The following is a 251,398-nucleotide window of genomic DNA, read 5'->3' as shown; positions in this document are numbered from 1 at the left end:
GGTTTGAGTATTCCTGTAACTGGTGATCTCCTGGGATTTTTAACACACAACAGTCTCTAGAGTTTACTCAGAATGGACAGAAACACCTTTTTGATGACAGAGGTCAAAGGAGAATGGGCAGACTGGTTTGAGCTGACAAAAAGGCTACAGTAACTCAGATAATCACACTGTACAATTGGGGTTTTTGGGCAGAAAAGCATCTCAGAATGTGCAACACGTCAAACCTTGAGGGGGATGGGCTACACCAGCAGAAGGCCACAGTGGGTTCCTAAGAACAGCTTAGAACAGAAAGCTGAGGCTGCAGTGGGCACAGGCTCACCAAAACTGGACAGTTGAAGACTGGAAAAACGTAGCCCAGATGGTAGGGTCAGAATTTGGCGCCAGCAGCATGAATCTATGGACCCAACCTGCCTTGTGCCAACAGTCCCGGCTGGTGGTGGTGTAATGGCGTGGAGAATGCTTACTTGGCACACTTTGGGCCCGTTAATACCAATCAATCATCGCTAGAATGCCACAGCCTGTTGCTGACCATGTGCATCCCTTCCTGGCCACAATATACCTTCTTCTTATGGCTACTTCCAGCATGATAATGCACCGGGTCACAAAGTAAAAGTCGTCTCAAACTGGTTTCATGAACAAGTTCAATGTTCTTCAGTGGGCTTCCCACCGGATCTGAATCCAATAGAAAACCTCTGGGATGTGGTAGAATGGGAGATTCATGGTATGAATGTGCAGCTGACAAATCTGCAGAAATTGTGAGAGGCAATCATGTCAACATGGAACAGGATCTCAAGTTGTGGAATCCCTGCCATGAAGTATTGAGGCTGTTTTGAGGGAGGCCCTCCCCAGTATTAGCATCATTACATTACATTACATTACATTACATTATTGGCATTTGGCAGACGCTCTTATCCAGAGCATCATGTTCCTAATATGATAAGTGCTCAATGAGTGTACACAACCTTATAGCTTATTTTATGGAGAAAACATACATAAGTTTGTACTGAAAACGATATACTATATGTCTTTCTACTTGTCAGTAAACAATATTTCCCAATGCTTCTGTAATGCCTTTGAATGCTGTGGATAACAGACATATGATTGAAGCAATTGTGTGTTCAAACATGAAGCACTTTTTATCAATGTTTTTACTCTTCCAGAACTGTGAAGAGTAAACAGCATGATGTGCATTCTGCTGTACACATAATTGTATGTTTTATGTTGAAAAGCATTTGAAAGTCAAAAAAAGTTAGAGGTATTTGCAAAGTAGACCAAATGTGTTGTTTCCTAGGCTCCTAAGGGGTTTTGATTGATGTTTCTGGACACCACAGTGTTCCAGTTCCCATAGATTGGCATATTTCCCTTCTATACAGTCAAGATGTTCTGTCCTGACAAACAGGTTTCTCTATAGCGAGGTGTATTTGCATTGGTCTGGAGTCTGGGTGCAGTTAAGTTCATGTTCTGTAACTGAAGTCTATAACAGAGACATGATCACGATCAATCTCAATGAATTTAACCCTTGTGTATGGGTCAAAAATAACCCGCCACTATTTTTAACCCCCTTAATGATCTTTTTTCAACTTGAGATTTGATGCAAAGTGAATGATGAGGGACAGGTTGTTTCTTCATGCAAATGAGATTTGGGATTTAAAATTCAATGAACTTCAAGTAATAGGACAAGGGGAGTATACAGAATGTTAAGACTACACAAGGGTTAAACAAGATGGACAATGATGGGCTAAAAGAAAAAAATAGCGCAAGTAATTTGTATGAAGCAAATTCTGTTTAGCCTAATGTATTATTTAATTATTCACATACATATGCAATTAATACACCTTTAAGTCACATTAAAAGATTACTTGTATTAAGTTATTCAAAAAACATGGTTTAACGCATGGTTTAAAGGTTTTCTGTTTTGTTTTTGTTTTCTCAAAATTTTATGTCAGCGTTCTTGAGCTCCATTGCTTTCAATTACATGTTGTGATTGTTACATGAGTTCAGTCAAGAACATTGTTATCACATATTTGTGACCTTATAACTTAAAGGGTTAAAGATAAAACATAATCTCCTTTCATTTTGCAATCAAAATAATTTATTATAAGGGTAATTATGTAATTTATAATGCAAAGGGGTAATTCAGCTGTGTTAGATGCAAGTTATAAAACCTACAGCTACATTAAAATATCCAAAAGATTGTTATCGAAGAGTGGTTCATTTTAGTTGGCTGTTGTTTTTTGTTTCATGTGCCAATATTGGGTGTGGTGGTGGACGCCCAGCTTTCAACAGCTATGCAACAAGGATGCACAGATTTCAAAGGCAAGCATAACATTTGGTCTCAACATGAGGTAAATGAGTGCATGCTGTAATTGAGTTATTTATCTAAAGAAAAAAAATGAAATAAAAAATGAAATAAAATGCTGGTCGTACAAAACCATTTTATAACATTTAATACATTTCCTAAATATCAGAGAACAGGGAATGGTAATGGTGTGCAATCAAAAAGCAACAGTAAAAAAGCAAATTAAGACAAGTTTAAACAACTGTACTGTAGCTTATTATGCACTTGTAAATCGCTTTGGATTAAAAGTGTCTGCCAAATGACAGAAATGTTAATTTTGCTTGTGTCTGAATGGGTAGCATTAGGTGAGTAGTACTGCAGTAAAAAAGAAGGCATGGTCGACATTATTGTGGGTAATGCAGGTATGAATGCGTTGAAAGTGTGCAGGCTTGTCAGAATATTGAAATAACGGATGTATACTGGCTGGAAGGCATGATGGGTGAGAAATTGTACTGTAAGATTCATTAGACACACTCATACAGTCTGAATGTCAATATTGAAATGAACTAATGAAATATCCAAACATTACTTGTTCATAAAATAATAACCATCACATCACTGCCTGAAAAGAAAAAAGAACTAAGAATTGCAGTCAAACTCCTGGAACTTTATCTTATAAGTAAAGTACAGAAAATAGCTCAAAGCACAGTTGCCGTATTTATAAAAAGTCAAAGCTGAATAATGCGTTTCCCCTGTGTCTTAATATAATCTGTCAGAAAAGTTGTACTACAGAAGCAGGCAGATGTAACGTTAGTCGAATTAACATTTACACGCAAAGCCGATCACGACATTAATTCACTTAAATACGCAACAAAATCTCTTTAAAATGTGGTGGTTTCTCTCATTACATTGTCTCATGTGGACGGGAACACTAAGGTTTTGATTTAAAAACATAATAGGCTATAAGTAGGCTATAAACCGCCCCTGATGCAAGAATGCTCAGGGTGTGCGCAAATAAACCTTCCAATTATATCGGTAAATAAAGGCGGGTGTATGTTTGCTACCAAATGAAAAGAACAACAGGCGAAGATTAAAAGAAACTTCCCTCTGAAACTGTTTTTGGATAACGATGCCTGGAATTTAATGGTTTGCATTATATTGGATAGACTTCACGCTTGTCTTAAAGTCAGCTCTACGGAATCCGAGATGGAAGGAGACGTAAACGTCTTCAAAACATCTGGTTTCGGAGGGAATAATTATTAGGGAAGATGAAAACAATCACAACGTAGCGAAAGATTTCCAAGAAATGCTGTCACATTCGTTCTGTTGAATTCTCTTTAATGGTGCAGTGGTAACTACTTTGTTCTAAAATTATCTTTCTGCCTATGGTATAGTACAGTTAAACTTTTAACAATACGTCCATTATACAGTATGGTCTGAGGATGAGCCAATAAGCTTGTGTTTGCTTGTGTAATTGCAGTGGTGGTGTCATGTTTCTCAGAGCATTAATTTTGAGTTCCACAAACTTTCTTGTTTTGATATTGAGAATCCCGGGTGTCTCTAAATATCTCATATCTTTTGTTCATGTTTATAAACATTTTGATACTCCTGCTCTGATTATCACTTCTCAGAAAAGTTGGGTTTGACAAATGTTATGAAAGTTTCCATATGATACAGTATCTGGAATATGCATCATGGAATTTCTGCAGATTTGTCAGCTTCACATTCCCGTTCTACCACATCCCAAAGGTGTTCTATTGAAGAACATTCAACTCATTGTCATGTTCATGAAACCAGTTTGGGACCACTTTTACTTTGTTACATGGTGGACATGGAAATCCAGATTCATCAGATCAGGCTACCTTTTTTCCAGTCTTTAACTGTCCAGTTTTGGTGAGCCTGTGTCTACTGCAGCCTCACCATTGTGTTCTTGGCTGACGGAAGTGGAACCCAACATGATCTTCTGCTGTTGTAGCCCATCCGCCTCAAAGTTGAGCATGTTATGCATTCTGAGTTGCTTTTCTTTTATGCTTTTGAGTTATTGTAGCCTTTCTGTCTGCTTGAACCAGTCTGGCCATTCTCTGTTGACCTCTCTCATCAACAAGGCATTTCCATCCGCAGAACTGCTGCTCACTAGATGATTTTTGTTTTTCGCACAGTAAACTCTACAAATTGTTGTGCGTGAGAATCCCAGATCAGCAGTTACAGAAATACTCAAACCAGCTTGTCTGGCACCAACAATCATGCCACAGTCAAAATCACTGAGATCACAGTTTTTCCCGATTCTGATGGTTGATGTGAACATTAACTGAAGCTCCTGACCCGTATCTGCATGATTTTATCCATTGCACTGCTGCCACACGATTGGCTGATTAGATAATTGCTTGATTAAGTAGATGGACAGCTGTTCCTAATAAAGTGAGTGTATGTAGACTGCTCCATATTTAAGTGCTATAATGGTTATCAACCCATTTTGCTAAAATATCTTTCAAGAAAGTAATTCATACAGGCATACTATTTGACTAAATGTATATCTGCTTACCGTCTCATTGATAATTTTTCCCCAGTGTGGCATGTTGCATAAACTACAGCTGTATCAGTAGCACTTTTTGTGGAGGAATCTGCATAAGACCTTCATAAGAATGGTTTGAACATTTAACATAAAACATATGGCAAGTGATAAAGGTTATAATAGGTTGTACATGCCACTTTGCGTATCAGAAACTTATGATGTGAGGGAGCATTACTCTGTGATAATTTTGTCAGTTGTCATAGCATTGGATGAGTATGTAGTGTGTATGAAGGTGTTGTGCCATCTTTGTGATAGCACCATGTAGTTGATTTTTGGAGGACTCAATGAAATTGTATTTATTTTGGTTCACCATTGAATGTCTTGGGGGTTTGTGCTATTTTAAGCACTATTGCAGGGTTGTCTCAAAGGCTTAGTTCACACTGTTGGGGCTAGCAGCAAGGTGCCTCTAGGTGTTTTCTTAGTATAGCTCTATCTGCTGTAAATGACAAAACATTCTCATTACATTATTTTTGGTTATATATGATAGCTTCTTCTGTGCTATTAGATATGCCCTCTTTGTTGACATTAGATTTAGAACTTAAACAGAGATGTGGATGCAGTTATTCATCTTGATGGCGAATGTTACTCAGTCATTCAAATAAGCTTTGAGGTATTCTTTCTTCTTCTTATTATTATTCTTTGCATTATTATCAATATAATTTTGTCTATTTGGGAGACTAAATGGAAAATGGTTGGCATTTATATATGCTTTTCATTCACCCAGTCATGCACCAACAGCAATTGGCAGCCATGCAAGGCACCAACCAGCTCATCAGGATCATTTTGGGGTTAGGTGTCTTGCTCAGGGACGCTTCAACACACCCATATACAGTATACAGTCCTGGCTGATGGTGGAAGCGGTGTTGTTAAGTCAGCTGTGACAGTGCAGTGGTCAGTAATGTATTGCCATGCTACAAGATTCATATTCACAATCCTCAAATCCACAACTGTTCCTAGTTTGCAATGAGATAATGCAAATTTCTAAATTTCACTTCTACCTGTGCTGAGGATTGCTGATTTGTGGGAGATTTGTGACAATTTGTGGGTATCAGGGAGCAAGTAATAAATTCCAGGAGACTCCTGGACCGTCTGGGAGAAGTGGGATGCCTGCATTTTGGTTGTTTACAGACTTCACAAGCCTGGCTGACAGTTAACTGCTGATTTGTGGGATTGCATCACAATTAACATTGGATTCAGAACGACACATTTCAAAATAATAAAATACAATGCACAGCAAACATTACTGATTTGGTTTACTCTGTGTTTACGACTTGCCAAAATCAATCAGCGATAATGATAATGCGGCAATGCATTATATCTTCTAATAGTTTGCTTCATATCTTCTAAGAGGTTGTTGGAATCCCAGGTGGTGCACTGCTGTTGTCCCCTTGAGCAAGGAAACCTCACCTCACCTTAATTATATCAGTACGATATCCAGCTGTATAAATATATTATATATAACGGAATGTAAGCTTTGTATGTTGCTCGATGTAGTGTCTCTAAATTCCTAAATGTTGTTTCTAATTTCCAAGCATACTTTCTGGCTAGTTATCATTACTTAAAAGCTAAAACTTTTTCATGAGTGATGAGTCATCATGGTCAAATCACAACTTTAGATGACATTATTAGCGGAGGATAATGAACACAACCTCAAGGGACGTTTTTTATATATATATTTGTTTTATCAGAATGCCACTTGGCCGTAGTTTACTGTGCCTCTGAGTTGTTTGAAGATGACTCAATGACAGCCTACTCACCAGTGCTGTGGCATCGATGTAAAAACGAAACACAAAATAGCACTCGGTCAAACCATGACAGGTGAGTTGATATTCAAACTTCTCCTTTTCAAAATAGTGAGGCTAGTATCCCCTACATATCATACACACATATGTAAAAAAAATTGTGTTTTGTCCCTGTAACTCCACATTTTAGTTTTGTAATCAAACATTTCACATGTGCATGAAGTGCACGTTCTCAGGTTTTACCAAACTCTCTTATACCTCATTCAGTGACCTCAAGGAATGATTCACTTCTGCACCTGTACTCACCTTGCCAGACCCTGAGAAACAGTTTCTTCTGGAGACGGATGCCTCTGATGTCAGAGCCGGTGCTATGTTGTCCCAACAAACGACCAATAACAAGTTCCTTTTTCTTTCTCCGCCTATCGGCGGCTGAGAGCAATTACAGCATCGGGGATTAGAAGCTGCAAGCTATCAAGCTGGCATTTGAGGAGTGGTGCCACCGGCTGCAGGGGACGGCAGTTCAGTTTGTTGTTTGGACTCCTGTACTCCTCCTTGGAGAAGGAGGGGAGCCCGGATTCTGTCCTACTGCTGCCTGGTGGCCACTGCTATATTGGACATGGTTAGGACCCGTGGAGGTTAACCCGGGCCCTAGCAATGCCACACCTAATCCCCTATATGTTCGGTTCATTCCCAAGTCCTGTCATGGGCCTATGATTCACCCCTGGCCTGCCATCCTGGAGTTGCATGCACAATAGTGTTACTCACCCATCAGTTCTGCTGGCCCACTATGAGGAATGATACCACGGAGTACATGGCTGCATGTGTCATCTGTGCTAGGTCCAAGGAGCGCCCTTCTCTAACCCCTGTCTATACCCTGAAAGCCTTGGCCCCACATTGCACTGGACTTTGTTACAGGACTGCCTGCCTCTGATGAGAATATAGTTGTTCTCACTGTTGTCGACCGGTTCTCGAAATCTGTTACCTACCTAAGCTACCCTCTGCTAGGGAGACTGCAGAGCTCCTGATAACCCACTTCTTCTGCCTACATGGTTTCGGACTGTGGCCCTCCAGTTCACCAGTAGGTTATGGAGGGTTTTCTGTAACCTCATTGGGGCCTCCTATATCCTCTCCTCCTGGTTCCACCCTGAGACTAATGTCCAGACAGGGCACTTGAGCCAAGAGTTGGGGAATTTGGTTCTGATTTAATGTAATGGACGGCTCTGTGCTGTCTGGCCGAAAAAGCCTGAAAAAACCTCTGCACCCGTCCCGTGTGCTCCCGTAGGTGGAGCACACCTATAACTCCCTACTTGTCTCCTCCACTGGGGTCTCACCCTTCCACTGCTGTCGAGTGTACCAGCCCCCATGGTGGAGAGGGAGGTGGAGGTTCCGGCTGCTCAGGTCCTGGTAAATCAGGCTTCAATATCACCTGTCCAGGATAAAGAGCCAGGCCAACCGCCGTAGACACCTGCCCCTCGCTATGCGGTTGGCCAGAAGGTCTGGATCTCATACCAGGACGTCCCTCTCCAGGTCACTTGCCATAAACGAGCCCCCTAAGCCACATCCACCCTGTGTCTCGTGTGAAATCTGTCTCTCGTTTTGGCCCTCCAGTCCGCTTTTCTTGTGCTGCTGATATGGAGGTGCCATTTTATGCATTTGCATCCAGGTTTTCCCTTAAACTGCTGAGTGGTATGTTTAACCATTTATGTGGTTTATTTTACCTATTACCCGACTTGTGATGGCCAATTACCATCTGTGTCTTCTGAATTGACAGTTCTTTGGCTTGTATGCTGACTGTTGACAAAGGGATTTTGCATGCTTGTTACCTCATTTTTATTCTCTAGTGAAACACAAAGTGATGCAATGACACAATAAGGTTTAGACTGAGATTAACTCAATAAAAGTAAAATTGTATTGCCAATTTCACTTTGTTTGATTTTATTTACAATAATTGCTAGGGGTGCCAATAATTTTGGTACCTGTGGTTTTCAGAATTAGATTACTAAATTAAAAAACATGAAATATGACGCTAAATATAATGCAAATATTTAACCAGCCAATCATGTGGCAGCAACAAAATGCATAAAAGCATGCAGATGTGGTCAAGAGATTCAACAGTTTTTCAGACCAAATGACAGAATGGGGAAGAAATGTGATCTAAGTGACTTTGACCATGGGATGATTGTTAGTGTCAGACAGATGGATTGAGTATCTTAGAAACCGCTGTTCTCCTGGTATTTTCACACACAACAGTCTCTAGAGTTTGCAGAGGATTGTGCGGAAAACAAAAAGCATCCAGTGAGCAGCAGTTCTGTGGGCAGAAACGTATTGTTAATGAGAGAGGTCAGAGGAGAAGGGCCAGACTGGTCGAAGCTGACAGGAAGGTGACAGTAACGCAAATAACCACACATTACAACAGTGGTATGCAGAAAAGCATCTCTGAACACACAAAGTGTCAAAATTCTAAGTGGATAGGCTACAGCAACAGAAGACTTAATACATCTAAAAAATATGTCTAATAAGTACCTATATAAGGTGTTCACTATATACACACATACAAATGGCTCATAAATCACAAGATAACAGAGAAGGATTGGTACATTGTGACTGCTATTTTTTCATTTCTGTTTAAGTCATTTCATGAAAAAAGGTAATTCATGTATACATACTGAACTATTGTTTTTTGTGATATTAAGGCCAAGTGTTGTTAAGACAAATTATGTGCTTTCATGCTCTTTTGTCTGTGATTGTGCTTTTAAGAACAGGTTTATAGCCACTTCATTGTACATGTTACTTTACCTTCCATTATACTATATTTGTGGCTATATGGCTGTTTAATTCTGTACTGTGCATCCATCACTTTGGATATTCAATTAGGCCTGTTCAATGTGATCTGTAGTCCTAATGATGTTTGCAGGAATATTCTGGACTTCCATTAAGTCATTGTTTTTAACCTGCAATAAATTATGATTTTATCTTATACAGAACACTGTAACTGTAATGTGATTCTCTGTGTGTCATCCCTGCAATCCACTATCATCAAAAAGCGCATTTAAGGAGAATGTTTATTTTTTTATAGTTGACAACCATGAAGAGCGCATCAAACAGAAAACATTTACTGTACATATTAGGAAAAACATGAACAAAATGGGGAAAGTGCATGCAAAAATTGTGAATATTCTTCTTTTTTTCCAGTGTAGCCAGATGGCAATCATTGACTCTGTGGTCTTCTTGCCCAGTTCTTTTCCGACGGGCATTCTGCCACTCAAATTCAAGGAGGCCATGTGTTTACCAAAATAACATAAGTGACAAAAAGACTTTTTTCCCCTAAGCAGGCAGATGGGAGTATTATATGTGTGTCTTTTTACAAGTGTTTATGTGAGAATGGTATAGTGAGCTGCAGAACTGGATATATGACCCTGAGGGTTGTCATTTGGAATCCCAGGTGGTGGTGGGTGCTGTCTCTTGGGCAATGTACTTACCCTGAATTGCTTAAGTAACCAGTACAATATCCAGTTGTATAAATGAATGGTGTATAAAAATGCTTGCTGTGACTAAGGTTACCCATTAAGGACAAAGATTTTAATATCAGCATTAGCATGTATGATGTTTTTATCATTGATTTGCCTCTGTTGCTTGTTGTCAGGTTGCTTGATACACATGTGAAAATCCAAGCAACTTTTTTCAACTGCATCAACTTCAGTCCCTCCATTCCAATATAAAGAGCAAAAACAAGCCTTGTTTCAAGGTGACATCAGCTCTGATACATAGTTTTTTCTCCTCCGTGGGTGGGTGTGAACATTCAGAAAACTTTTATATGAGTTTTTTTTTTTATTACATTTTTTGGCTTAAAAAAGAGTTTTATCATGTTTATCTTATCTCCTAATATCGTCTTTGTCTTCGATGGTGAGGAAATCCGATCAAAGTTTCCCACCTTCTTTTAATACTTTAGGGGATTTTCAAACGTCGGGAAGTGTGGCTGTAATGCCCCAAGAATTGTTCACCCTGAAAGAAATCATAGAGTAACAATTTATTAACTACAGAGCAACTTGGCTTTACGCGGTCTGCATTTAGTTTGAATGATTCTTTACACTACTGTTTGCTTTTCAGCACTCATTAGAGATCATTCAATAAATTTAGTCATTGTCATGCATTAAAAGCAACCTCTTTATTTTAATATATAAGCTGCAGGGTTTCTCAACAAATCTATGGGGCATTACCTTGGAATACTATGCTAAAATTCAGCTGAGAAAATAACTTAATCAAGTAAAAATGTGCAGAAATATTGAAAAATTCATCTGAACTGAAATTCTATAGCTGAAAGAAGTTTTAAAAGTACCCTGTGCTCCACATCACAACACACATCGTTCATATAACATGAAACAAAACTCATTTAAATCAAAGTACTTTATTCACACAAATTTAATAAGATATGTAACAACCGTTTGGTCCATAAATATTTAAGGGTGGGTGGGGGCGGGGTAATAGTTTCTGTACATCATCTGTATCATGAAACAAAGGTACATGGACAGCTTTGATAGGACACTGTACTATAAACACAAAAATCATTAAGATTCTTGAACGGACAGCTATTTTCTGAGAGTGTGGGACTCTTCTGTGTTGCTGCCCCCTATAGAGAGCATGTACCATAAAAAGATCTTCAGAAATGAGATATAACAGTACAAAATTAGCGAGGCATTAGAAGGGAGTGAGTCAGGTAGCAAACAACACATATCCTGAATGTCACAAACTTTCCTCCGAGTTATATCATAAGGCACATAATTAAACTGAGTTAGTCATCTACTTGATTAAGCAGATCTATAGTACCATGTTGTTCTTCAAAAGAACAAACTTTGAAGTTTAGTTGGAATTAAATGTTTCTTAACCAAAACTATGACCATAAGAGACCAGATTTGTCTGTCCAGTGGCAAGTGTCCATAAAAATTAAATTAATTACAATGAATATAGCTGGCAAGAAAACACTGAAATATTTATTTTTCTTTTTAACTGACAATTCAAATTTCCTCAGCTCTGTGGTCTACAAACAAACAGCCTCTCCATCACCTTTTTCTATGATCACCCTGAGCAACATGATAATAATGCACTTTCAACTAGGCAGTGTACTGTCCATAAGCAATTTAAGACTTCTCTCTATTTGTGTTCGGTAATGGGGCATAAAATCTCAAAAAGTGCAATACATAATCAAAGCCAGATATAATCAAATGACCTAACCAAACCTGGTCTGGTATGAATGAAAGCTTGATGCCAGTAGAATAGTTGCCACTGTACAGAGCTATGTTCTTTTGGCTTAGTATTATAGCTGACCTGTGTGCCAAAGCAGAAAGAGGTTAGCTTTCACTTGACCTGTAGGTTTAACATTAGGATTGACTGATATTTTGGTTATTCTATTTAATTTGTAAATTCGTAAAGGTGTACCAATTGGGGAAATTCAACTGAATGTACTCTAATAATCTATGGCATGACAATTACAATTTCAATAGTTTACATAGAGATATGGACGATAATTTGAGTTTAACAGTCCAACAAAAGTCCTTCAGAAAATACAATCAAATCCAGTCCAATCCAAGAAAGAGACTATGTATTGAAAGGCTCCACTGAGTTCTAGTTTACAAATCTATATTTTACATATTTTCCCTTTCGAAATATTAAAATATGTTTAAAATGACAGGTCTGATATAGTGCATATAAAGATCTCTTTTGTGGGTACAATATAAATATATACTAATAAAGAAATATTATAATAATTTCAGGATGCCTAGTAGACATTGTTACTCAGTAGGTTAACATTAAATAAAAAAAGAATCCTTCAACTATTGTAATTTAATTCTGAAGATATCTACTTGTTTTAGGTTTTAGGTCTTTTTTAAAGCCAGATTGGAAGTCACAATCCCTCAGCAAGTGTCAAACCTCCAAAAATGTTCTAAGCACAAGCAGTTTGAAAACTCAGCTGAAACCTTTTCAAGTGCTATTAACCAGGTTTGGCTTTTCATGGCATTATGCTCTTCTATTCGTCTCTGTTCGTTTAGAAAGGTGATGGGAGGAGGGGGTGGTGCTAGAAAAGGCTGGTTAAGGTAGTTTGCGGTGAGCTCCCGGATTCGTGACTGTCCAGGCTAGAGGTGACCGATGCCGCTACTGCGATAGAGGGATTGGTCAGGTCTGCTAGTGTGGTGGCGGTGCTGGGAGGGGTGAGTGCGCCGCTGTCTGACGAGGGAGGCGGGAGCGACGTGCCGTCGGCCTTATCAACGCCCCCGTTCTCCTGTCGCAAAACGTTCCTTCTGAATTTGGCTCTTGCATTTTGGAACCAAACCTGCAAACCAATCCCAATGTCTTTACTTTCATAAGTCTGACTCTTGTCGTTTTTTTATTTTATTTTTGTTATTATTGTTACTAGAATTACTTGTTTCGTATGCAGTTGACACCACAGTTTTACTGAGCACAATGGACAAATAATGGATAAAGAATCTTGATTTGTCTAGACAATAACAGAAATTAACCTGACACTGTTTGCCTGTGATTTTGTCAGGTGGCGAATTGGGAGACCAACTTGGAAGAGAATATCACATCCTCCATATTCAAACTAAGCCTGGCCTTTGTTAAATAATTAATAATGTGGAGAAGGTAATGCTTACTTTCCCTACTTTTTGGGGACACCAACCCCCAGTAATATGAAAGCTTACTGTGCCTTTCACTCCTGCGATATAACAGTGACATTCTGGAGACAACACAGTGGATGAAACTAGAGCCACGCACACACTAAGGGCTGTTTATCGCCACAGCACTATAGACTCTTAAGTGGGAAAAGTCCCTGTATTTTAGATAATAAGAAAAGAAAAAGATGATGTGAACAGTTTAAGTTGTGGAAGGTAATGGAAGAATAAATGAAGGCTCACCTGCAGAACTCTCTTGGTGAGGCCAGTTTTCTGGGCCAGCTGTTTGAGGTCCTTGGCATCAGGGTTGTGGTTGATGGCGAAGTAGGACTTCATGGTGCGAAGCTGGTTGTGCTTGAAGGAGGTGCGCATGCGCTTGGTCTTTTGGGAGGACGTGTAAGACTGCTCACGGTCCAGGTGATCAGCCTCATTTTCATTACAGCCTGAGAGCAGAAAGGGATAATGAAGCGAGTTAAAAACAAACTAGCAGTTAGTGCCTAATGGCTAAATATGTGCTGAGGTCCTTGACAAAATGCTGGCTTGGATTCATTCAAAGTTTGTCCTTAACTTTGGCCAGGATGCAATCAACACTTGTTTTTATGTTTGGCTGAGATTCAATCAACACTTGTCCTCAGGTTTGACCTAGACATAGAAATCTTGTTTTTCTTATCCAGAAGCATAGTTTGGTGAGTTAACTTGCCAAGTTTTGTTTTATAAATAAAAACACTTGAATTTGAGTTTATTTTTTGATGGACAGGAAGTTAGAATACTATTTTGGATTAATCCAGGCCATTGATTCCTCTGTGAGAGTTCACTTGAATATTTTCTTGGCTAAAGGAATAAAATCATCTCGGAAATGTCTATAATTGTTACTGTAACTACTGTCTATTGTCCATAGATTTGAATAATGTGTTTTAGGTTTGAGGTTTTTTCAAGCATCTTAATAAATTCATTATTTAGCAAGAACAGTTTTGTTGATTTCAGAAATTACATGAGTACATTACAAGAAATGGAAATAGCTGATGAGTTTGTCGATGAAATGTCCTTTTGTTGATGAGTTTTTGTTGAACTTTTTTGCTCGTTCTTAACATAATCAAGTATTTAAGCCTAAATCAAGAAAATAATTATTCACTGAAAGTTAAGCACAAAGTGGATTTTAATTTGAAGCACTCTAGGTAAATTGCCAAAACTTGGTTTATATGGGATTATCAATATTTTTGTAAATTTTATTGTTTGCCTTGTTTTGCATATTTTGTTAATAGGACTATTTAAAATAAAATGTAAAAAAAAGAAACAATGTGGTAGTGTTAAATAATCCACTAACTGCAAATTGTTGATATACAAAAGGCCTATGAATCTATTAATTCACTTTAATTCTTGTCTTATTATGAACTGAGGTCCAGCAGAAATAGCAGTTGTTTAATTAGCAGTAAGCCATAAGAAGATTCCACTCTAAAGAAAATATTCATGTGGCCTTGTAAATGTGACAATACTGAAAAGGTTACACTGTCTCGATAAAATTATTGAATATAACTGAATATAAGTGAGCACTGGAGCTGACCACACCTAAATAAATGGCTGGAAATCCAACACGTAATTTAATCTGAACTGTACTTACATTATTTCGGTTTATTTCATGAAAAAGGAGGATTTGGCCCACAATTTAATTTATTAAATTTATTAAATACTGTTAAACATTTTGTTGGAATTTAATTCTTAAGAATAGACATGGTATAGTATTTAATTTAATTTATTTTTATTTAATTACTTATTAAATTAATTTATCATTTTATTATCAGTCATTCCAAATCCAGATTATTCGTCCTGATGAACAATTTAAGAAAAATAAGTAGACGCCATGCTGCTATTCTAGAGTTGGCGCCGCCCACTTTCCCAGAGTTCTATGCAGGATTCAGACTGATATTGCAAAATAATTTGTGTTACAGGCGCTAAAAATGCTCAAGATCAGTACCTTAGGTTTCGATAGTTGCCGCGTTAAGGGTGAGTTTGATGTGTGGGTGAAGGCCCTCCTTGCATTGTGCTTAATAAATATATATCTTGCGGCTAGAAGAGTTTTTTGAAGACGCAGTAAGTAAGCATGAAAAGAGCAATGCAGTTGGTCCGAACTGTTACACTGTCATAAGCATATGGACCTTGAATAAATATTGTTATGGGTTTATCCAGAAAACAACTCGTTTGGATGTACTCGGGTTTTCTACAGTATCTAATTTGTTTTTCCTGTTACTAATTCAATCAGAACCAACTCAAATGAACAGTTACATTGACTCAAGATTTCATATATATATAACATGATTTCAAAGCTTTAAAATTGAATAAGTGTGCGTAAAAATAGTAAAGCAATAGCATTGCGTAAATCGGGGTTAAGGTTTGTACAGTGTGTTACACTGTAACACATTGTTTTCGCCCAATTGGGAAATACAATTAAAATGCTGTTATCTAAAATGTTCTGCACATAATTGTACTTGCTCTTTATCTACTATTGCCTGAAATACACAAATCACAAAGACCACGTGCCCAATGAAATGTCAGTGTATAATATCAATGTGAGAGCTGAAAGTTCCTCGTAAAACAACCATGATACCAAGTTTGTCTCGTATTAAGAATTGTTTTGTTTTTTTGTATTAAGAGTTTTTGTAACATTTCTATTCAAACCATACAAGAAAAGCATATGATTATAATTATGATAGCGAACCATAATTGTATCACTAACAATAAGAATGTCTGTGAATAAAATAATAATAAACAGAATGATAACAACAGAATCTGTTTCATCTCTCTATCTACCTGTGTACTCTATGTAGCAAAACCAACTTTTATTTTACTTTGTTGCTAAAGACCAGTAGATAGGCTACTTGAACAGATTAAGATGCCCTGCTTAAATGACACACACAATCCTATGTATTTTTATTTGGTTTTGGCTAAGGTTAAACGCATTTGCTAAATGCCTAAATAGTATTTTTCCGCTGCAGAAGCAATGGGGTTTTCATTTAGCACTAAAGTATGCTACACAATACCATAATATAGATATTAAGACGTGTATCCGTTTAATGCAGCTATGTTGTAAATATGAGTTTAATTTCGTTGGAGTTGGAGGGCCTTTCAGCTCCACAAGAATGAAAGCTGCACTGATTGCTCTAGTGATTGACGCTGAAGTATTACATGCGTTCTAGTATTGTTGTATTTCCTTCCATTTCCTCACAATAACTACAATCAAGTAAAGTGTCTCAAAAATATATATGTACATTTCAGAACGTATGTTGCGCAACATGTTTTCAGCGACTCACAATTATTTCAGCTTCTCTTTAGGAAGTATTTGAATTCCATCCGTGTTGTTCGCGTCCAGCAGGGGTCTCTACGACGTTGATAAGCGATTTTCCCGACGGGTATTGGCCTATCGCGTTTAGGGGTTTTATATTGCCCGTGGTTGGATTGCGCAAAACAAAGGATGTGCGCCATGTACTTGATTCAGATACATACATGTATTGCAAAGAGATTTCGACACGTTGAAATTGAGATTCCTCGACAAAAAGTGAAACATAGACCTAATTTATTCAATAAATTACAATGCATACTTCACAATACATTTTACTCATTGCGCGTTTACTTAAATAAAATAGGCAAAAGAAAATGTTATTTTATAACTATTTTTCTGGTGTAAAATATTGTACTTTAGAGTAGAGTAAACAATAATAGCGTGATGCCTTATATCCTGAATATCAGGAATAGCCTATAATCTAGCCTACTTTATGCTTCAAGTTCTGAAAAACTGTTCAAAATGTAACTACCAAATACGGAGCAAAAGCATGCATGAATAAAATAAATAAAATAAATAAACATGCAACTTTAACCAACTACTTTGACTTCCTGGAGATAATTATTTGAATTACACTTTCAGCCTACACTCGCAGACAAGTTATAGGGTGACCTATGTCATATTCTTTTTTCAGTGACTGTTTTTAGCCTTAATGCATTATGACAAATTGATCCCAGTCGGCAAGGCAATGTCATAAAGTACCTGAGGACAACTAACGGGGATATTCTAATCTAAAGTTGATATACGCTACTGCTTTAGGGCTTCCACGTAATTAATTCATGCGTTTTCTAAAGTGACTAATCATAAGAATATCCATGACATTGGAGATTGATTCAAAACGGGTAGCCAGCCAGGGATCCCCAAGTCACTTTCAATTCAAACTGGACAATTCAGGCTATTTCTCACTATTCATGAAAAAGCCGAAACTTGGCTCAGAAAACCACTTTTTGCTGCCAAATGTTAGTTTTAAAATGTTCGCATACTAGCTTGGTAATTAATAGGCTGATGCCGAAGGAAGGCAAATATCGAATAAACAAGTTACATTTCTGTTGTGTTTAAACTGCGAAGAGTAGAAATGATCAATAGACCAGTTATTAATGTAGGCCTATTAATTTATCTAAAATAAATAACAGACAAAAAACCGTTTAAAGGTTGATTTTATTTGTGAAAATGTCTCTTTATATGCGATGGAGCAGGATTTCACGTTTCTGTTTGTTGTCTCTCATACAGAATAAGCGCTTCCTGAGGCTGGATGTAGTCTGTATGTTTTAATGAAATGGCTGTGTGAAAACACGAAAAAAGCTTCACGTTTTGCGGCTAAAATGGCTAACGATTTAGAAATGTAAACTGTTAGACTTCATAAGCCTAGTAGTTCGATTTAGGCTGCTGGAAATTGACTGGTCTGCAATAAATTAATTTAATTGTTGTTGTGCCTGCGATTATGTGCTTTTCTTTTCTTTTCTTTTTTTTCAAACTGAAGGCAAACAAACAAAACAAACTCTACCTAGCTCAGCTAATTTTACTCACCTGAGTTGTAACTGGCAATGTCAACGCCCATGGCCGGACTCTTTCTCTTTCTCGGCCTTCCTTTCTGAACCGTGCCAGTGCCGTTGAAAAACGGCAGAGCCAATCCTCCGCCTTTGGCAGCCATTTCTGAGTAGTTTAACTGGGGGTGATACTCCCCTTGTAGAAGGGTTTCGAAGTGAACCCTACAGTACACCAAGTTGTCCTTCATGCCGAAATGATCGCCAGTGGTCAGGGTCTTGCTGCACGATGTGCACGTGAAGCAGCTCAGGTGGTACACAGAGTCCCTGGCGCGCATAACCATTTCTGAGGCCGAGATTCCGAGGTGGCAGCGCGCGCATCTCTGCACGGAGAACCTTCTGGAACAAAACATATTTTAAATGGTGCACAGGTAGGGGTCTCTTGTTTCTGTGAATTAGTGTTGCTGAAAAGAAAAATGAAAATAATAAAACAACGAAAAGGCCTACGGACGTGGGTTTGTTAGATCAAACAAAGTAGGCTATAGATACGTAGCCGATATAGAAATAAACGCTGATATAGGAATAAGGAATAATAGGCCTATGCATAAACAAGAATGAAAATCGATGTAATCTTATACTATCAAGTAGACAATAGAAATTACATTGGGCCTAAACGACAGAAGTTAAAAGGTGAAGCATCGTTTAATAAATTATTTCTAAGATTAATCAATTCATTATTTTGAACATGTAAGATGTTCTTGTACGATCATTATTAGGCCTATATATATTTCAGCTGACAACAATTTAAGTCCCCCTAATAATAATAAGAATATTATTATTAATAATAATAATAATAATAATAATAATAATAATAATAATAACAATAATGCATGAAAACATTTCCCTATATACATTTGGACTAATAACATGATAGGTGCCCTGTTTTACTCTCAGTAAGTTAATACATCTGTGCATGTGTGTGTGCGCGCTGTATAGTCATATGTATAGGCTAGTGAATAAAATACTTTTACAGAAGAGTTAACTGGATTATTTCGTTTTGTAGCCTAAAACTTACACGGTCTTACCTGTAGTAATCCTCTTTGCAGTAAATGCTACCATCCTTGGCAAAGCAGGTGAGCTCTGATTCTAGGGCCAGTTTACACTCACAGCACTTCAAACAGCGTAGGTGCCACTGTTTATCAACGGCCAGTAAGTAATATCGGTCCGAGATTTTTCCGCCGCAGCCTGCGCACAAGGCCGGCTTTTCCTGGTTCACAGATGGCATACTCTGGAGCTAGAAAGACATAAATGTAGATTTGCATTAATGAGCGGTAGGACATAATTTGCTTACTCTATGAGCATACAATTATCTCCGCTCAAAAATGTGCACATTTTTGGTTTATCTTATTACCACTTTCGTATTGAAGGGTGATTTACAATAAAAAGACATTAAAAATATGTTTAGTAAAAGTATAGTCGTCAGCGTTTATCTCCACAGTGTTGACATTAAACAAATCAAGAGGATTAAATAAAATTTGGTGTGACATAATTTACTTTAATATTTCGAACTTGAAACAAATCCGAAGTTGAGGAGATTCAAAATCGTCTGTGAAATAAAATGATTTAGTTTTATATTACATTCTGACATAGTTTATGCATCCTCTCTGGATATCAGCGTGCAATGTATTATTTTAGCCAATGCACAACGACAGGGAATTTATATTATATGCAATAATATTTTATGCAATCAATAAGAAAATGGCAAAAAATAAAAAAATTCTGACATTTAATATTGCGATTTGAGTTTCCTTTTACGGTCACATTATGACGCATCTAACTTTTAAGGAATATAACTAGTTATAGCTTGGAAAGTTTTGTTTTATTCTTACCATTTCTCTTCCGTTGATGTGCATGCCTTTGACCAGCCGAGACTCTGTTTTAGATCTCCTCTCCATCTCCTCCATGATCCCTTGAATGTGATCCCCGGAGATCCCATGGAAAAGCATGGCTGCTGGACGCAATGTGCAAGTGATCTCCCTTACCTTGCGCCTCACAACTTCCATACACTATACCGCCAGAAGTCTAGATCATCCAAAGGGACCTGAAGCGAAAGAGTCACAAGGCTCAACTTCCTCAGAGGCTCGTGGCTGGGAATAACACAACGCGGGATAGGAGCAAAAGTGTGGTGACAGCTTTCCAATGTATGCAGAACGTCGAGGCGACGACCGTGCAATGGATAGTTATAATCGCTGATGTTGATATTTTGCGTTTTATATAAGGTCTCCGGCTTCGTTCAGGATTCCCAGTGCTGAAGGGTCAGGTCGGGACTGCCTGAGTTTGTGTGTAGTGTCTTACTTGTAAAGCGAGCCAAAAGCCAGCCCCGTTTGGATAATTTGGTAGGAGGAGTTCTCCGTCGCCGAGTTGCAACTGATTTCTGTTCACCAACAAAGACCTGTCATTCTACTCCCAAACCTCAGTAACGGAGGAGCAGGAGCAGGAAATAAACGATCATACTTCAATAATTTTACTATATTTTATTTGTCTTCACTATTTGAGATTCGCTTGCCAATTGGTTACAGGGCATTGGCTAGTGGAAATAATAACGAGCTTCACTTCATTAGACGTTCTAAATCATTTAGATTTCCAATTTGCAAATGTAACAGGCTTTGGGTACAATTAATTCTTAAATTTATGTTTTGGGCAATAGGCAAACTTGTGTCACTATAGTCTTCAAGTATTACTGTAAAATCCAAGTTGAAAACCCCTGGCTGTTTTCAGGCCCTGTGAATACAGATAAAGTAACGGTATAACGGTATATATATATACACACACGCACAGAGAGAGAAACATACTCTTTAAAAATACATAAAAATTATCTATCGACACCATATAAGGACACTTGAGATGTTTCTATTAGAAATGTAAACGAGTCCACTCTACCAATTAGCCATACCAATATGTAAGTTTAATTCCCAAATAATTTAATTAATGTAATTATGATAATAAATAAATAAAGTAAAACCGTTGAACGATACAGTATAGCCAACTGTATGTTGTGTATACAGCAACAATAGCTGTGAATTGGCTAAGAAATAGCCTATATCTTGAACTCAATAAGCTGAAGTATATTATTGATTCTAATCAAGGGAAATAAAAGAGCATTTGCTTCTTGTATTTCCAGGCTGTAATGAATTTAGTATTCTGTGCACAAAAGCAAACACGCAAATTACTATAAACATGCCACAACTGTGCGTGTGTGTGTATGTGTGTGTGTGTGTGTGTGTGTGTGTGTGTGTGTGTGTGTGAGAGAGAGAGAGAGAGAGAGAGAGAGAGAGAGAGAGAGCAGTATTTCTAAAAGTGATACAATTATATTTTTGTGTTTGAATCTTTTTTTTGTGCAAGCCAGGTGTAGAGTGACAGGCCTTATTATACAATAATTAATTCGAGACACTGTTATCGCTTCCTATATGTAGCCTAATTTATAGATTCGTTTGATTGAAACCTTAAAGATAGCGTTAGTAAACTTTAAAAATGTAGTAGACTTGCCATTCATTATACATTTAAGCCATAGCGCTTTAAGGTTAAACGAACCCTTTACATTGGCATTCTGCCCTTTAAAGAATTAATTTGCGACATGCAAGGGCCTTTTTCAGTGTCACCAACATTGGATACGCAATGTCTTTTTTTTTTGGAGTGTAATTATATTCTGAGAATAAATCGATTATTAAGGAATGAACATGTTGCACTAAATGTACCGATACATATAGGTGATATCACGTAAAATGATATCACAAGAATTAATCGTGTTGTTCTCAAAAGATCGAGTATGCTACACACTTTGGACAGAATATTTTCTTCACCTGCGTGCACTGCACTCACTTACGCGCGCGCGCACGCACACACACACACATTACCCTGTGCAGATACAGGAAGACAGGATTTGACGCTGTAGGCTACTGCACGATTAAATAAATGCTCAATTAATGGTCAATAGAGCTTCAGACCAAGTGAGTCAATAGTCATTAACTGTCAATAAACATATACGTATTGACTGAATACAACATAACAATGTCTGGAATCAGTCTTTGTATTCTTCTTTTCGTATTTGTGTGTCTTCTATTATTAGGCCAATTAGAGATTACAGATTTACCCATGTTAAGTAGAGATTTGTAGAGAGCGTGCCCCCTAAACATCAATAGTTTTAAGAAGTGTTAAATTAACATTTACGCAGTTACGCAGCTCAACAACAGCAGTTTCCCCTTACACCGTGAATTTAGGCTCAGCGTTAATTATCGTGATTGTGCTTTACACGCTGTGGCTTCCTTTAAACCACCCACTGAGTGATGGAAAGGCAACGGCGATTTCACCCTTGCGCTACGTGTAAGGCTATGCGCATACACACGCCGTTTCAATTCTGTTTCCTTTTTAACTATAACTTCACTCCAGGAATAAATATTATTTCGCTGTCAAATCTAAATGCAAGTTAATCATTTGTGATTGGTTATAACCAAAATCAAGGTGTCTACTCTTTAGGATAAGTTAACTTTATCTACCACAGACTTTTCCTTCTATGAAGTCTCAAACTAGGCTGTAACTTGTCAAATTTAATTTAATAAAGGACAAATATTCTCCCACTTTTTTTTTTAAAAGACGAGTAACCTTTGTTGCTAAGGATATTTCAACATTAACTCTATAGTCTCGGGTAAACGATAACTAAGGCCATTCCAGGCCATGTTTATAATATTTATTTCATTGCCTGCCGACGTGCTGCATAACCAATAACTTTTGTCTTGATTTAATGAAACGTACAGATGAGTGTGGCAGTATTTTCTGTAGCCATCCAGATCCTCTCACGTAGCCTAAAATACGCATATTCCCCATTAATGTAGACTAGACCTTCGGCAACTTGGCTAATATTAGTGATCAGTGGGCTACAGCCCCTAGGCTAGGCTAGATGCTGGCAGTGTGTAGAATCGTGCATTACTTGAACGTTAATTGGACAGGCATTTTGACAAGCCACGTGCATGTGCTGCATATCGCATTAAACTGTTTCGACTCTTATTTACGCACTTGATTGAATACTGTCTGCGTGAAGTTACACAAATGCAGCCATAAAAAATTATACTGTAATCTCTTTTCAGAAGGTCTAGGGTATCTCACTTTACTCCGCGTATAGTATGAAAAGCACAGGATATTATAAAAATTTCGAAATGGAATTCAATATTGCACATAGGACTTTTAGCTTACCTTGTGCGTTAAGGCGGTTTTCAGTGTTATTTAGACGGTGATGTGAACCTGGTACTATGGAGAGGAGACAAGGCAGACTCTTCCGGTCGATGGGGGTTGTTCCTTGTTTCTTGTCGACACCATGTTAATTAAAATAAACCAGATGCTTGGCGAACAGACACCTCTCCACCCCCCCCCCCCCCCCCCTCCCCAACCAAAAAAAAAAAAAAAAAAACGTATCCAAGGGCTTCTGTGCCAAAACTGAACGATGCATGCATAACACATTACATTTCACAACTACTGGACATGTCAGCCCCATATAATACATAATACGAGTTTGGGGATTGAATTAACCCATATTTCATACTTTGAACAGATTTGAGAAACCAAATCTCACCACATTTCTGGAATAGCCTATTGAAATTGGAATTCAGATATTACTTTTGGGTTTGGTTACTCTGAGTGAACTCACATGTTTTCTCAAGATACTATGCTCAAACGTACTATCTTTTATAATTCTTATATCTTAAACTGGTGTAATAAACAAAGACAAAAGAAAGCGAAAATAAATGTAACCTACGTGCAATATGCGTAAATCGTAAATGTAAGAAGAATGGCCTACCGAGGGACACGAGGAAAATGTGCAATACATTGAAATTAAGTTTTGTTACTTGTATCGGTGTATTTCGGAGTTGCCAACCTAATTCATGTTATCCCAAATCATGAATACTATTTGCTTAAAAGTAAATTAAAATGTATTTTATTAGGAAATAATTGCACCAGTATTTTAGAGCTGAGTGTTATTTGTACATCTTAATGTTCGGATACTTATATCAAGAGTCCCGAAATAAAATGTCACGTGACTAATCGTTTTAGCTCACTGGATCGCTCGGAATCATGCTTTGCCGATAACTTTCTAAAGGTCCTTGGTACCTGTCTCTATGAGAATATTGGCAATTAAGCCCCATCGTTCCATCCAACACGCCGTTCTTTCAAAAAGACTGATATTTTCAATAGTAATAGGCTACAATATTATTATATATCTCATGAATTGTATTATGTTATGTCAGAGCAATTTATTGAACGACAGCCAATAGGAAGGCCACATTAAAAACATTCGCCTACATACCTCGATGACGATGACCGTCTAATTTCTGGCTTATGGATCCTATGTAATGACACAGGGGCAAGTACAGAGATATGTGTAAATGAGAATGAGAATGAGTGTATTGTATCACAAATTGCGATACCTGCAGAGCCTCAATTAAAATGATTTTTTTTTTTTTTTAATGACAAAACATACAATGTATCGTATTTGATTATTTAGGTATTCCATACCCAGCGTAGGCTATGAAGCTACGAAAGTAATATACAAAAAATATGAAGCGGAAGCACCCTGTTTCCATCGCGGGGTTTAAAACATCAATTATACGTTTACTGACGCTATTGACTCTATGGTTCAGTAATCACTGCTTGCACAATGTGGAGAGATGCTATGGTAACAACGCCAAATAAACCAAAATAGGGTTAGGCTATCATGCAATATTTTACTGAATATATAGACGTGCATGGGTAACCTATACAATACATATTTTCAAAGCAATATTAAATAAAAAGTTACATTCAAATCAGACTTGTTCAACAATTATATATTTAGTCTATGCTTGTGTATGCTTTTGTTTATTCATGTTTGATCTATTCTCTAAGACTTTAACAACAATGTCTTAATTTATGTGCATTTATGTTTTTTTATATTTATTTATTTATGTGCAACACTCCCGTCAAAAGCTGATGGACTAATTCGGTGGTTTCTGACGAGATCTTTCTTAGGAACTCTGCTCATTTTTAGGGACATGGCTGTAATTGCAGTAGCCTAATTTTGTCAACCATTATAGCAAGGCAATGAAGCAAATATCTTTGCGTTCGTGTTATTAGAAAAAATACACAGACATGGAAAACTCAATTGAACACAACACACACACACACACACACACACACACACACACACACACACACACACACACACATTCTTGTTGGGGGGGATTTCATTTGGACTCAAGTCTTGAAATTACCCTTCAGTTACTGAGCTTCATGTTAGCAGGAAGCAACAGAAACAATATTGTTTCCAGAAACTATGGACAAACGTGTGCCTTAAGTTCTCTTTCTTTTTTTTCTGGCACTGCCTTCAGCAACGTAACTATGGAAATAGTGACTAAGGAGGTGATGGGGAATTAAAATATCAAATGCCAGAAAGTTCCACCCATTTCCGAAATTATGCCAGGAGGCAATAAGAAGTACTTGTAAATGATGCAAAATACATTTAAACTGCTGAAACTAAACAATGAAGGCTAGATTATGCCTTGCAACTACAGCAGGCTCCAGCACAACTAAATAACTTGTGGTTGCTTTTTGAGCGATTTGATATTATAGTGGAGTCTGACCATGATTTAATTCCTGCAGGAGTGCACAGTCTCGCCCCCTGAACCTTTGACCCGACTCCTGGCCTTCTCTTGTCTTCCCCACAGGGGTTGAGCCCAGGGCTCTCCACTCCCTGTCTGCCAGATGAAAGCCTCACCCTCTGCCACAGCTCCTCTGGTCTCTGGGGCTCTGGTATTCAGTACCACACCTACACCCTCTGGGTACTGGGAATCGGCTGGCTTGCATGCTATACAGCTGGTGCATGGATATACCCCCCCCCCCCACCACCACCACCCCAACTTTTGTTGTTTTCTTAGGGTTGGCGTAGATGTTTCTCCTTTCTGATTCCTCCTAGTTCTCCCTACCACCCTTTCAAAAAACCAGCACAGCACCTGGACTGCACCGCTCACATGGGCAACTTTGAATAGGCAGCTGGTATTAGCCTCCCCTGCTTACTAGAAATATACCAGTGGTTGTGTTGTGTCCTGCCATCTCTTGCCTGGCAGTTGCGTGACCATTTTGACAGGGGCTCTTGGATACAGCTACTGTCCTTCGCTGCCCTGTCCAAAGTCATTGGGCTGTCTGACTGTCATTCAGTTGCTCTTTGAGACGTTGAGATATTTTTGTCCAGCTGAGCCATCGGAGCAGGAAGCTCATCTGCCCTCCGCTGGTGCCACGTTCCGAGACCCTACCCCCAGGCCCAACTGCTGTTGCTTCGCTCCAGATGTTCATGCCGCTGTGCCTCTACATAAGAATGGGCTCTTGCAACGCAGAGTCTTGCCTTGCTGCTGGGGCCTGCGTCAGTCTTTGAGCCGTCATGGAGCCCACGCAATGGGAGAGGGTGTCATTTCCTCCTCCTGAGGAGCCTGTGGCTTTGCCGTCAGGTACTGGCTCCAGCCTATGTCCACTTCCTGGCTTCAGCTGGAGAGGGCAGCTGGTCTGGCTTGAGACTGGAGACACAGCTCCAAGAGAGGGTGATTTTCCCACCACTCCAGGACCTGAGGGCATTGCTTTCTCCACACAGCTGATGTTCCAGCAGAAGTTCAGCGCTCAGCTGCAGCTCTCTACACAAGTCCGTGTGACGTCAACCATGGGCAAATCTATATTCGGTTGGTCCGCCAGGGCCTTCCCTCAAATCTGTGCTCTCGTACATGTGTCTGTCTGAAGGTTCCATTTCAAACTTTATGCACAGTGAATTGGCTTCATTAACACTCCGCTTGTACAGAAGTTAGGCCTTTAATAAATAATTCACATGGATATTTATGATGTATTTATTTACAGATTCACTGAATCAACTCTAATGGAGTTCATCTCTTGGAGAGTTTATTAGAGAGGGTCTGGGTGGGATGCATGGGATACAATATAGTCTAAAAGTTGATTTATCAGTTACATTTTTAATGGTGTAGTCTTATATACATACATATTTGTTGTGTGTGTGCTGTGTTGTATTATTCAAGTTAAATTATGTTCAGTGCTGCATGTAACGTAATGCCTGTTTTAAAGACCAACTTTGCAGTTTATATGGATTTTCACTTCTTATGAGTTACTTTGTTAACCACCATAATAAATGGAGTCTTCAACTGAGAATATTTTGACCAGTTACCCTTTGGTTCAAAACTTCACACCTGTCTTAAATTTACCCAAAACAGATAGTCTGCTTTTAGAAACCTGGGTTCATATATTTGTACACCACAGTCTCAGAGTTAGGCTGCTAATTGGCATAAATAATGTAGCTAAAACGTTTTTCTCATCTTTAGTTTGGAAGTTTAATTTTAGCCCACATTTTATTTCATTTTAGTGTTTCTTATAAAATTGACAGAAGAAATGCAATTTACCACTCCTAACCCCACACATTTCTAGACATGCTGTGAATAGCTCAGATCACACTTTTATATTATTTATATTATACTGTATATTTTAACTTAATTTTTTCTTTTACTTTAGTGGGCTAGGGTACTTATATCGTTTCACTAGTATGATTGAAAAACAAATTAACCACCCAACAAATTCGCAAGGACACTTTCTCCAAAACATAAAATTATTCTTAAAAAACATAACCTTGGCCAGATTTAATTATCGGCCAGGAATCATTCATGGGTTTCAAAACAGCCTGTTTATCATACATATTTAATTTACCCACTGGTAACACTGTTGCACATGTTGCACAACATGGTAGAAGAACTGATTCTGGCTGATATGCTGCTTGATTTCTGCTTGCTTATAGTGAGTTCCAGCAGGCTTGATTTAGTCTGTTGCTCAGTCAGTGAGCATTGCATGGCAAAATGTTTGTTTCAGTCTCTCACCACTCAAACACTCAAGACTGTCAAAGACATGGAGGGGTGGGCTAGACATGAATGTTGGAATATTTCATGGTTATTTGTAGGGTTTGGGAGGCTGTGAAGTAACTTCATGTGACAGTTAAGTCCCCAGGCGAATCTTGCAGACCCACAACAAGCGGACCAGGTAGGCGTTTGACGAGCGTGACACCTTCAGCCATTCCATTTGAAGGTTGTCGCCATGCACCAATGCTTAACTTCAGAATTTTAAGGAAGGAATTTGCCTTTCATTTCTACTGACTGTGAAATCCCACCTCTAAAGGCATTGTTGTGATCATGACTCTCCATGTAGATGCTCACAAGGTTTTGCTCGTGATCAGTAAGCAGTTTCCTTGGGGACAACCTACTGCAGAATTGTGACCAAGCCAATCGCTAGCTCAGCATTATTCTGTCTGCGCTGTGTCTATCAAAAATCTTTTGGATGGGTTGTATGCAAATTGGGAGGAGCCATATTCATTACTCTGTTTGTATTGTTATTAGTACTAGACCTACAACCAAATTACAATATTGATGCGTATTACTACTAAAAATGAGATTGCAACAACGATCAATTATTGTGATCATGATTATGATCATCATTGTCATCACATCATCATCCTCATCATCATAGCAATAAAAGTAATTGTCCTTTTGATGATGATGAGGAGGAGGAAGATAATGATGAACATGATGGTAATGAGCATAAGTACTATTATTAGGGGACCCTAAGAGACCCATACCTTCATGTTGTCCTGATGGTTGGTTTTATCTTGCCCACAAAAATCAGTGCTGACTCTGGAATGCTTACCTCTGTTGCCCATGGATCTCAGGCAAACTTGTAGCAACTTTGACATGGACATGAAGTACATTCAAATGTCCTTGTGAGAGGTAAGCCATTGATGTGGACTGAGTCAACATGCTTCCTGGGGTTTGACTAATCCAGGGTTCTTCACTGCTCCAGAAGAGCCTGGAATGGTCTATCCCTGGGATTTAAACTGAATGGAGACAGACTTTTGACTGACTGAATAAATGAATGAATGAATGAATGAGTGAATGAATGAATGAATGAATGAGTGAGAGAGTGTGAGAGTGAGTGAGTGATTGAATGAATGAATAAATGAATGAATTAACTTATTTCGTGTCCAGCCATGCTCAGCATGACCCATCCACAAGGGATTATTTTGACACATTACTGGAAAAAAGTAAAAGAAGCATGAAAAAAACAAACCGACACATAATGGTGTATGAGTATATTTCTGGGGGAAAGACATTCAGAAACATACTCATAAATATCTACTAGCTCATAAATTATACATTGTGTACTTCCACCTAACATCAAAATAAATTTAAATAAAAAATTTGACAGTCCAGCTAGGGCATACAGCATGTCTGGCAGCTGTCTGACAGAGTGCAGCTTGAGTATGTAATGCTGGTTGGTCACCCAGGGTGATAATTCATTATCATTGAGAGTCGAGAAGGAACCTACATGTCAGAAGGATAGGGAGAAGAAGATTTAATTGTCATCTGCATAGAAGTGGTATGAAAACCAGCGAGAGGCTATGAGGAGACACATTGAGGGAAGACAATAGCAGCGGAGAACCTACATCGATTCAATCTCTAACGCGCACATATATATCCGCGGATAAAATAAGTACGCCAGAGCTTATTTACATTACCCATAAAGCACTTATCTTGGTCATGTAGACGCGTGTATACACATTGCGCTGAACTCTCGTAGTTTTTGTTACTTCTTTATTTGCTGGTGATGTTGAGAACTGACAGCTTTTTAATTAGCGAGATCGCCACGTTCGCAGCAGCCAAAAGCGGGCTCCGCGTGCTCACAGATCTCCTCTGCCCCCAGCCTCGGATCCGTCTGCTTGCCATTTGTCAGTGTTCACGGAGCGCGCGCCTGTGTCCTACACAGACAGAAGGCTTTATTGGACATTAACAGTTTGTTTTGCTATATTTATCTCCGACAGTTTTACTGTATGTTTATGCATGTATGCACACAAGTACAGGCTATTTACACCGTAGAAGCGTTGGCACTGGTTGTTCAGCTAGGGATGATCGGATCCGCAACTAATGTATGGAATTCACAACTATACTTTGTATCAATTACATACCATGTGACAGTTGTTCCCTCTAACTTACTATTAATGTGCAAGTTATGTATGCCAGTGAACATTATTTACATTGGAATATTTCTTAACTAAATCATTGGTACTACCTGATAGGACTTGTTAGTTGACTTCTCAATGAATGACATGGTAGCATCACAATTGGTATGCTTCACTGTGAAGCACTGAGGGGCAGCCTGTAGCCTCATGGTTAAGGTACATGCCTGGGACCTGGAAGGTTGGTGGTGCTTGCCCCGGTGCAGCCAAGATAACATCCGCACAGTTATTGGGCCTTTAATCCTGCATTGCTACAAGGGGGATTGTCCCCTGCTTAGTCTAATCAATTGTAAGTCACTTTAGATAACAGCTAAATAACAAGCTACAAATTACATTTACCAACGTTAGTTGGTAGTCATGTACGGCAGTGACATAGCTAGGCATTTTTAATGAAGTTGACATCAAAGAGATGCAGCACAATTTTACAAGGCAATCTGTGCCGCTGTGGAAACTATGTACTGTCTTGATTTGAACCTTTTACAGTATTTCTGTAACTCAGAAGTCCCTACATTTCCAACTGCTAGAACAAGAAAAAAAGGATTCACCCAAAAAGGAATGCAGGGCTTCTCTCTGATGATTATGAGAGTCTAGCATTTCCCTGGGAAGGTTTACTGCTCTCCAGTACCAATTTGCATAGATTCACTGCACATCCATCTAATGAACTTTTTCATCTGAATTCCCTTAAATGATTTATTTCTAGGTTACCTTCAAATGATTGGGGTAGTCACTATTTGCTGTATAAATTGTCTTGCTGTTTTTATTTTTATTTTTATTTTTTTTCTGTATTCAATATACTGCTGTTCAGCCTCACTTCCTCGGTAGCGGTCAACTGGCATTTCATATGCAAATATGCCTCCAGGCCTTGCTGCCATTTTGAACACCCCTGTGGTGTGATTGGCTATTTTTAAAGAGATGAGAATGACAGGCGCTGTCAGACCAATACCGGACACTGTGATAATGATCCAAATATCCAGTTGAAGGAATCACTCAGACAGGGAGCAAAACAACTGAAAAAATCCATGAAACTCTGTTCACAATCAAATCTCTTTATGTGCTCTTTATGTGCGAGTAATATTATGTATGGCTAATTTGTTTAATATACTGATTAAATGGTTCTTTCGAAAAACATTTTATTACCTCCACGTTTATGTACTCCGGACATTCATTTAATAATTTCATCATTTGTATATTACTTCTTATATACATATTTTCGCCATATTTGACAAGCTAAACATGTGTAAATAAATGTGCATACATTTATTCATTGTTATGACATTTGAAATGCCATGTCTAATTCCATGTCAGGATTAAAGTTGATATTCAATCAAGGTCTAAGTGAAGAGCAAAGAGTCATTCTAATGATCAGTCTGGTTGAGATGAGACAAAAGTTTCACATCACTCTTGTTTCTCTGGAACCTGGCTGGGGAGAGGATGGGAGAGTGTGGAGTCAAAATGCCTTGTAGGCTTACATCAATTTTACAAGTACCTTCACTAGCCAGAGAGCAGCTAATACCTTTCACATGTTTCAAGACACAACCATAAGAATTTAACTGTACTTCTAGGGCTTTTGGACCCCATCACATCTAGACTCAAGAATACATAGTACAGGCTCCATTTATTCCATTTTAATGTAAATGGAAAGGTGTTCTGAGAATTTGTTATTTTCTTTGTGCATATCATTTTTCAACATAACAGGACCTTTAGCATTCTGCTGGGTGTAGAGAGTTAAGAGGTTTGGCATTGCAGAGTTTGGGCAGTTTGATACAGATGCATACAGTGCCAAGAAGGCAGTGGCAGTAGATGGAGATGTCATCTGTGTCCCGGTTCTGCCTGGATAGACCAGTTATAAAACAACAGTCCTGTACATTACAATGTTTCCCTCCTGACTGTACATGTTCTGCTGTTGATTGGAGGCATGGTAAATCCATTTAACCCTCTGTATACTCCTCTTGTCCTTGGGGTCAAAAATGACCCACCTTCACTAAACCCCTAAAATAAAGCTTAATTGAATTTTAAACCCCAAATCTATTTTGCATGACGAAACAACCACTCATCACATACTTTGTCATCAAATTTCAAGTTGAAAAAAGATCATTTGGTGGGTTTTCTCTGCTGTTAAACATAGTGGCAGGTCATCTCTGACCCTTAAGACAACACAAGGGTTAAACGTAAAAGTTTAATTCAAACAGTATGAGGCAGCCATTTTAACAAGCGGAGGAGGGTGATGTAAGCATGCTGAGGAAGAGAGTGGACAGTGGAAGTCTTACTGCTGCATTTTGTAGTAGCTGCAGGGCTTTAGTGGCACAGGAGACCACATTCACAAACACACATTTTTCTACAATACCAGTAAAATCCTCCTCCTTTCTTTGAATATGAATATGAATTATGTTACAGGATATTTTTTACCATCTCTACTGAGATTCTCATTTTAAGCTCTTGGGATCAAAGCTGTGGAGGAGAATTTCTATCTCTAATGCAGTTCACTTACAAGTTTATATCTTGTCCCCTGTGCTAACCACAATATACTGTTAATAAATATTTACTGAAATTTACGTTTTTATATTCGCAAACTAAACAATTGCATTGAATGAACATGAAAATATATTGCATTATTGCATTCTTGCCAAAGTTCAAAAACCATATTGAAGTTCATTGATGAGGTTGAACCGAAGTACCTCAACTGCTATTTAGTAATACTGCTCCCAATGTTAGGCTACTCCAGGCCACAGAATGTAGGTCGGGCTAAAGTGTTTGTCTACTATAAAGGATTAGCTTTGATATGAACATGTGACATATCTTTGAGGTCTTACACACACATCTGTTGTTCCTCATGTCATACACCCCCCTCCCCCATCCCCTGTCCCCCCTTCCCCCCCTTTGATTGGCCCTCCCCTTTGCACCGATACAGTTAGTGTCAGACAGAATTAGCATGCTTCCCCATTGTCTAAATCCAATAATACCCCCTGCCCCCCCCAAACCTCCATAGGGATATTCTCCACTCAAAGAATAAAAGAAGAAATAACATGCATATAGAAAATCACATCCACAGATGCACACACGTGCACACGCACAGACACGTGCACACACTTTCTGAAACTCAGTCACTCAACTGAAGTGTCTGATTAAAATCTCTTTTGCTCACTTGGAAAATACACTTTTGAAAATGTCACAGGATAATAATCAGCAGCCGACCTTTTTCACACCTCAACAGTACAAACTCTAACTGTGTACTTTTTCAATTATCTGTCAGAGACAAGAGAACAAAGGAACAGCATGCAGGAGACAGGGATAAAAATAGGAAGTCAGAGGAACAACCGAAAACATTTATCATGACGTGTGTGTGGCAGTTATTGACTGGCCGTGGGCTGAGCATGAGGGGGTCTCAATGACAGTTGCATCCCCATCTTTACCCCTGTTCCTGGTCAGTGTGGTACAGTACACAGCTGTGAGCAGCCATTTCCAGGTTATACTCAGTCCTTAAAACACCCTTTTTCTTTTCTGTACTCTTTAAAATCATCTTATCCCACTACAAGAAAGCTAGATACTGGGCTAGTGTCAATTCACATCATGGTGCACTGCTCTGCGGGGTTAAGGGTCATCCTTATTTTTCTGTTTATTTTCTGCCACTCTATTCTGGTGAAATGTTTCCAGAGGGCTTGATTTCGAATTGCATTTTGAGTGAACATTAAAGTGAAAAAAGAGAGTTAAAAGAGTTTCTTGCTTTTGCGGAAATAATGTTCTGAAACTTGAGCTCTTGCTGTCAAACTTTTCAGTTTCAGTTTTACACACATACGGTGTGTAAACATTTGAGAAAACCCATTTACAATGTAATGGTGTACTGTGAAAAATCTTTTATTTGATGCTCTTCTTTTTTTATTTTAAATACTGTATTTGGGTTTCAATTTGCTTTGTCTGGAAAAAAAAAAAAACATTTAGAACAAGATATTATATAAATATTACACCAAAACTAATATGTGTTTTCAATTGATCACATCTGTGTGAAATTTCTATTTGATGAGAACCGCAATTGCATATGTATTACTTTAAGGATTTTGAGAAGTGTTAACTTGATTTTTCCATTTTCAAGCAAACTATGTTTTTGCTGGGACTATACCTAAGCAAATGGCGTCTTGAACTACTAGTTATTGTTATACCCTTTCCAACAATGTGTAATGTATCATGTTCAAGCGATGGACAGTTTAGGAATATCACATAGCAGAATAAATACAGTGTGTAATTACAAGATTTGGACTGGCTATAGATGTAAACTGGACTAACTGGACTCTGGTTAACCTAATTTCAATGATGCAGAGTTGTTAGAAACGTTAGGTAATCCCTTTTGGCAAGCTTTTTGAACACTTTTTTACTTGATAAAACATACTCTCATGTAAGTGAATAAAATGTATGAAGGTTAATTTTCTTTACATTTTGTATCAGAAAAACTGCTTTTCTGATCATTCATGTGTCTGGACAAAAAGTATATGCAGATGTTTTGTATTTGGAGAGATTTGGGGACACTTGAGGACATCTGGGTGCAGTTTTGGGAAAGCTCATGAGGAATATGAATGCCTGTTGATATCTTTACCATAATTTGTACAAAAGTTGACATCAAGCAGTTTTGGGTTGGTCCTGGGGGGGGGGGGGGGGGGGGTCTTGTCTGTTATTTTTTAGCTTTGTAATAGCAGCTTTTTATATAACAAATTGGAGGAAATATAATGCAATGGCAGCCTATTTATGCAGTATAACCAAACTAGTTACAACAGTAATGTGATAGCATACAATTTATAAATGTATAACTGATGTGGTAAGAAATGTAACATTGTGCAACTGCAACCAAAAAAACCTCCCAACAAAACACATTTCTTTATTAGCATGGTGAGTGCTTCTCCCTTTCCTTGATCTTAAAGGACGGCTCATTGTCGCTCTACCCTTGGAGCCAGGGATAACGTACGCATCTGGAAGTAATGGAGCGACCGTACTTATTCGGTGCCTCCAGCGCTGAAATCCTCTCTCCTTACCTCCTTCAGGGCGTAAAAGAAAAGCTTGCTGCTCCAACAATAGAAATTTCTGCCATATGTTCAGCTGACGTCTTATTCGGGTTCGCAGTGGGTCGCGTTGGTTAACTTTCACTCCACTGCTCGCCTGATAGGATTTTCTCCCGCCTCTCGGCTTGGCTCACAGAACGTCTGGATGTCACGAAGGCGACCTTGTGCCACAAGCGCACAATGTCATTGTTAAGGGTGTTAACTAGCCGTGCGGCCTTCACTCGGAGGCTGATTATGCAGCCCGCCGGTTCATAGCAACATTGTCCAGAGAAATTTGGCTAATTGATATCCCTACACACTGCGAAACAAATCTTTTAATGGCTAAGGAAATAAAGGCATTACCAGCGAGGTTAGCAATCAACGGTTTAAACTTTGACCGCAAATACAAGGAGTGGTCTTAGAATGTAGCCCATGCATTCGTCCCAGAGATGCTAACAGAGCAAATGGAACACAAGGTCATTGGGGCTTAGGTTGGACACATGCTTTATTCCTATTCCTTCATGTGAACTGTACATTTTTCATATGAAAATAATTCACATGTTCAGTTATAATGAAATGAGCTAAGCCATTTTCTGCATCATGGGCCAGAGAAAATAAATAAATAAAATAAAGAAAGAAATTGTTTGTTATATTTACCTTTTATTTTTGGGAATAAATGAATAAATTAATTAATTTGCTCACTCAATTTACATTTGTATTAAGTGAACTTGACAAAATATATTATTAAAGACAAAAATAAAATAGAAATACACTGCACATTTGTCCAGTTTTTAAAAGATATTGAAGAAAAATGTATCCTAATTTGACTGTCTCTGGCCCAAATACTTATATTGATATCCCTCTTGTGTCTTAGTATGTTTTCTTATTCCAGCAAGTAATTCACAGACACCTCCACAAAACCACCTTCTCCAGATAAACAACCTACTCCTCATCTGCTCAAAACCACTTTACTGCATATCTACACTGGCTGGCTGTCACACTGGCTAAGGAACTGCGTTTTGTGTGACCATCAGTAAAAGTGTGTGTGTGTGTGTGTCTGTGTGTGTGTATTAATTAGAATATGTGTATGTGTGTGTACAGGTGTGTGTATGTACATTTGTTTCTGTGAGTATTTGGCATGCCCTTCTTTTTTGTGGCTTTGTGTTTGTGTATCTGTCTGTTAGTGTAGGTGTGTGTGTTTGTGTGTGTGTGTGTGTGTGTGTGTGTGTGTGTGTGTATGTGTGTGTGTGTGTCTGTTAGGGCTCCTGGGTTGGGACAATACATAGTCCTGCTGGGAGCAGGCTTGGGCCCAGCAGGTGAGCTGCCCTCCCCCTCTCCCCCGACACACAGGGGGTGTGGTCTGCCGTTGAGCTCAGCAGTTGGGGCGTGGCCTGAGAGGGGATAATCCAGGCCTGGGTCTGTCACTGTCACAATACCCTCCTCTGACTCGACAGCAGGGGCTGAGTTTACCCTCCTAACCTTCAGCTCCGGCCCCAGCCCGCTAATCCCCTTTGTGTTTCAGAGTTCCACATGCCGTCTTCATTGTAGCATCCATCTTTAAAAATGTATAAGGCTTGTGCGTGAGCCAGCATGTATTTGCATCAGGGTATTAATGTAGAAAGTGTGGATAATCATGTGGTAATAGTTATAATATCATGCAGCACAGCCCAGCTATATCATGCAGCACAGCCCAGCTGTAATATTATGCAGCACAGCACAGCTGTAATATCATGCAGCAAAGCCCAGCTATAATATCATGCAGCACAGCCCAGCTATATCATGCAGTACAGCCCAGCTGTAATATTATGCAGCACAGCACAGCTGTAATATTATGCAGCACAGCCCAGCTATAGTATCATGCAGCACAGCCCAGCTGTAATATTATGCAGCACAGCCCAGCTATAATATCATGCAGCACAGCACAGCTGTAATATCATGCAGCACAGCCCAGCTATAATATCATGCAGCACAGCCCAGCTATAATATCATGCAGCACAGCACAGCTATATCATGCAGTACAGCCCAGCTGTAATATTATGCAGCACAGCACAGCTGTAATATTATGCGGCACAGCCCAGCTATAATATCATGCAGCACAGCCCAGCTGTAATATTATGCAGCACAGCCCAGCTATAATATCATGCAGCACAGCACAGCTGTAATATCATGCAGCACAGCCCAGCTATAATATCATGCAGCACAGCCCAGCTATAATATCATGCAGCACAGCCCAGCTGTAATATCATGCAGCACAGCCCAGCTGTAATATTATGCAGCACAGCCCAGCTGTAATATCATGCAGCACAGCCCAGCTATAATATCATGCAGCACAGCACAGCTATAATATCATGCAGCACAGCCCAGCTATATCATGCAGTACAGCCCAGCTGTAATATTATGCAGCACAGCCCAGCTGTAATATCATGCAGCACAGCACAGCTGTAATATCATGCAGCAAAGCCCAGCTATAATATCATGCAGCACAGCCCAGCTATATCATGCAGTACAGCCCAGCTGTAATATTATGCAGCACAGCACAGCTGTAATATTATGCAGCACAGCCCAGCTGTAATATTATGCAGCACAGCCCAGCTATAATATCATGCAGCACAGCACAGCTGTAATATCATGCAGCACAGCCCAGCTATAATATCATGCAGCACAGCCCAGCTATATCATGCAGTACAGCCCAGCTGTAATATTATGCAGCACAGCCCAGCTGTAATATCATGCAGCACAGCACAGCTGTAATATCATGCAGCAAAGCCCAGCTATAATATCATGCAGCACAGCCCAGCTATATCATGCAGTACAGCCCAGCTGTAATATTATGCAGCACAGCACAGCTGTAATATTATGCAGCACAGCCCAGCTGTAATATTATGCAGCACAGCCCAGCTATAATATCATGCAGCACAGCACAGCTGTAATATCATGCAGCACAGCCCAGCTATAATATCATGCAGCACAGCCCAGCTGTAATATCATGCAGCACAGCCCAGCTGTAATATTATGCAGCACAGCCCAGCTGTAATATCATGCAGCACAGCCCAGCTATAATATCATGCAGCACAGCACAGCTGTAATATCATTCAGCACAGCCCAGCTATAATATCATGCAGCACAGCCCAGCTATAATATCATGCAGCACAGCACAGCTGTAATATCATGCAGCACAGCCCAGCTATAATATCATGCATCACAGCACAGCTGTAATATCATGCAGCACAGCCCAGCTGTAATATTATGCAGCACAGCACAGCTGTAATATCATGCAGCACAGCCCAGCTATAATATCATGCAGCACAGCCCAGCTGTAATATCATGCAGCACAGCCCAGCAATAATATTATGCAGCACAGCCCAGCTATAATATCATGCAGCACAGCACAGCTGTAATATCATGCAGCACAGCCCAGCTATAATATCATGCAGCACAGCCCAGCTATAATATCTTGCAGCACAGCCCAGCTGTAATATCATGCAGCACAGCCCAGCTATAATATCATGTAGCACAGCCCAGCTGTAATATCATGCAGCACAGCCCAGCTATAGTATCATGCAGCACAGCCCAGCTATAATATCATGCAGCACAGCCCAGCTGTAATATCATGCAGCACAGCCCAGCTATAATATCATGCAGCACAGCCCAGCTATAATATCATGCAGCACAGCCCAGCTATAATATCATGCAGCACAGCACAGCTATAATATTTTGCAGCACAGCCCAGTTGTAATGTCATGCAGCACAGCCCAGCTATAATGTCAAGCAGCACAGCCCAGTAATAATAGCATGCCGCACAGCCCAGCTACAATATCATGCAGCATAGCCCAGTTATAATATCATGCAACACAGCCCAGCTATATTATGCAGTACAGCCCAGCTATAATACAGCAGGCTGTTTTGACATGATTTCTGGGCTGCACACAGTGACAGGGAATGAAGACTCATGGAATCAAAAATGGGTGTACCTCTCATAGGCTGCCAGTGACAGTGATTTGAATCAATCATCTTCTTTCTCTGCGGTGAGCAAGACAAAAGCTCCTCCTACGATAGTTCTGAAAACATCATTCTCAAATCTGCATTCCAAACACCCATCTGAAAAACCTTGTAGCCGAACCCAATGAGAGGGGACGCATTCTGTTCCCGTCTGTCCTACATTAGGGTTACACTTCTTAACGTTTCCACCTCAAACCTGAACATATCCGACTCAATGGGAACAAAGTGTGGAGCAGAAGAGCTTTTTTTCTGTGCCTTGCAGATATGTGGTGAAAAGGAGTGCCACAGGGATTGTGTTTTTGATTCTCCTTAAGCGTGTGTCCCTGAGGTAATTCATTGTGACTCAGCTTTTAATGCTGAAGGAGCAGTGGGGAGAAGGAGAGCGCTCAGGGTGCTTCGTATGGTGCAGCAAGACTCATCTCACTCATAAAACGGGACAGAAAATTGGCTGAAGCCTGTCAGATCACAGGGGCTACGTGTAGGACCTGCCCACAGGAAAGAAGCATTCAGTCTCTGTACATTTTTCAAGACACAACCCATGAAATTATTAAACTGGATTATGTAATGCGTGACCCTGTGCAGTGTTGCCTTTCCCCACTTCTTGATTTGAAAAAAGGTAATTCAAGCTCAAAATTCATTAATTAAACTCATTATTAAAATACCTTAATAATTAGATTTAAAAAATGATGAAGCTTAATGAAATTATGAGGGCCTTAACATAAAATTCTTGCTTTGACTTACTCTCTCCTATCTTGAAAAAAGAACTGAATATCCCAAATTTCTATGAATTATGTTTGCATGTCCTTGATGTGGAACTGCAAACTAACCTTGTAGCCTAAGAAGAATAGCAGAAGCACTGAGCTGCACACATCCGCTAGCGCAGCTATGGACTAACAAGCCCACTACAATATACTATGCCCTTGATGTCATGTAAAAACATTCTCTCAGTTGATATCTTTTGCTCAGCTATTTTTTAAAATTTCGTTTTAAAAAAATTCAGTAAAGAAAATATTGTTGTTGAAAAAAATATTTTCAGGGTTGCCCACCACAACTTGACTTTTGCAGAATAATGGATCCTTTGTGTATGCCAACACTCTGCAAAGAGAATCTTCTCTTTCCTTCTGCTAGCTTTATTATTTAGTTTTTTACCCTTTATTTACCAAGGAAAAACACCTAGGGGGACAAGGAAAGTTAATGTTATCTTGTATAGTTTCAACTTGTCAATCTGTAATTTCTTCATATAAAAAATGACTTCTTATTATGGAATGTCGATCCAATGTGTTTGGTTTCTTAAAGTGACCCTTTATATAATTTGTGGTGTGAGGTGCGACATTCCTACCATGACACAAGCACAGAACATTGGATGCCAAATACAAATTAGCAAGCATCTACAATCCAAAAAGTGTTTTTTAAAATGAGGTAAAATGTGTCGCTCAATATTACCATGTCAGAGGACATTATTGGTTGTGTCTAGGCAGTCTTCTTTCTCCAAAATATGCTACTGCTGGACTATCTTAAATAAGCATAATCGAGATAAATAAGCACTATACGTGCTCCAAGTTTTGACAGGAACTCTAGTATTTTGAGCATGGAAATGAGTCAGAAGTCACCACTCATCCACTAAAACTGAAAGAATTAAGGAGCCACTTTAACCCTTTTAGTCCCAAGCCCAATGTAGTGGCTCCACCCAAATCCCAAGGGGTTTTGGCTTTGGTTGTGAAAATTGAGAAGGTTGAGAAGATGTAATAGGGTTTTAATAGTGGCTCGAAACAATAGTATAGCATTCATTTTTGTTTGGTTGAAAAGGTGTGAGGTTGAGAGTGCCATATGGCACTCTGGGGATTTTACAGTAGTTAGACTTGAGTGAGTGCCATATGGCACTCTTGGGACTGAAAGAGTTAAATAAATTCAAATTATTTATTCAGAATAAGACCTGGCTGCAACATATTAAATCTGAGCAGTTACAAATACTGAAATGTTTCATTAAGATTAGGTGCACATAGTGGATCAATATGCAGAGATGCCAATGGACTCAAGGACTCGCATTGGTAGCTGTGATGCGGTGTATGTTACTATGGCAACTCCTCTATCCACAGTGTATGTTTGTCTGTCCTCTGGGATAGTGGCAGACAGAGGGATCTCGTTGAGACTTGCTGGAAAGTATATGAGGACAGAATTTCCTCTGTGCCTTGGGATGGGATGCTTTACCTGTATGCACTTGCTCAGCTTGATCCCCAATGGCTTCTGCAATTCCTTCTTCTTTGTGACACCAACTAGAGCATAGCAGTTTGTGCCATTCCTGGTCTGTATGTTTGCATACAGGCACTTTCCACTTATATACACTAACCAACTTCAGAGTGGGGATGGGAGAAAAACAACACTATTGGCTGGGAAGTGGGGGGGAGTGTTGTGGTTATGGTTCTCTTCTTCGTAATCTGGAGGGTGAACACATGTGCCCCCCAATGGATTTCTTCCAGAAAAAAAAAATACACATCTAAACATCTAACTGATGTATCCTCAGTATATCCTCAGACAAACAACATTATTGACTTTTTGGAGTTTGTACCAGGTTGCAGAATGAAAATTTAGTTTGTCCTGTGGCCCCCTTAATTTTTTATCTCCTCATAATTCTACTACATTCTTTACGATGATTTATGTCAACTACTCACATATTTATCAGCACTGGATAATTTCCTTCCAGGAAGAAATAATTATTTTAAAATTGAAAAGTGATTGTACCAGTGCTTATCGTGTACCAATGAAAGTGAAGCACACCTGTTTACAGTAAGTCTGACTTCTGAAGCAGCATATGCTTTTTGAAAGCCAGCATTTTATCCCAGTCTAATCAAGATCTGCTTTCCAAATCAGATTACTCCAAATATTATTAGAACAATGTTACAGAAGCTAAAACACAGTGAAAATAGAAGGTTTTTTCTGTTGACTGGTTGCCGATTATTGTAGCTGTGGCTGGTGCGCTTAGAAACACAATTGGGCCAAGTCACAACACTGGACAAATCCCCTTTCCAATTTGAAGACAATATAACCAAAAATGAGCATTCTGCATTTTCTTTGGTCTAATTTATGTTTGCATACAGGCCCCATCCACTCTCCCGCCTTGGCGTTAAGACTTAAGGGGTTAAACGTGTGGTTGATCTGTTGTCTAGCTGTTGTCTCTTTTTCGTCAAGCTTTTCATTTATTGTTGTTTATACTGAATAACTACCAGAATAAGTAATGAATTTGGAATATAGGAAAGTCATGGTCTTTTCCAAAAATAGCAGGAGCCTACATGTCCTGCCAGACTGATGCTGATAGTAGTTCACTTTGAAATTCAATTATAAAACAAATTTGATCTACTTGCTTGTGTCAACTTAATTGAGCAGCAACATTTTATCTCTTACAGATATACATATTTTATGTATATTAATACTCATATAAAAGTTTGTATTAGTATACAGTCCATAAGTCTCTTTTGCAGAAAATGTACTTATCATTATTATTTAATTATTATTTATTATTTTACTTACAATTGTGGTCTATTAACTTGCAAAAATTCACAATGTATCTCATATCTTCTCACGGAGATATTTCAGGCTATGTTTAACTGCGCCATATGCACCATATTGTGACTTGACTCCTCATTCCTTGTTGAAAGACCTGTAAATGTAGGTCTGAAACATCCACTCTGGGTAGGCTGCTGATCACACACAAAATCCTACACACATAGATGTGCGTAGGATATTCTGTGTTTCCTGCGTTTAAAAAACGCCTTAAAGAAAACCACAAAGCTTTGACTCGAGCCCGGGAAGAGCGATATTTAGAGACATGCTACGCCCGCACGAGCATCTCTGATCCGGGCGGCGTAGTGAAAAAGGCTGGGCTCTCCGACGAGATTATCCGAGGATGATATGTTCCTTTTGCTTGGCGGGTATATAGACGGGAAGGCCTTTCACATATGTACGTATAAAGATCGCATTCACTCTCTCGTATCATTATTCGTATTGTGCTTCTTTTCATATTTGCTGCGCGCTAACTCTACAGCAGGAATGTCTAAAAAAGTTAGCCTTAGCATATGGCAGCAACAATCCAAGCCTCAGCAGTGTCCTTTTGTTTATCTGGTTATTGTTGCTGAATGTAATAACGGTTGTAGGCCACAGACCAGGGGTGGAGGGGTAAGCCCACCCTGGGGAGAGAGTGAGAGAGAGAGAGAGAGAGAGAGAGGTGGATTATGGAAATATGAATTGATTTTTCTTCCTCTCGCTCTCTCTCTTTTTTAATATAAGCCGTGCAGCCTGTGCCAGGAGAATAAGACCCAGTGGAGAACAGACTGAAAAGCTGGCATGGGGGTGGAGGGAGGGGGTGCAACGGGGGAGAACTTTGAAATATGAAGTGAAAATGACCGGCCAAAGACTCTGATGTGTTCCCGGTCATCCCCAGCTGTTGCCCGGCATACATTTGAATGGTAAAAGAGGGAAGTGTTTGGAAGCGAACAGGGGACAGATGGATATCCATCCACCCCCCACCACCAACCCCCCCCCCCCCCCCTTCAAATCCCCTCGCAAACTTCTGAAAAACCAAAAGAATACGGGAAATGAAATTCTCTTGGCCCACACCCAAAAAAGCCCGAACACAGCATATTTATTCATTTATTTAAGTTTTTGCTTCACAATTTTTTTCACTGTTTTTCTCCTTACATATTTTCCCAAAAAATCCTTTGTTTTTGTTTTAAATGAGGGATGACAAATATATTTCAAAGGGTAATCCATAGGATATTCCCTCAGTAGTACAGTGCAATGCAGTATCAACATCTGATGGGATCTATTTCAATATGGATAAAATTGCACTACAGCAAATTGTGATTGAATATTAATATGCAAGAAAGCTGGAAATATGTTATGCACCTGATGTTCAGTGCTGCTGCTTGTTACTCATTCCATGTGCTGGGATGACATTTTCACCTTCCTTTTGTGGTACGGGTTGCATACCCTGCTGAAAAAAACAAGCCCAAGCCAAGTTTTGAAACAGCTGGTAGCTGGTTGACCAGCTCATACCCAGCTATGCCAGCTTGATCAGCTTGAAAACTGAGCTGGTCAAGCTGGCATAGATGGATTTTATAGCAGGGTACATATCTACAGATACCTGTTGGTTATTGCACCCCCAATCAGTGCTCCTCTGAAGACTCATAAAAGTATTTTTTAAACATGCTCATTGATGCAGGGAGCATCTGGCTGACCATGCCAATGCACTGACTCACCATGCTATGGGGTAGGCAGTCACAGCTGGTCTGACCATCACCATGATCATACTCTAACCTGTCAGCATGAAGGACATGATCACAGGGGCTTGTTTCAAAAGATGATATGTGACCCTTTGCACTCTTAAAATGTTTTACTCCCATAGAGGTACAGAAGGTGTAAAGGTGCAGTAACTCCTCATTAAAAATAAGGCTCATTAACCCCTTAAATATCGCCACCCTTTCCTTAACACAAGCTTGAAAATGACATACCCAAAATAAAATGGTTAATATTCTTGAACCCTTTTGAGTACAGGCATAATCCTGGTCTCTTTTGAAAGGTAACTCTTTGGGGTTTATTTTCCAAGATAAATACTCTAAATATTACTAAAACAGAGTTACAGAGTTACTGTTTTTGAGTGGATACAGATTATTGTAGCTTTTTAGAGTTAGAAACTATGCATTTGGTTCACTGGACCCTTGCCGTGAAAAGGACACTGACATTACCTTGATTCAGGATTTCCAAAATGCAGAGAAGGTGAGGTCCCCCAAGCTTGTTTTGCCGCCCGCATTTTATAAAATAAGGAACTGTTGTCGCTAAAGCAATGGCATCTTAAAATAGGTTATACAGATAGAACCGTGAGTTGCAATGCTTCCAAATGGTATATCCTGCAACCACAGTGATTGAAAATTTCACTGTGGAAAAAAGGACTGAATGCAAAAAAAACCCACTTCACAACTTAAGGGGTTAATAAAGACCTGGAACTTCCAACCGCACACGTTCCTTGTTTATTTTGTTTGAAATTAAAATGCAGCTTCTTTTTGTGACGACAGTCAGGGGTTGAGAGGTGGAACAGGAGTTGAGGCCCCGGGACACACTCCACTGCCTGCCGAAGGCCTGGGAAAGTGAGCCAAACAATAAGGAGCGCCAGTCATGTGACGGGCACCATTTTACAGTTTTAACACGGGATGAACTCTGCGGTTCACCCCGATGAGAGAGGAGTCATCTCTCTCTTCACTGCACACTGACGGCAGTCCGGGACTTGGGATTGTCTCTGGGTTATTTGTACGCTGTTTACCAAGCAGTCCGAGGGTGTCATGTCTTTGAGTAATGGATGCTTCTGCCCTGGTCTGCTGCCATTTTAATGTCAGAGAGCGTCAAGTCTTCTCTGAAGTCTGGTAATTTGCATAACAAATTCTGAGGGAAATATAACAGAAACATGCTCTCACTCCCTGTACTTAATTCATCTGCTTTAAAGATGTCCAAAATCAGATAACTACACCAGATTGCTCAGTAGATATTTGACTTGTTATCTGGTACAACAAAGAAATTGCTTATTTCTGTGGGAATTCTTTTTTAATGTGATGAAGACCTGGGTAATGGCAGTTGAGCATATTTTACTGAATTTATCCAGACAGAAATGATTTAGTCCATGCCCTTTTCTTCAAAACAAGCCTGCTCCCAATCTCATAATGTTTACTTCAATTGAAGAGGCACAGCAGTGTTTATCGGCTTTAATCAGTGTATACTACTGTGCACAAATATGTATTTGAGATACTTTGCTGGCAAAAAATGACAAATTTTCAGTTAACCCCTTATGTATCGGCCCTTTTCTTGACACAAGCTTGAAAATGTCATACTCAAAGTAAAATGGTTACTATTCTTTAACCCTTTTGACTACAGGCATATCCTCATCTGATATCTATACCAGATTGCTCAGTAGATATTTGACTTATCTGGTACAACAAAGAAGTGGCTTATTTCTGTGGGAATTCTGATTCTGAGGGAAAGCCCTGGGCCAGTGAGACTTAAGGGGTTAAACACACTATGAAAGAATATTTTTTTCTAGATATTGATTAAAATGCAGAAATCTTTTCTCAGAAGATTTGCAAAAAAATAATTATTCAACCTTGAGTACAATATGAGTTGGTGGTGGGTTAGACACCTATTTTTAAGAAGCACTTCATTCATTCTAAAATTTTCGAACAAATTTGAACCGACAAAGGTCATTAGGGTTGAATAAATTCAAAATTCAGTAGCAGTTGTTAGATTTCATGGGATTTAAGGAGGGATTTGCTCTCCTCTGCTGGACCGTAGTGTGTATGCGGAGGATCCATGCGACGGCTGCATGCGGCAGTGATGCAGGCTGGAGTCAAACAGGACTCTGACTTTTAAACAGGTGGAAACCCCAGTGGCCTCTCTGCACTTGGTTAATGATGTCTCTGGCTTAGCTTTCCAGATACACACAGCCTGACCCCCCGCCACCCAAAGGGATACCAGTCCAGCTTCCTAAGAACAACAACTCTTCTCCATTACTGTCTTGTGAGTTCAGCTCAGACACCCTTTCTTCTTTAAGGAGGTGCATTGTCCTGCAGTATGTTTCTGTGAGCTTGAGTTAAATCCAGCGGGGATGGATATACAGGATGGGATGACAATTTGGATGAGACAACGGAATTTCCAAGACCAACTTTTCACATGCATACATGCGCACAGGTTCTTGGGCAAACAAGCATGGGGGTCCATTTAAAGGTGGCAGTTATTCTTGACACCATGGCCTGAAGAGCAAGTTTTTCTATATACTCTTAAATCTTTTTGGATGGTGGGTGGAAATAGAGAACCTGAAAGACACAGAAATACACACAAAAGCCTCAAAAATACACAGAGACCCTACAAACTCCAAACAGACTCGTGGAGAAGACACAAAGAGAAGATACAAACTCAAAACAGGCAGACCATACTTTTAAACGCATGCCGTTGAGACTGTGCGGGAATAATTACACCCACCACTGCGCTGCCACACTACCACAGTTCATACTCTGCTGGAGGTTTGTATGAGACTAAGGACTGCATTTGCCAATCCACTTCGTTTTTGCCAAGATTTTCCTCATGAAAATCAGCACTGTACTGACATAGTGGAAACTGATTTAAAAACCAAATTTTCTGCTTTTTGTGGTTAACTCAAGGGTCAGAAATGTAATCACTTTCTTTCTCTCAAAATGTACAGTCAGTGAGCACTTTATTCATTACACCAGCTTGGTAATGCAAATATTTAATCATCCAACCAGAAACGAAATGCTTAAAAGCAATGCAAACATGGTCAAGAGGTTCAGCTGTTTTCCAAAGGTCAGAATGGGGTATAAATGTGATCTAAGTGACTTTGACCATAGAATGATTATTGGTGCAAGACAGGGTAGTTTGAGTATCTCAGAAATGGCTGATCTCCTTGGATTTTCACACACAACAGTCTTCAGAGTTTGCAGAGAATAGACAAAAAACATCCAGTGAGCAGCAGTTCTGTGGGCTGTGGGTGGTATGCAGAAGAGCATCTCTGGACACACAACGAGTCAAACCTCTGTGGATAGGCTACAGCAGCAGAAGACCAATAAGTTAAAAACACAAGTGCCTAATACAGTCTAATGTACATAAGTGCCTAATACAGTGCAAAACCTTTGTGGAAAACCTGTGGTTGCTGAACACATCATTTTGTTGTAAGGAGACTCTCATAATGTATTAAGCATGTTCACCACAGATAATGTTTTCCTACCATGAAGAAAAAAGGTTTTATCATTACTGTGTGTTAACCCTAGTGTAGTTTTACCATTCTGTATACTCCCCTTGTCTTGACCCGCCTTCACTAAACCCATAAAATAATGCAGCTTAATTGAATTTGAAACCTCAAATATATTTTCCATGAAGAAACAACCTGTCACTCATTACAAACTTTGTCATCAAATTTCAAGTTGAAAAAAAGATCATTTTGGGGGGTTTTCTCTGCTGTTAAACATAGTGGTTAAACATAGGGTTAAAATAATAACTTCTCTTTGCACTGAGCAGGGAAGAACAACGGGTTTATATTACACAGCAAAACACTCATTGTAAAATCTGATAGAATGCTTTTGTCTGTTGGATTCATATCAACTCTGTTAGAGTTGATTTTACTATGAGAATTTTACTGTGTTCCATGCTAAAAAATATGCGTGGGACAACAGATGGCATGTTTTACTTTCTTCGAATCATCTTCACATACTGGGCCTTAAAGTCCCAAGGATCTTCACTTCCATCAGTTCCAATGGAGGTTATCTGCTGCCAGGTTAGTACTGTGCTTTGAGGAATCTTCATGGGTGATTTATTGATCCTTTGTCCTCTGTGCAGCCTAGCAGTGCTGGTGGCATGGCCAATCGAGAAAGCAGTCCATACAGCGCAGCCAGAGGAAATCTCTAAACCTGTGACAGAAACATTCACACCTTTGAATTTATGGCCCTCAACCTACTGCAGTCCCATATACACGAGCTGTCGAACCATATATTTCGTATTTATTTATTTAAATAGTAGACGTGCGCATTGTGCAATTATTTATTTTTTCCTTCCCTACACTGTATTTTAACACCCCCCCCTTTTTTTTCTAATGTGCCGGCGTTGTCATTGTCATGCAAACTAGAGAGCCTTGCATAAATGCATATGGAATCCGCAGCGTCGGTGGGGTATCTGTGCTGAGAGGTACCCCTAATTGGGCTCCGCTGCTGATCTGCAGGTTGTCGGTCCGCTCCGTCTGGGGAGCTGTTGCTATCGACTGTGGCTTTGCCACTGTAAGGGGAGGGGGGCCCAGGAAGCCCCCACCCATTGCTCCCCCACCCCCCAAAAAATCTCTTTATACAGCAGTCTGAATGCCGGCTGGCTGGTTGAATTTTAAAGGGAGCTGAGGTTTAAAGACAGGGCCTGGGGGAGACTGCTGTCAGCAGGGAGAGGGGAATAAGAACACTGGTGATTGTGTTTTTTTTATTTCAACAGAATGAATAAAGCCAAATACTGTTTTAGAAAATATTTCAGTTGTAAAACAAGGGGTTAAGGAACTAAAACGGAAATTATGCTTTATTTTACTGGGGGAAACGTGACAACAATAAAAATAAATAACGGTAGTCATGATAATGAGGAGTTGCTAATTGCATTCTAAAAAGAGGGTTGCTTCCATCTTGAAGCCAAATGTGTTTTTGTGCTTTTACAATGAGGAAACATTTTTTGGGGGGTCTGCGATGTTTATTGAGTTGTGTATTTGGTCTCTTATTGTCCAGGGAGCTCCGTTCTGCTACGAACATGCTTTCCAGATAATAAATGATCCTGCTGGCCGTTCTCCAGAAGGCTCCTGAAAGAGAGCGTGGAATCTCCCGGGAATTCTCGGACCAAACATGGAAGTGTATATAAAATGGAGGGGCTGCGATCGCGGGTCCTCGCCACGGGATCCCGGAAGAATGGGACTGCTGTCCCACTGAGTGATATCCCAGTCTCAGTGGTAAATAAATAATGCAAACTTGGGGGTCACCCACAGTCCCTCAGTGAGACGGAAAAGTACTGGCTACTCACTATTCCTTTGTCTTGGGAAAAAACACCTTTTTTTTTGTTTTTTTACAAACAGCCTTGACAAGAACAACAAATTGCCTTCCACTTGACAGTTGTCATCTTTCACTGTAGGCAAATGCTTGGGTAAAGGTTGATTTATGCTCTGTGTGTGTCGTTACTTGAAGACGGCGCTGTTCATCACCGTAGAGGTGAACTGAACATTTAGGCAGAGAGGGGTACCACTCCAGCTTTTAGCAGAAGGAGATTGAACCAGATTAGCTATAGCTGTTATTTACATCCAAAAACTTACTAGCTGGCTAAATTAATAATCATCTTGCAAAAAAAAGCCACCTGTTATCGCCTTGATTTTTGCTGTTTCCAATTTCAAACACTGAAAAACTTCATAGAGCAATGCACAAATACATCCCCCAATCTAACGTTACGAACCAACTGAAAAACGCAGTCATCCCAAGAGGTAGCCATACAGCCCACATCTTTTCCGTAGTAAGTCATTTTCCGAATCAAACGGATTTCGTAAACAGACCCTGGCCAACCCTACTTAGCCTACAGGTTTTGGAGCTTGAAACTTATCTGGTGCTTATTTTGACATTTCTTTATTGAAATTTTATTGAATATTTGGTGAAATTGTCTTAAAATGCCGACAGCTGGCAATAAACCAACTCCTTTGGGCGGAAGAAATCCGATATCTGTGACTGTCCCAGGACAGAGTTTCGAGGAATTCCATTTTTCATCGCTCCCGGTAGCTAACATCCAAAGAGGGCAGTTCTCAGGCAGGAGGCAGGCTTACCTGCCTATGAAAATTGTGGCAAGAATCTGACTGGCCGCGGCAACGTCGAACTAGTGTGGGTGACGAGTTTTTGCCGCTTTACATTCAAAATCTTTCTTCTTCCCTGATTTTGCTCGCGCCCAAAGATCGCCTACCCCAGCTTCAATATACATTTGTTGACCAGGGCTTACTGTTAGCATGTATAACACATTTGTTCATCCCCACAGCGGCACATCCCCCCAAAAAATCCCTTTTGAAATTTGCACTGTATGCTCACTCAAACGGCATCCTTGCGTAATGCATGAATTGCGTCAATAATTTGAAATTCAGATCCACTTTTCATTGACATGTTTCGCTGTTGTTAGTTAAGTAGCTAGGGATCCCAAACATATAGTCTAGAAATCCCAACGTTCACATTTCACCGCCAAAACTAGTTAAGTTCCAAAACTCGTTTATAGTGTATTATCCCTTCCTTAACTTCTGTAGCCTAGATTGCGGGATAAGTGACAATAGGCACTGCGCATTTGAATATGGGGGAGGATAGATAAGGCTTTTTATTTATTTATATATATTTGAATGGATGCTTCTCCCGTGTCCACTGTGTAAATGACGCCTGTGGTGTGGGTAGATATGCGATGTCGATCCTCTGTGATATTGAAATGCTCACGTGGTTGTTGGTTTAATGGCCGGTTCAGAACCCTTCAGCTTACAGCTAAATATGTCCATATGCTAACATCCTCAACCATGTGCAAACAGCCATATCCAAACATCCGAGAAACAAACAGTACACACAATGTTTGAAATATAACGAAAATGTAAAAGGAAATGTTAGAAGACAGTCGAAATAACATTTTGATTCTGTAAATCATTAAAGTCCACAGGAGTCAATAAAGAGAAATAATGTTATGTTATACTGTTATGATTGTGACTAAAAGATACAAAATGTTCTTGATGGAACAAAAAATGATGGCTAAAACGTTTCTAGTATACATTAATATGCTTCAGTAATTTAAAATGGTAGAACAGCATGTATATGTACTCATTCTGAAAAGATTATAATGAGTTTATACAAGATTAATGGAGTTCACAGAACATAGAGCTCAGAATTGAGGCATTTTTAGCCACTAACTTGATGCAGCAGACACATGACCATAATCACACCATTACATTTCATTAAACAAGCATGTTTATTTGATTCATTTTTGTTTTGTTAATGTAGCTACTTCATTTGAAATAACAATCACATAGTCAGACGTCAGATGCTAATTTGCTCAGCCTGTTTAGTAAGTGTACAAATGGCTTCCCATACATGAGATAACCTCATCCACCTCAAAAAAGTGTGCATAATTATTGCTACTGTATAGAGGTTTCATGCTTAAAAACATATGTTATTCATATTTATGCATGTGGGAGACACATGTGACAGTAATCCTGCATATTGTTTTTTATTACGTAAAGTACATTTCATGCTTGTGTTATTAAATATCAAAGTAAACTGCGTTTTGGATCCATAGCTACACAGACAAATTAGCTTGGCTGAGGGCTAATGGTCTGCTGCCATTTGGCTGTCAATCAAAGTTTCATTGATATACAGTATATACAGTGAGCTCCATATCCCCCCCATTACAGGGTGCCACAGTATTTGGGACAAATAGCTTCACAGATGTTTTTTAATTAACCAGGTCTGTCTAAACACTTCCTTTGTGCAGGTACAAGAGTGCTTTCAGGGCCTTTCAGTGACTCTAGGCTTTTGATTGCCTTTGTCTGTTATTGGCATTTGTCAACATGAAGACCAGAGTTGTGCCAATGAAAGTTAAAAAAGGCATTTTTGAGGCTAAGAAAATAGAAAGAGACATTGGCTAAAGAATAGGTTTACCAAAATGTTTGGAACATCAATGAGAAGAAAGACAGCACTGGTGTGCTCAGTAATTGCAAAGGTACTGGTTGGCCAAGGAAGATCTCTACCATTGACTCCCAAATAATTCTTAAACAATGAAGAAAAACCCCCAAGAAACTATCTGATAGATCAGAAATACTCTTAAGGAGGTGGGTGTGGATGTGTCGGTCACTAGGTCTGCAGAAGACTTCACAAACTGAACAATAGATGCTACACTACACTTCCACTAGTTAGCCGCAAATATAGGATGACCAGATTAGATTTTGTAAGAAGTACCAAAAAGGTACCACAGGTGCTGGCTCACTCGTCTTCATTGATAATGTAACTGCTGATAGGAGCAGCAAAATGAATTCTGAAGTGTTCAGAAGCATCTTATCTGCTCAAGCTCAATCAAATGCATCAAAACTCATTGGAAGGTGCTTCATCCCACAGCAAGACAATGATCCCAAACATACACCAATGCTTTCTTTCTTCTTAATGATGTTCCAAACAATTTATTTTGTTAAGCCTATTGTTCGCCCTCTCTCTGGCTGTGTTTTCTCAGCCTCATAATGGCTTCCTTGTCTTTCATTGGCACAACTCTGGTCCTCTGGTCCTGTTGACAAATGCCAATAACAGACTCCAAAGGAAATACAAATTCTAGAATCAAGACTAGATACTGAAAGCTCTCTTATACCTACTATAAGGAAGTGATTAGACTAGACCTCCATCCATCCATCCATCCATTATCTGAACCTGCTTATCCTGAACAGGGTTGCAGGGGGGCTGGAGCCTATCCCAGCATACATTGGGCGAAAGGCAGGAATACACCCTGGACAGGTCGCCAGTCCATCGCAGGGCACACACACCATTCACTCACACACTCATACCTACGGGCAATTTAGACTCTCCAATCAGCCTAACCTGCATGTCTTTGGACTGTGGGAGGAAACCGGAGTACCCGGAGGAAACCCACACAGACACGGGGAGAACATGCAAACTCTGCACAGAGAGGCCCCGGCCGATGGGGATTTGAACCCGGGACCTCCTTGCTGTGAGGCGGCAGTGCTACCCACTGCACCATCCGTGCCGCCTAGACTAGACCTGGCTAATCAGAAATACCTTTGAAGTCATTTGTCCCACATATTATGGTGCCTTGACATGGGGACACCAAAGTCCTGTCATTTCTACATGGTGATGTCAAATGGAATAAAACATTAATAAAATGCACTTTAATAAAGTCTGTACTTTAACCACAAGTTAATTGTTTAATTACAAATCTAAAATTATAAAGCACAGACCCAAATCCTGAAAAAATTTATTTGTCCAAAGATGTAAGGACTGGAGCTCACTATATATATTCATTTGATACAAAATGTGTAATAAAATTATTGCGGAAAGATAAAATGTGAGCTACAGGTAGGACGATGGCTAAAATGATAATGATAAAAGGAACAGTGGTATAATAATTATGAGTGGCAGAGTGAGAAAACAATGACAAGCCAAACTAATTAGACAAGAAAAACAATATGGACGGATATCATTAGCACAATCACAACTGTTTTCTGTGTCTGTCACAGCCATTGTGTTGAGACAGGCTTGAGATTTTTTTTCTTTGATTTGCGCTCCACCCCCACTTTTTTGGTGTGTGTCATTTCTGCAGTAATTTTAGCAGAAATTAGTCTTGGATCTCCGGGCCTGGTTATGGCACGGCTACCAGCAGACATGGCTGGCCCTTATGGTGTGATGTCACTTGTAAAATCCCATATGCTGCTCGTGACTGGGATCGCAGTAGGGAGGTGTCGGGAGGTGATATGCTTGAGGCCAGTCGCCTTACCTCTGGTGCTGCTTAGCCATTGTCACAGCAATCTGCCAACGTGTTCATCTCACTGCGCTCTGACGGTCCATGAACTCAATCTTCGCTAATTATTTCAGATGCAGACCGACACAAATGTTGACTTGGGACGGGTGCCAGTGGGCCATTGCAACAAGGATAGACAAACCTTAATTACAGACATCTGCATATTTGACACCCTCTGCTAAATGATACATACGATAAAGCATAACTGGGATAATAAGCCATTATTTCTTTACCAGTTAAAAAAACAGCTCATTGACGATTTTGTTTAGGTTTAACACATTCACAAAATTCCACAATGCAGATCCCAAGACCAATCTTTAACGAAAATATATTTAATATGGGCAGTTTTCATATTTAAGCTTTATTTTTCTGCTCACAGATAATAGGAGTAAATAGCCCCCACTTTTATCTATTTTCCAAAGCAAGTTGGACATTCATGGCTGAAGTTGCTGCTGCCATCTAGTGGTGAGAAATCTGGACATTCATTCTCATCCATTCAGGTCCCACTTTAGTTTTTAAATAATTCAATTCATTTTATGCAATTAAAATAATAACTTACTATCATTTGGTTAATACAATCATATTATTGCCTAATTGTGAAAAAAGAAACTATAATCATATTGATGAAGATGATTATGATTATTATGATGATAATGTTGATAATGATGATGAGAGACAAATACAACTGTTAAAATTAGTACATACTGGTTACTAATGACAAGCAACAAATAAATGCTAACTGGCTGTATCCACCCTCATAGATTAGACCACGGTAAAGCCTTTCATATAAGGGCACAAGAAGAGTCTTCAGCTGACATTCAGGTATTTATTGAGAAATTTAGCTAAAATGTCAGATTGTGAAATGTTAGCTAATTCCATAATTAAGGCCAGATGTAGGCATGAAAACCAAATTCAGCTCTCATTGTCCAACACTGCTATAGATCGTAGTCCATAGGGGAAATTTAAAGCTAATGTAACCTTTGGATGAGTCCTCCGCATGATGAATCTTGCTTTCTACTTTACTATTGAATATATAGATCCTTGAATGTTTAAGTATGCATGTACATATACAGTATGCATATACAGTACAGTCATATATGTTATGACTTGTACCGTGTGCTACTCTCCCATTGATTGATTAATAACATACTGTAGCAGTTTAGAGATTAATTGATTGCAGATAAATTATGTGGTTTTACTTTGGCTTGCGAACATTGAGATGGTTGGGTTCTGGTAATTAACATCATCAGTAGAAACTTTTAAATAATTTTTAGTCACTGTTTTTTTCTTTCCTCCACAAATGGCAGTATTCATAAGACCATCTCATTGTTCAACCATCTCATTGTTCAACACTTTTGGCTTTGGAAGAGTCCTTGCATCAGAAGAGTAGACTTCAACTGCAGGAGTCACCTTTATGCCATGAGACAACAACGAACTAGTCAACCGATACACTGTCTCCATGGGATATTGCCTACATGCCTGCTAGCCTCAGTCTAAAGCATGTAGAGCCTTATACCTGAACATGGGAGACAATATGGAAACCTACCAGGACTAGCAACCTGATCAACCCAATACACTCATCTTTTTCTCAATATGTTATGAAATAGAATATAAAATACAATGTTTGTTTGTTGCTCATTTCATCATTTCAGTTTTAAGTCACTCAGGGACAACTCTGGATTTTTAAAAGTCAAAACCTTTGAGTTTTTGGCTTCTAGGCCAAGAAGAGGCCTGAAAAATCTATAAAGTAAATGACATAACAGAATTCTGATGTTTCTGATGATCCCCTAAAACTGTTCCTAAATTATTTGTAGAAATGGCCTGATACTGTAAATATGACAAACATTTGGAAAATATCCCAGGAAATGGCTTCTAGAAAAGAGCAAGAAATATGTACAACTGTGAAATCTCCTTAATTGTAGGAACAAGAAATGATACATGTTAGACGACCCCATATTGGATTTTGTTTATTACCAGTAAAAAGACCATCACAGGAAAAGATCACCCACTTCTTCATATCCGAACAAAACACACAGAGCAGCTTATAGAAAATAAATGTAAAAAAATGTATTAATTCTTTCTTTAAATAATGTTACTCATTTAGGAGTTATGAAGACTGAGAATTCTGGGAAATGTACAGTGGCCTATCAGTGGACATGTTGGCTTTGCCACTCCCATGATGGATTGCTGTCAAGATTCTGTCTCTGAGCCTGGCCAAGACTGGCTTTGTTTCGTCTAGTTACACAGCTACTGGCACATAGGAATGGCAGACATTGTTCAGTGCTAATTATGCACCGACTCTGATGCCAATTAGCTACTCCCTCCTCCTCCCTGACCCGTCCCCACCACCACCCCCTGACCCATTTGAACGCTGCATTGTAATTCATTTGACATATGATGTATAAAATACATTATGCATTTTGAGTAGTTTGCATGGCTTGCTTCAGTCATAATAAGAAAAGCGTTGACTACAGAAAGAGATTCAAGACCTCTCTCCCAAAGTTCATTGTCTATTTATTGAAATGGAACTACAACGCAAAAATATATAATTTCGCTGCCTTTAAGCAAGGGTCCTTGTTGGTTAATCCATGCCCTATGTCAGCAATGGCAGTCTCTTGCTGATATATATAGACCCTCTGTCTGCCACCAACGGAAGAACTTCCGTGTGATTAGTTTAGTTTACTGTAATCATTTTGAGAGGCGCATTGCATACTGCATGTTACCATGAATTACTACAGGGTTGAGTAGTATTTGAGTAATAGTTACTTACCTATTTTAATTTCTGAAAGTCTAAATTAATGAGGTCACTAAAAGGCTCTAATTTGACTGCACACGCCTCATGGTCAATCCATTGTTTATACCTTGTACAATCTAGTCTTTTTTTATCTCCCTTCCTCTCTCTTTCATGTAAACACCAGAGTTTACAAAAATTTAATTTAAGAGATCTGTGTGAAGTGTGTGAATGAGAGTTGCAAATTGAGTGAATACAAGCAAAAATGTTCTTGTTTTGCAGGAATATTCTGTTGACACGAGCTTCATCTTCTTACAATTATGTTCATGTTATCAGTTACAGTGTGTAAACAACTGAAGAAATGTAATACAACAAATAACATCTCTGAAATTATGGATTGCGTTTTAGCTATTTTCAAGTAGTCTCATTGGCACGGAAACACATTTCTTGGAAAATAACTATCTCAGCACAGGATTATTGCATTTTTGCACTCACCAGATTCTCTTAAAATCTATTCCTTTTTGTGAAAAATGAGGCATTAAAGCTGTCGCCTACCTTTGATTTGTTGATGTACTGGGACCATGCTTATTGAATAAAAACCTTAATTAAGCATATATCCTTATGCATTCATTACTCTAGGCATGGCTTGTACTAAAGGAGTTATATTCAAGACCCCTTCATAAACCCTGTTATGTATTGCGAAGGAAGTCCTGTACTGTCAGGGGTGATACAAACACAATATACCAATACGCACTCATTATTATAAATAAATAAATAAATAAATAAATAAATAAATAAGTAAATAAATAAATAAAAAGTCAAAAGCATTCCATTTTAAGCATTGAAATTAATCCAGTTATATGGTTCCAATGTTTTCATGTGTCATCAACATAAATATGTCAGAATAATTGACATAATTTGACTTACATCTGATATGCACTGCTTATGTATTGAAGTGTGTTAGGCATATTCTGTAATATCACCTTTCAATGTGAGGAGTCGTTTTAATGTAAATATTTGATATTAGAGTGTGACCTGGTTATGTGAATCTATGCTTTTCAATTTGCATACAAAATAAATTGATTGGTTTTTGAGGTTATTGGTGACTCAGAGGTTTTTTATGCTTGGTTGCACCTCCTCTCAAGTGACATGCCGTCGACCCCCAAATACTTTGCGATATAAATTTTGTCATGATGTCCCCTTATTGTTTCTTGTATGTTAATTCCAGTCTGTGAGATGCCCGTTGACCCATGCCATAACAAAGTCTCTACCATCATGCCCACTGTCAATGTTCCAATGAGAAAAGAGATAAGAGCTGTGTGCACATGATGTGCTCACTGTACATTTAGATTATTTCTTTTTGATTCATTTTTCTTTCATATGACAATATTTTTAAACGGTAGTCTTTTCTTTCACTGGGTTAATTAACCATACATTTGCATAAATGCTGTTTCATACTGCATGTACGTGTGGTTTGTGGTTTTCATTCTTAAATTCTATAACTGTTGTGCCTTGGTGGGGGTCTGCACTCTTAAGAGTATTCTTTCTAGTTATAACCTATATTAAGGCTAGAAAAAACTGTAAGCTCTTTGTTCATTTTTTTTATTGGATATCAAAAACACCCACAAATGGGGATATGTTACATTAATACCCATTATTGGTGATAAAGGAAGAGCAGTGCAAGTCCTTTCAGCAGTGTAACTGGTCCTTTCTCTGCTCTTAGAAATGAGAACATTGCTGAAAACTTTGAGATATTGAGAAGCAGGATAGCCTTTGATGCTGCTTAGAGGACACTTCTCCACTTGCTCTCTATTGACCAGGTGTGTGTGTGTGCATGGGGGTCTGGTGAGATGACCCTTGGTTTCTTTAACAATGATTTAAAAATATTTTGTAATAGTTTGTAAAATATTTTTTAATCTGGGATGCCTTGCTACACGCACCCAGCCTGCATTTGCGAGAGAAGCCTTCACTGACAGAGCCACCTGGGTAGCTTGAGGTTACTCACTCCCTACAGATTGTTTTCTAGCAATGCAATTACTGTTCTTGCAGGTAAAACATTACTATTCATGAACAGAGTGTACTATATTGCTATGACAAGATGTTTTTTTAATTGTGCTCTGTTGTGACATAGCAGATATTGGTTGGTTTATCAAGTCTTCCTTGATACATTAGGGGAAAACAGGAATATTTTAAATCATCTCGGCAACAGTACATGTGGATCAATAACTAGAGGTGCTTTCCATACCGTCAAAAGGGATTTGTTTTCTTGCCGTTTCTGGTAGAATTCTTAGAAATTAAGCATCTGAAAATATGGGGGTAGTGCGGTCATGCGTGGTACATTGTTTTGTGTCCTTCCTGCAGGAAAGCAACTTTGAATAATGTGTCAAACTCCTTGCATGGCCGCCTGGTACCTTAGCCAAACAGCACTGTCAATCTTCAGCTTAGCCTGCATCGCAAGAGCGGGTGAAAGCGTCTGTTTTGTTTGGAAACAGAAGTGGCTCTGGCAGCTTCGGTGTCAGATAAGCCTTAGCATGACATTGTTCACCGAACAGGCGCGATCACAACACACGGGTCACTGTGACCGACGTTCTGTTTTCAGAACTGCTTGTCCATTGCTGAGTTGAAGGTTCATGTGTCAATTTGACCTTTTGCTCAGCAGTGAGAACAACGTTTGGGGAAAAAGAGTTTCTGGAAAGGGAAATAGACTTTGAACACAAAATTAACATAAAATACAAAAGCTAACATATGTGTGGACCCAGATGTACAGATATTTGTTGATATTAGAATAAATATAATACCATTTTTTTACTGTCAATATGTTTATCTTTAACCCTTGTGTAGTCTTAACATTCTGTATACTCCCCTTGTCTTAAGGGTCAAAACTGACCCGATCATTTAGGGGGTAATTAGGTGGGTAATTTAATTTTATTAAAATATTTCCTTTAAGTGTTCATAGTCATTGCATGTTATGCGGTTTCCTTGTATTTGTGCATTTCTAAATCCAATATAATATTATTGTGTTCCTTTTGAGAGATAGAGAGAGAGAGAGAGAGAGAGAGAGAGAGAGGGAGAGGGCACATGAATATGAACAATGCATGTGTTCAAAGATTTCTTTAAAGACAATCTAGAATAATATATTTCTAGCACTGAAAAGGAGTGCATTCCAGAGCTTGGGGTCAGCACAGAGAAATACAGTACCTGTCACCTTGACTTTTTAGTCTGGAGCTTGAAACACTGAGGAGATCTCTCTGTAGAAACAAGAGCATTCTCCCTGAGCCAGGAAAAGGGCAGGAGAAGCTTAGAGATGGAGGCACATTGATTTTAAGATCAATTCTAAAAGCAACAGGAAGCCAGTGGACTTAAGCAAGGATTGGGGTAATGTGTGTTTTCTAACTGCCAGTGGTGGGTAGTCGACCCCAAAAGAATCGATTCCTCGGCTCTTTCACTCTCCAGAGTCGGAGTCGGTGACTCCGCTTTTAAAAAATGGAGTAAAAAAAACCCTAGCCAGAACTCAACATTTTTCTGCAAAGGCTTGGGATTGTACTGACAAATTGTAATGTCGAAACTTGAAATCCGTTGGTGTGGAGGGTTGTATCCTGTTGGTGACGATACGACTATAAAATTTAGAAAGTGGATTTCTAGTTGGCTATGTAGCGCTGTCACGTCTTGTCTCAATCACATGTGTTCCTTTGACCATGGCTAGCATCTCTACTGTGTCTAATTTAATGTATGTAGTCTAGCCCAGTGTGTGAATCACTGAACATAAATGTAAGACTGACCATTCTCAAATTACATTGCAATAACTGTGCTTTACCCAACCCCCAACATATGATGAGGTGGCTGAAAAGTAATTGTTGGATGGGTTACACATAAGCGATGCTTTTACATTGATTGGTTATCTGTTAAGTGACAAACCATAGCTACTAGGCTAGAACGAAAAGACAGTTGTAAGAAGTTGAGTGAAAAGCAGCATAGATCATTTCCGAAAATTTCACGAAGCAAGATTGAGTTTAGTCAGTGCACTACTCCAACAAACTCAGCAATCCTGCTTCGTGAACAGTGCTCAGAGGATTATATAGTTTTTGTTTACTATTTTTCAGTGGCTGATGCATTTATAATAGGCGGGGGCATGTTGGAACACAGCGTCGTACTCCAACATGGCTTACAGTCTCTGCTGGCTAGTGACATGTGCACAAGACAGTTATTTAAATGATGTATATTTGGATTTTGTGGCACTAACACATAATCAGTTAATCGAAAAACACTTAATTGAAAAAACATTACTTTCATGCTGCTAAAATACAGATTTGTTAATAACCTTTGATTAATTTTTCAAATCATCCTGCCATTCACATATGAAAAGAGTGTTGCTATAATACATAAATGAAAACAAACCCATCATTCTTGCACAAATGCAACTATGTAAAATCTGCATGTTTCAACATGCCCCGAGTTAGTTAGTGCCCCGGTCTCCCCTACAGCAAATTCCCTGGCCATCATGAATTTAGTTAGCTAATAACGGCAGCTACCTAACATAACTGAATGCTGACCGGCCATTTGGTTAGTGGCTAGCCACCAAGACAATCTTTCGCCAACCCAGCAGCTACACCCCTGTACTAGTAACAAATCCATATACATTTTTCTTGTCCTCTTTCATCTTCTTCTATCATTTAAAAGGGGGTCATTTAAACATCCTAAACACTTTTTAAAATAACAAGTACAGGCTGACAAGCAAGGTCTGGGCAGAAGTGATCATAGACACAGGCTGCCAGTGCATGATAGTAAGGACTGAGTATGATTGTTTTATGAATTTCAAGGTGAAAATCCAGCATAGTAATGTTTATTGTTTGTATTAATTTGCAGTGTGTGTATGGCCATTTCCAGATGATAAGAATCTCTTAAGGAAAATGAATCACAAGTTGCAGAAAGAAAAAGTATTTTCCCTCTTTGATTGGCATCTTGTTAATCTTTCCTTCTCAAGTTTTAATCCCTCAGACTTCATATCATCTGAAAATGATACATTTCCCAAATGTCCAAATGTATGTTGAATTGTTTTTTTAAAATGCAGAACACAGTAAGAAAGAAAAAAACACTCCCCCATGCCATCAAGTGTAATAATACTTTTCATAAAAGTAGACTTTGTAGACTAACAGGGTGATGCAATCTACTGCAAGACTTCAAGCTGCAGCACTAACTTCAAATACATGGCAAACTTACTGGAAATAGGCTAAGGCTCATTTTCCTTAACTTGACATTTTTCAGCATGGGTATGACATGATTGATTCATATAGGCAGCATCATTCCATAAGCAGCATTCATTTTGTTGACCAACGATTTCCCCTTTACCTTATTTTAACATGAAAGCATTAAAAGCAAAAGGAATGGACCAATGTTGTATACTGGTGCTTCAGCACGCTGTAGAACCCTGAGCTCTGAATGGAGGTAAGGAGGAGAGAAACTCAGCCCAGTGCAGAGGTTTGTCATTTGCTGGGTATAATTGCACTACCCCTAAAAAGCTGTCAGCTACTGTCACACGTCTGTGAGACCCCAGCTGATTCTGACAGGAACTGTCTCACCGTTGCTGTCAGCAGTATGCTAACAAGAGCCAATCCTTTCTTGCCCGTAGTGGTAGCCATAGAGGATGCCGATATTTCTGCTGCAGATATTTCTGTTGGTTGAGCATCGCAGTATCCAGTATCCCAGTGTGGGCAGTACCCGCCAGTATACTGTAAATTACTCCATTGAATGAATGGAAATATCTCAGGCCACACCACTTTATTTGCGTTAATCATCTTCAATCACTTCATAACCAAAGCTAATTAATTTGGCATAAACCAAGACATAGATTAAGATCCAGCATTTGGTGTCTCTCAGTGTTTTTATATAATTTATTCAGTAAATGTGTAGTAACTGCTTAACAGGACATATCAATGCTTTGAATCGCTCTCATTCACAGCTGTACTATGGCAAAAACCCATTCTTAGATACATTGCTTGCAACACTTATACCACTTGGTGGATCCGTTTTGATATATTTTTCACGTAGCTAATATTTAATTCACATTTGAATGTGAAAATTTAATTTCTGCCATCGGCCCTGACGGTTTTGAAGATGGCAAACAAATATCATGCATACATGAACATTATCCCTAATAATTGCCCCAAAGCAATTGTACTGGGCAACAAGAGAGTCAGCACATGTGAAGCAAAGCACCAATTAATGTTAATTAATGCTTAACAGTTGTGATGGCGGAGCCATTAACCTGCTGAAAGATTCTGGTAAAAATCCAAAGTCGCGTCTTCCACGAAACAAAATAAGACGCGCACGAAAAATGTAAACTGCGGCGATGAGGTCGGAAGACAGATGTATGCCCTGGTGTTTAGGCAGGGATTTGCGGGGCTTTCTGCTAAACTCGGCCAGCTCACTGGTCAGTTGTGACATCCTGCGTGTCAGCGAGCCAAGTCTCTCGACGGTTGGAGCTGCAGTTCACACATTACCGAGGGTCCAATTGTCGAACATGTGGGTCCCCTGGTGTTACCGCGGCTTGCTGTCTCTCCCGGCAGTCTCGTGTTTCATTCCCTGGCAGTCTGCCCTAATGATATCCCAGGGGAATGGTTGAGCCTCTGTTCTTTTTCCATATTTAATCACGTTATTTTAATCTGTGCGATGAGTGCACACGGGAGCGTGCCGGCCTGAACGGCTGTTTGGGGATGGGGAGGTAACACCAACCGATAGATTTATGTAACAAGGAATATGTTTGCTTTTGTCCCGTTAGGGAGGATATGACCGGTTGTAATACTTTTTATTACGCCTGTATGTAATATTAAGGATACTGACCATTTTCTACTTTTTCAATTTATGTTCTAGCTTAAAGGAAAAGGTTCATCAAGTAGAAAATGGATGCGTAAATCCACACTACGGAAGTGACTGGAAGGATGACATCCTGTGCCACATTAGTAAGTTAACACAAATAATGTAACTGGTGTTACATTGGAAATGTATACTTACAGTATATCATACATCTAGTAGAGTATAACAATATTTAAATCAAAAAACATAATAACTATATAATATTACATCAACTACATAAATTAATAAATTCGTAACTGTAGAAAAATGAACAGGCTCCCACCTACATTAACAACCAACAAAAACCCTTGATTTTATGCTGCAAATAGTTTTATTTAGCAGTTAAAAATCACCTTCGGCCTAACCAATTACACAATGGTTGTCAACTGTTGAAATGTGTATTCACCCTGATAATTCTATTTAATCAGTTTTTTTCTCCTCATATTGCTTTTGAAATTATCAGCTGGTTTTTGCTCAGATTTAACATCATTCATTGGTCATCGCTCATGATTAACATAAAGCATACCACGCCCAGTATGAGTTTCCATGGCAATCCTTCTCCGCCACACATCATACATGTGCCATTTCTACAGTAGTGGGCTCAGCATGAGCCAAAGCTGCTTGCCATGGCTTCACTGTGGGTTGCTAGCCACGCCTACTCTGTCATCTCTAAATATGCACAATTTATTTTTGACCATAACTTCAGCATAATGAACCTTCTGCATAATGAGGTGACCTTACCTAACATTTAAGGAATGTTTCACTGGTTTCATCTTACTCATTACTCTTTGTGAAAGAAAATACTTACAAGCCACTGAAAAAGGTGAGTTTGCCACATGAAGTACAGGGCTGTTTCTGAACAATTAGTAAGGCCTAAGCACCTTATTTTCCCTACAGAAAAAAAAAATCTAAATAAAGGTTGCCTATGAAGAGAGCCACACTCGGGACTTTGAAGTTTTACCATCCCCCATATTTCTGTTGCCTTGGGGCAACTGCTAGTGCCCTGAATTAGTTATGATGCTTGCAATGGTGTTTCTAATTCGAGCAGTGAACCTATATTATATCTGTTTGCGTTTCTTCTGTTTAGTGGAGGTATATGTAAGGAATAATCCTCAACAAGGTGTTCGTTATAGGGTTTTAATACACAATGCAAGTCGAAGAACAACCAGACATGAAACTAATGCCTCCACAGAAACCCTTCAACGAACACCTCAGATGGGTTATTCAACTTACACCATGGTCTTTTACCAAAGATTAAAATAAGGAGGAGTACTTTGAATTGAGAAATAAACATTGCTAGGCATTTAGATCGGCCACTCATAGCACCCCAGTTGTAAACTACATCATGGTACAATCTTTCCAGTTACTTTTGTTTGATTGAGAACTGTTTTAGCTAGTAGAGTGCAGTATAAGCTTTCCAAAAGTGTATGGCATGTACAAATTCAAACTGTGACATGTTTTCTTCATCACAGCCTTATGCAGTCATCAATAATGCTATGCAATAATATACAGCACATGCAGGCTTTCAAGTCCTACTTCTTGTTTTCTTCTGGTTTTTGGAAGCTTTCACTAATTTTGCTGGATTTATAGCACATTCTAGCCATGCTGACATGAATTTCAGAAGCTGCCTGTTTCCCTTCCCTCCTGTTTTCTTGTCTCGTCAGACGTATTGTTTGTCAGTTCTCAGTAGTCTTGCATGGCAGCCTATCTCCATTGGCATGTGACTGTGTGTGTGATTGGGTGAATAAGAGGTATTAATTGTGACCTGCTCTATCGTAATCAGTCCTAAGTCCCATTTATGTAAAAATTTTCATTTTTGGCAGTTTTAGGCTTTCATCTTCATTTTGGAGAACAATATCTTGGCTTCATAATCTGCATGTCTCAATACCAAAGAGTAAAAATATAGATTTAAGCTTTTAAATGCAAGATGTCAAAGTGAAAGTAACACTGGAGTTGTGCATTGTTTGGAGGCTAGCCAGCTCGTCTCCATTACCAGTCACAAATAAGCACTTAAGCTGCATTTGTGGCTACATGTTAATGTATTTGCTTTCATGGTCTGTATGTCTTAATGTCAAGAGTAAATGAGTAAAGATATAGTTTTAAAGGGTTCATACATAAACAGAGTTTTGTTAGTCCAGTGTCAGTACTCACAGCCTAACATAACTCTTGTGACAAAACTTTGAAGCCGGTTTTATCAAAAACATGGTTTGGTGGCACTCAGAATTAAACGAGACACAACTCCCTTGTTATCTGGAGTAGAGGGGATAACTTTGGTATCATTAGAAAGCTATGTGTTAGTGTGCATGTCACTGTATTATTTACATTGCATTCTGTGCAAAAGGGAGAACAACAATGACAGAAGATGTGGAAAAAACATAAAAGTTGATGTTTTCGACTCCGATGTTTCCCTAGTTCATTATTTCAGCATTTATATAATTTCTTATTCCTCAGTGGTATAGTCTTGGGTTCACGATGTTTCATACCGGTTGTACTACACTATATTGTAAACAGAATTATGGGCTCTTGTCGCGCTTTTATCTGCAAATACCCAACACTATAATGGCAGACAATATTGAAAGAAAATCTGAGGCAGGTTTAAATACCTGGTACATAGGAGGCTCATTTCCACAAAATTATTTTATTGATAGTAAAAATACACAAATACGCAAACACATACAAATACACTCGCCTCTTTCAATTAGTTTCTAAAACTCAAAATGCGTTTTGAGGGTCAATACAACTGATTTTGATGGAGCAGGTCACAATAGTGTGCATATTTATGCATATTTACTCTCAGTCCTTCATATTCCTAGTTTCCTGAGGGTTTTTCCTATTTTCTCTATTCTTTTTGCCTGATATGCAAAGATTGCTGGGAAGTATGCCAGCGTGTGTTCTTGTCCAATTCCAATGTCTTATTTTTTATCATATGGCAATGCCAAATGATGCAACTACTGTTTTGGAACTGAAATTAAGATCAGGTAGCTACTAGGTAGTGACGATGAGAGCAAGGTACAGCCTACAAGAAAGTGAGTTAAAAATTCTCATAAACACAAAAGTCAAAAACAGATTACCTAAACAGTCGCTAACTCAACTATAACAGAATGTCTGATAACGAAACAGAGACTAACATTACATTATTAAGTATATTTTGAGTTTCTTGTTGAGTTGTCAGACCGTAATTGGCTAATTAGTTTGGTGCGATTGTGCAGTCTTTGGCTGCAGCAATACTTATTACCTAGCTAGGTGGCTATCAAACTTCTAGCCCAGTGATCGAGTGGACAACAGGGACTATTTTCTTGTCCCGTCCATTGCATTTCAATGAATACATTTGTTTCCAAACTAAAAATGAATTGTCTATAGCTACATTCCTTTAGTTAGCCATGGTAGAAGTGGAATAATACCCTATGAACGAGTCCGTTATGAGGAAATAGCTGCCCTTCAGGGTAATAAACGCCACACCCTGTCAGGCAGTTATTTCCTTATAACTGACCCGTTCATCATCCCTTACATAACATATCCTATGGACTGCTTTCATAGCTCGCTACTACTAACATTACTATTTGAACTGTGCCAGTGCCAAACCATGGCTTTTTGGTCAGATGTGTTGTGTAGGTCTTGGTAAGCTATAGGCCTAGCTTGTTGGGATATTTTTTGTTTCGGTGACCATCAGTTTAAATTTCTGTTTACCTTGACATATGTTCCCAATAGCCTAAGTTGTACAATCCAACAATGTCTATTATAAATAACTGTCCCATCCGCCCTGCTCCACGATCAGTACCAGCCCCCCCCCCCACAACCTATCCCAAGTTTTCTTGGATGTGTGCATACAATGAAAATGTGTTTCTCGATGTTAAAGTTACAACCACTTATAATTGCATTTCTTTGGTTTCCTTTGTTGTCTGCTAACAAAATAAATTGTTGAAACTGGACTTGATGCGTGAGGTGTGCTCATTACATGTGGAAGCCCAACTGATATTTCAAAATGCCCACCCTGTAAATGCATTCTAGAAGCTATTTTTCAACTCAAATAGCTTTATTGGCATGACAAAATCCATGTTCTATAAAAAAAACCTTTCAACTTTTATCACACTGCCATAGGCTAGCATTTCACTGTGGAAGAACATGGTTTATCTGGCTTTGGGTCTCTCATTGCAGAAAACCGAAGGCAGCGTACAAATTTAGAATGGTGATTAAACTTGACCTGGACCTGAGATACACTGAATGATAATATGGTTTTAATCAACACCTACCATCCAGTCAGAATCAAGTAGCCTATTCACCCTGACCATTATATAAAATCCATTAAGATTTTACATCACCAATTACAATTTGGCACTGATCCATTGTGTGGCAATGCACTGCTCCTTAATCTCACTCGCTTCCAAATAGATTTTTCTCATTAATTTTTGGTGCGGAATGCACATAATGGACATTATTTTTTTATACTTGGAGCCAGCGGAGAGAAAAAAAAAACTTTTCAAGCCTCATTGCGGCAGTATGATGCCTTGGCCCTGTACTGTAGATGCACTGCATCTGAATTCGATTTCCCTGACAGCAGTGGCACTAATTGTATTTATCATGAATAACATTAGTGACAGGACCACTATCTGGGGGCACATAATTAGACAGACTCAGCATGTGAATCTCCACAGTTGTAACTGTCACTCTGTAACTGACATTCTAGAACTTTCCTCAAAGCCCCCAATTCTCCAACACGTCACGGAAAATAACTCTTGATTGAATGACATGGGCAATGAATGTCCCAAGTTTGACATTGAGTCATGCAGTCAATTATTATTTAAAGTAAATTGCCTGGTTGAATATCTTCACTTTGCCCTGAATCGTTTATTTCTGCAGTGAATATGTATGCAGTGTATGTAATTTATATGAAAATATAGTCATATAAAATCTTTTGTATTTTACCATTCTGCTATTTTGTTTGGGCAGTATACTGCATGTGTGCATGTGTGACTTGCATTCCAACCATACCCTACAAATCACAGTGAAATAGCCTATCCACCAAGCTTTCTGCACAAGCCAAACTATGCATGAGAAATGAATGTTAAATGTAAGATGCATGATTTCTGCAGAATGATTGCACTCCCATAGCTGCAGTGTCCACGACCACGTTGTTTAGCTTACGGTAGTTGACAGGTTACACTAGCCTAGGCCTACTTCCAGTGTATGTCTCGTCATTATGGATATTGAGACGTTTTTCTGTCACTGGAGACAGGAGAAGTAGCGGGCACAGTGGCGGGTACAATGAATGAATTATGGCGATGAACTGGGCTTTTTAGAGCATTCCCCTACCCCCAGAAGTTTGTATATTTTCAAAACATGTCGCTATCGGGAAACTCATCCCACATTAGTGTTTAGTGCGATATAAGTATGTCACACTGTGTAATAATCAAAATGCTAATTATAGTTTTGCAATAATAGTTTTTTTCTGTTATCAAGCTTTGTTTTATAGGAGTTTAAAATGTGATTTATGAAATGGAAAAAAATACATACAAATTCTTAAAAGATGTATATTTTTTCTATTTAATGAGGACCACTGGGACTCCCTTTGCGGACACCCAGGAGCCCCGTGACACCTGTTTAGGAGCTCTTGTTGCAAGCGAGGTGGGTGGTGGAGGTGGGTGTCTCAAACCATCAGTTTACATAACTGCCGCGGAAGAGACCTTAACACTCACTGCTCATATGTATTTTCAGTTCAACTGAGAACTTATTTCTCATTTACAGTGATAAAGTAACCTCAGATATTGAGACTGGTTGGCTGTGTACTTTATATGGTGGTTATGTAGCATTTATTAAGCCTACATGCATTCATATAACTTTTTATATGCATGTATTTACATTGTTGTTTTTTTTTTAAACCGTTTATTTAACCGAGAGAGGCTCATGGAGATTAAGAATCACTTTTTTACCTAGACAGGCGGCAGCAAGTCAAATATATGAAGTTACAGACTTAAACATACAACAAATTATAATGCATGAGTTGAAATCTGATCATAAATATGATACAGCACCCCATGTCTAATCAAAACATTGACATGTCAATGAGACTGCCAGAGAGCGACGGTGTGCCTTACCGCACAGAAAACGGGTTTAAAACCCGGATTTGCACTTTTATTTAATTCCCGAGAAGCCAGTTGCTAACAACAGCTAACAGCATTAGCCTATAAAATTAAATTGTAGACACCGCTTCTGCAACTAACTAGTTAACTTTAGGATAACCTTGTTGGTGTCCTAACTTCATTGTAAGCCATTGTAACTAATGTTACTTAAAACAGTCGCTAAAGCTAGCAAGCTGGCTAACTACCATAATGGCTGCTCTTTTATTGGCCTACATTTAAAACAGTGCCTGAACCTAACGTCACCTTCTTTAGAGCAGCAAATGACAACACTTTATATTTATAATTGAATAGTTACTGTTTCACTTGCCATTTTTTGGAGTTTTGGAACTCTTGCAAATGGTAACATTAGCTAACGTTGCCTGCTGTCACTGTGACTGAGGAAGCAGCTACTTTTTCCAAGAAGCCTACCATCCAAATATTGGCCATGCCTAGCCCTGTGTCAGCGATTTGACATGACTAGTCAATAGAGCACTGAAAATGTGTATTGCAGAATAAATAAATGACAGTTGGCTGCAGTTGTCTGTGAGGAAAGAGCATATGGAATAATAACTGAATTTTAGCGGAGAAATAATTAGAGAGAATGAGGCACACAAACAAAATCAAATACTGGAGTGTCCCCCTCTTAGAAGGTAGCAGGTCTTGAGCCAAGATAGAAGGTAAAGTTCATTTGTGTACTTATTTTATGCACAGAAATATGGCTTACCTGTCCAATATTCCCTGTTGGGGAAACTCAACTGGATATGATTGATGTGTTCAATGATAAGCAGTAATAATAATCAAAATAATAATTTAATGATGTGAAGATGAGCATATCTGTGCATTGCCTGCATTTGCACATGCTCAGGCAGCATTTGAGAAAATGGACCTTTTCCTTTGCCACTCCACGACATGCCTCACTGAAGAAATGTGGAGCTGGATTTCCTCTGGCAGGAGGAAGAAGGGGGCCAATTATCAGCTCTGGCTTCCATGCCACCTGCCAACACTCCCCCCACCCCCTGTAATTAACAGCCTGACGACGACGGTCAGCGGAATGGTGGAAAGCGCTCCTGCTGTCGGGGTCAGGAATATCTGTCTTTTTCATCTCTTCTTTAAAAATGCAGGAGTTTATTCATTTATGTTTTAATTGGCTCTGTCTGTCTCTGTGCGGACCCCCCTCTGCTTTCGCTTGCTCTACCATTTGGACACAAGACTGCAAACTGAGCCCCTGAGAGAGAGAGAGATAGAGAGAGAGAGAGAGAGAGAGAGAGAGAGAGAGAGAGATTCTTTTTTAATATTTTTAAAAATTCTATGGAGCAACAGCAGCAGCAATAAGATGAGCTCCTAAATTAAATGTAAATGATACTGTGTTAGAGTGAGGTAGGATGACATAAATTATACATATAGACCAATAACTCCTTGCAGAACAAACTAAGAGCATCCATCCATCCATCCATCCATTATTTTAGCCCACTTATCCTGAGGCAGGGAGGCTGGAGCCTATCCCAGCATACATTGGGTGAAAGGCAGGAATACACCCTGGACAGGTCGCCAGTCCATCGCAGGGCACACACACCATTCACTCACACACTCATACCTACGGGCAATTTAGACTCTCCACTGAATGTCTTTGGACTGTGGGAGGAAACCGGAGTTTCCACGCAAACTCCACACAGAGAGGCCCCGGCCGACCAGGATTCGAACGCAGGATCTCCTTGCTGTGAGGCGGCAGTGCTACCCGCTGCACCAAACTAAGAACATCTAATATTAAACCTGCAAGTAGGGTTGAGGAGGCCAAGCAGTCCAGCAGGGCAGGGTCGCCATGGCAACTTGACCAGATCATGTTAAAAGTGTAGCTGTAAGCACTGATAGCAAATTTTATATCAATTGACCAACAATTGGGTGTAACTGAGATATAAGCTCACATCATGTTTAGGTCTTTTGCCTTTGATTTGGCTTTGATTTGAAATCAGAAAAGTTTTGTGAGGGTTGGTCTGAAGATGATCTCTGCCAAGTTTGGTGAAGATTGGATAATATGAATTATGTTGGTGTTTTACAACATTTTGATAAAGTTCATTACGGCAGCCACATCAATTAAGTTGAGGTTGTCATGTCTGAACTTTGGGATTTATCAAGGTATCAGAATAACAAACAATTTTGAAATCCATCCGTTAACTTTGGTGAAGCTTGGTCCAAAGATCATCTGTTGCAAATTTGGTGAAGATTTGGCAAACTTTGTGGCCTGTGAAAAATGTTTAATCTTTTCCATATAATCCGATATGGCAGTTGCATAAATGAGGTTGCCATGAAAGGTTGCCATGTCTCAGCCTTAGGACCTCTCATGGTATCACCAGACATGAGAATTTGTTTTTTTAAAGCAAACACATCACCAGTTATTAGCCAAAACACATTTTTGCTTATTGCGGCGCCCCTAGTGGTCCAATGACAAAGGCCAACATTGTTGGCACTTCCTTATAATGGGGTCCCGAGTCCATGTATCAAGTTTGGTTTGGATACATCAAAGCATTGCTGAATTATGACTTTACTTCCTGTTTGGCGACTCCACTATCATTTTCAATTGATTGTAATGCTTTTGTAGAGAGTTGCTGGTGCCAGCTGCAGAAAGAGGGAAAATAGCACTGAGTCCATCTTTGAATTATACTTAAACTTATCTGCATATTGCAGTAAGCGCAGGGTAGATTTTTGTGGAAGAAAGGAATTGTGAATGAAGCAGCTTGATTGCATTAATGTTAGATAGCTAGAGAAAAGCAGAAAAGAGACATGTTTTGTTAATTTTCTTCTTTTAAGTGGACTACAATTAATCTCGCATTGGCCTATTTTACTTCAGTCCTTAAGTGTTAGATGGATTCTATCAGGGTATTAGAATTCACTTTAAAGAAGGAGCATTTTCCTGACTGTTTTTGTAATTGAAGTCCAGTGAAACCAGAAGAGGCGATACACTGCATCTGTTTATTTCCATTATATTTTGTTCTTATATTAAAACATGATTTTTTGACGTAGTGAAATGGTATCAAGGATGGGTAGAATATGAGGTGAGGGTTGTAAACTCTGAGTGTGGCGAGGGGGATGCTGGAGGTGTATTGCCCTGCTTTGCAAATATGAGGCTGATAAGCATTTAAACTACTATTCTCATTAGCGGAGAGTCTTTTTTACAATATGGCATTGCCAGTTTTTTTTTACACTGCAGTTTCTATTATTATAGAAATACGAACACAACAATTAGAGACATCGAAACACAAGGGGGCAGTGTTTATAGGGTTAAGCAAATTCAACAATTTCCTGGCAAACCGAAAGTACTTTCTTTTACTGAGTTCACATGTTTATTGGAGCTAAAGCTTTTTGAGTGGTGTAATTGTTCATTTAGGATGCATTGGTTCCATGTGGTCTGTATTATTGAGACAGTTTGACCACAAGGCCTTGTTTTTAAAAAGGTGAAGGGGTCACAGTTGTCCTGAATTATCTGTCCCCGTTTTATAGCTGGGTTTTATGCCATTTTGCATTGTCCCCCTGTTAATGACCATTTTTGCAAAATTCACACATAATATTTTTGTTTTATTGACTGTTAGCCATGCTACCACATCAGTTGCAATTCTGTATATAGACAAAATCTTTTAAAGAGATTTACAAAAAAAGTACAAATAGGGAAAATGATTGGCATACGGTCGAAAGGAAGTTGCAAACTTTGAAAGTCATTTAAGAAGTTTGTTTTATTGGAAAGGTCTGCATTTCTCTCTGGTAATTGTGATATTTCTAAGAAAAAGTAGGCTATATACACTCACTGAGCACTTTATTAGGAACACCTGCTTATTCATCTGATTATCTAATCAGCCAATCATGTGGCAGCAGTGCAATGCATAGAATCATACAGATAAGGATCAGGACCTTCAGGTAATGTTCACATCAACCAAAAGAATAGGGGATATTTTGGAATATAAACAATTTAGAATGATTATTGGTACCAGACATGGTCGTATGAGTATCTCAGGAACTTCTGATCTCCTGGGATTTTCACACAGAACAGTCTCTAGAGTTTACTCAGAATGGTGCGAAAAACGAAAACATCCATAGCAGCGGTTCTGCAGGGAAAAACCTGTCGTTAATGAGAGAGGTCAAAGAAGACGGGCCAGACTGTTCAAAGCTGACAGAAAGGTCACAGTAACGCAAATAACCACACATTACAAAAGTGGCATGCAGAACAGCATCTCTGAACACACAAACCTCTAAGTGGATAGGCTACAGCAGCAGAAGACCAATAAGTCAAACAATGACTCTAACTCTAATAAATACTTCATAGTGCTCAATGAGTGTATGCATTCATCAATGGAATGCATTAAGGCACCAGTGGACAGTATATAATGGCATTAATTGTTGTTTGACAGAAATATTATTTGTGCATTTTCTGTATATGCAAAACCACTCACAATTAACATCTTAAAGGTGTTACGACCCCGGTTGTAAGTTTTGGATTACAGTTTCCATTTCCATTCCCCATTCTTTTCCACTATCCTTTTCCCTGTAACCGTCTGATCTAGAACAGGTCATAACAACGGGTTCTGTTCAACATTATCACAGCACACTGTATTCTTACCTTTGATGAAATTACTTTAGAAAGCAGGTAGAGCCACAGTATAAATCCAGCAGCACCAATGGCTTTCCTTCAGACTGAAAGGTGGGATCATGTGAAATGTAATTATACATGCCAGCCAATGATCCGGTAGTTCATTAAAATATTCTCAAAGATGTAACTTTAATTCGCTTTCATTCTTTGTACATCTTTAATTACATCCCAATGGCCTTTCCCCTGAATGGAATCTTGACATGACTGAAATGAAAAGATTATTATTTGAGGCGTTCATTCTGTACATTCTGTTGTACATGACTGACATCATGATATTTTTTATTAAATAATCACTGACAGTAACTGCAACTCAATCTATAGAGTGGAATGATTTATGATAAAGACAAACTGAAATCAAAATTCACTCTTTCTTCAATGTTGTCAATGCTTCATAACCATACGAACACATCAAAAAGTCTATATTCCATACAATGTATAACATTGTAATACTAGTGCATTTTCACACCGAAGTACGATCATAATTTACGTATGATGGGGTGCACTGCATGCCTGCACTGGGCAGCTTTATCTCCCTTATTTCCTGTGTGAATAATCATTTTCAAATGTTGTTTCATTGTGAGCAGCAATGCACCTTATTATACCCTGGGCAGTACTGAATACTTTATGAACAATGTGTTATGAATTTTGGGGGGAAATCTCTATATACAGTACTTTGCATTAGTATTAGGCACATTAGTCTCAAGAATATATATAAAAAAATACTTTAAAGAGCAGTAAACAGTTAAGATCAAATCAATATTTGCTGTGACCACCCTTGTCTTTAAAACTGCATCAATTCTCTTAGGCAAACTATCCTGCAGTTTTATAAGAAAATCAGCTGGTAGGTTGTTCCTAAAATATTGGAGCCACAGGTCTTCCGCTCACTTGCTTCTGGGTCTCCTGGTATTCCCAGACAGCCTCAATCAAGTTTTTATCTGAAAAATGGTTTATTACTATGTTGCTTTATTTAAGGAAAACAAAAAAAATCTCTGTAACATTTTGTTTTTGTAAAATAAATGTTTCAAAATCTAAAATGTGCCCTTTTCTACTGACACACTAATGCAGAAAAAAACAAATAAGACAAATTCATATTTAAAAAAATCTAGGGTGCCTTAGCCTTTTGCACAGTACTGTAATTCAAAAGAAATGAAGTGGGAACCATAAACAAAATATCGTTGCAGTACAGTATTTGTTGTGGTCTGGAGCACACAATGTCCTTCATTCATGTTGTCCGTTTCCATAACAGTATTATTGATGTATACTATCAGGCACAGAGAGAGTGCCTCCTATCACCATGTCAAGGACAGACTGTGGTGCACCTGCCAATTATCTCTGGCTGATGAGCTAAATGGGGATCTGTTTTTCGGTATGACCTTTGACCCCTGGCACACTTTGAGACTTGTTTGTGAGTTAATAATGTTTGACCTCTGCAATGTAAACGAACGGGAAGGTAGCCTTACTTAAACATCAGGCAACTTTCATTGATGGCTACAGAGAAGATCAGAGCTGTGGGGCAGATTGCCTTTGCCAATATGTCTTTCACTGCAGAGATTAGAGTTCTGAGCATAGCATGGGTCTAATTGGACCCAATGGGGGGTGTGGGGGAGATGCTCTCTTCTTGATCAGATCATAGTGGCAATGTCACAAAAAAAAAAGTAAATATAATAAAATGTCTCCACCAACTAGATCCATCACCAGTAGAGCAAAGCGTCTCTTACTGATACTCATTAGCATAGCGGTTAATTAGCTTGACGGTTGCAGTTATGTACGTGCCATAAAAAAAAAATGAAATAGTCATTTTATGTTAATCAGCATTACTCATTTTAATTTTGTGATCACCAACATGTCTCATGACCTAAAACAATCCAGCTTCATTTTTTGATCACATTGGACAGTGGTGTATTTCCTACATTTGCATTTGCAGTTTATTTCTGATTTGCTGCCAAAGCATTTCATATAAGCATGAAATATTCATATGCTGGTATGTTACATATTAATCCAGATTAGTGATTAGTGAACATGTAGATCATATGATTTAACACTGCTAAACCACTTTGTAAAATGGTAAATGGTTGGCATTTATATAGCGCCTTTATCCAAAGCGCTGTGCAATTGATGCTTCTCATTCACCAATTCATACACACACTCACACACCGACGGCGATTGGCTGCCATGCAAGGCACCGAACAGCTCGTCAAGAGCATTTGGGGGTTAGGTGTGTAGGGGTCCTCGCACGGGACTCCAAATTATGTAGGGTCCTCGCACGGGCCGCCAAATAACGCAGGGATTTTACTCTCTACGAAACCGGGGCGCCAGTTAAACGTTGTGTAGCAGTATAACTGCAAAAAGTAATCAGTCTCATAAAATTACTATTATCAGAAATATCTAACCACAAATTTAGTATTTTAATTAATAATTAAAGTAACCAATATTAATGATTAAACATACCGATAACCTGAAGGTTGGAAGTTCTTCGAAAGACTGCTTTAACTCGGCTCTCATGTCTATGTGATTCCAAAACGGACACCGGGGTTTAATAAAATATATTTATTAAACAAACATACAAACACATAACAGATAAACTAACGGGAAGTTAGTAAGGAAATTTAGTTGGGTAAATTAGTAGGTTACGTTAGGGCGTGTATGTGTGTGTGTGGGCGCGCGCGAGCGCGCGTGTCGCTTGAACAAAGGAAAGGTGGGAGTAGCTAGCTTGAGTAAGCTAGAGTTCTGGATATGGTAATGAGTTAGAGTTAGCTGTGAGATGGGACTACTTGAGTAGTTTTACTCTATATATGCGCAAAAGACGGCGAATCAATTCACGTACATATATATGTAGCTAACCAAACACATTTCAATAGTAGGATGGTAAATATAGAAACACAGATTCACGAAAACAGTTAAGACTAAACTAAACACTGGCTATGCCTGAATGTTTGTTCTCTTACTGAGTCCATACGCATTGGATCCAAAAGACGTGCTGTCCTTATAGGAGCCGCGATGGTGCTGTGAATGCGTGTCCTGGAGAGATGCGCAGGCTGGGGCGTCTTAGCCGCGCGCTATCGTCTGGTCCACTCGGTTGCTGGAAGGATGTTCGCTTGTCCTTTTTCCGGGTGGAAAAGTTTGTTGCTGTTGTTCGATGGTGAGCTTTGCAGGAGTAAACTGATGTAGCGTTCCGCGTACACCAGTTTCCACTCGCTATAGGCCACGAAGTTACCGCGAGGTAACTGGGTGTGTCCGTAGGCCTGGTAGTGCGCTGTGCAGCATTCAGCCTCTGTCCGAGTCTCGGAGCAGATGAGCTGAAGCGACTGGCCAAAAGGGGTGCGTCGAAGAGAAGAAGCAGAAGAGCCAGAAGAGAGATCCCAAGAACGTGTCTTGCTCTTATACGGGACCGTTTATTGCTCCCGCCATTACGGGATTGGCTGAACCAAGTTAGACGTCATTCGTGGTGGACGTCGCAGAATTTTCCTGTGGGAATGTGGAAGTTGTAGTCCCTACATCCCCCCTGTGGTCTCAGGATGCGGCTGAAGCCAGTGTTCCTTGAGAGCATAAAAGTCAGTTCACAGTCCACAGGTCAAGTACGTTGGGTCGGTAACACAGTTCACAATTGACTGACAAACATCCAGGCATTTATCAACAATTAACTAAACTGGTCTAAGACACATGATACAAACAATGTGAAACACTAAGGTCGAACAGTGAATACATTGTCACAAAACAAAAGAAACCTTGGTGAAAGGGTTAGTCGTTTTGTTAGTTCAGGTGTTTTGTTAGTTATTGGATGGTGTCCAGAAGGTGGAGCACCAACAGGAATGACCCAGCCATGAAAATTTTCAGATGATGTAGGGGTCTAGGATGGAGAGGCTGTAGTCTTTTTGGAAGTCTTGTTCAGACTGACCAATTGTTCTAGTCCCTACAGTCAGGTTGCTGACGAGGGTTGTCATCTGAAATATGTGGGGACATTTTCAAATTAGGGCAGCTTTCTGTATCCAAGCTTAACCTTATGGCTGTGTCATCAGGAAGGAAATGGAGAGGTGGTCTCATTTCTAAATGATGTGGTAAGCTCACAAGTGGTCTTGTCTTGCTTGGGGAAGAGGTGGAGTAAGGCACACTGGGGTGTGGCAATATACTTGTAAAGATTACACTGTAGTTTCTACATGCAATACTTTACGATGGTTCAGTAGGTATAGAAAGAAGCAATGAACGTTTATGAGTTATAGCAGGTGTCGGATTTAACTCTACAGTACCTACTTACGATCTGCGTTTGCTGCTGCTACATGCAAATCTAAGTGGCTGCTATAAACTACCAGTTTATTTTGCCACCCCCCTTTGGTAGGAAAGGTGTGCAAAAGAAAGTGGTCAAAGCATCAGCTGGGAGTCTGCCTGTGAGGAGACCACGGCTATAGATCAGTCTTATTCAACGTCTTTTGATGGAGGTTGAACAAGACCAGATAGCTCTTTGGAGTGGTTACTCAAGGCATACACACTACTGAACAAAGGTTAGAGGCTTTAGTTGTCCTCAGAGGAACTGAAGAAGCTCTCTACAGACAAGGTATCTTCCCTATCAGAGTCATGCTGGTGACTCTGAGGCTTGGGCCTACCGGGTCGGTCTTCTCTCCAATTCCGGCTGGAATCAGAGTGTGAGAAGCGACCACGGTGGCTCTTAACCGGGAACTTACTCACATGCCGTTGTTTTGAGCCATTAGATTTTAATGGGGCAACTTGGGAAGTGCCGGCGGGCTTGGTTGGAACAACGTGCTTAGCTGTTTCCAATACCTCGTTCCTGGGCACAATCCTTAAAGTGTCCCAGACCATTTGGGCTTCATTTCTTAATTCAAGGGCTGAGTGTTGGCCCCTTGAAAACAGTGAAACATGAGTTCGGACACAGGGGTGCAGGTTGTGCACAAAAAGGGATTTGAAGGCTTGATCTTCATCTAAGCCTGGTCCGTTTCTGCCCTGGAAAAAAGCATGTTTAAGTCGTTGGTAAAAGTCTTTTGGTCGTTCTGTACGGCTATGTTTAACCTCCACAGATTTGATCATGGCTGTGGCCTGATCAAACCGTGGCAGGTACTCAGCTACCAACGCTTCACAAACCTTGGGATAGCTGGAACGAACCTGTGGTGGAAGTTGTTCCATAAATGTATGGATCTCTCTGGTAGAGGTTTTCCATACAAGTCGTACCTTTTCTCGATCGGTTGCCCTGGGCAGATCCGAGAGACAGTAGTCAACTTCTCTCAAGTAACTCTGAATGTTAAATTCGGAGTCCTTGGGGTCAAATGTGTGGACATACTTCGCCATGGCCTCTAGCTCCTCAAAGCGAAGACCATGTGAAGTTGCACTAGTTTGCCTGTTTGGAGAAGGAGAGACTGAAATCACATTTGAATGTGAATGCGTTTCATGCGGAGCTCGACGTCCTCGGTTTGGTTTAGGGGGCGGAGCTACAAAACAGTCATTCTCACAATGGTTGGCAGAAGATGAATTGTCGCTGTCAGTGTACTGTACAGAGCTGTCACCTATCCTCTCAGTTATAAAGGGAAAGCTAGCGGGATTAGCGTTGCTTTTTGTGTGCCCAATTAATAACGTTAGATCTCCTCTACCGTGTCCACGGGAGGGTTCCCTGACCTCCTCATGAGAGGGGTGGGCATGGAAGGTGCAGTCCTGTACTTGCCTGACTGTTTCTCCCTTGCGGAGATGGACCACCGTTGGGATGGAGTCCCCCCTTTCCCTCTCCAGGGAAGAGGTGGGCAAACCATTGCATGGGTGGTCAACAGCACTGCAATCTGAGGAGACTGACGAGTGTCCATCAGAGCAAGTTGTGGAACCGGGATCTGACAAACCCGAATCAATTTGTGACCCCCCTTCCCCTGCCTTGTGGTGTAAGGAGGAAGCAGGAGAAGCTGGAGTTGGGCAAGCCTGAGAAAGCAGGCTTACAGAAGAGAGTGGATGCAGTAGCTTGTGGCATCTACTCTTCAACTGAAATAATTCCTCTCTGTAGGAACAAAGATCTGATTCGGCTGAATGCAGATCACGCAAGTATTGTACTGCTTTCTTGCCAACAGTTTGAAGCTCAAGTAAAACACTGGTGTGTTGTCCTCTGAGGTATGCCATCTCTGAGTCTAAGTTTTTGTTGCTCTGAAGAGCAAGACTAATCTGTCTGGCAAAATTCAAGACCAGACAACTTAGAATTGGGTCTTTTGAATGGTTGGGGGAGTGACCTTTCTCGTTGATTAATGAGAACATTTCTTTCCTACAATCAGTGAGGTTCATCTGATTCAGGAAAGCTATGTAGCCAGGTGCTAAACCTTGGGCTAAAAAGGAAAGGTACTCATCAATAGATATGGGTTCCATATCTCAAGCCAAATAAAGCTAAAAGCTAAAATCAGTAACTTAAGAGGGTACTCTTGAAGTTAACAATTTGACAAGGGCCTTGAGCTCCTAACAGTTGGCAATGAATTGTTTCCCAATATCACAATCCAACATACAAGTTGTGATGAAGGATAAAGAATTTAAAACGCTCTTTGAATATTCTCTATAACTATAGTACAAGGTAGCTATAGCATCACACAGGGACTCGAGTTGCACTAGCGGTACTGCAATGCAACAACAGCAAAATGAACAAACATATGGCGGATATTCAGACCGTAAAATAGGAACTGTGATGCTGATCACATTAATCCTAAATACCAGAATGTGATTGGTTGAAATTACAATTAAATTTGGATTTAAATGTAAAATTCAATTAATTATTAAAATTACTTTGACCAAGTAATTATAATTAATAATACAGTGCGGCTAATAATACTATTATTGATAATACGTATTATACCGGAAGGTAAATGCCAATCAACAAACTACCGTGTAAGATTACGAATGTAATGCCACAATGTTACACGAGGGGGCAGTATATTGAGAAAGCGGCTCATGCAGGCTTTCAAAAATGGTACAAGGGTGACATCTAGCGGTATTTTCAAAAGATTGCACTGGTGGCAATTTAGCTGAGAAAGAATGCCGAGAATTCGTTCTGGAGGCACGTGACATGAGCCAAAGCTCGTCTTTCTCACGCAGATCTCCAAATTAGGATGGGGAATTCGTTATGAAGTCACAAGACATGAAATTTGAGCCAAAGCTAGTCTTCCTCACATGGGGCACCAAAATATGTAGGGGTCCTCGCACGGGACTCCAAATTATGTAGGGTCCTCGCACGGGCCGCCAAATAACGCAGGGATTTTACTCTCTACGAAACCGGGGCGCCAGTTAAACGTTGTGTAGCAGTATAACTGCAAAAAGTAATCAGTCTCATAAAATTACTATTATCAGAAATATCTAACCACAAATTTAGTATTTTAATTAATAATTAAAGTAACCAATATTAATGATTAAACATACCGATAACCTGAAGGTTGGAAGTTCTTCGAAAGACTGCTTTAACTCGGCTCTCATGTCTATGTGATTCCAAAACGGACACCGGGGTTTAATAAAATATATTTATTAAACAAACATACAAACACATAACAGATAAACTAACGGGAAGTTAGTAAGGAAATTTAGTTGGGTAAATTAGTAGGTTACGTTAGGGCGTGTATGTGTGTGTGTGGGCGCGCGCGAGCGCGCGTGTCGCTTGAACAAAGGAAAGGTGGGAGTAGCTAGCTTGAGTAAGCTAGAGTTCTGGATATGGTAATGAGTTAGAGTTAGCTGTGAGATGGGACTACTTGAGTAGTTTTACTCTATATATGCGCAAAAGACGGCGAATCAATTCACGTACATATATATGTAGCTAACCAAACACATTTCAATAGTAGGATGGTAAATATAGAAACACAGATTCACGAAAACAGTTAAGACTAAACTAAACACTGGCTATGCCTGAATGTTTGTTCTCTTACTGAGTCCATACGCATTGGATCCAAAAGACGTGCTGTCCTTATAGGAGCCGCGATGGTGCTGTGAATGCGTGTCCTGGAGAGATGCGCAGGCTGGGGCGTCTTAGCCGCGCGCTATCGTCTGGTCCACTCGGTTGCTGGAAGGATGTTCGCTTGTCCTTTTTCCGGGTGGAAAAGTTTGTTGCTGTTGTTCGATGGTGAGCTTTGCAGGAGTAAACTGATGTAGCGTTCCGCGTACACCAGTTTCCACTCGCTATAGGCCACGAAGTTACCGCGAGGTAACTGGGTGTGTCCGTAGGCCTGGTAGTGCGCTGTGCAGCATTCAGCCTCTGTCCGAGTCTCGGAGCAGATGAGCTGAAGCGAATGCCCAAAAAGGGTGCGTCCAAGAGAAGAAGCAGAAGAGGCAGAAGAAGCAGAAGAGAGATCCCAAGAACGTGTCTTGCTCTTATACGGGACCGTTTATTGCTCCCGCCATTACGGGATTGGCTGAACCAAGTTAGACGTCATTCGTGGTGGACGTCGCAGAATTTTCCTGTGGGAATGTGGAAGTTGTAGTCCCTACAGGTGTCTTGCTCAGGGACACTTCGACACAGCCCGGGCCAGGGATCGAACCGGCAACTCTCCGACTGCCAGACGACTGCTCTTACTGCCTGAGCCCTGTCGCCTTTGTGATTCTTAGGACGGGGTGGCATACTGCCACACTGATTCATAAACATAGGGAGGAAATCAAGTGCGTGCCACATATAATCAGTACTCTCAAGATAAGATGCATTATGACTGCTTCTTCTTCAGTTACAATGTATTCATGGAATTCTTCTGGAATGGCAATTAAGCAAAATTCCAGTACTGGTTGCAGTGAAAGTCAACTAACTAAAGCTGGCTGCTTCATCCTCTGTATCCACTATCTACAAATAGTTTCATAATTCAATAAGCCAATGGATTCCAGCAGTCAAAAGATGTGCTTTTTGGTATTTCCAATCACTATATTGTGGTACTAGGAAAGCTGGAATTATACTTGGAAATGTACAATTCCTGAATTCCTGGAAATGTTATTGTGTACACGTACTCACAGTGCACAGGGATGGGCCAATTCAGGCACTGCAAACACTGTTACCTATGTAGGCGTATTTCAGTGCTGAAATCCTCTTATTGTGAACTGTCAAGCAGATAACATCTTGAGGTTTTGTTTAGCACCAGTAAAATAGGTTTAGCCCCACAGTTCTGGAGTTGGCCTTAGGCTGCCCACATGTTCCCAAGACAGGAGCACCTGGATTCAGGGGTAGCACTGGACTGAAATAAGTGCGGGAGGTGGGGGGTGAGGGTAACAGTATGCTGGAAAAAAACCCCTGAGAAACATAGAGAAAATAAAAGTCACCAACAATGCAGGAACCCAGGGGAACAAAGGACTAGCTTCTGCCAGTAGTAAACACAGACACTTAGAGAAAGTTTTGACTTCTCACCCCCCCCCCCCCCCCCCCTTTCTGCCCACCCCAGTCTCCGCCCCAATTAAGGACCAGCAGGTGCTCCCCTCCCTCTGTGACACAAAGGCGAACCAGCAGAAATGAGAGCTGCTTTTTTGTTGAACCTGCCTCATGTGACACTTCACACCCCAATCAAGGCCTGTGTCACCACAGAGGTGTTGATTTAGATCTCTTTCTCTCTCGCGCGCTCTCTTTCTCTCCCTCTAATGCTGGGTAACATAGCAAAGTACATAATATCCAGCATATTTCCAGCTGATATCAAAAATACGTCAGGGCTTCTCTTTCCATCTATATCTCTCTGGGCGTATCCCCCCTTAAGAGTGTAAACCCATTCAGAGACTAATAGTAATCATGAAAATGTATTGAAAATGTATCTTGCCTTATCTATGCGGTAGGCTTTAAAGACTGTATGTATTGTACCACCAAATTTGAACACATTTTTGATTACCTTTCAGAGGTGACTTTTAAAAAACAAAAAAAAACAAAAACAAAATGATGATGAACTGTGTTCTCTGACACAGACTACTCATGAGACTGCATAGTAACTGCTGATGACGAATCAAAAAACGAATCCAATCCAGTCGAGTGTGTTATCCAGGGGAGAAATTAGTTAGAGAGTAGATTTTTGACCTCATATGTAGTGTTTATATTGGAACAGGCCCATTAATGCATATACTTTCATTGATGTGAGTAATTGTAATTATGGGAAATTTGTTAAAGATATGGCCTGAAATGTTGTTGACTTCAGCATGACTTACACGCTCATGGTGACTCTCATCAGGAATAGCCAATAACCTGTTGAGAAACCAATGGGAAGCAATGCGGAGTTCATACAAGTGAACGGTTGCTACAAATGATTTAACAAATGTCCATACACACACACACAAAAATAATTCCATACACATGAAATAATGTTCCTGAATTCTTTCCATGCATGATACATTTATAAATCACAAATTATCCTAAAATTGTACGAATGGGAACACGCTCTGCTCACTGAACGGTCTCAAATATCCTTACATGGACTCCCTGGCTGTGAAACCACTGGCATATGATATAAAATTAACATGTATCCATTTTACAGCTTTACCATTTCCAAATATTTTAATTAATGAGGCTCTGGTCAAGGAACACGAGTGACCCTTAATTAAAGGAAGAAGGGATTGTTCACTTTCACTTTATATCTTTCAGTTTTAGTGTTATTGATTGGCCCATACAGTTTCTGTGTGCAATTAAGGATATTTGAAATATTTGAAATAATTTCTGATGACCTGCCCACTATGGTTAAGTTAAACAGCTACACATTATGGTTTCAGAGAGTACAAATGTATATGGCTTAATTATACTTCAAAAATTAAATTAGGTTAATATTTATATAGTGCATTCAACCAGAGATGGCTGCACTCAACAGAAGTACCAGCACAATACTCCATATCAAGTGATATTTATGTTTATAATTGTGAATAAATTAATTTGCCTTTTCAGGCAGGTTGGTTGTTCCTCCTTCCTCATTCAAATTAAACATCAGAAAATACAGAGACAAAATGGAAACATGGGAACTTTATGTCTAATGGAACACATATTTTTTTAGTAGACACGAAAGAGGTTGGATTTACCCTAGATTTTTCCTGAGTAAAAGACTAGCATAGCATATAGAGAGCTGAAAATGTTCAGGTCCAGCCCCAAACGTCTGGATGGTGGCTCACACAAAAACATATAAGGGATCCGCCAGGGAAATGTCACATAATCATGTCATCGACAAGCTGCTTCCTGTCACCCTCTTTCACATTGTTTTGTTGTCTCAAGCCTGCTTCTGTGCTGTTCTTCTCTCTCCTTCTCCCCAAACTGACACGTGAAGTGTTCTGACAGGGCCCGTGTGTGACACACAGACGCCCTCCTCAGCTAATGCAATGAGATCACAGTGGACATCAAAGGAGATATCAAAGCTGAAATGAAAGTGGATGGAAAAGGAACAGCTCAGTGAGCGTAGTCCGACAGTGTTCGGACAGCGAGACCTTTTTAGCTGTTTTGGTTCTGTACTCCAGCGCATTAGATTTGAATTGAAACAATGAATTTAAGGTCAATCCTGCTTTTTTTTCCAGGGCCTTTCCAGCTTCACTCTTGTATTTTACTAATGAAACTCATGCTGAGCTGAAATAAGGTCTGATGATTGACTTGGTCATTCGAGAACATTCCACTTTTGGCCCAGAGAAACTCCTGGATTACTTTAGCAGTGTTTTTGGGGTTATTGTCCTACTCCAAGGTTCAGTGAGTTTTGAGGCATATGGTTAGATCTGAGCAGATAAGATATTCCTGTACACTTCAGAATCCATCCTCCATCAGCAGTCAGATCATCAATAATGACAAGTGAGCCAATGCCAGTGGCAGGCATACATACCCAAGCCATAACCCTATAGTATGCCCCCTATATACTCTGTCATTTACTCAGCTGATCCCTTTACTGTCCACTGCGATTCCCTTTTTATTGGTTCTTCTGGAATCTTAACTGGCTTGTCTTATATACAGTAAATACTCAGATGAAACCACAACAGCCCTTTGTGTGGTTTCATCAGAACAGTGTGTCATTTTTTTACTGCCTAGTTATTTTGAGCAATTATTTTTTGTTGTGGAAATGCTGCTATGGAAGTGGCCAAAGGTTGCAAACAACTTTCAAATGCAATGTTTCAAAATGCAACAAATTATTTCATGCAGGTAATTTGATCTGTGAAGAAAACAAGAATGGTGGGGTGTTTAAGTGGTGGCCATTTTAGGCAGTTATGGGATTAATTGAAACAGAAAAATACAGCTCCTCATTCTAAAGTTTTCCTTTATTGTTGTGATTATTTTTTAGTTTTTATCAACATCAAACAAGTATTTCCAGTATTTCCACTTTAATGGGGCTCAGCTGTAGTTGAAGAACTGCCAATTGTTTTTGTCCACGTTGCCTTTCTGTATGAGGAATGACAAACTCAGAACTAATGGTGTTATTTATTGGATGTTCTGAGTTTTTTCCACTGCAGGGACGGAAATTGCATTTCCAAAAAATGAACCCCAACTGCCTGTCTACAACACTAATCCCACAGCTGTTTCAAATTCTAGCTGCTTTTGTAATTTAATTTGATGAGACGTCTGGGGCAGGTAGAAGTAAGAAATGAAGGTCCTTTCCCCCCTCCTTTAATCACCCGCTCTGTGATTTACTGGTGTAGTTCCCCGATGGTAGACTGGAGATGTTAAAAACTGGAAAACGCTTCACAGTCGTTGTTGGGAGGGGATCACAGTAGGGGATTTTTGTGGAAACTAACGGTCAAGTCACAGTTCACTTCAAACACACCTGCAAATTAAGACGAATACTGTACCTACAACTGTCAACAAAATCAGTATAGTGCTACGGAGTGGTTTGTATTATATTCTATAATACTATTTTTAACCAACTTAAATTAAACATACTGCATATTAAATGTGTTAAAGTACATTCCTAAAATGTCATGTTTTGTCGCACTCAATTCACACAAAATTCTATACTGCATTTCTCTACAGGCAATTTGATTAATTTCTGTACATCAGGCTATAAAAGATACAGTATAGCTGTTGCACATTAGAAGGTTCCAATTCAAGTTAACATCATATTCAAGGGAGGATAAGAGCAAATCTTCGGACACCAAGAGCCAGGCGTCAACGGTCCCCCTCCAGCAATCACATCATGATACAGAGTGTGTATGGCACAGCATAGAAACGAAAGGAACATGGATGACTTGATAGCCACTTGATCCCTTACAAGTAAATCTACATAGGCATGATTGCTCCTAAATGGGACAGAATGTTTTAACTCGACACAAATCCTACTTGTATTTTTCTCTTTATCAACAAAGAGATGTTCACTCTGCACGATTGGGCAAGCCAAATGGTGCAGTAAATTTAGTCTACTGTTTTGAACTTAAAAAATGTCCACCATAAACTACATATCAGTGTGTTGCGGCAAAGGACACTCTTAAGAAAAGGTTTTGTCTTTACTTTAGGTTTCAGGAAATTGCAGGTTTTGTCTTTAGTGTTGAAATGGCAGCAGGATACACCACACCTTCATCTTCATCATAGTTCTTCCATTTTTATATAAAAAAAAAATTAAGTGTATTTCAAAGGGAAAAGTCATAACAAGCCTAGATATAAAAAAACAAAAACAAATGGCAAATGGAAAATAGTACAATCAATACCAATCAGTCTTCTCCAAGAGCTTGTCAGCATGCCTCTATATTTTCATATGGAATCTGTGAATCTCTACAACATAACGATGGGGTTCAATTACTTTTGAAACCCGCGAGGAGCTTTGTTCAGGGGTATACATTTTTAACAAGCCTGCCTAAGGCTATGGTCTGTCATATCATACCAATTGCGAAAGGCCCGCTTTATTGTGTGCATATCTTATCCGCAAACCCCCCGATTTCTTCAAAGCCACCGTAAGAAGGTGTATGTTTTCATGAGGGCAGCCGCTATGATATGAAGCGTAGAAGACTTGGCTTTCACGTTTCGTCGTGACGTATTTAGCTGTAGGCGTCTTTGCTCGTTTATTGAAGAGAGTGCTGTGATAGCAGTGTGGTGCCCACCATTGTGAGGAAGGAGCGCGATCACGTTCGTCTACCCCTGCATGCGTACAAACCGAACGGGTTGCTTCTCACCCGTGAGACTTCACAGGAGAATACAAATGATTCTCAAAGAAATCAAGACAGGCTATGCGCGCTATTTGTAGATGTACAGAGCTAACCCCTACCCCCTGTGTATACTTGGATTTTTCGGATTCTTACGGCCCTTTTTGAACTCATAGAACCTGAGAATGCTAGGCGCAATTTTATATTTCCTGCTTATTTAAGTCGGGTCTCTTATCAAGCTTCGGGGCAGAAATGGCATCGCTTTAAAACTAATTAAAACTTGGGAGGGAGCTGAAGCGTTGGTTTGATAAACGATGAACCTAATAGCGCCAGAGATATACACTTTTCCACCCATTACCTGAACTTCCATTGAGGAATCCTATCTATTTTAAGGACAAAATGGTTCAATCTTTTACGCTTTCCACTCCTATGGTAGAGGGCTCCATGAAGCCATAAAAATACTTCCATATAGTGACAAGCCATAGAATGTTTCTTTAAGAGTGTATAAACTATAAAGTATAAAACAGCTTTTGGCTTGCAGACTAGAAGATAGCTTTGTGCACGCGTTTCATTTTACGAGTGTGGAGGCAGCAGAAGCAGACTTGCCGACAGTGGGGAAATGCAAGACTGTGGCAGGCAGCCGAAACACATGAAATAATTACACTTGTGCTGTGTCCATCTGCCCCTCTGCTTGGCTGTGCCCTGACCACCACCATAAATGTTCATGAGTTTCACCATACAGTTTGGCTTGCCATTGAGTGTACTGTGGGATTCACTTGCTGACAGTAAAGGTGTTGTTCTAATCTCACTGTACTAAGTCTCTCGCAAGAGTGTCTGCTAATTCTTGTAAAAATGTGAACTGTCTCACCACTTGGACCTGCAGGCTCATTGTCTTGGCACGTCACATTTTCTTGGGAGACCAATCAGAGGACCAAGGGACGTCATTGCATGAACTGGCAGGGCTCTCTTGTGTAGATGCTGATATTATATAATAATATATGGATATACATATATGTAATAACTGAAATATATGATACATATATTAGATTTACCTATAGGTCGCCTCATCATCGGACAATATAGGCATCTACACAACACATTGCGTTGATTACTTCATCCACAGACCAATCGGAGAACAGACTTACACTGGTGTGGGGCTGTGTTCAAACTCTAGCTGCAATATGCTGAGTTCTTTGCAAACTGAAAGCAGTAGAAAATAGAGAATGTGTAATTTCAGGAAATTTCATCATTTTATTTACACAGCATGGGTATGCCGCTCATTGGAATAACAAAAGACAATGTAAGAAATGGAACATCAGGCTTGTATGTTGGGGAGTAGCTCTGGCAGAGAGTGGGTATATGTGTGCGTTCATACATGTGTGTATACATGTGTTTGTGTGCAGGTATGTGTGCCCCATTGCACAGGTGCAAATCTCATGCAAAACATCAGTATTGCCATACAAGAGAATTCTGTGGGGAAGCTTTGAATATTTTTTCCTTTTCCTAATGAATTCCTGACTGGCTGATACATTTTAAATTCTGTTTAAGGGCCCCACTGACAAAAGATTCTCTAGCATAAACAGCATTATAAAAGCCCCTCTGACATTTTTTAGCAACACTGTGAAGGCACATGTTGGAAAATGTGCTGATTGAGAAATTTGTCCTGTGATGGATACATATTTTAGGTACATATATGAGCTACAGCATTTGTTTTAAGTACAATAGGCACCATCAGCATAAAAACAGGATGTTACCAAAATGTTGTTATCTCTGGCTAACATAGAGTAGAAATAGTGAATTAATAATGCACCTCGCTCTCTGTGAAATACTAACAGCTTTCACAGTAAAGGTTTCAGGATTTTTATTCATTTTTGTTTTTCTGCTGTACAGGTAGCCCCAAACGGCAGCGATCCTGTTGAACCGAGTCCTCTTCGTGACACGCGGGAAACACTTACCGCGTCGTGTTTATGAGTTCCGTTCTGCCGTTTCCCTCACCGTGGCAAACAGGGTTCAAAGCAGCTTATTTTCTCGTAGAGCACAGGCGTCTTTAGAGGAGGCGCTCCTCTCCCATCCCCGTCGCCGAACGCTCGCCTAAACGCTTTTCCCTCTTAATTAGTCTCGTAATTTCACGTGCTGCTGATGAGGCTTGAAAATAAATGCCAAAAGAGGTGTAGCGGGAGAGGTCTCCCAATTAAGCTTTTCAGATGGCGGCTCGGCCCCTCCCCGGCCCGGCTGATCCCTGTTCTGAGGCGCGGTAACAGGGCCCCTGGGATTCGGGGCGGAGAGAGCGCCGCGGCTTTGTTTCGGATGGAGGGTTCCGCTCGCTCTCCTCTGGGACGAGGCCTTCCTCTCACAATGGCAAACCCGCGCTAATCAATCGCTGAGTCACACCTACCTGCTCGCCAAGGCACCTGCAGTTACACATATTTACCAAAATATGCCGTCCATCCAATCTTTCTTTTTTCTCAAGAAGAGTGTGATTATGTGTTTAAAACCGTAAGGACACAGCTCCAACTCGATAAAGCCGCTTTGCGCACCGAAGACAAATTTATAAGAAACTCTCTTGGTGGTTATTGTGATACAGTGATAAAATGTTTAGTCAGCCTTGAGTGAATCTCGGTATTGTTCCATTCAGTGGCAGTTGCAAATCACCTGTGCAACAATGTTTGGTGCTTGGTGTGACTAATATTTTCAAAACAGATATCCAATTATATTTTTTGAGCATCACAATGCAAGTGTAAATGCAAGTTATCAACATCAATAAGTTGTTATTAAAATATTTATATATTACAGATAGGGTATAATGTTGAATACCTGGGTTGTGTTTAAAGCCATTCTATTTTAAATGTATATCTCTCAGGAAATTACTCCACCTCTATCAGCAAGAAAGCATTTATTTGTTCTCATGATAATAGAGGGTTTGTTATAATTGCAACAAACTCTCAGTCAACAAAGTTTTTTTTTTTTCTTTTATGGCATTGTGGAATTAGTTGTGAGATATGCTTGGAGTTTTGAGGTTCTCTTCAGAAAGTAAACTGGCATTTCTTCCGGAGAGAAGACAGCAAATTTGTTGATGGTGATGAAAAGGGCCCTGACTGGCTTCTTGATGTCCGCTGTGGTCCCCTGGGGAAAAGCAACATGTGAGAGGGGCCGTGGCAGGCCACTCCCCCCCTTTAGTGAAGACGGCGCGTGAAGGAACACAACAGATGGATCGCCCAGAGCCAAGAGCATCTCACTATCTCTGCCTATTAAAGATGGCTCTGCTTCAAACACACACAAACACGCACACATGAATCCACTCGCACACAAACACCAGGAAACACACATACACATGAATTCATTCACACTCGAATGCAGAGCCACACACACTCTGATTCACTCTCACCCACACACATGCAAGCACAGACATGCAACAAAACACACACACACACACATGCCAGAGACTGAAATTAAATAAAATCCTGTGTATTGCTCTGTAGCTTGGCAACAAAGCATCAAGCATATATTTATTATTCCAATAAAAACAGTAAAATTAAAGAAAAAAATCTGAAATTAGTGAACTATTATTATTATTATTATTATTACACTGAATGGTACAAATAGTATAATTATTAATTATAATAATACTAATGATAATACTACTACTACTACTACTACTACTACTACTACTACTACTACTAATAATAATAATAATAATAATAATGACAAGTCTTCTGGTTTCAGGTTTTCATTATTATGAATTACAGGTTTATACTTGTGGCGATATGTCAAATTTGCATTGAGGCACATCCGTTATGGCGATGACATTCACCTGCATGAGCCCTGTGCTGTAATGGGGGAGGAAGTGGGTTGAGACGGAGGCGCTATGATGTGGTGTTAAAAGTGTGTCTGTCTCGCAGGCCTGACCTGTTTTACCTCGCCAGCCGCATAAACCCAGTGCCCGAAAAAAAACGACACGGGCAAACGCGCGCTCGTGAACCGTATACATCACATGATTGTTTATTGTCTTTGAATTATGGGGCCATTTTATATGTCAGCGAAGGGGTCGGCTGCCCCCTTCTGAAGAGAACAACAGTGCCACCTCCTTGTAGACATGGAGACATGCAGGTTGAATCGGCTATAGAGCTGAGACACAAGGATTGGTACTACTTTCTATTTCATTTCATGTATAATTTTTTTAAAGAGAAAGATGAATTTGAAAAGAATTTGTCGACAGATGAAAAATATAAAAATAAAAAAACTAGATTGCCAGAAAATTAATCTTGGCTTGCTTGCCACTCAAAAAATTGTTTTCATGTTCCAGACATATCTTATTACTTGGTGCCAAATACTGGGATAAATGACAGAATGTGTTCAGAAATACCATATGTATGAATGATATGCAAATCTCATCTTTGTTATCGACACCACAAGAATAAATAAATATGGGCTTGGTTTCGCAGACTGTTCAGAAGACAAAGGTACAATTCTTGAATCAATTCTGCACCAAAAATCCATACAGTTCAACACATTTTCTCCTGGAGTGTGTGGCCTGTGTGTGAACATGTGAGACTACATGTCTGCTGTGTGTTTGTGTGTATGTGTGTGTGTGTGTGTGTGTGTGTAAGAGAGAAAGAGAGAGAGAGGGGGGGCACGTGAGAGATGGGTTTTATTTTCAGTACAGTTATCTGTGACAATCTGCAGTCCACATCTGTGAATAGGCACCTGGAGACACATCAGCAGGCTTATGTACCATAATGGAGTGAGCAGTACCATGGGGACTAGCTAGTATCACACTTTCAGAAAGAATGAACCCATTTCTGGTAGATTAGAACAGGGTAAAAAATATTTTTTACAGACTGTAAAGAATTAATTTTATATTCAAGCATAAATTGAAACTATAGGAGAACAAAAATCATATAGGTGTTAAGGTCCTGCTGCTTGGTTAATCAACAAATCCATATCAAATATTACAAGCAAATAAATGTATCGCCTAACTGAATGATAAGTGACTGATATCAGTCAGAGTTTGAAAGAGTGTTCTGCAGTAATAATCTTAGAGCAGAATGGCTCCTTGGAGAAATTAACATGCATCTTTAACAGGGTGCAAAGCCAGGCTTAACTCAGATGGTGGAAGCAGACTGAAGCAAGATTGTCTGAAGGTAGCGCAGCACAGAGGGTTTACCCTGACCTTAATACTTAATCAAAGAACAGTTCACAAATTGATTTTAGGTAAGATTGCATCAGACCCTTATTCCCACGACCATGTCCAGGTTTGTGCTTATGTGTTTTTTGTTTTTTTTGCTGTGTATGTTGTGCCCTCTAGTGGACAGTTCTGACTTGCACCTTTTTTCATGTTGTACGTGTTCTGAAAATGACTCTCATGACCTGGGGTTACGTATTTGCCCACAACAGCAGGGTCTATCTTGTCAAATAAACTAACAAAACAGCACTAGAATACAAGTATGTTGTTAATTAAACAATATGGAATCATGGAATACAGTATATTGCCAGATTGTTCTCCGGACTTTGTACAGAGAGGTCATAACACCTTTGTCTGTTAAAGAGAGGTGTCGAACCCACCTCTCACACAGAGGATCTGAGTTGGTAAAATAGTTTGTATCATGTGGAAAAAGCAGGATTCACAGAAAGCATCTATAGCCCTGAGCTTGTCACTGCAGACAAAAACACAATACAGTAAATACAGTTGTTCTGTAAAGAGAAGTATCCCCTCTTCTTAGTAATAAAGAAAACTTGATCACTGTCATTTGATGATGTGGTTGCACATAGTGTATTAAGCACATGGGAAATGAATATGAGGTGTCATGATCTTATTCTGTGTGAAGACAAGTTTGTGGGAAAAAGGCCCAAATGGCTGTGTCACAGTGTGAACTTATCTAATCAGTGCCAATTTCTTCACTACATTTGATCATTAGCTGATGTTTAAAACACAAGTTCAGCCATTTTAAAGCACTGGGGGATATGACAAAGCTGCTGATAATGTTCTGGTATTATAATGGCTTGCCTTGCGTTGTGTGTTTCAGGAAGACGAAGAGCGATATTTGATTTCACATAATTTCTTTACAGCCCTATTCGCTTAAATAAAAAGGTCTGGGTAATTTGAAATTGCCAGTTTGCAAGGCTGACCTTGGGGTTGAGTTTCTAGACAGACAGGAAACCTGGGTCTCCTTCAAAATGCCTGGGACACATCCAGAAGTGTGGACCCTGTTAGTGTTAATGCATACATTAAACTAAACAGATGGCTCAAAACATGGATCTACATTAATCACAGGAATGTGTCCTATTAGCCAATGGCAGTTGAAACATATAACCACATGAGCAACAGACTAGTCACTTAGTGGGCTCTAGCATACCGTAGGTCCTCTCTATTTACCAACTATAGGATGCCATGCCTATTCATGAAAACTAAAAATATGAGTAGAATTAGATTTTATACAGAATTTTGAGTGCTGGCAAGGCTGGTTGTATGACAGCGGTACTTGATTCAGGACGTACCATGTCATATGTCATGTGATGACATTTGTTGTTATTCAAATTCTCAGCCTGCACGCCTCCAGCACGGTGATAATCCAGTGCTTATGCACTGCCTCTGGGATCCGTAACTAGCTGTGTAGAGAGCTATTAACAGGGCTACCACTGTGACTGGTAAAGTCACAGCAATGAACAGTCAAACAAACAAACAAATCAGAGAAATCACTCCCTTCATGCCACACATTGCTAACATGTAAACTCACTTTCCACTGTCCAAAACCTTTAATTTCTGTTCCATGAAGCTAATGCTTTTAAATAAATATTCACATATCATACATACTTTTACATTACATTGCAATTTTGTAACTGTAACGTATCATATATTACATTACAATGTGCTATGCCATGTCCATTGTCTTAATGATCAATTTAAACAAATGTAGACTAAGCCCAAGGTGTCACCACGTCACATCGGACAGAATGGCTGCAGTCAGTGGTAGGGTCATATGAGTCTCTCTGTGGGTGTGGTGTGTGAGATGCTCCACATCTCCACTCTGGGGCCTTCCTTCTCCTGTCTGGAGGGGCTGTAGGTGCCGTAGGCGGCCCGGCGCTTCATGGTGGTGATGAGGGCGGCCGTGGCCAGCGAGAGAGCCAGGAGCAGGGCCACAGACGCCAGAGTCACGGACAGGAGCACGGTAGAGCTTCGGCTGTCTGCGAGCAGCTGGAAGCCATCAAAAAAGCAAGCATGTGTCAGGAGTTCTGCATTGCACAAGAGCACTAGAAGTTTCCATGTTTAATCATTAGATGTGGAAACGGGTATAATGTAATTTATTGCCATTCCATGTCAGAACACATTCATATTGTTGTGTGCAGTTCTCAGTATCACATGACAAAAACTACTCACAAGCATTTTAAGTGGTATTTAAAGATGAGTATTCGCCTATAAAATACATTATTAAATCTGTCTGTAAACTCAACTTAAGTTAAAACAGTTTACTGAACATCTTTAGGAAACACATTTAATTTTACTGATTGCCAAAATAAAAGAAAAAAATTCTAAAATCCACATATTTACGGTATCTTGCAGCATATTCGATGTCCATAAGGGATTACAGCCTTGTAGCATATACTGTATCCTGCCGTTTTCACTGTCAGTACGCTGACTGCACTTGAATGGTTAAACTCTTCATTCAAAGTGCAGACAGCAGATGTGCGCGCTGTCCGGTTCTCTCGCTCCTCGCACCTGCCGTTCCGCTCCTCGGACACACCTGTGAGCGGAGACTGAAACGCACTTTCCATCTGCCGCGGCTCGCTGAGTGACAAACCCGAACGGTGGCGCGAGCGTCGTTCGCGCGGGTCTGCTGGAACGCGGAGCGAGAACAGCTGCTAATGCCGCTATCGGAGTAAAGTGCTTTCAGTCACCGGAAAAACACACACGTGCAAGCATGTGCAAACTGGTAACAGTCTATCCAAACTTCAACTTTAACAAAATTCTTATTGCTCTTCACAATTCCGTGCTATGAGACTAAACTTTATCTTGTGTTTTGACTGTTATCAATTATCAATGTGTTACATATTGAAACTTGTGCCCTATAATGGGACCATGCATATAAATGGCTGCAATTCCTATCCTGATTAACCCATATGGATGTACATACCCTCAAACTATCTGGAAGTATACATATTAACCTCATATTCTTATTTTTATTTCAAAGCTAATGTAGCAGAGTATAGAAACAAAAGAACTAAATTGTGCCACTGTCCTGATACTTATGTATGTAACTGTAATGAATACTGAATGCCTATGGGTGAGGTAAGCAATCATTCGGCCACAATGTTTTCAACATGGAACTGGGAGGAACTAGTGTTTGTGTAAAATGAAATGCCTCATAGTTCCCAATCAAACGCTGACTAAGCCAATGACTGTAGCAACTTTGGCTATGAATATTCAGGATGTTGCATAATTGACCACAGCATAGTCCAGGGAGGTATGTGTTTTCAGAACAGGATATTCCCCACATCACTGCGCATTAGCATTAGCTACAGACTGCAGGAAGCATACAGTCCTCTGGGGCAATGGCTCTGAAGCTCATCCAATGTATTTCAGGGTGAAAATGAATAGTATCTGAATACATGTTATGGAGAACACACATGCTAGTTTGTGTACTGTTCAATTGACAGAAGACACTGGAACAGTTGAGCCTTACAACAGTGACTGGGCATATGTGAATTAATTAGTTTGTTAATTAATAATCTATCATGCAAGGCCCTGTAACAACACCTCTGCTCTCAGCTAAAGTTAACGGCTGTGTGATCCAAGCGTGACAGCCATGATTAATGCCAATGCATAATCTTCAAAGGCTCTCTCTCTCACACACACACACACACACACACACACACACACACACACACACACACACACACACAAACACACATGCACACATGCACTGTTGTAGAGTAGTTCACTATCTCTTTAAATCAACCTATTTGTTTTGTCTAGGCGGTTTGTTTATGTAAATTTTATGTGAGCATTATTTAACAACAATGGGAGAGCCCAGAGTGGTTTGTTATGTCTACATGTCCTATATGACACAGTGGTGTCATTGGGAGGTCAGACCTAAAGCAGGCAGAAACTAAAACAGTTCTCAAAGGTTTCACCATACATAATTTGTTTCTTTTTTGGAGAAAACACCCTATCAAATTCAGTAGCCACTTAGCTCATGTCAATGTCCCACTCCAGTACTGAATGCCTGCAGCCAGGACTGTCTGAGGCTTCATAAAGTTGGGGACTGTGTCAAGGGTCTCTGGTGATGACTGCTTGTAGTGCGATGTGTTTGTAGTTGTATTAATGTAGTGACATAAGCCTGCATTGTAAGGACAGTTTATGTGGTGGTGTTATTTGCCACCATCTTCTGTGGAGAACCTCATAGTAATTTAATATATCGGCAACACATAAGTGAAATGCTAAATGCTTTTGTGTACATTGAATGATATCAAAGAATAAGGGTATACAGGCAATCACGGGTGTGTGGTTTAAAACAAGGAAATGCACTTCAGGTAACTCCAAAGCAGTTTGGAATTACTTGCCAGGAAGTGAAGATAGCGGACAAATGGATCAAAGATTGACGAGGACCAAAGAGAGGAAAAACATTTATTCAATGACAAAACACTGAAAAAGTTGTACAAGGTAAGAGGACAAGACAAGACAGAAACTAGACATGAAAACAAGACACTGACAATGAGTGAACAATATGTGAACACAGACATGCATGGAGACAGGACATTGCAACTGAAGAGGTTAATTAAATTACTGATGGAACTGACCTGGAGTGTGTGCAAATCACAGTGCTAAGTGTCTACAAGGGAAATCACTTAATCTGCCACCGGCAGCCAGTGACAATCAAATTATTACCAGCTTTCCACCTCATGTTCGATAGCACAGCTTTTAGGGTGGTCTTAAATGATATGCCTTACAAAAACATAAAAATACATATTAAAAATAACTACCATTTACAAATGACCGCAGAAACTGTGTTTCCAGGTCTTTACATATAAAGTACATTTGGAATATTAAGCCTACTTCTGAACACCTTTACTTGGGATCCTCACAGTCAAATTTCATAGAAGTTTATTTGGTACAAACACATGCCATTGAGCACCTATTATTTGTGTGAAAATGTTAGTTACAAAACAAAAGCAACATACATGCAAATATAAAAACCAAAATGCAAGAAAATGTTTTAAACATGCCAACATCTATAGCAGGTGTTATAAAATATATGTATAAGTATTTTGACTATAGAAACTTCTATAAGCATTCATTAATCTACTTGGATGTGCTAATGGCATAATTGTATATTGCACATACCATAAAGCATTCTATAATTTGTAGATCTGTGCAAATAGTCTGGCACTTATCATTTCACTATTGCCACAAAATAAATGTAATGCAAATTGTGTGGTTGTAATATGTGAAAAAATGGTTTAAGTTACTTGGGCAATAACTTCTAACAGGAAGTGTCTTTGTACACCATGGGTGCATTTATTCAATTTAGTAGCAACAAGTAAAATAATTCTCCTGATTGCTTATTGAAATTTAGAAGATTGAGAAACATTTAAGCCAAAAGCTAAGTATAAGGCATACCAAGTAACAGCTGTTTTGATTAATGGACCACCGATGTGTTGTCACCATGCCATGTGACAAATTATTGCTACAGTGCTATGGGGAGGTAAAGTGGATGTCCTGCTGAATTGTATTTCCAGTATACTGCTAAATGCTATGCTAGTGCGTTTCATCATAGACAGCAGCAGCGAATATAAGCAAATGAAGCATTAAATCGCTCTGCAACCACAAAGTGACAAGGCTCCGTATCATTAGTAAATGATTCCCAAGCAGCTTCTCATTATTTTTTAAAATATCGTAGTTATGAGCGCACGGTCATATTTGTGTACCAAAGGCCACAGCAAAGATATCATCAGTAGGCCAGTGTCATGGAACATACCAAATCATTTGCGCCCATGGGTTTCTTTCCCCCAACTGCGCTTAACATTGCAGGCGATGGAGGCTGTCATTGATAGGCTACCGATTACACTGATTACACCTATTTGTAATAAAGTTTAGTAAAAATCAGTTAATCAGTTAAAATCATGTTGGTTAAGTCGGATTTTTAAGTCACACAAGTCGGGACGATAAATGAATACAGGCACCACTGGTGGCATTAGGATGGTTCAATTATGGAAATATCGTCACTATGTAAGGAGTTTTAGCCTATATCAGCGATCTGAAAACATGTAGCTATGTATTTAAACCATGAAACACATTTTATATTATTATTATTATTATTATTATTATCATATTTAGCTTTCACTGCTCTATTTAATAGGGAGCAGTATACCAGACGTATTGCTCCCGAAACATCCGGTTAACCTCCCTATATACTGTATATCATGTGCGCCATCATGTGGCCATCATGTAAGCTGCATTCTGTGAAGTGCACCCAACCGTGAGCTGCACAGAGTGTGACTGACAGGGCCGCCCATGTTTCACATCAAAAGACACAAGCCTTCACCGGACAGACGGGCCTGTCCTCCTCACCTATCTCCGAGCCAAGTCGGAGGTCAGAGGTCAGAGCTCTGGGGGTTTGGTCATTCCCCGGCAAACCACCAGTCAATGTCGGGCTCGTCGTCCATCCGTAGGATGACGTAGGACAGCAGCTGGAAGAGATTCTGCCCGAACAGCAGGACGATGTAAACGTGCAGGTCGCTTACTTCAATCTCGCAGAAGTCTCCGGTGAAGTATGCTTTGCAGAAGCAGAAGAACCCGTTGACCATGTTGATGCAGTTGCCTCCGTTGAGGCAGGGGTCTGGCGAGCACTCATCTATGTCAGTCTCACACCTGAAACACAGAGTAGTGGTCAGCTCTGTCAGGTGTTGGATAAACACATACAGTGGCTTCAGAATGTATTCAGACCCCTTCACTTTATGCACACTTTATTGTGCTGTAGATCTACACTCAATAACCCATAATACCAAAGTGAAAACTTGCTTTTAGACATCTTTGCAAATGTATTAAAAGTAATACTTATTTACATAAGTATTCAGACCCTTTGCTGTAGCAGTCCAAATTGTGGTCAGGTGCCTCCTGTTTGCTTAATTATCCTTGAGATGGGTATGGGTTATTGCGTGTAAAATTAAATTAAATCTGCAACACAATAATGTGCACAAAAAGTGAAGGGGTCTGAAGCCTAGTTAAACATACATGCTTGGCTTTCCCTTTTGACTCTGAGGAAGACGTAGACGTCAAAAACTTCTCCGTGTTCATTAAACTCCCTGTGTCTGTTGCTCTGAACTCTGTGTGTTCCAGCCATCCTTATTTTGGCTTGGTCCCCATGAAATGGGTAAGGAATCCTTTACTATCGTCTGATTCTCCTGGCTGCTGAACACCTATTTAGTCCTCTTTTTTTAGCTGGCTTGAAGCCCGTTGGGCATTTCCCTTTCTGTCCCATACTTGTTAACATTACTTTGCTTTTATCTGCTTTTCTCTCTGTTCCCCACTATGGAATGCCCAGCTGTATTTGTGGGCCATCCCATCCCATGGAGGTCCCTGCTGATGCTTTTTTCCTCTGCAGTTCACAATTCAGCCGCAGTCATTATTTCTGGACCCTAGTTAAGTGGCCCCATGTGTGGGAGAACTGCTGGCTGGCCAAAGGAAGGCTCTCTCACCAGTGGCCGGTGAAACCGGGCAGGCAGTTGCAGGCCCACTGGGAGTCTGTCTGGGTGCAGTTCCCTCCGTTGTAACAGGTGTAGTTCCAGCGCTCACCGCCACACACGGACACTGGGAGGATGGGCTTCCTGGAAGGTACACAAACAAAGCCAGGGCCGGCTCATACTTCTGCAACCACCCATTACCACAGCGTTTCCATGAATGGTACAATAGAGTATTTTACATTTGACTGTTTATTAATACACAATACTGTTCATACTTAATGTTCACTGTACATTACCATATGTAGCCATTTTTATATGGTATAATATTTCCAAATTACTTACGGATAATTCTCCTTGTACCAAGGAACTTGTTCAAATTCCACACTAGTAGAAAACAAGAATCGTTATTATGCATTTAGAAGCATGTTACAATAAGTGTTTTTAAGTATACTGTGAGCCAGGATATTGAAACAAGAGAAAAACAGTGCCACGACTCACAGTATAGCCTACCACAGCCTGGAGTTATTGAGTTATTGCTTCTATAAAACAATTACCAAATATTATAATATAGATATTATAGTCAGAAACCAATTAAAACCAATTTAATTAACAATGTCATAACGAGAATAATTTACAAGAAAACAGTTCCCTGCTGTTCACACATAGTGCCAGGTGGTTGCTATGCAACATTAGTAAACTTTAGTTCTTTAGTTAGTGATTTATGCCTCATTTATTTGTGCGTTTCCTTTGTGCAAACACTGAAAAAACTGCTATCACCGGCCCCCCAGTTTTTGTTTCTGGAGAAAGCTCTCACACTTCTGTGAATTGGCTGCATGGAACGGTTTTTCATTTTGACTTGAATGACTGTTCAGCCACGGAGTAATAATTGAAATAGAACTGTAAACAAGCATTAGAAGCCATAGCCACGTTATATTGTTATTTTATCACTGCTTACCAATCAAATTTTATACATTTATACATAATATTTTATATGATAATAGTTTTGATAATATTTTGCTGAAGCTAAATAACAGTCCCTTAAGTATGATGAAGTGACTGTTTGTAGAGATACAAATTGTAATTACTACCAGGCCACTGGGAAATTGTGAAGTGAATATTTTCATTTTATAATGTAAAATATTCAGGGAATATTATTTATGAAATAGTGTACAATATTTGTATAATATTTGAATAATTGCAGAACCATAACAGCAGTCTGCATATTATCAACATAAAACACTTTTTGTCCAGCAGAGATTGGAACACAGCTGTTTTAATTCATATTTTCTCTTTTTTCTGGGATCAGGAAATAGTAGTCCCTAAGAGTAGATTTGACCAAAATCTAGTTCAGACCCAAGATCTAAATGTTGCCATGTCATTAGGCAATGGGGAAATGGATTATTTTTACCAAGCATTATTTTTACTGAAGCATTATGAACCTTAAACCTGGTGGAGCTTATATGCCATCATCCACCACTTGCTGTGTCAGTGTTTTTTGGCTTGTTCACGACTTGTGATGGTATGTATCCCCTAAGCACTTTTGTAAATAATATCTCAATGTGTCCTAATATGGTTTGGACTAACTCCCACTGTGGCAGGGCCAGCTGTGGTTTTGAGTCCCACGGGGCAGCACATAATTGGCCATAGTGATGCCAAGAGAAAGAGGGATTCCGTTGGCAGGATATCCCCAGTACTTCTAGCTCTGCATGTGCTATCGGAAGGAATAACCAATGCACAATCGAGTCACTGATGAACACCAAGCTATAGATTGTTACAGTGGGTTTTGTTTTGTTAGCCAACCATGAAGTTTCTTCCGCTATGGGTTCCCTTGGCAGATTTCCAATGCATTTTGCCTAAAGGGATTTCGATTTCGGTTGGCGGTTAACCTAAGCTTAAGAGAGTTTTATGTTTTGTTCTACGAGTTAAATTGCATCCATTAATATCTCAACCAAGAATTTATGTTCAAAAGTTGCCATTTACAACAGTAATGTCGCGTGAGGCAAGCGAGTATGAAACTTGAGTGGTCTGGTGGAATGTGACCTCTGTTTTTAGTTTCAACATAACAACTTGTTCCTTTAAAGGCTTAGAAATACACGGTTGAGATATTAATGAATGTAATTGAACTCATAGAGAAAAACTCTCTGGAATGGGAAAAAAAGCATTGGAAACCTGCAAGGAGGGAACCCATGGCTCAAAAATGCTAAGTCACTTCCAGGTTTTAGGACTACTCTCTATAGCTCCACCAGCAGATGAAGCCTTGCTGTCCCTGATGGGGCTTACTCGCAGAGCTCCCCGGTCGTGTCGTGAGGACAGAGGCAGGTGTACGTGGAGTAGCCCCTCAGGCAGGTGGCCCCCCGGGCACAGAGGTGGGACTGGCAGGGGTCCTCCTCCTCCTCCTGCTCCTCACTGCTTGTGCAGTTGGGGCCAGAGTACTGCAGGGCGTCGGCGCTGCAGTTGCCATGGATGCAGGGGCCGGAGCCGCAGGGGTCAGAGCTGAGCTGGCAGAGAGGCCCCGCCCAGCCCGGCCCGCAGGCGCAACGGGATTGGTCGAAGAGGTCGACGCAGTAGCCGCCGTTCAGGCAGGGGTCGGGGTCGCACACGGGGGATCCCCAGCAGCCCAGGAGGGCGGGGCCAGCAGACGTCCTAACAAACCGTTCCTCCTGGGGGCGGGGGAGGCGGAGCTCGTCGTCCCCATGGTACGGCAACCCGATCCCGCCGATCTCCACCGTGCTCAGACACCCGACCAGACCGCCGCCCCCCACCAGAAGGTTCACTCCTTCTCTGAGGAAGTCCAGGTTGCCGGTGGCCACCTCAGAAACAGAGGGATCCCCCCGGTCGTCCACCTCTATAGTCCATCGAGAGATCTCGGAACTGGGGGCTACCATGGTGAGGGTGACTGAGTGCCATTGCCCGTCGCTAACGGCGACCCGGCTCCCCACGTTCAGGCCGAGGGAACGGACTCCGCTCCGTAGCTCCAGGTACAGGCGGGAGTCCCACACCGACACTGCCAGGAACTCCAGGGCCTTTTTGGCCTGGAGGATGTTGGCGTTGTGGCTCCTGGTCCGGATGCGGAACGAGACGCTGGTGAGGCTGCGCATGATCTTCCCGTTGCCTTGGTAGGAAACGCCACTGCTGTCCTTGTGAAAAGTGGCATTGGAAACACCTGTGAGGGAACAGCACAGAAATGTCAAGAGAGAGTCTCGTAACTGCTGAAGGTCACTGTTTCTTTAGCAACCATGATTCCTAAGGCCTGTCTACACCAAGAACTATAGCTATTACGATAACTATAATGACAATGATGTGAGCATCCACGCTGATGAACGATAATGCTCTCTCCCTCTCGGCTATGTCATCTGCCATTTCTAATTTGGCGCCCAGTAAATTCAGATGGAATGGAAAAAATCGATCTGAAAGTGATCCCAACAATATCATTTGTCACTGTCATTGTTGTTAAAGTTATGGTGTAGACTTTGCCATCAACTTTTTGTTTTTTAAAACAACATATTTATAGTTATCACTATCATTCTTGGTGTGTATGGGCCTTTAGGCAATGACCGTCTTCTTAAATAACTGTGATTTATCTGAACTTTATCTGTCATGTTGCTCTCAACTTCTGGCGAGTTACTGATATCCAAGTGCTGTAGCACTTCTAGTTCCACACAATTTCTGTGAATTTTGCACTTGAGTCCTTTTCAATCATTCTTCTCCCCACATCTAGTCAATTCAGTAAATTACTATGGTAATTTCTAGGCTTTCAGCTGCTCATCATGATTGGTCTCTGTGTCTACTCACTGCACCACCGCCAGTGACCTTGTTAACTAGGGTGGCGAAAGAGACACATATCAGATGTCAAAACCAAAAACCACAGTAACCTACTACAACTATGCTACATAGAACAAGGCATGTGTATACTGTGATTGCCCCGACAACACTAAAATGAAAAATGTGCTCCTGCATGGAAAACCATACATCACTGCGGAGAAACACAAAACTAAGAGCGGTGTACTCACACTCAAAGCCGTGTACGAGGGACTGGCAAACAGCCGACGAGGGGCATGGCGACAGCTCGCACCACATCACCTCCTCACAGCGCCGCCCTGTTGTGCTGGGGGGGCAAGTGCAGGTGAAGTCATCCCACATGGGGTAGCACACCCCTCCGTTCTGGCATGGGCTTGACTGGATGTGATAGAACATGAGAGAGACAGACAGGTTACGACATTTGAACCTCAGTGAGAAATGATGAAGCTGTTGCTGTTTATTGAACCCTAGTTCAATAAAACAGCAACTTTATTTAGCTAACATCAAACGACAGACAGGCATGACTGTATTTTAAGCCACATGTGTATGCAACAACTATACTTTCTACAAATAAAACAGAAACCTTGTGGCATAGTTTAACCAAATAGGCCATGACAAATGAATGGATAACAATAAATGCAGATCTGAATACAATTTTCAGTCACCAATACTTAGCAGTGATTTCATGGGCTTTGTCTGTAAGTAAATTGGATAATCTGATGTGTGGTTTATGTGGCTTGCATACACTACACTCACTGTGTGGAATAGCTTGCCAGGACCTGTAGTGGAGGCAGAAACACTGGCCGTTTTCAAGACCAGGTTTGACATGGTGCTAGATACCATTTAGCGTTTAGGCAAACTAAGCAGTAGGTACACTTTAGTGGTAGGAAAAGGTGAGCATTGCTGGGCTGAATGGTTGAATGGACTGTTCATTATGCTATGTTATGTTTGTGATAGCAGCAGCTGCCTGAAGCCAGGTTACTTACCCTGCAGGCATCATCTCCGGAGCAGCCGGGCGAGACGTTGACCAGCTGTGAGAGTCCGTATGGGCTCTCCGCTATCCCTCCCAGCGGGTAGAACTGCAGCCGGCGGGTGCCCACCCTCAGGTCCTGCACACACCCTTTCAGGTAGCCCCCGAAAGAGCCGGTGGCACGTGCGTCCGGCAGGCCGCCTACGTAGACTAGGTCCCCCGGGCGGACCCTGACCCTGCGGACGGGGGCGGAGGCCTGGGCCCGGGCCGAGTGGGACAGGGTGAGGCGGTCGCCCCGGAGGGTTAGGCCCAGCAGGTGGAAGCGACCGTCGCTGACCACGGCCACGCCCCTCAGGGTCTCCGAGTCGAGGACGCGGGTGGCGGGCCTGCCCTCCTCCAGCCACAGCCGGAGGTACGGGCCTGTGTCATTGGCCAGGGCGAGGAGCAGCACCCCCTGGCTGCGGGTGCGCACGAACACGGTGACCTCCACGCCCTCCGTGAGGGCCTCGCCCACGGAGAAAGAGGCAAAGCTCTCCCGGTTCTCACTGCCGAACCTGGCTGCCACGTGCTCTGCAGGACGGACACATAGAGAGGTGAGAATGGCTGCAACAGCACCACAGACAAATGTAGAGAACCTTTCATACAAGGCATTCAATGCAAAAAAAGTGCTACATTAATAAAATTATATTAAATGGTCATGAAATTGTATCTGTATGGTTACACTAGGACTGTCCTCTCAGGTCCTCTTCGCACTTGAACTTGTGTTTGAACTGCACTTTGTTGTACGTCGCTCTGGATAAGAGCATCTGCTAAATGCCTTGTAATGTAATCTAATGTAATACAATAGGGATGCAATAAAAACAATAAATTAATTTAAAAAATTAAGCACAATAAATTAATTTAAATGAATCTTTGAAAAAGTAAATCAAGGAAACTAGAAAGTCATACATAGAAAAACTTTGTTTCTGGATGGGTTGAAACTTTTCCATGTCATAACATAAAGCACACTGTTACATTACTGTTTATGACACCTGTAGGGGTCCAGTTGTTGAATCCAAGCTTGGATTGAAAATTTTAATGAAATCCCTCAAAGCAGAACAGTGCTAAATGCTAATAAAAGCCCAGGAGCTGCTCTCTTATTCTGTGGTAAATTGAAAGCCGAAAGCAAGCGGCTTTAATGGCATATGAGGGGAGAAAAAACCATTACTCTGGATCACAATCTCTCTTTCTCGACATCGGAAGCCTTATAAAGGGCTTGACACATTATTGTAAAAAGGGACATTTAGGGAATGGTTTCCTAAATATACAGTATAATGAAATTGCTATTATGCCAGGGTAATGAAATGACGGGAATAATGGCATAAAACAAAAAGTTACCAGCTTACACAGCACATTTCATGTTGTAATTCTGTCCTCTTTTCCTGGCTGAATAACCACAGGCTTAAAGGTACAATAGGTAAGATTTTTGTGTTAAAACATTGTTACAAGACCATTGTAAATCCCTTCCTATCATTGAAAAAGGCTCACTGACATGTTTATAGTCCTTAAATTCTGGTTTCAAAATATGCAGTTGACGGGCTGTTACCGTTACTTTTTTAGCTCATTGGCTTAAAATTGGTTTAACGCCAATGGCGTTTCAACGTCGGCGCATTCACAGAGAAGGGGGAGGGATAAACAGTGCTGTGGTTTGAAGGTGTTTGTTGCTCCTATTCCTCTCTTAGACCATTAGTCCGAAATGACCTATTGTACCTTTAAGTGCATATGGTGAACAGAAATATGCATGTCACATGGTCTCCGACAGTGACACTAACTTTTTTTTTTTCTCCCAATTTGGTAGCCAATTGTAACCCGTCTGATTCAATTAGAACTAGTAGTAGATACACTGCCCAAACCCCATCCCTCGGCGGCCCGAAGGAGAGCGACACGCCTTCTTCAAGCTGTCTTGTCTCATGCTCGTCTTCCGTGATTCCAAGGCGCCCGACGTGCGGGGATCTACTAACCCTGTCCTCTGGAACAGGACCGGGAATCGAACCCCGATCCCCGGTGTGCAACTGCAGTGAACTGCAACCGCAAGTCCGCTGCGTCTTAGCCTGTGACATTAACTTTTAACACGGCCTGTTTACATTCATACAAGCCTGTATAAAGGAAAAAGGAAAAATGCTAATAAAATATCTAAAATATTAAACACTTTCAATTAATGAATAGGCCTTCATAAGGGCTATATAACTCCTTCATAGTGCATAGCAGTGCATAGAACTCCTTCATGTGCATAGTGCATGAATGCTTGTGTTGTAGTTCCACAAACACTACACAAGCATTCATAAATGCTTAAGTGAGTAACAGCAGGCATGTACATAAAATGTTGCCACTGATATCCCAAATGGCGTTAACGCGACATACAAAGTAACATGCAACATATATCGATGTCTTTGACATACACATTTATTCATGTCTATGTAGTCCTTATGTAGGAGCTATTTACCTCTTAGAAATTGCCATTCATAGAAAATGATGCCAAAAATATTCATACAAATTAAATTAACTTCAAAGTGATGTGCTGTTTGAGTGAGTTCAGTTGGACTGAAGTCAAAGTGCCATGTTGTTGGCTTGGTTCACCCTCTTAATCTTCGAACGTTAATCCCATGAATCAGGTGTTGTTCATTCCCTCTGCTGTGTGTGCTCTCCTGTAATCTACTTTAATGTCTATCGGCTAATTTTGACCCTCCTGGAGACACCCAGGTTTAATCACTTAAAATACATTGGTTCAGAACTTGCAATGATTTCAAAAGCACGGTTACAAATAGAAATGTGAAGGGTAGGCCCATGCTAGAAAGGTCAACAACAGGCCAGACTTATGGAGTGATCTGGTTGAATGAATAATGTTTACGTACGCATGTTTGTTATGCTAAACTGGCACAGGGCCATTTGTTTAACTAGATTACATAAACCTATCCATTACATTACATTACATTACAAGGCATTTAGCAGACGCTCTTATCCAGAGCGACATACAACGAAGTGCAGATCAAACACAAGTACAAGTGCGAAGAAGACCTGAGAGGACAGTACAGTTCCGAGTCCTAGTGTAAACATACAGATAGTCAGAACCCTTGAAGAATACAATCAACTTCCAAACTAGCATACCACAGTTGGCAGCTAGAATACACTGAGTAGCTAATACAAAAAATATCCATTGATGGAAATGTCAAGTCACTGAAACAGAAGCTAAATATACTGTGCACTGAGATCAGCAGGTCGTAAATAATATAATATATATATATTCCTTAGAGGTGGGTTGTGTTGGTTGTATATCACCACAGAGACACTTTCAGCCATGATATGCCTTTTCAAAAAACTCTTGGGAGATTGCCATTCAATCTCCAGGTATGATTGTTACCCTGCTGACATGCTATCTGGTGTTGCTTGCTTTAAAAAGCCTTGATTAGCTGTAGTGGAATATCATCCAGTGGCAACGGATCTTGTCACTACACTGAAATGGAACTGTAGTAAAACTGACTAGTATTTTCATTATGTTTCTTGGCACCTATTCTCGCTCACTGCTCGGCCGTGATATGAATTCTTGGCCATATCACCTTACCCTACCTATAACTGGAACTCTTACGAGCTCGTGTTTGTTATGCAGCAGATGCGGCCGTCTTGTAATGTCTCAATCTTGGCCAGCATGGCTTATGGGTAATGAGCTGTTTTGTTTGGCAGTAAGGTCTAGGAGCCATTAGAAGCTTGCGGGCAGAAAACTGCAGATGATGTGTTTTTGTCCCGCCTCCAGTGCACTGATGTCGCCACTGTGCAGTTTCTCTTGATAAGCAGGATGTAATAAATGAACTCTACATTCCTTTTCCACAGACCTGGCTCTATAGGGGTTAAACACGACCTAAGTGACTGATCCAATCAATCATTTTAGTGCATGTTAGTTGTGAAAAGTTCAACGAAACTAAGAAAATGCGACTTTTTATTGAAATCATAAATGGGTTTGGGGTAGGGTCTTACCTTCCGAGCAGTCAGGCCCATCGTAGGGCCTGTAGCACTCGCACTGGTAGCTCATCCATTGGCTGACGCACCGGCCCCTGTTCTGACATGGGCGGTCCTCGCACCTGTCCCTGACGCTACACCCGGGGGTGACGTTCGCCGGCGAGCTGTTCAGCCAATCCCCTGGCACCAGCGGCTGGGAATCCACCCACACGTCCCGCAGACATCCCACAAACGCAGGGAGGGGGCTTTCCGCCCATGCCGTTTCAGTCCCCTCTCCCTCGACCCCTCCGATTAGGATGGAGTGGAAGGTGGGCGATGGTCCTGGCTGTTTCCTCGACAACCCCCTCTCCAGCACGAACGTCTTTTCACAAGAATCGTCCAGAAGCCTGACCCACAAGGCCCCGGCCCCAAAAGCCACCTCCACAACGTGCCATTCGCCATCACTCACGTAGCACGCCTCCAGGTCATGGCTCGTCCCGCCCCCTGCCAGCACACGGAGGTGTGGCTGCCCGCCGGCCAGGTCCAGCCGGATGACAGTCTCTCCGGCCCTCCGGACAAGGAGCGTGGTGTCGGCCATCTTGGTCCTGAAGCAGAGGGTCACGTTCCAGGAAGCTTCCGGACCCGCGGTAGGGCTCTGCAGCAGCAAGCGGCCTCCCGTCTCAAAGGAAAACGTTGTGGGCTTCTGGCAGTTGGGGCCCGTGAAGCCGGGTGGACAGGTGCAGAGGCGGCTATGCTCCCCGTCAGTGAGCAAGGGGAGGCATGTGGCTCCATTCTGACACGTGTGACCCTCACAGCCCAGCAGGGCCACCGTGCAGTTCTGCCCTCCGTACAGGAGTCCATCTTGGCTCTGCCGCGGACAGTGGCATGTGTAAGCTCCTGCATAATTCTCACACAAGCCACCGTTCTGGCATGGATTCAAGTCACATTCATTAACATCCTCCTCGCAGAAAGCACCTACGGAGAGACAAGCAGGCACCATATTGGGTGTAGTTACAGTAATATAGATTAGGGCTCATTTCAGAAATGAACTCATTTAGAGTAGAGAGGACACCAGCGGTGATGTTAAAGAGCATGGCAGCAGCCTAGATTATGGCAACTGTGAGCATAATATCCATATGAAAATGGTTTTATGTTACAGTGAATAAGCACACAAACAGATTTCAAAAGAAAAGCAAATGTACAGAATCTTGTTTGGCCTTGGCTTGGGTTAGTAATCACAAGACTGTATGTACACTACACACTGTATGTGTGTGCATACTGTATACTGTATATAGACGAGGAAAACTCAGCTGTTTTTAAAACCTAATTCTGAAATACATGCCATACATAAAAATAAAATAAAAAACTTTAAGCAACTTTTAGCTAAAGCACAGGCACACAAATAATGCAACCAATAAACAGTTTCACAAACCATGAAACTGAAATGAAAAGTATGTTACCTGCACACAGCAAAAGCACGATCCAAACACAGGCAACAAGCCTCCCCATTGTTGAGTCGTCCTGATCAAAAGGCCCGCATTCTTTCGTGTTTAACTGCACAGAGCATATACCTGCACAAGGCCATTACCACAGGTAGCTTTCACCATGTTCGCTTGCTCACTTGTGCAGCACCAACTGACTCTGTAAGCCAGATCTGTGGGATTATGTTAATGTACTTAAAATGTCTTATAGGCTGAACTTTTGCCAGGAGTGACTTTTAAATTAAATCAGAGCTACCGTAAATATCTTCACCTGAAATGTTTGGTGGCTACACTACACTACAGCTAGCTGTGCCAAATCGGACAAGGGGTTAGCACGAGGCAGAAATGCTAACTGAAACGGAAAATTGCCTTTATTGCACTGCGAACTGGTTCATTCTCTTCACTGTTTTGCAAAAGCTGCTTTCTGCACACTGGGTGCAGTGTATACATAGACTGCTCAACTAGACTCAAGCACAAACCATCTGCACCTAATTTTGTCGAAGAAAACAAGGTTCTTCTTTAGTGTGCGACACACACTGCAGAAAATGAACATAACCTCTTTTTTTGTATTCTCTGACATGGAAAAAAAATCTCTGGTGGTGTCAACCATTTTGAGGACTGGTTGACACCTTGAATTTCAGCCAGCACAAATATGTGTCCTCATGAATGAAAATAAAGACCGTATCTGTTATCACTATTGTTCATGGTTGAATACGCTGTAGGTGCTCACCCGTGAATGATTCTACAGGTGAAAACTGTCTGAAATTGAAGGTTAACAAACGCTACATCAGGTTGTGCTTCCAACATTTTTTCATGCAAATTATGAAACAACACTATGGGTTCCACAGGTTCATGAAAAATATGTACCAAATGTTTATCACTAACGATGAAGATACAGATACAAATGCTTCGGGATATTGCCTTCAGTGAAATAGTGGTAATGTGTTGGTAATCCATAAATATAACCTCTGAAACATCATCTCTGAAACATCAATAAGTGCATTATTTGTTGGCAATTGTTTACTGTGGGTGAGTTAACCCTTGTGTTGTCGTAAGGGTCAAAAAATGGCTCGCCACTATGTGTAACAGCAGAGAAAACCCCTTTTTTCAACTTGAAATTTGATGACAAAGTTTGTGATAAGCGACAGGTTATTTATTCATGCAAAATAGATTTGGGGTTTAAAATTCATTTAAGCTGCTTTACTTTACGGGGTTTAGTGAAGGCGGGTCATTTTTGAGTATACAGAATGTTAAGACTACACAAGGGTTAAGAACTTGAACAGCCTTGGTAAACCTGGTGTCCTGCACCTGGACACCAACTAGACATTCTTCTATTCCAACAAAGTTCAAAAAGTCTAATGAAGTCTGTAAATCAAGCTTAAGCCTGCATTTTTTACTGGCTTGTCTTAAAAAGAGTACCAGCAAGATGTCCTGTGGTGCACACTAAATTGAAATGTCATCCCCCTCGCTCTCTAGTTCAGTGTCTTCCTCGCTTAGTTTAATTTCTTGAATTGATGTGCTTCCAGCAATTAGATTGAGCCGGTGGCCTGCCGCTCTTGCATCCACAGTTCGATTGCAGGTTTGATTAAGGGGGTGACTGGGATTCTCTGGGGTTGCACCAGTAATAGCCTTAGCCTCACCAGCTCTGGTATATTCTGTGGGGTTTTTTTAGCGTCCTCCCAAACAACAGTCACATATGCTTAAGTGCTACAGTGATGCACGGTGATACATCTTTATTGAATCCAGGTGTGCCCTTTTTATCTCCCTTCACTCAATGTATTTCAGCAAGCCTGCCTGATGTCTCATTCGATTGCTATGATGAAGGGGGATTCATCGAAAGCTTAACACTATAAAAAGAGACATGAAATTTTATCTCAGTGTCCCAGTTTTTCCCCAGTGTCCCACTGTTCTGTGTTTAAAAACCTGGGCAATAAAGGAGCCGAGCATTATAATTAGAAGGCTCACAGAAGCACTTAAATGCATATTGTTAATAGCATAACCAATCAAGAGTCTCTGAATGACAGTAGGCCTCAGGAAATTGGAAGGCTTGCCCTACTTCACGTGACTGATCACTCCAGTTACCCATTGATCAGTTTACCTTCAAATCCTGGTTGGCATGTGCATATGAAGCCCACATCCTCCTGGGAGTGGTGGTGTGTAGGCAGCAGTTGCTCAGTGTCATATAGGGCCTTCCAGGAGAGCTCGATGCACGTCCCTCCAGAAAGACAAGGGCTGCTGCTGCACTCGTTCACGTCTACCTCACAGTTCCTCCCCTCGAACCCTGCTCAAAGACATGCCAAACACACAGTTACAACCCGTCACACAAAGGCAGACATGGGCAACTGAGATACTGGATGGCCAGTGTGTATGTTGGTTTTCCACCGTTTACCCTGACTAAATGAGCTAATTAGCTAAAACACTAGCACCAGTTCATTTTAGACCAAAATGTAAGAATTCACATTTGGAACACAATTCCGAGTTCTTAACCTCTTGTCACGTGTTTACAAACAAATTTAATTAAATGTCAGTCACTGAATAATTGGGCCAATTAAATAGCAAGGATTAGTGGCTGGCATGAATCCCAGAAACTCCTGGCCCTCCTTGCCCAACCCTGTGTTCTGATCACAACCTGCAAATCGCAGAATTGGCTCACACGCTTTTTTTCTTGAGTGGTACCAGCTTTGCGACATCTTGTAGGGATCCCATTGCAAATTCTCACATATGCTGATGGGGGATCAATATTTCTTAGGCTTAGACTTCCTTAACTAGCTTTACAGTACCATATGAAATATTGACCAATGACAATCTGCGGCAAGGGTTCATGTCCCAGGACTTATGGACTGCACTGTGGCTTTTGTGGTCATGATTAATCAAAAAGAAAATATATTTAAATCTCAAAGACACTCAAAGATGCTGTGGGCACAGCACCTGGCCAGCAGTTGCAGGTGTAGTTCCCTTGGTTCTCCTCACAGGGGGCGCCATGGAGACAGGGCTGGGACATACAGGCCGAAATGGGGGTGTCACAGTTTGAGCCCATGAAGCCCAACCCGGTGCAATCACAGCTGTACCTGCAAATCAGCGTTCAGGACTGATCAGTACCATCTTGAAGAAAGAAACTGAAGGCTTAACAATTTGGTCGGGTGTCTAGATAGCACACGTGTGCCGTCTGTAGCTCTTACCCGTTCTCCCCATCGGTACACAGTGCACTGTTCTGGCACGGATCGCTTTCGCATTCGTCCGTGTCCACTTCACAGAAACTGCCCAGGAAGCCGGGTCGGCACGCGCAGGAAAAACCATTCACGTAGTCATGACAACTGCCGCCGTTGCGGCAAGGGTCTGATTGGCACTCGTTGACTTGCAGCTCGCATCTAGTTCCTGGAAGATGAAAGGAAACGCAAGCTCCGACGGTGAATCCCTTCATCTCAGTAATCCGAAGCTGAAATACAGCCGCGGGCCATCTGGATCAGAGAGAACGCCATACAAAGCGCTTCTGTTTCAAAATACACCTGAACTGCAATATAATGGACTTCTGTCGGTCGGTTTTGACAGATTTTAGCAGATGTTTCGCTGCTGTCTCAGTCATCTCACTCGAGATTTGAATGTGCAACTGAGTGTGATTAACGCTGCGCTGCATGTAGCCTCTTATGTGTCATTAACAGGGTTATAGTCTTTCTTGTGATTAGAAAACTGTTTTTATCATGCCCTTGCCTATCATGTCAGGCATAAATTAAGTGAATTTGGCATAAGCTTAAATCTAAGTAGCTACCTGCCAATCTCTCTAAGAGGGGAGAAAATACTGAAGGGTTGGAAAAAGAGGCAAAGGCTTTTTGCCTCTTTTTTGGTTCTGACGTGATCTGATTTGATTCTCTTAACTGGTTGGAGGAGATGAGAATGGGGAATTTGAGGACATATTAGCAGGATCAGCACAGAAGCCAAGGAAGTAGTGTCCAGCTCTTCTGTCCTCCCAGGGGAAACTTTTATAGTTATCTATATGCAGACAACACAGTTGCTTATTCCTGTTCCCTTACATTAAGTCAGTGAGAGTCAGGCTTATTTTAATTCAGTTCAAGGTTCTCTTCATAATATTAAACTTGTGTAAATGCTTTTAAATCCCTCTGGTCATTCGTACTGAAACTTTGACACTCTTTACTCTTGTAATGGTATGCCTGTAATGGTAATGAGGGCACAAGTGCTGCTTTATGGTCAGGTCTCTCTTCTAAAACACTTTTAATCTCAGCAAGAACACCAATATAAATGAAGAATAAATTAGAAGAAATAAAAATAAAATAGTTTACAATATGGCAACCTAAAAAGGGCATTGCAGAGCTCCGTAACACTGAGAATGACAGATTTCAAACAATATAGTTTCCACTTCTAATGAAGGAGACAGGACTTCACCTCTCCAAGCTCTGAATGCAACTCAATGGTGATGCAGTTTACCATGATAAAATCACACTGTCGCCACTAGATGGTGCCCTCTAACAAAAATTAAATAGTATTACAGAAATCAAATCAGCTTTCAAAACATTACAACATTTCTGTAAATGTTCAGAGCACTTACAACCAAAAGAATGGGTTTTGGGCCTCTCTACAGTATGTGAATACATATGCATACTTTTCACCAGTTTTTCTTTTCATGGCATTTTTTTGTTGTCGTTATGATTACAATTTGTTATTTTAAGTAAACAATACAATGATATAATTGCAAGGAAAAAAACATGATAAGAGCTTCTTATGCCAATACCACCTTTTTCAGCCATGCCACTCAAGAGCATAATGTGTTCATGTGTTATATTTATTACTTATAGAACATACATCTGCTATTGCAGTGCATTGTCATTTCATATATGGTTTCATATTTAAAGGTTAATATTTAAATGAAGTTAAGGTGGTAGAGCCATTTGGAGGTAGTGATTATTTTTTAATTGCACAGTGTGATCTCCCTTCACTACAGGAGTTAGGGTATAAGAAAATGTCTGCAAGGTTCTTCTCTGAAAGAACCATTAATATTTATTTGACCCTCTCTAACCTTGTGAAGTCAATCTGGATAAACTCTAAGGCTGCATTTCTGCAACAAAAAAATCACAAGTGCAAAATTTTAACAGGCAGATGTTCAAAGTAGTGATGCTCAGGAATTTATTCAGATATTGGAAGAAAAGCCCTTGCCATTTTAAGAGGCGTTTTGGTGAACCAGAGGCTTCATTATACTACTGTTGCTAATCAGTTTAACCTTTTTTACATTGTTGACATGCTCATCACTTTTTTTCAAGATTTTTTTATTATAGTGGCGACCTATTCAAAAGGTTATTTTTTACTTTTGTTCAGTTTTAGCCAGTATAAATGTTCAATGTGTTTCCGATCAATGGCAAAGTTTTGGGCATCTATTAGATGTACAGCAGAATCATATGCTATTATGACATATGGATAAGTATGGATAACAAAAAAGCATGAATGAAAGAGGGAAATAAACAAAACCATCTATTTGATGCACAGATTACATGAGTGTGTCACATTTATTTTACTTCAGATGAGGCTGTTAGCATTGCAATAAATATCTAGCATTACTTTCTACTGTGTTGTTCAGCTCTTGAGTTAGCACTTTCATTAGCCCGCTACCCGGTTTGCCGTAATGGTCGAGTAATGGCGTTTTTTTAGTTTTTTTATGGTGCTTGTGAATGGTTGCCATTGCGAGGGATGGCGGTAATGAGGCGAGATTTGTGGGGGCTTGTGTACCCATGTATCCCGCTTTGCAGAGGCAGGAGAACCTCCCGACTCTGTTCAGGCAGGCGGCTCCGTTACGGCAAGGCCGGGAGGCGCACTCGTTCACATCGATCTCGCAGTGTCTGCCCTGGAAACAGAGGTGGGCTGCATCAATTCAACATCACCTAACGATATTTCTACACCCTTAGGATTGTGAAGATACTGTAAATTCTCCGGTAGCTGGCCTCAATGGAACCGGAAAGGAGGTGCATACATGAAGGGTCAGATAAACTAAAATATTAAATAAGCATGGCATAAAAAACTATAAAACTGCCAAAATTATTTTGAAAAGGCGTACATATGACCACAATATTTGATTTTACTGGTTACATGAAATGCAGCAACAAAAGACAAAAAATGTTTGCACACCACATGATATTAACCTCCTGAGACCCTGCATCCCTCCTGAGACCCTCCTGAGACATAAATTGTGGCTATATATTACAGCATTTCTCTTAACATAAGGCTCATTCAATTAAAATTAAATAAAATATACATTATGTTTCGAAAAAATATTTTGTGTTGTCTTCTCAGACATTATTATGCCAACAAAAATGTTTAAATCCTTTGGGGCTACGTTGCAAAGGAGTGATACATTAAGTACTGTGGACACACATTCCCCAGTACCTGGAAGCCTGGTATGCAGAAGCAGGAATAGCCGTTAGTCTCCTCCCGGCAGAGAGCCCAGTTGCGGCACGGATTAGCTGCGCATTCGTTCACCTCCGTTTCGCAGTGGGTGCCCGTGAAGCCAGGCCTGCACAGGCACGAGTAGCCGGGCGTGGCCCCTGCCGGCGACTCGGAGAGCGGCTGGCACGGTGCCGTGGCTCCACAGAGGCTGTGGGCACATCTCTGGACACCAGCGGCACAGGACTCCCCGGTGAGAGCAGCCTGGCACTGGCACACCAGCCCTGGGGGGTCTGTGGGAGCGGGGCGACAGGAGGCAGCGTGGAGGCACGGCACAGCCTGGCACAGCGTGCTGGGGCCCTCGCACTGGCCCGTGGAAGAGGGGCCAGGCAGACGGGCGGGGCACTGGCACAGGAAGTTGGTAGGGATGTCTTGGCACGTGCTGCCATTTTGGCAGGGGTCACTCAGGCACAGGGAGAAAGCTGCCAGCGGGGCTGCACCTAGAAACGGGACAGAGCACTGATAGACAGATGGACGTTTTTATCCCCTAGTTTGAGATGGCTAATTGTGCTCATCGACTCACTGCTGTGCCACCTGCACCCATTACATTACATTACAGGCATTTAGCAGACACTCTTATCCAGAGCAACGTACAATGAAGTGCAAATCGAACACAGGGACAAGTGTGGTGAGGACCCTAGAGGACAGTATGGTTCCAAATCCTAGCGTGACCATAAAGATACAATTTGAACCCTTGAAGAATACATCAATTAACCAACTAGCATACCATGATTGTCAACTAGAATACCCCGAGTACAACAATAACTATATATAAGTGCCATTATAATCTATGGTATGCACAAGGCTAATCATTTAGGCAAGCCAGGAACACTGCAAGAAAAGCTTATGTACTCCTCTGGTGCACTTACATGTGAGCCAATCACTACTGTATCCATGACATGTCACAGAGCACAAAGAGAGCTAGGGCTAATCAGAGTTTCTCACTAACAACTGGTAGTCTGTGGATCCAGTACCAGTACTACACTTAAAACTTACAGTAACCCCCACCATAGCATACTCGTGTAGTCCTCTCTGCTGGGAACTCCCTGTTCATAGTCATCTAATGACACAGCCTACACTTTTAGCAAGCTCCTTCGCTGACTGAGTCACTCGTTACCTGGAATAACCCAGTGGATTCCTTCGAAGGGTGACTAAGGACGACTAAAATCAAGTTAATGTTATGGAAACGTTCAGCCCACACATACTGTACACAGACTGAAATGGAGTGGATGTTCTTTTGAGCTGAAAAAGATTCACTACATAGAGAAATCAGTGATTACTTCATATGTGAATGATATTTTTTCAGCGAAAGAAGTCCCAAAACATTTAAAAATAGCAGAATAGTATAGCAGTATAGCTGATTTTCACATGAAAAGACAAGTGAACACAGGGAAAGGTTGTTTATAATAGCCATGGTAATTAAATTATTGCAAAGCTGTCTGCTTTTTTCCTGTGCTTTGCATATTAAACTGAGTACCATGTAGGATGTAAACAGCCAGCTCTGCTTTCTGAACACTTGATCACTGCCTTCTGAAGTGGCTCATTGTGCTCTGACCCGGTGTAAAATTGTGAAAAAAGAGGCAGTAATGTACACATGTACTTGTACCACTATTTATCTGTCAAATATAGCAGTGGTGTACGGTATTATAGCATAAGAAACAGAGGCGTATTTAACAAAACAAAATCCCTCTAGCCTCCTGCTTCTGGCACGGAGCATCTCATAATGCTGCCATGGCAACAGATTGCACGGTCCTGTTCTGAATGGGCCCTGTTGCCATGGTAATGGACTTATAGACACACATCATTCCAGGCATTTTGAGTGCTCCCGTTTTCCTCTATAAAGAAATCCATGCACCCTCTTGTTTTCATGACATTGTTTCCAACACATTTCAACCGCACAATCTTCAATCCTTCATTTAAGCCCTGGGTGTAATTTGACCTTATTTTTCCTTGTTTCTCCTTTAGGTACACTGTACTATACTGCTTATTGCAGCTGCCCTCAAGGTGTTCTTCATTACACTGTGTTCTTCAAAGAGTTACTACATTTACACTGCATCAGAAAATGGGCTCAAATAAATCTAATGTTGCTCACCAGTTGGAAATTATGATATTTAAAAAATAAAATGATATCCAATATTTGCACACAGTGCCATGAAAAAAAATATTTGCCCATTCCTGATTTCCTCTATCAGCTGTTTGGCCCATGAGCAAGGCCCTTAACCCCTTAAGTGCGTTTTTTTGCATTCATTCCTTTTTCCACGGTGCAATTCTCAATAATTATTTTAACACATTTCAAAGTGTTAAAACTCATGGTTCCATCTGTGTAATCTATTTTAAGATGCCATTGCTTTAGGAATCTCTTGTGAGTATTTGAAAACACCTTTGACTCCACAATATAGGGAATTTTCCCCATTATATATAGGGTGAGCATCTAAATACATTCTAAAAATGTTAAATTATTATTCAGTAAGCTTATAAACAAGGAGCCAGCCTGCTTTTGAATAATAAATAGCATGTGAAATTGTGGAATGTATTTGACTTGTTGATGGGGGTTGGGTATTTGATAAAAACTTAAATCAATGGACCTCAATTATATATTAGTATACAATATGTTATTATTGTCATTTCTATACTTATATACAGTATGATCTTCTACCTTAGGAAAGAACAATGCCGAATGCTTATTTTGGTGATATTGTCAAAAAATTTGAAATGGGATTTGTCCAGTGTTGCAGCTATGGCTCCTTTGTGTTTCTAACAGCATCAGCCATAGCCACAATAATCTGTATCCATGCAAAAACAGAAAATCTTTTCAGTGAAAATAAAAGCTTCCTCTTTCACTATATTTGGGCTTCTGTACCATTCCTTTAGTAATATGTAGAGTAACTCTCGGAAAACAAACCCCAAAGAAAAGACCAGGATTATGCCTGTAATCCAAAGGGTTCAAGAATAGTAATTTTATTTTGGCTATGTCATTTTCAAGTTTGTGTCTCGCATCAAATTCAAAATTGGTGCTAGCCTTCCAAGCAGTTAAGGGGTCTTCCCCAGCTTACCTACAAAAAATCATCAGACCCTACACACCTGCCAGACCTCTTCGTTCAGCCTCCACAGGCCGCTTGGCACCTCCCCCTCTCCGAACCTCCACCTCACGCTCATGACTACTGTCTGTTCTGGCTCCACGGTGGTGGAACGAACTCCCCGTTGAGGTCAGAACTGTAAAATCTCTCCCCACCTTCAAGCGCAAACTGAAGACGGCCCTGGTCCTTATCTTTGTTGTACGGGTAGCAATTGAAATTGTACTTCCCTCTAGGGTCTTTCAGCGCACTTACCCCTGGTTATGGGTATGCACTTCGTTGTACGTCGCTCTGGATAAGAGCGTCTGCCAAATGCCAATAATGTAATGTAATGTAAAAAGGGGCAATACTTAAGGGGTTAACCCCACATTGCTCTGCTTAGTCTAATGTATTGTAACAATGCATGGTTTCAGATAATTTTTTCTTTTTTCTTTTTCTTTCTTTTCTTCAGAGGACCTCTATGCACTCTGTGTCATGATAATAACATTCATCATAAACAAATCAACTGTTTCATACTAAATTGACAAAAAACATAGCATAAGGTATAGGCTTGTATTACAAACATTTTCAAATCACAAGATCACAAAGCAACATAGGTTAAACAAGATCAAGATATCCATATGCCTGTGTGTATTTTCATCAATGTATACCTTTTTGTAAACAAAATTATGGGATAGTGCATCTTAATTACATATTAAAAAGATCCAATCTAAGCACTAACTAGATCCAACCTGACTAAGAACTATAAACATGTAGATGGTCCGCCATATAATATCACATCCTACGCCTACTTACTGCATAGCCACTGGTGAATTACAGCAGGAAACCACTTTTAAAAAATGCATACATATAACAATGGATTAAGTAACATCTTAAGTATACCATTTCATTAATATTCATACAATTTTGAGAAGCCAATAATTATCTCTACATGGTGCAGATGGGGATTTCAGAGTTAGCACTCAGTTGTAAGGTCACACATCTTGTCCAGACATACCTTCAATCCACTGCTGAGTACTACAACAAGCCCTGTGTTCATGCCTGACAATGAGAACTAACCCTGTGGACTCATCTTAATCCCAACACGTTCTGCCACAGAGCGCTGTTAAATTCCATCAAAGTGTTTCTGTGAATGTGTTATCTCCAGCCCCTTTCACCTTTGCCCCCAAAGATCGGAATAAATATTCAACATGGAATCAACATCAGTTTCAGCGTGCAACCAGACGGCTTGCATACTAATGCCTGAAATATTCTACACTAAACCATACTTTGAATACAAAACATCAAGGGCATAGGTTAACATGCCTCATATTATTCCTATGAGCAGTTTTGGATTAAGAAGCTGTACAATAATGAAGGCATAACTCAGTGGAAGGTTCTAGTGAATTTTCAGGCAAAATATTTCTCCCCATTATGGACTGCCCAAATATTTCAATCCCTTTCTATCACTGAAAAAGGCTCACCGACATGTTAAATCACCCTCTGCCTGTGTTTATAGTCCTTTCACACTCTGTACCAAAACATTGTATACTGGACAATAATTCAAGGTCATTGGTAGAAAACTGGTTCTAATTGCCACAGCCAATGGCAAGGGGGGGGGGGGGGGGGGGGGGGTGTTCAGCAACTACATAATTTCTTTTTCTTAAAGATCTGTCACATAAAAACAAGCTACTATCATCTAGTATAGTGACAGGTTGTCACATTCTCCAGCGAAAACAAATCTATTTTAGCCTCCATGATAATATCACTTTTTTGGTGATCTACAACCTTTCTGAAAGTTATGAAGTGACTTCTGATGAAAAAGACATCCATTTGAGACTTACGGATTCGAGGCCACTGTGTAGGCTACATTTGTATAGTTTAGTAACATGTAACATGTTCAAATTTAGCCTGTTATCTATTAATTATTTTATTTTATACATTATGCAACATAAGTCATTCAGCTATAACGTTACAATCTATGGTTTTCGAGGAAAAGCCAGGAAACAACAAAGTGACCAGAAAGTATGGCCTATTTGTTTGCAATTTCATCTTCTGAAACCCAATGTACATACACGACAACAACCAATAGTTTCCTTGATTTCATTTAGAAATATATATATATATTTCAAACAGATATTTTATAAAACACAACTGAAAAAATGCAAAGCTTTGCTATTTCTTACAGTTCCCAAATAGTAACAAATAATTCAGTTCTGTTACTTACATCGTCAACCGCCTATGACTAGAAGCGAGATGCGAAGAGAAACAAACAGGTAAAAAAACAAACAAAAAAAACTTACTTTGTGTCCAGATGCCAACAGATAGAATGGAAACCAAAAACAGCGAGAGAGCCATTTTCTGTAAGAACTCATCATATGTGCTGCATTTTCATCCTCTGACAGGCGCGCTGCACGTGCGTCCTCGATCAACAGGTCCGAGCTACCACTGCTGCCACGCGCCTGAATGCTCTCGGGTGTAGGTACATAGGTTGTTGTTATAGGTGTTTACCAATGAGTGCGTTGCTACTCGGCCCTCGAGAAGGTTCACGGCCACATGGACCTGGGCCATAGATTAAAAATCTATTAGAAATTATTTTAGAAATAAACTGGGTGGTCCGGGCTCGTAAATAGTTAAGTAGAACAAACTACTGAAACCCTGTTAAGAAAACCACACCGTGTGCCCGGCAGATGGCATTGGAGATTCGCGTGCTTAATACAATAATCTCCTTAAATTGGGGGCAGACAATATGCGATCCTACCATAAAGTAGGAATTATTGGTGAACGCAATCTTCGTTTAGGTTAAATTAGTGCCTCAGACGACCCTTTATCATAGCAAATGTAAAATAAAAAGAGATATACGTAGCCTATATTAATAATATTATTGCTTTTATTATTATTATTATTATTATTATTATTATTATTATTATTAGCAGCAGCAGCAGCAGCAGCAGCAGTAGTAGTAGTAGTAGTAGTAGTAGTAGTAGTAGACGACGACTAATAGTGGAGTAGTAGGTTGTAGCAGTAGCTAGTAGTAGACCTAGTAGTAGGGCTATTCATTCCATAATAATAACAATTGTTATTCTTATTATTAATACTATTGCATATGCCTACATGTATCCTACCAACAAGGGAATTTGCAAGGGCAAATATTAATGAATGCAGTAGTGCCACATCGTTTCGTTTTAATTCATTGCCTATGGCAATCCAATGCGTAGCCTACACTATGGGCTAACAATGTTTTTATAAATTGATGAATCTGTTGATATAATTTTAATCTGTTGCTGACCAATTAGCACACAGGCCTAGGTGTCATCACCTGTATAGTCTGATGTACTGTAAACTAGCTGCTTGAAGGGCTACTTTGCAAAACCGTAATTCATTAACATTGCCATAGCAACAAATGCACATGGGAGGAAAATCCAATCCAAAGCGTCTTCCTGCGTGGTGATGAGGAAAATGGGAAATATTTTTTTTATCCAATTAGGCTGATTATGGAAAATGTTCGCGATCCAGTTATATCATATGTGTTGCAACGCAGCTGTGGGCAATAAATACTATAATGTTAGGCTACATGTTTTACTGTTAATCAGCCCAACCATACCATATTGCTTTATCTAGTCCGTGTCTTTGCGCTTAGTTTTAGTCAATGTTGGCTAAAAAAAGAAGATCATGAAATCAAGACAATCAAATAAAGATGCCATTCCAGTGGCGTTCGATTAAAAAAATGACTAATGTCATACATGGAGAGTAGGCTTATTACTGCTTTAAAGCGCGTCCGCATTTTTCTGTAATTTGAATGTTTGATATATCCGAATTGGTGAACTATCTATCTATTAACCTCCTGTGCATCACCACTGCGATCCCCAAAATTGTGCAGATAATTAATGTAAGTATTGAAGGAGTCATGTTTTACACGCACAAACACTGATCAATTCACCTGGATCGACTGGTAACTGAATGGATTGAGATTAGGACGAGCCACTCCGGTTACTTACAAATCAGGGAATCTGCGCAGAAATGCTGCGCAGTAAGATGTCCTAAAACACGCTATATGAGGATCTTGCTCTGTGAAAGTATAGGCTGCACATACACACATTGTCAGGTGTCCATATTCTTTTGTGTGTAGTATACGCTCTTTCATGTATTAGTTTCCGCAAACACTCAAAATTCAAGCTTTAATGCAATTTAATTCTATTTTTTTGGCTTGTTTAGCTCATATAAACACGTCGAAGCAGTAGGTTAACTGTGCAGCCAATGGCAATGCAGCTTATTCAGAAAATAGGGAGGAGGTCGTTTTGTGATATTCAGAAAATATTATTTTTAGTCGGCCTATTTACGTACATCTATGTTCAATTGGATCTATTCATGCTTAGCTGATCTGCGTTCGTAAGGTAGGAAATATTTACAGCTTTCACGAGCCAGCGTATGTTTCCCATGGGGCATAAAAGGGTCGGTTGTCACTGTTCTCCTCTTACGGGGGGCCGGTGGGATAGAAATGGGGGTCCGCAAGGAGGTAGCGAATTCGAAACTGCATCATTGTAGTCGACTGTCAAAAACGGTCAATGTATCATAAGTCTCACTATGAATGAGGGCAGCGCAACATTTGTTAGCAAGTCGCTAAAATTAACAAAACCGGAAGGAATGTAGCTTGCTCTTTAGATAGCTTAGCTGTCGTGAGCTAATTAGCAAGATAGCTTTTTGCTGTATTACTGACATTACCGTTTGGATAAGTCGTCTCAACTCTTACTGTTTGATGTCTGTGACCTTTTAGGAAACAACGTGACACTTTGCGATAAACAATTCGTGCTAGCTTAGTAGACTTGGCATATCTGAAAACAAATAAAAGCAGGTCGTTCAAGTAAGTTAGCCTATTAACTTCAGTAGATTCCCAGGTACACACTCAAATTGCAGTAGAAGCAAAAGTGTGTGTACAAACAATATACAAGTTTGCGTAATGTGTGTGTGTGTGTGTGTGTGTGTGTGTGTGTGTGTGTGTGTGTATATATATATATATATATATATATATATATATATATATATATTAGACTGATTGGTCTTCTGCTGTAGCCTATCCACTTAGAAGTTTGAAGGGTTGTGTGTTCAGAGATGCACTTCTGCATACTGCATACGACTAATGTGTGGTTATTTGCATTACTGTCACTTTGACCACTTTGTCTGCAGAACTGCTGCTCAATGGGTGTTTTTTGTTTTTTACACCATTCTCTAAAAACTGTAGAGGCTAGTTGTGAGTGAGAATTCAGGAGATTAGCAGTTCTGAGATACTCATCCCACCCTGTCTGCCCCCAACAATCATTCCATGGTCAAAGTCACTTAGATCACATTTTTCCACATTCTGATGGTTGATATGAAGATGAACTGAAGCTCCTGACGGTGGCACGGATGGTGCAGTGGGTAGCACTGCCGCCTCACAGCAAGGAGGTCCTGGGTTCGAATCCCCGTCGGCTGGGGCCTCTCTGTGTGGAGTTTGCATGTTCTCCCCGTGTCTGCGTGGGTTTCCTCCGGGTACTCTGGTTTCCTCCCACAGTCCAAAGACATGCAGGTTAGGCTGATTGGAGAGTCTAAATTGCCCGTAGGTATGAGTGTGTGAGTGAATGGTGTGTGTGCCCTGCGATGGACTGGCAACCTGTCCAGGGTGTATTCCTGCCTTTTCCCCAATGTATGCTGGATAGGCTCCAGCCCCCCTGCGACCCTTTCAGGATACGCGGGGTAGGATAATGAATGAATGAATGAAGCTCCTGACACGTATCTGCATGATTTTGTGCATTGCACTGCTGCCACAGGATTGCCTGATTAGATAATTGCATGTATAAGTAGGTGTTCCTAATAAAGTGCTCAGTCAGATGCATATATAGAGTGAACACCATAATTAATTGGACAGTGACACGTTTTTTGTGATGTTGGTTCTGTAGTCCAGCATTTTGATTTTGAAAGGATGCAGTGACAGTGAGATTGAAGTGCAGACTATCAGATTTAATTTGAGGGTATTTTCATCCTTATCGAATGAACCGTTTTGAAAGAAATTATAGAACATTTTGTACATCACCCCCCCCCCCCCCCCCCCCCCCAGCAGTATATTTCGGGTCATTGTCTTGTTGCATGATGAAGTGCCGTCCAATAAGTTTGATTTTATCTGAGCAGATAAAATATTTCTGTAGACTTCAGAATTAATTGTTCTAATTCTGTCTGCAGTCACATCATGATGAAGACAAGTGAGCCTGTTCCACTGTTAACCATTCAGGCCCAAGCCATAACACCCCCTCAACCATGTTTCACGGATGACGTGGTATGCTTTGGATCTTTCCTTTTTTTCTCCACACTTTACGTTTTCCATCAGTCTAGTACATGTTCATCTTTGTCTCATCTGTCCACAAGACTCCAGAACTCCTGGACACCTCTTAAGTGCTTTTTAGCAAGCTATAATCTTGCCTTAATGTTCTTCAAGCTTATCAGTGGTTTGCATCTGGTAGTTTACCCTCTGTAGTCAAGCTAGTCTAGTCTTCTGTGTATGGTAGACTTCTATGTATGGGAGGCACAACAGTCTCTTAGTATTTATAGAGAATGGTGCAAAAACAAAAGAAAATAAAAAAACATCCAGTGAGCTGCAGTTCTGTGGACAAAAATGCTTTGTTAATGAGAGAGGTCAGAAGAGAATGGCCAGACTTGTTCTTGCTGACATGAAGGCAACTCAAATACAAGTAACTCAAATACAAGAGTGGTATGCAGAAGTGAACATTTTTGACCTTGAAGTGGATGGGTTACAGCTGCAGAAGACCAATAATTCAAATAAATAGGTCTAATATGTACCTAATAAAGTGGTCACTGAGTGTATCATTCCCATATAAAGCAGCTCCTAACTACACCCCCCTGTATTTCTGGTATTGTAGCAGTGTTTTGTGATTTTTCTTTTTCTTTGTAGAGCTCTGAGAGGACCCATCTAAAATGAAAGGGAAGCTCAGTCTCTCCCGACACTCCAAGCAGATGACTGACATCAGGTTTTGCTCGGAGAGAGAAACACATCCAGATTCCCTGGCCCATAGCGGCACCTCTGTGTCGTTAGACGATGGCTTGAAACATTCCAGGGGTCTGCAGGCTGTTGCTTCACAGCAAAAAAGGCACTTTAGTTTCACCCAGCACAATAGCAATTTCCTCAAGTTTTTGAATGAGGACAGACAGCAGCCATCATCATTTTGTGACCTGGACATCGTTGTCAATGGCAAACAGTACAGTGCACATAAAGTGGTTGTGGCTTTTGGGAGCAGGTACTTTTATGGCCAACTGACTGCCAACCCTGAAACCAGTCACATGACTCTTGATCGGGTTGATGACTCGGTGTTTCAGCACTTGCTCCGGTTTTTGTACACATCAGAGTTTATTGTTTCTGATGGCGAGATCCCTTCCCTGGTGGAAGCGGCTAGGTTTCTGGACATGATTGATGCTGTGAGATTGCTGACTTCTGAGGAAACTTTAGCAGATCCAGTCGAGGTACAACAATCACCGGTAGAACCATCTTGCTCTGACACCCCGCAAAGCCCAGCGGAGAACGTTGCCCGGGTTCCTGGTGGCAGCCAGTGCACCCTCTGCAGCCGGACTTTCTGCTACAGAAAGTCCTTGGAGAATCATTTGGTTCGGGGCCACTGCCGGGATGGTCGCACTGAAGAGAGGCGGAAGGATCCAGAATCTCTCACCACCGCCTCCCCGCCAGCTGCCAGGAGGTCTGCCCGGAAGAGGAAGTGTCCGGCCAAGTTCGACCGGGGATGCGACGAGAGTACAGCCGGCATGCCAGACAAGAGCATCCCCGGAAAAACCATTGCCAAGGAGCTGCCTATCCTGGCAGAAGAGGAAGAGGAGCAGGCAGAGCAGGAGAAAGATGAGGATGAGGAGGACGAGCCATTTGGACAGGGGGAGGAAGTTGACAGGAAGAGCTTGCTGGACGGTGACGACAGGCTGTATGAGGAGAATTCAGACGAGATGCAGGAGCAGCACAATGACGTTGACGGGGATGAGCACAGTGCTGGTGCTGAAGGCCTTGATCAGTCCTACCCTGAGGGTCTGGCTCCCGTCATCATCCAGAGCTCCAGCAGGAAAATCCTCAAGTGCCCCAAATGTGACAAGACATTTGACCGAGCAGGTGTGCTGCAAAATGTTTGATTTTGTAACTAGTAATAATACACTAATAATCATAATAATAATAATAATAATAATAATAGTGATGTGGCACTGGTAGCACAATGATACATCCATGTAAATGTGTCAAAAACTGGTCAATGTCAGCTCTCATGTTCCTTAGGTAGCAGTAGTTTTGGCTAGTACACAAGGCTTTTTGGCCCATTTCTGGTGCTTCGGTTGGCAATTGGGAGTTTTGTCATTACAGTACAATAACTGCATGTCATATTGTTAAAATTGTTTCCCCTTTTTCTGACTCTTTATAGGGAAGTATGAGAGTCACACCCGTGTCCACACAGGAGAGAAACCATTCCAGTGTGACATTTGCAACCAGTGTTATTCCACTAAGTCAAACCTCACTGTGCACAGAAAGAAGCACAATAGCGAAACACCCTTTCAGAAGAAGGAGCACAAATGTCCATTTTGCAATAAACTACATGCCAGCAGGAAGACCTTGGCAAAGCATGTCAGAAGGTAGTATTGTCTGTCATAAGCTATATGGCATCATGATTAGAGAAAACTTTGAAAGGTGGAGGGAAAATAGTGATGACCTTGAAGGTACTTGATCTAGGACATTTTCATGCTTTTGAATGTGTACAGTGCTTTTTTGAATTGGTTACAGTGGTTAGATTGAGATTCAAAATTGCGAAAGTATTCCTTTACAAATAAGGCCATTGACAACTTAAAGGATTCACTGGAGTTTTTTGAAGATTCTTTGCATTAGAAAAGCTGTAGTGATTTTGTTGAATGCTGCTTTGCCCCTTAAAAGAAGCAGCTAGGGAGCTAACAGAAACTGCTTTTCAAATGTATAAATGTATAAAAATTTTATTGCAGTCTGGGTATGGGGTTCTTTCTGGCAAAGATGCAAAAATGTGCCTATTTCTCCTATTTCTCTGAGTTTGCCTTTTCCTCTCAAGTCATGAAACGATAAGGACAATCCAGTGTGCATTTGCCTGAACTGCTTGCATACCAGGCCAAAGCTTACCTTTGTAGTGAGATTAGTGTTGGTTAAACAGTCCTTAATGAACATAAATATCTGCCTGGTATTTTCAGATTCCATCCTGACCACATTCAAGAATTCCTTTCCATCAAGAAGAGGAAGAGTGAAGGATGGAAATGTGATGTAAGTTTTTATCCCATGATATAAGCCTATAATATACTGTATTGTAAGTGCACTCTTGTGATTGTATTCCATATATGCATGTATCTATACATATTTATTTGGGAGCTTGATAGAGAGATGGAAAGATGAGAGTTCTCATGAGAGGATATTTTTTTCACAGCTGGCACAGAACACAGATTCACATTGTAACAAATGTATGTGTTAGTTTGCCAATAAAATAAGAAGCATAATTTACCCAGTAAGACAGACCTGCACTGTAGTGACGTGCTACAACAGTGCCTGCAATTTTCCCAGTGGTTTCCCAGATGGTTTATCCTCTCAGTTCAACTAATCGTTTTCTTGATTGAACCAGTGTGGCTTCTCCCGTTGCAGGCACGTAATTGGCATAGAGAAAGCTAGAAACCTGTTGGATTGAGCCTTTAGGGCCAAAGTGGAGCAGCCCCAGAATACAGATCTATACCTGAGGTCTTGAGAAGGATGCAGAGCCTCGCCTGTTGTACAAGATGGCCGCCTTATTTTCTCTTCGGTTTTTTGAGGTAGATCTGCCACAAGTCCTTTACCCGGCGGCCACACTTGGAAGAGCACATGATCCTTCACTCGCAGGCCCGGCCCTTCAAGTGCGCTTACTGTGACGACTACTTCAAGTCCAGATTCGCAAGACTTAAGCACCATGAGAAGTACCACTTAGGTAATGTAGCCAACTCATTTGTTTATCTCTGTGTTTGAAGAGCTGGTGAGATACCACATTTAAAGAGTCAATTGCGATAAGTTGCTACGGATCATTGAACCTATATGTCCAGTCTGAGTTTGAGATTCATTTTAACATTTTATTAGGGCTTTAGTTAGAAATGAAAAAGCACTGAAAACAGGGCTGGACTCTTTCAGGGTAGTTTCAGGGTTGATGTCAGTAGTAGACTGTAAATGGAAATATGTTGTCCCATGGTACTGTCACCCATGTTCTGCTCGAGACTAGGGATGTGAAAGGGACAGATTTCTGACGGTCGAATTGTTGATGTCTAAAAAGGGCAATTGCCGACTTTAACTGTTTGATGGAGGATACCACTAATTCATGCTACTACTTGAATCTGCGCAGGCCAAAAGATTACAACCTTTTTTTAAATAAGCAAACGGAAAGCACAAGAAGTCACCTCCTTCATTCTCAGGACAAGAAACGGCCCCAAGTGAGGTGATCGGGGATATACCTGTCGAAAAATATTATGGGAGAGTGGACCCACCTCCACTGAGCTGGGGGTTTTTTTCAGTTCGTGTTCAAGATTTAGGAGGATTCCAGGATCTGCTCAGTGCACTTCCGGCTAACTCAGTAGTCCTGCTTCCTGATACAAGTCCCTGATCTATGGATGCATTTATACTTAAACCCAAAGATGATAGCCAGACAGACTGCAGCTAATAAACATGTATCACACACTGCACTGCTCCCATTCATACAGGTCAGCCGGCTGTGGTAACAAGCTATCCCTGTCACTTGACTTGCATCTGTAGCAACTTATCGCAGATTGCAAAGGAAATTATTGTAAAGTGGATTTATTTTTGTATTTCATTTTGAAATCCTCCTAACCATCCAGTTCATGTCCAGGCGAATAGATGACCTGCAATTGATTCTTGATTTCGACAGGCAAGATTTGCACTTAATTTATTTAATTTCATGTCTAATTATGAAGTCAGGTCATGATTCGAAAGACTGTGATTGAGCTATCCTGTTAATTCCATCTGGATTGGCTGACTGTTCATAATTCTTTTATTAAATTGCACATTGCGTCTAAATTATGTATCAATAAAGACTGCACTTACCATTGGTCACGCCTATGACGTTAGTAATTTATAGTAATAGGAATCTGTTAGGTATTCAAGCATATTATGCTATATGCACAGACTAGTGGGAAAGAGTGTAACTGCAGGCGCGATATGTGTCTAACCCAATACGCATGATATTATAAGTTCCATACATTTTGCATTGGTAGCCTATAAAGAATGGACATTATCAGTCTTACTGTTTGTCCCGCATTTGGCCTGTTAGGGTGAATCTGGTCACCCTAGTCAGGCACCCACACACTACCAGCTGTTCCAGAGAAATGCCTCTTTGCTGATTGGCAGAACATTTCCAGTTGTACTGTTTCTGTTATAATGACAAGCAGTGTAGGAGTGTGGAATGTGCAAAAACCTTAATTCAACACAATGTATTACTGATTTAAAGATGTGTAGCTTGTATATTTTCCAGTTACCAACACATGGCTTTAGACCAATTTTATTTAGTTGTGTTTAAGACATTTCAAATATTAAGTATTACAATTTATAACATAATTTTATTTTATTGCTGCTCATGTTCCAAAAAAACTATTCTTGGAAAACTAACCATGAATACTTAATATTATATCCCCAGTATTAATATTTAATATTAGAACCCTGAGCCGGGCGAAGTGGGAGCTGTAGCTAGTGGGGGTGTACTGAGGGAATTCTTAATCACGTTTGAGTTTTAATTCCCTCTATTCTTTGAGCTGCAATATTGCAACACTCCCCAAATGAATTGAAACCATACCAGTGGTGTCCAGACAGTGAGAGAATTTGGCCTCAGACTTGCATCTATAGAATTTTCACGACTTCATATTTAATGAAGCATGCATCATTTTTCCATTCCATAAGTTTGAATAGAGGCCTTTAGAAATGATACAATAGTGGTATTCGGCTATATAAAAATGAGACATATATGTTTGTACTAATACAGTGATAATAATTACATTAACATTACATTACATTGGCATTTGGCAGATGCTCTTGTCCAGAGCGATGTACAGTTGATTAGACTAAGCAGGAGTTAATCCTCCCCTGGAGCAATGCAGGGTTAAGGGCCTTGTTGTGATCTTATTGTGGATCTTATTGTGGCTAAACTGGGGATCGAACCACCGGCCTTGCGGGTCCCAGTCATGTACCTTAAGCACTACGCTACATTCATTCATTCATTTATTCATTCATTATCCTAACCCGCTTATCCCGAACAGGGTGGCAGGGGGGCTGGAAAGGCAGGAATACACCCTGGACAGGTCCGACAGAAAAGGACAGAGGACAGCAAAAATATATTTTTTAAACAAGTCATATTTTTTGTCCTAATCATTAAAAAAAAATTTTTTTTACATATATATATGTTTGAGAATTAACATGTAGGACATAATGTGTATAATTGATTTTATACATACTTTTTTTGTTGGTCTTTAAGTAGGCAATAGAGTAGGATGAAGTGTGTAGAACTCCACTATTGCATTTTACTCATATTAAATGGTTTCAGATATTTAGACAGACTTTAATATTAGGCAAAGGGAAAAGGAGTAGACAAAACACATTTTTTGAAATTATTATTTAATTTATTTAATGAGAAAAGGTATCAAACACTCATATCACCGAAAGTAGCTGTCCACTTTGTTACTCAATCAACAAATTAACCAAATGTAATTGATCATTAGATTCAGCTGATTGAACACAGTCAGGCTTGAGTGTAACCACCCCTGTTGAATATAAACCTCACTCATATCGAAACTTACCATCAGAGTGAAGCAGTGACTACAAAGTTTCAACAACACATTATGCCACATAGCTGCCAACTCTCACGCTTTCGGCGTGAGACACACGCATTTGCCTGTTTTCACACGCACATGCAAATACGTGTGTCTCACGCCGAAAGCATGAGAGTTGGCAGCTATGATGCCACGATCAGAGGAAGTTCCAGATGAGATTAAAGATTACTACAAATCATTAGATATTATTACAAATGGCTTTGTAAAGGGTTACAAAGCCATTTGTAAGGCTCAGAGCATTAGTGTCAAATGGAGAAAAACTGGAACAGTGGTGAATCTTCCCGGGAGTGGCTAGCCTGCCAAAAGGGTGCTGCGATAACTCATTCAGGAAGTCACAAAAAATGCAATAATAGGTTCAATCAGGAAGGGGGCAAATACATTTTTCAGAGCAATGTTCCAATAATTTGTTGTTTGCTCATTATTGTTTAGGCCCGTTTCCTTGTGACATATGTGGCAGACAGTTTAACGACACCGGGAACAGGAAGCGGCACATTGAATGCACCCATGGTGGAAAGAGAAAATGGACCTGTTTCATTTGTGGGAAGTCTGTGCGTGAAAGGTGGGATATTTATGTCTCTATCTATGATGTATGAATCTTACATGGGTATCAAGCTATGATATCGCATATCGTAAGTATACAGCGACATTTACTGTTATTATAATTGCTGTTTCATTATTATTAGCTTTTCTGAGACTAATTTGTAGAGCGCCTCGTATAGTGAGAATGTTCCTCACACATTGCCACTTACATATTGTTGTATTGGTGTTTTTCAAAAAAGAAAACACCACTGCGCTTGGCATAAACATACAGTAATATTGCATCACTTCAGACAGGAACCCTCCACCTTCCAATCCCAAGATACATTCATTTAACAGCTCCTTTCACGGCGGATATTTGTTGCTACTCAGTGTTGTCAGTTGTAGTGAAAAATCACATCGTAACAACAACATACCATCAATATATAATAGATTTGCAGTACTGCCTGTACACCATTAAAAGGAGACTTCAGGGGAATGTGTTTTTCTTTTTTTTTAGGTATTCGTGTAATGAATACATTGTGGTTCATTCATGAATATTTACTGAGGCTATATAGTTGACTGCATGAATTTTTAGAACTATTAACTATAATCAGTACTTGAGGTCACTATTATGTTAGCTTTTTGATAGCTTCTTATTAATGTTTTATGAGTGTATTATGTTTGCAGAATTCCGAGGTCTGTGATCCTCAGGTTAGATCTGTCCCAGGTGGTGGCAAACTACAGTGCATAAACCCATTTCTTTTTTTTATAGATGTAATTAATGTGTTATGGAGAGCTCAATTTGTATTCATGAATGTGCTCTGTATTCCACAACATAATAGCATTGTAACATAAGTAAAGTAACATTAGATGGCAAAGTAAAGATAGTTAATGTAGACAGTACCAGCAATTATTTAAGGAATATCAGTGGTAGTTTATGATAAAATGCAGCCATGTACTCTTGAAAATGTGAATATAGAACACCATGTAATCCATGCAATCTGAAACTGCTGGGTGGGGTGAGACCTACACCTTTAAAAAGCGTTTTGCCTGGAATACTGGATGTACTTTTTAAAATGACACTTGACAGCTTCTATTTTTTCCTCAGAACAACTCTGAGAGAACATTTGAGAATACACAGTGGGGAAAAGCCCCACCTTTGCAGTATCTGTGGTCAGAGTTTCAGACATGGGAGCTCTTACAGGTGAGTACAGTACAGCATCAGCTGCCAAAGGAGATAAACATATGCTTCACACATTGTTTAAATTATTTAATGGCTACAGTTATTTCATAGATCCATGATATCAATGGCAATACCATTTTGAACCCTGCTTCCATGTACAATGGTAGAGAACCACTGCCTTCTAGCCTTGTGTGGGTGTTTTGGAACGGTTTCTCAGTCAGAGGGTGGTACTTTAATGGGACCTATATTTTATAGAATACAGTATGCCAGCTTTCATAAAGGATGCACACTCAGTGTGAATATGATGCCTTTCCCACTTATAGTGCTCACTTCAATTGAACATGCCTGTCCAAGTTGCCTGCATATTACAGTTGTTGGATTTGTCACAAACTATTTTTTGCCTTTTGGTAGACTTCACCTCCGAGTGCATCATGATGACAAGCGCTATGAGTGTGAAGAATGTGGGAAAACCTTCATTCGACATGATCATCTGACCAAACACAAGAAAATACACTCTGGTACGCAAGCTTCATACTAAATTGTGTATATATCATGCAAACGTTGCTTCAATAGCATGGGCTTTTAGAAGTAACTTAATGGTTGGATTCTAAGACATGTACTTACAATAGAACTGGAGAACTTCAGGTGTAATATAATTACAGTGAAAATGTCTGGGTTTTAACATGATGCTAATGATATATAAATAATGTCCATGGTTCTAAATTGAATAGCTCATGTCTGACAAAATGCTTTACCTTGACAATTTACTTTTATGAGAGTTTTCAACATTTTCTAACACTGAATCAAACTAATCTTAGTGACCCACAGTTGTGCTTTCGGCGAAATGACCTTCCCCAGTTATTAAACATTTAACAAAGCCTAATAGCTCACCTAACTTTTAGCTGTACATTCAATACTTTTTACTGACAATGAACTCATGAGTCTTTGTAACCTAATGAATTAGAGCTGTGTTTCACTTAGGAGAGAAAGCTCATCAGTGTGAAGAGTGTGGCAAATGCTTCAGGCGCCATGACCACCTGACGGTTCATTATAGAAGTGTTCACCTTGGAGAAAAAGTGTGGCAAAAGTGAGTAGAATGGGGACTTTGGTTCAAGTTGCCCCGTTTTGGTATTGGAGCTAAAAAATATTTAATTGGTTTGGTATATGCTGTTTGTATTAAATTATTGGTGCCATAACATGTCACTGACTTTTATCATTTCATAGGTACAAAGCAGCAGTGCATCAGTGCGAGGTCTGCAAGAAGGAATTCAAAGGAAAGTCGAGTTTGGAGATGCACTTCAGGACACATTCAGGTAAAAGAAAAAAGCTTGCATCTGTAAATAACACAAGTCTTTGCACATCACTCTGCTGTTAATTCCGTGAGCCGGTTCTGAAGTGAGAAAGAAGTACTCTGCTTCCTGTTTGTTTTGAAGGGGAGAAACCGTACAGATGCCACGTTTGCAACCAGACGTTCCGAATCAAGAAGACGTTAACGAAGCATATGGTGATACACTCGGACGCCCGACCCTTCAACTGCCCGCAGTGCAGTGCTACCTTCAAGAGGAAGGACAAGCTGAAGTACCATATGGACCACGTCCACACAACACGACCTGGAGAAGCCCCCACCACCGGCCCCGCCCATGACAAGATGGTCCCCATCCCCATTTCCTTTGATGGCAAGGTGTACCAGTCTGAGCCCAAGACCATCCTCCAGAACGTTTCTGCGGATGTGTGTGTGCCCGTCACGCTGTGTGTGCCCGTCCAGATGCCGGAAGTTTCCAGCCAGGTGGAGCTGGTGAGGCAGGCCGCTCCTCTGTCTGCCCAACCGCAGGGGATGATTTCGCCTCAGTCCCAGGGGCCACAGGCCGGGGGATACCAGCCTGCCGCGGACCTGGTGTTTCTGGAGAAGTACACCCTCACCCCTCAGCCGGCCAACATAGTGCATCCCGTTCGGCCCGACCAGATGTTGGATCCCAGGGATCAGTCGTACCTGGGCACTTTACTTGGGCTGGACACTGCTGCCCCCGTGCAAAATATTTCAGACCCAGACCATGCTCACTGACCGTCGCATTTATACTGTTTTGTTTTTGTTTTATTTTATTTGTACATTTTCCCAAAAAAATATTTTTAAAGATTTTTTTCTTACCTTGTGGCAACTGCATAAAACTGTGGGTTGGGCAATGGTTGTCTGGGGGTGCTGAGTTGTCTTTCATCTTAGGATTGGCAAATCAGAGGTAATTACTACGCACTCACTTGGCAAGCGCAAGTGGTAGTGTTTGGGGGAGGAGCTTGAAGGTTAAAGGTTAGATATGTCTTGCAAGATTGTACTCTGATGGCCAAATAACTTATGGATTTCTACAATGAGTTACCCAAATTGTGCATATTGGGCCTGATTTGTAACCAATAAACTAAATAAATGAACGTATAATGTGTCCATATAGTAGTGTGCAAGAAATTGCGCATCCCTGGTCAAAATGTTTTTACAATGAATATCTAAGTGAGCAGAAGTGAACCTGACTTCTAAATGGTACAATGTTAAACATTTCTTCAAATTTTAAAGCAATATTACTTTAACAGCTTGAAAATGCTTCCTACAGCCACCTAAGACTCTTTCAGTTCTCACTTTTGGAATTCTTCCTGGCAGAACACCTCTAGCTTAGAAATATTCTTTAGACTTCTTGCTTGTATGGCATGATTGAGGTCTCCACAGATTTTCAATAGTATTCAAGTCTGGGGACTGTGGTGGCCATTCCAAAACCATACTGTCTTTCCTCGAGGTACTTCATGGTTGATTTTGAGGTATGCTTTGGATCACTGTCTTGCTGGAATACCAAAACTCTCTTCAATTTAAGTGTCTGAACTAACCTTTGAACATTGGCCTCTATGTTTGATATTTGGTGGAATTCATTCTTCCTTCCACTCACACAATATTTCCTGTGCCCCCAGCTGCCACACAACCCCAAAGAAAAATGGATCCACTTCCTTCCAACAGTTGGCAATGTGTTCTTCTCTTCAAAGATGGCCAAAAAGTTCATTTTTTGTTCCGTTAGTTGAAGGCTTCAGGCTTCTCAGTGTTTTCTTTTGCATACTTCAGACACTTAATTTTGTGTTGAGGTTGTTCATTCTGGCAACTCTGCCATGTAGGTCTTTGTTACTTAAAGTATGTTGTATTGTTGTCCTGTGAACAGCTAAACCTGTGTTTGCCACTATTTTTTGCAGCTCCTTTTGAGCATTCCTCATCATGTCTTGGGCCATTCAATCTGCAATCTTTCTTGGTCTTCCAGACCTTGCCTTGACTTCAACTGTTCCATTTATTTGTAATGTTTCTGACAGTGGAAATGGGTCGTTTGAAACACTGAAATAGTTTTTTGTATCCTTTTCCTTCTTGGTGGAAATGAACCATCTTCATTCTGAAATCATTGGACAACGGTTTAGAGGAACCCATGGTTCCAGACAGACAGAACAGCCTTCATAAAGAATGCACACTCAGTGCACACCAGACAGAACAGCCACTGGAGTTGGATACTTTAGAAGGCATGGAGTTATTTCAGAATAAAGTTCAGCCCTGGAATTATACATTAGACTCATTGAAGCCCTAACAAGTAAATCACCTCGGTCTGGGTTTTAGTATCTTTTCATAAAGTAATCCAAACGGGTTCCCAAAATGTGCTATTCGTTTTTCATTTATAAACAAAAATTACAATAAAAAGCAAGCTTTCAATCACATACAGATACATTGTAACAGACATTTAAACCAGGGGTGCCAGAATGCACCCCACTGTATACCAGATTTTTAATATATTAACAATATGATAATGAATCAAAACATTTAGTCTAATTCATTTTGGGAGTATATTGTATATTGTTCCTAGATCAGTTGCTGTAGTGTTTCTTAAACTATTGGATGGGATTCAAGTGTATGAACTTATTATTTAAAGAATGTGTGTACTCACAGGTATAATTGGATAGTGGTAATTTGCTGTGTTAGAGTTGAAAATATAATTCACCTTAAAGGGTTTTGCTTAAACTGTTTATTTGTGAAATGTAGAGATACTTTTTAAAATTTTCCTAAATTAATTGTTGCACATATTTACATGTGATCATTCAGCGCAACATTAATATTACCTTCAGCAAGCAGGAGTCAACACATTTTACACATTATATGTTAAATGATAGGCTGTGCAATTGTAATACTATATTGTTGTAATATAATTGTGCCGAAGTTGTCCTTCAGAAAAAGGTAGGGCGCTGTGTGATGGAGTAAAGCAAAATAAAGCAACAGGTAGCTCCTGTTGGGGATTTGACAAGCAAGGAACCTGGACGTGTGAGGAATGTGTTTGTCTTTATATGTTGTATAACAGCGTTTGTACCGGTGTGGGCTGAAATACTGTACAGCACAGCAATTCTTCATAAATTTATTGTACTGCAGTTTCTGATGCTCTATCCTAAATCATGATATTTCTTTGACGTTCAGTTTTTGGCGAGCGAAGGTTTTTTTTTTTTTTTTTACCTCGTTGACTACCTAAATTAGCTCATTAAGTCATGCCTGACTACAACTGAAGCCGAGATCACCAGTTCCATTATGTTTCTATTTAAACCACGATTTAAATAGAAACGATGGGTAGGCTACTACTTCTAATGGATGTGATCTAAATGTCCTGATAAATTATTCATAAAGCATATCTTGTGTGCATGACACATTTGACTAAATTAGATTTACAGTTGCAATCAATATAGGCAACAGTAGCGGAATGCAAGATTACTGTATGTCCACCTGATGTCACTAAAGTTAAAAATTACATACTGAATGGCAATACCGTTGGCTACAACCCTGAATACAGCATTTTACAAACCGTTTAATGTGTGAAATATATTTTTAAAAAACAGAATCGCAGCAAAAACGAAAACGTCCCCCACGTTGTCATGAAGGAGAAAAAGGCAAAAGTAGCTTTAAGAATGGCTTCACATAATCATGAACTTTGACCCACCCACTATTTAAAACATAGTCCATTTTGTCTTTCCACCTAAATATAGCTGATTCCACGTGCAGGTTAAGGGATATTGGTCACTGTAGCCAAAGTAGCCTATTCGGATTGTTGGATTTATTCTAGTAGAGAAAGAGAAATAACTAATTTCGACACTGTATGCAGTAGCGTACAGTACAACCCATTTCGGTACTCCATCGTCAGAAAATGAGCGAGAGAGCAACAAAACTGGAAATAAATAAAGACACATCAGACAATCATTAAGGTGTCATCATACATTAGGTTACACAGAACAAGTATTTTACAAATAGAGAGACGGGCAGAATAAAGTAGTCTCATAGATAAATAAAAACAGTACTGTGGCATAACCACTATGTATGTCGGCCTACAATTTACAAAATGCAAATAATCCGATTCAATCTGACAAGATGCCAGTGTTATGATTGTTCTGCGTGTTCTGGGCAATAGCCTAATTCACAAACTTGTATGCAATATTTCCAGTGGCCATTTATATAAAGTTGTGGTATTGGAGAACAGAATCGTAGTGTGCGTGCGTACGCGCGCGAACGTATGTATGCATGTATGTATCTATCTATCTATTCAAGTCATACATACATGCGTACGTACATACATACATGCCTATGTCCTATTTGCGCGTGTGCTTGACGATTCTGTGGATGATGCTTGTCTTTCGTGACTGCGAATGATGTAATTCGATTGGTCACTGGGCGTGTGAAGCACATTCTAAGGATGCACATCCTCAGTAGTAGGTGTCTTGCACCGACAGCGATTTTCACTGAAGCGATGTACGGACCAGATGCCTAATACAGCCTAGTAGGTTTGAAGAGCAACAGATGAAGACGCGTTGGCCCATATGATGGTTTCATTTTGTATCGGTTTATGTTAAGTGCAAAAGGCAATAGTTCCAGCACACAGCACTGGCTGAATTAAGCATTTCTGCCGATTTCTTATGCAGAAAAATGCACCGTGCTATACGGTTGCAACAATTGTCAGAGAGTAATTTGTTGTTCTTAATCAAGGTTTTCCGAATTTAAGTTTGGACTTTGCGACTGTTAAATTATCGTGTGACCGGAGCGCACTTCTGTGGAAGATGGTTGATTTAGAAAGCGAAGTTCCCCCTCTCCCTCCTCGCTACAGATTTAGGGATTTGCTACTTGGTGACCAGGGATGGCAAAACGACGACAGGTAAGTTTGGTACACCTGGGACATCACTGTACCAATAACATAATCGTATCAGGTGATGGTATTCTCAGTTTATTAGATTTGCATATTTGCTGCCTGTGAATTGATTTGGTTAATTTCTTTTGATGAAAAGCATCACATAAAAGTACATAAATGCGACTAAAAGGACGGGCATTTTACTAAAACGTATTTGCACTTGTTTTCTCATAAATTTCCCGAAATAGAACTTAATCTGTGGTGCTTGAAGAACGATATGATTAAGTTATATAGAGGGAAGTACTGCTAAATACATAATGCATACATCAAATCATAAACTACAAAAGTAGTAGCCTACAGTATCAAACAGATCGCGCAACGACCATACAACACCTGTCCAACATCTGTCGCCATTGCAATGGCATGTGGCAGAATTTTATATATATATATATATATATATTTAAAAAAAAATAAATAATAATTATTATTTCAATTGATACCGATTGTTTCAAGCAGTCAATAATGTCAAACATTGCGTACTAATAGAAAACGATATTTCCTTTATCTAAAACCTGTTTGATACGATTTCTGGCACAAACATTGCCTTTCAATGCTTATTATTCAGTAGCTAATATGCGGTGTCAGTAGCCTGGCAGTTGGCAAATGATAAAGAGAAATACCTCTTGAGCCAAGGCCGCTGTTCTATGTCATGCTAGTTTATTATCTATACAGACCACAAACATCAACTACTGTATATACAGTGTATTCGAATCTTAAACTGGGCGAGTGATCCGTCTCCGTCCGTTGAAAGTTTTGGGTTGAGAGATATACCAGTGGCATTCCAGTGTTGGCTCTTTCCACCGGCAGCAATAGCGTTGTGATCCAACCCGCTGAGCCATCTGGCTTGGACGCGACCTCATGCTTATATTCTGAGCTTTCTTACATGTGTATATATGGAAGTATTGTCACATTTCACTTAAGGCATAAAGGCCATGAAGCAGAGAGTTTTCAAGGCTGGTGATCCAAACTTTTCTGACTGAATGCGATATCTAACGCTTCTAGAGTAATTACAAACTTCTAATGTTCTAATGTAATCCAATAAACTACAATACAATTTCAAACACAATATTCTACACAATTCCTTCAATTCCATTCCTAATTCATATCCATATTCATATTGAACATGAGTTTCTATTGCTATATTGCAGTTTGTGAACATCCAGAAATGGGTGAGGGGAACACCCATTGCTATTGTTTTGTTCTTGGCCATGTTCCCTCATGAATATTCATAAGGCAAATCATATCTGAGCACTTCAGTTTCAATATTAAACAGTACTTAAAATGTTAAGAATATTGAATTGACCATCTGGTTAGTCTGTTATATCTGTGGCAAGACCGTCCAGGAAGTAAATCACGGGTGGAATGCTGTGGCGTGAGGAAGGTTTGTGGGCGACCACATCCTGACTCCAGAGGAGTGAGGTAGTAGTGCAGATGCATATGGGGGCAAAGGCATTTCTGAGAAAAGGTAGTGCAGTGGACAGCAAATGCTGACAGCCAATAATAATTCAACGAAATGACTCATCTGCCAGGAACATCCATCATTTCGAAGATTCTCAAATTTCTGAAAACAATCAACAGTAAAATGAATATACATCGTTTTTTTAATCACCATCTTGTCACTGGTTAAAACACACATTATGAAAGTGGAGAGATCAATTATGTTTACATGGTGGAATTACACATTCACACACAATTAAACAAAGTTACTGCGTCTTCGATGTGAAATGTTTACCTCACATTTCTTCACCAATCAGATTAGCATGCTTGGTCACCCCAGCCTTTAACCACCCCTATCCACGACTATGTCTTGGCGTGTGTGTGTGTTTGTGCTTTTGTGCTTCTGTGCTTTGTCTGTTTATTTTCAATCATGCACAGAGCATAAACTGTATGTGATTACGTTCCCATGAGCAGAAATCCCTCTGTGCCCATAAAGTCTGTTTTTGCGAAGTGACTGTTAATGTGCCATCAGTTGGATGAGTTGGTTCCAGACTCTACCCAGGAAAAACAAAAGGAACTGATGCGCTCACCCACCTCTCAATCAGCCCTCTCGTAAATGTTATCACAGTACACAGAATCAGCCTAACCACACACGCGCGCGCGCGCACACACACACACACACACACACACACACACACTCACACAAATGTTAAGGCCTTTTCTGTGTACAAGCCATTCAAATAGCACACACACACACACACACACACACAAATTCTGTTATGGCTTTTTCTGTGTACAAGCCATTCAAATATTAGTCTAGTAGCAATTTTATGGCTAAAAGCATGTGTGCTTAATCACCCATTTTCTACATGGCTGGCTGCAGTTGCTGCTGCTTCTTCTTCTTCTTCTTCTTCTTCTTCTTCTTCCTCTTCTTCTTCTTCTTCTTCTTCTTCTTCTTCTACTTCTTCTTATTGTGTTTATTTTTGAGATTATTTGTATTATTACAAATGTTCAGCGATGGTTTCATGTTCAGCAGTGATCTAAGTTAGCTACTGTTGATTTTGCCTTTTTATGATATACCCCCAGAAGACGTTGTCCTGTCTGATAAGTGAAGCTAAGCTGGGCTTTGATGGTTTTTAGTTGGGTCTGAGACATCCTAAGAATAATAAGTTGCTGCTGGAATTGATGTTGGTGGGCGAGTAGAGGGTAGCTGAAAACCAATACGTGATGCAATGACTGGTACATTGCAATATAGGTGATCCTGCCAATAAGGCTCCCTTATTCCCTTAAAGCACTTATTGCAAAAAGTAGGAGGTTTCTTGGTTTCTGTTACATCACATTAGAGTCACTTAGCAGATGCGCTTATCCAGAGTGACATGCAGAAGATATTTTCTGGTCAAATTCCCAACCAGACTCTCAGTCCGGCCATCTAATCTTCCCCCTGTGCAAGTGGAGAAAATATCTCTCCTCTCCCCTTAAGCTGATTTGTGGAGAGCATTCTATTGCAGATGTGATGCTGTCACTCAGGTGGTTGCAATACATCGCTGTTTGTTGAGGTTAATGTCTCTCCTTTACTCTAAAGTACCTTGATACTGTATCATTAAAGGTGCATTATATTTCAATCCTTTATCATTCACCAAGTCTCCTTTTTCAATACATATTTTTGTGTAAAGCATTGGCTAAACTGCTGGCACTGGTTCAAAAAAAGAAAAATATAGACTTTCTTGGAAGCCCTTACATACCTTTACATAGATTTTAAGGTGACATTTTCTTCCATCATCCACTTGTCTACTTTAGACTTCTTTTCATCGTGGCTTGGGTTTAGATTATTGATGAACTGACTCTGAATAAGAGCCACATTTTCCCAGATATAAAGCAAGACTTTAAACGTATTTACTTACTGTATATAGCATTTTTCATATTTAGCTTTCCCCAGGAGTATCCACATATCTATGTAAAGTTATCCTGTACTCCAAATATACTGTAAGTTTGAGCATGTATTGCTAAGCATTACAGGCAATGTGGAACACCACATGTCACCTCAAGTCCGGATAGTCTTGTTTTTAAGACGTTCTAGCCATATTTTATGGTTGACTGTATCAAAAGCAGTTCTTAGTGCTTTATAAATAGAGGTTCATGCTAATTTGAGCACAGGGCTTGAATGCTTGCTACCTTCTGCTGGCCACAGTATACTTAAGCTACACTAGATAAGGCATAGGTACTATCTTTTTAAATAGAAGGGCCCCAAACAGGACCACCAGACCTCAAACTCAATAAAATGCTAAGGATTAGCCTTTAGTCCAAGGATGCACCTTTATCCAGCACCTACTGCAGAATGAAATTAAGTACCTATTTAGCATACTTGTACATGGAAGGATCATACTATATAGTGTACTATATGTATCGCACATGTAATTGTCCGATATAATGCACATATACAATCCTGATGATTGAAATACCAAGGAATTAGAAATCTAAGCAGGTTTATGAAACTATGTTATGTAACCATAAACAAAATGGAAAAATAAAATACCCAAGATTGAACCTTATTTTGGACAGATGGTGGAGTGGGTAGCACTGCCGCCTCACAGCAAGGAGGTCCTGGGTTCGAATCCCAGTCGGCTGTGGCCTCTCTGTGTGGAGTTTGCATGTTCAAGTGGATTTCCTCCAGGTACTCCGGTTTCCTTCCACAGTCCAAAGACATGCAGGTTAGGCTGATTGGAGAGTCTAAATTGCCCGTGGGTATGAGTGTGTGAGTGAATGGTGTGTGTGCCCTGCAGTGGACTGGCGACCTGTCCAGGGTGTATTCCTGCCTTTCACCCAATGTATGCTGGGATAGGCTCCAGCCCCCCTGTGACCCTGTTCAGGATAAGCGGGTTAAGATAATGGATGGATGGATTAACCTTATTTCATAGGTCAAAAGAATATCATAAAGGTTTGATTTTGGTAAATTAACAGTTGCATGGTGTGTGACTAGTGAAGTTCTGCCAGTGGACTTAATGAATAAAAACAAGCAGAAGGTAAATTCTGCACAGATATTATGTCTCAAACAGAGTAGTCACTGTATGGAATAGCATATTGGGTCAGTTAGAGTCAGAAGCTGTGGGGATTTCAAGACCATGTGTCTCTATCTAGTTTTTCGGTAAGCAGTGAGCATGAGGTGCACTTTAGTTATAAGGAAATGGCAATCATTGTTAGGCTAAATGGCCTGTTCTCATCTCAATAATGTTAAAGCCTAGAAACTATTTTGTTTGTGGTCAAATCACAAACAAAGCAACCATGATTGTGTGGAAACATATTCATGTCATGTTCTTTGCACGATTTGACTATTATTACTACTAACTAATTTTGTTCAAATGCAATGGCTTGTTAAAAATGAGGTAAATGAAGAAAACATAATGTGCTCTGTTGAGCTCATTTGATTGTGTCACACGCTGAGCTCTTGTTTATCATATCCAAGAATCCTACAGTGATAACAAGCATAGAAACAAAAATATATCAATGAAATTGAAAAAAGTGACAAAAATGTTATCTATTACGTAATGCTCATTGGCAGTAAAATGAGTAACCGTTTTCTGCACTATAAAGTGATACGTGAAAGCATGATCTCACTAAACATGAATCATGTAGTTGCTTTTGCCTTTGTAAAAATATTTGAATTAATTTATCCTTAAGGTACAGTATTAGAGTATATGACATGAAAGCATGCATATGTGTTTGGTAATTTCCTACTAATGGAGTTATAATGAGCTGCCCTTATTTGTTTTAACAAATGCATGTCTCGGGGCTATGAATCCAAGGAAGCTATAATCAGACAAGCTTCATTGTCCTTGAAGGGTGGTTTTCCTTTATGCATCACAAAGTGCATGTGTTTTTGTTGAGTGGGGACGTGGTGGCCTTAAAGAGACAGTTCACTTTCTGTAGATTTATTTGGTTTGGTATGATTGTGGGTTTAGTGTATGTTTTTGATTGGCGTCACAATGGCTAGTGTTGGGCACTGCAGAGATTGTGGTCTAAAGCAAGGAAATACACTTCTACTTCTACTCCAAACAGAGCTGAAATTAATCTTAAAAAATCCCCAAAAGTCTAACTATCACATTAAGAAAGGAAATGATCCCACTTAAAGATGTACAATGCTTTGTTATTTTGGAAAACTCAACAGAATATGCCATGTAAATGTTTGGTGATTTCATGATATTTTACATTAACCTTCACTCTCATGAAAGTGTTTTATCTCCTTATCCATCCAAAATAAATTCAATTCTAATTAGGTTCAGGAACGTGTTGCTTTAGTCAACAATACTTAGAGTGGTCTCCAAAGTAATTCATTTAGATAGAACCTTGCTCTTTGAGCAAAGCATTTAAGCAACAAAAAAAACCTGATTAGGAATAATGTATGACTTAATATATGATAGCTAAGGAAATGAAACTGCCAGAAGATTGAATGTAGGATTGAAAGGTCATAAAGGCATGTGTCTCTTTGGGTCATTTCTGTCCGATTATACATTGCAACAGCATGGATTCTGTCAACATTCTCATGAATCCAGTTTTGGATTGTTTGATCAGGTGGTGCTTGCCTGAGCCAGATGCCCATGAAGTCTTTTAGGATGCAATTACTGTGGCTTAGCTGGTGGATCACAGAGTGAAAAAAGTGGTGACTGGCAGACCGCATTTCAGAGAAAAACACATACTTATCTGCTCCTCATTAGCACTGTGCCTATGAATACAACCGGGCTTTCCAAAATGCAATATAACAAATTGGGAAATACATTTTTTTGAAAAATGTTCTTAGTCTCAAGTATTGGCAATACAGAAAGTTTGGGAAACCACCAAAATGAATCTGGAAAGAAACTGTTGACCAATGTTATTGTGTACCACAATGAATGGAACTGATAGGGTACTATCTTTTAAAAATATCTCGATTTCAGCCAACCACCCCTGTCAACCCCTTCTGTCACACATAGTTCTGTTCTGATTTATGCAGCATTGACTGCAACCCCTGTAATTTGTGCTTTAGGATCATTAGACAATATGACTGATTTCTGTATTAAAAGTTTTAAATATGAAGGAATGGCAGTTTGCATCACAGCATAATGATTCCATAGCTCTGGCACATAATCTACACTATACCCACAGTAGTAGGCCAGGTTGCAACATTCAATAATCATATATTGTTATTTAGGAGTAATGTATATTAATCTGGAAAAAACTATTATATTACATATGTATATACTGTATGTAGTATATGTACCGATGAGCCAAAATGTTATGACCACCTGCCTAATATGCTGTTGGTGCTGCCAAAACAGCTCTAACCCACCGAGGCATGGACTCTGCAAGACCTCTGAAGGTGCATGAAGACATTAGCAGTCTTTTAAATCCTTTAAAGTTGTGAGGTGGAGCCCCCATAGGTTGGACTTCACATCCCACAGATGATCGGATTGAGATCTTTTTCTCATGTTCCTCATACCATTCCTCATACCTTTGTGCAGTGTGGCTGGGCGCATTAGCCCGCTGAAAGAGGCCACTGCCATTGGGAAGTTCTGTTGCCATGAAGGGGTTTACCTGGTCCTCAACAATGTTTAGGTAGGTTTCACGTGCAACGTCCACATGAATGCCCGGACTCAGGGTTTTCCAGCAGAACATTGCCTCCACTGGTTTGCCTTCATCCTGGTGCCATCTGGTGAACACGTACTGCCGGTCATCCGCATGATCTAAAAGAAAAGTGGACTCATCAGACTTAGCTACTTTCCTCCATTGCTCTAAAGCCCAGTTTCGACACTCACGTGCCCATTTTAGGCACTTTAGACGGTGGACAGGGGTTAGCATGGGCACTCTGGCCTGTGGCTATGCAGCCCCATATGCAGCAGGATGCGATGCACTGTGTGTTGTGACACATTCCTCCCATAACCATAATTAAAACTATCTGCGACTTGTGCCACAGTAGCCCTTCTGTTGGTTCAGACCAGACTTTATAGCCTTTGTTGCCCATAGCACATCGACAAGCCTAGAGCGCTCTACACCCTGTCGCCGGTTCATGGTTTGTCCCTGCTCGGACCACTGTCTTTAGGACCTCACGACTTCTAACCGGGAGCACTCTACAGGCCTTTCTGTTTCAGAGATACTCTGACCCAGTCATCGGCCCATAACGATTTGGCTGTTCTCAGAGCCACTCTGGTCTTTATTTCTGCCCATTTCTCCCGCATCCAACACGTAAAGTACGAGAGTCAACTGTATCCAGTATCCAGACCTTGAAATGTGCCATGGCGATGAGTTAATGAACATTATTTGCTTCATCTGTGAGTGGTCATAATGCTTCGGCTCATCGGTGTCTTTTACAAATGGCTAGAGTTTCAGTCATTTGGCTGGGGTAGCAGGTGGCACCTTAGGACCTTAGGGGAATTCAATGTTTTCTGGGCCTTGTCATCATTTAGAGAAAATATCTCTGAATGAGAAGACGTTTAGTAATTTCAAGAAAAGGTTTCGCATGAGAAACAACAAGCTGATTAGTGAACTGTATGCCTATGTAGGTCTAACCCTGGTCTTTGGTGTGCATGTGAAGTTTTTTGGTTTTTGTTTAATGACAAGAGTTTGAAGGATTATTAAAAGTTTGAGCCTCAATATTCTGTATGGTGAAATGTGGAGTGACTTGCATTAATTTCATCTGATTAATTATGAATCAAGCTATCCTGTTATAGGTCTGGCTGGAGCAAATACTTTTTTGTTTTAAGCAGTATTTTTTAGCATCTCTCCTGAAAAGAAATCATGACTAAGGTTAGGTGTTTGACATGGAAAATATTCATCGAACTTGTTGAAAATGAAGGAAAACTGAAAAAAGAAGCAGAAATCACATTTATTAGAATTATTAGATCTCATGTGCAGCAATGGGAAACAATTGAAATAACATGCACAGTGGTGAGACAGTAACAAGTGCTTGATGTTTTGTGTAAAATGCCTTGATAGGCTGGTGCATTTAATCACTTGATTGATCCATCACAGAAAGATACTTTTTTGCCTTTAATTTAACTGTTGTTTAAAATAATGAAACAGGGTTACTGTATGTACTGTATTTTATTTCTTTCAAGTTTTGGTACAACAAGTTGTGCATTGCCAGGTTTGAGTCTTCGATCGAGCACTGGTACTATCAACATGATGTAGCTACTCAAGCAAGCATCTCTTTTGAAAAGAACAAGACTGACAAGCCATTTACTGAATAAGCTCATGCCTGCACAAGAATGACATTCAGGTATAGTAATTGACCCAAACACTGTAGACAGTTTCACAGTACATGAAGTGAAAAACCCTTAACATCTAATTTTTGATTTTGACTGGCTGTATAGGCTGGTAATAGGCTACTGCAAAATTATTTCTCAGACTCACATTTCTGTCTTTTTTCTATGACACGTCAAGCTGGTTGTGTGTTTCTGTTGATGTGTCATTGCATTTTCATCAGAAAAGCAATGAAAATGGCAGTGAATTAAAACTAGAGACAATCATGATATTGTTGTCAGATAATTTATTGAAATGTATTCATCTATGAGGACAATATGTATCGGCTTGGGTAAATGGCTACCATCACCCACAACAAGCACATGCTCCAATGTTTCTTTAATAATTACCATTTTTCCCTTTTCTCAGCATTCGGTATTGTAGGCACTGTCAGTGGGGTAACTAGCATCATTAGCCCTACTAGCTAGCTATCTTACTAGCTAACAAGTAATATGTTCTTAATGAGAGGCAACTAACTTTACCTAGCTTGCTTGCCAGGATGGCAACTGGTGGCTTATTCAATTAAATATTTCGTTATTTTCATGCTGTGAAATAAAGTCATGAATACCTTCAGACATTATCACAATAACTGTGACTATTTTTGTTAATGTGAAATACATGTAACTACTCTTCACATTCACAGTTTAATCTTGGCTAGTTTTGGCTACATCAGTTGTGTGTTGTTACTGTGTGCTGTAACCAGAAATTGACCCCATGTAAATCAGACAGGCCATGTAAAAATAGGCAGTGGCAGTTACCGCTACTTTTGGCATTGTAACAAAGTACAGCTGCGACTGGTGGAGTTATAGCTTAGACTGATGATTGTGGAGCTAGGACTGATTAAGTACAGCTGGGACTAGATTGATGGATGCTGATGGAATACAGTTGAGGGTGATATAAAATGATGAATGTTGACCTCAGCTTACCATCTGAGACTGAGATGTGTGCAGTGGCCTGGCCCCACCACTAGTTGGCGGTATTGTGTTCTTAGCTCTCGCCGACTTTCTTATATCTGAAGCACTGCCGTTCAATGATGAGAATTTGTATTGAATTTCTTAACCTTAGATATATAATCCCCAAGTCCTCTTTTAAAATGATTATTTGTGTCACGTGATTATTGTAAGTTGAAAACCAGGTGATTGTAATGTGTGTATGTGGTTTGGAGTTGACTTGCAGCTACTACTAACGGGAAGGGCAGAATACTTTTTTTAACACGCATACAGTATGAACTCCACTGATGTGACAAAGTAAGATCTTTATATCTGCATACGGGGCAACCTGCAATTATTACTTAAAGTGCCAGTCTACAATTTTTCATTTGAACAAATACCATATTTGAGATATATTCCTACTGGCATTTCTCTAGCAATGACCATTGAGACCATTTGCATTCTTTAATTTCATTTTCTATATTAAAATTTTAAGTTGGCCTGTATGCAAAATATGCACGCAAACCTATGGACAAAACAACTGTTACACTGCTGTTCTGATGCATAGATTGCGTGACGTACTTTCGGCGGAGAATTTGAGGGGCATAAGGAGGAGGAGTTTGAGCACAGTTGTCTTTGTTTGCAGTAACTTTACAACAATGGAAGAAAGTGCAAGCAGTAAAGTGACTGTTATGAGTGCCAGTCATCATGGGTGGCTGCTGTGGATTTAAGTTATTTATCTGTATACAGGGCTACCCGCAATTCTAATATCTATTTATATTGTGGACGATATACATCTATATTGTATTAAATAGTCAAATATAAAAATGTGACCATTTAAAGGGGGTACCAGTTCTGGCCTCTCACACCAAGATGGTGATAGTTTCATTACCTCTAATTGTGAGTGCTGTGATTTTGGACATATTGACTATGATTAATTGGTTGAAAGTGGTCCAATTTAAACTAATTTAGAGCTTTCTCTTTTCTTTGCCTCACATGTAAGTGTATAATCCTGCTAGAACTTGGAGTGATATTACTTAATTGTATTAAACGTCACTGATGGCGATAGGGCCAGCACCGTATTGAGGTTCACTCCCTGTGGTTCCATTCTCGCCCTTAAGGGTTCCTTTTTTATTTGTGATAAAACAGCCTTATATTTACCCAAAGCTGCTCTCGATTTTGTTCTGTTTGGCATCTTTGACTTACATAATCTTGTTTTTATTTTTTTTAAAGAAGCTCTTGAGAAATCTTTTGTATTCGGATACTATACTTCTGCCTCACTCCAGTTCAGTCAGCTGAGCTTTTCTCTTGTGGGAAGTTTCCCTTAATACACATTTACAGGGTCTCCCTAACCCTTTGGTGTGGCATAGTCGCCATAGTGCCACGGGCCACACAACAGTGACTTATAGCCATGCCTTCCATTGTTGTGTTATCAAGGGAGCGCTATCTCTGTCTATCAGTTATTGCTACTTGTTCTTGGTTGGCAATTACAGTTTGCAATCCTAAAATTAAATGACATAAATCAGAAGGAAATCTTCTGATTTTATCCAAAGACATTGAAAAAGGTGGCTTTGTGGTTAAAATGGTATTTTAGATTAAGAATTTATGGAATAGCTCTTTTTTCTCTGAATTTGCACAAGTGTAGCCTGTAAAGCAAGTTCAAGTTTTCCTCTTTAAGATTTCTTATGAAGTATATGCAATACTTTGACCTGGACATTACACATTATGCTGTAAGCATTACCATGCATAATGATACTCAAGTTTGAAAGATTGTTAAATAAAATGATGTAATTGAAACTGAATTATTTTTGACTCTTTAAATTGTTTTATTTGATAAATTGCCGAAACTAGCATGTATCTTTCTGCACAATACCATACACCTCTGAATTTACTATTTAAAAGTGTTAAAACTACCATGCAAATTGTATACAGGTAAATCTGCAAGTATGATCCTATACAGTAATTCTATGTCAGTATGCATGTGCGCATAGATTTGTCTTTGAATATGTTACTTTTATTTTCTCTTAGGGTGCAAGTTGAATTCTATGTCAATGAAAACACCTTCAAGGAGAGGCTCAAACTGTTTTTCATCAAAAACCAAAGATCAAGTAAGTACACTTGCTGGGCCCAATTTCACAATCTGGTAATTAAATATAATTATTCCAGCTCCAGGGGTTTGTTTAATGTGTTTCCAAATGTTCGGTCCACAAGTGCAGCATTAAGTCATGAATGTGTTTTATACTAATTTTCAGTTGTAAATGAACCATGATGCAGTTTGCTAATGGCCCATCTCTTCCCCCCCCTCCCAGGTCTTAGAATTCGTGTGTTTCACTTTTCTCTCAAGATATTAAGCTGCCTTCTGTATATTTGCCGGGTGTACAATGATGAGACTGGAACAGAACACAAGTGGTAAATACTTTCCTTACATACATTCATACAAATACTCCTGAGCCTTTTTTGCTGACTATTCAAAGAAATGCATGCTCACTCCATACAGTGTGTGAAACGATAAGTGCTGCACGTTTACCAGGCATATTCTAATGCAGTTTGAAGCAACTTGTAGCTCATCTTCAATTAGTGGGTTGGGGAGCTAGTCTTGGGGTGTACTTACATGAAAATGCGTAAAAGCTATTTTAATGTGACATTATAATTTAATGCGTCAGCATTGTAATTGTCACTCTGCACAATAAATGACAGTAAACTAATTTGAGTTGTAGATCCTTTTTGTGGGAGATGCGGAACACTTCATATCCTTATATTCTAGTACAGTGTTCGGTTTCTATTTCTGAAAATGATAACACAGGGAGACCTGAAGTTAGTTCTGCCAGATGAATAAAAAAGCATATGAAAATAAGTGGATGATGTTATACAGAAGACAAAAAACAGCTTTTCTAATTCAAATGCGGATAGCGTTTAACCGCCTACAGAACCACTGCACACAGGCATTCTCACAACGGAACAGAAACAAAAAGGAATGATGAAATGTATTTAAGTCACTTCCTCTGTTAGTTTGCTCTGTTAGAAAAAAGGTGCGAGAAGTGCTTGAAAAGGTACAAAAGCTTGTTATTGGGGTGGTACCATATAGGTAAGGACATAAATCATAAAATTGTACCCATAGCCATTGGGTAATTCATAATTCCAAATAATTCATTTTTACTTTTTTGTTGGTAAAAGGTACTTGCAGTATTTGTACCCATAGAACATTACTGTACCATTCAGGGTGCATTTGCAGAATTTCTTCTTTAATTAAAGAACAAAATTGCACCTCCACTCTACCTTTATTTCTGGGCTTGTGCTTTAAAAATTCTACATATTTGGCTTTTGAACTGGGAAATGATCTGATTCTCACAGCTGCAGTGTGTCACAGTACTCAAAAAATCCAGTGTTAAATCACAGTGCTGTTAAGTTAAAACTAGGACAACAGGTACGGTTGAAATAGACATCAGATGTAAGTGCCTCAGTGTGTGTGGGTGGAATAATGGAGTGGCTAGCAACATTTTGTTCTGCTTTTGTGCCTTTCTGCACTTGACATTTATTGGAACATAAATTTTGGCACTTACATAAGATTGTCATTCTCTCCTGGCGTTCAGTTTTTCTCACGCGGTTCTAATTGTATCACGTCTCAAAGACACGGGCACGATACAAAATATTGCAGTCACTGCCCTGCTGTGCTAACAGAGGAAACACAGATGCTGGTTAGTCGGTCAATAATTCAGCTAAGTTTGTTCGATTTTACAAATACATATCAGCAACGATTGTGGACAACTTATATAATTTTTAACAGACAATGGCCTGGACTACTGACCTCACTGAAAGTATGGGACACTGTTATTTAGTGTACAGTATGTCCATTTCTGGTCCATGTAGTCAGATGACTTTGGTGTTATTTTTTATTCAGTCTGCCATTGCTGCTAAAGGTAACACATTTTTTTCCTAATATTTTCAAGTTGGGGATGTCAACAACAGAACTATACGTTATTTATGATTGACTGGTGAGTATAAACGGCACTGAATTTTCAAAAGCTGTTTGTTTGTGTCGTTTTTCTTTTACATGGAAGTAGGATGGCATGAAGGAAAAGGTCATGTATGAGGTCACCATGCCTTTTCAGTCAGTTTTCCTTTTTATGGACACCGCCATCTTAGCCATAATCATTTTTATTTGGCCATTCAACACCATCGTAGCCATAATCGATTTTATTTGGCCATTTTTAAGGCATTTAATTGAGCCGTCTCTCAATTGTCATTCTGTTCTCCACAGTTAAATTATATAATTTCCGATATCCCTCTTGTCTAACCCTAAAAAATTTTAATTAAAATTTAAATGCACTTACGATGACTGTATTTTTGTTTAGAACAGCCCTTCATGCATATTTTACTAGTTATGGATTTGATGCTGTAACCTATGGAAGAACCTATGCACTTGTATGTCGCTTTGGATTAAAAGCTTCTGCCAAATGAATGAAATGTAAAATGTAAGATTGAAATAATGTATTTATAATTCTTATACTAACAATATATCTATACATATTTTGTGCCACCAGGTCTCCTATAATTTGGGTTGAAAGAAGCCTTGTCATATGGATATTACAGGTAAATTAACATAGCATACAGCTTACGCCACCAGTAAGACACATCAGAAGTTTATGGTTGTGTTTTAATGGTCATAGTATTACAATATTTTAGCTACAGGGCTACTTTTTCTCAGCCCCTGTAGGGTATATTACAGTTTCAAGTGTGTGATGTGCTTTACATATAGTGACATGCCCCCTCAATTTGTTATCCATTTGGGCTAAATTTATTCAGCCCATTATAGTCTGAAGGTCTGTGTGTGTTAAGGTTTGCAGTGATGAATTACTGAAATGGCGGGCACAAATATGAACAAGGTGGACTATATACTACACTATCATCTGTTTTCTAAGATGTATTTTGTATGAGAAATTGGGGACCAAATGATGTGCAGCTTAGGCAACAGGACAAATGATGGAACTACCACATCATTACACCGGGGCATATTTCCAGACTTGGTTAACCAGTCCCTTTTTTGAGATTAGTTAGCAGATCAATTATCTAATACTATAGTTAGCAGATCAATTATCTAATACTAAGTTACATGTCAGAATGAGCTGATTTTCTGTATGTTCACTGTTTATGAAAAATAACTGGCTGATGAAATATCAAAGGCAACATTTGTGGCTGTGCAAACTGATGAGACGATAGACATGGCATGCGTTAGCCAGTGTGTCATTGTGCTCCGGTAGGCTACATTACTGATGGTTCAGTTATGGAGATTCCTCTTTAGTGCACCTACTATAGTAAGGCTTGGTTTCATAGTTGTATTGCTCTAATAGAGTAGGGGCCTATATTGCAGTCCTGTAGCTTCACTGGTAGTGCATGGCACTAACACTGCCAAAGTCATGGATTCAATTCCCACTCACCGATACCAGCCATACTGAAAAATGTATGTACTTGTGGTATTGTAAGGTGCTCTGGATGAAAGCATTCATGAAATAGCATATATTTAAATGGCATATTTTCAAACACAATGGTGGACTGTGAGCTATTAATAGACACTAGTAACACTATATGAATACCATAACAACCACATGGGTATTATTACTTGCTTGACAGCATGTAGTGTATGACACAAACAAGTGATGATTGAGAAACCTGAAATGATTTAGACCATCAACACTCTTAAACAGGCTGCTACAGTAGGTATTTCAGTGCACAAATTGTATCTGAGGCTACAAGTTATTTAAATTTATTTATTTTACTTTTATCTGTTGTTTAATCTGAAGTCTTTCAAAGATCATTTATGACATATGCTGCGAGGGATGCAATAGTGCTTGGTGAATCCTTTGTGATTATGTGTATGTTTTCGTTTTGTGCATTATGAAATTTCAGTTGGTTCGCAGCATTACCCTAGGGCCTGCTGCAGTGTATTGCCAAAGAATCCCTTTCGATTCTATTGTCTGAGTTTTATAACAGTGTTATATAGGAAAGACAAAATAATAATACAAAGTACCCTGTGGTTCTCTTATGAAAAACTTGATAAATTATTAAAATGGAAAATTATGGAATAAAACAGGCAAATGTTCATACTGGGCGTTGACGCTACAAACTACCCTCATTTCTGTAACTAAAAAGACCAATGTAATTTTTAGGTCTCAGAAATTCCTAGATTATACATTGCAGGAACGCTTGAAACTTGCACTGTTTGTTAGTATCTGCCTACTGAATGCATGTCTGAGCCTGCTATTACTGTCACACTCTGTGCTCCCCTGTCATAGCGTTTTCTGTTTCCTGTCTGGTTTTTTTGTGCCTCTTGTCTTGGTTCACTTTCCGTAGTCTTTACTTCACCTGTGTCTCATTACCTGTTTCCCTGCACCCGCACCTGATAATTTATTTTCCAGATTGTTATGTGTCTTGATCGTACTTTCCTGCATTTTTGTGCTTGGCTGCTCTGTGCTCCGACCCTCTTTGTGTACCCCGACCTCTTCTCTTTGGATTATCCTTCTGTTCTGATTCTGATCACCCATTATTAAACTGTGCTTGGTTTATTGGATTTAGATTCTTGGATTACGTTCTATACCACTGCTTGTTTGGACTTCCTTCTTGTGTTTAGACTTCGACCCTGCCCACAAACTTGATTACCTCTGTTGTACCTGTTTGCCTGCATTTGGCCCATACCTGCCTGATCTGCCTGTCATTTAATAAAGACAGTTCTTCTGCCAACTTCTGGGTTGCAATTGGTTCTTCGGTCCCGGCACCTGATAGAACCATCTGGCCAGAGATGGAACCAGCAACCCCGCAGACCACTCAGGAAGCTCTCCAGTTCCAGGGTCAGAAGCTGGGTCAACACGAGTCTGAGATTTGCTCCATTCACCAGAATCTCCAGTCTCTGCACGCCTATATGACAAGCCTCTCCGATTCCCTCTCTGGAAACCGAAGCTGGCCAAGCCACTGGACCTCCAGTTGTCCTTGTTCCAGACACCCTGAAGCCACTCCAAACCACATCAAACCCCTGCCAGAGTGTTATGCTGGTGAGCCAGGTTCCTGTTGATCCTTTCTCTCTCAGTGTTCCTGTTAGTCCTTTCTCTCTCAGTGTTCCTTGGTGTTGGGCTGCAGTCTACTTCGTTTCCTAACAAATGCTCCACAGTGGCTTAAGTGATAATGCTTCTTGCTGGGAAGGCAAGCAAATGGGGAACAGCCTTTTGGGACTCTGATGGGAATGTGATGACTGGCTGCAATAATGAGGCTCTCTACGACACGTTTCTTCGCAGAATTTCCGAACAGTTAAAGGATGAAATCACCACGTGTGAACTTCCTCAGACTTTAGATGGCCTAATCGACTTGGCCATCCGGGTGGATTATTGACTGCAAGAGAGTCAAACCGAGAGACGGCCACCACGTAGACCGACCCATTTCATGCCCATCTTCACCCCATGCTTCTGTGAACAGCCCCTGGCTAATCCTTCTGCACCGGAACCGATGCAAGTGAACTATACCCGTTTATCTACATGGGAGCGGCAGAGACATGTGGCTGATCAACTGTATTTATACTGCACACATTGTAACCAACTGTCTGGTAAAAGAAAATGCCCGTCAGGCTTTCCGAACCAACACACTAACTGGTGCTCCCCTACCTGAAGTCGAGATTTCCTTCTATGTCATGAAGTCGCCTCACATTCCCATGGTGTTGTAAAGACCCTGGCTTCTTCAACTGAACCCGCTGATTGACTGGGTCCAAGAGACAATTACCGGCTGGAGCTCTGGCTGTCACATCTCCTGTCTCCACTCTGCTTCTGGTCCAACAACTCCTGTTCTGCCCTAGGAAACATGCCTACCCTGTACCATGATCTCCACCAAGTTCTGAGCTAGCTGCCTTCTGCCTCATTGCTCCTACGATTGCACCATAGACCTGTTCCCAGGCACCACGCCCCCCAGAGGTTGGTTCTTTTTCCTGGCTGCACCAGAGACGGAGCCCACGGTGAAGTACATCAGTGAGTCCTTGTCTTGTCCTTCATCTTCCCCCACTGGAGCGGGTTCTTCTTCATTGAGAAGTCCCTGCGGCCCTGCATCAATTATCGGAGCCGGAATGACATCACGATCAAGAACCGCTATCTGATCCCACTCATCTCCTCTGCATTTCCATCACTCCAAAGCAGCAAGTTCTTTACTAAACTTTACCTGCGTAATGCTTACCACCTGGTTCGCATCAGAGAATGGGACAATTGGAAGACACTATTCGACACCCCCAGTGGTCACTATGAGTACCTGCTCATGCCGTTCGGGTTCATCAACTACTCCTCCTCCCTTGAAGAGCACTTCAAGCACATTTTTCAGTGCCTGTTGTAGAACCAGTTATTTGTTAAAACAGAAAAGTTTGAGTTTCACCAGTCAACTGTTCAATTTCTTGGATTCGTGGACTCCCAAGGCCAGTTGGAGATGGACCCCATACAGACCAAGGCAGTCATGGACTGGCATCCTCCCATTAACCGCAAGGAATTTCAACATTTCCTGGGCTTTTGCCAACTTTTACAGACATTTTATACGCAATTACAGCTCTGCCGTCGCCCCTCTCACTGCTCTCACCTCAAGCAAGGTAACATTCTGCTGGACTCAAGAAGCCAAAAAGGCTTTTCTGGAGTTAAAGAGACGCTTTACCACTGCCCCTGTTCTCGGCATGCCCGATCTCGAGAAACAGTTAACCCTAGAGGTGGACGCCGCTATCACGCTCCCAAAGAGCACCTGACAACCAGGTACACCCTTGCAAATTCTTCTCCCGGTGCCTAACTCCCACAGAAAGGAATTACAGCATCGGCGACCGAGAGCTGCTAGCCATTAAACTAGCCTTTGAAAAATGGTGCAATTGGTTCCTCCATTTATTGTCTGAACTGACCATTCAGAATATCTATGATCTGCCAAAAGACTGAACCCTGTTTTTTAATTGCTTCAATTTCTCCTTCATTTACTGTCCCGGTTCCAAGAATGCAAGCCAGACGCAGTCTCTTGGTTACACTCGCTTGCCCATTCTGATGAATGTCCAGTCTCCATGCCACCTTTCTGGATCTCTAGTTGCTGCCACCAAGCTGGAGATCATCATCACTGTCCAGGAGGCAAGAAGTGATCCCGGCCCCAATCATGTTCCTGCCAGCTGTTTCTTCATTCCTGACCCTGTTTGGCCCCAGGTGCCTCTCATTTTGCTTGTCATCCAGGGGTCATTCATACGCTGGCCCTTCTGTCCCGTCATTTCTGGTGGCCTACAATGAACTGAGACGCCACTGAGTTTGTCGCCGCCTGCCCTGAATGTGCACGAGGGAAATCCAGTAATGAGTGTTCACAAGGCCTGCTTCAGCCACTCACCTGGCTTTGGATTTTATCACTGGATTACCTGTCTCGAAGGGGATGACTGTGAATCTCACGATTTTGAACCGGTTTTCGAAGTCCGTCCACTTTGTAGCACTCTTCAAGCTGCTGTAATACAAAAAGACTGTAGAACTCCTTTTCCTGCAAATTTTCCACCTTCACGGTGGAGGTTACTTCAGACAGAGGACCCCAGTTCAGCCTGACTGACCCTCCGGGTTTCACCCTCAGACTAACAACCAAACCAAGCACATAACTCTGGAGTTGGAGAAGAGTCTGCGCTGCCTGGTGGAGAAGTCCCCCACGTCCTGAGTGAACTCGCTTCCCACCCATAACTCCCTGCCTGTCTTGTCCACGGGGCTTTCTCCATTCGCCTGCTGCCTTGGCTATCTGCTGCCCCTCTTCCCGGAGGAAGAAACAGAGGTGGAAGTTCCCACAGCACAGCTCCTGGTTGCGTGCACCAGGTGTGGAGAACAGCTCGTGCCACACTCCTGCAGCACATTGAGATGAAGAGGTTTGCTGATCGCCGCTGACACCCCACTCCCCGGTACACCATTGGAAAGAAGGTCTGGCTGTCATCTTGGGATATACCTCTTCGCACAGTCTACCGCAAGCTCGCACGGCGGTTCATCAGTCCGTGTCCCATCACCAGAGCTATCAGTCCCTCTGCCGTCTGGTCCCGGCACCTAAGTACAGTGTTTAAGCTCAGGTTTCCAGGAAATGCAGCTTGCGTTTCTCATCTTGATTTTGCCAGGTCAAAAAGCTTTTGAGGGAAAAGTTGCCAAATAAATGATGGCTGGTTCTATTATTTTCCGGGCCCTAAAGCCCACTGAGTGAAACTTTAGTACAATATGAGATTGGCTGTGGGAATTATACGACTGGCAGACGTCAATTCAGCAATAACTGTTATGGTCAATAAAGCTGTAATACACAATTTTGACCCAGAAGGCCTTCCATCTAACATGAGAATAAAAGTAACTAGGCCTGGAGGATCCTGTCTGTCGAAACTCTCACTCACACCGTTTTTCACCAAGTGTGATCACAATTTCACTGAAAGGAATATGAGACATTATCAGAAGTTTTATATCAGCTCAATGTTTTATATATATATATATATATATATACATATATACATATATATAATATATACACTCGGTGAGCACTTTATTAGACATATTATAGGTATTTATTAGACATATGTTTTACACTTTTTTTACTGCTATAGCTTATCCACTTATAGTTATGATGTGTTCAGAGATGCTCTTCTGCATACCACTGTTGTAATGTGTGGTTATTTGCGTTACTGTCAGCTTTGACCAATCTGGCCATTTTTCGACGTCTCTCATTAACAAGGCATTTCTGCCTGCAGAACTGCTGCTCAACTCAAGATGTTTTTTTGTTTTTTGAACCATTCTTTGCAAACTCAAATGAGTGTGCGTGAAAATCCCTGGAGATCAGCACCCTGTCTGCCACCAACAGTCATTCCATGGTCAAAGTCACATTTTTTCCCCCATTCTGATGGTTGATGTGAACATTAACTGAATCTCCTGACCCGTGTCTACATGGTTGTATGCCTTACACTGCTGCCACACAATTGGCTGATAAGATAATTGCATGAATAAGTACGTGTAATAAAGTTTATATTGCTCGGTGAGTGTATATTAATAATATATCATATAATATCATATATAATTAACACTTAATGCATTGACAGCCTTAAATTGTATTTAACTGGTTAATTGGTTTTTATGATTGACATATTATATTTATTATGTGCGTCTGCCAAATGCCATTCATGTAATGTAATGTTAAGTTTGACACAATGACTGGAAAAACATAATCTGATTAGCTTGGCAAATATTACTAAAATAGGCTAAAATAGTACTCAGTTATGACAATATAACTGTGTGTGACAATGTAGTTATACAACAGCAGAACACAAACAAACTAGCAACACATGATATCGGAAAACCTCAATGTGAATCCATACCCATTTGGAAGATGGTATATCTACTTAACAACAGTGGTGAGAAAAAAGCTATTTCAAGCTATTCCTGTATAACATTGTTCGAACTGCAACAGTGTCAAATTGTCATATTACTAAAAACATTTGGGCAGCTGATTTTGGGCAGCTGGGTCTTTGGTTTCTTGGTATACTAAAGAAACTCTGCCTGCCTATCTGATATCACTGCCATTGTGAATGTGTTCATTTAAAAAGTGGCTTGTGTTCATCTCAGGTTTCAGTAGCGTTGATCAGCCTTGCTGAGACCATCCTGCTGACTTATCTGAGTTACAAGGTGAGTCATTGTGCCCCATGTGTTGCCGTGGAAACCCTCCGTGAACTTTGTTAATGTGCAGGATAAATGCTGTACTCATCTCCCAAATCGACAGGAAGAAGGGAGGGCAGGCTGTGTCAAATAACTAAATTAGCCTTTTTCACTGCTGTCTGCTACATGTGTGCTTTAATGTCCCCCACAGCTTTTGCATACTAATTCTCCTCTGTTCAAGCAGATGCCCTGGATATTTTTGGCAGGTGTAAAATCGACTCTCGCAAACTAGAACATTCTTCTTCTTCTCACTACTACTTCTATTCCTCATAATAATAATAATAATAATAATAATAATAATAATAATAATAATAATAATAATAATAAATCACATTTTTATAGCGTTTCAATATCTGAGTGCTCACAGGGAAGGGAAAAACCTCACCTCAACCATAGTGTGTAGCATGGGTGATGCATGGCAGTCATTTTTCCCTGGAATACTGACCACCTATGTATTAGCTTTGGGGAAGAGGGAAGACATTTTGAACAACTGGGGTTGGGGGTGGGGGGTGATTAGGTTAGGTCCTCTGAACTTATAAAAAAAATAACAGATTGAAGAAAGTCACAAATCTTCTAAAAAAACACCGGATACAATATATGTTCTACTGAACCGTTTTAGTTATTAACTTGTTATTAACTTTGTTTCTTAATGTATCAGTGCATGTGTCACCATGTCCTTGCAGGTGTGGCCAGAAAAGCCACATGTAAAAAAAGCCACAGATGTAATTCCTATGTAAATCAGTTGTGTCACTTTCCCTTTCATTTAAAAAAGTCAATTATTTTCTTCAGGGTCTCAGAGGTTGATTGCTGTTTTTAAACTACAACTGTGCCCAGCAGCCTACTACAGCCAGACTACAAAATTGATATTTCACAGTGTCAGCTAAAGAATATCCAAATTATTTTTTGCTCAGATACTAGTTTTTATGTAGTGCTGTGCCATTTTTCTATTATTTATATTTCCTTATTTACCATAACAATGGGACGTAATGATCTTTTGTTTTACTATTTGGAATTGTATTGCAGAAGTGGCTCTCTAAGTTCATGCAAAATTAATTCACACTATTTTAAAATTGGCGACTCCTCATCTGTTTCACATTACTTAACAGGGAAACATTTGGGATCAAGTGCTTCGCATGCCATTCTTCCTGGAGATGATCAACTCAGTACCCTTTCTGTTCACGGTAAGAACAACTGTGCCCTACAGCAGAGCTGGAGTCTTTACAACAAAGGAGTCAGAATCCTGGAACATTGAAATGTCTGCTGGCTACAGTGTGTTTCAGCACCAGTCATTCATTTAAGTCGCTGATTGACTAGAGAATCCACGCAACTTGTTCTCAAGGCCTTAACTGACTGCTGATTAAACGGAAATCAGAAATACCTGTAGGCACTGCAGCTCCCCAGGATTTGAGCTTAATACCGCCGCTTTTTTCTCGGATCTTATTGATCTGGGATAACTCCAGCAGCTCATTTCCTTTGGTAATATCAGTGGAAGAGGGAGGATTCATGAATGCCATGAACGGTGATGCTACCGTACATCTGTTAGGCACTGACTGTTATGGACCAATCACTGTTATTTTATCCCATTACATACATTAATGTAGCAGATGCTCTTATCCAGAACCACTTACAATGAAAGAGAACATAAGGGCATCTATCTCAGTTATGGGAGCAGTGCCAGACGTGGCTAACAACATCTATAGACCAGCAGGCGTATGAGATACATCAATAAAGCAAGTGTAAGTTAACGAAAATGTAAGCTTATGCCAACATAGAACCATAAAATAAATCAGATCTCAATACTGCTAACATCCATATGAAATAATAATGCATGCTTTAATGGTCCAAAAGTAGTTACATAACAAAAGAGTGCTCGGGAAGGGAATAGGAAGGAAACCAAGATGCATGGAAAGTTCTTCATGGAAAGTTCATTCCACCACTGTGGGACCAATGCAGACAGGTTCAAGTGACCACGCACGGAGAGGATTGCCAAATGTCCCAAGGTTGTGGATCAAAGTAATCTGACCTGCGTGTAAAGTTCAAAAGGCTGGTGCCAAAGTTTCAAACTTGATTTGCGGTGTAACCTGCAGCCAGTGAAGTGAGACAAGGAAGGATGTTATTGTAGCGCAATTGTGAATGATGCAGACAAGTAGTGTGGCCGCATTCTGGATTAGTTGTAGCAATTTGATGACACAGGCATGGTACTAGGAGCTGAACAGAGCAGTGGTGAGTAAAGGGTGAATTCTTCCGATATTGGAGAGAAATAATCTTCAGGCCTGACTCGCTGGAAGAAGGATAGTTATTTATCTACTGCCTTAGATGTTTTGCTTTTTTTTCTGTGTGGGCTCTCCTGTGGCATCCAGACTAAGCAAGAGGTCTTGCAATGGGAAGACCTTGGAGGGATAACAGAGCACCTCTGTCAGCCAGGCTAACCTTCAGGTGATGTCCTTCAAAAAGTGTAGTGAGGTCTGTGTGAGAGACAGAGCAAAGGATACAGGAAACAGAGTATCATTAGCATAGAAGTGGCATGAGAAACCATCATAGGATATAGCAGAATTCAGGGATTAAATTAAAGATGCTGAGGCCAAGCATAGAGCCTTGAGGTACACCTGTAGGAAGACCATGAGGTCTATACAAGCAGCTATCACAGAATACCATAAAGGACTGTCCAGAGATGGAGTTGTGTGTGAGATCCATGATGTGATCAGGGTGGGGAGGGGGAGCATGTGTTCAACTGTGTCAAATGCTGCAGGGGTCCAGCATGATTAGGCCAGTAGAGAGTGAAGATGCTGTAGCTGATTGAAGTGTTTCATTGATGAAGAGTCTGACTCATTTGATGTTACATTCCGTGCTCCCATGTCATAGTATGTTCTGTTTTCTGTTTCTGGCCCTTGTTCACTTTCTGTAGTCTTTCACTCGCCTGTGTCTCGTTACCTGTTTCCCTGCACTCTGTTTCTGTTCTGTTTCTTTTCCAGATTGTTATGTATTCCGACCATTCTCTCCAGCATTTTTCTGCCTGCCTGTTCCGTGTTTCGTCTCCCTTTGTGTACCCAAACTTCTGCATTTTGGATTTGCCTTCTGTTTTGTTTCTGATTACCTGTTATCAAACTTGGCTCTTTGAATTTTGGATTGTGCTTTGTACTGTTACCTGTTTGGATTTCCTTCCCGTGTTTGGACTCTTGCCTGTGACATCGATTACGAACTTGACTACCTGACTACTTGTTTATCAACATTTGACCCTTGCCTGCCTGACTTACAGTATGTGTCGTACAATAAAGACATCTATTCTGCCAAGTTCTGGGTTACGATTGGTTCTTCAGTTCTGGCTCCTGATGTTGAGTGGCCAGTGTGGAAGGGGTCAAGAAGGTTATCCTTTTAGGGCTAATGACTGATTGGTTCAGTCATTGGTGGTACCTGGTGTCTCCAGCTGTTCTGGGGTTCATAAAGCCTCATACTCCTGCCAAGAATTCTTATCCATACACCAGGAAAACCAACCTGTGGACATTTGTAGGCAAAACATTTAGCAACTTCAATACACTGAAAAAAAATGGATGTAATTTACAGTTGAATGTATAGCTTGATTTCCACAAGTTGGCTGTGCGTGAACTTATAGTCGTCTCTGCATCCCTCCAGATTATGTGGAATCCTTTACGAAACCTCTTCATCCCTGTATTTCTTAACTGCTGGCTGGCCAAACATGCCTTCGAGAATATGATAGTGAGTATCTGAATCCTTTTTAATGCATTGCTTTAATGCATTGCTACCGGACCTAGCTGAAACCATTTTTAAAAAAAATATTTCATACAGTAACTGAATGCTTATGTATGTAGTGCTTATGCATGTGCTTATGAAGGTGTCATAAAGCTCTTGTGTAGGAGCCTTCAAATAAAGTCCATATTATTATACAGTATGTTTTGCGGAAAATATTGAAACTAAAGCTAAAGCATTTCACATATGTTTTTACCCTGGTTTCTATAGAGGGTATCTATTCAGAGTAAATGTTACAGTATGCTGACGAATATATTTTACATACCTTTTATTTTAAAATAATGAACAGTTTTTATATTCTAATTGATGTGACTCCTTGCCTATACATAGGAGGATACAGTATTTCCCAGGTTTAGCCATGGCTGACTTGCTATATAAATGCACAATTATCAACAGACCAAACATCCCGGTTCTTCAGTCCCTGTGATGAAATGCTAAATTTAATTCCCAGGGCACCTAGAAATAGAGTCAAAATGGCAAATGGCTTTTGAAACACTCAAAGATATTACATTCACTTTATTAACTACCCTTTGGCCTAATGGATGCAATGATAATTCAACATTATTTTAAAGCACAATTTATAACAAGTAAAATTAAGTGTACTATATATATTTATGTTGTTTTACTACTGTTAAAGGACAAAACTAAAATAATTGATACATTTGTGCTAATTAGTTACATACACTAGTAATATGTAAACACATCTGTGACAGCAGATTAAGGGAGTAATACTGTATATGGGGTGATAGAGGGGTTACCCTCCCCCCATTGTTACAAATATCCTTCCCCTCCCCCGAATAATACAGCATGTTGATGAGAAAATCGACTTCATACAATTTATCCAATCCACAAGGCATAGTAAACTCCATGCTGGACTGAATTATGTGTTGAATACCTATTTTTATTTCATGAATATAGTCAGTTTTTTGTATCAAATTCAGACAATCATTGCATAACATAAAGCATTTAAAAGGGTTTTTAAGCAGTAAGTCTATTCATACTTTTTAATGAAAAACTGATCTGAGGAGGGGGAAATGATAGGATATTCAGTTGCCAAGTAAACATGTTCTAAAGATGAGAGAAAATTGCAGAGAATTTTGGCAGCTGTTACTGTATGTCATGTTGACTTCTCCTTGAAATGGGTTTGAAGCAATTAATGAAGTACTCGGGCACGGGGGGCATGTTTGCTACGTAGGAAACGCAGTTTGACACCTGCTCTCTTCCCCAGAACGACCTTCATCGAGCCATTCAACGGACACAGTCTGCAATGTTCAATCAGGTCCTCATTTTGATCTCCACCATGCTCTGTCTGATATTCAGTGGGTGAGTTTTCAAGTATTTTTCCAATTAGATTCTAGAATCAACACAGACCAACCGCTGTGACTTTAAGGCTTGAACTGTAAGAACAAAGGCAAGCCTAATGGAAATCCGAATTAACCACAACACATTGCAATAATTTTCTGGTCCTTTGTGGGCTAATGTGAGTGATGGAGGGCCTTTAAATGTTTTTTTTTTATGTCCTTAACAAGAGTCCAACATGAGGCTGTATTGGGTTATTGACAGTGTGAATTGCCACTAATTGTCTCTGGGTTCCTCTTCTAAGCACAAAGCACTTAGTGTCATTTGCCACAAAATGTACTCTGCTGGTTCCATAACCCTGTGTGCCCATGAAATATGTAAGGCAAGGTTTCTGTTTCCTCTAATGCAATTTATGTGCAAATGCTGTAATGACCATTATGTCTTAACATTACTTGGACATTTAAAATCCTGTTTACTGGGGGAAAAACTATTGAAAAAATGTATTTGTGTGACACAATTCCTGTAATGACTGATTTTGTGAGACTTATGTATAAAGCCACTCACTGGAACAGGTTTCAGAACATGACGATCAGAAGTGTAACACAGCTTAATGCAGTCAAACAAACATTTGGGCATTTGGTGGTTTGTTGAATTTTGGGGAAAGTGAGAAAATGTTGGGGACATCCCCTCTGCTCCTAACTTGCTGTCGTAACCACATCTCAATATATTTATAGACACAGCTCCTTCGTCTGTGCTAGGAAATGATGGGCCTGTAGCTTAGCTGTCCTGCTGAGCAATTGCCTCTACATCATGCACTGAGATTGGCTATGCTAATAAGCTTTCTGAGTTACAGTCCGACCAAGTGTCATGTGCACTTGAAGGACAAGCCATTTTTTATAGTCTTTAAATATAAATTTTGATTTATATTTTTTCTTTTTTTCACCATCTTCAATGCATGACTCATAAAATATGCTGAACGAGGTTCTATATAAAATAATAATACTAGTAACACTACTACTATGAACTATTACTACCACGACTAATAATAATAATAATAATAATAGTAATAATTCTCTACCAATAATAAGCTTGCGGAATGTAAGTGATACAGTAAAAATAAAAAAAAAGAATAGATGTGTGTCTGTGTGTGTGTGTGTGTGTGTGTGTGTGTGTGACACCCACATATGTGTGTAGCTGTCTATTTGTCTGAGTGAATGTGAGTTCATGCACTGTGTCCATGTGTAGATATGATTATCCCTGCAAGACAATCCCAAATACCTACTACACATCCCCACTGAACAAATCCAAATTCATGTGGCTTCCCAGAGATGTTTGGCATGCGTTTGTGAAGCATTTAAGTGTAGGGCTATGCCAGTGCCTTTTTATTCCAGTGCCAGACACCAGCCCAGGCACAAACTGCGCCTCGCTTAGAAAGAAAACCGGCTAAAAGATGGGCCAGATCGATGCCAGGCTGGAAAAATCTCTCAGCCGAGACCTTGGGGTCTCGCTCGTCATTCCCGTCACCGTGACTGCAAGCGGGAGCGCGTTCTCGTCTCAGGTTCCCCCGATTGTAATTAAGATATCGCCTGCTAATCTGCTCCTCTTCCATACCCGCTCAACAACTGTGTTAATGTCTTCCATCACGCGGCCTGATGGCATCGAGGTGTTGGGTTTGCCTCTCCGCAAAATAATCCCCACTGTCAATATTTACCAGCTGGTTATGAATATGTATCTGCCAGTGTCAAAGCACGTCTTAGCGCACCCTAGTTTCCGTATTCAGAGCAAGAGGAGGAAGAATCTTTATGCAGCCACACTACTGCGGGCCTGAAGTGTTGTCTACCGTACACAAGGCCAAATGGACTTTGTTACATACAGTACTGTGCAAAAGTCTTAGGCACCTGTATAACATTCTGTATAGATAAGATTCTTTCAAAAATAATTAAATGAAAGGTCCTAAATAAACGTACTATACATTTTACATTACATTTTAGTAATTTGGCAGAATAGTTAAAAACCGAATCAAACCAATATTTTTTGTGACCACATTTCGGCGTTAAAACTGCATCATTTCTCTGAGATGGCCAACGCTGTCCTGCAGTTCTACATTACATTACATTACATTATTGGCATTTGGCAGACGCTCTTATCCAGAGCGACGTACAGTTGATTAGACTAAGCAGGAGACAATCCTCCCCTGGAGCAATGCAGGGTTAAGGGCCTTGCTCAAGGGACAGCAGCTGTGCGGATCTTATTGTGGCTACACCGGGATTAGGACCACCGACCTTGGGTGTCCCAGTCATTCACCTTAACCACTACACTACAGGCCGCCCGTTCTATAAGACAATCAGCAGGGAGGTTGTTCCAAGCATGTTGGAGAACTTACCACAGTTCTTCTTTAGACTTTGGTGGGCTCCTTGCTTCTGATCTCAAACCGCCTTGATCAAGTTATGTAAGAAGTAGTCAATTGCTTACAGTAATATGTTACTTTTTACAATTAAATACAAAAATGTCTCTGTAAAATTAAATCTTTTGGAAAATGAATATTTGGAAATCTCAAATGTGTTCTTTTGTACTAACACACACAAAAAAATAAACATACATATATATATAATAAAGTCTAGGGTGACTAAGACTTCTGCACAGAACTGTGTGTTTGTGTTTCTGAGGGAAAACAGATCTGTTGAGGGGGCAGGAAGAAACCTCACACATTTCATCACTGATGCTGTGAAACAGCAGGAGTTATGAAGCTGAAGCAAAAATTCTGATCTTAACCAACATGTTCATACAGTGATACTATATTTACAGGTTTCCTCATAAGATGACTAATGCTAAAAAAAACTATGTCACTGTACTGAGAGTGATATATTGTTTATTAGGTATTTATTAGATTTATTTTTTAGACTTAAGTCTTCTGCTGCTGTAGCCTATCCACTCAGAGGTTTAACATTTTGTGTGTTAAGAGGTGCTCTTCTGCATACCACTGTTGTAATGCGTGGTTATTAGCGTTACTGTCACCTTCCTGTTAGCTTCGATCAATCAGAGGACATAGCCCATGTCCTCTGACCTTTCTCAATAACAACACATTTCTGCTGCTCACTGGATGTTTTTTTGTTTTTCACACCATTCTCTGCAAACTATAGAGACTAAAAAATGAATCACAGTAGTTTCTAAAATATTCACACCACCCTGCCTGGCCCCAAAAATCATTCCACGGTCAAAGTCACTAGATCACAGTTCTTCCCCATTCTGACATTGGTCTGAACGGCTGAACCTCTTGACCACGTCTGCATGCTTTCATGCATTTAGTTGCTGCCACATGATTGGCTGATTAAATATTTACATTAACAAGCTGGTGTATAGGTCTACCTAATAAACGGCTCACTGAATCTGTTTAATAATCTTTGAATAGACTATAACTACTTAATTATATCTAATTCATGTATTATGTAATGACTTTTAATTACTACTGTCTCCTGATGTATCAGTGTTTCTATTGTCTGGAAACTGGAATTCTTCTTTGTTGGATAGATTAATTACACAGAATATTATATGGAATGTATGTACAGTATGTCAGTTTTACATCCCCGGAATATCTTTACTTAAACAATGAACACTATTGCCCATCCAAAGTGAAATTGGTGTAACTGTCTCTCCCCTTTAGTGGCAATTTAGATGAGACATGTTTCAATTTAATTTTAAATGTAGTCTATTATAAGCTGTCAAAATATCACATCTTCACAAGCATGTGGTACAACCATTAAATTTACGTATTAAGTTATATTCTGTATTTTGAAGGTGGCGTTCAGATTCAAACAGTGGCATCGGATGGTGTTTTTTTAAATAAGAAATAATAAATGAAATATTATATTCCTGTAAACAAGACCCATCATCCTGGCAGGGATAGTAAGAGGCTCCAAAGATCTTATTGTGATAATAACCATTGACCTGACATCCATTAACCAAACAAAGGATGGCTCGCACACAAGGCCACTTAATCTAGGCAATCAAGCCTCTGTACCCACTGAGGTCAAAGATCACTTCAGACCATTGTGGAAAGTCAGGATGGTACATTGGGTAGATCCCTGAAAGTCAATATTGCCCAGACAAAATAATGTGAAAGAGGCCAGAACACCATATGGACTGTCCTTGAGGGATATAGCATATTCATTTGATGAAGCTGCAATATTCTTCTGTTGCAATATCCCTTCAGTTGCTGTTTTAACATGCAATAACTGGGGACTTGAATTCAGAAAAGCCTCTCGCAACAGCACTATGTTTCTTTGATTATATGCTGTAATAGGCACACTCAAAGTAGTACTCAGACTGTGTTTTTGTAACGTTGTCACGTCCTAGATTGATTTACGGTCAGGAAGACAGATTTACCAGCTCAGAAGGTCATCTTCATTGTTCATCACTGCTCAATTACATCCACAAAAGCACTGGGCACCATTTGATCATTGGTTTTGGTTTTAGGTCTAATACGCCCTGAGGGTTAGGCTGCATGGATATACTGTAAGCGTTTGAAGTACTGCAGCAGGTGTTTACTAACATAATTCTACTTTTTACCTTTTTTATTTATCCTTTATTTTACCAGGTGAGTCCCGTTGAGATTTCCATCTCGTTTTCAAGGGAGCCTTACAGTATATGACAGTTTCACACTGTGAGTCAGGAGATTCATTTAAAATCAAAATCAAAACAAATCAGATTGCATTTTTCATATGCACAAAACAGGCATAATGCGCAATGAAATGCTTGCTTGCAGCAGTCCCCTGACTAATTAACAAAATTAAAATAAATCATGATAATAATAATCATAATAACTAGAAAAAAAATAGTTTTGCAAGTGAATATGCTTTGTAGGAGATTGCGTAAATCATTAAGAGACTCACACAAGAGAAAATTAGTAGTGGTTTTCGGCCTGGATTTAATCAAAATGTAGCTTTAAGTTTGATTTTGAGAAATGAGTGTCAGGTTTTTTGTTATCCACATAACAGCCGCTCTTCTCTTTAAGGGAGGTGACCAGCTGTGGGACACAATAGGGTGTGAAGGTCAGCCTGCCTCAGGGGGTTGTCAGAAAGCTAGTGAGAATGTCCCCCAAGTAATACAACATACATACAACAAAATATTCGTTCGTTTTAATTGTGTTCAAATGAATTTTAAATTTGAATTATACGTTTAAAGTCTAATAATCATTTTCATGTTAGTATCACCATGTTAGTATTTAATAGCGGGTCTGCTTTTGTCACCGTGCAGTATCTGCGGGATTCAGCACTTGGAGCGGGCAGGAGACAAGCTGAGCCTTTTCGACTCTCTATACTTCTGCATCGTGACCTTCTCCACCGTGGGTTTCGGTGATGTCACGCCTAACATCTGGCCCTCCAAGCTGCTGGTTGTCATCATGATCTGTGTTGCCCTGGTCGCGCTGCCAATCCAAGTAAGCACCCTCCACCTGTGAGTAATATAGTTGAGACCAGCTCCAACAGAAAATCAATATACGCTAATTACCGTCGTTTAAGGGTTTCGACACAGCTACTACAGTAGTGCTCAATCAGTTTCATGGTATGTTGCTTTATGTAGGTTAAGACAAAAAAAAGCTTTGAATATTAACTGAATAAATTGACGCAAATGTCATCTTCAGATGGGAAACTGATAAATGGAAATAATCTTGATGATAGTTAGCTTTGATAACCTCCGTCATTTGCGAAGCTGCAATGAGCTGTCAGTTATTGAGTTCAATGAAATTAAATGTTTTTACTCTCCACAGGAATGAACAATGATTGATTCAAATCAATGATTCACTGATAGCTTTGCTTTTTGATTTAATGAAACCACACACTCATGTGGTGATGATTTACAATGATTTATTTAGGATGAATTTGGATGTCATTGACAGTTTGAGCAGCTGGCTTACATTTGGATGGAACGACAGAAGTCTGGAGGGAACTACAGTCGACACAGAGCAGAGACAGAGAGACACGTGGTCTTGTGTGTCAGCTCCCTGAAAATCGACCTACTCATGGACTTCCTCAATGAGTTCTACGCTCACCCAAGACTGCAGGTGATAGAGAGAAGATCTCTGTTTAGTCAAGAAATAGATCATATGCATGTCATCCCATTCCAAGGTCTCATGTTGTGGAAAATGAAAAATGTTCCTTGCTATGTGGATTATAGAGGAGTTGAAGGTGTTATAAAAACACTGAAAGCATCAAAAGGCACAGTCCCCAAATAAATCCACACAATCCGTCTGAAGAAAATATGCATTTAAATGAGTAATTTGGACTTCTGTGAAGTTATGACATCACAAAGATATTCTCATTTGCTTCAGCAAGGCTCACCTTGTACCTGGTACAAATCCAAACATTCGGCATAGATGGCGTTCAGTCCATTAGAGCTAGGCAGTCAGAACAGAGGTTCAGTGATATCAATGAACAACACAGTCACTAAAGTAGCCTGTTCTTGGTAAAGCTCATGAGAGGCGCCAGAGAATGGAAAAATGGGGGAAAAAATGTAAAACTGGATAGAGATTGTTTTTGGTACTTAAAACCACAATTGCTGGCCAGCTCTTGTGGAGCGGCACAATTGGCTTGCTGCTCCAGAGGGAGGGACTTGGCAGGGTCGTGCACAACAGCACCCTGGGCGCCTCGGAATCACAGTCACAAGCGTGAGACAAGATGGCTTGAAGAAGGCGTGTTGTTCTTGGATCGCCAGATCCTTTCGGGCCGGCGGCGGATGGGGTGTGGGTGGTGTATCCCACAGCTAACACTAATTGGATTAGATAGGGTACAATTGGCTACCAAATTGGGAAAAGTCGGAAATACATTTTTTAAATAAAACCACAATGGTGGTACGATATGGGATCTTTAAGGCTTGTGGTGAAGGATACTCAGTGAGAATAATAGCCTGCCTGCAGATTGATCTAAGGCTTATCAATAATAAGTGATTTATTCCATTTTTTTCCAGAGAGCAAGGCACGCGGTCTGACAAAGGCTGAGTAATGGTTAAATGTTTCTCAGTAGAAAAATAATAATTTTTTGAAGCTTTAAAATAAGTCTCTGTATGAACAGATGGGAGGGTTATCCCCACACCTTAGGAAATAGCACATTTGACTACCATATTTGAAAGTTCTATATTAAAGTCTTTTCAACAACTTCTAAATGAATCAACAAATCATAGATAAAGCATTCAAATAATCGAGAATATAATATATCTCAAAGCATATTTCTGCACTAGGTGGAGCAGTGGATATCTCTGTGGCCCCAGTGCATGTAGGACCCAGGGCCTTTTTGTGTGGAGCTTACATGTTCTCCATGTGTCTGCGTGGGTTTCCTCTGGATAGTCTAGTTTCCTCTTGCAGTCATGGAGGTTAGGCTAATTTCAGACTCAAAATTGGCCATGGGTATGAGTGTGGGTGAATGGTGTGTGTGGGCAAGGGTGACCTGTCTACGGTGTATTCCTGCCTCTTGCAAAATGTATGCTAGGATAGGCTGTTTTGATCTGTTTTGCTGAAAGGCTGAGTAGACAATAGACAATTATGTCTGATTACACCTGCATATTTGCGATTGTGTAGCTTCCACAGGCACAGATATGGCAGTCATGAAGTTTAATGACGCATGGGCATCCTCATATGTCCAAAAGAATAATATGCTATGTTATTCATGAAACATTATGTATAGATATTGGGTATTATCTGCCAAGATGTCATTTGACAGAATACATACATAACATCCCAGTAACTACTGATAGATTCCCTGAGAGTAGTTGTCCAATGTGTATTCTTAATTGGATGTCAACATTGATTTTAACTTGAAAAATTCAATAGGCATTTGATAAATCTTCACCAGAGAAAGGATTTAAGTTTGGGGCATACCCCACAGCAAACATACCAAGTTGTTTGCAAGCCTGAAAACCTTGACAAATGACTTTTTAGGACCAAACAAATCCCCCTCGTTTACATTTCCAATAGAAACACCCCTGGTGTATTTTAACTATGGTGGTAATAGTTAAAGTAAACCTCTGATATTTGGGAATATAATTACAATTATATATGTTATATAATTCCCAACTCCCAACCTTTCTTAAGATGATGGAAAATGATAAAAGAACATGCAGGTTGTAAATGAGGATGCTGGTAAGGCTTGCTTCATGGATCAACTGGACAAGAGTGGCACATGATGAATGGCTGAAGCCCCATGCACAGCTCCCAGACCATTGAGTGAAGTGCAGTCCCGGTCCTTCTGCAGATAAACAGGCCATAAATCACTGGGCAGGCCTTGGGTTGGGAGTAGGAAGCTCATTTGGCCTAATACGATCTGCGCTGGTAGAATGTCCCCAAGCGGCTCATTCAGTCGTGTTTGCTTGGTGCCGCCTGCCCTGTAGGACTACTACGTCATCATCCTGTGTCCTACCGAAATGGACGCCCAGGTGCGGAGGGTCCTGCAGATCCCACTGTGGTCCCAGAGGGTCATTTATCTCCAAGGGTCGGCACTGAAGGACCAGGATCTGCTCAGGGCCAAGTGAGTGTCTCCTTACCGCATCAGGCCCTGTTGTGGTGTCATGCTGAACATCACACTAAACTATAATGCAGGCTGCCTTGTTCAGTCACAAGGGCCAGGGCCTGTAATTGCAGGAACACACTGGAGGAGGGCACTTCATCTGCAGCTTATATAGACCGAAGTAATTGTTTTGGATTCAGATAATTTTCTACTATTTACTCAACATGTCTGGTGCATTGTAACCTATTAAATACTCCCAGAAAGTGCAAGCCCAACCTTCTGGTCCTCTTGCTTGGCTGAAATGCACCAGGCATCAATCAAGCACAGAAAAGTATTTGAATCTAAAACAATTACGTCTTTGACCCTGGTCTGATCGACTGTGGGTTCCTGACTGCCGAGAGTGAGACATCCTTCCGGTTGAAAAGCCTCCCTACCCTGGCAATGCTGCGGCCAGGTGCGCACCCCCTCTGCATGGCCCTACACAGTCCGGATCTGATGGTACACTATGCCCGTGCGTCCCCACGTGTTTATGCCTGCAAGCCACTGGCCTTTGGGAGAGCTTGTCGGAGGAGTGTGAAAGCTTGCAGTCCTTTGTGTGCAGGTGTGAAGGACACAGCACTGACTAGAGGCGCAATGGAAAATGGGGAGGGGGAAGGTAAATACACATACACACACACGCGCACACACACACATTATTCATTATCATTATTCAGTGAGAAGTGAGGACCAAAGGTTTTTAACCTGTGTCTTTTGAACAGAGCACACACACACACCGTGTGACTGCACTGGACACAGCAGAGCTGCCTGTGCTTTACTACCATCTTCTGGTTGGAATGGAGAGTGCAGAAACTGAACAATTACAGTACAATTTTTTTGAACACTTCAACAGAGGTGGAAAGTCCAGGTCTCAGAAAGTAAAATTCCTGCCATGTGTTTCTTCCAACCATGAACTCAGCTAATTAGTTCTACCTCCTGGCTAAAGAACTGTGCTAATGAGCAAATCCTGGTGATTGGAAAAAAATACTGGAGAGGACATTTACTTACTGAACCTGAATTGTCTTATCTCTGAATTTAAGTTACAGTCAGTAAGCAATTTATTAGGTAGACCTGTACACCCGCTTAATGCAAATAATACAAATTTAGTCAGCCAATCATATGGCATCAACTAAATGCATAACAGCATGAAGACATGAGGTTCAGCTGTTGTTCAGAACAAATGTCAGAATGGGGAAGAAATGTGATCTAAGTGACTTTGCTGTGGAATGATGCCAAACAGGGTGGTTTGAGTATCTCAGAAACTGCTGATCTCCAGTGATTTTCACGTTCAACAGTCTCCAGAGTTTGCAGACAATGGTGCGAAAAACAAAAAACATCCTGTGAGCAGCAGTTCTGTGGGCAAAAAAAGTTTTCTTAATGAGAGAGGTCAGAGGAGAAGGCCCAGAATGGTCAAAGCTGTCAGGAAGGTGACAGTAACACAAACAACCACACATTACAACAGTGGTAAGTAGATGAGCATCTCTGAACACACAATAATTTTAGTATATATAATGCTAATGTCTTGGAAGACAAAAAATAGTTCCAATGAAAATATTTTCAAAAATATTATTTATAATATTTTTTATTGAATGTCCTATGTAATGTAGGTTTCCACATTATAGAGTATATGGTTTTTACATTTAGACAAATTATTACCTGGTCTTTTAAGGTAATACAAAACATTAAATGCACATACATCAGTCAGTAGGCTTCAAAATCAGTTTTGGTACTACTTAGTCTAAAGTATTTTGATTTGTTTTCCACATCAATAGACAATTCTACATCAAAAGATTTTAAATAGTGATTTTTTTTTATGATCGTTATTTCTTCCCAAACAGCTCTTCTCTAAGCTGTTTTCTTTCTATTGATCTTCAAATTTCTTTAACACTTAGAGCATATCAATTTTCAGTATTCAAACCCTTGCTTACTGTATTGAAATCCGACCGAGGCTTAAGGCATGTTGTGTTTCTGTAGCCATACAGCATACTACTCATGCACATTTGCAGCAGTTTGGCGTTTGTGACACATTAGGAGTGCAATCTCCATGGTATATTTAACTTGTTCATATGTATATTTGTTTTCCTAGGCTGGACAATGCTGAGGGCTGCTTCATCTTGAGCAGTCGTTATGAAGTGGATCGCACAGCTGCGGTATGTTGCTCGAGGTCGTGCCCCTCCAGATTTAATTAGCAGGATCCATGTCAGTAAATACGGCTATGACTGATGGCTGCTGTGCTGTAATTTATTTGAAGTTGAGACTGGCAGTTCGGGGCACATTTGCAGCATTCCTCCTTTTCGCCCTTTTCAGGAGAATTCTCGATAATATGTGTCAGTGTTAAATTGCGCAGCTGATACGTAGTCAGTGAAATCTGTCAGTGTGAGCTGGAAACGGTGCGTTTAGCCGCCCTTTCTCAGGTAGTTCCACACAGGAGCGTTTCAAACATCACACAGTTGAATGCGTAATTCACCTCCATTATAAATAATAGCGAAGGACCAAACACAACAGAGACAGCGCGTGAAATGTGGCCCTTCTGTTTAGCTGCTAGGGTACTGAAAGCTGAGCCATTTTCATTTTGGTCACAGCCCGAACCAGTAGGCGCTCATTTGTGCCCTCGTTAGTGTTTGCTCATACCGGGGAATTAGCCACGGGAGTCTCATCCCAGATCACCATTACACTCAATTAACGCCCACTGTTGCTGTTGCCTGGCTTTGCCTATGCCTTCAGGTCACTCCCCCTGTCCATCAAAGCTCCATTATGACCCAAGGGGGCTTTCAGCGCTGTAACAGTAATAATGAGCACTGTACAGAGATAGTCTGTCAGAATCCCCATTTGCCTCTTCGAACAAATTAAAATGGGGACATTAAACAGACTGCGGAATTGGCAGGGCTAATTTAACAGACACAAACAGATGTGAAATGAAAACAAACATGTAAAATGGACTGAAATATTTTAGGAGGTGGAAAATATCCATTTTCTGCCAAGATGAAAAAAAAAATTGTATTTTCAGTTTTTCTATCGTATTCAAAATTGATTTAGGTAGGCATGAGCATTCTCCTGTGGAGAGTCCTCAGTTTCTAATTACTGTAAAGAAGATTCAAAGCACAGAGATTATATTAAATTTGCCAACAATTTATTTTTCATTACTGCCAATTATATTGTGTGTGTGCATGTGTTTATGCATGTGGCTCTTAATATTTCTATATTCCAGGATCACCAGACAATTTTAAGAGCATGGGCAGTGAAGGACTTTGCTCCGAATTGCCCGCTGTATGTCCAGATTCTCAAGCCAGAAAACAAATTTCATGTGAAGTTTGCAGGTACTGTAAATAATGCCACAGCATAATGGCATAATGCGTTTTTTTACTGTGCCCTGGGTAAATGAGTAATAAGAAAAGTTATCACATCCAGGTGTACATGAAAGAACTCACCTAATTACACAGCGAATCTTTGAATTGTCAGAGTAAACATAACATGCACAAGTAAAGAAAGATAATGGTCTGATTGCCAGGTGTCGTGTAATTGTATTCGGTTGGATGAACATGTTTTCAGATCACGTTGTGTGCGAGGAGGAGTTCAAGTACGCCATGCTAGCCCTGAACTGTGTGTGCCCTGCCACTTCCACGCTCATCACCCTCCTCGTGCACACCTCCCAGGGACTGTGAGTTCCCACAATGCAGCTGCATGTCTTTTCTGTTTGATTATGCGCTCATTAGGATGCCGAGCGGTGCACCAGTAGGTCATATGCTTGAACCCGGAAGACTGGGAGAAATACCAATTAGCAAGCAGTTGTGTATTGCCCAGAATGGCTCAAGCTCTTGTCGTGCTTGCGGGCAAGCTAATGAATGATGTCACAGGGAGAGCTATTGCTCACAATTACTACGTAATATGATTATTTTTATATTTAGATTATTAAATTACATAACCTATTACGCTAATTATGTATCATTATCCATAATTAATAACATTTTTCAAAGCTGCATGGAAACCCATCTCCTCTCTAATCCCTGCTCCCATTTATGGTGCCCTGGTTTCTTATGCTTTGTTTTATTTATTAAATTGTTTTCCTGCTTTCTTCTCTTTTCATCATCTTATTTTATTGATGCATTCTGTTTGACTTCTGTTTGAATTTTTAAATGATTTTCTACTTTGTCATTAACTTCACTGTTTACTGTTAAGCACTCGAAGGCTTTATGGATATATTGTAAAATAAATGTATTATTATTACTGCTGATTTTACTGTTGTTGTTTTTGTTGTTGCTGCTATAGTACAGTTGTCATGGCAGTATTAGGAGTTAAGTCTATTAGCATGATGAGGTGACTGGTTTTTCCAGGGAAGGGCAGCAGTCTCCTGAACTGTGGCAGCGAATGAGTGGGAAATACTCTGGAAACGAGGTGTACAGCATTGTCTTGGAGCAGAGCATCTTCTTCGCTGATTATGAGGGGAAGAGCTTCACCTATGCATCCTTCCACGCCCACAAGAAGTGAGTCGGAAGACTTGCACTCCACGCTTGCCATAGAAGATTCTATCATTAATCACCTATCCCTGGGAAACTTCCGGATGCATGCTATCACTCAGTTAGCGATGGATTCTGTATCACACCCCTGTTAAAAGGGAGACTGACATACAGTGCCAGTCAGTCAAAACAACTGCATGTACACTGTAATTAATGAGGCGGTTGGAACAGCTGCATTGTTTAATTAGACTGACAAGAAGTCAACTTATTTCCCGCGTGCCATCTTGAAACCGCTCTCCCTACCCACTGGCTGTACGGCTAACATTGAACCTTTTCCATATGGTCTGTGGATACTGTGGTAATATGGGCAGGCATTTATTTAGAGAAGCAAAGGTTGTACAGAACTCTTTAGTCTGCTCAGGGGATAGCTGGTGGTTTTTGCATTCCACAGGTACGGGGTATGCCTAATTGGCGTGCGCAGGGAGGACAACAAGAACATCTGTCTGAACCCGGGACCCCAGTACATCATGAGCGCCTCAGACACCTGCTTCTACATCAACATCACCAAGGAGGAAAACTCTACCGTCAAGACGAAGCAAGAGAAAGGCAAAAATAAGTCATCATTGGCTGGCTATCACGGCCCCACTGGACTTCCTGTGCACAGCATCATTGCTAGTGTGGGTAAGGGCAATGCAGTAGACACGCAGACTCCTTGGACTGCACTTCCTGTGCACAGCGTCATCATTACTGTGGGGAAGGGTAGACTGTTCTACACTCAACAGAGTGGACTTCCTGTGTACATATTGTGGTGCCTGGGGGTAAATCCTGAGGCCGTGGGTGGACCCAGCTGAAATCCAAGACACAGGAGTCAGTAATCCAGAAAAAATTAGACTTTTTATTTTTTCTGTTTTCTTTTTTTTTTTCGTTGGGGTATTGCTGATAGCGCCCCCCCTCAGGGCAAGGGTAGTAAAACGGGAGAAAATAAAAGGGCCGTTGAGGCAAAACTAAATTAGGTTCTTCCCAGACCGGGGTATTTTTCAGGGCTTCCTTCCTTCTTCACTCCGGGGCCGCGTCAGGGCTGGGGGAAGCACACAGAGATAGGGTTAGGTAAGGGGGCTCAATTATCCTCACGTGTCCGTTGGTAATGGTGGGGCCTCCTTTTAGGTTTAATCCTCCAGGTCAGTACGGTAGAGGCTCTTTCCTCTGCTCTCCCTTCCTCAGCATAGGCGCCGACCGACTCCGTTTGCAGCCTCGACCGCGCCTTAAATATCTTCCCCTGCTCATTAGGGAAAAGAGCTGCAGCTGAGTCAGTAGTTTTCCACCGTGTTCACTTACGTGCGCTGCCCGGGGTCCTGGACCTGCAGGTAGAGAGTTCTCTCTCCATGGTGCTGATCTCCCCATCACTTCCCTAGGAAAATAGACCCCTTCGCATACCTCTCCCAATGCATAACGGTTGCAGGGTTGCGTTGTGCGGGCCCTTCTGGGGTTCTCTACCCACGTGGCGCAACATGCAGGAGCAGGGGCGCCACAATATCCAAAAGTGAGCTGTGCAGGCAGGGGAAATGGTCTATGCTCAGTAAAATATAATTCTTGTGCACAATGTCACCTAAAATAATTTGTTATGTCTCACAGTCGTTAAATAAGTGATAAACCTTGATCTTGTAGAGCATCACAATTTATATAATTTATTCCAGACTGAAAGTAATTTGACTTTTTACCGAGTAAATAATTTTAAAGGGTGCATACAGCTGGCCATTTCCCTAAAATATGTATTGATTAACTCAGAAAATAAAGATTGATATCCTAATACTCTCAATGTATTGCTCATAGAAAGCACATTGTTTTTTGCCTAATTTTTGCCCTAATTTCAGTTGGATTTGCTTAGCACACAATTGTTTATTAATGCAAAAAAAAATCTATGGCACAGCATCAAATAAAACACCTACAAACTGTTTGTTGACTACTGATCTAAGACAACAATACAATAAGACAATACTGTGAAACTTTAATATCTGGCAGGGACTGACTGTAGCATGCCCACTTTTCTTGGCAAGAGCATCCAGTTAACATTACAATGAAAAAATTGCAATATTGACTATCTTGCGCCACCAGCTAAAACATGCTTTCATCTTAGCGCTGGGGTGCACAACTCCGGTCCTGGAGGGCCGCTCTGCGAGCTTGTTTTTGTTCCAACCAATTACTTTGATTTCTTTTTCTGACAGCGTTCTAGAAATTATGTTGTTTCATTCCTGTACTTGAACACAGTAAAATCTTTAGGACACTCTTTCAGGCTGCAGCTGTAGCTTGTACATATACAAATGTCTGATCAAGACATTATTTAGCGAATGAAATAATTAAGAGCTCAAAATCCTGAAGCGGATCGGCCCTTGCTGCGCACCCTTGTCTTAGTGCCTTTTGGGGTACAATCACAACAGGGTGTGTAATGTCCACTAAAAAGCCTTACAGGTCTTCTGTTTTCTTTAAGGTACCGTAGCAATAGACCTGCAGGACACCAGCTGCAGGACAGACTGTAGGCCCACGCTGATGCTGCCCACTGACGATGCCAAGACGGGGAGCCGAAGGCCGAGCATTGCCACTGTGCTGGAAGTGGCTGACCCCTCCTGCCTCCAGACATGTGACCTATTCACCGACCAATCAGAGGACGAAACGTCGCCCTCGGAAAACGAATCGGATGATGGGTCAGTGCGTTAATGATCATATCATCCAGTAATTATTGCATGTACTAAATTCAGAATTTTGTCACAATCTGACGCTGTCTCTTTTTTGTTGCAAGCTATGTGAAAGGATATCCTCCAAATTTGCCTTATATTGGAAGCTCCCAGATGTTCTGCCATTTACTGAAAGAAAAAGCGCCGTTCTGCTGTCTCTGTCTGGAAAAGGTAATTTACTTTTTATATTGGAAACACACCTTTAACTCAGTGACATTATCAAGTTATGCGAGATTGAGGACCGTGCAGTGTTGGATAAACCGTTCTCTGTCGGATAAATAACCAAGGGGCTGTAACCTGGCACCGTAAAGTTATTAGCCAATTTTACTTAGGTTGATGCATTTCTTTCATATTAGGGTTGCAGACATAACAATTACCAAGATGCCAAAGGATACCACTTCAAAAACAAGGTGATAATAGTCTCTGCCGAGACTGCAGGGAATGGCTTGTACAACTTCATTGTCCCGCTGAGAGCTTACTTCAGGCCACAGAAAGAGTTGAACCCCATTGTGCTGCTCTTAGACAATCAGTAAGTATGTTGTGCTATTATTCTTTTCTATTGAATTATGTCTGTAATAGCTGTCTGTAATAACAACCACAACAACAAAAGAACACTGTGTGTCATCTTAGGTATAGTCATGCCATTGCCCTGACCAAGGCACTGAATTCAGTCCCCGGGCACTGCAATATTGCTGCCCGCTGCTCCTAAGTACAGTAACTAGGCTGGATTAAAGGCAGAGGAAAAAGGACCCCACAGGGTTCAATAAAGCATATCTTATCTTAATCTTTTTTACCACTATTAATACTACTACTACTCTTACTAATACTACTACTAATAACTACTAACTACTTCTCTTCCAATACATGTGTTTTCATCCATCATTCTTTTATGTCCTGAAGATAAGCCAAGTGTATGTGCGAGAGACACATTCGTCTTCATTACTCATTACACAGCTTATTCCTGTTCTTTGTTTTTAAACGCATCACATTGAGGGTGACTGAACTGCCGCTGCTCATTTTCCAGGCCAGACACACAGTTTTTGGAGGCCATCTGTTGGTTTCCCATGGTTTACTACATGGTTGGCTCCATTGACAAGTAAGTGAGAACTCTTTGCGTGGGTTGGAAATTCCGTGGTGGTTTTCTCCAAAAACAAAATTTATATATATATATATATATATATACAGTACTGTGCACAAGTCTTAGGCACCTGTATTCTGTACAGATAAGGTTCTTTCAAAATTAATTCAATGAAAGGTCCTAAATAAAAGTACTATACATTTTACATTACATTTTAGTAATTTGGCAGAATAGTTCAAAACTGAATCAAATCAATATTTTTTGTGACCACCCTTCGTGACAACCCGGCGTTAAAACTGCATCACTTCTCTGAGATATAGAACTGCAGGACAGTGTTGGCTAAGACAGTCAACAGGGAGGTTGTTCCAAGCATGTTGGAGAACTCGACACAGTTCTTCTGCAGACTTTGGTTGGCTCCTTGCTTCTGATCTCAGACAGCCTTGACCAAGTTTTTATATAAAAAGTAGTAAATTGCTTACAGTAATATGTTACTTTTTTATTAAATACAAAAATGTCTCTGTAAAATTCAATCTTTTGGAAAATGAATATTTGGAAATCTAAAATGTGTTCTTTTATACTAACATACACAAAAAAATAAACATATAATAAACTCTAGGGTGCTTAAGACTTCTGGACAGTACTGTATATATATATGGTCATTAATCTATTTCAGTGTATTGTGTGCTTGTTGCCTCCACTATTGTTTTATTTTTGTGACATATTTCCTATAGATGCCAAATGTAATGTTTTGACCTTACTATCTAATTGATGAACAACTTTTTATTATACAGTATATACACTCAGTAACCACTTTTATTCGGTAGACCTGTACACCAGCTTTATTGGGACCTATTTTTTTGACATATTAAGTCTTCTACTGCTGTAGCCTATCCCTTACTTATTATTGCCCCTACAGCGTGATGTGGTATATTTAACCATACATGTATTTTTTTGTACCCATTACTCAACTTGTGATGGTCAATTACCGTCTGTGTCTTCTGAATTGATTGTTATTTGGCTTCTGCATGTTACCTCATTTTTATACTCCAGTGAAACAGGAAGTGATGGAATGACATAATATAGTTCCTTTAGACTGAGAATAATTAAATTCAAGTAAAATTGTATTGCCAATTTCACTTTGTTTGATTTTATCTTCAATAATCATTAGGGGTGTCAATCATTTTGGCACCTGTGGTTTTCCATAAAATAAAAAAACATTGAAACATGAGAGTAAATGTTTTGAAATAAAAGTATATTGTTGTTTTTTTTGTATGTTTAAATATAAAATGTACTGTAGATCATTATCTGTGTTGTTTAATATATGCTGCTTTTTTATGCATTTTTATTAAGGGTGCCAATAATTCTGGAGCCCACTGTATATATCTAATCAGCCAATTATGTGGCAGCAATGCAGTGCGGTTTCTGAGATAATCAAACCACCCCATCTGGCACAAAGAATCATTCCACAGTCAAAGTCACTTTGATCATATTTCTTCCCCAATATGATGTTTGGACTGTGTTCTGTGAGCAGAAACGCGTTGTTAATTAGAAAGGTCAGAGGAGAAGGGCCAGACTGGTCAAAGCTGACAGGAAGGTGACAGTCATGCAAATAACCACGCATTACAGCAGAAGAGCATCTCTGAACACACAATGCATCAAACCTCTAAGTGGATAGGTTATAGCAACAGAAGATTTAAGTCTAAATTAAAATCAAATTAGAGGCTCCCCCAAAAGCAGTGAGAGAATCATATGCTAAGGAACCAATATTTTTCCACTAGATGGCAGAAAATGGCATTACATTTCCACACGTTTTTTTCTTGCACAAAATATAAAGTATATAAGGTAAGTATATAAATACATACTCTCAACAGACACATTCATGTTATAAAACTATTAACATTTTCTATTTTTGAAAGCATTCTTGCTTTACAGCATTCACACCTGCCTAAAACCTTTGCACAGGACTGTATATATATATATATATATATATATATATATACACACACACACACACACACACATATACACCTCTCCTCACTATGGCAACCTGCAGTGAGGGTCCAATCAGAGCCACAGGTGGTATGCTCGGCTGAACACAGTAGCCCTTGTACACAGTGACCGTGTCACTATGAATGGCAAAGAAAATAGCACCAGAGAGAGACACAGCTCCTGTAGAGAGGCAGTGTGTTTACTGTAAACCACAACTGTTCAATGTGATCAAATCAAATTATTTTTATGTTCTGCAGTACATCTTTTTTTTAATACTATTAGTATATAATATTGAAAGTCTACGTGCTGTAATTTCCACATCATTCAACAATCAATACTTGAATGTTGTAGAGGTATGTGAAGACGGGGGTTTTTGGACAAGACCCAGTGTACATTCCTCTGCAAAGAGAATTCCTGTATTGGTTTTGAAGCAGTTAATTGTTTCTTTAAATGGTTGGTTATACAGGTTTCCGGTTCAAACCCATTGTGAAACAACAGCTTTTTTCATGCCAGCTTCACCCATTCTGAACGGACACTCAGATTCAGCCTGGCTGAGTAGCGTTTGTCCTGAACTTTTTGTAACAACCTGAGCAGGTTTATGGTGAAATGGTGCAGTTTAACCGTGTGTTTCTCCTATCTTCCCCCCGAAGCCTGGATGACCTGCTACGCTGTGGTGTGTCCTTTGCCGTCAACGTGGTGGTGGTGGACAAGGAGAGTACCATGAGTGCCGAGGAGGACTACATGGCCGATGCCAAAACCATCGTCAACGTCCAAACACTTTTCAGGTACGAGAGTCCTTTTCAGACAGGAGAACCCAAACCTGAAACTGCTCAGGTAGGGGAACGCAGAGGGTCTTGCATGTCACTGGGTCTCTATGGCTGGCAATAAAGAGAAATACCTCAACACATTGCTGACCTAAGAAGACTTCCAGGCAGACAAAATTGCAGTAACTCTTCAGATGAATGGAATTGCATAAAGTTCCAGTCAGGCTGCGGATGTTTATTCAGCTCAGGTAGGACAGGTACTGGATCTGCCAGCCTTCCTGGGGCAGCCCCTTTGTTTGGCCTTTGTTTTACAATGTGTCCCTGCTGGGTAAACAGTCACTAAGACACCTCAATTTGTCAGTGGGACCAGGTGCATTGTGGGTAGGCGGAGCACAGCACAGATCCTTTCCAAAGAAAAGAAAAGATTGATCTACCGAGGAAGTTCTCACATTAAATGTTTTCTGTTGGACTCTTCTTCCTGTAAATGTTAGACTGCTAGGTTAGTGAGTATAGAGAATATAAGTGGTTACCGCAATACAGATTTTGTGTGTGTGTGTGTGTGTGTGTGTTACCCTTGAGGAACCATACAGTGGTTTAAAAAGAGAAAGACGGATCTTTTTTGCTAACAGCTACTGGACAGGGGAATAAAAACAAAATGAAGGGGGGAGGGGGGCTCGGTGATGGAAAAGTGGAAGAGAAAAAGGACCGTGCCTGTTTCCTTGGCAACCTTGTCATAGCGCAAGAGAAAATTTGATACCAGAGACGGCAAATTGCCCAATGTAATGACTTGTGAAAAGCAGTGTTCTATGGGAAAGGCCGAAGTGAATCCAGTGACTGTTTTCCACATGACGGGCGCTCTTGGTTCATTGGGGGACATTATATTGATTCATTAGAATTGACTGGAAAGCATTCAGTTGATTTGGGCTAAAAATGTTAAAGAAAAGAAAATAATCTTGTCTGAATGATCCTTGATGAACTAAACCCATTTCCTCAGTGCCTTTCCTATTATACATAAAATATGTTTTATGTACCATCTCACCTGTGAAAATACTTAGACACAGAATCCGTAGGCTATAATTTACAGTGACTGAGAATTGGCAATGTTGGTTTTCTATTATAAAGAAAAGGTGGCATCAAACTCATTATACATTAGTTTGCTATTGCTCTATGTACAGTATAGCTGTTGCAGATTCAGGACCCAGGCGGCATACAGTATACACTGAACCTTCCAATAGAAGCACAGAAGAGACAAAGAGGCATGTCGCCTCTCTCGTTTGACCTCCTTATTTCTTTATTTTATCTTAAGTGACATCATTTGTCATTTTTCCTTGCACATGCCATTCCAAAGCCCTCGGGGCTTTTTCTGCTCCAATAATATGGCGTGTGGTTTGCTCACAGATCCTGAGAGATAGACTCACATACTGACAAGCTACAGCCTTGTGCTCTCTAACAGCCAAAAGCCTTGTCTCAAGCTGTGTATTTGCGCATGGTCAATAATGGAAGTAAGTGGAAATGTTTTGTAGCGATAGCCTCAACAATGCTTTTGTGTTTTTTATTTAAACTATAGAATTTTGAGTTGAATTGGCCCACAAAATGTCAAAATGGCCACTTTGAATATGACGATCTTGATTTTTGCTTTGGCCCTCAGGTTGTTTTCCAGTCTCAGCATCATCACGGAGCTCACCCACCCTGCCAATATGAGGTTTATGCAGTTCAGAGCTAAAGACTGTTACTCCTTGGCCCTTTCCAAACTGGAGAAGGTATGAGACAAATTATTAAACTTTTTGTTTGGGAAGGCAACTGCACTGTGTATTTCCAAAATCACAATTAATAAAGAATTTAAACAGGCAGTTCATCCAATGTTTATACTGAGGTTCCTTTTGGGAATTTTTGTTTGATGTCATGGAAGCACAGCTGGGATTAAATAATAGTATTTCTTAGCACCATGGCATAATGGTGTTTATATCTTTTACCGCACTGAGATCGAACACAGTGTCAGCTGTAAGCAGGTTAAATTGACTGCACCGTATTTTAGCCTAACATATGTTGATAATGCAAGGCGTAACAAGACTGCTGAACCACTGAATCTCAGCTTAGCCACTATACAGTATATTATAGTTTACATTACAGTAGGTATCACAGTAGGCGTCATTGCCTGCTGGTTTGAAGCATCATCACTGAACCATCCCCCACAATCCTCCACCACCCACCTGCTAAGAGATAACTCTCAAACTGCCCACCCTAAATGCTATTGGGCATTTCTAAAAGCTTTTCGATGTCCTGTGACTATGAGGCACAGTACATGAGCCGTTAATTCAAATAACCTGGACAGCAGTGAAGAAACTCACTTACTGCCTCATCTTGCAGGGCAAATTGGTACAGTCTGAGACGTGTGATTCAGCCACAGATAGATCCTAGCCTGCTGTTTGCACTCTGTGGGGGTGAACAGGCCAGGTCACCTGAGACACAACAGCGTTTCACTGCCTCCTCTGCTCTCCCATCTGGCATTGAGTCCGGGTGAAAAAATCGTACATTATTTATCCACATTTTAGCCATTTATCCAGTTGGATGTTTAGCTGATGATATTGACATTATTCACACAAACGAATAGCCTCATGGGACGTTTGTACCTTTGCTTGGTCATTGTTTCATAAGCTTAGACATTAATACTTCACAGTCATTATTACTGTCTTTTTTTAAATACTGTTGCATTATTCACCATATCAGCTTTCAGTCTGTGAATGTATATTACAGTTTATTCTGATGCAGTATAGGTGAAAGACCTATTCCAAGTGTTACAACAGCAATGTCCTACATACCAGAATACCTGTGCCTCTTATAATGCAAGGGCACTGGGTAGCTCTGCTGTGTGCGTTATAATACTTCATATGCAATTCACACTTACAGAAGTAAAAAAAAACATGATTAAACAGATGGCTTTGCATATTCAAATATTGTAATTGACAGCTGAAATTCTTTGAGAAGAAACCGTCAAAACCTGACAGTGTGGTTTGTCTCCCATGTTTCACAGCCTGTACCATCTGGGGACTTTTATCCTAATGAAAATGTAACAAAATCCCAACCCCTGACGATCGTAAGCTGCAAAATATCCGACAGAATCAGTCACTTATTCCAGCCTTGCGTCGACGGTGTGAGTGCCGTGATGAATTGTGCATCGCGGTACAGCCGTCAGAAGAGGGCAGTGTTGCTTCTCCTCTCTTCGCCCTGAACGGTTTCCGTTGTTTTCCCTGTGTCCCTTGAGCAGAAGGAGCGCGAGAAAGGTTCCAATTTGGCCTTCATGTTCCGGCTGCCGTTCGCCGCTGGAAAAGTGTTCAGCGTTAGCATGCTGGACACTCTCCTCTACCAGGTAACTTATTCCCCGTTTACAAATGCCGGGTCACCCACGGCTGTTAACACCTGTAAAGGCCTGCACTTTGCCCCCACGCCGCCTCTCCAGACGTCTGCCACTCCTACAATGCCACTCTGTGCCGGGCATCCTCATTAATCACCTTTGAACCAGTTGGGCGCTGCAACACAACAAACGTGTCAATCATCGGGAGTGCCTTCTGCAGCAGCTGTTGTGCACTTCATGCAATCCCTGACTAAACCAGAAGACAATTCATCCTCTGGCTTATCGATGTTACATCTGTGAATGTGAAATCGATACTATAACTTACTACGATAATGCAATAAACCTCACCTTTTCCCTGCCAAAGGGTTGCAGTAGTCTGGTACAGCATGCTTAACTGTGAACACATTTATATGACAGGAGGAATGGCTTAAAATGTAAATTTTTAAGCCATCACCGGCACACACGCACCGCATACACACACGCACACACAGTCGCACACAAACACTACGATCGCACAAAATTGGATTCCAGGTGAGGCAATCGGGAATAAAAAGAAGAAAAGTACGTATAACAAGGGTCTGAAGCTTATCAGTCCACACGTCTGCGCCTTCGACACAAAGCCACACGTCACCAGCCACATCGTACCACACACGGCGTAGCGTGTGCCCTGTCCCTGCCCACTTTAGCTTAACGCACAGCAACATGCGTGACATGACAACACGTCCCAGTAATGCCGCCCTTATCGCCGGCTCCTCTAGGATTCTATAAGCCTGCAGCTGCAGGATGCGATAGGCCAGTTCATTTCCTGCCAGACTCCGCCTCGTGAGTGATGCACGTTCCCAGGATTGCATGGTCTAAATTGAGGAAGGAGAGTACGGCAGGCCTATACCTGTCACCCGTGTGGTCCAGGACATCTTTTCCATTCCCAAGATTCCCTGTACGGCATATTACGCTCAGGCAATGTTTGTCCTTACATTTGTTTTTTACAGTATAAATAAAGTCCCCCCCTCCAACTTCATAAAATGTGCAATTCCATTACATTATAAAAGATGAGAAAAGAAGAATGTATGAAATACAGAATGCTGGTAATGAGCTATCAAATATTCTCAAAAATTGGAAAATTATATTCATAACTCATTTCAGATAAAAGGATTTTGTTTGGATTTTGAGGGAATAATTATCCCTCAGACAGATTTCACAGTTGTTCGTCATTCCATTGAACTTAGTAAGAACCCCAGGATGAGTTTATACAAAAGAACACCTAAGAATAGCATAGTTCCACTATCATATTTCACTGTAGGTATGGCACTTTATTCATCATAAGCATCATCCTTCCCACACCAAAACCACCACGTGTGCATGGCCAGAAAAACCTGGTCAGGAAGCTCAAATTTGGCTTGCTCAAGGGTCAGAAACACGAATCCGAAACCTATACTCCAAGAATAATCAAGAAATTGTGAAAGGAGCACTGTCACGCTTGTTTCAGTTGAGCTTATTTGGATTAAATGCTTAAATTATCTGTGTCAGCATTTTTTAAATCACCGTCAGTGTAAAAATGGGGCAAAACTTCTCAAAACAAACACATCCGGTGACATCATTTAATGGGCGCTCAAACTCCACCCTTGAACGCAGAGACTTATGGTTGGATGGATGGCCACCCATCCAGGTTTTGATTAAAAAGTACATCCTTACAGTTTTGAATCAGAATTTACAGAGGAAGAATTGCGTGAGCGAGAGAGACAGACATCGGAGGATGAGGCAGCCGAAGCTAACCGAGAGGATGAACTGGAAGAAGTATCCACAACCAACGTTTTGATACAGCTTGTTAGCTAGATATTTACTTACTCATCGCTTAATTGCCCTCCTGGACCCCTTGGTTGTGGATACTTCTTCCAATTAATCCTCCTATTTCTGCAAAAGAAGTAGCAGGATGTAGCAAGTGTTCGAAGCTTACCAACTTCTTCTGCAGCAATAGGAGGATTAATTTAGAATAAGTAAATATCCAGCTAACAAGCTGTATCAAAACGTGGACTTGAACCTCATCAAAAATAGTTGATTTGATAATTGTTTAGAGCCTTGAAAAACGGACTAAAGTACCCTGCAAGAGAGCAAGAAGAGGCAGACTGGGAGCCATAATGATAAAATTAAGAGACGTTACATTAAATCAAACAATGTTTACTTTGTCATTGCTCTATTAAATATTTACAAAATGGAAATGTTTAAGTTCAAGTTCAATGCTTTATTGCCATGACAACACAAAGTTGATTGGATTTTTACTTTTACTGAATAAAGTACAAGACAAGACAATTTATAGTATGTAACATCACAGATACCCAGACATCATCGTAATAGTAGTAATAACAGTATAAGAGATAGTATGCTGGGTGTGAGGGATCGGTCGTGGTGCCATTTGCCTTCATCATTATTCGGCCATTGTACAGAGAAGCAATTGTAAAAAAGAAAAGTCTCCAGCAAATATTTTTTGTTGCTGGTTGAACTACCTTTTCAAACTGGGTCCGTTCGTGGGCGGTTATGTGCCCGAACCAGACCGATGGTGTGGAAAATGTGAACGCACTCTCACACAGCTCTATAGAAGTGGATCAAACCTTTCTGACTGACACCAAACTTTTTCAGCTGTCGAAGGAAGTAGATTCGCTGGTGAGTTTTACTGACTTTACTGTTAGGTTGGTGTCAAGTTCCCATGCTAGAGATTGGTGGATGTAGGTCCCAAGGAACCGGAAGGAGGGGAACCGCTCTACCTCTGGTCCAAAGAGGTAGTTACTGTACAATATGCTATTTATGATTTAAGATATGAGCATGTATGTGCTGTGGGGTTTCAACATCCTCGTGATGTGGAGCGATCCATTCATCCATTACCTAATCCGATTATTCGTGGTCATGGTCACGGTCACGATGGTAGGGCCTACGCGAGAGGCAGGGATGCACCCTGGACAGGTTGCCTGTCCACCACAGGGCACGAGCATTCACTCACACACTTATACCTTGGGGCAATTTAGACTAACCTACTAAAAACTGCATGTCTTTGGACTCAAGCCCAGGACCTTCTTGCTGTGAAGCAACGGTGCAGCACCACGCCACCCACGACTGAGCAATGTAGCTGGAAAATGTGCTATGTTCTTCCTTATGCGTATGTTTCCATGTGAAATGTTCTGAAGGAATCATAGAATGCAAGCAAGGTAAGGAAATGAGGAAAAACTTTGAGAGTTTGAACACACCCACAATGGAAATTACTCAGGAGTGCTATCCTCGCAGGCAGATGCAAAAGTACTGAAAATTGGCGTGGATAATTGTGTGAACACACATTTTTTTGGGGGAAAATATAACTAACAAAATCTTGTTTTCTCAACAGTTGTTTTTGTATGTAATGATATAATTCCACCAAAAATTATGCGCTGTTTTTATACACCTTTCTTAGCTCATCTTCATCAAGGGTGTGAATCATTTTGGAGGGTACTGTATAAAAAACTTTTGTTAAATATATTTAGATTTTTTTCATAGTTTGTCTCCCAAACAGTTATTGACCTCAGTAACAGTTTAATAACAGTAACAATTCCCTGTAGTGTCGTCACAGTATGTGAAGTGAGTCTGTTTGAAAATTCATGCGGCGCTTCTGTTATTTGATTTTTGTCTTATTGCAGTCATTTGTCAAGGACTATATGATTTCCATAACCAGACTTCTCCTTGGCCTCGACACAACTCCAGGGTCTGGGTTCTTGTGTGCTGTAAGTGCCATGTCTATTAGTTGTATTGTGATTTTGTGAAGTTTTAAGAGAGGGTGAAACTAAGTTCCTCATCTACAGCCTAGTTTTCGGCATACGAAGTCGAAGCATACTCCTATGGCCAGTGATTGGATTGTGCCCAAGACATTCTACAGCATCACATAGAAATAGTGTGTATAGTGTGACTATGTTATGGTTCAGTTATTTGGGTGATGTACTGACAATGTGCATATTCCTTTTTCGTTTTTTTCCCCACAGGAAAAAAGGACAATATGCACATTCATTCTGTGGTGGGCAGGGGGTTGGGGGTAGGGCGGGGTTCAGTTTCCCCAGTTACTGGTTGCATTATCAGTCAGAATATCTCACATTATTAGTCAGATTATCTAATAATTCCAAGCAGGACATCACCTTGTAAAAAATACACCATTAGTCATTGAAGCATTACTCATACTTTGTAGTCTGAATGCTTGGGTTTCTTGTATGCCTTTGTATGAGGGCTTTAACGAGGGCTTGTTGATGGGACTCCTTTGCCTTGTTTCTCCCTGTAGATGACGATTGAAGAAGATGACCTCTGGATTAGGACCTATGGACGGCTCTACCAAAAGCTCTGTTCCTCTAGTGGAGATATTCCCATTGGCATATACCGGACAGAATCCCAGAATTCACCAAAGTCAGAGGTACACAGCTTTTTTACAGTTTTATTATATCAATCTTTCAATAATCCAAGTAAAAGTCAAATGGTATACATCAGGTTACTGCCATACATTTCTAATATGCAGGATACACTGCAGGTACACTTTAAATATGGCTTATAATGGCTTTGTTGACTTTCATTGGAACAACTCTGGCCCTCATATTGGCAAACTCCAAAGGCAATCAGAAGCCTAGAATCAAGACTACATACCGAAAGTGTTCTCATACCTTTATGAGGGAAGCAGTTGAATACACTCGACTAATTAGGAACAGCTGAGAGGTCAAATGTTCAATTACTTTTGGTCCCATAAAATGGGGGGGGGGGGGGGGGGTTATGTATAAAAAGGAATGAATTCCAACACAGATAACCCAAATGTGTAAGTAAGGTGTAAGTAACCTCAAATTAAAGATGGCAGTCTGCACTTTGACCTCATATTCATTGTTTCATTTAAAATCCAATTTGCTGAAGTACTGAGCCAAAAGAACAGAAATTGTACCACTGTCCAAATACTTATACACTTTATCGTCCCAACAATAAGCACTATGATTTGACAATATCACACTGTCATCTACCAAGTCAGTTTCTCATGAGGTTTTTTTTGGAGGTTACTGTATTAAATGCTACCGTCACTGTAGTTTGCAATGTTTTGCAGTGACCACTGAGATAAGTTTGCTCACATTCGACAGGTGTGCCATGACTGCAACCAGAGTGTAAGCAGAAGCAACGGGAGACATAAGAATGGCTATCACGCTGTACACAATTGCCCTATCAGAAGTCATAGTAACAGGATTCTGTAACTGGATGGTCGATGAAGCACCTTTTCAGGATACAAAACATTGCAATGACATAGTGTCCCATAGTGAATTCTACATAATCAATATTACACCAAAGTTTTTACTTGCAAATCAATGCAGGAGTTATTTACTGTATTTTGTCCCTATGTACATCATGGTGAATTCCAAGACTATTTTGTGAATTCACCAAACTATACATGTAGAGGGACAAAAAAAAAAAAACCCAAAAAAACATATTGTGTTGAGCATTTGATTTTATATTCACATTTAATTCTCAATCAAAAGTTTGCTTGAAGCTCTTTGCTTCTACTTTTCAGCACTGGAGTTCTGCCTTCATAGAATGCTGATTTGAAGGTCCTCAGTTATATATTGAAATAAATTTAAGAGTAAACAATTTTTCTTATCAGTGCATGATGGAGGTGGATGAGTCAGTGTTGGATTGGATCAGCTGTCTTTATTGATCGCGTCTGCCTATTGCATTTTCAATATTAATTAAGCAGATCCAAAAGCACATTTATTTCCCCCCACAAGTAAATCTTCTTGCAGTGTAATTTCGGGCCATGCTCCATAAATTACTCTGTAAACTAATTAAGTTGGATTTACAAGTCTGAGGTATTTAGCTCAGAGTTTAAGTTGGTATTCTGCTTGATAGACCATACAAACAGCTGCCACTATTGATAATGTCTCTGAGGAATCAATTGAATTCAGCAGAGAGGATACAACAATTTTCAGCCTCAAGGCAAACAGCTTTTTTTGTTGTACCACCAATATGACTAATATATTGTTTCATATTTGAATATGTTTTGAAGTAAAATTCTTTTTTTTTCCCCTAAATTGTAAAAATGATTGTTTATTGATAAATACAGTGTACATTCTGTTATTATTTTAAGAGCTTGTGCTTTCCTCTGTTCTAAATTTACTTATACAACAATTGATTTTGCAGATATTCGTATCCAGAACAACTTGAAAGAAGTGTCTAATGATTATTCCATATACAGTGGCTTTAGAATGTATTCAGACCCATTCACTTTTCCCACAATTTATTGTGTTGTAGATTTAATTTTAAATTGATAAAATTGCAATCTTTGCCCTATAATCTTCACTCAATAACCCATAATGACAAAGTGAAAACATGTTTTTAGAGATTTTTGCAAATGTATTAAAAATCTAAAACTGCAATCTCTCATTTACATAAGTATTCAGACCCTTTGCTGTGGCCCCCCGAATTGTGGTCAGGTGCATCCTGTTTGCTTTAATTACCCTTGAGATACATCTAGAACTTGATTGGAGTCCACCTGTGATACATTTAATTGATTGGGCATAGTTTAGAAAGGCACATGCCTGTGTACATAAAGGCCCACCATTCACACTGCATGTCTGGACAAAAACCAAGCCATGAAGTCCAAGGAACTCCCTGTAGACCTCCGCGATAGAATTGTGGTGAGGGACACATCAGGGAGAGGGTATAAAACTGTTTCTAAGAATTTGAATGTTCCCCGGAGCACAGTGGCCTCAATATTTGTGAAATACTTAGGAAGAATTTTGGAACCACCATGACTCCGTCCGGCCAAACTGAGTATCCGGGAAACAAGAGCCTTGGTCAGGGAGGTGACCAAAAACCAAATGGTCACTCTAAAAGAGCTTTGGAAGTCCTCTGAAGAGATGGGAGTACCTGCCGGAAAGACGGCCATCTCAGCAACACTCCCATGAATCATGGTAGAGTGGCAGACGGAAGTCACTCTTGAGTAAAAGGCATATGACTGCCCGCGTGGACTCTGAGGGCATGAGGAAAAAGATTATCTGGTGTGATGACACAAAAATGTAACTCTGGGCAGCACTATGTCTGGGAACACCAGGCACTGCTCATCACCTGGCTAATACCAGCCCTATGGTGAAGAATGGTGGTGGCAGCATCATGCTATGGGAGTGCTTCTCAGCAGTAGCGACAGGGAGACTGGACAGAATTGAGGGAAAGATGAATGCAGCCAAATATAGAGAGGTCCTTGATGAAAACCTGCTCCAGAGTGCAGAGTTCAATGTTCAGCACGGCAATAACACAAGGCATACAACCAAGACAAGGCTGGAGTGGCTTATGACAAGTTTCTGACTGTCCTTGAATGGCCCAGACTTAAACCCCATAGAAAATCTGTGGAGAGACCTGTAGATGGCAGTTCACAGACTCTTCCCATCCAATCTGTCGGAGCTTGAGAGGATCTGCCAGGAAGAATCGGATAAACTGCCCAAATCCAGGTCTGCAAAGTTTGCAGAGACTTACCCAAGAAGACTTGAAGCTGTAAGCTGTCAAAGGGGCTTCTGGAAAGTACTGAATTAAGGGTCTGAATTCCTATATGAATGAAAGATTTCAGTTTTTGATTTTTAATAAATTTCTAAAAACATCTTTTCACTTTGTCATCATGGGTTATTGTGTGTAGATTGATGGGCAAAAAATATATGTTTTATTAATTTAAAATTAAATCTACAACACTATGAACTATTTAAAAAGTGAAGGGGTCTGAATGCTTTTCCTCTATAATTATGTTGATTATCACTAGAATGCATACGAGATATGACACTAAGCAAAGGGTGTAAAACACAATAAAATTCCTGATTACAATTGAAATGCCATATTACAGCTGGTTTCCAAAAATAAATAGGAGAGAGAGTGTGACTGAAGATAATTTTAGCTTTTCCCAAAATCACAGTCCCAGATTTCTGTGAGCGTGGACGACTTCGACGACACGAAAGAGACCAAGGAGCACGGCGGGGGGCGCGGGAGCCACCGCAGCTCCATGTCGAGCGACCAGTCGGACAGGCCTCTCCTGAGGAAGAAGAGCATGCAGTGGGCCCGGAGGCTCAGCCGCAGGGTCCCGCGGGGCCTCAACAGGAGCGGCGAGAAGATCAACCAGCAGCGCATGAGCCTGTACCGCCGCTCCGAGAGGCAGGAGCTGGCCGAGCTGGTGAAGAACCGCATGAAGAACATCGGGCTGTCCACTGCCGGGTATGGTAAGTAAACGAGGGAAATCGAGGGTTTGGGTATGGTAAGTAACGGAGGGAAATCGAGGGTTTGGGTATGGTGAGTAACCGAGGGAAATTGAGGGTTTGGGTATGGTAAGTAACGGAGGGAAATCGAGGGTTTGGGTATGGTGAGTAACCGAGTAAAATCGAGGGTTTGTGTATGGCAAGTACCAGAAGTGGGAAATGCGGGTTCAGAAACTGGCGGATCTCCCGAGACAGAAGCGCCAAATGAAAATGAGACCACATTTTCCATTGCACTAAATCGAATTAGATGTACTCTAATCCACCTCTGGCAAACGAATGAGTCTGGCGCATCATATGTCGAAAGTTGTGTTCCATTAGCGCGATAACTTTCTGATGTGCATCAAGTTGCAGCGATATAATTATTTCATGGAAATAGGGGGTAATTATGACTAGTAATTGAAGGCAATGGAGTTGTCAAACATTCAAGGCAAAAAAAAAACATTAAAAAAACTACCCTTCAAAGGGTTACGGCCTACTATTAAAACAAGTTTCCTGGTAATATGTTACCTGGAAAACATCATGAACTGAATTTCTGTCCAGATTTATTATTTGCAAGGCATCACTATAGGCAGTCCGACGGCAATGATCAATGGTGTACAGTTAGTGATGCAACTAATCACATAATTAAGGACCAACTGAAGAGCTTGTTGGTGAAAGCGTTGTATACACCAGGGGTGTCTTGTCTTATCAGACAAGGGCCAGTGTGGGTGCAGGCTTTTGCTCTAGCCCATCACTAAAACATCTGAATAATTCATTGAAATGATTAAGTACTACAAATTATTGATTGCTTAGTGGTTTCAGTAAGTCCTTTATCAACCTCTTTAACTGCAGGTAAAAAAAACAAAAAAAACAATGGCCCTAATATTTTAATGTTTTTAATGGCCATTACCTTCATATTGGATATGGATTTACCATATAGGGGATAGGATAGGAAGCAGGATAGGAAGGTCTGTGGGGAAAAAACTAAACAAGAACCCTTCAGTGGGAAAAAGATAATTAATGACTAACAGAGAGTTGATCATGTCAGTAGATGCAGGAAATGGGATTGACCTTTGATTTTACCATTGGCATTTACAGAACGTATTATTACACGCAACCTGTTTGCGGTCCAGTCAAGAGACTACCAATTTTCTGAACATTTAGGTCCTCATCAAACCATCAACCCATGCTAGTTTGATCAATTATTTAGTTTTTTATGTAGATTTCATTGCTGGTGTGCATTTGTTATTTTTACATACTCTTAATGTAGTGTTTTCTCACTAGAAAACTTGGTGGGGTTTAATTTCCTTTTTTTTGTTCCATGAAAAATCCCTTTCATTTTCATGCATCATTTTTGTTCCCTGAACCGTGTATAATCCTTGATTGTAGCATTGGTGTAGAAATGTCAGTCAGGGATCATTTACAAGAACAATCCACTAAAAAGAATTGTGAAAATGTTTCAGTAGAATTGAACTAGTTTGGTTAGTTTTTGTTAACTAAAAGTAGACTAAAACTGACAATATTCAAATGATTAAAATGAGACTGAAGCTAAAACGCAATCTAAATCTAAATTTGTTGTCGAAATGATGTTGCACTCTTTCTGTTTTTCATTACAGATGAAATGAATGACAACCAGAGCACACACTCATATGTTTTAATCAACCCAACTCCTGACACCAGACTCGAGCTAAATGACATTGTGTAAGTATGCAGAAGCCCAGATGCAAGAGGCTGTCCTGAGTGCCACAATAATCATCCACTTTATAGCCCTGATGGCAGTTGCATCTCAATCAGCTGATAACTGGACAATCTTGAGAATGGTGGAGCCTTACTGGGATGTTTCTCGTGATTTTAAATGGGCTGAACACTATTTGGCTAAGTGCTATGTTTTTTATTTTGTAGGCCTAATTATGATTTGGCAGCAGCTGGAATTTTGAGAAATGTTTCCAGTTTTGCATAGAAAACAAAGAGCTTGCTCTAATTAGTTATCCAAAGGTATAAACAAAGAGCATTGTGGGTAGATTTAATTAGAGGTCAGTGTGGAATGTAGCACAGTAGAATGGAACACAACAGAGGATTACTTATCAACCCAAGCTGCTGTGTGTTTGTGTGTGTGTGTCTTTCAGGTACATAATACGTGCGGACCCTTTGTCATATGACTCTACAGACTCAGGGAGCAGGAAAAGCAGCATGGGGAACTACACAGAGATTAGTCTGGAGACAAAACATGAGACCGAACTATAACTGTAACATTGAACAACGTATGCCACAAAGGTTATTTATTTATTTATTTTTATTGGAACATTTGATCACAACTGTATCTTAAAATACATTTTGCAGTTTTATCTTTTTTCCCTTGAGTTGTCTTTTATGTGGATCGATGGTATTTGTTCTCGTTGAAGAGACCACTGATGCACAGTCAAGAAACTGTTTGGTTCACCTTGCTGTTAATAAATCAGCACATGACCAAAATTAAAACGGCAAACAATGCAAGCCCTACCGATGGAAAGAGAGAGAGAGAGTCTTTTGTTGAAGTGACAGAAGAATCCCTCTCAAATGACAATTTAAAACATGTTTCAAGTTGAGTTCTTGATGTATTCAAAACAGTTTCAACTGAAGGTGTTGCATGGACACTTGGAGTCCGTAACATATTTAAATAAAGGAGTATTTGACTCTGATTTATGTTTTAAGCTTTCATTTTTTGGGAACAAAAGAACAAAAAAAAATTTCACATTCAAGAAATTAAAAAATGCTTGCATAAGACCTTCCAATTATTTTAATCTTAACAAGCCAAATGCTTAGCAAAAATATGAAAGTTCAAACTATTATGGTATATTTTTGGTCTGGTTCATACATTTTAGTTATTACATTCTTACTGTAGATTCCATTCACCAGGTTTTGTAATATTTCTTATTTACTTACTGTAGAAATATATCAACACAATTGTGCTGGATTATGTTCATATAGCACAGGATCTCACAGGACAGGAGTAGTAATCCTACAGTGAGGGGGTGGAGTGCACGCCAAGGCACCAACCATTTCTGTATGTACTCCAGCATATTGGATTTAAAAGTAAACAGTAAGTATGAGTTTAAAGTGCAGACTGGCAAATTTAGTTTGAGTGTATACAACTCTCATGCCACCCAAATGAATTTTATAAACATAACAATACATTAGCATACATACAAAGCATACATTAGCACAACAATGTAGTCCTCTATTACAAACCATTACAGATTAATTACAGTCTACGTTTTAGCTGGGTTTTAGCTTCAGATGTGCTTTAAAATTGTTATTTTTGGGTAATGGCTTCTTTCTTGCCTCCCTCCCATACACTGTAGGGCAGATTGATGCAGAGATTTTGCCTCTCTGTGGCTTTTCTACGCAGTGCCTGGATGATGTGATATGGCTTCCACCTCCTGACTATTGACCTAACGGTGCTCACTGGGATATCCAAACATTTGTATATTAGTTCGTACTCATTTCCTAATTTATGCATTTGTACTTTATCCCTAACTTCAAAGTATGCTCTTTAGTCTTGATTCCCAGACCTTTCTTTTTGATTCACAGCCTGATGTATGATCCTTAGTGGGATTCTTACCTTACTTTTTCATCTGTGTAAACTTGGAGCTTTTTCAGTGTTTTTAAATCAAATACCACTGGACAAAATGCAAATGTATCATACAATGCGAGAATTGGTCAAGGGTCTGAATACTTTTGCAAGGCACTATATTGGTCTACATACACAAACTTCCAAAGACGGTTTACATTTGGCCTACAGTCAGTGGGCCCTTTAAGAAAACTGCAACCAATCTAACCCTTACCAATGGCTATGGGGTATTAGAAATTATTTACAAAAACAATACAAATAATAATGGAATCTTTTGTGTACAGTTTATCTTCATTTTATACAGTGATGATGATATAGTGTTGCACATACAGTAGACCGCAATATACAGTGTAATTAAATATTCATGTTTAATGTATAAGGGGTAATAGCCCCTGACCAAAACGCAACCCCTTGCGGTGTATATACTCTCATTAGAAAACTGATTGCAAGCACTGCAATTTCTGGGAGCAAGCCCTCATAATGTCTGCATGCTAAATGCTCCAACATCTTAGTAAGCGCATGAGCAGAGTCTCGGATATTTTTCCAGCCAGTGTTCTCATGAATAACATTAGTATTGAATGATTTCCAGAAATTGAATCTCCTTGAGGCAGTAATTGACACCGATCACAGTTACACAATTTTGTGTCACAGTTACATTGGAACACCAAATGGATCCAGTTCATTTTGGGGTGGTAGTGGAGCTTAATGGTTATGCAACTGGGCTTGCTACTCCAAAGTTATGGGTTTGATATCCAATTTGGTTCTGCCATTCGACAGTATGTTTAACAAGCTACTTAGAATTGCCATGGTAAAATTCCAGCTGTATAAGTAGATTACGAGGCTATGTAAGTTGATCTGGATAAGTTAACTGTATATAATGTCAGGTAATACATCATTCTCAGTGTTGAAAGCTTGCATATAACAAGACAATGATCTGTTCCTGTATATACATGCTTAACTTTGCTACTGAAATAGCCAAGCTTGTGCACAGTCAGAGTGGTATCTAACTGTCATAACTTGGGGTCAAACACAGATGAATGGATTTTCTCAAAGAAAAAAACATGTATCGGGGGAACCTGCAGTCGTGACATAAAGTAACAATGTGCAATACAAGTGGGTTTCTTTAATCCCATTCCCAGAACCAAAATACCCAAAGGACCAGGGATAAAAACAGGCCCACGACTAACTAAAAGCAACAGGAAAAGCTAGGGATAATCTTGGTCCCTAAAGTATCAATCTAAGTGCCACAAACACATGTCTAGCTAAGCCAACAATGTCCTAACATGGGTAATAATTTAATGGTTAATTTTACTAATCATCCGGGAATCCCACAGGAGAGACCAAAGACTCTTGCTGCCGTCTTAATTTATTAATGAATAAAGCACAACTGTAACAAATGAATCCACGGTATCTGTATTAGCCGGTCCCTTGAGGTTTGTATGGGTATTACTGTCTAAACTTTTTTTGCTGTAGCTTTGGGGTCAGTATCAGGTTCCAAGTTATATGTTGACAATTATGTTGCGATTTGTAGCATGCTACAGCTTCCTGTCACATTTTAGGGTTTTGTTCTCATGCCCTGAGAGCCCTATACTGTACCTTTCTGCAGTATACTGAAGCCCCATTACTGTTGTTTATAGTGAGCAGAAAACCTTTGCTTTTCTAAAAGCAGGCACTTAATGGATGACATCATTCATTGACTTTGTCACTTCAGTATGAGCCTGAGGCTAGGATTTTCCTTTATAGTTTTCTCCAAAGCTATACCAGTGTAGCAATGGCAATGAGGGGCACAGCACTGCTTTTTAGACAGCTTGTAACGTACAGTGCATTCCACAAAGATGCTGTAAGACTCGTAAATCAACTTGAAGCTTTTTATTTCAAGTAATTTATTTTAGTCACAGCATACAGAGACACTCATACTGCTTGCAACTTAAAAATATTATCAATTCATCCATCTGGATGGTTTACTGCAGTAATTTAGTTAAATTACACTTGCTCAAGGGTACCAAGGCAGTTTAAACCTGCAAACTTTGAGTTGGCAGCCCAGGTTTCATTAACAATTATGCCACATTAATGCAAATTAGACTTATACAATACAATACTTTATTGCCATATCAACAGAGTTCAGAGCAATTTGTCTTAGCACAGCTTGTTAAAAACAATCAGACCTACTAGAATATACGATTGTTGAAAACACAAACAAAACATTAGCCATTCAAATACAGTCCAAACATACCTACTTACATACATACATACATACATGCGTAATTCTGCAATCTAAATAAAGTGCGCGTGTTGCATTGGGTTGCATTTCCCTCCAACAATAAAGTGCATGTGCCTTTGTATAATTGCACTTTATGTGAAGTGTTATGTGAAGAGAGACCATCCGATGACCTATAAAATTAGGGGGAGGGGGGGTAAATACACAGAACAGGGATGGCTGGTTGTGTTGTCTATTCAAACTGGCACACTAACCGTACTATTAAGCTATGTTGAGGAGAAACCCAGCTGGATCGCCTTTTGAGTGGCCGCCAGCCCTCAGAATCAGAGTGGACACACACGGTGGCAGGCGCTCAAGGGACGACGTCAGTCAGTACATCACAATGATCACTTTGTAGCAATCCTGAATACACGCGCAGGGGAGTCTTCCTCGTCAGGGTTTTATCCGTTTTGAAATGGGTAAACATCCGCAATCACAATGCAAATCACCTACGGGCAGATACATGACGATGCAAAAGCAAACACTCCTGTAAACATGTGTGGAGAATGCCACTTGTTTGCCAGTTAGGGTCAAGCCAGCTGTCACCACAGCCTATTTTCAGTCCTCGTTGGTCTCATTTCCATCTAATAACTAGACACAGCATGCATTCTTTACTGTGTCGCAGAAGAACATTAGCTTCAAGCAATTTATGATCGTTTTTGCACTTTTCTGTGGTTATAGTCCTTTTTAAGTCATCATTCTGTGAGGTTTGAAGTGATTAATTTGTGGTAGTTTATTCAAAAGATATTTTGTTGAATCAAATTAATTTTCAAGCAAGTTGATCTTTTAATGATGGATGGAGCAACGCTTTAAAAAAAAAATACACACCTGGTTGAGGAGATTAATTCAAATATAAAGTATTTGCCTTAAAAACAAATAAGCTAATCCTGCAACATACTGGACAGGAGTTGGAGAAAATAACAGAAACACCTCTTGTAAAGGGACTTTAACTTTGAAGGTACAAAATCACAAAGGCGGCTACACAGATGAATCACATTTAGTTGAATGTCAATTAGCAGTCAGCTTTAAAAGAGGTCTGACAATGAACACATCAATATGTCAGTTTCCAACGCAACATGAGCCAACTAACAAGAGTTCCAAAGAGGCCACGTAATAAAAAGAGGCCAATTAGTCAGTCCCTGAATTGCATGTGTATCAGTCTTACAACCTGCAATTTGTTTAATGTGGCAAGGGGAACAGCATAAAAAATTATCAACATATGACAAACTACATCAGAAAAGAGGAACAGTAGAACACCACAAAACTATTGCCTCAAAAATGAGTTGAATCAATACCTCTGTCTCCCAGTCTCAACAAAACTAGCATATCAGACTTCACAAAGCTGGTATTTATAGCAGCTATTCAGATGTACAAAGACAAATAAGCTGGTGTAAAGAGCAGAGAACCTGGTCCCCTGAGAAATATAAAAGTAATATAATCTGAGTTGTCCTTTACTCATCCTCATTCTTAGCCTGCATCTGCTCTGGTTTACATTAGGAGAAAGCTGCAATGTCTGTTGCCATGGTGGTGCCTGGTAATGGTATGGACACCATGCTATAAAATCCAGCTATGGCCATCTTCTTCATACCTCAAAGAACTGCAAGCTTCTCAACTCCAATGTCCCACTACATGCAGTTCAGAATGGGTATAACCGTATTCTAAGCTGTTATGAAGATTGAATCCTCATGAGTTACTGGACATTCATACTTTGTTACAGTAGTTCTTAACATTATTTTGTCAAGCCCCTGTATGTACAAGTGCATACTTCAAGCTGTATTCACATTATAGTTTTGAGTTTTGAGGTTTTTTTCTTTCTTTCTCAATTTGGAACTCCCAGTTGCGTTTGTTGATCCGTCCCAGTGCAACAACATCCTCCTGTCAATTTGAGAGAGTGCCAGGCTTGTGCACAATGTGGAATGTATGTGTGTGTCTGTCTGTGTGTGTGAGTGCGTGTGTGTGTGTGTGTGTGTGTGTGTGTCTGCTGGCCGATGCTGCTGCTCTCTCCCAAATTACTGGACATTCATACTTTGTTACAGTAGTTCTTAACATTATTTTGTCAAGCCCCTGTATGTACAAGTGCATACTTCAAGCTGCATTCACATTATGGTTTTGAGTGGTCCCACTTTCTTAAGAGTACAGCAAAGTTCAAAATCATGTCAGACTTCTGCAGAGTTTTTGCACTCAGATGACGGGGTAAGTGCCCTGTGGACACAGCATGAGGAAATCCCCTTTGAGGGAAAAGACTGAAAGATCTGCAAGTGTGACAGCTTTACACTTCTCAAGGGAGATGTGCTTAGTGAGGCAAAGGGAGATGAGCAATGCTAACACTTTGCAAAAACGCCAATAGCACCCGCTTGTCTCAAGAGCGCGAGCAGTGCAAATGGTCGCAGGTCGAGTCCCCTTTGTCACGGTGTTAGGTAAAGAGAAATCATGTTCGGTAACTTGGGTATCAGTTATCTAGAGAGACTGAGAGGACATGTGAGAGGACAGGCTAATGTAAACACAGTGAAAACAGTACAGTACACTGATCTAGTTTTCCTTAACCTTGGCCTGGATTCAATGTGAACATAACATGATTTATTTACTTAACAGTAAATGAATACATGAAAATATAAATATACCAATGCATTCAAGCCTTCCCCAGTGGGCTAAATTCGGTTTATGCGCCTTATTGGAATTTTCAGGTAGCTCATATTTCGGTCAGATAGTCATATTTCTATTCATTTTCTCCCAATAATTGTAACATTTCACTGAAATAATTTGTGACTGTAGTTGGTATTCTTCAAAAAAAGAAAAGAAAGGGCAATAATCAGAACCAGGTGTGTTTTTTGTCATAAAAGTGGCTATCATGTAATCAGTACATTCTCACCCGGAAGTCGGTATAAAATGGGTTCTGTAGCAAGCATTAGACTGCAATTTTGACGCATTATTCAATACTGAGTTTCTGCTGTGTGAAGGGTTATGTCGAACTCAGGGTTAATGGGGTGACGTTTTGTAATCCCATAAGCCTCACTCTTGGGTTCCCTATTAGTTGCTCTGACAATGTGCAATTACAATGAAGTTATGCACTCTTTGTGTTATTATGGTTTAATTACTTTGGAATACTACTCAATTAATTTAAAATTGGTCCATTTTCCAGGGCTATTAGCATTTCTGATTTATATACAACTTCTGTTCCTGCCTCGCTGAAGAACTACCGGGTTCTGCAGTAATTATTTCTAGAGAGGGATTTTATTTGAAAAACTGAACTGAACTACTATTCTGCTATGCTTCCTGTTTTGGGAGCTTAAGATGGCCAACGGCCTGCAGGAAGTCCCTCAGGAGTCTGTTCTAGCTGAGTTTAGCCCAAGGGGTTCATTATTAAATCTGGAACAGGCTGTTTGGCAGATGGCTCAATATCAGTGGTTTTCCCCTAATATGTGTGTCTCCTCTGTGAGAAAGGATGTTGTGATGTCCACCAGCGCTTAAGGTTTCATTGTTTGGAAATTGAGAGAAAAGTCTGGAACTTTCTTTCTTTCTCAATTTGGAACTCCCAGTTGCGTTTGTTGATCCGTCCCAGTGCAACAACATCCTCCTGTCAATTTGGGAGAGTGCCAGGCTTGCACACAATGTGGCGTGTATGTGTGTGTCTGTGTGTGTGTGTGAGTGCGTGTGTGTGTGTGTGTGTGTCTGCTGGCCAATGCTGCTGCTCCTTCCCCAGTCCACCGGAGCGGTGTTTCACAGTCATCATGCTGAATGCGCAGTTGGTGCAGGCAGATTCAGCTGCTTGGTGAAGAAATGGAGACAATCCCAACAACTAACACCCTCCTTTCACTGCCGTCCTGTGGTCGGTGATGCTACAGACAATGACTTGACAATGATTATTCCCCGGGAGTCCCCAGAATCAGAACACAGATGCAATGATAATTCAACAGAATTCTAATTTTAGCAGATTTAATTGATTTTACTTTCTTATGTAGACCTGCTGCTCAGACATGTAAGCAATATTTGTATACACAATCTGTGATGTAGGCGTATGAATTAAGCAGCTAATTAATACACACCTATAATTAGGTTGAATTAATATGCCTAATTACAGGCATATTAATAGAACAGTTATGTCGTGGCCCAAATGAATACAGTTGGACTAACACAAGGGACAAAACATTAAGTAATGTTAAGAAACACAGTATAAGTTATTCAACCCTTGTGTTGTCTTAAGGGTAAAAAATGACCCGCCCCTATGTTTAACAGCAGTGATGATGATCTTTTTTCAACTTGAAATTTGATTAAGTTTATGATGAGTAATAGGTTGTTTCTTCATTCAAAATGATTTGGGGTTTAATTGCTTTATTTTAGGTGTGTAATGAAGGTGTGTAGTGTTTAGGTGTGTAATGAAGGCGGGTCATTTTTTACCCTTATCTATACAAGGGGAAGGATACAGAATGTTGAGCATACACAAGGGTTAAATGTGTGTCACATAATATACATTCTTTATAAAAGCATTAACAATTTATGGAAGATCTATACATATTAATTAATAATTAATAGTTCATATTAAAGGTGAGTAATACCAATGTGTACACTTGCTGTACATCGGATACATTTTCAATGATTTTACTGTTAATCACTTAATCACTTTAATGCATTTTTGAAGTCACTGAAGTATACCAGTTAGCTTGCTAACATATTACATTTTTTCTTTCTCCTTAATTGCCTTCAAACACATTCCTCAAGTTCTGTGCAAATGAATACTCCTTTATCGATCAACAACTTTGTCTAAATATTCACAATACATACTGTGCTTTAGACAGGGAACCATGACATTTCTCATTTAATTTGCGTTTGAATGTATCCAAAAATAGTGGAAAAATTGCTTTGTTTGAAAACTAATTCAATGTACAATACCCGAATCAGACTGAATTAGCAGTGTGCATTTATTAATTCATCATACAAGTATTTCCAAGGCCATTAAAGTCTGGGAAGTAAGATATGGTAGAGCCATTTTGATAGGCAATCACTGATATTGTGTGATATTGTATTACCTGATGATACTGATTTAATTGTGTTTAATTTTATTTGCTGTTCTTACTCAAACTCAAAAGCAGAAACATCAGCAGGAGACCAGTTCTCTAAACAAGGAGGAATATCATGCTACAATGCTTCCCCTGTCAATCTTCCTTACTCATCTAGACACGCTAAGCTCTGGTTTCTGTAATATTATACAGATTTTTCATGCATATGCATATCAGTAACATAATAGTGTGTGAAGAGTGACTTCAACTGTGGCTAAAAATGTCGAGCATTAGGCCTTAATTAATCTATATTTCTATATGTTTAATAGAATCTCCAGTTGCAGTGATTGCCTTACAGTACGTTTGATCACAGAAATATAAGCTATCCTGCTAGTCCTAGCTGTCACCTGAGCGAGAATAATACTTTTATTTTTCATAGGTGCCCAAATGATGCAAGATGATTGCCTGTCTTTGGTAAATAGCCTTTCAATTTTGTGAACGCTTCTATAAATTCCTCTCGACAAACATGCAAATGCGAGAGATCAAATCTAAGAGCGGGAACAGTGCTTATGGATTTTTCAATTTTCGATACCGCTAGCCGATCCACTTGGGCCAAGATTTGTAGTCATCATATTTAAGGCTTCACAAGTGCTTGGCTTAGCTGATGAATGTGTTTTCATGTGAGCATGGCCATTTTTTATATCTACCACAGCGGTGGCTGGATGTGAGGCATGCTGCTCCTTTCTAGAACTATCAGAGGCAACCTTGGTGTATTACACGTCATTTCCTTGCATTTGACCAGGATTCAATCAACATTTTAACATTTAACATTACCATTTTAACTTTTGACCCATGATTATCCCATAATTACCCTGCCAGACTTGTGTTCGAAAAGAAGGAAAAAAATAAAATTTACATTTAATTTAGGGTCAAAGTTAGGGCGAGTGTGGATTGAATTCAGAACAAACTCTGAGTCATTAGTATGTATGTCTGAGAAAGAGTCCTTTACTCTTAAGTGTTTCATAAGCTTTCTACTGTATGTGTTGTGCTGGTACAGTAATCATGAAAAAAGACAAAAATAGAAATAATTCCTACATGCTCTGAAATAGTATAAAGGAAATCTATACTATACTATATGTAAAGTTTTAGTCTGGATCGACTTGAAATGTGCTACAATGTATATGTTGAAGAATTTAAGTCAAATTGATATTGCGATGCAAGTTCCAACTTCCAAAATCCATACTGATTTGAGTTTGAAAGCAGTGTAGAAATGCAGGAAAAATTTAAATGAATAGGATGTCATGTATCACTATGTATCAGGTTGACATTGCTTGAACACTCTGGCTGAAATCACTCTATACTGTATGCCGCCACAGGAATACTGGATTACTTGGAATATCCAGCCATTGCGGTATGAATGTGTGTTTACTTCCTCAAGCCCTGAATACTAAAGCTATATCATACCTTCAAGTATGAGGAGGACCAGGCCATGTGTTATGGCTGACCTGGTTACTCATAAGAGAAACTCACACAATAGCCATTCATCCCATTTCAGTCATTGGCTTTTTTGGCCCTCATGCTTTTAATTTTTTCCCAGGATGTAAGACCCAGTGCATGTGTGGGGCCATCCCACTGCATCATGGAAGAAGCACATCCTTATCAGTGACCACAGGAGTGAATGGTGCACAATGAATGTAAAAACTCTCTTGTTCATCGACTTCAATCAAGGCCTCAATAGGTAGAGGCAGATATCTTAGTGCAGTGCTAAAACAAAAACCTACACCCACACCAACCCTTTTTGCATAAGACTGTACATCCCATCTCTTGATGGAACTATGACTAATTATGGAAATAGTGCCCTGTACTAGATAGTAGCATATTGTACATGAGCATAAACAAAAGAAAGAGCATAAGAATGAGATTAAATGATAAGTAATTTTCAATCAAAGTGCTTCAAGATGAACCATTATTGGATAGTTTACAATTAAATAAAAACAAGAGGGAAAATTACATTAAAAAAATATTACCATTGGTACACTTAGTAATATCATTTTGGATGAGTGCACATTGATATTTCCACAGCACAGTAAAGTAGTCCTATTAGTTTTGCAGCACCAAACCCCATTGGTGCACTAAAGCTACACTGTTTTATTGTTTGGATTAAATAAAAACATTCAGCTGCTGTTTTTGCACCAGAACATGAGGAACACCATCGTCATTGAATATGTGAAAGTATGCAATAGACCCTGCATTTGAAAGTCAGTAGTTTGAGTTTACAATTCAATTGATTAGTACCATAATGATACATTAAACAGTTGGATTTTAAAGTAAATAGTAAAAGCTATACCATATAATCGATCAAGTTCTTTCTTATTTTAATGATTCAATTAATATGTGAAATGATTTTGTATACCTTCATGTGCATACATATTTATTGAAATGATTCAAGAAAATATCTTAAACACCAAATTGTGAACAACGACTGATGAGAGGCTGATTTAGGCTGGCTACAACATGAACTGATTTACTGTGTTCATCACAATGAATACACTGAGCTAGCCAGAGGAGGATAAGCCTTCTCAAGGTTTCACCATATTTTCTTCCACCAAATGAGTTTCTCCTTGTGCCTGTCACCCAAGGCGTGTACTGAGGTGGTTTCAGGCCAGGGTCTACTGTAAAGCATATTGTGACAAATGTTTTGTGAAGCTTACGCTACAAATATACTGTATTTGATCTCAGTGAAAATACTGCGACCACATCCATAAAATGTTAAGCTGTGATGTATTTGTGATACTTAAAACATCTAACCGTTGTATTAACTTTTGTCTTACCACAGCATTACTTCATAATGACAATTGTTTGTGAGAGAGAGAGAGAGAGAGAGAGAGAGAAAGAGAGAGAGATAAGATAATTTAGAGAAGATAGTTGCCTTCATTGTTTTGCAGTCATCTCTTTAGTACATTTATGTCAGAGGAAATATATTTTTTAAAGAAATGATTGATTTCTGCATCCTTTCTATCATTGAATTATTTGATTCCCAGAAACACTACTCTTGATACCTTTTTAAAGAAGACAATAAAGTTTAAAGTCTGTGGCCTCACGATAATACAACTTTGCCCTGTCTTTTGCTGGCATGCATCTTTGTATAATAGCTGATAAAGAAAAAGCCAAAGTGTAATGTAAGCTGGAGTTTAGAGCTACTGTCTAGCCCTGCACTTTATATTAAATGATTTTGTGCCAGTCAGATGCAGGCCTAATCCTTTGTATAGTCAATTAACGTAAATTCTGGAGAAACAGAGACTGAGATAAGACTTTTAAGTTGAGTAACTCCCAATTTATGTCTTAATTTATTCAGAGATCTAAAGTACTTTTTATGTCTGTTTCCCCTATAGTGCTGAACACTTTCACAGATGAATAAAAATAGACCTGCTATTTTACCTAGCAGATGGGATCCATTTCAGTTATCTGGATTACCACCTGACAAACAAACAATTTGTACGGTATATTCAGGCCCGCATTAAGGGGTTTGGAGGCCCTGGGCTGAGGCATAGGTGTAGCCCCAAGAGAGTGACACGCTACAGATTCTGAGCATGAGATTTCCAAAATCACATTGAGATTCACAATCAATTAGCCTCCTTCAAAGCCAAAATATACCTGTTGGATGCTGCTTTATAGGCCCCTATACCACACATCAACATAGTTTAAACATTAATTCAGTGTTAGGACGCAACATAATTCAAACAGGTTGCACCCACAGACTGTAGAAAATAAAACTATGTTCTGGACGAAACACAGGGAAAGGACAAAACTCTAAATCCAAAGAGTCAGAATCAGAAGGCAGATCCAAAAAGCAGAAGTCTGGGTAAACAAAGAAAGATGAAACACTGAGCAGGCAGGCAGAATCCCGCTGGAGAGTACGGTCGAAACACATAACAATCTGGCAAAGAAACAGGCGGGCATAAATACACTGACAAATGAAGTGAGATTCCCATCAGGCGTGAGTGCAGGAAAACTGGTAATGAGACACAGGTGAGTGAAAGACTATGGGAAGCGAAGAAGAACAAGAAACACTAAAACAACAGCAGGGAACAGGAACCGCTCGGACACGGGAGTACAGAGTGTGACAGGTATGATTTGGGCATTGATTTTAAATTAAAAACAAAATCCAGCAAATTCTGTAGCTTTCCAGAACCAGGATTGGCTACCCCTGCTAAATAATATCTATGCAGTAGTATGTTCTCTGAGGAATTAGCACAGTAAAAGTCTTCACCATTGTTCCAGAAGCAGTATGATATATGGACATAATAACCCTGTAAATGCTCTTTTTCTGTCCCCTGGGTGTTTTGCGACTACACTATGAAGAAAGCTACATTTCTAGCATGGTGTTCTGTTGAACAGGGCCTGTGTATTACAGTATTTCTGGGTTTTCTCAAGAATACATGGCAACAGTGGTGAACAAATCATGTGAGTCAAAGCTCTAACAGTTAAGCGACCGATATCTTGAGGGACTTTGTTCAACAGCTTCTGTAAGCAGTGGATTTTATAAAATGGATAAACTTTTTCTAAAATCAAGATAATCGCATGGCAATGCTGACTTAATTTGGGATGTCACATGATATCAAGATTTCCCGGTTGAATTTTTAGCATTAGTAAGCACAGTGCATCAAACGAATGTGCATGTTTTAGTCGAAGCTGACATGAGGTAAGTCAAGAGACACTTTTGGATGAGGAAAAAAAAAAAAGGGGCAGGGGTATGTTCCCCATCAGTGTAGAAAGTGGCAGCTGCACAGATGCTGCATCCCACCAACTTGTGCATTTTAATGCTGACAGCTGGATCAGCCTTTAAGCATGAGACTGCAGCGTCAGAATGAACCCGCTACAGTGAAACTGCTTAATGACGGGGGACATTGCCTTGATTATGGAGTGAGCTTTACATTTTACTTACTGTACAGCTGGACTGCCAAACCCTGTTCCTGTAGCTTTTCAATGCAAACCTGATTCTACTAATTAGCAGCTCAACGAGACCAGAATGAGGTGTCCTTTGTTTGGGCTGTAGTAAAAACATACAGGACAGTGAGATCTCCAGGAACAGGGTTGGGCTTGCTGTACAGTAAGGATACTGAGCTTTACAACGAGGAGCTATCGCGTGTTGAACGTGTGCTTCTGATAAGGAAGGAAAATTGTTTAGTGCCAAATTAGATATGCAAAGATTATGTAAGGCTCTCTTTTCAAATCCAGCTACAGTATACCTACAGAATTACACTATAATGTTGAATATGTCTGTTTTCCTTATTCTCAGAAAAATCAGTTTTTACCTTTTAAGAGGCTAGTCTATAATTTAAGATGAATTTGATGAGTTGCAGTCACAGCAAGAGCAGAAATTTTACATAATAATCATGCTGAAGATAATTTAATCTTGAGTACTGAGGACCCTTAGATGCCCTTATTTGGTTTGGACCAGGCAGGATTGACTTTGTTACCCTCACACACTGATATATCTTTGGCGTTCAGCACCCTGTCGCTGGTTTGTGGTTTGTCCCTCCTCGGATCACTGTCGGTAGGTACCACTCCTGAATGGGTGCACCCCACAAGCCCTGCTATTTTGGAGTTCCCCCAATCCAGTCATCTGGCCATAACAATTTGGCCCATGTCAAGTCACTCAGGTCTTTACACCTGCCCATTTCTCCTGCATCCAGCACATTGACTACGAGAACCTACTTGCTGTCTTCCCTGGAGAGCTATTTTGAGCTATTTCTGAAAATATTTGTTAACTAACAGGTGCACACCAAAATGGAAATGAACTGTCCTAGAAAGTGCTACCCCCAGTCATAGGATGACATTGGAAGGTTCATGAATAATTCATAGCAACCTTATGCAAGCTTATCTTGAGTAATAATAAAAACAGACCAACCCACCATCCGGTCTTATAAAAACACTATTACAAACCATTGTGGCACCTTGATTGAGTAATTCTTGAGAGAAAACCTCACTCAAAAACCCTAAGACAAAAAAGTGTGTAAGCTAAAGGATCGGATAAAGCTCTCAATTCTTAATTCCCCCTCAGCCATCAAAATGCGCTCATGAATTATTCACAATCCTTCCAAACTCCTCCTACGAAAAAGAAAAAATCTGGCTCCTCTGTTTGACAGCACACTGACTCGTGCTTTCTTCTTCACATGTGGAGCATTGCATTGTGGGATCCCCTTCTTGCTGTGAACTTGCATTTTATATCCCTTGGCAGGAGGGAGAAAAATGAGGGATTGACAGAATGCAATTGCTCCCTCCCCTTTCATAAATTGGAACCGAACAGCACTTGGTGGGGCTGCCATATTTCATCCTGGCATTATGGGGATTCCCCCCTTGAAGCAAGAGAAGGGAACTTCAGGAAGAGATGAATGCAGCCCAGGACCCTGCTCAAGGTTACAAGAGCAGAATGCCGCCATTTTAACATGCAACCACATTTACACCAATTCCTTCCCAACTACATGAAACAAATTAATAATGTGGTAGACACTCCACTGGGTGAGTAAAGCTAACATGAAGAGGGCAAAGGCATTGTATGATATGCTAAATTAATTGACATGTTTACCATTTATCAGGAATACAAATTTGCCTTGCTCCCCTGGGTTGCAAATTCTGCCTTGTCAGTCCTTAGAAGTGATGAATGTTTTATAGCTTCATCCGATTTGTGCTGTGTGCGCTGAGAGATGGAGTCAGTCAGCAGTTAAGAATAACGCCGTGAGAGATGGTGTTCACTCTCTCTGTCTCTCATCTCGCACAGTTTGCTGTCTCTTCCACCTTCTCCATCAATTCCCTGCTGCTCCAAAACCTTTGTTCTTGAACACGACAGTTTTAACCATTCTACTCTACTCCAGATATTCAGTCTACAGTTTGTTCTAATGATGTGCCCGCTCTCCTGAGATTGACAGTTCCATCTCTACAGTGGCAATGCAAGCTTTCGTTTGTATAGCTCTTGTCCATAAGTGAATTGGACTGCTCACCAACATCAGAACTGTGCAGCTTCTCATTATCTTTCGCCACCCTAACGATGCAATTCAACAACCTCATCTCCTTATACACTCAGTGATCACTTTATTAGGTAGACCTGTACACCAGCTTGTTAATTCAAATATTTAATCAACCTATCATGGCAGCAGCTAAATACGTAAAAGCATGCAGACATGGTCAAGAGGTTCAGCTGGTTTTCAGACCAAATGTCAGAATTGGGAAGAAATGTGAACTAAGTGACTTTGACCGTGAAATTATTTGTAATGCCAGACCAGGGCGGTGGATGCCAGACAGAAAGTGATGACCTCCCAGGATTTTCAGGAGGTCTCTATAGTCTCTAGAATTTGCAGAGAATGCTTCGAAAAACAAAAGCGGGTAGATATGCATGGTTCATGAGAGAGGTCAGAGGAGAAGGGCCGGTTGAAGCTGACAGGAAAGTGACAGTAACTTAAATAACCACGTATTACAGTGGTTTGCAGAAGAGCATCTCTGAACACACAAAGCTCCAAACCTCTAAATGGATAGGCTACAATAGCAGAATAATTAATTCAATAATTATTTCAGTATGTCATAATGCTTTTGTCATAAATTAGAAATCTCGAGTGACCACTGTGCCACTTACACAAGGTATACGGCAGCTGAAATGATCCATGCTTACCCACAAAATGTGTCTACTGTTTAGTTTAAAGGCCACCCATTACAACAGGAGACCTTCGAAGAACCTGAGAAGCATATCTCTCACTGATGTGGTAGCCTGAAGGGCCCCTGAAATGCGTTTGGAAGGAGCTAAAGTTGTGGTAATCTTAGAAACATTGGTTCAACTTAAACCTTACCAACCTGCATGGATACAAAGCTACTGTCGGTTCCCAGTCATTGTGAATTGTGAGCTGATGAAATGGCCCACACTTGACATAGTGATGTCTAGACCAGAGACAGAAATTCAAGGTAAAGGCAGAGATATAGAAACAGATATGATATATGCTTTCAATCTGTATTTGCTGTCCTTACATACAGTATGATAAAATGAACGATAAAATGAATACAATAAAATTACAGTAGGTATAAAATGAGATTATTATTTGTGGGTTAGTCGTAAGCTAGCACACTTATGTTATCGCTGCTCTTTATTTTTTATACTCCACAGTTTTTTGGCACTGAACTACTTCGGCATACTTTCACCTAGAAACTTTGTTCAAACTTTATACTATTCAGCTTGCTTAGGAACTGTGTTTTATTTATTTTTGTATTGATATATTTTAAGCTTCTTCTGAATTATTTAACTTTTTATTCAGATTTTCCTGCTATTGAAATGAATGGTAGAATGTTCAGTTCCTAGAGTGGTGACAGAATTAGAACGTATTTTAAACTGCCATTATGCTCTCTCAACTTTGTACTTTGAAATATGGGCATTTGTTTCAGAACAGCTTTCTTCAAACTCTGGTCTCTCGCACAGACATTCTTCAGTTTAGCCATCCATTTTTTTTGTTTTTTGATATGCAAATTAGGTGTGGCCTGATGAAACCCTGTGTTGTCACAGTAGCGTCTGCCCTTTATCAGAGAGCTCATAACTGACTGCATAGACCAGACCAGCAACGCGTCACCACAATAGCCACGCCCTTCTCGAGGGCAGGCATAACACAGCAGGAATAGGGTATTTCAATTAACAATAGCAACAATGACTTGCTAACTTAGCTGTAGCAATTTGCTTTTTAAATGTACACAGATTTTTTTTTTACTATAAAAATTGGATGAAAAGCATTCTTTCTTTCATATACAAATATATCCTAATATCCAAATGTCAGAATTTATTTTAAAGGATTTAAAAAAAACTCCATTCATTTATACAATTGACCTTTGGACTGTTTGATCCAGAAGTCTAGAAAATGATAACGAACCATAGATATTTCTGAAGGGAATGACAACATGACGTCTATGCATGAAGTGTTTCATATGCTGCCATGAAACCAATTGCCTTGTATTAGGCTGTAACATATCAGCTCTCTGATTGCCAAGTATGAATGCCTAGCAACCACATAGCAACTGATTAGTAATAATGTAGCAACATATATAGACTCATATAGACGTACATAGGCTACATAGATTTTTATTAATCATACCATTTAGCAACACCCTAGCAACCACCTAACAACCACCTAGCAACACCTTAGCAAGCATCTAGCAATAACCTACAACAACCTAGCAACCACCTATCAACTGTGTGGCAAGCTAGTCACATTAATATCTAAATTTACCTGTGCTCCCCAACATGTGCATCAATTCCCTTGAAGCTGTCTTTTATAAGAAGCATTAAATTGACAGATAAATTCTTTCTGTTTCATTCTGGTTTTCCTAGCTGCTGGTTATCATCCTCATTCAGAGCTTATCTCTGCTGTATGAATGTAATTCCCCAAACCTTTTCCCTTTTGATTCAAACAAACCTTTGAAGTCTCCTTGTGCATGCCAAACACTGGAAACAAAAATAACTGATTTTGCATTCTGAGTGTAACTTAAAAGTGCGGTGCTGCAATTATCCTGAGGCAGAACGGGACGTCATTGAAGACCCAGGACACAGTCCCTCTTCTTCACTTCATTGGAAGAAAATGTTCTTTGCCTATTAAAATAAGTTATGTCCAAGTTATGTCTCATGCTAATAATCTGGCATTCTAAATAATTTATGTTTTCTTTTTACAAACGGAGTTGCCTTTAATGCAAATCCATTATTTATCATGGTTTAAGGGTTTATATAACCCAGTCACCTTCATGTGGCTCTTCCGTTCTTTCGTGAATGTCTCTTGAGTCTTTTGATCCAAATAAATGGAGCCCAAGTGGAGATGCAATTTGGAAGTTTCTGCAACCAAAACTTCCTGCTCACTTTTCCACATGCAAATGTCAACGGCAGCTGAAATCACATATATTTTAATGCTGTATATGCGTTTCAACTCACCAAGAAAGCTCTCTCTTAAAAACAGATGCCAAATTTTTACAGATTTTAATAAAAATGTGTCTGACAGGAGGTATTACGCCTTTATTTGCAGTGCTTCTGACAGCAGCTATGAGATTTTGGTGCTTGCACTCCCATTTTCACCAAGCTGCCAGAGTGAATTGAGGAATTGAATTCATCTGGTCAAAGAACTTCAAGTTGGAAGTGCAACATCCAGCTTTCAAGTGCAATATGAAAAAATTGTATGTTATTATAAAGGTTGTTCTATTTCTTTATTAGCTTCACTTTAAGCTCTATGGGAATTGGATTTTATCCAATCTCGAGACTGAAAACGATCTACGCAACGCCATCTTGATGGCCAATCAGGGCAAAGATGCGCTTTAGCGACCGAATTTACATACGGTGGCTATATAAGCGACATCGCAGGCCGTCATTCTTTCTTCTCAAATTTTCAGCGCAAGGTTAGCAACCTAGCTGGAGACTTACGTTTCTACCACGCCGAAGTTCTTCGTCTGCGAGCAGAAACGCGCCGCTGTGAGGAAGGAGCTTTTTTTCCCGACTCAAAGGCCCTCGCTAGACGACGTCGAGCTCGAAGATTCGCCATGAAGCGGTGCCAAGGGTGCCACGCAGCCGTGGAGTGTACGGACCCTCACACTGCTTGCGTTATGTGTCTCGGCGAGACCCATGCTCTCGCGGCCTTAACTAAGGTGACCTGCACCGCCTGCGCTGCACTCGGGGCGCAGGAGCTACTGCGCCGGGCAAGCATGCACCGCGAAGACGCCAGTTGGGCTGACTTCCCGGAGCCTTTTGCCATGCACTCTCAGGAGGACAGACCGAACCTGCGCGATGGCAGGGTTCCGTCTGACACGGCCCATCTGGAAGAGGCGCTCCTGACCCTCGCTAACAGCTCTGGGGACGAGGACGACGACCTCCTTCTCCACTCTAGTGACCAGGAGATGCTTCCAGACGACAGTTTGGAGCCTTCCGGCTCTGTCGCTATGCCAACGGCGACGGGTGAGTTGGAGCACCACCCCTCCCTGTTGAAAGACTTTCCGGTCGTGATGAAAGCGGCGGCGACCAGAGCGGAGCTCCCCTGGCCCCCTCCTCCTGCAGCGCTTGTAAACCAGCTCCAGTGTACAGGCGCGACACACCGAGGCACGGTGTGCAACCGACCCCCGTCTGCCCGTCTGTGCAGCACTACGTGCAGCTAACCTGGGATAAGCCTTTCTCTACGAAAGCCCCGGTAGTGTCTTTTTCGCCTTTCACGGTGGTGTCAGGCCGACAAAAGCTTCAGACGGAGGGGGTTCCGCGACTCGAAGATTCCTTGGCTACTCATCTCCTCGCCCCCACAGCAAGGTGGAGCGCAAGGAAGCCTAACCTTCCCACTCGGTCTGGGCAGATATCAGCTGCCTTGTCTGAACGTTCGTTTATCTGCGGTTCCCAAGGCGCCGATGCAACGAACAATCTTGCTATCCTAGCGATAGCACAGACGAACTTGATCGAGTCCCTTACATCCTCCCTCGCAGATGATGTTTCTGCCGAGCTGAGGAAGAACGCGGGCGCAATCCTGCACCTCACCCAGGGGTTGGCACAGGATTTTGGACGGATTATGGGCTGGAGTGTAGCCTCTCTCCGGCACTTATGGCTAGCGAACTCGGCACTCCCTGAAGCGGACAAGGTCCCCCTCCTTGATGCCCCAGTCTCTCTCGACGGTCTCTTCGGTCCAGCGGTGACCGAAGCGATAGCGAGGTTTAAGCGACTGGATGAGGAGAGACCCACTCTGCAGAAGCACCTGCCTCTTGCTTCAGATGCAAGACGCCAGGATCGCCGTTCGTGGTCTAAGACTCGCCGCACTCCTGTGTCGTCAGCCCGGCGCTCAATTGAGGAGCAGCCCGGTGGCCGTAGAGACGCTACCACTATTGCTAGCGGCAAGGCTTGGACGAAGCCGTTCAACCCTGCTGCACCCAGGGCTCACCCGCCTCAATCGAAAGCCCAGAAGCGTTCCTGAATCTCCGCGGGAGAGTGTCATAGAGGCGATCCGGTCGAGTGGACCGGACACCCCTCCTGTATCACTGACTTTACTAGCGCCTACTCGGGAGCGAGTTTCGCCCTTACAGTCACGAAGCACACTCCCCCTATTGTTACACAAACATTTCCCTTGCCCTCTGCCTCAAAGCTGGCATCAGCGCTTGGTGATTTCTCAGTAAAAAGGGGCCTTTTTCCCCGACATTCAGGCAGTATTGGAGTCCTCGCCGGCTCAGAATCGAAGCCGGCCAGGACTCTACGTCGGCCTATCACAGATAAGCACCAGGTCGCTGGCTCGAATTCGACCCCGCCCCCACTTAAGAGCCGGGCTTCTGCAGATTCAGAAGCCCGTGGTACAGTCTGCACTGCTTTCAACCAGGTCCGCGTTCAACCTTTGTGCTTGGACTCGGAAGTGCAAGCTGACGCCATGGCTCAGTACTGTAATCAGAGCGGGCTACGCGTTACAGTTCGCTGTCCCCCCTCCTCCTTTTGTAGGAGTAAGGGAAACGAATATGCCCCTGCATCTAAACAGCGCACTTTCCCAAGAGATAGAGACTCTCTTGGCAAAAAGCGCGATCCGCCTAGTCCCCAAACACGACGAAATGCGAGGGTTTTATTCCCTTTATTTCCTCGTTCCAAAGAAAGACGGCGGTGTGAGACCAATACTGGACCTGCGAGCTCTGAACCGTCATTTGGTGAAACGACGTTTTCAGATGCTAACGCACAAGCGCGTAATGAGCTCAATCAGCCAAGGGGACTGGTTCACGCTCGTAGATTTAAAAGACGCTTACTTCCATGTGAACATTGTACAGCGCCATTGGCAGTACCTTCGTTTCGCTTTTCTGGGAAGAGCGTACGAATTTACCAAACTCCCATTCGGTCTGTCCCTGGCACCCCGCACCTTCGAAATGGTGGCGCGGGCTGCTATCGCCCCGTTGCGACAACAGGGCATACGTGTTTTAACGTATCTGGACGACTGGCTTGTGTTAGCCCCTTCCAGGGAGTTGGCTGCGAAACACACAGAGATGCTGATAACCCACATCGAAGGATTGGGTTTCACCATCAACCGCGACAAGAGTGTTTTCACCCCGAGCCAGTGTGTTCAGTACCTAGGGCTCCGGCTGAACTCATTGTCAATGACGGCGCGTCTCTCTCAGGAGAGAATTGCTTCCCTGAGAGGCCACGCTTGCCGATTTCTCCCAGGTCGCTGCATCAGTGGAATCACGATTATGCGCCTGTTGGGTTTAATGGCGGCAGCAATCGCCGTGGTTCCGTTGGGATTGCTACGCATGAGACCGGTGCAACTCTGGCTCAAGCGAATGCATTTCGATCCAATGAGAGACCGCGCAAAGCTGTTTCGCATTCCGCAGTCGGTTGTGAGAGCACTCTCGCACTGGCGAAATGGGCGAATGCTGAGTGTCGGTGTGCCAATGGGCGCTATCTCCACTCATGTCCCTGTATACACAGACGCCTCCACCAAGGGGTGGGGGGCGGTCTGCAATGGAATGATGGCGAGCGGGTTGTGGAACCCTCCTCTGCCTCATATCAATGTGCTGGAGATCACAGCAGTATGGCTTGCATTACAACGTTTCGAACCCCTTCTTCGGGGCAGACACGTTCTAATCAGAAGCGACAACAAAGCGACAGTCGCTTACGTAAACCGACAGGGCGGCACCAAATGTCCACATCTACACCGGCTGGCGGTGAGGATCTGGACTTGGGCATACCCGCGAGTTCGCTCCTTACGGGCGCTCTAAGTCCCGGGGCAGCTGAACTGCGGCGCAGACCTCTTGTCTCGGGGCGGTCCCTCCCCCCTAGAGTGGTGTCTTCACCCACTCGTGGTAGCGGAGGTGTGGTCACGCTTTGGGAAAGCGAGAGTGGATTTATTCGCCTCCCGACAGAATGCGCATTGCCCATTATGGTTTGCGATGACAGCAACCGGCTCGCCCCCACTGGGAGTGGATGCGCTAGCCCATTGCTGGCCCAAGGGCCTCCTTTATGCCTTCCCTCCCTTTGGTCTGGTACCGCAGGTACTAGCCAAAGCGAGAGAGGAGAAGAAACCCCTGATTTTGATCGCGCCAGATTGGCCGCACAAACAGTGGATGGCCGATGTAGCCCTGCTGCTGACCGACGTCCCGTGGCGACTTCCCCAGCGCCGGGACCTCCTGTCTCAGGGGGCGGGGACCATTTTTCATCCCCACCCAAGCAGGCTGCGCCTCACGGCTTGGCCCCTGTTAGGAGCAGGCTCGTGAACATGGGATTGAGCGAGGCAGCTGTAAATACTATACAGCACGCTCGCGCTATCTCAACTACAATGGCTTATAAAGGCAGATGGGAGGCCTTCGAGACTTGGTGTCTCGAACGCTCTCAGGACCCCCTGGTGTGCCCTGTATCCGTAGTGCTCAACTTTGTGCAGAGCCTACTTGATAAGGGGTTATCTTTGTCCACGTTAAGGGGGTATGTCTTCGCAATTTCTGCCCACCCCCTGGTAAAGCGTTTTATCCAGGGCGTCCGGCGTCTGAAACCCGTGGCCCCACCCCGTGTTCCGCAGTGGGACTTAACGGTGGTACTAAAAGCCTTGTGCAGCCCTCCTTTCGAACCGCTGGAGAGCGTTGAGTGAAGAGCTTTGTCCCTTAAGGTAGCGCTGCTTACTGCGCTAGTTTCTGCTAAGCGAGTAAGCGATTTATGCGCCTTGTCTGTGCACCCGGACTGTCTCTCCTTTTCAGGATCTGACAGAGTCGTGCTGAGACCGAACCCTGCGTTTACCCCGAAGGTTATCACCACGTCCTTCCGCTCACGGGTATTGGACCTGGTGGCTTTCAAGCCCCCTCCTCATGACGATGAGGAGGATGCTATGCTGCATAAACTTTGCCCAGTGCGTGCTCTGTCGATATACGTACGACGTTCGCAGCCTATTCGACAAGCAGATCAGCTGTTTGTCTGTTATGGTGCTGCTGCTAAGGGAAAACCTGTTACGGCACAGAGATTTTCCCATTGGCTTACTGACGCAATCAACTGGGCGTATGAGTGTATGGGCTTGCCCCCTCTGTCGGAGGTTCGCGCCCACTCTACTCGAAGCATGGCAGCTTCTCGGGCACTTTTTAAAGGGGTCAGTGTGCAGGACATTTGTACAGCGGCGTCATGGAGTTCGCCATGCGCCTTTGTGCGTTTCTATCTGCTGGATGCATCGACACCGTCGGTGGCGCATGCAGTCCTGAGCTCAGCGTCCAATCGGACGTAGCTGCTGCTCAAACACATTATGTGCAACGCCTCTACGCGGTGGCTAGAGGCGTGCATGTTTATATTGGCCATCTCCCGGCTTGGGTATTCGGTAGCTGGTTTACATGAACCGAGCGCTGGGGATGGTTGTGGCTCCTCGGTTTATACAGTCCCCCTTTTTTTCATGCATAAAAAAGGGCTGGCTATTGAGGGGAGCCCCTCTTGATTGGCTATCACTGCCGTCGCCTGTTGTTCTGCATCAGGGGGCTGATGTTGACGACAGGGCGTGGGCTATAGGGTTCCCATAGAGCTTAAAGTGAAGCTAATAAAGAAATAGAACTTCCGGGTACAGTGGTACCCATTGTTCTATGAGTTATTAGCGAGCTTTAAGCTTCACAGGCCCTGTCTCTTTCCTTCGCTGAAAATTTGTCTCGAAGAAAGAATGACGGCCTGCGATGTCGCTTATATAGCCACCGTATGTAAATTTGGTCGCTAAAGCGCATCTTTGCCCTGATTGGCCATCAAGATGGCGTTGCGTAGATCGTTTTCAGTCTCGAGATTGGATAAAATCCAATTCCCATAGAGCTTAAAGCTCGCTAATAACTCATAGAACAATGGGTACCACTGTACCCGGAAGTTTTTTTCCATTCAGCTAATTTGGTTACACAGTGAGGCAGATCAGTCTGAGGAAATAAATAAATAAAATATAAAGGCAATGACAGTTTAACAGACACAACTATTTTAAGACACAATAAGCAATATGGCTAGTGGATAGAACGCCATACATTTCTGAACACCACTGTGAATAGTGCTCTTTGAATAGTGGCATAATTTAAAAATACATTGCAGGTTTAAATGTGCTATTAAGAAGGCCAGTGGTGCCCTTTCGCTGTAAAATGTGTGCATGCTCCTACATGTTGATTACAACTCAGACTTTATTGTAATCCCAAAGGGCAAAAGAGGGGAGGAAAGAATCACATGACAATATAAAGCATACAAAGCACACAGCCATAGCTGAAAAAGTGCATTGTGCCTAGCAGGCTTTGCTTATTACAATTTGTTTAGTAAACTGATGGCTGAGGGAACAAAAATAATATCAATATCTGTTAGTTGTGTTTGGCGGCCTAAAGCGCTTACCTGGGAGTAGAGGGAGAAATTACAGTGGATGGATGGCCTGAGTCTCTCACATAGCCTCTCGAACAGCTCAGAAAGGCATGTCTGTTTTAATTTAAAACTTTGTTTATACAGGGGAGGTTGACTGAGCATGTATGCTCTATTATGGCGACAGTCTATTTCACAATCACACAGATGCCCAATCACACAAATAAATTACATAAAATCAATAATACAATATAGATTATATGACAGTTAGTTCCGACCTCACATTGGCTGAGTGACATTCAAAGGAGTGACCCAGGGTTTGTGGGAAAAACATGCATGGGGCCGTTCAGACTGATTGTTTTCCCCACAATTTCATTAATAATTGTGAGAGGGAAGAGAGATGACGAGGGTGTCGACAATAAGCCTCCCTGGTGTAAAATCCAGCTAAGACCAGCCTGACCAGCTTGAAATTACAAGCTACCAGCTGTTTCGAAGCATAGCTTGCGCTGGTCAAACTATGTTGAGTATGGAGCTGGTCTTAACTGGTCAGCTACTAGCTGTTTGAAAACCTAGCTTGAGCTGTTTTTTTCAGCAGGGCTTGGTGATGAAAGAAATACTCCCGAAATAAGTTGAGATGTTAAATCAAATGGGTTAGTTGCAACTTGTTTGATGTTATCGGCGAAATTTCAAAGATGTTTGATGCTATCGGCGATTATCCATACTGATCATGTATATAGTGTGCAACATGCATTCACATTGTCAGCTAGATAAGATAGCTGACTACCTCGCCAGATAGCTACTAACTCGCTGAGTTAAGTCGCCAAATTAATTGGACCGTAGTTATTTTCATTTCAATTCGTTCATTATTATTATCTCCACTTACCATTGTCTTGCTTCCTCTTTAACTATTTTCTTGTTCATTTTGACAGCCGCACTGCCCATCAGATGTTTTAAAGGGGTTCCCACCTTTTTAGATTGGCATTGCCGTAGGATTAATGTGATCATCCTTCCGGGGTCTGCTCATAGCTCCACGTCTAGGAGGGTTTCCAAGTACACACTTTACTGTCTGGCAATCGGATGTTTACATTTTTATATTGTCACTGCTATTGGACTAATCTGATCAGCCTTCGTGGGACCCCTTTGGGGGCCCTTTCAAAGCTCAGGGCTCCAAGCAATTGCCTGCCTTGCATGTCCTGTAGCATTGCCTCTGGGAGTGAAATTAGGTCACGGTAAGTCACTCCTAACTTTTCATTGTATCAGAGATATCGTACACTTACCAACACTTCAGAAGCACCGTTCTGTTGTTAAAACGGCATTATAAAAAGTTTGAATCTGAGCTACTATATTATTCTTTAAGTTTCTTTAATAAAAAAATACATATTTCTATTTGGACAGATTTGGGGACAGTTGAGGACATCTGGGTACAGTTTCGGGAAAACTCATGTGGAGTTTGAATGCCTTTATATCTTTACCATATTCTGTACACAAGTTGCCATCAAGTTCAGAAATGTAAAAGTAGTTTTGGGTTGGTCCATTCTATACAGGCAGTTGGTAGGTGGCTACTCCAGGGGTCCTGGAGGGAAAATTGTTACACACCATAGCAAGGTTCTAGTTCCTGTCTTAAAAAACCTGTAGTGCTGCAATGGAATAAAAGACTGCTTTACTAGCAAACACAGTGTTTTCATGTTACTGCAAGTTCACCAAGTTTGCATGAATAGTAAACAAAAGAGGGTCAAGCACTGAACCCTAGCTCTGAACACTTGTTGCAGTGACTGTGCTACGGTTCTTTCTAATGCCTGATTGGTGTTGAGATGAGATAGCATGAGTGGATAGTCTTTGATCCAGTCTCCAAACATCAACTCAAACACTTCGACTAAAACAGATAGCTTAGAGATAATGCTGTCGCTATTACAGTATATACAGTATACAGGTTCTTCCCCTTTTAATATAGATAACACACAAGCCAGACCATTGTTATTTTGTTGAAGACTAAGGAAAGATAAAAAATATGAGTGAGTGGTTCTGCTATAAAATATGCTGCTTATTAAAAACAGTGGTTCCAGCATATCTGGGCCAGCTGGTTTACAAGGGTTCTATTTTTTGAAAAGGAAGAAAATGTTAATGGTCTTCACTCTGCTCTCATATGTTATACTCTCCTTTGTAGCAGAGTCAAACAAAAAGCAAGACGCTCATTAAAACCATTTTGTCTGTAACAAGCATTGAATCTTGCAACATACAGGGAGGTAACCCTTTGGAATTGTCAGTGGTGGATAAAGATCGAATACATATCTTTCTGGGGTTGTGAAGATTTTCAGTAGTCCCAGTCGAATATAATTCCATTTTAGATTTCTTTACAAATTAACTCACTTTGTTCTTTAGCTGTCAAAAGAAAAGCGAGTCAGAAGCTAATCTTACCCCTGTTACCCCACTCGCCTTCTTCAAGCCGCTTCGCCTCAAACGCCCTGCGACCGTGACTCCGAGATGTTCAGGGCGCTGCTGTTGCAGTGAGTGCCTCCCCCCGCCCTCGGAGCGGCGAGCCAATTATGCCGCTCCCTTGCGTGCCGGCAAAAGTCGGCTTGGGCAGGACCGGGGCGAAAACCCCGGTCCTCAGTGTGCAACTGCATCAAGGTCTGATGCCTTCGCTGAGCACCACCGCGGCACCACAAAAACAATTTACATTGATTTTCACTCACAGATCACAATATCTTGTCAAGAAGTGTTTCATAAAAATACATCACCTCCAACTCGCAAATAAAATTGCGAAGAGTAGGTCTCATGCACATTCTTCCCTCACAAGCATGGTGTTTCCTTTGATTGTGAGGAGACAGATGCACACAAAATATTGTACTCATATCCCTCTCTTAAAGGTACAATAGGTAAGATTTTTGTGTTAAAACATTGCTACAAGACCATTGTAAATCATAGACTCACCCCTTGCCTGTGTTTATAGTCCTTAAACTCTGGTTTCAAAATAACCAGTTGAGGGGCTGGCACTCTGTACCAAAACATTGTATAGCTGTACAATATTTCTAGCTCATTGGTTTAAAATTGGTTCTAATTGCCACAGCCACTGGCTTTTCAATGTCAGCGCATTCACAGAGAAGGGGTGGGATAAACAGTGTTGTGGTTTGAGCGTGTTTGTTGCTGCAATTCCTCTCTTGACCGTTAGTCCAAAATTTCCTATTGTACCCTTTAACTACAGAGATTTTCAATTGATATAGATTGCCAAGGCATTAATACGTATGCAACGTTTGACACAGATCTTAGGTCAAACATTAACAGAAGCATGGCCCTATCTGGCTTCAGGTGTGCCCTTACAAAAATGTACTACATGAGAGTTTCTAAAAGTATACGTCAGTACGTCACATTTATTTTTAAGTATATTTTAAATATATTTGTAGTACTAAACAATATTAAATTGACCCATTTATGTATACTTAAAAGCATTTCCTGGAATTGTCCATTGGGTGTTCAGTCAGTTGAATTGGGTATGTATACCAAGCATAGCAGTTATACTTGCGCGTACTTTGGTAAACATGGCGCTGATGGGCTAAGCATCAACGATGTCTCAAAACTGTAAAACATTATTCTGTGTGGTTTTGGTAGGTTGAAAACGATCTTAGAAACAGAATTTTGTAATCCAACAACACAAATCTGACTCATAAAAGTGCATTCGCCAAACAGCCCAAACATCCTTCGCTGCTCTAAACCTTGATGTTTTCACTAGGCTGGAAAACCTGATACCAAGTTACACATTTCCATTTCTCATATCCATGTGCGCACGCTGTGCAGCAGCTGTTTTGCGTGTCATAGGGGAGTCACATTAAGGTGGTGCACGATAAAACAAAATGTGCCAGAGGAAAAATAAGTTCTCCTCATGCTAGAGAAAGGGAAACATTTGTCTTGAAATTCTCCTTTTCTTTAAAAAAACAGCCTCACTTCTTTTTTTATCTCCAGAGGAAGGTCATTTGATGGCATTGTGCTTCCACTCGGAAGGTAAATATGCATTATTTGAGTGCTTTCTTCGTGACCTAGCAATGCCCTAACAACAAGATTACTTAAAGATCTGGGGCCTCATTTATAAAACTGTGCTTAGGATTCACGTCAAAAGGTTGCGTAAGCATGAAACTCAGGACGTGCGTACGCAAAAAAATATTCTCATTTATAAAACAGTGCATACGCACGTCCCACGCCAGTTTTCCTTTATAAATCACAATCAACTCTAAATGTGGCGCAACTTTGCCAGCTTCATGTCCCGCCCACAGTTGCCTATAAATAGGCAGTGAAACAACCCTAATGAATATGCATTTCATGAAGACGACAATGGCAAACGCTGAAAAGAAGGCCAAGAAAAGGGATTTCAGCCATTTGATTGCCTCTGAAAAGCTACAGGTGTGGGAATTATCCTGATTGATTGTAAATGACAAACAGTTCTGCACAACGAATGTGATGATGACGATGATAATAATAATAATAATAATAATAATAATAATAATAATAATAATAATAATAATAATGATAATAATACACGTTATTTGTCTAGCACCATTGAAAACAGTTACAAAATTAAGAGATAAAACGAACAAAAATCCATAACAATAAACACATTATAAAACATAATATATGAATATGATGACAATATATGAAACTATGCTCGTATCTGACCGACTGACGCATTGTAAACGGCATCCGAATGTTCACCATATTATTTATGAGAATACATTTAATAACATGAAGTATTGTTTAACAATTCGTCTACATATTTGAGGGATTATTTTACAACAACATCTCCATTTATATTTATCATCCTAAATCATATTTTTTGGGCACTCCAGGGAGCATCAATCAAACAGCTGTTTGTTTATTCGTTGTAAGAGAGGCTTTTATCCGTTTTTGCAAATTAACTCTTCGTATATGATACGTGAGAGGTAATATTTCATTACATTACATTACATTACATTACATTGCATGGCATTTAGCAGACGCTCTTATCCAGGGCGACGTACAACAAAGTGCAAATTAAACACAAGAACAAATGCAAAGAGGACCTGAGAGGACAGTATAGTTCCGAGTCCTAGTGTAAACATGCAGAAAATCAGAACCCTTTAAGAGTACAATCAACAACAATCAATTTCGATTTATTTTACACAGTGGTATCTGTTGTGTATCATTTTCGACTTCTCTCGTCGCCAAATGTTGTGTTGCACTTAGGAAGGGAGAGAACCCGTATAGCGAGATTCAACAACACAACACTTTAATAAGTATAACAGGGACGAAGCACATCCTTACAGCAGCCATACCCAGCCACAACTCCCGGCAAATCTTTATACCTTTTTACATCCTGTTTCGCTTCCCGTTTTCCTGGTCTTACGTCATGAGCATTAAAGGCACAGTTTCTCATTTCTCCAGTTAATGTGTGTACGCACGGGTCAGAGTTTCCGTGGAGGACCGCACATTTTCCCGTCAAGTTCGTTTTTTATAAATGCCAAAGTTTGCTTCGAAAGTGGCGTACGCATTCTTTTGTGCCTACGCAACGTTTATAAATGAGGCCCCAGGAGTTTTATTTCCGCCTCCATTATGAATCTCAAAGCCAATATGGACAACCACGTTTTTGTTGTATTTATTCCTCAATTTTTTTGTCAGAACGCATCGCTCATGTTTGTGTAGAACCTGCACAGCTAGACCAATGAGGGAATAGCTGGAGGTGAAGGGACGACGTGTTCTTTCCTGGCTCTTTAGAAGTGAATGAAAAAATTTTTATTATCAAACTCCGCACACGAACAGAGCACAATTATGTTTAGGAATATACTGGGTCTGTTGCCACGGGTCGGATATGGATTGACCTGCCCCATATCCCGCTTACAACTGGCCTGAAACAGATCAGTAATATTCCTAATATTCTCCGTTCGTAAACGGGGCCGTTTTGAAAGCTTAGTGGTTACTCTCGTTCCACTCGTTTATCTGACTCCATTTAAGATATATAATTTAGAAATTTGGGTTTGGGTTTGGAATTTACGCGAACCTCGGGAGTGATTACACTCGACTTGTACCTGCGCCACTATTACTCAATATATGTTCTCGCGATTTAACATTATTGCTGAATATCTCAGTTCGGTGTAGAACTCAGAGGCTGAGGGTCCAGTCAACACAATACATGCAACACTGTCATGATAGTTGCGAGCCCAGGTCGGCGCAGCATTAACTGGGCTCCTTAGAGATAATTTGACAGGAACCGGCGCCAAAACGCCCAGGGGTTCCCTTCGCGTCAAATCACAAGAGCCGTGCCTAACCGACCCTTTAAGTTGGCAGAAACTTGCTGGCCTCACAGCTTAGAACTATCACATGGGTACCAAGCTCTCAGTTCGGTGTAGAACTCAGAGGCTGAGGGTCCAGTCAACACAATACATGCAACACAGTCATGATAGTTGTGAGCCCAGGTCGGCGTAGCATTAACTGGGCTCCTTAGAGATAATTTGACAGGAACCGGCGCCGTAACGCCCAGGGGTTCCCTTCACGTCAAACCACAAGAGCCGTGCATAGCCGACCCTTTACGTTGGCAGAAACTTGCTGGCCTCACAGCTTAGAACTATCACCTGTACCAAGGGACTGCCGATCGGTCAGTCCTTGGTCCCCATTGTCCCCCTCAATATTCAGTTGTAATTTAGGCTGAAAAGGTACAAGATGAATTAGAGTCATGGAGATCACGCAAGTTACAAACAAAATAATTTATTTCCAGACGGGTAGGCAGTTAGCGTAGAATAAAACAGTCAATTACAGTCAATAGACAAATTAAAATAAAAAGAATAGAGTGACATAGTCTTACCCAGCCTGCTTTCGCTACACACATATACAAAGTATGCACAGTGCGGGAAGTCGAGTGCGATCTTCCTGATACTCACATACACGTACAATATGCTGTGTGGGAAGTCGAATACGATCTTCCCAAATTGGTCTGTCTCCCTTGCTTTTATGCCAAATCATACGTTTGAAACCAGGCGGCAGTGCCATAAATCAACCTGGAGGGGTGGTCAAATCTGGAAATATGTCTTTGTGCCTCTCATGGTAATATACCTTTTGGATAAACCTGATTTGGGTGAATGAAAGGAAAGGAGACATCCCAGACTGTTTGGTTTCTTCTCCTTATCTCCGAAATCCAGGCCTTAGTTCTTGACCCTAAAAGTGAGTCACCCATCTATAATTTACAGCCAGCCAACACATGGCTTCTACAGAGACAGCTTTTGCCCAGTTTCCCCTCGGCTCCTGAATGGTTGTGATATCAAAGGTAGACTGTTACAAAAACTAGACCATTACACCAGTCGCACTGAACCAATCAGAATAACACCAAACATCACTATATTCTGACCTGGGATTATCATGAAACATCTTTATGCCATCTTCAGTACTCCTGTACTCAAATCCTGTAGGAATGTGAGAAAAGGGGGGCCCCCAGGGCCCAAGAAGGTGCCTCTAAGAATCCTTCTCTAGCTCTCCCCTACAGGCATGTGTGCCAACGGTGGGGGCTAACAATGTATGCTCCAGGAGGGGGAAGTCAGCAAGCTGACCAGCGCATGAGACCAAATGTTACTTATGACTGGCTTACATTTGCCTACAGCTTCTTCTAAGTGATTTGTAACACATTTTCTCAAGGTTACGATATGCACGTGCACCAGTATTTATTGTTTCCGAACCTTGTTTATTTAATCAGACAATACCTTGTTTTTAGGAAGTTTTAACTTTTTTTGTTGCAGCAGACATGTCTATTCAGACAAGGAGCAGAGGCAGGTAGACTGACTGAGGGAGTGAGTATGTGTATTGCTCTGCACAGACCGGGTTCTTGTGTCACTTTTTAAGTCATGTACAATAAACCCAATGGCATCAGACTCTGGAGATTTGTGTTAGTTTCTGAAGAGGTTTTCGACAGTGTAGACGTAACACTGGGGTTATTTTTTTCCACAACATTGCATCTGGACCTAAAATTTTTAAACTCTGGCAGGCTAGCCGTCATCACGCTGGTAGATTCTATTTGTATTCTTCTTTCGCTGTGTTCATGCTTCTTTAAGGACACAATGCCTAGAATCAAGTTCATCGGCCATCAAAATGGATAAGACTGCCACTGCCTGTGCCAAACATTGTGACCATGACACTATACTGTAACTCCTTTGGGGATTCTGTAGTACCAACAATTGACTGTCATCTTCATTACAAATCATCAATTCAGCACTCAACTGACTCTGAACCTGACTGCTCTATCAAGAACACATAAAACATTCACAAAGCACAGCGTGGTAAAAGACAGTGGCCCACATAGCAGAGTTGTCTGTGCTCCCACCCACTGAAATGGTAAATGGCTGGCATTTATAGAGCGCCTTTATCCAAAGCGCTGTACAATTGATGCTTCTCATTCACCCATTCATACACACACTCACACACCGATGGCGATTGGCTGCCGTGCATGGCACCAACCAGCTCATCAGGAGCATTTGGGGGTTGGGTGTCTTGTTCAGGGACACTTCGACACACCCAGGGCTCTTACCTCCTGAGCCTCCTGAGCCAATGTTGACCCAACACTAACCGACACGACATTGAGACAGAGCTGCACTTCCTCTCTGAGTGTGCAAAACATGAAAACAATTCAATATAATCCAGGGACTATTATACAATGTGTGAGTGTATTTTGGGGTGGCACGGATGGTGCAGTGGGTAGCACTGCCGCCTCACAGCAAGGAGGTCCTGGGTTTGAATCCCCGTCGGACGGGGCCTCTCTGTGCGGAGTTTGCATGTTCTCCCCGTGTCTGCGTGGGTTTCCTCCGGGTACTCCGGTTTCCTCCCACTGTTCAAAGACATGCAAGTTAGGCTGATTGGAGAGTCTAAATTGCCCGTAGGTATGAGTGTGTGAGTGAATGGTGTGTGTGCCCTGCGATGGACTGGCGACCTGTCCAGGGTGTATTCCTGCCTTTCGCCCAATGTATGCTGGGATAGGCCCCAGCCCCCTGCGACCCTATTCAGGATAAGCGGGTTCAGATAATGGATGGATGGGTGAGTGTATTTCGGCTTTATGACACTCATCCACGCACGTACACATGCAGAAACACAGAAATAAAAGTACACCAAAAGACAGTTTGTTTTTAAAAACATTTTCTTTCTTTTTTCCCCAAACTCAGACTTTACTATGAGATAAAAAAAAAAAAGAATAAGGTTGTTGTTTTATTTCTTTACCAGTTGAAATCATTGTCATCATCATCCTGGTCGTCAGGATCATCGTCATCGTTGTCATCATCATCATCGTCATAATCGTCACTGTCATCGTCGACTTCATCGTCGTCGTCGCTGTCACCATCGTGGTTGTCATCATCATTGTCATCGTCATCGTCATCATCAACATCGTCATATTTGTCGCCGTCATCGCCGACTTCATCGGCATCATCATCGTCGTCATCGTCGACTTCATTATCGTCGTCATCACCATCATCATGATCATCGTCGTCATCATCACCATCATTATCATCATCGTCCTCGTCGTCCTCGTCATCATCGTCATCATCATCATCAGCATCATCCTCGTCGTCCTCGTCATCATCGTCATCATCATCAGCATCATCGTCGTCATCGTCGTCACACACACCATTCACTCACACACTCATACCTACGGGCAATTTAGACTCTCCAATCAGCCGAACTTGCATGTCTTTGAACAGTGGGAGGAAACCGGAGTACCCGGAGGAAACCCACGCAGACACGGGGAGAACATGCAAACTCCGCACAGAGAGCCCTTGTCGTCCTCGTCGTCCTCGTCATCATCGTCATCATCATCATCGTCGTCATCCTTGTCATCATCATCAACATCGTCATCGTCATACCAGTCAATTCATGATTCGGACCAAAAGAGGGTGAGTGAGGTAACTGCTTATCTTTATGGAAGAGAAGGAGGGGAAGTAATGGCGGAAGATTTGGGCAGATATAGACCTGTTAGTCCTGTGGGAGGAGTTGAGTTTGAGCTCCACAACAGGCGGAGCTAGAAGACAGGATAAAAGAAGGGCACATTTGGAGAGGCAGGTAGACTGAATGAGGGACTGAGTGTGTATTTCTCTGCGCAGACCAGCCAGAGTTCATCGTCATCATCGCCGTCGTCATGATCATCATCGTCGTCGTCGTCGTCATCATCATCATCGGCATCATCATCGTCGTCATGATCATCGTCATCATGACCATCGTCGTCATCACCGTCATCATCGTTGTCGTCGTCGTCGTCACCATCGTCGACTTCGTCATCGTCGTCGTCATCATCGTCGTCATCATCATGCTCGTCGTCATCGTCAGCATCATCGTCGTCATCGCCGTCACCATCATCATCGCGGTCATCTTCATCCTCGTCGTCAGCATCATCATCATTGTCGTCGTTGTCGTCATCATCGTTGTCATCATCGTCATCGTCGTCGTCATCATCGTCGTCGTCATCATCGCTGTCATCATCATCGGCGTCATCATCATCATCATCATCATGATCATTGCCCTTGTCAACATCATCGCCATCATCATGATCATCGTCGTCATCATGATCATCGTCGTCATGATCATCATCATCATCATTGTCACCGTCATCATCGGCATCATCATTGTCGTCGTCGTCATCATCATCGCCGTTATCGTCATCATCACCGTCATCCTCTTCATCCTCTTCATCGTTATCATCATCATCATCACCCTCTAACCAGTCCTCCAGCTTCCCAGTAGTTGGCATGTCGTCCTCATCAGGACGGAAGGAAACACAAAATAACATCACATTACATTACAAGGCATTCAGAACACTGTCATGTTCAGTATGACATATTATTTGTGCTTATGATTATGTTCACAGTATGCAACCTCCTTGGTAATCATGGTTGTGTTCAGTATGATCTGATCGGTGGCCATGGTTGTGTTCTACAGAAGATTGTATTGGAGATTGTGTATGACCTCATGAAGATTAGACTATGGTCGAAACGTGGTCTTTCACAGCATAAAAATAAAATGCAACTGGTTTTCCTGGTCATGTGTAGTCTCTGACGCGTGGTTCTCACTAGGGGAAAGTCATCTGGGTCGATCCAGAGAATGCTGAGGTCTGGGTTGTCTGTATTATCCTCAGCAACCTCTTTCAGGATATCCAGAAATTCAAAATCATTTGGAAGGGGTCAGTGGTGAAACACTGAGCTGGAAAGCAAATCCACAGAGGTATAAAGTGACCATGCCCATACTATGCAGGATCTTTACCTTGAAAACATTATTAAATAATCTATTACTTATGAATATGATGCACAGGCAATCTCTGTCTTTGTGCACCTTTTTTTATGAATCAAGCGCAAGCACAATTTGGGAAATTATTTAAATCCAAGACCATTTTTATAAATGAGGCCCGAGGCTGATCACTGTCAAACACACATTCACAGGTCAATCTTATCACTGCCAAAACCATGGTCGGGGGCCACCTGTATACATAGGTGACAGCCATAGACATAGGTGACATTGGCAGGTGCCAATCGGAAATAATCCGTGCCACATTCCGAGTCCTTGACATTAATTGTGAAGAAAGAACATGGTAACTAACTGTTTAATTTGCAGTAGCGGACACCATACAGCCACGAAACTGCACCATTCCAACAAAACAAATAGTTTAAACCCATCCCCTCCGAGCTGTAGGTCTAGCACGCCGAAACGAAACAGGCTAGCGAGGAGTTACCTAATTAAGGATATATCGTTTCAATAGCTGGCAACGTTACGTTACCCATCCGTATTTTAACTTTCTATTTAGCGAATGACTAGCTAGTTCGCCAGCAACTGGCTAAGGTTAGTTTATTGCAAAATGTCAATGACCATAGATTGGTATCGTTTTAGACCCTGTTGAAATCTGAGACACACATTCATTGGAATGCCAACGTTAAATCCCCGTTCACTGTTTACAAGCACAGTGGCGGTAATCGGGTAGCCTAGCTGTATTTCCTTAGCTAGTAGCAAGCGTCTCTCTTGGGTAATGCAACATATAAAGTAACTTATGCCTTTTCCCTCCGACTCTGACTTGCATCCCGGCGCTGTGGATGTGTTTTCTTAATCTTCCGAGCGCAGATTCCGCTCGTGTCCTTAGTTCGTCCTGCACACACATCTTGGAGTTTGTCCTCACATTCGAAATAGCGCTGCCCTCAGACACAACCGTTCTCGAAAAGTTCGGTTATTTCCACCACTGCAAGGTTAAGCAAGACCTCCAACACAGACGCAACTTGGGTTTGAAAAACAGACACGGAATCAGACATGCTTCCCGGCATCTTTCCTCTCAGTTCGAGGGATTACGTTTAACATGAGTAAACAAGCGAATCCACAACAACGTTTTCCTTCCACACACACAACGTGGTCGCGCTGGAATTCTCTCGGCTGCTGCAGCCTCCAACGTCAGGACATTACGCAGTTCACCTGTCCCGCATTACACGCCCACTTTCACTACGACTGGAATCAAAAGAAGCGCAAGCACGGTCCAGGGGCCTCATTTATAAAACTGTGCTTAGGATTCACGTCAAAAGGTTGCGTAAGCATGAAACCCAGGACGTGCGTATGCAAAAAAATATTCTCATTTATAAAACAGTGCATACGCACGTCCCACGCCAGTTTTCCTTTATAAATCACAATCAACTCTAAATGTGGCGCAACTTTGCCAGCTTCATGTCCCGCCCACAGTTGCCTATAAATAGGCAGTGAAACACCCCTAATGAATATGCATTTCACGAAGACGACAATGGCAAACGCTGAAAAGAAGGCCAAGAAAAGGGATTTCAGCCATTTGATTGCCTCTGAAAAGCTACAGGTGTGGGAATTATCCTGATTGATTGTAAATGACGAGCAGTTCTGCACAACAAATGTGATGATGACGATGATAATAATAATAATAATACACGTTATTTGTCTAGCAGCATTGAAAACACAGTTACAAAATTAAGAGATAAAACGAACAAAAATCCATAACAATAAACACATTATAAAACATAATATATGAATATGATAACAATATATGAAACTATGCACTCGTATCTGCCCGACTGACGCATTGTAAACGGCATCAGTGCAGCGCAATTTGTCAGACTGTTCACCATATTATTTATGAGAATACATTTAATAACATGAAGTATTGTTTAACAATTCGTCTACAAATTTGAGGGATTATTTTGCAACAACATCTCCGTTTATATTTATCATCCTAAATCATATTTTTTGGGCACTCCAGGGAGCATCAAACAGCTGTTTGTTTATTCGTAGTAAGAGAGGCTTTTATCCGTTTTTGCAAATTAACTCTTCATAGATGATACGTGAGAGGTAATATTTCATTACATTACATTACATTGCATGGCATTTAGCAGACGCTCTTATCCAGAGCGACGTACAACAAAGTGCAAATTAAACACAAGAACAAGTGCAGAGGACCTGAGAGGACAGTATAGTTCCGAGTCCTAGTGTAAACATGCAGAAAATCAGAACCCTTTAAGAGTACAATCAACAACAATCAATTTCGATTTATTTTACACAGTGGTATCTGTTGTGTATCATTTTCGACTTCTCTCGTCGCCAAATGTTGTGTTGCACTTAGGAAGGGAGAGAACCCGTATAGCGAGATTCAACAATACAACACTTTAATAAGTATAACAGGGACGAAGCACGTCCTTACAGCAGCCATACACAGTGTAGGGACTACAACTTCCACATTCCCACAGGAAAATTCCGCGACGTCCACCACGAATGACGTCTAACTTGGTTCAGCCAATCCCGTAATGGCGGGAGCAATAAACGGTCCCATATAAGAGCAAGACACGTTCTTGGGATCTCTCTTCTGCTTCTTCTTCTGCTTCTTCTCTTCGACGCACCCTTTTTGGCCATTCGCTTCAGCTCATCTGCTCCGAGACTCGGACAGAGGCTGAATGCTGCACAGCGCACTACCAGGCCTACGGACACACCCAGTTACCTCGCGGTAACTTCGTGGCCTATAGCGAGTGGAAACTGGTGTACGCGGAACGCTACATCAGTTTACTCCTGCAAAGCTCACCATCGAACAACAGCAACGAACTTTTACACCTGGAAAAGGACCAGCGGATCAGACGACAACGCGCTGCTAAGACGGGAACACCCCAGCCTGCGCATCTCTCCCGGACACCATTCACAGCACCATCGCCGCTTCTACAAGGACAGCATGTCTTTTGGATCCAGCAATGCATATGGACTCAGTAAGAAAACAAACATTCAGGCATAGCCAGTGTTTAGTTTAGTCTTAACTGTTTTTGTGAATCTGTGTTTCAATATTTACCATCCAACCATTGTAATGTGTTTGGTTAGCTACATATATATGTACGTGAATTGATTTGCCGTCTTTTGCGCATATATAGAGTAAAACTACGCAAGTAGTCCCTTGTCACAGCTAACTCTAACTCATTACCACACCCAGAACTCTAGCTTACTCAAGCTAGCTACTCCCACTTTTACCTTACCTTTCCTTCAAGCGACACGCGCGCTTGCGCGCCACACACACGCACACACACATACCCAACTAAATTTCCTTACTAACTTTCCGTTAGTTTATCTGTTCTGTGTTTTACATTTGTTTAATAAATATATTTTATTAAACCCCGGTGTCCGTTTTGGAACCACATAGACATGAGAGCCGATTTAAAGCAGTCTTTCGAAGAACTTCCAACCTTCAGGTTATCGGTCTGTTTAATCATTAATATTGGTTATTTTAATTATTAATTAAAATACTAAATTTGTGGTTAGATATTTCTGATAATAGTAATTTTATGAGACTGATTACTTTTTGCAGTTGTACTGCTACACAACGTTTAACTGGCGCCCCGGTTTCGTAGAGAGTAAAATCCCTGCGTTATTTGGCGGCCCGTGCGAGGACCCTACATAATTTGGAGTCCCGTGCGAAGTCCCCTACAACAGCCACAACTCCCGGCAAATCTTTATACCTTTTTACATCCTGTTTCACTTCCCGTTTTCCTCGTCTTACGTCACGAGCATTAAAGGCACAGTTTCTCATTTCTCCAGTTAATGTGCGTACGCATGGGTCAGAGTTTCCGTGGAGGACCGCACATTTCTTGCCAACAGTTTGAAGTTCATTTTTTATAACTGCCAAAGTTTGCTTAGAAAGTGGCGTACGCATTCTTTTGTGCCTACGCAACGTTTATAAATGAGGCCCCTGTTCTCAGGCTGTGTGGTGCAGTGGGTCCTCAAGAGCTCCACGGGAGCTTTGAAGCACGGGGAGGAATATGCTGCAGTTTGTCACAGAGTTTGATCGCCAGAATTTTCTTAAGCACCTGCGTGTAACAAACAGATTGTCTGGAACCACGCATAAACTCAGAACTGAGAAAAAAGGGATTTTTATTACAAAGGTCAGACAGTCCAGGTACAGATCAATACAGGATTTTGGGGAAGTGTATGTATGTAGGGAAGGGACAGGCAAGGGTCAGGATTGGGACAGACTGGGCACTGGAGAGCAGGCAAGACGAAGTCAAACACAGATGAGCGTCAAACGCAGGAGATCAGTCCGAAGATAAAGGCAGGAACAAAGACGAAGCTTGGAAGAGGAGAAGGGCAGATAAGGAAAGGAGACACAATGAGGTTCAGGTGAGTGCAATTAAACATGAGGGAACACATATCAGGTGCGGGCGTGGTCAAAAATAGGGCAAATTGGAAACATGAAACGGAAAACTGAACTCAGAAGATACATAGATGCTGGGAAATCAGGAAATAACTAGGATACTAACAAACTTACACACAGAGGCATGACATGACATCTGTGGGGCAAACACATTTGAAATATTTTTTTGCAAATTTGCACCTGCAAGGTTGTTAACCTTAGATTGTTGTTAACCTGTGTTCATAGAAATACATTTGTAAAATTGTTATTGCCAACAGAAATGTCACCTGCTAATCACACCTTTTATATTTTTGTATGGTTCTTAATTTGGAAAGTTCAGTGACGATTTTAAGGCCTTCATATTGCTGTGGTGTTATCCATCAAGGTGGGAGAGCTCAGGGCACTAGCTCAACCTTGCAGCCATTGGACACTTGCATAACTGGTGCAGGCACAAAGAAGTGCTTCATTTACCACGAGTTTCAAGTTTCACAAGGAAAATCTGGCCAAAACCCGCCAATGTTTTTCTTTGCACACAGGGCACTGACCACAGTTTAGCTTGTCAGGCCATCCAAGAGCCTCCATCGTATACGTACTCAATAAAAGCCCTTTTGATTCTAGCCCATGATGTGCTTTAATATTTCAGCTGTTGGAATGTGCAGGTTTATCTAGCAGTACAGTAGCTGACTAATATTACTTACACTAACATTAAATGGTATATCTCATTCTGACTGTCACTACTCCAAATGAGTAGGCCCTGATCAATTGTTAAAACTGAAATGGCATGCATCTGGCTATGGCTGCTGTCTCTTTCTCCTTTCTCTCTCCAGAAGGCTCAAAAGCTACATGTGAGCAAAGAGAGAGCCACTGTTCTGGAGAGCCTGGGGTTTTCTTGTTACCTGAGAAAGGTCATTGCCTAGGAAACGCAAAGCAAGCTGTGTCACTCTCTTAAGGCTATGAAAAAACCTTGAGTATCTTTCTCCAACCAGTCGCTGCTCCATTTCTTTCTGCTTCCTTTTTTCTTTTGCGCACTGCTGTAGATCTGACATTTTGTGGCCAACAAGCCGACAATTTAGTGTTGCTCTTTCATCCCTGTAAATAAACAACAACAGGAAGAAGACAACAAAGGTCATATTTCACAATATTCTTTCTCACATAAATACATAGTGGCATTATCTAAAACTATTGTAAATACAATACAAACATGCATAATATATAATAAATAATATTTCCCTGAACGATAGATAATTAAGGGAAATAAATTTAAATAGAAGTAAAAGCAATGTTAGCACCAAGCTGTATCAATAAACGCTCTCTTACTATCCTAAATTGTATCTTATATAAGCTGCACTTGGTAAGGCCTTTTAATATGCAAATAGATTATCTATTTAAGTTAGAAATAAAAGGTCATTAATAATGCAAATTAATTTTATTAGGACATAGGAGGCAACCCCAGAGATCCCTATAATAGCTGATTTACACCTCAGGAGACATGTTCTATACAACATGATTAAGAAAGTAAAAGTGTGGTTCAAAAACAACCAGGGAACCACTCATCTACAAAGTTTTAACTTCATGAATTATGCAACACTTTATTTTACTGTTAAAATATGAGCGCTTAATAAAGCATTTAAAATTGTCTCATCAAAGCAAGGGCTATATATACTCACTGAGCACTTTATTAGGTAGACCTGTACACCAGCTTGTTAATACAAATATATAAATCAGCCAATCATGTGGCAGCAACTAAAGGCATGAAAGCATGCAGACATGGTCAAGAGATTCAGTTCAGTTCAGTTTTTCAGACCAAATTTCAGAATGGGGAGGAAATGTGATCTAAGTGACTCTGACCGTGGAATGATTGTTGGTGCCAGACAGGGTGGTTTGAGTATCTCAGAAACTGTTGATCTCCTGGGATTGTCACGCTCAACAGTCTCTAGAGTTTGCAGAGAATGGTGTGAAAAACAAAAAACATCCAGTGGAAGGCAGTTCTCTGGGCAGCAATGCGTTGTTAATGAGAGAGGTCAGTGGATAAGGGCTGGTCGAAGCTGACAGTAATGCAAATAACCAGACATTACAACAGTGGTATGCAGAAGAGCATCTCTGAAAACACAGTGTGTCAAACCTCTTAAATGGATAGGCTACAGAAGCGGATTACCCATAAATCTAAAAAAATAAGTCTAATAAATACCTAATAAACTGCTCACTGAGTGTAAATCTGTAAAAAAAAGACAGATTTTTTCAAATCTCCAAATTATTGATCTGTCAAAATGATGAAGAGAAACAAAATTTTCGCCAATGCTTCACAAAAACTACTCCTAAAATACAAAAAATTCCAAAGTAATCCTGGCCTGTTCATATCATTGAATTCATATTCATGAATTTATTCACAGGTCCTGCTACGTTCAAGTGTTGACTCATTGGACTGCCTTTAAATGTGTGAGCAGTTGGATCATTTTGTATTGGAGAAAATGTGAGGTCATATCGTCATCATGAAATGAACAGAAGGTTTGAGAAAGCAGGTGTATCGTGGCTTACATACAAAATGATATGTCAGTATGTGACTGAGAGACTGCTATTGCTGTCTGTTGCCTGTGCCCCCCAGTGTACATGCAATGCTCAACATAACGGAATCTTCAAGTCTACAACCATGAAAGTATAAAAAGTGTGCATCTCTCAAAATGACTGACAGAAATTCTTGAGAGAAAAATATTGAGATTTTGACGTTCAAAAAGTGCATTTTTACATTAGACGGCTGACCAACACAACCCTACACTGAGAGCAGTGCTAATATAGTCCAGCAACTGGACACTATAAACAGTTACACTGTCATTGGTTTAAGGAGATATAGAAATATTTATATTAGGGGAACTTTTCTGATCATGTCTTTGTCCATGCTGACACTCATAGTGATAGGTCTATTCATAACGATGTATGTACTGGCTTATGAAGTTAAAGGGTAAGATTTTGACTTTTGCAAAAGGACAGGGTAAATCCAATGTCAGAGACATTGCAGGTCTGAGCCATGGCCAGGCAAAAAATCAGATCTATTTATTTTGTTTCGCGCCTTTTTACAGAGAACTGTCACAAAGCTGCTGTACAGAGGGTAGAAGGGAAATTTGGCAGAAACCAGGGCCTGAACCTGCTATTAGTTGACTGACTGTGAGTCCACAGTAATAGGACTCAGTTTGCTTTCTTAGGCCAGGGGCAGGGTTGATTTAAGTCAGCCAGGATTGCTTACGCTCCCGCTGGATTCTCTCCTTCCAAAAATGAAACCAGGTACCCAGTTGTCATCAGTGAGACAGCACTCTCCACTTATTGGCACTAGCACTCCTGCTATAATGTTTGGCCTGTAGGCTGTAAGATAATCAGTGGGTCATGGTACATTGGACAGTGCATAGGACCGTGGCTGGCTGCCACTGGTCCTTACGCAGGTGCAAGTGTCAAATCCAAATCTGGAGGCACAATTGGCAATTCCAGTTTTGGGAGAAACGAAATGGGTCAAAAAAGAAATAAATAAAATAAAAGAAATAAAACTTTCAGCAGAAACTTTTGATATGACCCCAAGCAGGGTAATACATGTTGTTGGTGATAATTGGTGCTAAGTACATGCATGCACACCTTTCTACCCTGTTAAGTTGAAATATTAAATGAGTAAACATAACAAAAATAAACTAAAAAATACAAAGAAAGACTAGAAATATCTTATGACAACAATCACTCCAGGGAAATGTCTTGCTAACGAGGAAGGAGAGAGAGCAGACACAAATACCCCAGCAAATCAAGGAAGAAAAAAAAACATATACTTAATTTAACACATTTACTCTCTATAATGAATGTCAGTTAAGTAGCTGCAACAAACAAACAAAACTTCCTTCCACATCCCTGGAGCTAATGAAGCACAAGCATGTGAAAGCAAATGTGTCAAATGCTGCTTTGTGCTCTGTTGTTGAGTGTCGACATTTTGGTCATCCCCGTTCAGTATGCACTCTGTCAGTGCTCCAAGCATGTCTGGCTGTGCCCTGTGCTACTCCTGCAGTCTGTGTGCCTCTCCCTAACCTTGGAGAAGGCTACCTCTCTACCTCACAGTTTGCACCTGCCTCTCGTCCTTTCTGTCGGCATGGAAACCTCTGCCCTCCCACAGCTGTTTTTAGGTCTTCAACTTCAGCTGGAAGGACACCCCACCACTACCACTCACAATGCTTATAGCCAGGTCTTGGCCTCACAAACACAACAGCTTGTTATATTGTATCATAATAGTAATATATACTGTATTATTATATATACTATTATTATTATTATTATTATTATTATTATTATTTGTAGTAGTAGTATTTAGTCCTTATATTTTATTTTCTTATTTTAGAAATTTTAAATGAGTAGAAACCTCTACTCAGAGGGAAGATGTCCCCTGTCCCCTTCACAATGAGAAACACAAAAACCAGGTCTTAGAAAGTAAACCTAGAAGCCTAGAAATACCAGAACATGAACGCAGCAAAGCTATGGAAATTCACCTTCCAAATGCACTGTGGTGTGAACATTTGCTGATACCAACAACCCCCAGTAATTTACAAGAGAAGGAAAGATAACCTTTCCTTGTAGGTGGTCCAGCACGGTGTATCAAGTCATGTCTCCTTAAGCTACATAGTATGGCAGGATAACTGTACACGTGGTTCTTAAAGGGGAAGCTTCATTGCATCTTTCCCAGTAACACACACAGATGCACAGCTTTACCTTTACCTACTCCTGCAGTCTGTGTGCCTCTCCCTAACCTTGGAGAAGGCTACCTCTCTACCTCACAGTTTGCACCTGCCTCTCGTCCTTTCTGTCGGCATGGAAACCTCTGCCCTCCCACAGCTGTTTTTCTGTCTTCAACTTCAGCTGGAAGGACACCCCACCACTACCACTCACAATGCTTATAGCCAGGTCTTGGCCTCACAAACACAACAGCTTGTTATATTGTATCATAATAGTAATATATACTGTATTATTATATATACTATTATTATTATTATTATTATTATTATTATTATTATTATTTGTAGTAGTAGTAGTAGTAGTAGTAGTAGTATTTAGTCCTTATATTTTATTTTCTTATTTTAGAAATTTTAAATTAGTAGAAACCTCTACTCAGAGGAAAGCTATGGAAATTCACCTTCCAAATGCACTGTGGTGTGAACATTTGCTGATACCAACAACCCCCAGTAATTTACAAGAGAAGGAAAGATAACCTTTCCTTGTAGGTGGTCCAGCACCCTGTATCAAGTCATGTCTCCTTAAGCTACATAGTATGGCAGGATAACTGTACACGTGGTTCTTAAAGGGGACGCTTCATTACATCTTTCCTAGTAACACACACAGATGCACAGCTTTACCTTTCCTGTGAGACCCACTGAAAGTCAAATTAAGCCAGGCAAGGCAAGGCGAGGGATAGAAACGCGTGGGTAAAGGAAGATGTGAAATATTATCTAATAAACTCCTTTAGTACCGTTAGTGAGTAGAAAATAAAGACATGCAGGCTCAAGCCTTTGCTTTAGTGCTTCAAATGGATATTTGAATACAGTAGAGGAACAAGTGGGCCTTCTGCCACTCTACTGAGAACAAAAAGCCCCAGAGTACAGAATCTGAGTGATTTATACCCCTGAAATCAAGCTACATAAACAAGACAGTGAATAAAAAGACAACACTAAGGAGCTGAGTGGAAGCCAGTGTTTATTTAAAACCAGTTGGGTGATGATTTCTTTTTTTGACAGGTCAGAGGGTTGAAAGTACTTGGATCCATATAGATGACACTCTCTGTACACAGCTAAATGAACACCAATTTACCGAATATGTCCCTTCTGGAAACAGAAACATTATTAAGTACCTAGTTATATAATCCTTCCCACTTTAGCTTTGATGTGTGGAGAGTATTTTGTTCCAAAATACAGGATGTTAATACAGAGGGTTAATACTACATAACATACTTTAATGAATAAACATTTTTCCTTAACTTTTTTCTCTGTAATTATTAAAAGGAAATTTGACAATTTACTCTATTGACAAATTGTATTTGTGAAGAGAAAAAAAACAGTATTTATTTGAAAGTGTTTACTTGTACGGTTAGGAGCAAAAGTTGATGGAATCCAGAGCAATAGTTCAGGCAAAGTTTTGACTGAATCCAGGCCGAAGCCTTGCATTTGGGAATAACAGCACTTTCATCCTGGCAAGACTATACCTGGCACTGATAAAGAGCATTGTGTCCTCTGGGACAATGGCTCCTCTCTCTATGATGTTAAGACGACTTCCAAAGAGCCCTCTGGGAAACAGTGGGGTAGGAGGGAGAAAGTGGGTTGACTGGGACATCAAGCCAAATTCACTACAGTGATAGGCCGTATCGCTTCACTGGTGTGATCCGATCTCCCCCACCCTCTGCCGAAAAGGCCGCTAGTCATTGAGTCGTGAACTACGCGGACTCAGGCTTCAAAAACGCAGAGAGCAGACAAAGGAATTAAGGTAGAGATGAAAAAAAAAATGTTATTTCTCCTTCTCCCCGATTCCCTCGCTCTGTGACAGAACCGCTTCTGATACGTCAACCAGGTTGACAGAATGTTGATTGAGAATGTTGTAAACTGTTGCAACGGAGGAGAAAGTTGAATTCAGGAGAAAGGCACATATGCTTGCAGGAATCAGGAACGCCAGACACCCTCGACCGGCAATTAAGTGTGATTATGCAGCACGTACTGTGAAATAATAGATGTGCCTATCGCATAATGGGAGAAAGCAAAATTAGCATTGCGCTTAGCTCAAAATGGCTCATCAAGTATACCGATCCCACAGAACAAGGGCGAACTTTGGCATACGCTCTATATAGCGAGAAGAGAAGGAAAATGGACACTTTGACAGAGAACGCATTGTGCAGCACTGTGAAATAACGACACACAGCAAAAGAAAACGCATCTGGAAATACCCAGCCCCGCCAAAAACCCCGGCACATTTCAAACCGCATAAAGGAGCGGGTAATTTATTCTGCTGCTACTCTTCACCAGTGGAGTGTCAAAGCCGAGCTGCCAGTTTTTCTGAGCATTAGTCTCCTGCGAGTTGCGCTGTTTATTCCCATCAGCCCCTGTGATCTCGCGAAACTCATTATTGCGAATAATTCAGACCTTAGCGGAGACCCGATACGCGGAAATGCAAATGCGACAATTAATTCCGACCGGGGGCATTGTCTCGGCGAGGACGTCGTGTAAACAGAGACGGGATACTGACAGGAGCGGGCAGAGCGCCGGGACCTCGGCGTCGGCGCGCAGGTGTCCGTCAGGAGGACACGGAAAGCCCGCCCGCCCGTCCCCGCCTGCCTGTTTCCACCGGGGGGGGGTTACGTGTGTTGGCGGTTGGACGGTTTTCTGTGAGGGCGGGTTAAGGCTTTGCTGGTTTTTATCTTTCGATCTTAGCATGCGTGTCAGTTTTCAGTTCTGCGGAAGAAAAGTTGTCAAATTACTGGACCGTGCCTTTTCTTTCAGTCTTTGTTTATCGGCAGCTCTGCGCCTTGTCATCTTCACGAGAAGTGCACACACACACGCACACGCACGCACACACACACACACATACACATACAGATGCAATAGTAAGTCAAGTGCACATAAGGGACCCTAAGAGTCATCTGTTTGTTTAATTGAGTCTGAGTTATGCATCTACTATGCTATGCATCAGCTACTGCCTGACTCTGAAACGTATGTTCAATAATGTTAACAATCAAGCAAACTGGAGTTTGAGAATAGCCAGAATCTACTTAACCTCATAACCTACCGTGTTACTGTCCTGTCCCACATTACTGGTATGTGTAGTATTTGAATATTGAGTATATTGCTTCATTTTCAGGTCTTGGTTTGAGCAAAACATGTGGTGTTCAGCTCACTGTTCCACAATACATTGACCATGCCAGAGTTGTTATGACTTGTTCCTCAGCCAAAAAGTGTATCATCCCATGATTTTTCTTTTTCATCTGTCATGGTCAGTGTTGTCTTGTGGTCTTAGAAGAAATGTAGCAATGCAGTCTTTTGAGAATGTATCTTAGAAGAACATCAATCAGCCATTGTAAGTGCTCCAAAAAGCTGCATTCTATCTGAAAACATTCATCTGTTTGAAGGTCAGGGTGGAAAAATGGGGGGAATACAACCATTTGGTGCTCAATTTGTTGTCTGAAGGTCCTCATCTGTCTCAAGGCAACCTGGGAAGCAGGCATGGTTTTTACCAGGATTCCTGCTGGCAAATCAAAGCATTGTGTATTACTCATTTAAATAAAAGGTCACCTGTCCCAGACGGCCTATTGCCATGGTGACTGAGCAAAGGCCTTTTTGTTACCTGCATTTGTTTAAATGGACTCTTTTCTGTTATTTTGGAGCTTCAACCAGTTCAAGAAAAATAAGATATAATTTGGGTTGGGTGACTGAAAGGCCAAAAATGCAATTACGGCTAATGAGATGTTTACCAGAGTCAGAGAATTATCACTTCACATTATTCACATTATTACAAATTTAAACTGGAAACATTGTGAATCTCCTGCTGTTCTTTTTTTATTTTAGAGTTCGAGATTATAGCTGTTGTCTCAGATGAGTATATTTTCTGTCAAGTGTAGATGCAGCCTTGCCCACCTCTGCTCAGTGAAATAATTCCAGTCTAATACTGATTTCCCTCATGAAAAACGATCTGACATTCAATTATCAAACAGCTGCATTGCATAACTAAACTGGGCTTCTAAGCACAAAAATATATATTGATAGTATCTGCAATACTTATAAAAAATGAGTGTGCACGTTCCTTATAGTGAGCCATATGATAGTATACTTCCAATTTGCTCTTGAAAGTAATCTTATTACAGGGCCCAAAATTGGTATTGATTTATGGAAATGCATCTTCTTTAGTGCATATAATTCAGACAAACAGATATTCGGGGGGGATTATTCGTCTCCAAATCATTTTGCAATTATCTGGAACGTTGCTTACGTCTACCGATGTGGGTCAAAGCAAATCAGATAACATTCAAATCGCATTGTGAATTCGCAGTTCCCAATTGTACAGATAACTTTGACAGGACAATATTTACAATGCCTTCCCATTATGCTTTCCCCATCCAATGATCTAAATTAATATGTATGCAATCAACAGGAAAAGAGCTGCGTGCTAATTATTCCAGTTACCTCCTTAGGGTGATTGGATAACACG

General features: G+C 40.6%; 4 protein-coding genes across 10 annotated transcripts; 2 read left to right on the top strand and 2 right to left on the bottom strand.

Moving 5' to 3' along the window:
• Positions 1–9,640: 9,640 nt before the first annotated feature.
• Positions 9,641–20,413, bottom strand: LOC133128668 (LIM/homeobox protein Lhx9-like). 3 transcript variants are annotated; one of them, XM_061242379.1, is made up of 5 exons: positions 19,965–20,413; positions 19,161–19,369; positions 18,119–18,474; positions 13,501–13,700; positions 9,641–10,594 (listed from the first exon to the last, which is right to left on the bottom strand). In XM_061242379.1, the coding sequence occupies exons 1-5, from the start codon at positions 20,136–20,138 to the stop codon at positions 10,538–10,540; spliced, it is 996 nt and encodes a 331-aa protein (XP_061098363.1). In that variant the 5' UTR covers positions 20,139–20,413; the 3' UTR covers positions 9,641–10,537. The 3 variants fall into 3 exon arrangements, with proteins under 3 accessions (XP_061098363.1, XP_061098361.1, XP_061098362.1); XM_061242377.1 differs by lacking the exon at positions 9,641–10,594 and adding an exon at positions 11,066–12,917; XM_061242378.1 differs by lacking the exon at positions 9,641–10,594 and adding an exon at positions 11,066–12,917 and having other exon boundaries at positions 18,119–18,471.
• Positions 20,414–95,439: 75,026 nt separating this feature from the next.
• On the bottom strand, positions 95,440–119,045 carry LOC133128906 (protein crumbs homolog 1-like). The gene is made up of 14 exons (XM_061242712.1): positions 118,988–119,045; positions 117,935–118,431; positions 117,281–117,395; positions 114,727–114,922; positions 114,476–114,615; positions 113,646–113,828; positions 110,106–111,041; positions 106,114–106,667; positions 105,340–105,505; positions 103,610–104,492; positions 101,685–101,713; positions 101,345–101,489; positions 100,391–100,517; positions 95,440–95,843 (listed from the first exon to the last, which is right to left on the bottom strand). The coding sequence occupies exons 1-14, from the start codon at positions 119,043–119,045 to the stop codon at positions 95,625–95,627; spliced, it is 4,248 nt and encodes a 1,415-aa protein (XP_061098696.1). The 3' UTR covers positions 95,440–95,624.
• Positions 119,046–125,318: 6,273 nt separating this feature from the next.
• zbtb41 (zinc finger and BTB domain containing 41) lies at positions 125,319–138,068 on the top strand. 3 transcript variants are annotated; one of them, XM_061244192.1, is made up of 11 exons: positions 125,319–125,438; positions 127,985–129,196; positions 129,498–129,705; positions 130,285–130,354; positions 130,895–131,042; positions 134,368–134,497; positions 135,566–135,661; positions 136,052–136,158; positions 136,622–136,727; positions 136,865–136,953; positions 137,074–138,068. In XM_061244192.1, the coding sequence occupies exons 2-11, from the start codon at positions 128,008–128,010 to the stop codon at positions 137,700–137,702; spliced, it is 2,772 nt and encodes a 923-aa protein (XP_061100176.1). In that variant the 5' UTR covers positions 125,319–125,438; positions 127,985–128,007; the 3' UTR covers positions 137,703–138,068. The 3 variants fall into 3 exon arrangements, with proteins under 3 accessions (XP_061100176.1, XP_061100177.1, XP_061100175.1); XM_061244193.1 differs by lacking the exon at positions 125,319–125,438 and adding an exon at positions 125,610–125,905; XM_061244191.1 differs by lacking the exon at positions 125,319–125,438 and adding an exon at positions 127,266–127,351.
• A 3,668-nt stretch (positions 138,069–141,736) lies between these two features.
• On the top strand, positions 141,737–201,961 carry kcnt2a (potassium channel, subfamily T, member 2a). 3 transcript variants are annotated; one of them, XM_061242304.1, is made up of 29 exons: positions 141,737–141,831; positions 153,528–153,607; positions 153,809–153,908; positions 155,447–155,491; positions 156,041–156,089; positions 163,103–163,162; positions 164,299–164,373; positions 166,823–166,906; positions 168,186–168,280; positions 173,510–173,690; positions 174,150–174,314; positions 176,633–176,769; positions 178,871–178,934; positions 179,993–180,101; positions 180,334–180,442; positions 181,116–181,265; positions 181,690–181,919; positions 183,724–183,930; positions 184,020–184,138; positions 184,324–184,496; positions 184,992–185,063; positions 187,685–187,819; positions 189,447–189,558; positions 191,064–191,165; positions 194,810–194,893; positions 195,439–195,585; positions 199,063–199,381; positions 201,013–201,097; positions 201,523–201,961. In XM_061242304.1, exons 1-29 carry the CDS (start codon positions 141,737–141,739, stop codon positions 201,638–201,640), a joined length of 3,501 nt encoding a protein of 1,166 aa, XP_061098288.1. In that variant the 3' UTR covers positions 201,641–201,961. The 3 variants fall into 3 exon arrangements, with proteins under 3 accessions (XP_061098288.1, XP_061098286.1, XP_061098287.1); XM_061242302.1 differs by lacking the exon at positions 155,447–155,491 and having other exon boundaries at positions 183,724–183,937; positions 184,033–184,138; positions 195,439–195,567; positions 199,081–199,381; XM_061242303.1 differs by lacking the exons at positions 155,447–155,491; positions 184,992–185,063 and having other exon boundaries at positions 183,724–183,937; positions 184,033–184,138; positions 195,439–195,567; positions 199,081–199,381.
• Positions 201,962–251,398: the final 49,437 nt, after the last annotated feature.

The sequence above is a fragment of the Conger conger genome, chromosome 5 (genome assembly GCF_963514075.1).
Source record: "Conger conger chromosome 5, fConCon1.1, whole genome shotgun sequence".
Lineage (NCBI taxonomy): Eukaryota > Metazoa > Chordata > Actinopteri > Anguilliformes > Congridae > Conger > Conger conger.
This window is presented reverse-complemented; position numbering and strand designations above follow the sequence as displayed.

Bases quoted from the DNA above. Each gene is read 5' to 3' on its own strand.
- kcnt2a (XM_061242304.1), top strand. From the start codon at position 141,737: ATGGTTGATTTAGAAAGCGAAGTTCCCCCTCTCCCTCCTCGCTACAGA. The intron at 156,090-163,102 runs GTAAATTAACAT...TGTTCATCTCAG, and splicing joins TTGTCATATGGATATTACAG to GTTTCAGTAGCGTTGATCAG. The intron at 173,691-174,149 runs GTAAGCACCCTC...TGTCATTGACAG, and splicing joins TGGTCGCGCTGCCAATCCAA to TTTGAGCAGCTGGCTTACAT.
- LOC133128668 (XM_061242377.1), bottom strand. From the start codon at position 20,138: ATGGAAGTTGTGAGGCGCAAGGTAAGGGAGATCACTTGCACATTGCGT. The intron at 19,370-19,964 runs GTAAGAATAAAA...ATGTCTTTCTAG, and splicing joins ACATCAACGGAAGAGAAATG to CTCCAGAGTATGCCATCTGT. The intron at 12,918-13,500 runs GTGAGCCTTCAT...ATTGGTTTGCAG, and splicing joins TCACCAAGAGAGTTCTGCAG to GTTTGGTTCCAAAATGCAAG.
- zbtb41 (XM_061244192.1), top strand. From the start codon at position 128,008: ATGAAAGGGAAGCTCAGTCTCTCCCGACACTCCAAGCAGATGACTGAC. The intron at 129,706-130,284 runs GTAGTATTGTCT...TGGTATTTTCAG, and splicing joins TTGGCAAAGCATGTCAGAAG to ATTCCATCCTGACCACATTC. The intron at 135,662-136,051 runs GTGAGTACAGTA...GCCTTTTGGTAG, and splicing joins AGACATGGGAGCTCTTACAG to ACTTCACCTCCGAGTGCATC.
- LOC133128906 (XM_061242712.1), bottom strand. From the start codon at position 119,045: ATGAACAGGGAGTTCCCAGCAGAGAGGACTACACGAGTATGCTATGGT. The intron at 114,616-114,726 runs GTAAGAGCTACA...GCTGATTTGCAG, and splicing joins TGTACCGATGGGGAGAACGG to GTACAGCTGTGATTGCACCG. The intron at 104,493-105,339 runs GTGAGTACACCG...GTTCCCTCACAG, and splicing joins CCTCGTACACGGCTTTGAGT to GTGTTTCCAATGCCACTTTT.